Genomic DNA, 268,957 nt, shown 5'->3' with positions numbered 1-268,957 from the left:
TTATCTTATTATATATATTTACTTTATTATATCTTATACATATTTATCATATATAATTGTATGTATGAAATGTCACCTTCTACATTTTAAACTGGAGGCCCGACAATAAGTACAAGCACAAAGGAGAAAAATATAAGTCAAATTCCAAACATAAAGCTTCCACGTTACAATTTTTAAGTTAAAATCAAAGTTGAAATTTTGAGGAAAATAAATTCTCATGAATAATAGAAAAAAAAGATTACAGTCAACATGAAGAGCTAGAGCACATTTGTAGCTGTTAGTGAAAGTATTGAGCCACCAGATAAATGAATAAAGTGCTAATTTTCCCTTACATGTTGCTTTCCCTCTCTTCCTCTTCTATTCATTCTTCCTGAATGATCTTTCCCACCATGATTTGAGCCATCACTTACAGGATGATAAGACACAAACCTTCATTTTCATCTCAGAATTCTGTCCTGAGTACCAGAGCTATATATTCAATTGCCTACTGACCGATTCCATTTTGATGTTCCGTAAGTACTTCAAAGTCAAGGGGAAACTACCATTTTCTTCGTAAGTGTTCCAAATCCACATTCTCTTCCTTTATTCCCTATCACAGTGAATGGAACCACCATCTGCTTGGGAAATCAGCCAGAAATGTGTGTCTCATTTCTGGTTTCTTCCTCTTTCCCCATTCCTCTCTGCTACTCATCAAATCACTCATGCAATCCTACTCATTTACCTTCCTTAATGGTTCTAATAGATGGCCTCCTCTTTCCATTTTAGCTCTGCCATAGCCTTAATTCACAGCTTCTTCACGTTTCACCTGAGTTATTACAGAGCAACCATTTCATCTCCCTTCTTCCAGTTTAAATTTCTCCAATCTGCACTACGACTTGAGCACTACTTGTAAATTACATATCTAATCACGACAATGCCCTGCTTAAAACTTGTTGCTGATTCGGTAAAATCACAACTTCTTTGCAAGACCTCATAATCTGGTGTTCAGGCCTTATCTCTCACCGTGTCTCACTATAGCCCACCTTCTAAATTAAGGTATCTACAGTTCCCTAAACACACCCTTCTCTAATATGCCTCTACGTGTTTTCACAAGTTGTCCTTTTTGCCCCAAACATTTCCTCCTTTCCCTGTTTCCTCATTTCACTAATACTTTGCAACTTTCCAAATAGAGTTGAGACATCATATCCCCTGGAGAGCCTTCCTTGAAGGCAGGACTCCTCCCTTCTTTCCCAGAACACCCAGTCTACACTTTTCTCTGAGAAGTTATCATATTCATTTTTGCTATATTCTATTCCTTAGAAGTAAGTCACTAGGTTTGGGAGGGTGCAAACAAGGATGAAAACCCCAGGATGCAGGGATCATTAGGGGTCATCTTAAAGTCTTCCTAGTACAATCATCCTTAACTTACTAAATTAAATTAAAAGGTAAGATAATATCCGATGCCAACAAAAATTAAAACTGTTTTGCCTATATAATGGTGGCAGCTATAAGATTTTGGGAAGAGCCAACACGACAAACAAATTCACCACCCTTCCCTGTTTACATGGGACATGACTCCCAGGGCTGTGGACCTTCCTGGCAATGTGGGACAGAAACTCTAGAATAAGGTGAGACTAGCATCAAGGGATTGAGAAAACCTTCTCGACAAAAAGGTGGAAGAGTGAAATGAGACAAAGTGTCAATGGCTGAGAGATTCCAAACAGAGTCGAGAGGTTATCCTGGAGGTTATTCTTATGCATTAAGTAGATATCACCTTGTTATCCAAGATGTAATGGAGAGGCTGGAGGGAACTGCCTCAAACTGTAGAGCTGTGTTCCAGTAGCCATGTTTCTTGAAGATGATTGTATAATGATAAAGCTTTCACAATGTGACTGTGTGATTTTTAAAACTGTTTTGCCTATATAATGGTGGCAGCTATAAGATTTTGGGAAGAGACATCTTTTGTCTCTTGGGAAGAGACAAAAGACTCTTGGGAAGAGTCTTGGGAAGAGACAAAATCTTTTGTCTGATGCTCCTTTTATCTACCTTGTCAACAGATGAGTAGAACATATGAAATAAAAATAAATAATAGGGGGAACAAATGTAAAAATAAATTTAGTTTGAAATGCTAGAGATCAATGAAAAGGAGGGGTAAGGGGTATGGTATGTATAAATTTTTTTTTCTGTTTTCTTTTTATTTCTTTTTCTGAATAGATGCAAATGTTCCAAGAAATGATCATGGTGATGAATATATAACCATGTGATGATATTGTGAATTACTGGTTATATATGTAGAATGGAATGATCAAAATAGGAATGTTTGTGTTTGATAGGTGTTTTTTGGTATTTAAAAAATATAAAATAAAAAAAAAAGATTTTGGGAAAGTCATTCCATTTCTCCAAGCTTCGGTTTCTTATCGTTAGAATGAGGTTAATAATATCCCCTTTATATGCCTTGAAGTTTACTAGAAGGAACAAATATAACGATGGTTATGAGTACATTTGATAAATTCTACAGAGTGATAAAAAAAAACTTAGTGGATATGTTTCCATGAGTTTGTTGGCCCTGGTGGTGTTTCCAGGCAGACCTAAACCTGGGACCCGAGCTGGCATTGGCAGTCAGTGAATCATCCCTCAAACCCTCAATCATAAAGTGCAAAGCAAGTCTGAGCTATTCTTTGATTTGTTGTGGGTTTATGCCCTTTAAAGCCACACCTACCTATATAAGAACCAAGAACTTAGGAAGAATTCATTTGAAATGCGTGTTCAATCGGGCATGGCAACCTTAGGTTCAGCCCTTTTACTATAAGCCCACGTTGATTTTGTTAACAGCTTGCAACTGCTTCTGAACTTGCCCTTGTGTAACCCCAGGGAGACCTAAGTCAGCCTCCAACTTGAATGAAGACAGAACCTCGCACAGCAGGGCAAAGAGCACTTGTTATTACCAACCTCCCATCAGCACAGCTTGGGCCTCCAGTGCTACACAAAGATGTTAGTGTTTTCATCAGTTTAACAACCAGAAGCAAATAGATCTCATCCTACACTCATTACCAGAACCCAGTTTAAGAGTACAGATACCTCAGAACTGCTGCTGTGTATGCCACGGCAGTTATGGCAAAAATCCTGGGCCCCTGGATCATTGGAGGGTTAGGAAAATGTCCAAAAGCACAAGGTCTCTGGTCCCCTCTAGGGGAACTGCTGGAATGTTGTTTATCTTCAGACCGCAACAACTGGTCCAGCGTTTCACAACAGGAAGGTCTGTCCTGGAGCTCGGACATAGAGGCTGAGAGAAGAACGCTTGAAATAACTCCCCTTCTTCTCTTCTACCTTCTGTCTCTAACACCCTTCTGGACGCTTCTCTCGCCCAACTGTTCACATTCAAAAAAAAAAAAGCACAGCCAGCAGCCAAGACTGTGACCTTGAAATCAATACAGCTTTCTGAGTAGCTTGCTGTTAATTTAATACTCTAGCTGAGATAGGAGACAGCCTAATCCAACATGACTTTAGGTGATAGGGAAAACCAGGAACTATGCCTTCTTTTGTTGTCCTAACCTCTTGGTTTATAAATCTTACCCTTTCTGATACAGCATCTGTGTTTTTAGAAATGCAGGTGTAGTCTGCCCAAATTCTTGTTAATAGGCCATTCCTGGTCACTTCATTTTAGCTGCACAAGATTTGGGGGAGTCAGTTTTAAAAAGTGCCAGCCCGGGTCATTCCTGTGTGCATGCCCGATTAAACACTGGAAGTCAAAAATTGTTTTGGCAAAAAAAAATTTTTTTTAAGTCCTAATAAATAGTCCTGTGGCCTTGGACAATTCAATGATTCCATTAACCTAAGACTCTGTGCATAACTTGAGAGAGGAGAGGTGACATGTGCCTGAACTGATGCACTAAGACTCATTTGAGCTCCATGGATCTATGACTCTTCTTGGCAGAGAAGCGGAACTGGGAAGAATCTTGGTAGTTTGACTCTTTAACATAATGGGAACAGATTGCTATTGAGAAAAGAATCTTTATCTTTTTTTACCAGACCATAAGGATGTTCCTGAACTTTGGGGAGTTGCAATAGGGAAACCCTGGATTGTAATGTTTATGATTCAGTTAGTCACACCTCCCATCACTCAAACTGCTTTTGCACAAACGGCTTCAGCTCAGCTCTTTTTATCTCTGATGGGGAGAAAAGGAAGAAAGCTGGACCCGCAAATTTGCCTTTTTGTGAGATATGCTGGCATGTAGAAACTCTTGGCCTGAAGACGAATGACAAAATAATAAATGTTTAGGAAAAGTATAACTACTTCATTTCCAACTCCTTGAAAACATTTAACTCATCACTTTGGCAGGTCACAATATTTCTACTTCTGGAAAGACTCTGCCATTTAACTAGTTGTGTTACTTTGAGCAAGTTGGCTAACCTCTCCGAGGCTGTTTCCTCTTCTGTAAAACAGGGATAATAATATTACCTGTTGTGAGAATTATATATGAAAATAAATGTAAAATGTTAGGCACATAGTAAGGGCCGTTGTCATTAGACAGGTTATTTTCGAAAAGCCAATGAATGATCGATTTCTATTTTACCATCTTGGCCTGCCCAGAACCTAGCACAATGTTTTGCATAAAAATATAATAGCAAGGATTTAACAAGGATAAGATTTCAATGGCTTTAAATTTATGAGTTCATAATATATTTTTAAAAAGTACTGGTCACCTTCAGATGATGAACACAAACTATCTTAAGAACTGGCAAATAAAAAGGAAAAATATATATATAATAGCTATAATCACCTCAATGAATGAATGATTGAATAGATAAATAAATAAGTGGAAGAACAAATATCAGATAGAGATGTTCCTATTATCAGGATTTGACTTTGACTCATATCATGAAACGTTACATCCATCTTAAAACTGTTATATTTTTTTGTGATGCCAAGAGGCATTTTAATCATGGTGCTTGGAAGTTCAGGTGGAGAACTGGGGAATGCAGATGCCGAGACATTGGCAGAACATCCTTGGATCCAGTGCTTTGCTGTCGTTGGCTTTTTTTTTCTGAAGAAACTTTGCTTGTTCTGCAACTAAGTTTCATCAATTGCAAAGTGAAAATAATTAGAGTTACCACATAATAGAGTGAACCTATTAGCTCCTTGAGAAACCAATTGGCTAAATCCTGGGTAAATAATAGAGGTATCCTAGGATGTCAGAAAGAATTTCAAGAAGCAATAACTTTTTTTTCTTTTTTCGCATGGGCAGGCACCAGGAATCGAACCCGGGTCTCTGGCACGGCAGGTGAGAACTCTGCCACTGTGCCACCATTGCCTGCCTAAGAAGTAATAACATTTTAAACAAACTGCTTTAACAAGCTCTTGTATGATCTCTTATATTCTGTCAAAATTCAGAATTATGGATGGAAAAGGAAGACGAGAGTTAGCACTTTTATGGAAGTTAAAATTTACAGATGGTTACAATACTAATTCAAATACATGTAATATATACAAAATTGGCTCATTTGAATAAGGAATTGGGTACCTGAAAATATTCACCCCTTCCAAATTTCCATCCAAGCCAATTAAAAAAGTTTAACACCAGGGAAGAATAAAAAGGTCAGGATGCAAAAGTTAGATTTTATATAGAATAGATGAAAATGTTCAGAGGAACACATGTAGAGAATTACAAAAATACACTGGGGCAAATATTGTTATCAGTGGCCTACACACCAGTACAAAAATTTCTGACAATAGGTTCTAAGATGTTGATTTGCCAAGTCAAAAGAATGGACATTTAAAAATTTTAATAGATGCTGCCAAATTGTCCCTCAAAATAATGAATTGTAGCAAGCTACATTCACTATTTTATGCATAAGTGATTTTTTTCTCCTACATCCTGGTCAACAAAGTCTACTAGATTTTAAAACATTCTCTTTTAAAAAAAATAATGCAGCCAAAAAATGGAAACAATCCAGGTATCTATCAACACGTTAATAGATGAACAGATTTTGGTATAACCAAACAATAGAATGCCACCGAGCAATAAAAAGGAAAAAAAAATGATACACATAGCAAAATGGATGACTCTTAAAAACATGTCTTGTGAAAGAAACCAGACAACAAAGAATACATACTGCATTATTCCATTTATATGAGATACAAGAAGACAAAGAACTATATTCCTAGTAACAGTAATATGGGGCTGGAAGTGAGGATGGTTTGACTATAAAGTTATAAGAGGGAACTTTTGCGGGAATGGAAACATCTTGATTGTTGCGGTGTTTTTACAGCTGAATATGTTTGTCAGAATTCTATAACTAAATAAAGCCAATTGACTCAAAAAGAAGAAAACAAGAGGGGGAGGGTATCAGTCATCCAGGGGAGGGTGTTAGTCATCTGAGTTTAATTGGGTTTGGATTATATCTGATCCAGGATTCTAGTGCTTTTTTTTTTCTCTTTTTTTTCTTTTTTTCCCAATTGCAGCAGCTTTCTCTAGATTATTTCATTGTCTCTTTTACTTTTCCAGCTGTACTTCCCAACAGCAGTGCTGTAGAGCATTGGCTTTGGAGTCAAAAAGCCTGGGATTGAGATCTGGAAACAGCTTACTATGTTACTGAAAATAAATTAGTTTATCACTTGGAGTTTTGGCATGTTTAGTTGAACCTCTCCCCTCACCCCCCCCAAACACACTCAGAGATTTCTTCAGGAGGAAAAAAAAATAAGTAGCGATTGTATAAGATTTTGTATTTTTTATTACACTATTATTAGGCAACCTCGCAGAAAATATACCATTTGCACAGCTCTTATGTAAGAAACTTCAGAAACCTGGAGTCACCTTGGGCACTACCTCTTACTTATGCAATCCTACATACAGATCCAGTGGGTCATTAGTAATAATAATGAGAAGAAGGATACTGTTAATAAAATTCACTAATTAATTTCTATATGGAAATAACTGTTTCAAGCATTTCACATGAATTATCTCATTTGAGCCTCACAAAAATGCCATCAAGTAGGTATTTTTAATTACCTCCATCTTCCCTCTTTGATACTGGATGAGCTCACCTCACCCACTGTTCAGAGCTCAGTTATGGCCATAGCTTTCTCTCAGGCATCTGCCCTCTGACTGTCTTCTCATCTGCCAAACTGATACAGAAAGAAAGTTCTAAAAGCTGGAATCTAACTCATCACTTTCTTGCCTAAAAATCTTTGAATACCTTCCCAGCACTATCAAGATGAAGCCCTAACTCCTTGTCTTGGCATACAAGGACGATGAGCTGGCTCTTACCTACCTACCTAACCTCATCTCGAATCTCCAAATCTTTCCTCCCACCCAACTCTTCCTCCAACCAGCCTAAAATACCAATCCTTCCCACTTTGCCATGCTCCTAGACCCCAATGCATATTATTCTTTCTGTTGAACACAATCTTCATCATCTTTAACAAACAGAATTCGGCCCATGTCAATTCTCTGAAATCCCCCATCAGCATCATCTCCTATCACATCTCTACTGCAGCACATAGCACACATCTGAATGATTGGTTTCCTGGGTTCCCTCCCACTAAATGCTACTCAAGGACAAGACCTGGTGCAAACTAATTTTATACCCCCCATCCCACCCCACCCCAGCGACTAACATAGCACCTGAAAAAGCATGCGCTAAATGAAGGGATGTGAAATGTTAAATGTCTGCAAAGACATGAACATCAACATTCTAAACTCTGTGCTGCGAATTCAAAGGAGGATAGTGTGCATCTGAGGTAAGATCTGATCCTAAATTCATCCCTTTGGAGCCTCAGTCACATGACTGTAGTCTTTTTTTTCTTTTCTTTTTTTTTTTGGTCAAAAGTAATATCTGAGGCCAACTTAAGGACACAGAGACTCTTAATTTTGCTGCTTTGTTCTGAGGTGAAAACACAATGCATTTGCATGAGACAGTCATCACTTAACTCCCTTGCTGCTGAGAAAACTAATATTTTGTCTCTTCCAGACAGGCTTGGAGATGTGATTAGGAGTCATTTGAAAAATGACACCCACAGTAAAATGGAGCGTTGTGGTCTCTTCTTCAATCCCATCTTCTGATCCTTTAAAATCTCCCTTAGGAACATTTATTTTTCTTTCCTTGTGACTGTTTATAAAAAAAGTGAGAATAAGAATTGTCTTCTGAAACTCCCTCTACCTGCCAAATTATCCAGCATTTACTTAGGCAATATTTAAGTCCCTGTATTTAAAGTAAACCTAAGATCTTTCCAACCGGTGTATCAATGAAAACTCATGCTAGATTATGTGGCTGGTCATTATCCTTCTTTGCCAAACAAATGTAAACAAACAGAAAGATTAATTAATTCATGAGTTTTGTCATTGCTCTTGGTCTTCCCCATTTCCTGCTGAGCCTTTATAGCTAGACTTTGTTTCAGTCAGTGTTTTCACTGTGTCATCATAGGCTAACAGAATCTCAGGTTTGGGCAGGAACCTGATGCTGGATCTTTTCTATCTAGTATCCCTGCCAAATAGCTGTGGAATCTCTGGTTGAAATCTCCTTTGATAGGGAGCTCACACATCTCTAGTAACAGGTTACCCCATTTTGGATAACCCTGGAATAATTTTTCCAAGACCATCCATGACATTAGTCCTAATCTATCCTTTAGGACCACAAAGCACAAATATAATATTTCCTCTGTGCCAGCTCTTCGAATTTGTGAAAATACTAAGGATAATTCCATTAAGTTTTCTGCAAGTTGTACCCTCATAGCAAGTGGTTTGAGTCATCTTCCCTTGAAAAGTCCTCTGATTGACAATAACACTCTGAAGTCCCACCCATAGATTGGAGAGCTGCCATCAGATGTTTTCTGACAAAGCAGAAGAAGAACAAGAAGACTACTGTCCCCCTGTCCCATCAACTGACATGAGTCTCTTATCTCTTTTCTTGGTTGTGAATTTTCCCCTCTACTTTGAAACCCACCATTCAGCTGTCATGACATTAAACTCATATGGTCATCATCCTCTTTTTCCTTCACTCATTACTAAAAAGTATAACACATATGATCTTTCCAATACAGGAAGTACAAATATAAAATGAAAATTGTAATTCATTTGAATACAATCTCCATTTAAGCCCCTAATTCTGTCTTGTGGCAGAAAGAAGTTGCCCTTGACTTTTTTCTTTTTCTCATAATCCGTATTTAGTCTATTGCTTCTATCTTCCAAATATATCCAGAATCCAAATGCTACCTTGTGGTATCATGTCTAAGCCACCATCTGATCTCAGCTGCATTAGCAGTAGTCTCCCTACTGCTGTCTCTGCTTCTGCTTTGATCTCCACAACCTGGTTTACTCAGAGCATCTGAAGTGATCCTTTAAAAAATTTAGTCAAACCATGTCACACTTCTGCTCAAAACAGTGAAAAGCTCCCTATCTCACTCAGAATAAGAGCCAAAGCATATACTGGTCTGCATGATTCTACTCTCCAGATGCATGTGGCTTGTCTAACTTTGGCTTCTTCACTTCCCCAACTCACCACATTACAGCTTTACTGGCCTCCTTGGTTTTCCTCCAACACTTTAAGTATGTACTTGTCTCAGGACTTTTGCACTGGCTGTTCCTAGGTATTGCCACACCCTCACCCTTTCAGGTCTTTATTCAGTGATACATTTCTGATTATCATATTTAAAATTAACCACCTCCTTCCAGCACTCTCTCACAAATCTTTTTTAATCTTTCCTCATAGAATGTATCAAACTTGCACATACTCCTTTATTGTATTATTTTCCATGCCCTAACACTAAAATGCATTATGAAGGAGGGATTTCTATCCATTTTTTTTCTTTATTGCATCCCAAGTGACTAGAATGGTATCTGGCACCTCCCATTTGTGTGTCAGCACCTAATAAGTATTTGCTAAGTGAAGCCCCACCAGGTCCCTTGTCACATGTTCCGCAGTACTTCCGGTTTGACTTTACCTTTCATGACCATGTGACTCTTCCAGGACCACAGCCTGTCTCTGATCTCTCTGAAGAGACTTTTGGACAACTTCTGGATACCTTCCCATCCCACTCTGAGGCTGCAGAAACTTCTGAGACTTGCCTTTGACCTTTGCTGTCAACACATGATGTGGTACCATTTCCTATTCAGTGCTGCTGCTTGTGCTGACATGGGGTACCCTGGGACCCTGCTGAAATCCATTGGGAAAGTTGGTCTAAGTTCAGCTTTAATCTCAGGTCACCTCATTTGGGGGACATTTAATATTTAACCCTTTTCCCTTAGTTGAAGTTAGACACTGAGTGGGAGGAGTCATTTTCTTGGAAACTTTCTCAGGTTCTCACTAGCTTGCTCACCTCTCTTCCTCTTTCTCCAGATTTTATCTAGCCATGGTGGATATGACAAGCAATCTATGCCTATTTCTTCCATGCCAGAACTAACCTATGCCAGCACCTCCACTGTTGATGTTTAATTGTCCCGGGCTATTACAAGTCCAAAGGCATTTTTTCCCAAAAGTTTCCTTTCTGCCATGAACATCAAAAGGTCTGTTTTGAAACTCAAAAGCTTAATCTTTAGTTTCTTGTGTCTGAGTTTCTACAGTAACTATCTTCCTGAAGGCATGAGGCTGAAAGAATAATCTCAAGATTCAAGAAATTGGAAGGAGGTGAACACATTAATCAATATTTAAAAATATCACTCAGCTTCACAGAAAATAGAGTAGTTTGCATACCTTGACATGGAGGAGAAGTTAAATAGCATTTAGAATCGAGAGTCCCCACCTCCTCAACTCTTAACTCGTCTGGTACACCTGCTGCCAAAGTCCTAAGTGATATGCTCAAAAGACCTCACAGACAGATACACAGGACTCTTTATTCTATACTATTAATCTTCTGTCTAGGTGAAATCACAGAGCTTCTCACTCCTGTCTGATTTATTTCCATCAAGGTGAGTTGAGACAAACATTTGCAGTCACAAGCACTTCTTTTTGCCCCTGGGATCTCAGGTCATGATTAAAGGTTCTGTGGTAATTGGAATCATGCCACTGCCTGGACAGGAACCTTCCTAGGGAGGTGCACTAGGAAGGAATATCTGTCAGGCCCAAGATGATGAGGAAGGGACTGATCAGGGCCATTCAGAATGCATTCACATGCCTTAATATTCTGCCAAACTGCTAAGAGTGTGACATCCTCTTGGGTGAAAAACACATGCCAGAATATAAGGTTATTCCACCCCGACGCATGTGTCAGCCAAGGCAGATCTTCTCTGTAGGGATGGCTTAAAAAAATAAAAACGTATTTAAATTATTCAAATTATGTGGCATTTTCTAAGTCCCAGCATCTAGACCAGGTGAACATCTAGACCATTTCCCACATGTTACCACTTGGGAAACATTGGGGAAGTCCCAGGACAGGAGTCAAGTCAAGGATGCACGGTCAGCATGCGGAAGACAGTAGCATGGCTCAGATGAGAGGGTGCAATGCTGGGGCTAGTTAAAGAGAAAAATTTCAGTGGCTGGGAGTCAGGAGGCATCAAGGAGGAGGATTTAACCTGGGGTGTCGCTTTTATTACATTTTCAGTAAATCTCACCTTTGCATTCCTATTCTTCTGTAATCCACTGTGAGCTCAGGTAATGCAAAGTCATTTTCATATCAGCAAAAGGGATTAGGAAAGTAAATCTTCAGAGGAAAAAAAAATTCAGGAAGCATTTTAATGCCAAATGCAGTATAAATTATATTTTTTATCCACTCTTTCGGGTTGTTCATGCCTCAGCCCTCTGTTATGGACATGAATAAATGAAATCAACACATTTTGCTCTGTCCGTGGTGGCCCAGAGCACCCTAGAAGATGAATAATAGCTGCAACCCATTAGGGGATCACACAATGTGAGTAGTGAAGGCCTTGGATATGGTCAAGATCAGAAATCATCAATCGCATTTACACCCCCTTCAATAAACATAAAAATCACACACCAGCATTTAATTGCATTTGAAATTCAAAGTAAAATAAACATTGTGGGCAAAGAGACAAACTAGAGCAAAGGGAAAAGAGTGCCGCTTTTATTTATACCATGCATTCCACCCTCAAACTTTTATAGTCCCTCCTTTAAGAGTTATGGGATAGTTCAAGGATCAGTGAAATGGAGCCTACCCTTTTGTATGGCCCATGAGCTAAAAATAGATTTTACATTTTTTAAGCGGTTGAAAAAAATAATGTTTTATGACTTAAAACTGTATGAAATTCAAATTTCGGTGTCCATAAATAATGCTGCATTGGAACAGCCACATGCACATGTATTGTCTGTGGTTGCTTTTGTACCACAGCAGGAGTAAGTAGTTGTAACAGAGATAATATGGTCCATAAAACCTGAAATATTTACTGTATGACCTTTTACAGAAAAACAAAATTGCTGATCCCTGGTATGAAAGCAATATACTCTCTTCAAGATGAGGGAATTAAAACCCAGAGAGATGTAACATCTCAAGATCACATAGCTGGCATGGGGGACAGCCAACTCTAGGACCCAGTCATTTGAATCCCATGTAGGTATACCCTTCTCATTATACTACATTGTCTGAGAGTCCCAGGGATTATAGCCAGGGCAAAAGTCAGTGACTGAGCAAGCTGAAGGAACCAGAGCAGTTTTCAAAGGCTTTCCAGAGAATGAATGAATGATAAATTTCTTAAGGAGAGGGAGAGAATAAAAAGACCAAAATACTGAAACTAGTTATGAAGGTGTGTTTGGTAAATTAATTTTGCCTCCGAATATGCCTTACTGTAAGATGATGGAGCCCTTTGCTTCGAACTGAATCCTGTGTGATTTTCAGTCCTTGTCCCTGTGTGCTGTTTGTACTTATTCTTATTTTGCTGGCATAATTTGAGAGCCCACAGAAACAGGGATGTGGGATCCACTGGAAAAGAACAAGAAAGAGAATTTGGAGGTGGAGGGGAAAGTTGAGCTCAGTTTTCTGCTGGAGATTACATTTTTAATTTTATATTTATTTTCTTCAGCCTGACTCCCATCTCCTTTGTTCTGAGTAATGGAGTTAATTGTACATTCAAGGGATCACACTCTAAACCCCCTGAATGATTAAGAAATCTTATTGCAGTCAATCACCAGAAAACGCAAGGGAGGATTATCCAGAAAGACAATGAAAATCACATTTCTTCTAGTCAACTGCTTAGCACACAGACCTAATGTCTATCCTCCTTGCTTTCCTATGGCCTAAGTGTTGATATTCCAAGTCCTTCTCAGGGCAAAAAGCAATGTTCCCTTTACACCCTGGTCATGTGAAGTCAGTTGTTTGGATGAGCAAATCTTGTGAAACTGCTCTCTATGTGATTCTGATACCGATCTGTGAGTGCAGCTCTAGGGGTAAAGTCTTGCATTTAACTGCAAATAGAACAAAAGCTCTCATTATCTTCAGGCTACTAGACTTTTTGTGTCTAGTAGGGAGAAAGGAACCCCATGCATCATTTACTCACCTGACAGATATTTATTGGGCACCTACCACATGCAGACGTTATTTTAGCTGCTGGGGATAAAACAGTGAACAGAATATAGTCTCTGACCTTAAGGGCCTATATTTAGTCAAGCAAAGTAGACAGAAAGAAATAGGAAAGCCAAACTTGCATCTTATATAAGGGATAAGAAAAAGGTAAGGGCAGATTGCTCTGGGCCACCTAGGAGGGACTAAGAGGCTGGAAAAATAAACGTAATTTAACTAGGGAAAAAAGTTAGAGAAGGCAATTATCAGGCAAAGGGGACAAGTGTGAAGGCTTGGAGATAAGAATACCATGGCTTGTTCAGAAAAATAGAGTGTCACATCAAACCGGGGGGAAGGGAGAAGGGCAAGGGAGATGGGCAGGGGAACGGAGAGGTAGAATAGCAAAGGATGGGGCTAGAAAAGTCTGCAGATGCCAACTAAGAAGGTCTTTTGAGCCTTGTCCTGAGGATAAGGAATGTGGCTTTAACCTGAGTGCAAGGTTAGCCCTCAAAAGATTTTTAATAATGATGGTAGGAAATAAGATCAGATCAGCCTTTTTTTCCTTACCATTAACAACACTTACCTCTCCATTATACACTCATCTACATGATGCAACAATACTAATAATGATGCTAATGTGTATTGTGTTAACATGTGTGTGACATTGTGTTTGACATTTTTACCCGTATAACATTTAATCCTTAGAACAATCCTATGAAATGGATGTTATTTCTAACTTAGAAAGAAACAAATGCACAGAGAGGTTAAGCAATATGCCCAAGAATGTGCAAGCCTTAAGGGAGGAGCTGGGCTGAAATTTAAATCCAATGCATTCTGACGCCAGAGTTCAAGCTGAACAGGGACCTGAGAGTGAAGAGAACAAATTCAACTTCTATCTCTGATTCTCTGGCTCAGGTTTCCTTGTATTTAAATGAGAAAGATGGGCTAAATGATCTATATAGTCTCTTTCATTAAGTCTAATAAGATATGTTATTTCTCATTGATGCCAACAGAAAAATAAGAGCTAAGTTTAGGCAATTGACTCTCACTGTTCCTAAAGTGAGAATATAAGTGTGAGAACTTAACCCCTATGAAAAAGAATCTGCTGGGGATAATTCTATATCCCTTCTCCTCTCCTCTAACTATCTCAGTCCTCTTTCCCAAGGTCTGACATGGAAATCCAGGATCAGAATGCGATTTCCATTTTCTAACAAAATGACTGTTGTTGGATAAGAAAATGCAATATCACTAGAGCCTCATATACTACATCACACAGTCATTAGGTTTTGTCTTCTTTATGGCCCATCAACAGTGACAATAATCCAGGCTTGGTTTTCTCTATACATACTTGAAGCTGACTGGGATGAGATTTTTCATTAAAGAAAAATCAACAGCTCTGAAAAACCAGGTGTTAAGAGCTAACAAAAGGATGTCCTGTCAAAAAATGTCTAAATTGGATCTGGCATGCATGACAGGCTACTTTTTTTTAGTTTAACACCAATATCCATAATAGAAAATAGAAAATAATGGTTGGTAAAAGCAAACAAACAAATAAACAAAAAAAAAAAAAACAGAGCGGTATGGAGAATCATCCCATTTTACTGCCCTGTGGTTACCAGAAGATTATCAATATTCAGGTTGGTGTCAATATTGGAAATAAACTCAGTGGTCTCAGCTTCAGAATTCTTAGGCTTCCTGGAACCACAGGTTTAAAGTCTTGGCAAGCTTGAGTCATGGCTTCAGCCTCTGTCTTCTTAGAAAAAATATGAAGAGCAAGTGATTTATGGCATGTTCAACTTCTAGAAGAGCTCTGCAACCTCTGGCCACTGAATGGACTTTGAAATATGCCCACAGGGATCCTTTATCCAAGGACAATCTTTGAGTGCTTATTATTCATTTTACTAGTGTAGAAGCTCTTTAATCATTGTCTGTGCATTTGCTTTAATCTAGAAACTGCCAATTTAATAGCTCATTATATGACTAAAGCTTCTCCCCATCTTACTGGAGAAACAGCAGTATAAATTCAGAAGATGATTTGGAGAAAAGTCACATTGAGTTGAGATGGGAATATGAAGAGATAAAATAACAATTCTAGTAAAGAATTAAAGTAGATTTCTGAAAAGAAGCTCTTCATATTTTGCTGTAAGTGCAGAAAATAGTTTCTAACTCCAGCCCACAATAACAATTAGTGAGTGAGTTAAAGGATTGTTTATTATAAGCCTCAAGTGATCTAAGCAAAAGGATTTTCAGCACTAATGTGTTTGGAAGTTACACAAAGTGAATATTTGTCAGATACTCCTGGTTTAACACACACACACACACACACACACATAAAGAGAGAGAGAGAAAAAGGCCATAAACAAAAAGAAAATATTTTCGTGTAGAAAAATCATAACAAGAGAAATCACGTTTGAGGATATGGGGTTATTTCAATAGCACAAAACAACACAAGACCAGAGGAGTATAGATGATACATGCAAAAGGAAAGATGTCATAAAAGAGTCTAGAGAGAAAAGATGGAGAGAACAACTGAAGTAAAACTGCAGGATTCTGGCATCTAGATAGCTTAAAGACTCCAGCACATCTAGTCTAATCATTATGGTCACGGTAAGCTTTACCTATTACATCCCTTAACTGGGTATCATTTGTCTCAGGTCTTTCTCCCAAAAGTGCTTTATTAACAAATAAAATATTTTACTTCTTTATTTTTTTAAAGGAGATCTTAGCTATGATGTCATCAACATGGCAATGTAAGACAGCTGCTGAAAACCTCTCCTCAGAGATTCAGAGAAAGAAAAGACAAATCTCACTTGTTCAAAACTCTGGAGGAAGGTAAAGACTAAAGAAGGATCCCACAAACACTGAATCAAAGAAAAAATATCAGGTAAGAAACTTCCATTCCAGATCAGCCAGTCCTCTCCCTGCCTCCTCACTCAGTCCCACATAGCTCAGGATGTGCCCAGAAGAAGTGTTGAGATCCTTCCCACCTCCCCCTGGGACACAGACTATCCCCCAGATCTCCACCCACATCCATACACAGAGACACAGGCCCAGAGGGCCCAACAGCAGGACTGAAGTCACAGAGGAAGGCAAAATACTAAAGGGCAGCAAGGAAAAGCTTGCAAACAGAGAAGTAGGGCGGGAACTACAGAATTTTCACCAAAGTAGCAAGTAACCAGGCAGAAACTGTCCAAATCAACTGTTTGGAGACCCAGGGAAAGGGGAGGACATTTCAAGGCCTAAGTTAGTGGAGAATGAAGAGTCTGAGAAAATGTGGACAGAAACTGTAATTCTAGCATGGAGCCTGATGCCCAACCCCCGCTATTGAAGGAAACAGCAGTACATGGCCAGGTCCCTGCCTGGGGAACAGCTACAAACTGTATCACAAGATAGAGAAGGACACAACTCAATGCTAAGTCAGATTTTGGCCAGTGAAGTGGAGACACAGGAACCCTCACAATTTCAGCCCTGCCTGGTGAGGCACCATCAGGCTCCAGGAGGTAAGCAGATTCTGAGGACTGAAGTCCCTGAATAGTGCCATCTTCTGGGCAGGCCAGAAAATGTGAGGGCAGACAGCAGGGCTTTTTCAGAGCCTCTCCAGACCTTATCCCAGGCACATCGGAGCTGGTCTACACCGCATGCATGAGTACCTGGTCCTATTTTGGCTGAGAAATACTGATGACCCAACTTTGAAAGCAGGGCCCTAATAAAGGGCAACAACTAAACACTAAACAAGAGAGGGAAACCAACTTTCAGAATGGTTTTGGTTTTCTATTGCTGCTGGGATGCAATATACCAGAAATTGATTGACTTTTACAAAGGGGACTTATTAAGTTACAAGTTACAATTCTAAGGCAGTGAAAATGTCCAAATTAACAAGAGGATAACTTCTTGGAGGAAAGGCAGCATCTGGGACACCTCTGTCAGCTGGGAAGGCACATGGCTGCATCTGAGGTCCTTGCTCCTGGTTTCTTGCTTCTAGATGCTTTCTCTCCAAGTGTCTTTGGAACCTCACTTAGCTTCTCTGGAGCAAACTCAAGATTTCATTTCTTAGCTTAGCACTTCGAAAGGTCTATGTCTGTGTTGGCTCCCCAAGCATCTGAACTCTCTGTTCTCTGTGTTGACTCTTTTAAGGACTCCAAGAAACTAATTAAGACCCACGTTGAATGGGAGGAGTCACATCTCCATCTAACCAAAAGGAGCCATCCACAATTTGATGGGTTGCATCTCCATGGAAAAAAAACAATCAACAAGTCCCACCCTACTGTAAGTATGAACACACAAGGTTGAATTAGCACAAAAAGAACATGGCTTTTCTGGGGTACATAATGGTTTCAAACCAGCAGAAAAACAGACCCATCAAGATAATCAGATGACCGAATATCAGCAACAAGTCACAAGGCATCCTAAAAATTTTTCCCTAATTTTTGAACCCTGTGTATGCAAGAAAAAATGGCCTGTGTATGCAAGAAAAAATGGCCTAGTCATTTTTGGTACAAATCAAAAAGTCAGTGGAGACATAGAGTCTGGAACAACTAATCAAAAATGTTCAAGCAAATCTCCTGAATCAATTCAAAGAAATGAAGGAAACCATGTTATACACATAAAGGATATTAAAATGCACTAAAAGAGCGTATAGAAGAATTTGAAAAAATACATAGAAAAATAACAGATATCATGAAAATAAAAGATGCAATAGATAAATTTCAAATATACTGGAGGGTGGGCCATGTGGCTCAGCAGGTAGAGTTCTCACCTGCCATGCTGGAGACCTGGATTCATTTCCCGGTGCCTGCCTATGCAATATATATATATATATGTATATATACTGGAGACACACAACAGCAGGTTTGAAGAAAGAGTCAATGAGCTAGAAGACAGAGCAACTGAATTTGAGAAGACAAAACAAAAATGGAGAAAAAATGGGAAGATTTGAGCAAGATCTCAGGGAAAAGATTGACAGCACATAGCACAGAAACATATGCATTGCAGGTGTACCAGAAAGAGATGAGAAAGGAAAAGGGCCAGGAAGAATACTCAAATAGTGGTGGAAAATGCCACAATCCTTATAAAAGACATGAATATGCAAATCCAAGAATCCCAATTTACGCCAAACAGAATAAATCCAAATAGGCCACACCAAGGCACATACTAATCAAACTGTTAAATGCCAAAAAGGAGAAAATTATGAAAGCAGCAAGAGAAAATAAGACTAAGTACTGATTTCTCAGCAGACACCATGGAGGCAAGAAGGCACTGGTATGATATATATAAGATACCAAAAGAAAAAAATTGCCAGCCAAGAGTTCTCTATGCAGCAAAGCCATCCTTTTAAAATGAGGGTGGATTTTAAATATTCACAGATAAATAGAAGGTGAGAGAGTTACTTGATAAGAGACCTGCTCTATGAGAACTCCTAAAGGGAATTCTGCCAGCTGAAAAGAAAAGACAGGAGAAAGAACCCCTCCAGGAGGTACAGAATTGAAGAGTATTAGCAGGGGAAAGTAAAAGGATAAAAAGAGAGAAATAAAATAGATCTGACAAATAAGCATCAAAGGATAAGATGGTTGAAGTAAGAACTGCCTTTACAGTAATAACTTTAATGTTAATGGAATAAACTCCCCAATCAAAAGACACTGATTGGCAGAATGGGGTAAAAATTATGATCCGACTATATACTGTTTATAAGAGATTCACTTTGATCCCAAGATACAAATATTTTGAAAATGAAAGCATGGAAAATGACATTCCACAGAAGCAGTAACAACAACAAAAAAAGCTATAATAATATAAGACAAAATTGATTTTAAATGCAAAAAATGTTATGAGGTAAATATATTAATAAAAGGGGGCAATTCACCAAGAAGAAATAACAATAGTAAATATTTATGTCCCTAATCAAGGTGTCCCTTGATTAAAGTACATAAGGCATATGCTGTCAAAATATAGGGGCAGTAAGATAACTCTAATATAATAGTGGAAGATTTCAACATGCCACTCTCTCCCATAGACAGAACATCTAAACAGAAGATCAATAAAGACAGAGTCTAAATAATATGATAAATGAACTTGACATAACAGACATATATAGAATATTGCACCCCAAAACATTCTTCCCAAATATTCATGGAACATTCTCCAAGGTAGACCACATGCTAAGGCACAAAACAGGCCTTAATAAATGTTAAAAAGTTGAAATTGCACAAAGCACTTTTACTGACCATAATAGAATGAAGCTGGAAATCAATAACAAATGAAGAAGAGGAAAATACACAACTATATGGAGGTTAAACAATGTACTCTTAAACAATCAGAGGGTTAAAGAAGAAATTGCAAGAGAAATCAGTAAATATCTTGAGATGAATGTAAACAAAAATACAATGTATCAAAACTTATGGGATGTGCTTCCGGAGAAGATGGCGGCTTAGTAAGACGCGCGGATCTTAGTTTCTTCTCCAGGACAGCTACTAGGGGAGTAGAAACGATACAGAACAGTGCCCAAAGCCACAACAGAGATAAAAAAGACAGCGTACCCCATCCTGGAACAGCTGGCTGGCTGAGAGAAGCCACTCGGGTGAGATAGCCGAGGTGCACGGGCTTCACCGGGCGGGGCGGCAAGCGGCCGGAGTCACTCCCTTCCCCCTTCCCGGGCCAGCTAGGAGAATTGGAGAGGCGGTCCCCTGAAACCAAGGCGGCTGGCGCCCACACCACGCGCGGCCCCCCGGACCAACTGAGAGAATTTGATCGGAAATCCCCAGGCCGCGGAGAATGGTGACGGGCGGGGGAGGCCCCTTACAAACCCATGACTCCCCGGGAACGTGCACTCTCCCAGGCGGGCCGCTGCCGCTGGCGCGCTCCCACCAAGCTTGTCGCCTGGGCCGACTAGGAAATTCGGACGGGCACTTTCCTGGGCTGCGGCGGCCAGCAACATTCCCTGCGTTCGGACCCCGGACCGGCTCAAACTCTTCCAAGCCGCTTCGGCTAGTGAACCTCCCAGACGGCGAGAGTTTTCCAAAGTTAAAGGTCCCACAGCACCTTTTACTGGTGGGACCCACAGACAAACGTGTGCCACGAGCGCCACCTACTGGGCAGGATAAGAAAAACAGAACCCAGAGATTTCACAGAAAAATCTTGCAAACTTTTGGATCCAATACCAAGGGAAATCTGTCTAAATGCGCAGACACCAACAGAAGATAATGGATCACGCTCAAATAACTGAAAATATGGCCCAGTCAAAGGAACAAGCCAATAGTTCAAATGAGATACAGGAGCTGAGACAACTAATGCTGAATATACGAACAGAAATGGAAAACCTCTTCAAAAACGAAATTGATAAATTGAGAGAGGACATGAAGAAGACATGGGCTGAACATAAAGAAGAAATAGAAAAACTGAAAAAAAAATCACAGAACTTATGGAAGTGAAGGACAAAGTAGAAAAGATAGAAAAAACAATGGATACCTACAATGATAGATTCAAAGAGACAGAAGATAGAATTAGTGATTTGGAGGATGGAACATCTGAATCCCAAAAACAAATAGAAACTATCGGGAAAAGAATGGAAAAATTTGAACAGGGTATCAGGGAACTCAAGGACAATATGAACCACACAAATATATGTGTTATGGGTGTCCCAGAAGGAGAAGAGAAGGGAAAAGGAGGAGAAAAATTAATGGAAGAAATTTTCACTGAAAATTTCCCAACTCTTATGAAAGACCTAAAATTACAGATCCAAGAAGTGCAGTGCACCCCAAAGAGATTAGACCCAAATAGGCATTCTCCAAGACACTTACTAGTTAGAATGTCAGAGGTCAAAGAGAAAGAGAGGATCTTGAAAGCAGCAAGAGAAAAACAATCCATCACATACAAGGGAAACCCAATAAGACTATGTGTAGATTTCTCAGCAGAAACCATGGAGGCTAGAAGACAGTGGGATGATATATTTAAATTACTAAAAGAGAAAAACTGCCAACCAAGACTCCTATATCCAGCAAAATTGTCCTTCAAAAATGAGGGAGAAATTAAAACATTCTCAGATAAAAAGTCACTGAGAGAATTTGTGACCAAGAGACCAGCTCTGCAAGAAATACTAAAGGGAGCACTAGAGTCAGAACCGAAAAGACAGAAGAGAGAGGTATGGAGAAGAGTGTAGAAAGAAGGAAAGTCAGATATGATATATATAATACAAAAGGCAAAATGGTAGAGGAAAATATTATCCAAACAGTAATAATACTAAATGTTAATGGACTGAATTCCCCAATCAAAAGACATAGAATGGCAGAATGGATTAAAAAACAGGATCCTTCTATATGCTGTCTACAGGAAACACATCTTAGACCCAAAGATAAACATAGGTTGAAAGTGAAAGGTTTGGAAAAGATATTTCATGCAAATAACAACCAGAAAAGAGCAGGAGTGGCTATACTAATATCCAACAAGTTAGACTTCAAATGTAAAACAGTTAAAAGAGACAAAGAAGGACACTATATACTAATAAAAGGAACAATTAAACAAGAAGACATAACAATCATAAATATTTACGCACCGAACCAGAATGCCCCAAAATACATGAGGAATACACTGCAAACACTGAAAAGGGAAAGAGACACAAATACCAATTATGGTATTTGTTGGAGACTTCAATTCCCCACTCTCATCAATGGACAGAACACCTAGACAGAGGATCAATAAAGAAATAGAGAATCTGAATATTACTATAAAGGAGCTAGACTTAACAGACATTTATAGGACATTACATCCCACAACAGCAGGATACACCTTTTTCTCAAGTGCTCATGGATCATTCTCAAAGATAGACCATATGCTGGGTCACAAAGCAAGTCTTAACAAATTTAAAAAGATTGAAATCATACACAACACTTTCTCGGATCATAAAGGAATGAAGTTGGAAATCAATAATAGGCGAAATGCCAGAAAATTCACAAATACGTGGAGGCTCAACAACACACTCTTAAACAACGAGTGGGTCAAAGAAGAAATTGCAAGAGAAATTAGTAAATACCTCGAGGCAAATGAAAATGAAAATACAACATATCAAAACTTATGGGATGCAGCAAAGGCAGTGCTAAGAGGGAAATTTATTGCCCTAAATGCCTATATCAGAAAAGAAGAAAAGGCAAAAATGCAGGAATTCACTGTTAACTTGGAAGAACTGGAGAAAGAACAGCAAACTAATCCCAAAGCAAGCAAAAGGAAAGAAATAACAAAGATCAGAGCAGAAATAAATGAAATTGAAAACATGAAAACAATAGAGAAAATCAATAAGACCAGAAGTTGGTTCTATGAGAAAATCAATAAGATTGATGGGCCCTTATCAAGATTGACAAAAAGAAGATGAGAGAGGATGCAAATAAATAAGATCAGAAATGGAAGAAGAGACATAACTACTGACCTCACAGAAATAAAGGAGGTAATAACAGGATACTATGAACAACTTTACGCTAATAAATACAACAATTTAGATGAAATGGACGGGTTCCTGGAAAGACATGAACAACCAACTTTGACTCAAGAAGACATAGATGACCTCAACAAACCAATCACAAGTAAAGAAATTGAATTAGTCATTCAAAAGCTTCCTAAAAAGAAAAGTCCAGGACCAGATGGCTTCACATGTGAATTCTACCAAACGTTCCAGAAAGAATTAGTACCAATTCTCCTCAAACTCTTCAAAAAAATCGAAGCAGAGGGAAAACTACCTAATTCATTCTATGAAGTCAACATCACCCTCATACCAAAACCAGGCAAAGATATTACAGAAAAAGAAAACTACAGACCAATCTCCCTAATGAATATAGATGCAAATATCCTCAATAAAATTCTAGCAAATCGTATCCAACAACAGATTAAAAGAATTATACATCATGACCAAGTAGGATTCATCCCAGGTATGCAAGGATGGTTCAACATAAGAAAATCAATTAATGTAATACACCATATCAACAAATCAAAGCAGAAAAATCACATGATCATCTCAATTGATGCAGAGAAGGCATTTGACAAGATTCAACATCCTTTCCTGTTGAAAACACTTCAAAGGATAGGAATACAAGGGAACTTCCTTAAAATGATAGAGGGAATATATGAAAAACCCACAGCTAATATCATCCTCAATGGGGAAAAATTGAAAACTTTCCCCCTAAGATCAGGAACAAGACAAGGATGTCCACTATCACCACTATTATTCAACATTGTGTTGGAGGTTCTAGCCAGAGCAATTAGACAAGAAAAAGAAATACAAGGCATCAAAATAGGAAAGGAAGAAGTAAAACTATCACTGTTTGCAGACGATATGATACTATACGTCAAAAACCCGGAAAAATCCACAACAAAACTACTAGAGCTAATAAATGAGTACAGCAAAGTAGCAGGTTACAAGATCAGCATTCAAAAATCTGTAGCATTTCTATACACTAGTAATGAACAAGCTGAGGGGGAAATCAAGAAACGAATCCCATTTACAACTGCAACTAAAAGAATAAAATACCTAGGAATAAATTTAACTAAAGAGACAAAAAACCTATATAAAGAAAACTACAAAAAACTGCTAAAAGAAATCACAGAAGACCTAAATAGATGGAAGGGCATACCGTGTTCATGGATTGGAAGACTAAATATAGTTAAGATGTCAATCCTACCTAAATTGATTTACAGATTCAATGCAATATCAATCAAAATCCCAACAACTTATTTTTCAGAAATAGAAAAACCAATAAGCAAGTTTATCTGGAAGGGCAGGGTGCCCCGAATTGCTAAAAACATCTTGAGGAAAAAAAACGAAGCTGGAGGTCTAGCGATGCCGGACTTTAAGGCATATTATGAAGCCACAGTGGTCAAAACAGCATGGTATTGGCATAAAGATAGATATATCGACCAATGGAATCGAATAGAGTGCTCAGATATAGACCCTCTCATCTATGGACATTTGATCTTTGAGAAGGCAGTCAAGCCAACTCACCTGGGACAGAACAGTCTCTTCAATAAATGGTGCCTAGAGAACTGGATATCCATATGCAAAAGAATGAAAGAAGACCCATCTCTCACACCCTATACAAAAGTTAACTCAAAATGGATCAAAGATCTAAACATTAGGTCTAAGACCATAAAACAGTTAGAGGAAAATGTTGGGAGATATCTTATGGATCTTACAACTGGAGGCGGTTTTATGGACCTTAAACCTAAAGCAAGAGCACTGAATAAAGAAATAAATAAATGGGAGGTCCTCAAAATTAAACACTTTTATGCATCAAAGAACTTCATCAAGAAAGTAGAAAGACAGCCTTCACAATGGGAGACAATATTTGGAAATGATATATCAGATAAAGGTCTAGTATCCAGAATTTATAAAGAGATTGTTCCTCTCAACAACAAAAAGACAGCCAACCCAATTACAAAATGGGAAAAAGACTTGAACAGACACCTCTCAGAAGAGGAAATACAAATGGCCAAAAGGCACATGAAGAGATGCTCAATGTCCCTGGCCATTAGAGAAATGCAAATCAAAACCACAATGAGATATCATCTCACACCCACCAGAATGGCCATTATCAACAAAACAGAAAATGACAAGTGCTGGAGAGGATGCGGAGAAAGAGGCACACTTATCCACTGTTGGTGGGAATGTCAAATGGTGCAACCACTGTGGAAGGCAGTTTGGCGGTTCCTCAAAAAGCTGAATATAGAATTGCCATACGACCCAGCAATACCATTGCTGGGAAGGACTTAAGGGCAAAGACACAAACGGACATTTGCACACCAATGTTTATAGCAGCATTATTTACAATTGCAAAGAGATGGAAACAGCCGAAATCTCCATCAACAGAAGAGTGGCTAAACAAACTGTGGTATATACATACGATGGAATACTATGCATCTTTAAGACAGGATAAACTTATGAAGCATGTAATAACATGGATGGACCTAGAGAACATTATGCTGAGTGAGTCTAGCCAAAAACTAAAGGACAAATACTGTATGGTCCCACTGATGTGAACAGACATTCAAGAATAAACTTGGAATATGTCATTGGTAACAGAGACCATCAGGAGGTAGAAACAGGGTAAGATAATGGGCAATTGGAGTTGAAGGGATACAGACTGTGCAACAGGACTAGATACAAAAACTCAAAAATGGACAGCACAATAATACATAATTGTAAAGTAATCTTGTTAAAACACTGAATGAAGCTGCATCTGTGCTATTGGTTTTTGTTTTGTTTTGTTTTGTTTTGTTTTGACTTTACTATTATTACTTTTATTTTTGTCTCTATATTAACATTCTATATCTTTTTCGGTTATGTTGCTAGTTCTTCTAAACTGATGCAAATGTACTAAGAAATGATGATCATGCATCTATGTGATGATGTTAAGAATTACTGATTGCATATGTAGAATGGTATGATTTCTAAATGTTGGGTTAATTTCTTTTTTTCCATTAATTAAAAAAAAAAAGAGAAGGGGTAATTGGAGCTGAAGGGATACAGACTGTACAACGGGACTGGATATAAAAACTCAGAAATGGACAGCACAATACTACCCAATTGTAATGCAATTATGTTAAAACACTGAATGAAGCTGCATGTGAGGTATAGGTTTTTTGTTTTTTTTTTTCTTTCTATTAATGTTTTAATTCTTATTCTGTTGTCTTTTTATTTCTTTTTCTAAATCGATGCAAATGTACTAAGAAATGATGAATATGCAACTATGTGATGTTATTAAGAATTACTGATTGTACATGTAGAATGGAATGATTTCTAATTGTTTTGTTAATTCTTTTTTTAATTAATAAAAAAACTATAAAAAAAAAGTGCCTTCGACTGCATCTGGCAATGAAGGCAGCAAATGCATGAGGGTGTGGAGGTGTGTGGGGGCCCGAGTCTTGAGCCCCCATGGTCAGTGCAAAAAAAAAAGCTTATGGGATGCATCAGGGAACCCCCTGATACACTCTTAAACGCTTGGGACTCCCAAGTTAATAGGCCAAGCCCCTGATCTTGTCTTGCTCTTATGAAACTTATTTCTGTAGTGTAGAAGCTAAGCTTACCAATAAATATACCTAAGTTACTTCCACAGAAGCTCTTTTGTTGCTCAGATGTGGCCCCTCTTTCTCTAGTCCAACCCTGCATGTAAAATCATTACTCTCCCTCCTAGATAGGACATGACACCCAGGGGTGAGAAAATCTCCCTGGCCATGTGAAATATGACTCCCAGAGATGAGCCTGGTCCTGGCATCATGGGATCAACCATCACTTCTTAACCAACAGGGGGGAAAGAATTATAACAAAATAAGTTATGAGTGGCTGAGAGCATTCAAACAAAGTCAAGAGGCTATTTTGGAGGCTACTCTTATGCAAGCTTCAGCTGGATATTGCTAATTGCCATGGTTTGACAAACCTCAACCAACATCATTCCTATTAATCCTAAGAACACCCAGGGCTCTACCTGAAATTCTACAAAAGTTGCATGCACTAAGTTTACTTTTTAGAAAAAAAAAACCTTCAGATGGTTTCTAGGCCAGATAAGTCCTGAAACCCAGAGGTACCGGTATCTCCAAGAACATCAACCAGTTCCATCCCCCTACTCCATATTGTCAACATTCAAAACATTAGAATGGGCATAACCCAAATATCTCTAAAGATTGAGAGACGGATAAAAGAAGGAGGAGTTCTAACAGAGAAGTTAGAATTTATCAAATGAGTATGACAACTGAATCATTATATTGATATTTCTTTTTAATCTCCAGTGTCTTGGATCAACTAGAAGGAAAAAACTGAAATTGTGGAACTGTAACTCTTACCAAACTTTGAAATCTGTTCTATAACTACTTGTTCAAATGTACTTTAAAATTTATTACTTTTTGTATATATGTTATAAGTCACAATAAAAAAAAAACGTATGGCATGCAGCAAAGGCAGTGCTGAGAAGGAAATTTTTAGCTCTAAATGTCTACATTAAAAAGGAAGAGCAAAAACCAACAACCTAACTGAATAACTGAAGAAACTGCAGAAAGAACAGCAAATGAATCCCAAAGCAAGAAGTAGGAAAGAAATAACAAAGATTAGAATGGAAATGAATGAAACAGAGAATTAAAAACAATAGAAAGAATCATTAAAAGCAAGTGGAGATTCTTTCAGAATGTCAATAAAATCAACAAACCCTTCACTAGGCTGACAAAGACAAAAAGAGAGAAGATGCAAATAAATAAAATCATAAACAAGAGGGTGGCATTATCACAGACCCTGAAGAAATCAAAAAGGTCATAAGAAGTGATTCTGAATAGCTGTACACCAACAAACCAGACACTTAGATGAAATGGACAACTTCCTAGAAACACATGAAGACCCTAAGCTGGCTTGGTAAGAAATAAAAGACCTCAACAAACTAATCACAATTAAAGAGATTGAATCAGTCATTAAAAACCTAGCAATAAAGAGAAGCCCAGGACTAGATGGCTTCACAAGTGAATTTTAACAAACATTCCAAGAAGAATTAATGCTATTATTTCTCAAACACTTCCAAAAAATTGAAGAAGAGGGAACACTATCTAACTCATTCTATTAAACCAATATCATCTTAATACCAAATCAGGATAAAGATACTACAAGAAAAGAAAAACTTCAAGCCAATATCTTCAATGAGTATTGATGCAAAAAACCCTCAAGAAAATACTTGCAAATTAAATCCAATAGCAACCTAAAAGAATTATACATCATGACCAAGTGAATTTTATTTCACATATGCAAGGGTGGTTCAACCCAGGAAAATAAATGAATATAATACACCACATTAAGAAATAAAAAGGGAAAAATACATGATCATCTTGATTGATACAGAAAAAAAAACATTTGTAAAAAATCAGCATCTTTTTGTGGTAAAAACACTTCAAATGGTAGAAATCGAATGGAACTTCCTCAGCATGATAAAGGTCATTGTGGTAGTTAGGTTCAGGTGTCAACTTGGCTAAGTGAAGGTGCCTAGATCTATTGCTGTGGACATGAGCCAATGGCATGTGAACCTCATCTGTTGCTGATTACATCTGCAGTCAGCTAGGAGGCGTGCCTGCTGCAATGAATGATATTTGATTTCATTCGCTGGTGCTTAAATGAGAGAGCTCAACATAGCACAGCCCAAGCAGCTCAGCATACCTCATCTCAGCACTCACAACTCAGCCCAGGCCTTTCAAGATGCAGAAAGGAATCTCCCTGGGAAAAGTTGTGGAACCCAGAGTCCTGGAGAGAAGGCCAGCAGAGATCACCCTGTGCCTTCCCACATAAGAAAGAACCTCAGTTGAAAGTCAGCTGCCTTTCCTCTGAAGAACTATATGTTAACAAATTAATCCCCTTTTATTGAAAGCCAATCCATCTCTGGTGTTTTGCATTCTGGCAGTTAGAAAACTTGTACAGTCATATATGAAAAACCCACAGCTAACACCATATTCAATGGTGAGAGATTAAATGTTTTCCCCCTTACATCAGGAGTAAGAAAAGGATGTGCACTGTCAACATTGTTATTCAACATTGTGCTAGAAGTTCTAGTTAGAGCAATTAGGCAAGAAAAAGAAATAAAAGATATCCAAAATGGAAAGGAAGAAGTAAAACTGTCACTATTTGCATACGACATGATCATGTATTTAGAAAATCCTATAAAAATGGTGACAAAGTGACTTGAGCTAATACATGAGTTCAGCAAAGTAGTAGGATATAAGATCAACCCACAAAAGTCAAGGGTGTTTCTATCTACTAGTAATGAACTATCCAAGGAAGTGATGAAGTTAAAAATACTATTTACAATAGAAATTAAAATAATGAAATATCTAAGAATAAAGTCATCCAAGGATGTAAAGGACTTGTACACAGGAACCCACAAAGCAGAAGAGAAATCAAAGAATACCTAAATAAATTGGAAGACATTTGGTGTTCTTTGACTGGAAGGCTAAATTTCATTAAGATGTCAATTATACTCAAAATGATCTACAGATTCTGTGCAATACCAATCAAAATACCAAAGTTTACTTTGTAGAAACTGAAAAGCTAATTATCAAATTTACTTGGAAGGATTAGGGACCTCAAATATCCAAAAAAACATCAAAAAACAAGAATGAAGTGAAAGGTATCAAGCTTCCAGGCTATAAAGAATATTATAAGGCCACAGTGGTCAAAACAGTATGGTGCTGTCATAAAATAGACATATCAATGAATGGAATTGAATTGAGAGTCTAGAAATAGACCCTCAGACTGATTTTTGATAAGACTCCCAAATCTACTCAACTGGAACAGAGTAGTCTCTTCAATAAATGTTGTGAGAGCTGGATATATACATACAACTGAAAGAATTCAAGAGGATCCCTATCTCTTACCCCATACAAAAATTAATTAAAAACTGATCAAAGTCCTACGTATAAGAGCAAGTACCATAAAACCCATAGAAGAAAATACAGGCAAATATCTTCAAGATCTAGTGCTAGGAGGCAGTTTCTTAGACTTTACACCAAAAGCACAAACAATAAAAGACAAAAAAAAAAAAAAAGATAAATAGGAATGTCCCAAAATTGAATACTTCAGTGTTTCAAAGGACTTTGTCAAAAGAGTGACAAGGCGGTTCCAAGTCAAGATGGCGGCTTAACAACGTGCGTGTTTTAGTTCGTCCTCCAGAACAACTGCTAAATAACCAGAAACAGTACAGAACAGCTCCTGGGGCCACATCAGTGACCAGACACACAGCGTACCCCAATCTGGACCAGCTGGACTGGCTGCGAGCACCCCCCAAAACCATGAGTTCCCAAAGCTGTGGCGGCCAGCGCCCCTCCCCCACAAGCCGCTTCCCAGAGGGGAAAGGAAAGGACTTTACCAGCAGCAGTGACTGGGCACAATCAAACGCCAATTGTGGAACTAATTAACAAATTCTGACTACTAAAAATAGGCCCCCAGCTTAGGTGAACCTGATCAAAGCGGAGGTTGCTCATTTTTGTCCTGGCACCAAGGGGGCAGGACTGACAGAAAAAGGGGGGAAAAAAAGAAGGAAACAGGTTTTTGTGACTGTGTATCTACAAAGGCTTGACTGCCTCTGGATACAGCGGCAGGACTTTTCAGGCTGCAACTGCCCCAGGCATAGGCAGAAGTGAGCTCTTTTGGGGGCTTATCTGGAGCCTGTGCCTTCCCCAGGGGAGGGGTGAAGGCCCACCCAGGTGGAATCCCTCCATCAAGGAATTCAGACACCAGTGCTTGGTAATTTGAAGCCATTAAAACAAGCCTACAACCTCTCCTCTGTCTCCAACAAACCCCCAGCCAAAGTTAAAGGTACCGCATCATCTTATGCTGGTGGGACCTGCAGTCAGACAAGCGCCACATACTGGACAGGATAAGAAAAACAGAGTCCAGAGACTTCACAGGAAAGTCTTTCAACCTGCTAGGTCTCATGCTCAGGGAAAACTGACGCAGGTGACTCTCTTTCCTCCTGATAGGAGGCCAGTTCGGTCTGGGAAAATCTGGCTGGGGTCTATAATATCTAAGCAGACCCTCCTAAGTGTGTGTGGGGGAAAGGTACCACACAAGCAGGGCAAGAAACAAGAAAACAAGAACTGAAAAATTCTCCTCTGTTAAACAAAACTTAAGCTAAAGGTTCGGATAAAGCTGAACAGAATGTCAAAGAACAGATAGACAACAAATTCATCCAGCAAGAAAACCCTAGATAAAAGAAGTGAAAGCAATCTCCAGAATAAACTAATTAAGGTAATTAAATGCCTAGACACCAGCAAAAAATAACAAATCACACTAAGGAAATTGAAGATATGGCCCAGTCAAAGGAACAAACCAGCAATTCAAATGACATACAGGAGCTGAAACAACTAATTCAGAATATACGAACAGACATGGAAAACCTCATCAAAAACCAAATCAATGAATTGAGGGAGGATATAAAAAAGGCAAGGAAGGAACCACCAAAGAAGAAACTGAAAGTCTGAAAAAACAAATCACAGAACTTATGGGAATGAAAGACACAGTAGAAGAGATGAAAAAAACAATGGAAACCGACAATGGTAGATTTCGAGAGGCAGAACATAGGATTAATGAACCGGAGGACAGAACACCTGAAATCCAACAAGAAACAGAAACTATAGGAAAAAAAAATGGAAAAATATGAGCAGGGACTCAGGGAATTGAAAGACAATATGAAGCACATGAATATACATGTTGTGGGTGTCCCAGAAGGAGAAGAGAATGGAAAAGGAGGAGAAAAACTAATGGAGGAAATTATCACTGAAAATTTCCCAACTCTTATGACAGACTTAAAATTACAGATCCAAGAAGTGCAGCGTACCCCAAAGAGAACAGATCCAAATAGACATACTCCGAGACCTTTAATAATCAGAATGTCCAAGGTCAAAGAGAAAGAGAGAATCTTGAAAGCAGCAAGAGAAAAGCAATCCATCACATACAAGGGAAGCGAATAAGACTATGTGCAGATCTCTCAGCAGAAACCATGGAGGTGAGAAGACAGTGGGATAATATATTTAAATTATTAAAGGAGAAAACTGCCAACCAAAAATTCTATATCCAGCAAAATTGTCCTTCAAAAATGAGGGAGAAATGAAAACATTTTCAGACAAAAAATCACTGAGAGAATTTGTTACCAAGAGACCAGCTCTGCAAGAAATACTAAAGGGAGCACTAGAGACAGACACGAAGACAGAAGAGAGAGGTGTGGAGAAGAGTGTAGAAAGGAAGACTATGAGTAAAGGTAAAAGGAAGGAAAATTAGATATGACATATAAAATCCAGAAGGCAAAATAGTAGAAGAAAGTACTACCCATACAGTAATAACACTGAATGTTAATGGATTAAACTGTCCAATCAAAAGACATAGTCTGGCAGAATGGTTTAAAAAATAGGACCCATGTATATGCTGTCTCTACTCAAAGGTCACGAGGCCAAGGACACAAATGGACATTTACATGTTTATAGCAGCATTATTAACAATTACCAAGTGATGGAAACAGCCAAAATGTCCATCAACAGAGAGTTGACTAAACAAACTGTGACATTTACATAAGATGGAATATTATGCAGTTGTAAGACAGAATAAAGTTATGAAGTATGAAACAATATGAATGGAACTTAAGGACATTATGCTGAGTGTGATTAGCCAGAAACAAAAGGACAAATACTGTATGGTCTCACTGACATAAACTGATGTTAGTGAATAAATTTAGAATATTTCCTTGGTAACAGAGACCATCAGGAGATAGAAATAGGGTGAGATATTGGGTGATTGGAGCTGAAGGGATACAGATTGTGCAACAGGACTGAATATAAAATCTCAGATATGAACAGCACAATACTACCTAACTGTAATGTAATTATGTTAAAACACTGAATGAACCTGCATGTGAGAATGATAGAGGGAGGAGGACTGGGGACATAAATGAAATCAGAAAGAAAGATAGATGGTAAAGATCAAGATGGTATAATCTAGGAATGCCTAGAGTGTATAATAATAGTGAAATGTACAATGTACAAATTTAAGAAACGTTTTTGCCTGAGGAAGAACAAAGGAATGTCATTATTGCAGGGTGTTGAAAATAGATGATAATACTTTAAAATGTCACCTTATGTGTGAGACTAAAGCAAAAAATGTTTATTTGTTACAAAATTTATATTTTGACTAGAGCATTTCCTAATATAACTCATATAGATAGTTTGATTGAATGTCATAAGTACTTGGAATCTCAGGTAGCACATGAGATTTTGTTGGTTTGTCCAGAGTGATGCCCTGATGAATCCCAGAGTGATTTGATCAGTGACTGGAAAAGTATTTGCAAGCCCCCTTCGGGGAATGGTGAGAGTGGAGAGAAATTCAACTTCCCCAAGTTGAATTCTTGATATTCTCACAAGCAGTGTGGACAACCAAAGCTATAGGCTGAGCCCCCAGTCTTGGGGTTTGTTCACATGAAACTTAACCCCACAAAGGATAGGTCAAGTCTACTTAAAATTTAGGCCTAAGAGTCACCCCCAAGAGAGCCTCTTTTGTTGCTCAGATGTGGCCTCTCTCTCCAGCCAACACAACGAGCAGTCTCACCACCCTTCCCCTCTCTGCGTGGAACATGACTCCCAGGGGTGTGGACCTTCCTGGTAACATGGGACAGAGATCCTGGAATGAGCTGAGACTCATCATCAAGGGACTGAGAAAAAACCCTAGAATGAGCTAAGAATTAACATCAAGGGATTGAGAGAAGCTTCTCGACCAAAGGGGGAAGAGTGAAATGAGACTAAGTGTCAATGGCTGAGAGATTCCAAACAGAGTCGAGAGGTTATCCTGGAGGTTATTCTTATGCATTAAGTAGATATCACCTTGTTGTTCAAGATGTAGTGGAGAGGCTGGAGGGAACTGCCTGAAAATGTAGAGCTGTGTTCCAGTAGCCATGTTTCTTGATGATGATTGAACAATGATATAGCTTTCACAATGAGACGCTGCGAATGTGAAAACCTTGTGATGCTCCTTTTAGCTACTGTATCAGCAGAAGAGTAGAACATATGGAATAAAAATAAATAATAGGGGGAACAAATGTTAAAATAAATTTAGTTTGAAATGCTAGTGGTAAATGAAAGTGAGGGGTAAGGGGTATGGTATATATAATCTTTTTTTTCTCTGTTATCATTTTATTTATTTTTCTGTTGTCTTTTTATTTCTTTTTCTAAATTGATGCAAATGTTCTAAGAAATGATGAATATGCAGCTATGTGATGATATTAAGAATTACTGATTGTATATGTAGAATGGAATGATCTCTTAATGTTTTGTTTGTTAATTTTTCTAATTAATAAAAAAGGTAAAAAATTAAAAAAAAAAAGAGTGACAAGGCAACTGACTCAATGGGAGAAAATATTTGGAAACCACATATCTAATAAGGGTTTGATATCCAGAATATATAAAGAAATCTTACAACTCAACGGTAAAAAGATGAACAGCCCAATTTAAGAATGGGCCGAAGAAATGAATAAACATTTTTCCTAAGAGGAAATACAAATGAATAAGCAGCACATGGAAAGATGCTCAGCTTACTAGCTTTAGGGAAATGTAAATCAAAACCGAAATGAGGTATAATCGCACATCAGCTAGCATGGCTGCTATTAAGTGAACAGGAAACTACAGGTGTCGGAGAGGATGTAGAGAAATGAGAACACTTGCTCACCGTAAAATGGTCAGTTGCTGAGGAGGAGAGTTTGGTGGTTCCTCAGGAAACTAAGTATAGAGCTGCATTATGAACCGCAATCTTGCTACTCAGGATATACCCAATCTAAATGCAAGGGAATGAACAGACATTTGCACACAGATGTTCATAGCAGAATTATTCACAATTGCCAAAAGATGTAAACAAACCAAGTTGATAAACAAAATGTGATATATGTAGGATGGAATTTTAGTCACTAAAATTCTGAAAAAAAAGCCCCGAAGCATGCAACAACATGAATGAACCTTAAAGAGATTATGTTAAGTAAAATGTCAGATACAAAAGGACAAATATTGTATGATCTCACTGGTATGAACTAATTATAATATGTAAACTCATGAACATAAAATGTAGAATACAGATTACTGAAATATAGAATGAGGCTAAATAATGAAGAGCAGTTGCTTACTACATGCAGAATTTTTAATGAGGTTAAACTTAAACATTCAGAAATGGATGGAGGTGATGGTAGCACATTATTTTGAGAATAATCAGCAGTATTGAATGGTGTGTGATTGTGGTAGAAAGGGGAGGTTAAGAGTCATGTATGTCACCAGAAGGAAAGTTGGAGGTTAAAACATGGGAATGTATAACAGTAAATTTTGTGTTGGACAAAGTGTATGATTAACCATATAAATACGAAAAAGTTCTTTCATGAACTAAAAGAAATGTATGACACTATTATAAGGAGTTAATAATAGAGGGGTATATGGAAAAAAATGTACCTATTCCAAACTATGGACTATAGTTAAAACTAATACTTCAATATTCTTTTGTCAACAGTGACAAATATGCTACACCAATAATATGATTCAATAAGAAGAGGGGATAAGGCATATGGAAAGATTTGGATTTTCTTTTTATTTCTTTTCTGGAGTAATGAAACGTTCTAAAATTGATTGTGGGGATGTGTGCACAACTACATGATGATAATGTGAGCCCATGATTGTGTACTTTGGATGGTTTGCATGATGTACGAATAACAATTTAAAAATTAAAAAATGTTTAGTACATATATATGGCCAATTCAGTTCACAAATGAGAAAATGAGAGCTGTGAGATGTTGAAATGGATGGACAAAAGTCACCTATGTGCAGAGAATCATAGACAGGGCTTAAATCCTGGATCTCTTAATACCCAATAGACCATTATTCTTCCCACTTTCCTCTTAATCAAAGTGATAATTTCTGCTAAGGCAAAGGAATACTGTAGGTGATTCTCATATGTTAGGTTTTAAAATTTTGGAACTAAGTAGATATAAAGAGAATTATTGGAGACTTGGAAGGAGGCAAAATCATCACATTTCTTCTGAAGGCAGTCTCAACACAAGCCTGCCACTTTCCAGCATGCTGGCTTAAAATGATAGGTTATGCCTATCTCATCAACTGGTCATCCTTATTATTATTTTCTACCAAAATAGAAGTTTGTGACTCAAAGGATCTTAGGCATCACTTATTCCTCCTCTTGTATCTTGTAAATGATAAGGTTTTTGTTTAAAAAGGACATCTTACAAAGGCATGAAATAGTAGCATTTGAAGGAATAATGCACATTTAGTACAGTCTATTTTAATTTTGAGAAACAGGAAAAGTATGATATGTACAAAACACTCAAAACTGACAATTGTTCATATTTTCTCATTGTTACATAAAATATTTCTTTGTAAGAACTAAAACTATGCAGATACAGTTCAGACATTTTTATCCCAACCCCTCATGTCATTCCCTCCTCTTCAACCCAAGTCTGATCAATATTATAAATATTTTCTGTGAATCCTTCCAATTCACTTTTCATAGTTTTATACACATGTATAGATATATCAATGGGCAATATGTATTCTATGCCATGGAGCCTTCAGCCGAATATATTTTGACTTTGTCTGAATTGCAAATTATTTTCCCTAAAAATATGTAGTTGAAAACCACTGTGGGACAACGACTAATTTCAATCTAACTAATCCATTTAACTGGTGGGTCAAAGAGCCTAAGTGACTTCCACCAAGTGACACAGTGTCACCACTCAATGACAAGCCAGTTTTCCTCCCTCCTAGGACCCATCTGCACATTGTCTTTCATGAGAAAACTCCACTCAATAGTCTTTTTTTCCTCTTATTTTACGTGCTGTGGATGTTTTCCTTCATCATTTTCAGAAAGCCAGGTTTTTACCCCCTGGCCCCATTCAGAAAAGAAACAATTCTAGAGTTGAGAAAGCTCACACCAGAAACATATACTCTTTAATTCACACTTTGTTCTGAACAGCAGGGCCAGTCAGGCAGATACCAGGCTTCACACACCATTATGAATCTGTCAGCAATTAGAATTCTAAACCCCATTCAGTTTTTACTCGCTTCAATCAACATGTCACTGTTGTGAGGATTATGTACTTTCTCAACGTAAACATCAACAGAAGTGAATGCAGTGGCTTCTTTGGCAGAAGTGAGGGCACCAACAGAGAGAATGTTAAATAGCACATTCTGCAGACAGGAGGGAACTGGGGCCCTAATGGACTGTAATTAGAGGTGGCAGAATCTAACATATTCTTTGTGTGAGACTTCGAAATTGTGCTCTTGAGGATTTGGGATGTGTTTTGCAAAGATGCAAGGAGACTGCTGTCATCTGCCTCTCCCTTCTCAAGTTCCTGAGCTAGAGAGAAGGCAAAAAGAAAAGAAGAAAATGCATCTGCCTAGTGTTTCCACTCCAAATCAAAAGGCTTTAGGGATCATGTTGCCTAACCTCCTCATTTTAAGATCAGGAAACTGAGATCTTGAAAGGGAAGGGCCATGGCCAAGGTCATGGTGGGGACTTGACAAAGTCCAGTTCTTCTGACTCCCTTTCTTTTCCCCATCACCACACTGTCTCCTGCATGAAGGGTAGAGAGGACCAGTGTAATAAGCCAAATTATCCTAAATTTTTCAGTTTTCCTTGTCACCTAATGGAGACAAAAAAACAGGCAACATAGTGCAATGTATGAGGATGGGGCAAACAGGCTCCCAGAAGCAGATGAAAGAGAGTCCTGTTCCACTTCAAATCCCTTGGAGAATGGAGAGGGTAAAAGTGAACAAGTAGAAAGTAATTTGAGTCCTTCTAATAAGCTTTATATTTAAATAATTTTCTAGGGAAGCCAGAGTTATGTGAGTGAAGAGAGAGAGAGAGTTTTACACCTTCTACTAATAATTCTTAGACATTTACTAAACTTCATTCATATTAATTTATTTAATCTCCATAACAACTTTATGAGATTGGCGCTATTATTGTCTTTATTTCACAGGTGAGGAAACTGAGGCTCAGAATGTTAGCTAAATAACTTGCTCAAGCTTATGCATATAGTAACGGCAAAGCTAAGATGTGAACTAGATAGCATTACTTTAGAACCTCCACTCTTAACCACATAACTAAGGTGAAAAATCTTCCTGGTTTGTCTAAGACTGTCTTAGTTTTAGCATGGAAAGTACTGTCTCTTGAGAGAGCCTTCAGTCCTGGGCAAAACAGGACAGTTGGTTATCCTATTCATAAATATACTGACTCTTTTGTTTGTCAACATTTAAACCCAATTCTCAAGAAATGATCCAGCTACTTGGCTGTCATATTTGTATTTGTGCTTTGGGAGCAGAGACATTAAAGAAGAACTTTAAATGGATGGTGATAATGGTAGCACAATATTATAGAGTGTATTTAACAGCACTGAATAATATATGTGAATGTGATTAAAAGGGGAAACTTTAGGTCATATATATGTTACTAGCATAAAAATTGAAAGATTAAAAAATGTCTCACATTTACCAAATGCTTACTAACTATGAACTATTATACTAAGTCTTTTTCAGGCTTGATGTCATTTTAACTCTCACATGTACCCTAAATGAGGTTATACAGAAGTTAAGAAAGTTTGTGTCAGTTGGTTACATTCCCACAGTTAGCAAGTAGAAAAGCCAGAATTCAAACTGAGGCAAGCTGGGAGATCTTGAGAATTATTTCAAGAAAAATGGCTAAAATGGGAAAGTTTTACAACCTGAAAATCATACTATTGGGCTCATTCACCACAGATATGAGACTCCTTACCTAGAAATTTAGGCATAACTCTTTGAGAATCCAGGAATTCCCTCTTTCTAGACAGAGCTTTGTGCCTCCTCTCTCCTACCCAGCAATGGGATATAGAATCAGCTGGACACAGATTGGCGCCAACACCCTCCATGCCCTCTCCATTTCCTTGCCATCTCCACACTACTACTTCTTCTTAGATCATCATTCCCCTGTACTTCTATGCATGTAAAATTCCTATCCATCCTTTTAGACTAGTTCAAATGCTACCACCTCTTCAAGCCTTCTCTGGACATCCTAATTTAAATTAATTATTCTTTCCTCTGCCTTCCCCCAACAAGTGTGTACCTTCTAAAAAAATATGTGCCCTACTCTGCTTTATTCTATAGGCACGAGGTGCAGGGGAGAGTTTTTCTTGCCTTTCTTCTCATACCGGGAACCCACCAAAGCAGAAGTGTTACCAGATTTCCTCTCAGTCTTTCACAGCACTGAGGATAGCTCTTGCACACATTCAGTAGTTCAGATAGCTTGTTGAATGAATGTGTATATTCAATGTATTTGTTATAAGCTATGCTGTTTGTGCATGGAGATTTGGATAATGACAGCAAATATCTAAGATTTTTGCATATGTAAGGGGATAATTTCTTTGGCACTTCTAAACCAGACTCTAAAAGTTAAGAGAAAAATTAAGGCAGTTAGCTAGATGATTGTATTAAGTACCCACTTCCTCAAAATGCATCTGAGATAACTTCACAAAATAATCTGGTGTTAAGAATGATAATTTTTAAACTAGTTCAGTGGAAATTATTACAGGATAGGGAGTCAGTTTCCACTCTTTTGACTATGACCCAAACTCACTCTATAGCTTTTGGACCCTTCTTCAATCAAATTGGAGAATGATGGTGGTAGAACTACATATTTCTAGAATCCCCTTCAGTTCTAATGCTTATAGTCCAATAATACAAATAATCATAGCAATCTTTTCCTCCGCAGGGATATTCTGTTCCCTAATGTTATAGCCTTGGTCTTCAGAAAATTCTGGATGAATAACAACATCAATAACAATTTGGTAAAGCACTAATTGAATTAACATGGGTGTTCTGTTTGCAAGAAGGAAGCCAGAGATTCTGGAGGGATGTGATGCGTGAAATGCAGGCTGGGGGGTTAATGAGTTTGAGGTGTGAAAAACCCAAGCTTCAGGGCTGCATTCCCTGGCAGTGTTGAGCAAGACTTGTTTCCATGCCCTCTGTGGCCGAGTTCTATTTTAGAATGTACTCCATGCCTGGATCCTTTAACACAGCTGTGGCCATCCATTAACTTTTAGGCAAGGTCTTCCATTCAAGCAAATGTCTCCTGATTTTGTATTGACTGATCGAGGGAAAGGCAGGTAGAAAAGGAGAGGTCCAGATATGGCCAGACAAAATTGGTTGGTGGCAAAAAGTAACAGTGATCGAGAGAGAGAGATGTAGCAAAGTTAGCCCAATGGGCCAGGGAGGATAGAAGATTATTTATGAAGGTCAAAATCAAATGGTATTGAAAGTTTACTGGATGGCCCCACCCACCAAGAAGTGTTCCATTCAGAATTTAAGAGCCCTTCAAGATTCCACTGTGATTAGCATTCCTTTCTAGCTGGGACATAAATCTTGAGGTCTTATCCCATGATATGGTTTCATCATGCTCCCACCCTTTTACTTTTCTGGAATCCTTTCCAGAACCCAGAGTGCTGAGCTGTCAAGTCCTGCCCTGAATGTTTTGGCTAAGTGGATGCCCATCCCAATTCAAGAAGCTAAGTGTTAAGCTCTACAGCTGCTGGGAGGGACAGAAGTGATCACCATGGAAACAGGTCCTTCATCAATTATTTAGTGACTCATAAGGAGATTGCTGGGATGCAAAGAGTACTAGAGTCCCTGGAAAAACTGCATCTTTTCCCTAGTAAAGAATTGTCTGATGGCATTCTAGAAAAATAATCCTACTACTTCCAAACAGAGTGGAAATGACTAAAGCTCCTTTTGCCTCCTGTACTTAGAGCTGGATGCTCACTTTCCTGAGCCTGTGAAGGCAGAGAGGCCCCCATCTGTGTGGACTTTGTTATTGCATTCTGTTCTATCTGATGCAGGTTAATGTCAGAGACTAAAAGATATGGCTATATTATCTATCCAAAATCCTCATTTTTTAAAGGAAGAACTGAGAGATCCAGGGTGAATAACTTCCCCATGACCCACATAGTGAGTCACTGCAGGATCCTGGAAGAGAACCATGACTTCCACTCCAACTCTGTTACTCCTTTCATAATCTTGAAGCCAGGACTGTATTTTGTTGTGAAACTAATGAAGATTAAATTTCAGAGTACTTCCTTTTAATGGATCCATTCTGAAGTGCTGGGAGAAGACTTTGCGAGTGTGTTGATGGGGTGATTTTTCTTTGCTTTTCTAATTTTTTATTTTCAAAGGTCAGTTATTTTAACTGCATTGGTTAAGAATGTGATTCTTCTCCATTTTCATTTCCCTCCCACCACTCTTCCACTTCTGTCAGGCATTGGAATGGCCATAGGAATTTGTGAGATTTTGTTAAATAGAAGTTGAGGTACTGCCGTCGGAGAGCTCCAGTCGGTCAGGCCGGCTGGCACACCGGGTGGGGTTGGGGAGCGAGCTTGCGGAAATTAACTTGGGTAAGCCGAAGCCGGCGTCTTTCCCCTGCCGGCGGTCGCGAAGAAGTCGTCACTCAGGCCAGATGCGGGTTTTAAGTCTTTATTGTTACACTCCGGGATGGGTCACCCGGGAACCCGAAGAGTGAGACGTCTGGGGGTCCGAAGACCCCGGGGCTCTATCGACGACGCGGGGCTGGGCGAGCAACAGGCTTAAATATACTCGGAGGAGGGGTGGAGCTAAGGGTCTACACGTCACACTGAGGCAGCCAATCATGCAAGGTAGTAGGCAGTTGCCAGGCAGAGGGTAGAAATTAGGGGTATGGAATGAGTTGAGCATAACTGGAAGGGTTGCAGGCTTTGAGATGAGCTACGGAAATGGGCGGTCTACAACAAGAGGGGGAAGGGGGAACAGTGAACTAGGTTACTGATATGGGGGCCGGGAGTGAACATAGAGAGGGAGAGAAACATTAAAAAATTTTAAGTTTGGCTAGGCTCCAGTCCCTGAGAAATACGCCACAAGGTACATTTACATTTAGTTCCACTATTTAGTGGAACATGGTTATATGGTTCCCCTCACTTATAGAAAGGTAAATTAGTGATTATATTGCTGTAGAAGCAGTCCCAAGAACACTTCTACCACCTACTATATCAGCTTACCTAGCACCATGCTTCAAAGGAAGGCCAAGGTCAAAGAGTGTGCTCTAAGGCATGAAGATAATTGAAGAGGAACAAGGTTTAAAATATATGAAGCCAGGAGGTAGTCTGTGAAAATTCTTCCAAACATCATATTTTATATATGGAAGAAACTTGATAGAAGTTTTCTCACATTCTAAAACATATTTTTCTAAAACATATTTTTGAAATATAAAACATTACCAAAAATGAACTGGGAAGCTGAATGAAACTTTTCTAATCTATCAATAATAATTGTATAAAACTTCAATTAAATGAAGAAAAAGCAAATTATCTCTCTATTTTTTATAAAAAATAATAAAATGTATTATCATAGGATGCTATTAATAACTGATATGCAACAAACAATGGGTATGAATAAAGTATTAGAAAAGTGTGTTAATTAACAAAAGTGTAATGTTACTTTTCTAGATTTTTATTTGTTGTAGTATTTGTCAGGTTTACAATATCTGTAATCGGTTAAGATATTTTACTTCAGTCAAAAATACATTAAATTAGGACTTCTGGGGAATATGGAGGAGTAGTGAACTCCAGGACTCAGTTCTCCCACCAAAACAACATTAAACAGGTGGCACCTGTCTGAAACAGCGATTTTGAAACATTGGAGGCCAGAAGAACAGTGTACAGCATCCAGGGAAGAGTGAAAGGAAGAGGCTGATAAACCTCATTAAAGGATTGTAAACATCTCTCTCTGCAATGGCTACTGGAGCCCATTTTCCACACTCACAGCATGCCATCAGCCCCTGGCTAGATTTCTGGTGACTAAAAAGGATTAAAAAGTTTATTCTAGAGAAAAGGGGTGGGAACAGCCAATCATTGATCATGGCTTCTGATTAGCACAGTCTTATCAATGGGGACACAGATCTGAGAGCAGCTATTGCTTTAATCCTGCCCAGAACATAGGCAGTAGCATATTGCTTCAATATGCATTGAGGAGCAGAGGTGGTAGAGATTTAAAGACACAATGCTTCCTCATAGCTGCAGGGGACAAGTTAGTTTGAGGACTGCATTTGCTGGGCAGGGCAGAAGAGTTCATTTTGGGGAGCTTTCAGAGAAGCATTTAGTACCTTTTCTGATCTACTCACCAAGGCACTTTGGAGCCAATATGCACCACTTTTGTGTGTCCCTGGTACTGTTTTTGCTTGGAAAGACTAACTTGGGAAAGGATTCTCCTTTTTGTCTTCCTCCCAGAATTTATCCTCCAGGCAAAAGCAGCATCAGAAAATGAAAGGAATGAAAAAAATACTATAGAGATGGACAGCCTGGGACAAAGTCCTGGTAGCCTCAAACACATAGGAAAGTGAGGTTTGTCTCTCAGCAAAAGCCAACCTCCTGTACACAGGGGGGTTCCAAAACAAGTAACAAGCAAAATCCCAAGACAAGACAGAGACCCAGAAAAGCAGGGAAAGCCCTGAACACTGTATTTGCATTGGGCAGATCTTCCTGACAGGAGGGATGAAGCTCAAGAAAATCTCTGCCCTATCACCAGCTGATTACAAAACCAAGAAACAGACAACTCAGGAAATAAATCTCAGAGTTAACATTTTAAAATATTAAAATGTACAGCAACAGAGTGTGCAACAACAGACTACGAAACAAGCAGAGAAAAAAGAAACGATGGCCTACCCAAAGGAAGATGATAAAAATAAAGAAAGCACCAAGGAAGTATACGACAATGTGGACATACCAAAAAAAGCCTTTTACAAACAATCTAAAAAATTCTCAAGTGTATGAAGGAAAGTGAAGATAAAAAGCTAAAGGACCTCAAGAAAGCAATGACTAAGCAATATGATAGTCTAAATAAAGAAATAGAAATTTTAATAAGAAATTATACAGAACTATTCGGGTTGAAAATCACAATGCCTTAAATGAAAAATGCCCAGGAGGGCTTGAAGAGCAAATTGGAGCTAGCAGAAGAAAAAAATCAATGTATGTGAAGATAAGACATTGAAATGAATTAGGATGAGGAACAGACAGAAATATTAAAGAAATATTAAAACTGAAAATAACCTAAGATTGCCATGGGACACCATATATTACACCAATATAAGTATTATGAGAGTCTCCAAGTAGAAGAAAGAGAAAAAAGGCAGAAGGCATAGCAAAAGAAATAATGACAGAGAACTTCCCAAACTTAGCAAAATATGTGAGTATGCACATCCAAGAAGCTCAAAGAACAATAAACAGGATAAACATGAAGAAAAATATACCATGTGATGGTTAGGGTCATGTGTCAACTTGGCCAGGTGATGGTGCCCAGTTTGTCTTGTCAAGCAAGCACTGGCTTATCCCTTTGCTGTGAGGACATTTTGTGGGTTTAAATCATGAGCATACTGGTTGCTTCCATAGCTGATTACATCTGCAGTTGGCTAAGAGGGTGTCTTCTGCAATGAGTGGCACTTAATCTAATTACCTGAAGGCTTTTAAGGAGAATTCAGAAGAGACTATCGCTCTTTCTCCACTTCAGCCAGCCAGCCTCTCCTGAGGAGTTCATTGAAGTCCTTCATTAGAGGTGCAGCTCATGGCCTGTCCTATGGATTCTAAACTCTTGCTTCCCCACAGCTGCATGAGACTCTCTTATAAATCTCATATTTACAGATAACTCCTGTTGGTTCTGTTTCCTTGAGAACCCTAACTAATACATCCCATAATATATTGACCATACTACTTAATGCAAAGTACAAAGTACATCTGAAAGATGCAAAAGAAAAGCATGTGTTATGTACAAGAGAGACCCAACTAGATAAAATGCCAATTTCTCATCAGAAATAATGGAGGCAAGAAAGCAGTGGAAATACTTAAAGTGCTGAAAGAAAACAGCTGCTAACCAAGAATTTTATATCTGGCAAGACTTTCTTTTAAAAAATGAGGGAAAGATTAAGACATTTCCAGGTAAACAAAAGTTGAGGGAGTTCATCACCACTAGTCTTGTCCACAAGTGATTGCTGAAGGGAGTTCTTCAGACTGAAGAGAGAGGACACTAGACAGTGGTTCAAAGTGGCATAATGAAATAAAGACCTGTGTTAAAGGTAACCATAAGGGTAATTAAAAATGCCAGTATTATTGTGTTTGTATTCTTTAGTATGTAATCCTACTTTTAACTTCCTACAGTTGCTAAAATGTAAATACAGAAAAAAAATGATAAATCTATGGTTTTGGACATACAATGTACAAAGATATAGGTGGTAATAAAGACAAAAACATAGCGTAGAGACAGAGGATTTAAGAACACTATATATGCATCTAATTGAAATTAATTTGGCATCAAAACAAATATGATTGTTATGTATTTATGATGTTAAATTTTAACCCTATTGCAACCACAAGGGAAATAGATGTAAACTTTATTCACATAGAAAATAAAAGTCATTAAATATGGTACAGCACAAAAAAAATAAAAAAATATATAAGTAGACATTAACAGAAGAATTGAGGTACAAAAAAGGTATAAAATGTAGAAAATCTAGGTAGAAGATGGTAGAAGAAAGTTCTGCATCATCAGTAGTGATTTTAAAAATAAATGGATTAAACTTTCCAGCCAAAAGTCAGAGATTGTCAGATTGCATAAAAAAGTATATCCTAACTATATGCAGTCTGCAACAGTCTCACCTTAAATTAAAAAATACAAGCAGGTTGAAAAGGGATGGAACATCATTATACTATGCAAGTAGTAACTAAAAAGAATTGGGGTGGCTATGGTAATATCAGTTAAAATAGACTTTAAGCAAGAACAGGTAATGAGAAACAAAGATGGTAACTATATATATGCTGATAAAGGGGACAACTCAAAAAGAAGTAAGAATTTTAAATATGTATATACCTAATAATAGAGCTTCAAATACATAAAGCAAATACTGACAGATTTGAAGGGAGAAGTTGATGACTTACAGCAATAGCAGGAGACTTTAACACACCACACAATAATGGATAAAACAGCAAGTCAGAACATCATCAAGGAATTACAGGACTAAAATTATGCACTAAAACAATACCTAACAGAAATAATAGAACCTTTGAACCCAAACCAACCAAAATAAAGTACACATTCTTCTTGAGCATACATGGACCATTCTCCAGGATAGACTTCATTGAGGCTACAAAACAAGCCTCAATAAATTAAAAAATATTGAAATCTTATAATGCATATTCTCTCACCACAAGAGGAAAAAGCTAGAAATCAATAACAGGGGAGAAATGGAAAATACAGAAATATGTGGAAATTGTAAAAACATACTCTCAAACAAAAAACTGAAGAGGAAATAAATTCCTAACTCATACTACAAGGCCAACATCACACTCATATGAAAGCAAGATAAAGATACCACAAGAAAGAAAACTGCAGACCAATAGATGCAAAAATCCTTAACAAAATGCTAGCAAACCAAATCCAACAGCATATTGAAAGAATTATGCACCATGATCAAGTGGAATTTATCCCTGGTATTCAAGTTTGGTTCAACATAAAATCAGTTAATGCAATATACTTCATTAGCAGAATGAAGGGAAAACAAACCCACATGATTTCAATTGATGCAGAAATGACTTTGACAAAATACAGCACCCTCTCTTGACAAAGCACTCAGAACTCTAGGAATAGAAGGAAATGTCCTCAACAATACAAAAGGCATATATGAAAAGCCCACAGTTAATATTCTATTTAATATGAAAGACTGGGAGCTTTCCCTCTATGTTCAGGAACAAAACAAGGATGCCTTCTGTTATCACTGTTATTCAACTTTGTACTGGGAGCTCTTGCTGGAACAATTAGGCAAGAAAAATAAATAAAAGAAATCCAAATTGGAAAGGAAGAAGTAAACAGTCCCTATTTGTAGATAATATGATCCTATATATATGGAAAATCCACAACCAAGCTCCTACAGTTAACAAATGAATTCAGCAAAGTGGAAGGGTACAAGATCAACACCCAAAAATCAATAGTATTTTTACATGCAAAATGATGAACAAATGGAAGAAGAAATCAAGAAAAAAAATCCACTCACAATAGCAAGTAAGAGGATCAAGTATCTCAGAATAAATTTAACCAATGATGTTAAAGTCTTATACACAAAAAACTACAAAACATTGTCCAAAGAAAACATAATAAATGAAAAGACATTCCATGTTCATGGATTGGAAAACTAAATATCATTAAGATGTTAATACCACCCAAAGCATTTTATAGAATCACTGCAATCCAATAAAAATTCCAACAACCCTCTTTGCGGAAATAAAAAAATCAATCATCAAATTTATATGGTAAATTAAGGGGCCTTGAATAGCTAATGCAATCTTGAAAGAGAAGAATGAAGTTAGAAGTCTCACTCTTTCTGTCCTTAAAACTTATTACAGGGTGTGCAAGTGTAGTTCAGTAGTAGAATTCTCGCCTGCCATTCAGAACAACTTGGATTACTTCCAGGTCTTTGCACTTCCCCAAACAAACAAACAAGCAAAACAAACAAAATTTCAACAAATGTTGCTGCAATAAGGGGCTACTCACATGGAAAAATAATGAAATATGACCCCACCATACAGCATACAAAAAAAAACCCTGCAAAGTCACAGATATGAAAGCAGCATGGTACTAGCACAAAGACAGACATATGGACCAATAGAATAGAACTGAAGGCTTGGAAAGCAACTCTTGCACTTATAGCCAACTGATATTTAACAAGGTGGCAAAGACCACTCAATTGGGAAAGCACAGCTTCTTCAAGAAATATTGCTGGAAAAACTAGGTCTCCATTTATATAGAAAAGAAGGAACCCTACTTCACAACATGCAAAAGTCAACCAAAGGGGAACAAAGACTTTAAAATAAGCAGTAGAACTATAAAACTCCTCAAAGATAAGTATGGAAACATCTTCAAGACCTTGTATTATGCAATGATTTCTTAGACTTTACAAACAAAGCACATGCAGCAGAAGAAAAATAGATAAATGGGACCTCATCAAAACTATAAACTTTGGTTCCCTGCAGATTTATCATGAAAGAACAATGACAACCTTCACAATGGGAGAAAATATTTGGAAACCACACATCCAATAAAATGATAATATCCAGAATATATAAAGAAATCCTTTAACTTAACAACAAAAAGACAAACAATTCAATTTAAAAATAGGCAAAATACTTAGACATCTTTCCAGAAAAGATGATATAGATGCTCATCATCATTAGCCATCAGGAAAATGCAAATCAAAACTAAAATGAGATAACATTTCACATCCATCAGAATGGCTGCTATTTTAAAAACAGGAAAATGAGAAATGTTGGAGATGATACAGAGAAATAGGAATACATACATTGTTGGAGGCGAGATAAAATGGAGCAGCTGCTTTGGAAGACAATTTGGTAGTTCCTCAGAAAGTAAAACATAGCACTACCATATGACCTAGCACTCCCACTACTAGGCATATACCCAAAAGAATTGAAAGCAGGATTCAAACAGATATTTCCATTCTAATGTTCATGGCAGCATTATTCACAATTGCCAATATGGAAGTTACCCAAGTGTCCATCAATTGATGAATGGATAAACAAAAGGAGGTATAAACATGCAAGGGAATATTATTCAGTCATAAAAAGGAATGAAGTCCTTTACATGTGACAACATGGATGAACCTTGAAAACTTAATGTTAAATGAAATAGCCAGATACAAGAGAACACAAGAAGAACTAGAATAAGCAAATTCATAGAATCAGAATCTCAAATATGGGTTGCTAGGAGATGGAGTGGGGATAAGAATGGGAAGTTAAGGATTAAAATGTGCAGAGTTCCCATTTGTAATGTGAAAATATTTTGGTAATGAATGGTAGTGATGGTGTCATAACATTTTAAATAAAATTAGCACTGAAATATATATCTGAATGTGATTAAAGAGGGGAATGTTTAATTGCATATGGTAATAGAACAAATAATTTTAAAACAATCCATGGAACTACACCACACAAACAGTGAGCCTTAAGTTAAACCATGGACTTGAATTAATAGTGCAATTATAAAAATGTGCTAGCATCAATTATCATAAATGTTCCACACTAATGCAAAGTGTTCAAGTGGGGTGGTATATGCGGATCCTGCTTTTTATGTATGATTGCTTTGTAAACTCAAACTGCTCTAATAAAGAAAAAAAAGTGTGTGTATGTATATATATATATACATATATATTTTTGCCTAATTTTGTTTTTATAATTTATTGCTTCTTTTACTTGAGGAAGCCCCTCCAAATCATATAAGCTTCAGGCTCCATGACATTTTGATCTGTCCCTTGCCTGGGACACTTCTCTAATGAATTTACATTAATCATAGGATTATTGAGAATGATAAGAAGTGTCTTGGGTGGGATTTTTTTTTATATCAGGAACCTGTCCCCATTGTACAACTACACTATCACTGTTACCATTGGAATTCAGCACTTTAGAAGAGTGTTCATTCTTCTGCTTCGTGCAGAGAAACAGTTCCCCAATGCCAAACCATTTGGGTCATTTTCATTGTTGGTAACAGGCACAACCTTCACTATTACTTATCAGTGTTCTGTTCGTATACCGCCTATCTTCTAGGCAGCCAAACCACCTAATTTTATTTGTTTTAACCAAATTCAATTCACCCTCTGAATATACACACTTGTGAAACATATACAGGACATAGGCTATTCTATCCCATTTTACAGAAGGAGAAGAATCAATCAGCGATGAATTATTGCCAGCCAAACTAATCAATACCATCTCTGATATATTATCTCTTTACAGAGTTGTTGTAAATGTTAAAATAACTAATACATATGAAAATCCTAGTTCAAATGTCAGCATAAGTGTTTGATAAATGTTAATTTAATGTTAGATGAAACTTTATTCATAGTATTTGCTAGGCTGGATTCATGATGCACTCAGATGCCTGGAGGCATTGCTACAGTTCCTTGAAAGATGATGTGGTCACAGCACACATATTTCATATTTCTCTGCTCCAACATGCACAGAGGACTTTAAATCTGAGGAAATAAACCCAACCCATAAATTTTTGCAGACTGGAGTAATTAGGAAACCTTATTGAAAGCATATTTGTGAGGTGATATGTCATCAGAAACCCAACTCAGTCTGAAATTTCTATTTCCCAGTTATATGACCTTGGCCAAGTCACTCTCTTTTTTTTTCTACTTTGATACACTTAATTTCGAAGAAATAAAGTAGAAAGGACACTAATAACTTGTGAGCCTGTAGAAACATCACTAAAATATGTATGTATGATAGGACTTTGTAATTTGAATATTCATATACAATGATATATCACTATCATTCTCTACTGGCAAAGGAAGATGGAGAACACCAGCCCAACCAATATGTTTCCAAGAGTTGCTAGGTGCATACAACCATGAAAGACTTAATGGAGTTACAGAACAGAATGCAAATTTTCACAACCTGGGCAATGTGGAGGTAAATGCATGTTTGACAGAGGATAAGAAATAAGAGTTTCAGGAGAAAAACTAAAGTTATCTTGCTAAAATCTTTATTTTCATGGAGGGAAGAGGATTTAGAAACTAAAGTTAATAGAAAGATAAGTAGAGTAAAAGTATATTATTTAAGTAACAAATGTCATCAATAGAAAAGTGGAAATAAATATTTAAGGAGGAAATGGTAGGAGGTGAAAATAGGGTGTACATAAATGGTCTCAGTTTTCATAGAAGGGAGTTAATAGATAATATCCAATATCTGTACATAGAAATAAAAGCATTTTTAAAAAGATTTATGAAGGTAACTATGAGCAAAAGCAAAAAGAAAGACTTGAAATAAGTTACCACTAAAGTGGAAGTAAGAAGTGATGAATTTAAGAATTGTTGATTTCTGAGGTAAACTTTTATGTATTATTTGATTTTCCTTCCCATTTATAAAATATACAAGAAGACCTGTGCACTTGCTTATCTTTTGGGTCATCAAGATAAAGAATTTCAGATATTTAATGTTGCTGTTTTTGAGGACTTCATTCTCGGATATCCCTTTTATTCATTCTGCAACTGTGCTGACCAGTACAGCCAGCCACCATCCAGAAGGGGCTTTATATAATATTTTTTTGGTGTTGTGTTTATAGGTAGTTTTTATTTTCTAAGTTTTGAGGATGTATTTTCAAAACCTGCCTAAACAAGCATATTGATTTTGCAAGGGGAAATATCATTGGTAATCAGGATGATGTAAATTAATGACAAAAATGACTTAGTCTTTTTCTTTAATTTTTAAATTTTTTATAAACATAATGACATACAAAAATGAACATTCTTAACATGTGATCATTCCATTATTGGCATATAATCTGTAACTCACAATATCATCACATAGTGGTATATTCATCACATGATCATTTCTTAGGACATTTGCATCAATTCAGTAAAAGACATAAAAAGGAAAAAAATTTATATATACCTTACCCCTCCCTCTCATGCCTTGCATGGCAGGCAAGCATTCTTGCCTGCTGAGCCACCATGGCCTGCCCACATTTTTTAATTTGTACATTTAGTCACTATCATTGTACACTCTAGGCATTCCTAGATTATACCATCTCAGTCTTTATCGTCTATCTTTCCTTCTGATTTCATTTGTGCTCCCAGGTCTCCTCCCTCTGTCATTCTCACATTCAGCTTCATTCAGTGTACTAACATTATTGTAATACAGTTAGGTAGTATTGAATTTTTACAATCAGTCCTGATGCAGAATCTGTAACCCTTCAACTTCAATTATCCAACACCTACCTTATTTTTATCTCCTGATAGCCTCTGTTTTTAGCTGAAATTCTCCAAGCTCATTCAGTAATGTTAGTTCATATCGGTGAGACCATACGGTATTTATCCTTTTGTTTCTGACTAATCTCACTCAGAATAATGTTCTCAAGATCCATCCATGTTGTTACATACTTCATAACTTTATTCTGTCTTATAGCTGCATAATATTCCATCGTATGGATATACCACAGGTTGTTTAGCCACCCATCTGTTGACATTTGAGCTGTTTCCATCTCTTGGTGATTGTAAATAACGCTGCTATAAACATTAGTGTGCAAATGTCCATTTGTGTCCTTGCCCTCATGTCATCTGAGTAGATACCTAGCAATGGTATTGCTGGATCATACAGCAATTCTATACTTAGCTTCCTGAGGAACTGCCAAACTGCCTTCCACAGTGGTTGTACCATTTGACACTCCCACCAACAGTGGATAAGTGTGCCTCTTTCTCCACATCCTCTCCAGCACTTGTTGTTTTCTATTTTATTGATAATGGCCATTCTGATGGGTGTGAAATGATATCTCATTGTGGTTTTGATTTGCATTTCCTTAATAGCCAAGGAAGTTGAGCATCTTTTCATGTGCCTTTTGGCCATTTGCATTTCCTTTTCTGAAAAGCGTCTATTCATGTCTTTTGCCCATTTTGTAATTGGGTTGTCTGTCTTTTTGTTGTTGAGTTGAACAATTTATATATTCTGGATACTAGAACATGTTCTGATATATTTTTCCAAATAATGTCTCCCATTGTGTAGGCTGCCTTTTTACTTTCTTGACAAGGTTCTTTGATGCACAAAAGTGTCTAATTTTGAGGAATTCCTGTTTATTTATTTATTTCTTCAATGCTCGTGCTTTGGGTGTAAGATCTAAGAAACTGCCTCCTATTATAAGATTTATAAGATATTACCCTACATTTTCTTCTAAAAGTTTTATGTGTTCTTAGATCTAATGTTTAGGTCTTTGATCCATTTTGAGTTAATGTTTGTATAACTCAAAATGATCCACTTTTATTATTTTGCATGTGGATATCCAGTTCTCTAGGCACCATTTATTGAAGAGACTGTTCTGTCCCAGGTGAGTTGGCTTGACTGCCTTATCAAAAATCAATTGCCCATAGAAGAGAGGGTCTACATCTGAATAATCTATTCAATTCCATTGGTCAGGATACCTATCTTTATGCCAGTACCATGCTGTTTTGACCACTGTAGCTTTCTAATATACCTTAAAGTCAGGTAGTGTGAGACCTCCAAGTCTGTTTTTCTTTCTCAGAATATTTTCAGCTATTTGGAGCACCTTGGACTTCCGATAAATTTGGTTATTGGTTTTGCTATTTCTGAAAAGTAAGCTTTTTGGATTTTAACTGGTATTGCATTGAATCTATAAATCAATTTAGGTAGAATTGACATCTTAACTATAGTTAGTCTTCCAATCCATGAATATGGTATGCCCTTCCATTTGTTTAAGTCTTCTGTGATTTATTTTAGCAATTTCTCATAGTTTCCTTTGTATAGGTCTTTTGTATCCTTAGTTACATTTAAGGATACAAAATATCCTAAATATTTTATTCTTTTGGTTGCAGTTGTAAATGGAATTTTTTTCTTGAGTTCCTCCTCAGATTGTTCATTACTAGTGTACAGCAACACTACAGATTTTTGAGTGCTGATCTTGTAACCTGCCACTTTACTATACTCATTTATTAGATCTAGTAGTTTTGCTGTGGATTTTTCAGGCTTTTCTACACATAGTATCATATCACTTGCAAACAGTGAGAGTTTTACTTTTTCCTTTCCAATTTTGATGCCTTCTATTTCTTTTTCTTGTATAATTGCTCTGGCAAGAACTTCCAACACAATGTTGAATAGCAATGGTGATAGTGGACATCCTTGTCTTGTTGCTTATCTTAAGGGAAAGTTTTCAATTTTTCCCCATTGAGGATGATGTTGGCTTTGGGTTTTTCATATATTCCCTTTATCATGTTGAGGAAATTCCCTTCTATTCCTATCCTTTGAAGTGTTTTCAACAAGAAAGTATGTTGAATTTTGTCAGATGCCTTTTCTGCATCAATCGAGATGATCATGTGGTTTTTCTGCTTTGATTTGTTGATATGGTGTATTACATTAATTGATTTTCTTATGTTCAAGAATTTTGTTGAGGATTTTTGCATTCATATTCATTAGAGAGTTTGGTCTGTAGTGTTCTTTTCTTGTAATATCTTTGTCTGGCTTTGGTATGAGGGTGATGTTGGCTTCATAGAATGAAGGTAGCCTTTCCTCCTCTACAATTTTTTTTGAAGAGTTTGAGCAGCATTTGTACTAATTCTTTCTTGAATGTTTGGTAGAATTCACATGTGAAGCCATCTGGTCCTGGACTTTTCTTTTTTGGGAGCTTCTTAATGACTAATTCAATTTCTTTACTTGTGATTGGTTTGTTGAGGTTGTCTATTTTGTCTTGAGTCAATGTTGATTGTTCATGCCTTTCTAGGAAGTTGTCCATTTCATTCACATTGTCTAGTTTATTAGTGTAAAGTTGTTCATAATATCCTCTCATTACCTCCTTTATTTCTGCGGGTTATGTTTCCTCTTCCATTTCTGATTTTATTTATTTGCATCCTCTCTCTTCTTCTTTTTGTCAACCTCGCTAAGGGTCCATCAATCTTATTGATTATCTCACAGAACCAACTTCTGGTTTTGTTGATTTTCTCAATTGTTTTCATCTTCTCAATTTCATTTATTTCTGCTCTAATCTTCATTATTTCTTTCCTTTGCTTGCTTTGGGATGAGTTTGCTGTTGTTTCTCTAGTTCTTCCAAGTTAACAGTTAATTCCTTTATTTTTGCTCTATCTTATTTTTGGTATAGGCATTTATGGCAATAGATTTTCTTCTTAGCACTGCCTTTGCTGCATCTCATCAATTTTTATATGTTGTGTTTTCATTTTCATTTGCCTCAAGATATTTACTGATTTCTCTTGTAATTTCTTCCTTGACACACTGGTTGTTTAGCTTCCATATATTTGTGAATTTTCTGGCCCTCTTCCTATTATTGACTTCCAACTTCATTCCTCTATGATCTGAGAAAGTGTTTTGTATGATTTCGACCTTTTTAAATTTATTGAGACTTGCTTCGTGACCCAGTATATGGTCTATCCTTGAGAATGAGCCATAAGCACTTGAGATAAAGGTGTATCCTGCTGTTGTGGGGTGTAATGTTCTACAAATGTCTTTTAAGTCTAGCTCATTTATTGTATTATCCAAATTCTCTGTTTCTTTATTGATCCACTGTCTAAATGTTCTGTCCATTGAGGAGAGTGGGGAATTGAAGTCTCCAACTATTGTGGTAGATGTTTCTATTTCTCTTTTCAGTGTTTGCTTCATGTATTTTGGAGCACTCTGGCTCAGCGCATAAATATTTATGATTACTATGTCTTGTTGAATTGCTCCTTTTATTAATATATAGGATCCTTGTTTGCCTCTTTCAGTGTTACATATGAAGTCTATTTTGTTGGCCATTAGTATAGCTACTCCTTTTTTCTGATTGTTGCTTGCATGAAATATCTTTTCCCAACCTTTCACTTTCAACCTATGTTTATCCTTAGGTCTAAGATGTATCTCCTATAGACAACATATAGATGGGTTCTGTTTTTTAATCCATTCGGCCAGTCTATGTCTTTTGATTGGGGAGTTTAATCCATTAACATTCAGTGTTATTGCTGTAAGGACAGCACTTTTGTACTAGTTTGAAAGGAAGTATGCTCCCTAAGAAAAGCCATGTTTTAATATAAATTCCATTTCATAAAGTTAGAATAATCCCTATTCGATACTATATATTTGAAACTGTAATGAGATCATCTCCCTGGTTGATGTGATTTAGTCAAGAATGGTTGCTAAACTAGATTAGGGGATGACATGTCTCCACCCATTTGAGTGGGTCATGATTGGTATATTGGAGTCCTATAAAAGAGAAAATATTTTGGAGAATGAGAGATTCAGAGAGAGTGACACTACAAAGCAGAGAGTTCACCAGCCAGCAACCTTTGGAGATGAAGAAGGAAGATGCCTCCTGGGGAGTTTCATAAAACTGGAAGCCAGGAGAGAAAGCTAGCAGATGATGCTGTATTCACCATATGCCCTTCCAGCCAAGAGAGAAGCCCTGACTGTGTTCGCCATGTGCCTTCTCATTTGAGAGAGAAACCCTGAACTTCATCGGCCTTCTTGAACCAAGGTATCTTTCCCTGGATGTCTCAGATTGGACATTTCTATAGACTTTTTTAATTGGGACATTTTCTCAACCTTAGAACTGTAAATTAGCAACTTATTAAATTCCCCTTTTTAAAAGCCATTCCGTTTCTGGTATATTGCATTCTGGCAGCTAGCAAACTAGAACAACTTTCTTCTACCATTTTGCCTTTTGGATTTTATATGTCATATCTAGTTTTTCTTCTTTTTACCTTTACTGATAGTCTTCATTTCTACACTCTTCTCCACACCTCTCTCTCCTCTCTTTTCCTATCTGTCTTTAGTGCTCCCTTTAATATTTCTTGCTATCTGTCTTTAGTGCTCCCTTTAGTATTTCTTGCAGAGCTGGTGTCTTGGTCACAAATTCCCTCAGTGATTTTTTTGTCTGAAAATGTTTTAATTTCCCCCTCATTTTTGAAGGACAATTTTGCTGGATATAGAATCCTTAGTTGTCAGTTTCTCACTTTTAGTATCTTAAATATACCATCCCACTGTCTTCTTGCCTCCATGGTTTTGGCTGGGAAATCTATGCATGGTCTTATTGGGCTTCCTTTGTACATGATAGATTATTTTTCTCTTGCTGCTTTCAAGATTCTCTTTCTCTTTGACATCTGACATCCTGATTAGTACGTGTCTTGGAGTATGTCTATTTGGATCTATTCTGTTTGGGGCTTGCTGCACTTCTTGGATCTGTAATTTTAATTTTTTCATAAGAATTAGGAAATTTTCAGTGATAATTTCCTCCATTAGTTTTTCTCCTCCTTTTCCCTTCTTTTCTCCTTCTGGGACACCCATAGCATGTATATCTGTGCACATCATTTTTTCATTCAATTCCCTGAATCTCTGCTCATATTTTCCATTCTTTACCCTATATTTTCTTTTGTTTGTCAGATTTCAGATATCTCATCCTCCAGTTCACTAATTCTGTCTTCTGCCTCTTGAAGTCTAACATTGTAGGTTTCCATTGTTTTATTCATCTTTTCTACTGTGCCTTTCATTCCCATAGTTCTGTGATTTGTTTTTTAAAACTTTCAATTTCTTCTTTTTGTTCATTCCTTGCCTTCCTTATATCCTTCCTCAATTCATTGATTTGACTTTTGATGGGGTTTTCCATGTCTGTTCGAACCTTCTGAATTAATTGCTTCAACTCCTGTATCTCATTTGAATTGTTGGTTTGTTCCTTTGACTGGGCCATATCTTCAATTTTCCTACTATGATTTGTTAATTTTTACTGGTGTCTAGGCATTTAATTTCCTTAATTCTGGAGATTGTTTTCATTTTTTTTACCAAGGATTTTCTTGCTGGATGACTTTGTTGTCTATCTGTTCTTTAACAGTTAGTTAAGCTTATACTAGACCTCTACCTTAGGTTTTGTTTAAGAGATAAGAATTTTTCCTTTCCTGTTTTCTTGTCTCTTGCCCTGCCTGTATGGTGCTTTTTTTTTTCCCCTTTAGGAGGGTCTACTTAGGTATTATAGACCCCAGTCATATTTTCCCAGATGAAACTGGCCTCCTCTCAAGAGAAAGAGTCATCTCCATCAGTTTTCCCTGAGGGTTAGACCCAGCAGCTTGAACGACTTTCTTATGGAGCCTCTAGACTCTGTATTTTTCTTATCCTGCCTGGTATGTGGTGCTTGTCTGCCTGTGGGTCCTCCTAGCATAAGGTGATGTGGTACCTTTAACTTCAGCAGACTCTCCCTGCTGGGGTCATGGTTGAGACAGAGGAGAGATTGCAGGCTGGCTTTAATTTCCAGACCCTGGGGTTTGAATTCCTTGAAGGAAGTATTCCACTTGACTTGGGCCCCACCACTCTCCTGGGGAAGGCACAGCCTCCAGACAAACTCTCAAACAAGCTTAATTATGCCCATGCTTGGGGCAGTTGGAGCCTGAGAAGCCCTGCAGCTGTATCTAAAGAGCAGTCAAGCTGTAGAAATACAGCCACAAAAGAGAAAAGAAAACAAATCCATTCCGGAGCAGGACCCCTCCCTATTCCTTGGGTTTGCCAATCCAGAGCTTAAGATGGTACATTGTTGCATGTATCTCCAGGTCATATGTGCCCCCTCCCTTCCTTCAGGGCCCAGACACTTTCAAGTATTTTGTGCTGTCCAATCAAAAAAAAAAAAACTCTTCTTTTTTTCTTTATCCATCCACTCTGCCCCCTCTGCACTGGGACAAAACCCAGCAAACTCGGCTTTTACTCAAGGGTCAGCTGAGCTGAGGGCCTATTCTTAGTAGTCAGAATTTGTTGATTAATTCTACAATTGGGCTTAGTTGTACTCAGACCCTGCTGCTACTAAAGTCTCTTTCTTATCCCCTCTGGGAAGCAGTCTGTGGAGGAGGTGCGCCAGCTGCTACAGCATGGGGAGCTCATGGTTCTGGGTGGGCTTGCAACATGTCCAGCTTGTCCAGACTGGGGTACATGGTTTGTCTGGTCACTGATATGGCCCCAGAAGTTGTTCTGTATTGTTCCTGGCTATTTACTAACTGCTCTGGAAGATAAACTAAATTCCACTTTTCACTAAGCCACCATCTTGGCTCAAAAATGAGTTAGTCTTATACATCATGTTCATAAAATCACTTTGAGAACTGTTTGAAAAGTTGAAAAGGGATCAGACTTTGGCTAGAGGTATGAATTAAGTTGATCTGGATAGGATTGGGGTAGATAAGAATACAGGGTAAAGGATGATATTGCCCATATTTTAAAACCTCAACTTCTATGTGAAACCAAAGACAGAGAAGTTTATATGGCGTAACATTTATATTTTTGGTAGTGCATTTACCTAATTTAACTTGTAGGGTCAGTTTAGTTGAACATTATAAGTACATGATATCTTGAATAGGGCATGAGCTCCTGTTGGTTTTTCCAGGTTAATGTGATGCCCCAATACGTCCCAGAATAATTTAAGCAGTGAATAAAGAAGTTGGTTTTTTTTTATTAATTAAAAAAAATTAACTAGCACAACATTTAGAAATCATTCCATTCTACATATGCAATCAGTAATTCTTAATATCATCACATAAATGTATAATCATCATTTCTTAGTACATTTGCATCAATTTAGAAAAAGAAATAGCAAGACAACAGAAAAAGAAATAAAATGATAATGTAGAGAAAAATAAAAATAAAAAATACAAAAAATATATATAAAAACAAAACAAACAAACAAACAAAAAACTATAACTCAGATGCAGCTTCATTCAGTGTTTTAACATAATTACATTACAATTAGGTAGTCTTGTGCTGTCCAATTTGAGTTTTTGTATCCAGTCCTGTTGCACAGTCTGTATCCCTTCAGCTCCAATTATGCATTTTCTTACCCTATTTCTAACTCCTGATGGTCTCTGTTACCAGTGACATATTCCAAGTTTATTCTCTAATGTCGGTTCACATCAGTGGGACCATACAGTGTTTGTCCTTTAGTTTTTGGCTAGTCTTACTCAGCATAATGTTTCTAGGTCCATCCATGTTATTACATGCTTCATAAGTTTATTCTGTCTTAAAGCTGCATAATATTCCATCATATGTATATACCACAGTTTGTTTAGCCACTCATCTGTTGACGGACATTTTGGCTGTTTCCATCTCTTTGCAATTGCAAATAATGCTGCTATAAACATTGATGTGCAAATGTCCGTTTGTGTCTTTGCCCTTAAGGCCTTTGAGTTGATACCTAGCAATGGTATTGCTGGGTTGTATGGCAATTCTATATTCAGTTTTTTAAGGAACCGCCAAACTGCCTTCCACAGTGATTGCACCATTTGACATTCCCACCAACAGTGGATAAGTGTGCCTCTTTCTCTGCATCCTCTCCAGCACTTGTCATTTTTTGTTTTGTTGATAATGGCCATTCTGGTGGATGTGAGATGATATCTCATAGTGGTTTTGATTTGCATTTCTCTAATGGCCAGGGACATTGAGCATCTCTTCATGTGCCTTTTGGCCATTTGTATTTCCTCTTATGAGAGGTGACTGTTCAAGTCTTTTTCCCATTTTGTAATTGGGTTGACTGTCCTTTTGTTGTTGAGTTGAACAATCTCTTTATAAATTCTGGATACTAGACCTTTATTTGATATGTCGTTTCCAAATATTGTCTCCCATTGTGTAGGCTGTCTTTCTACTTTCTTGATGAAGTTCTTTGATGCACAAAAGTGTTTAATTTTGAGGACCTCCCATTTATTTATTTCTTTATTCAGTGCTCTTGCTTTAGGTTTAAGGTCCATAAAACCACCTCCAATTGTAAGATTCATAAGATATCTTCCTACATTTTCCTCCAACTGTTTTATGGTCTTAGACCTAATGTTTAGATCTTTAATCCATTTTGAGTTAACTTTTGTATAGGGTGTGAGATACGGGTCCTCTTTCATTCTTTTTCATATGGATATCCAGTTCTCTAGGCACCATTTATTGAAGAGACTGTTCTGTCCCAGGTGAGTTGGCTTGACTGCCTTATCCAAGATCAAATGTCCATAGATGAGAGGGTTTATATCTGAGCACTCTATTCGATTCCATCGGTCGATATATCTATCTTTATGCCAATACCATGCTGTTTTGACCACTGTGGCTTCATAATATGACTTAAAATCTGGCAGCATGAGACCTCCAGCTTCGTTTTTTTTCCTCAAGATACTTTTAGCAATTCGGGGCACCCTGCCCTTCCAGATAAATTTGCTTATTGGTTTTTCTATTTCTGAAAAATAAGTTGTTGGGATTTTGATTGGTATTGCATTGAATCTGTATTCAATTTAGGTAGGATTGACATCTTAACTATATTTAGTCTTCCAATCCATGAAAACAGAATGTCCTTCCATCTATTTAGGTCTTCTGTGATTTCTTTTAACAGTTTTTTTGTAGTTTTCTTTGTATAGGTCTTTTGTCTCTTTAGTTAAATTTATTCCTAAGTATTTTATTTTTTAGTTGCAATTGTAAATGGAATTCATTTCTTGATTTCCCCCTCAGCTTGTTCATTGCTAGTGTATAGAAACGCTACAGATTTTTGAATGTTGATCTTGTAACCTGCTACTTTGCTGTACTCATTTATTAGCTGTAGTAGTAGTGTTGTGGATTTTTCCGGGTTTTCGACGTATAGTATCATATCGTCTGCAAACAGTGATAGTTATACTTCTTCCTTTCCTATTTTGATGCCTTGTATTTCTTTTTCTTGTCTAATTGCCCTGGCTAGAACCTCCAACATGATGTTGAATAATAGTGGTGATAATGGACATCCTTGTCTTGTTCCTGATCTTAGGGGGAAAGTTTTCAAATTTTCCCCATTGAGGATGATATTAGCTGTGGATTTTTCATATATTCCCTCTGTCATTTTAAGGAAGTTCCATTGTATTCCTATCCTTTGAAGTGTTTTCAACAGGAAAGGATGTTGAATCTTGTCAAATGCCTTCTCTGAATCAACTGATATGATCATGTGATTTTTCTGCTTTGATTTGTTGATATGGTGTGTTACATTAATTGATTTTCTTATGTTGAACCATCCTTGCATACCTGGGATGAATTCTACTTGGTCATGATGTATAATTCTTTTAATGTGTTGCTGGATTCGATTTGCTAGAATTTTATTGAGGATTTTTGCATCTATATTCATTAGAGACATTGGTCTGCAGTTTTCTTTTTTTGTAATATCTTTGCCTGGTTTTGGTATGAGGGTGATGTTGGCTTCATAGAATGAATTAGGTAGCTTTCCCTCCATTTCAATTTTTTTGAGGAGTTTGAGCAGAGTTGGTACTAATTCTTTCTGGAATGTTTGGTAGAATTCACATGTGAAGCCATCTGGTCCTGGGCTTTTCTTTTTGGAGAGCTTTTTAATGACTGATTCAATTTCTTTACTTGTGATTGGTTTGTTGAGGTCATCTATTTCTTCTTGAGTCGAAGTTGGTTGTTTATGCCTTTCTAGGAACTTGCCCATTTCATCTACATTGTTGTATTTATTAGCGTAAAGTTGTTCATAGTATCCTGTTATTATCTCCTTTATTTCTGTGAGGTCAGTGGTTATGTCTCCTCTTCCATTTCTGATCTTATTTATTTGCATCCTCTCTCTTCTTCTTTTTGTCAATCTTGCTAAGGGCCCACCAATCTTGTTGATTTTCTCATAGAACCAACTTCTGGTCTTATTGATTTTCTCTATTGTTTTCATATTCTCAATTTCATTTATTTCTGCTCTAATCTTTGTTATTTCTTTCCTTTTGCTTGCTTTGGGGTTAGTTTGCTGTTCTTTCTCCTGTTCTTACAAGTGGACAGTTAATTCCCGAATTTTTGCCTTTTCTTCTTTTCTGATATAGGCATTTAGGGCAATAAATTTCCCTCTTAGCACTGCCTTTGCTGTGTCCCATAGGTTTTGATATGTTGTGTTTCATTTTCATTCGCCTCGAGGTATTTACTAATTTCTCTTGTAATTTCTTCCTTGACCCACTCGTTGTTTAAGAGTGTGTTGTTGAGCCTCCACGTATTTATGAATTTTCTGGCACTCTGCCTATTATTGATTTCCAACTTCATTCCTTTATGATCCGAGAAAGTGTTTTGTATGATTTCAATCTTTTTAAATTTGTTGAGACTTGCTTTGTGACCCAGCATATGGCCTATCTTTGAGAATAATCCATGAGCACTTGAGAAAAGGTGTATCCTACTGTTGTGGGGTGTAATGTCCTATAAATGTCTGTTAAGTCTAGCTCATTTATTTTAATATTCAAATTCTCTGTTTCTTTATTGATCCTCTGTCTAGATGTTCTGTCCATTGATGAGAGTGGCAAATTGAAGTCTCCAACTATTATGGTAGATGTGTCTATTTCCCTTTTCAGTGATTGCAGTGTATTCCTCACGTATTTTGGGGCATTCTGATTCAGTGCATAAATATTTATGATTGTTATGTCTTCTTGTTTAATTGTTCCTTTTATTAGTAGATAATATCCTTCTTTGTCTCTTTTAACTGTTTTACATTTGAAGTCTAATTTGTTGGATATTAGTATAGCTACTCCTGCTCTTTTCTGGTTGTTATTTGCATGAAATATCTTTTCCCAACCTTTCACTTTCAACCTATGTTTATCTTTGGGTCTAAGATGTGTTTCCTGTAGACAGCATATAGAAGGATCCTGTTTTTTTAATCCATTGTGCCAGTCTATGTCTTTTGATTGGGGAATTCAGTCCATTAACATTTCGTGTTATTACTCTTTGGATAATATTTTCCTCTAACATTTTTTCTTTTGTATTATATATATCATATCTGATTTTTCTTCTTTCTACACTCTTCTCCATACCTCTCTCTTCTGTCTTTTCATATCTGGCTCTAGTGCTCCCTTTAGTCTTTCTTGCAGAGCTGGTCTCTTGGTCACAAATTCTCTCAGTGACTTTTTGTCTGAAAATGTTTTAATTTCTCCCTCATTTTTGAAGGACAGTTTTGCTGGATATAGAAGTCTTGGTTGGCAGTTTTTCTCTTTTATTAATTTAAATATATCATCCCACTGTCTTCTAGCTTCCATGGTTTCTGCTGAGAAATCTACACATAGTCTTATTGGATTTCCCTTGTATGAGATGGATTGGTTTTCTCTTGCTGCTTTCAAGATCCTCTCTTTCTCTTTGACCTCTGACATTCTAACTAGTAAGTGTCTTGGAGAACGCCTATTTGGATCTATTCTCTTTGGGGTGCACTGCACTTCTTGGATCTGTAATTTTAGGTCTTTCATAACAGTTGGGAAATTTTCAGTGATAATTTCTTCCATTAGTTTTTCTCCTTCTTTTCCCTTCTCTTCTCCTTCTGGGACACCCACAATATGTATATTTGTGTGCGTCATATTATCATTCAATTCCCTGAGCCCCTGCTCAAATTTTTCCATTCTTTTCTCTATAGTTTCTGTTTCTTTTTGGATTTCAGATGTTCCATCCTCCAGTTCACTAATTCTAGCCTCTGTCTTTTGAAATCTACCATTGTAGGTTTTCATTGTTTTTTTCATTTCTTCTACTGTATCTTTCATTCCCATAAGTTCTGTGATTTGTTTTTTCAGACTTTCCATTTCTTCTTTTTGTTCATCCCATGCCTTCTTCATGTCCTCCCTCAATTTATTGATTTGGTTTTTGAGGAGGTTTTCCATTTCTGTTCATATATTCAGAATTAGTTGTCTCAGCTCCTGTATCTCATTTGAGCTATTGATTTGTTCCTTTGACTGGGCCATATCTTCAATTTTCCTGGTGTGATTTGTTTTTTTTTTTTGCTGGTGTCTGGGCATTTAATCAGATTTCCCTGAGTGTGGGACCCAGCAGGTTGAAAGACTTTCCTGTGAAATCTCTGGGCTCTATTTTTCTTATCCTGCCCAGTATATGGTGCTTGTCTGTCTGCGGGTCCCACCAGCAAAAGATGTTGTGGCTCCTTTAACTTTGGAAGACTCTCGCTGCTGGGTGTGTGGTGGAGACAGAGGAAAGGTTGTAGGTTGATTTTAATGGCTTCAAATTGTGAAGTCCTGGGATCTGAACTCCTTGAGAGAGGGATTCCACCTGAGTTGCATTTCACCCCTCCCGCGGGGAAGGTTCAGGTGGTAGAGAGCCCTGAAAGCAGCCTGTTTCTTCGTTTGGGGCAGTTGCAATCTGTGTAATCCTAGCGCTGAGCCCAGAGGCAACCAAGCCTCTGTGAAACAGCCACAGAAGGCTCTGTTTCACCCCCTTTCCTCTTTTTCAGCTAGCCCAATCGGCAACTTCTGCCTTGATCAGTTTCACCTGAGCTGGGGGCCTATTTTTAGTAGTCAGAAGTTGTTCATTAATGCCACTATTGGTGTTAGGTTGGGCTCAGTCTCTTCTACTGTTGGAGACTCTTTCCTTTCCCTCCGGGAAGTCACCTGTGGGGGAGGGGCGCCGGCTGCCACGGCTTGGGGGACTGCTGATCCGAGGCTCCCAGCTGGCCTGGGAAAGCCACATGTGTGGAAAGGGCTCCGGTTGCCGGCCGCCGTGGCTTGGGGAACCGCCAATCAAAGGCTCCCAGCCGGCCCGGGAAGCCGCGTGTGTGGGAGGGGCTCCGGTCGCCGGCTGCCGCAGCTTGGAAAACCGCCATTCCAAGGCTCCCAGCTGGCCCGGGAAGCCGCGTGTGTGTGGAAGGGGCTCCAGTTGCCATCCGCCGCGGCTTGGGGAACCGCCGATCCAAAGCTCCCAGCCGGCCCGGGAAGGAGGAAGGGAGGGGCTCCAGCCGCCAGCCGTTGCAGCCCGGGGAAGCGTGCGCCTCTTGGGGACCTCACCGCAGCAGAGTCTCTTAGCCGGTCCAGCTGTTCCAGAATGGGGTACACTGTGTGTCTGGTTTCTGTCGTGGCTCCGGGAGCTGTTCTGTACTGTTTCTAGTTCTTTAGTAGTTGTTCTGGAGGAGGAACCAAGACGCGCGCTCCTTACTAAGCCGCCATCTTCTCTTGAAGTCCCTAAAGAAGTTTTTACAAAGTCCTCTTGGGGGACTAGGGAGAAAGGATGAAATATTCAACTTCCCTATTTGGAGAATTCCTGATATTCTTACAGGCAGTGGGGATGACAAGACCAAAGGGCTGAGCCCTTGATCTTGGGGTTTGCTCAAATGAAACTTATTCCTGCCAAGGATAGCCTAAGCTTACATATAATTAACCTAAGAGTCACCCCTAGAGAACCTTTTTTGTTGCTCAGTGGTGGCCTCTCTTTCTAAGCCAATTGGGAAGGTGAACTCACTGCCCTCTCTGCTACATGGGACATGCGTCCCAGAGGTGTAAATCTCCCTGGCAATATGGGGCAGAACTCCAGGGATGAGCTAAGACCTGGCATCATGGAATTGAGAACCCTTCTTGACCAAAAGGGGAAAAAGAGCAAAGAGACAAAATATAAGCTTCAATGGCTGAGAGATTTCAAACAGAGTTGAGAGGTTATCCTGGGAGGTTATTTTTATACATTGTATAGATATCCTTTTTTTAGTTTAGGGTGTATTGGAGTGACTGGAGAGAACTAAACTAAACTAAAACTGTTGAGCTGTCTTGAGCTTGATCCTTGAATATGATTATGGACAGATGAGTAAAAAAAATACATTAAAAATAAGTAAATAATAGGGGATGGGAAGGGGTAAAATAAATTGGGTAGATTGAAATACTAGTGGTCAATGAGAGGGAGGGGTAAAGGGGATGGGATTTATGAACTTCTTACTTTTTCTTTTTCTGAGGTGATGTAAATGTTCTAAAAATGATCATGGTAATGAACACAACTATGTTATGATATTGTGAGCCATTGATTGTACATCATGTATGGACTCAGTGTGAGTGAAATTTGTCAATAAAAATATTTTTAAAATCACTTTGGTAAACATCTTGGTAACTTTTATTAAACTTTAATTTAGCCATATCCTATATGATTTTGGTGTCACATTGAGAAACCTTTCTCAGTGAGAACAAGAAGACAAGGGCCAGAATGTTTATTGCAGCAATATTTGTATCAGTAATGGATAAACTGTAATATATTTATAAATTAAATTGTGAAAGCAATTAAAATGAAGAAGAAGGAAGGGAGGGAGAAGAAGAAAAGGAAGAGTAAGAGGAGGAGGAGGAGGCAGAAGAAATAATAGTCATTATCAGGAAAAACCATCTAGTGTCTGGAAAACAAATAGTTTATCTCCTCTACTGATTTCAACCAGACGGTGGTTGCTATCTGCAGTAGACATAAAGACCCTGAAACTGCCAACAGGCTCATCTGTGCATGCTGCAATCCACTTATGATGCCTGCAGGTATCCTGGGTAGATAAAGTTACCATGATCTGGTACTGTCCAGTCCTGATTCAGAATTCCTGGAATTGATTTTTGTCATCCTGTTTGATTAACTTTTTTTGTGATGTCACTTTGTTCTTTAATTTGGATTAGCCCTCAGCTTTTTATTTTTAATGAAATTTTATTGAAATATATTCATGTGTTGTGTTGGTCAGGGTTCTCTAGAGAAACAGAACTAACAGGAGAGATCTATAAATATGAGATTTATAAAGGTGTCTCACATAACCGTGGGTATGGAAGAGTCCAGAATTCATAGGGCAGGCTGTGAAGCTGATGGCTCCAATGAAGGGTCTAAATGAATTACAAAGGTGAGGTTCACTGGCTCAAGAAGCAATGAAAGAGTCTCTCTTCTCCCTTAAAATTCTTCAGCTGGTTGCATTACCTCATTGTGGGGGACATGACTTTGTTGATGGCAAATGTGATCACTCACAGATGCAATCAACTGACTGATAGCTAATACAACAGACTTCCGGTTTATCAATCAACCACCAAATATCCTTGCAGCAGTGGTCAGGCCAGTGCTTACCTAACCAGAAAACTGGGCATAATTTTTTGGCCAAGTTGACACCAGAACCTAACCATCTCACATACCATTCAAAGTATACCATCAATGGCTCCCAATATCATCACATACTTTTACAATCATCACCACAATCAATTTTAGAACATTTCATCACTCCAATAATAATAAGATAAAAGAAAAACATAAAGGAAAACCCCAAACATCCCAAACCCCCTTTTTTTTGGTTTGCTAAAGCTGCTGGAATGCAATATAACAGAAATGGGTTGGCTTTTACAATGGAGATTTATTAACTTATAATTTATAGTTCTTAGGCCATGTCCAAACTCAAAGTATCAATAGCAGGATACAGGCTGCTAGCATCTGGGACACATCTGTCACATTGAAAGCAACATGGTGATGTCTGCCGGTCCTTTGTTCCTGGGTTTCATTGCTTGCAGCTTCTGGTCCAGTGGCTTCCTCTCTGAAGTCTGTGTGATCTATCTTAGTTTTTCTGGGACTTTTCTCTATGTGCCTCTCTTAATTCCATTTCTTAGGTTCTCTGTATGTTTTAGCCTCTTATTAAGGACTCTGGGGAAAAGATTGACTGACAAAGAAGTGGGTAACATCTCAATTGAAATAACTTAGAGGTCCTACCTACAATAGGTCTACAACCACAGGAATGGATTAAAAGAACACAACCTTTTCTGGGGTACATAACACACCCCTTATCCCCTCACCCCCCACATTGTTGACCCCTAGCATTGATGTGATATGTTTGTTACAATTGATGAGATACTATTAAGATAATACTGTTAATTATAGTACATAGCTTGTAATAGGTCTATTTTCTCCCAAATAACCCTATATTATTAACTCTGTAATAGTGTACATTTATTCTAGTTCATAAGAGAACTTTTTTATATTGGTACTGTTATTCACAGCCATTTTTCACCAGAAGATTCACTATGTTATACATTCCCATGTTTCTACCTCTAGCTTTCCCTCTGGTGACTCTAACCTACCCCTTTCAATCACATTCACTTACAGTTCAGCCCTATTAATCACACTCACAATAATGTGCTACTGTCACCTCTATCCATTTCCAAACACTTAAGTTCAACCTAATTAAATATTCTGTATGTATTAAACAACCACTCCCCATTCTCTAGACTTATTCCATATGCTGGTAACCTATATTCTACATTTTATGTCTATATGTCTATCAGTTCATATATTATAATTAGTTCATGTTAATGAAATCATACAATATTTGTCCCTCTATGTCTGACTGACTTCACTTAGCATAACATCAAGATGCAGCCATATTATTGCATACTTCAGAGGTTCATTCCTTCTTATGGCTGAATAATACTCCATTGTATGTAAATAACAGATTTTGTTTATCCATTCATATCTTGATGGGCACTTGGGCTGTTTCCAACTTTTTTTTCAATTATATATAATCCCACTCTGAACAATGGTGTGCAAGCATTTGTTCATGTCCTTGCTTTCAGATTTTCTGGGTATATATTGAGAAATGGGATTGCTGGATGGTAAGGCAACACTATACTTAGCTTTCTGAGGAACTGCCAGATTGTCATGTACAGTGTAAGTATATTCCTATTTCTCCACATCCTCTACAACATTTGTGCCTTTCTGTGCATTTAATAATGCCCATTCTAGTAGGCATGAAATGATATTTCATTGCAGTTTTTATTTGCTTTTCCCTAAAGCTAATGAATCTGAGAATCTTTCCATAAGCTTTTTAGTCATTTGTACTTCCTCTTTGAAAAAATGTTTATTCATGTCCTTTACTCATTTTTTAATCGGGCTGTTCATCTTTTTACTGCTGAGTTGTAAGATTTCTTTATAATTCTGTATATCAAGCCCTTATCAGATATGTGGTTTCAAAATCTCTTCTCCCATTGAGTCAGTTGCCTCTTCACCCTTTTGATAAAGTCCTTTTTGAAGCACTGACATATTCAATTGAGGAGTTCCCATTTATCTGTTTTCTCCTTTCATTGTGTGTACTTTGGATCTAGGAAACTACCTCCTATCATTAAAATTTGCTTAACATCTCATGACAATGTCTGCTAGGCTCTGAGCATCTCCAAACATCCATGTCTCTGTTCTCCACATGTCTACATCTTTAGTTTCAGATCTGCTGTGCAGTTTCTGTTGGCACTGAGGTTTCTGCCATTTCTAACTGTCTCCAAAATGTTTCCTTTTTTAAAGGAATCCAGTAAACTAATCAAGACACACCTGGAATGGGTAGAGTCACATCTCCACCCAGTTAAACATCATAGCCACAATTAGGTGAGTGACATCTCCTTGGAGATAATCTAACCAAAATCTTCTACATACAATCTTGACTCAGCTCCCACAAGATTAGACCAGCATTAAAACAGGGTTTTTCTGGGGTACATAATAATTTTAAACAAGTACACTCCCTTCAGTTTTGCCAGTGTTCTCCTCATGAACTTTGGGGCACCTTGAGTAGGTGCATACTTATTTATGATTGTTATTTCTTTATGGCAAATGGCCTTTTATTAACATATAGTGTCCTTCTTTGTCTTTTTTTTTTTTTGGTGCAAGGTCTGGGAATCGAACCTAGGTCTCCCACATGGAAGGTGAGCATTCTACCACTGAACCACCTGATGTCTCATACATTTTTATACTTATAGTCTCTTTGGTTTGATATTACCTCAGCATTCCTTTTTGGTTGCTGCTTGCATGGAGTATCTTTGTCCATCCTTTTACTTTCAATCTACTTGTATCTCTGGATGAAATTAGTCTCTTGTAAAGAACATATTTTTTTATCCATTCTGCCAATGTGTTTTTTTTTTTGCATGAGCAGGCACCAGGAATTGAACCCAGGTCTCTGACATAGTAAGCTACATTCTGTGTCTTTTGATTGGGGAACTGAATACATTAACATTCAATGTTATTGCTGTAAAAGTTGTTCTTTCCTCATCCTTTTTATCCTTTGGCTTTTATTTGTCAAATCTATTAAATTTTTTTCTCTTTTTATCCTTTCAATTACCCAAAGTGATAATCATCACTTATATACTCTCCTCCAGATCTCTCTCTCTCCTGTCTTTTTTTTTTTTTTTAAGTGTCAGAATTCCCTTTAGTATTCCTTGCAGGACAGATCTCTTGTTAACAAACTCCTTCATCTTTTTTTGTTTGTTTGTTTAATCTATGAATATTTTAGGCTCTCTCTCACTTTTGAAGGACAGCTTTGCTGGATAAAGAATTCTTGACAATTTTTCCCTGTCAGTATTTTAAATATATCATACTACTGCCGTTTCATCTCCATGGTGTCTGATGAGAAGTTAGCATTGACTCTTATGAGGGTTCCCTTGTATATGGTGAATTGCTTTTCTCTTACTGCTTTCAGGATTCTCTCCTTCTCTTTGGCATTTGACAGTCTGATTAGTATGTATCTTGGAGTGAGTCTATTCAGATTTATTCTATTTGGTTTCTTGGCTTTGCATATTAATATCTTTTATAAAGGTTGTGATATTTTCAGCCATTATTTCTTTGAGTATTCTTCCTGGCCCTTTACCCTTCTCTTCTCCTTCTGTGATACCTATGATGCATATATTTGCGACCTTCATGTTGTTAATCATTTCTCTGAGACCCAGCTAGACTTTTTACATTTTTTTCCATTTGCTCTTTTGCATGTTTGAGTTTAGTTGGTCTGTCCTCCAGTTTTCTAATCCTTTCTTATGCCTCTTCAAATCTACTCTGGGGTGTCTCTAGTATATTTTTTATTTCATCTATAGCATCTGTCATTTCCATAAAGTCTGCTATTTTTCTGTATATTCTTTCAAATTATTCTTTATATTCTCCTAGTGTCTTCTTAATATTCTTTATCCCTTTAACCATCTCATTGAAAATATTCAGGAGATGTGTTTGACCATCTTTGATTAGCTTTTCCAAATTCTGATTTTTTAATTTGATCATTTGGCTTGGCCATATGTTTCCTGTTTCTTAATGTGCATTATAAATTTTGCTGTTTTCTGGGTATCTGATTATCTTGATAAGATTATTTTAAAAGTTGGTTTCCCTCCCTTGTCTAAGACTTTGTTGTAGATTTGGTTCATGTTGATGGTTTCCTTTGGCACTTGGTTTATCAGAATTTCACAGACAACCAGGGCCATGCTACTATGCAACGGGTACAGACTTATAGCAAAGGCCCCAGAGAAAGGGCTGGGAAAGGAGGTTCTCAGACTGCACATTTTCCAGCCTTTCCAGCAGATGGCATTTTTCAGTGACTTATTCTCCACAGCCCTTTTTAAAGAAATGTTTTTTTTTTCATCCCTCAAGGATAAAAATTTCTACAATGAGTGGGGATAAAGGTCCCTCTGCCTTGGGCACCTGTCCAGAAAGACCTGTTCAGAAAGGATCAAGACTATGGGTTTCCACTGTCTTATTTCACCAACCAACAGTTGAGTCAAGACTGTTTTATGTTCCCCTTTTTCCTAAGGGGAGGGCCTCCCTTTCTCTTCCAAACCATGTAGTTGGCAGAGGAAGACTCAAGTACACTGAGAGCTGTTGGCTTCAGGGGTGGGGGATGGATGCCTGGGGCCACAGCGGAGCTGCATAGAATCTCTGTTAATGGAAATAGTTAGAGTGTGAGTACCCTGGGGTTCTGTATACAAAGACCCAGAACTGCAAGACCCAGAGAGTCACCCTCTTGACCAGCAGCTGAGACAGGACTGTTCCAAGTCCCCTACTTTCCCTGAGGGTAGGGCCTCCCTGTGTCTCCCAGCCTGCTGCAGTCAACTGGATGAGAACCAACTGCATCTGAATCTGCTGGCCTTGTGGGTGGGGGGTGGGTGTCAGCCATCCTTGTGCAGATCAGTCTCTTGCCATAGTCTTTTGAGCTATAGGCTCCTGAGCACCCATGTGGAAGGATTCTAGGCTGCAAGACTGAAAAGATTAACTTTACCAGCCCAAAGTTTTCTCAGGACTGTGCCACATTTGTAGGCCTTGGGGCTGGGGGCTGGGTAATAGGAACCACCATGTAGATTAGTCTTTTGCCACAATCTCTCAGTTTGTGAGGTTAATGGAGCTGAGAGCTTTTGAGCTCCTGCATGGAAAAGCTCTCGACCAAGAGGGTTAATTTATCATCCCTCATCTGGAATAGGATTATGCCAGATCTCACCAGCTGGTGAGCACTAAGCCATCCCACAGTTTCCAGGCTCAGGAGTGGAAAAGGGGCACTCAGGTGCCATGGTTTAGTTCTTTTACCACAATTTCTTAGTTGGTGTCTCCAGTTTTTCAGCCAGCTGTTCCTCATATGTTGCAATGGACCTACCCTGGTGTCATGAGCCCTAGAACTGCTGCTTTGGATAATTCCTGCCTGTTCCCTAGGTGTTTTTAGTGAAGAAGTGAGTTCTGCCTGTACTTATTCGACCACCTTCCTGGAAATTTCCATATATAAAGTTTAAATAATTAAAATTAAATAGAAATTAAAAGTCGGTTCCTGAATCTCACCTGCCCTATTTTATGGCTAGTAGCTACTCTATTGGACAGTGCAGAATTGTAGCACATTTCCATCATTGCAGAAAATTCTATTGACTATTACCATTTCATATCCTCCCCCTAAACACTTTATCCTCTCCACTTATTATATAACTACCACTTATTCTTGGATGAGTTTCTGTCCTTTATCTTTAGATTCTGTCTCCTGAGCATCATACCTTCACAACCACTTGATGATTAGACAGAAACATTTTCAACCTGATGTCCCAAATCCCTTCAAATTCTACTTATCCCAAATTTGAACACATTGTATTTCCTGTGAAGGTAACTTTTCTTCCTATAGTCCCTACCTCTAGTGTTGGAACCATCAGTAGAAGAGTTACCAGATTCATCTGGCTATCTGTAGTGCTTGTAGCTCATTCTCACTGAGGTTGGCATGAAGTCTGGAAGGCTTTAACTCATCAGCTTTTCTTTTTTTTTTTTTTTTTAGTTTTTTTTTATTAATTAAAAAAAGAATTAACAAAACAATTAGAAATCATTCCAATCTACATGTACAATCAGTAATTCTTAATAACATCACATAGTTGCATATTCATCATTTCTTAGTACATTTGCATCGATTTAGAAAAAGAAATAAAAAGACAACAGAATAAGAATCAAAACAATAATAGAAAGAAAAAAAAAACAAAAAACAAAAAACCTATACCTCACATGCAGCTTCATTCAGTGTTTTAACATAATTGCATTACAATTGGGTAGTATTGTGCTGTCCATTTCTGAGTTTTTATATCCAGTCCCGTTGTACAGTCTGTATCCCTTCAGCTCCAATTATCCCTTCCCTTTTTTTTTTTTTAATTAACGGAAAAAAGAAATTAACCCAACATTTAGAAAGCATACCATTCTACATATGCAATCATTAATTCTTAACATCATCACATAGATGCATGATCATCATTTCTTAGTACATATGCATTGGTTTAGAAGAACTAGCAACATAACCGAAAAAGATATAGAATGTTAATATAGATAAAAAAATAAAAGTAATAATAGTAAAATCAAAACAAAACAAAACAAAACAAAACAAAAACCTATAGCTCAGATGCAGCTTCATTCAGTGTTTTAACATGATTACTTTACAATTAGGTATTATTGTGCTGTCCATTTTTGAGTTTTTGTATCTAGTCCTGTTACACTGTCTGTATCCCTTCAACTCCAATTGGCCATTATCTTACCCTGTTTCTACCTCCTGCTGGACTCTGTTATCAAGGACATATTCCAAATTTATTCTCGAATGTCTGTTCACATCAGTGGGACCATACAGTATTTGTCCTTTAGTTTTTGGCTAGACTCACTCAGCATAATGTTCTCTAGGTCCATCCATGTTAATACATGCTTCATAAGTTTATCCTGTCTTAAAGCTGCATAGTATTCCATCGTATGTATATACCACAGTTTGTTTAGCCACTCTTCTGTTGATGGAGATTTTGGCTGTTTCCATCTCTTTGCAATTGTAAATAACGCTGCTATAAACATTGGTGTGCAAATGTCCGTTTGTGTCTTTGCCCTTAAGTCCTTTGAGTAGATTCCCAGCAATGGTATTGCTGGGTCATATGGCAATTCTATATTCAGCTTTTTGAGGAATCGCCAAACTGCCTTCCACAGTGGTTGCACCATTTGACATTCCCACCAACAGTGGATAAGTGTGCCTCTTTCTCCGCATCCTCTCCAGCACTTGTCATTTTCTGTTTTGTTGATAATGGCCATTCTGGTGGGTGTGAGATGATATCTCATTGTGGTTTTGATTTGCATTTCTCTAATGGCCAGGGACATTGAGCATCTCTTCATGTGCCTTTTGGCCATTTGTATTTCCTCTTCTGGTAGGTGTCTGTTCAAGTCTTTTTCCCATTTTGTAATTGGGTTGGCTGTCTTTTTGTTGTTGAGATGAACAATCTCTTTATAAATTCTGGATACTAGACCTTTATCTGATATATCATTTCCAAATATTGTCTCCCATTGTGAAGGCTGTCTTTCTACTTTCTTGATGAAGTTCTTTGATGCACAAAAGTGTTTAATTTTGAGGAGCTCCCATTTATTTATTTCCTTCTTCAGTGCTCTTGCTTTAGGTTTAAGGTCCATAAAACCGCCTCCAGTTGTAAGATCCATAAGATATCTCCCAACATTTTCCTCTAACTGTTTTATGGTCTTAGACCTAATGTTTAGATCTTTGATCCATTTTGAGTTAACTTTTGTATAGGGTGTGAGAGATGGGTCTTCTTTCATTCTTTTGCATATGGATATCCAGTTCTCTAGGCACCATTTATTGAAGAGACTGCTCTGTCCCAGGTGAGTTGGCTTGACTGCCTTATCAAAGATCAAATGTCCATAAATGAGAGGGTCTATATCTGAGCACTCTATTCAATTCCATTGGTCGATATATCTATCTTTATGCCAATACCATGCTGTTTTGACCACTGTGGCTTCATAATATGCCTTAAAGTCAGACAGCGCGAGACCTCCAGCTTCATTTTTTTTCCTCAAGATGTTTTTAGCAATTCGGGGCACCCTGCCCTTCCAGATAAATTTGCTTATTGGTTTTTCTATTTCTGAGAAATAAGATGTTGGGATTTTGATTGGTATTGCATTGAATCTGTAAATCAATTTAGGTAGGATTGACGTCTTAACTATATTTAGTCTTCCAATCCATGAACACGGTATGCCCTTCCATCTATTTAGGTCTTCTGTGATTTCTTTTAGCAGCTTTTTGCAGTTTTCTTTATATAGGTTTTTTGTCTCTTTAGTTAAATTTATTCCTAGGTATTTTATTCTTTTAGTTGCAATTGTAAATGGGATTCGTTTCTTGATTTCCCCCTCAGCTTTTTCATTACTAGTGTATAGAAATGCTACAGATTTTTGAATGTTGATCTTGTAACCTGCTACTTTGCTGTACTCATTTATTAGCTCTAGTAGTTTTGTTGTGGATTTTTCCGGGTTTTCGACGTATAGTATCATATTGTCAGCAAACAGTGATAGTTTTACTTCTTCCTTTCCAATTTTGATGCCTTGTATTTCTTTTTCTTGTCTAATTGCTCTGGCTAGAACCTCCAACACGATGTTGAATAATAGTGGTGATAGTGGACATCCTTGTCTTGTTCCTGATCTTAGGGGGAAAGTTTTCAATTTTTCCCCATTGAGGATGATATTAGCTGTGGGTTTTTCATATATTCCCTCTATCATTTTAAGGAAGTTCCCTTGTATTCCTATCTTTTGAAGTGTTTTCAACAGGAAAGGATGTTGAATCTTGTCGAATGCCTTCTCTGCATCAACTGATATGATCATGTGATTTTTCTGCTTTGATTTGTTGATATGGTGTATTACATTAATTGATTTTCTTATGTTGAACCATCCTTGCATACCTGGGATGAATCCTAGTTGGTCATGATGTATAATTCTTTTAATGTGTTGTTGGATATGATTTGCTAGAATTTTATTGAGGATTTTTGCATCTGTATTCATTAGAGAGATTGGTCTGTAGTTTTCTTTTTTTGTAATATCTTTGCCTGGTTTTGGTATGAGGGTGATGTTGGCTTCATAGAATGAATTAGGCAGTTTTCCCTCCACTTCGATTTTTTTGAAGAGTTTGAGGAGAATTGGTACTAATTCTTTCTGGAATGTTTGATAGAATTCACATGTGAAGCCATCTGGTCCTGGACTTTTCTTTTTAGGAAGCTTTTGAATGACTAATTCAATTTCTTTACTTGTGATTGGTTTGTTGAGGTCATCTATGTCTTCTTGAGTCAAAGTTGGTTGTTCATGTCTTTCCAGGAACCCGTCCATTTCATCTAAATTGCTGTATTTATTAGCGTAAAGTTGTTCATAGTATCCTGTTATTACCTCCTTTATTTCTGTGAGGTCAGTAGTTAGTCTCCTCTTCCATTTCTGATCTTATTTATTTGCATCCTCTCTCTTCTTCTTTTTGTCAATCTTGATAGGGGCCCATCAATCTTATTGATTTTCTCATAGAACCAACTTCTGGTCTTATTGATTTTCTCTACTGTTTTCATATTTTCAATTTCATTTATTTCTGCTCTGATCTTTGTTATTTCTTTCCTTTTGCTTGCTTTGGGATTAGTTTGCTGTTCTTTCTCCAGTTCTTCCAAGTGGACAGTTAATTCCTGAATTTTTGCCTTTTCTTCTTTTTGATATAGGCATTTAGGGCAATAAATTTCCCTCTTAGCACTGCCTTTGCTGCATCCCATAAGTTTTGATATGTTGTGTTTTCATTTTCATTTGCCTCGAGGTATTTACTAATTTCTCTTGCAATTTCTTCTTTGACCCACTCGTTGTTTAAGAGTGTGTTGTTGAGCCTCCAGGTATTTGTGAATTTTCTGGCATTCCGCCTATTATTGATTTCCAACTTCATTCCTTTATGATCCGAGAAAGTGTTGTGTATGATTTCAATCTTTTTAAATTTGTTAAGACTTGCTTTGTGACCCAGCATATGGTCTATCTTTGAGAATGATCCATGAGCACTTGAGAAAAAGGTGTATCCTGCTGTTGTGGAATGTAATGTCCTATAAATGTCTGTTAAGTCTAGCTCCTTTATAGTAATATTCAGATTCTCTATTTCTTTATTGATCCTCTGTCTAGATGTTCTGTCCATTGATGAGAGTGGGGAATTGAAGTCTCCAACTATTATGGTATTTGTGTCTATTTCCCTTTTCAGTGTTTGCAGTGTATTCCTCACGTATTTTGGGGCATTCTGGTTCGGTGCCTAAATATTTATGATTGTTATGTCTTCTTGTTTAATTGTTCCTTTTATTAGTATATAGTGTCCTTCTTTATCTCTTTTAACTGTTTTACATTTGAAGTCTAACTTGTTGGATATTATTATAGCCACTCCTGCTATTTTCTGGTTGTTATTTGCATGAAATATCTTTTCCCAACCTTTCACTTTCAACCTATGTTTATCTTTGGGTCTAAGATGTGTTTCCTGTAGACAGCATATAGAAGGATCCTGTTTTTTAAATCCATTGTGCCAGTCTATGTCTTTTGATTGGGGAATTCAGTCCATTAACATTTATTGTTATTACTGTTTGGATAATATTTTCCTCTACCATTTTGCCTTTTGTATTATATATATCATATCTGACTTTCCTTCTTTCTACACTCTTCTCCATACCTCTCTCTTCTGTCTTCTTGGTTCTGACTCTAGTGCTCCCTTTAGTATTTCTTGCAGAGATGGTCTCTTGGTCACAAATTCTCTCAGTGACTTTTTGTCTGAGAATGTTTTAATTTCTCCCTCATTTTTGAAGGACAATTTTGCTGGATATAGGAGTCTTGGTTGGCAGTTTTTCTCTTTTAGTAATTTAAATATATCATCCCACTGTCTTCTAGCCTCCATGGTTTCTGCTGAGAAATCTACACATAGTCTTATTGGGTTTCCCTTGTATGTGATGGATTGTTTTTCTCTTGCTGCTTTCAAGATCCTCTCTTTCTCCTTGACCTCTGACATTCTAACTAGTAAGTGTCTTGGAGAACGCCTATTTGGGTCTAATATCTTTGGGGTACGCTGCACTTCTTGGATCTGTAATTTTAGGTCTTTCATAAGAGTTGGGAAATTTTCAGTGAAAACTTCTTCCATTAGTTTTTCTCCTCCTTTTCCCTTCTCTTCTTCTGGGACACCCACAACACGTATATTTTTGCGGTTCATATTGTCCTTGAGTTCCCTGATACCCTGTTCAAATTTTTCCATTCTTTTCCCGATAGTTTCTGTTTGTTTTTGGAATTCAGATGTTCCATCCTCCAAATCACTAATTCTATCTTCTGTCTCTTTGAATCTATCATTGTAGGTATCCATTGTTTTTTCTACCTTTTCTACTTTGTCCTTCACTTCCATAAGTTCTGTGATTTTTTTTTTCAGTTTTTCTATTTCTTCTTTATGTTCAGCCCATGTCTTCTTCATGTCCTCCCTCAATTTATCAATTTCATTTTTGAAGAGGTTTTCCATTTCTGTTCGTATATTTAGCATTAGTTGTCTCAGCTCCTGTATCTCATTTGAACTATTGGTTTGTTCCTTTGACTGGGCCATATTTTCAATTATTTGAGCGTGATCCATTATCTTCTGTTGGCGTCTGCGCATTTAGACAGATTTCCCTGGGTATTGGATCCAAAAGTTTGGAAGATTTTCCTGTGAAATCTCTGGGTTCTGTTTTTCTTATCCTGCCCAGTAGGTGGCGCTCGTGGCACACATTTGTCTGCGGGTCCCACCAGTAAAAGGTGCTGTGGGACCTTAAACTTTGGAAAACTCTCGCCGTCCGGGGGGTTCGCTAGCCGAAGCGGCTTGAGCCGGCCCGGGGTCCGAACGCAGGGAGGGTTGCTGGTCGCCGCAGCCCGGGAAAGAGCCCGTCCGAATTTCCTAGTCGGCCCTGGGCGACAAGCGTGGTGGGAGGGCGCCAGTGGCAGCAGCCCGCCTGAGAGAGTGCACGTTCCCCGGGAGTCACGGGTTTGGAAGGGGCCTCCCCCACCCATCACCGTTCTCCGCGGCCTGGGTGTTTCTGATCCAATTCTCTCAGTTGGTCCGGGGGGCCGCGCGTGGTGTGGGCGCCAGCCGCCTTGGTTTCAGGGGACCGCCTCTCCAATTCTCCCAGCCGGCCCGGGAAGGGGGAAGGGAGTAACTCTGGCCGCTTGCCGCCCCACCTGGTGAAGCCCGCGCGCCTCGGCGATCTCACCCGAGCTGCTTCTCTCAGCCAGCCAGCTGTTCCAGGATGGGGTACGCTGTCTTTTTTATCTCTGTTGTGGCTTTGGGTGCTTTCTGTATCATTTCTACTCCCCTAGTAGCTGTCCTGGAGAAGAAACTAAGATCCGCGCGTCTTACTAAGCCGCCATCTTCCAGGAAGTCCCTCAGCAGCTTTTCTTAATATACCTTTTATGTTCAGGATGTGTACCAGGTCATCATGTTCTGGTTATTCTAGGTATGGCCTATGTGAGCTCTGTTCTGAAACTAACAAGCTCTTGACTGATGCACTGGACATCAGTCAACTAGTCTTTATGATATTTTTTTCTAGTAAAATGTTATTCCTTACTTTCTGTGGCTGACACATTCTGAGCGTCTGAACATTATGATGTATTTTTTTAAAGTATAATCACAATAAAGTCTTTAGGGGAATAAAAAAAGTCTTTTTGAAATGGAAATATTATTTCTTCCTGAAGTCAAGGAAAAGGCCTGAAGTTTGTCCACTCCTTTGTAAAACCAGACCACAAAAAGGTGTGGTTTCATAAATGTTTACACATGTACTACTGAAATTAGTTGAAACCAAAGTGCCCATGGCATCTGCATCATAACACCTTTACTGAATTCCTAAGATATTTAAAGGACTGTGCTAGAGTAAAAATTGAGATATCTTCAAAGAGCTCACAATCAAGTACAAGAGCCAGCTCAGCATCTGTTCAAATCTTGTTCTAGTATGCCTTTTATATTACAGAAACCAGAATTTTAAAAATCACAATTTCCAGATTCCTTTGTAGTAGGTTCTGAATGTGACTGAGTCTGTCTTAATCCAGGTCTTTTACCTACTAGAATGTAATCTTGGCCAAGTTCCTTGATCTTTTTGTGATTTACTTTCCACATCTCAAAATGGAGGTGATGACATTAGTATTATCTTCTTGAGATAGTTATTTGACAATCTACTGATATCATGAATTGAAAGATCTTCACACACTGCCTAGTACTTAGTAAGCACTAAATAAATTCTTGCAATTACTGTTAAGAGGAAGAAATGGAATGCTCTTCCCATGCTTTGCTTCAGGATAAGTAAGGAGGAAGGGGGCAGAATATGTCACATCATTTATTTTGCTGGTGTTAATCCAGCAGATACTACATGATTCTGGAACCAATAGTTCTAGTGAAGACTTGTGATCAATGAATTGTAACTAAGATGGTATTATACAAGTGCCTAGTATTGGGATTGCAGCTTCTTGTTGGCACAGTTCTTGAATATGGCAGACATAATTATCTCTTGGCAGACCAATTTTGTATTGGTATTCAGGAAGTCACTTCTGAAATCACAAAAAGGTCTACAGCCTTTCTGATGATGTTTTATATACTTAATTCCTTATATTAAAATCCTTGTGCTGAAGGTAGTGAAATGGTTCTCTTTTATGCAACTGGAGTCCTTTATAAGCAGAATGAAATTCATACAGAGGGAGAGAGAGCCAAAGGAAGCAAGAGCTGTAGTCCATGGAACCCAGAAGAGAACTGAGAGTCCAGGATGAGATTCCATGTGCATTGTCATGTGACCAAGGAACCCAGGACCAAGGATTGCTGACAGCTGGTCCAAAAACACATTTTCAGGAAGAAAGCATCACCTTGATGATGCCTTGATTGGGACTTTCTTTAACCTCAAAACCATGAGCAAGCAAATTCCCATTTTCATAATAATGATTAGAGCAGCCAAGGAAACTAAACACTATAGAATAGTAAGTGTGCCACAGACTCAGGTAAAACTATAGAATAAAGTATTAAATGGATAATTTAGAAAAAATTAACAAATAAATTAAAAATTGAATAAAAACACGAGTGGTATTCAATTCACTAGGAGTAATCCCTACTAACATGTTCTCATTAGCTCTTTGAATGAGGTTACTAAATCAGGAGAGACCTACATATTATATATAGTATAGAGTTGATCATAAGTTTCATGTGAACTAATAAAATGATGCAGAAAATCTGTTTTTTATTAATAAAAGCCAGATAAAGAACAATTCCACTCTAATCTGCATGGGTTAGCCCATATCATGTCAAGTGTTGAATATAATATTTTGAAAGAAATTTAACCAAAATGAGCAGTACACAAATAAAAGGCAAGTTTGATAAGTTTCTGGATATTCCAATACATGAATAATGATTTTAGTAACCGCATTTTGGGCAAAAAGAAAAGAAAAAGCAAAACTCCACCTTGTTAGGAGAGGAATAATTAGCAACTTTTATTTGAAATGTGACCATAAGAATTAGGACAGTGATTTATTTTAAGCAACTTCAAATGCAGATCCAGGACCAAATGCATAAATTTCCAGGGAGGAAGATTTTTAAAAAATATACAGAAGAACTTGTTCACTGCAATTGCTTAGCAGTGGAATTAAAAAGTAAGGGGCTCTGTCTCCTGGAAATGTTCATGCAGAAACTGAGTCTACATCTACTGTGTGCAATTTGGTGAGGGCATTCCTACAATAGATTAGAGGCTGAACCAGATGAATTTAAAGGGCTTTTTAAATCTCAGAGTCAATGATTCCAAAAGGAGTGAGCAGGAAATGTAAAAGGAAAGAAAATCCATTACTGTGGTGCATGGGTAAGTGTGGCTCAGAGTGATGTGAGAAGCAAAGTTTAAAAAATTTGATCTCAAAGCATTCTCCATCCATCATGTAGCATCATGATCACTGATAGCTACCTGAAAACACAAGAATTAATTAAACTGACCTTACAAATTCCATCTGACTTCACTAAGAAGAGCCTTGTGAGGTTTTTTACTAAGAACTTTTAAAATTGAGTGTAAAATAGCACAGGAGATGCATGATCTATACTCAGAAGCAACCTCATGACTGCTTCTCATATTTCACATTGGCTGCAATTCTGAAATGAAATATAGCTCACATTTGTTTTTGTCTTGGTTTTGAGGCTAAAGAGAGTCAGCAGAAGATATCATAAGTCCTCCCTGTGGCTACAGATTTATCTTAATGGGTGGCCATAATTGGGGGGAATAAGTATTGATCAAAGCTGATTGACTCCCAAAGCTTCAAGTGGAGTTCTTCCTTAGCCTTGGAGGAACTGGTATCTGCAGGGAAATCAGGAGGCCTGGCCCCTTAATTGCCTTCAGAGTACACTGTAGGAGGTGTAGACCAAAGGTGAGTTTACACATCAGTGACTATAGTTTCCTGCCACTAAGCATAGGAGGTCACTCATGAGCAGTGTCCCTAAACCACAGCTACAGGATGTGGGCACAAGCCCTTGTATAATTGTTGGCCAAGAGCCAACGAGCATTCATCCTTCTGCAAATACTTGGGCTTTTCTTTTTCTAACCTTTGAAAACCACAGGTATTAGTCTCTCTTTTTCTTCCCCTTGGCATGAGACATCCTCTGTACTCCAACTTAGTCTCTTGTGTGTAAAGAATTTCTAAGGAGCTTTTAAACTTGAACTTAATACTTTTGCCCTCCCCACTCTTGCCCCACAAAATGCCATGCAGAGGTAAAACTGCCTTACAAAATACCTGCTGGCTCTGCTGGCTTCCGCAGCTTTGTTTTGGCTGTTTGATCAGATAGGAAACTAGAGAGCTGTATAAGTGGCCTTAGTCTTTAAGAAAAGAAAGGTGATTTCTGGAAACACCGCCCCCCCCCCAACAAATGTGACCTGTTTCTCTCCTTAGAACTAACCCAGAAACTATGATATACTGATTAGATGATATGCATGTCCCTGGGAAGAGATTATACCCAAAAGAACAGTAGGCAAGGAATAGGAAATTGGAAAATTTAAAGTTTAATCCAGGTATTGTCAAAAATTCACCACGTGCTTTTCTAGCAGTCTCTTCTTAGTTTCTAGCTTTTGCTTCAAATTCTGTGAAGTGAAAGCTTCAGATTAGACGGTTTTTCACTTTTTTAGCCTCAGGGTTCTATGAGTTGAATTCCTCAGTCATACCTCAGCAAAGGGACAATGAAAATAAGCTCTAAAGCAAAAGATCCCAAAGTAACCAACTCTTGAAATGTCGGTGTTAGAAAATCCGTCAGTCCTGCCTCTATACCCAAATATTTACATCCTGTAATGGAAAACCAAGTTGAACCTATTCCTCTGCATAGGAATGTTATAATGAAGATGACAAAGGGACATTACAGGTTCCAACTCAATAGACAACTTTCTGTCAGAACTATAGTTCTGACAAACTGCAAACCGTCTGTCAGCAAAGATGTTCAAGCAGTTGCGGAAAGGAGACTTATTGAGGATTTTCTGGTGGGAATTCCTATACTGGATAAAGATCAGATAAAGAATAATTTCAACCATAATATTGTGGTGATGATAAGTTTTGTATTTAATGCCTCTTGTGTCCGAGCCTGTTTCCCAATCAAGTCTATGATTTCCTTTTGGAAAACTTTAGTAGTATCATTCAGCTGATAGTCTAAAGGAAAAATCCAGATGTATATAGGGGCCTCTTGCTTTGTGGCTCTCTGCTGAGCTTAAGGACAAAGAGACCAAGAAAGACCTTAAAGTATCAAGTGAGGGAACAATGGTTAGTAGGTCCATGATAACCTAGAACAAATACTGGAGATAACTATGTTTATTTTGTTCCCTTGATGGTATCTCACTTTCTGCTACAAAATTCACATCACACTTCAGGCAAGTACTTAATGACTTTTATTTTTAAAATAATTTAATCTCATTTCTTTGAGTGCTTATGAGATCCAATGTGAAATGATTTTCTCCATTTTGCAGATGAGGACATTAAATCTTAGGAAAGTTAAGGCAATGCCACAGAGTCTCCTATGATTGATTAAGCTCCTTTCAAACGTCTAAAAAAAAAAAAAGTCCAGTTATCTGATGGCTAGCTACAACTATTGGGAGCATCATAAATTTATTGGGGCCATATAAGTTTATAGTAATCATCTGTCCATATTTTATAACACAAGAATTCCTTTCACAATATCTATTTTATCTAGTCCCTCCTTGAACACTTCAAGCTATGGGGGTTCACTATTTTAAGAAGCAACCCATTTCATCTTTGGACATTTCTGGTTGTTAGAAATTTCTTCTTCATGAACAGCTAACTAAATTTCCAAATGCTTTCATCTCCTAGGCATAGTTCTGCTTTCTAGATACCACTTGCCAGTTTATAGGATATCCTACATGACAGTCCTTGTGAAATGTAAAGACAGTTTTTATGTCATTTCTGCTCACTCTTCTCCATGCTAAGCAGCTTTGGTTCCATGAAATGTTTATCATATAATTGCAGATGGGTTTCAAGAGTAAGAAACATCCTTTTCTCATCCTTTTGATTTGCTTCTGTTGATGCTGTTGCCCTTGTATCCTTTAGAAGGTCATTTGAGAACAGTTCTAGGTTAGGTTCTGTCTGTTTCCTAGGGCTGCCATAACAAAGTATTACAAATTGATTGACTTAAAACAACAGAGATTTTGTTTGTTTGTTTCGCAGTTCTGGAGTCAAAAAAATCAAGATTTCAGGAGGGCCATGCTCAATTTGAAACCTATGGACAAGACTCTTCCTTGCCCCTTTAGTTTCTGGTGTTTGGTGACAGTTCTTGGTATTACTTGACTTCTGGATTCATCATTGCAATCTCTGTCTCCTCCATCTTCACATGGCCTTCTCCCTGGTGTTTGTAGTGTCTGTGGCCACATTTTTAAAGGACATCAAGTCATATTGGATCAGGGCCAGCCTTCCCCCAGTTTGGCTCCATATTGACTAATCCCATTAAAGACCCCGTTTCCAAATAAGGTCACATTCACAGGACCAGGGGTTAGGACTTCAACATATATTTGGGGGGACATAATTCCATACATAATAGGTTACAAGTGGGACGTATGTAGAGAAAGAAGTCAGTTATCAGTCTGATCCTTAAATGGTAATTCAAAAGAATGTACTGGACATTTCAGAGACTTCTGCCAACAAACACCACTTTCTTGAGGCAAATGGGGAATTTTCAGGCAGCACTATTATAATAATTTGCCAATTATGTCTGCTTCAAAACTACTGCCAAAACAATCCAACGACTTTTCATTCCACTACTGTTGACAGGACAGCAAAGGATTTCAACATTTCCTTTTACAGTCTAAATAGAAGTTCCCTGCCTTGGGGACTATAACAATATTTGACATAGCAAAGGGTAAAAACATGGGGGTTGGGGCCTGGAAATGGGGAAGAGGAGAAGGGAAGGAAATATGAATGGAAGTAAACAAAGATAAAGACAAAATAAAATAAGTGGTATTCAGTGTTTTTGGTTTTGAATGCCTGTGTGAAGTTGAAGTTTATATATGTATCAGAAGACAATTCTTCAAAATTGAAGAAGCAAGCTTTTGAAATAAAAGATTCTAAAAATAAACTAATAATACAACAAATTAGCTGTAGCTTTTAGCTTGAATATCAAGCAAGGTCTCAAGTTTGGGTCTTGGAATAGGTGAAAAAAACCACCTAATAATAATGTTTACGTTTTATGTTCAACAGTCAAAGTTTCTTTACAGAAATAAATAAAAATTAAATTAAAAATTGTAAAGAAAAGTATCTTAAAGAGATAAGAAAAAATGAGATAATCTCATGAGCTGTTCAAAAAAGAAAAAGGGAAAATAATGGAAAAAAGACCCTGGGACAAGAGTGTAATAGGGCAGTATTTGTGAAACCATGGTCCTTAAGCCCTCTGTGATCCATGGACATTCTGTAAGGGGCATCTCAGCAACCTAAAAAGGAGGAGGGCATTGGCTCCCATCTCCACTTCAACTAATAGTAGCCCTATTTCTATTTGTTTTACGTACTGGGCTTCTGCAACAGATTTCATTAGAAGGAAAGGGTCTGCTAATGAAAAAAAAATGCATTAGGATGGAAGCCATCGAAAGTTCTTGACAAGAGAGCATGCTTTAGTAGGATGAGACTTGGAGTGAAGATCCTAAGTAAATGGCTATAGAAACAATCCAGGTGAGTAGTATTAAGAACTTGATCTAAGAATATACCTGTGAGAATGGAAAGGAGAAGGATATGAATGATTTCAAAAGAAGACTCAACTTTAAGTTTGATAGCAAGGCTCTGGGGTAAAAAACTCAGCCACATATATGTGGTACTATGTGGGAGGGATTTAGAGAAGTTAAAGCTGATGGACTTCAGGGATGGACAACTGGGACCATGGAAACATCACAGAGAAATCCAGAATTTTGAAGATGCTGAGTGTAAAGGATGGTTGGAGCACTGATATGTAGATATGGCTGACTAAAGTGCAAAACCAAATCTCAGAATAAATACCCAAGTCAGAAATATGGATTTGGACGTCATCTCCATAAATGTGGTAGATAAAATAATAAAGTCAGTAAGACTTCAATAGGAGAGAAAATCAGGATCAGAGGGATGAAAATCTGGAAAATGCTTATATTTAGAAAAGAGGACGAACAAGTATTTCCCATAGGGTCTGCCCTAAGTTTATGATCAAGCACTCATTTGATAACATTGTTTTATGATCTCAGCAGTATTTATTTTCTGGTTTTAAGAAAATTTGACCAGTTTGATATGAGATTGGAAGTGGATATCCATCAGCTCAATCAAGCTTTTAGAGTTCCCAGGATACCAAATATTCAAAATCTGGTAATACTATTTAAAAGTACTTAACCAGTTTGGGCAAAAATGTGCAAATATATAGTGGACTGAAATGGAATTTTCAGTAGTGACATATCTGTGGAAGATGTACTCATACCCTCCAAAAGACTCTCAAAACCCAATACTCCCACGGGCAAGGGAATAGCCAAGTTTGTTGCGATTTCCGATGAATGACATAAGTCCAGTGTAGGTCTTAATCAAAATAGGTTCTGTTAACACCGTGAGTCCCTTTCCTATCACAGATCCAGTGGAATTCTTGTGGGCATTCTGGACGGCTGGAACAAGCTTAGATGTGAACCCAGACAACTGAGGAAGAAAAGAAGAAAGCACAGAGTTAGTGAATACAAACTAGGTTCAGAGATCCACTCCTTGGAGCCAATCCTCACAAAGGTTGATCACCTCCTGGAGTGGTAGTTTTTCTGACTTTCTTGTGTCTTAAACATAGATAATTTCTGAGAATAGTTAATATTGCTTCTGTTAGTCTTTGAATAAATTAGTCTTTTAATAAATTATGTACAAAATCAAATAATATGGCTTGTCATGCTTATTTTTATTATTGATTCATAATTTGCACACATCAAGAAGTCAGTTTAACAAATATTTACTGCTAGTCTTGTATAAGTAAGACATCCATCAATTGCTGCAGTTTTAAAGGCAAGTAAAATATAGTCTCTGCCCTCAAAGAAGTGACCCTATAATAGAGAATCTAAAAGATGAATGCAATGATTACACAAAGTTCACTACAATGAGCAGCACAAGAGAAGTACAAAATGTTAAAGAAGCTCAAAAAAGGGAGAAATCATATCTGGTTACCAGATCAGATATGCCTCCATAAAGGACACTCTTGATATAATCCTTACAGGCTTAATAGGATTTCACCAGGGAGAAAGGGAGTTAGTAGGACCTAGTAAGCATTTGTTGCATTTTCCAGCATATTCCCACAATTTGAAATTCTTCTGGTGAAAGCACCTGGAATTTCTTCTGGAGAATCATCTTCTGTTTAGTCCACATAGTTTAAGTGGAGGCTGACTTTAACATGGCTCAGCTCTAACTAATGAAAAGAATCTTTTTTTGTGGTCCCAGAGATTGGTTCAAGTATGGACACATGGTCAATCTAATGCAGTGTAAGTCTGGAGCTACTGATGGTCCTTTTTGCCGCACATAGTAAGAAACTGACAGAGAATGAAGCCAACAAAGATGAAGAAACTATGACATGAAAAGAGATGAATTCTTAATAAAGTCATTTGAATTACTAGAGCAGTCTATTCCAGGACTTTGTAATTAAATGAACAACAACCACAACAACAAAAAGAAATCCTTCTTTTGCTCAGGGCAGGTTGAATTGCATTTCTTTCTTTTCTATCAAAAGAATCTGGTAATTCAGGGAGCACTCCAAACAGATGCAAACAAAAATATGAATTAGAAAGTTCCTGTCTTTGTATTTCCAATAAGCCTTTTCAAATCCCTTATCTCAGCCTAATAGAAAAAACCATCAAGTGGTGAAACAGGTATTAACACTTCCAAGTTAGAAACCAAAGCTCATAGACATTGAGTAAGGTTGTCTACAGTTACTCTACTCTCTGCATTGTGGTAAACATGAATAGGAATAAAAGCCTACTTGCAGTGAGATCCAAATCTGTTTCCCAGGCAACTGGCTCACTAATATAAATGAAAACACTTCAAGTTCATTTTAAGTTCAATACAAATTATTAAGCATCCCCTATAAAAGGATCATTGTTCTTCCAAACTCTCCACAAGGAAGAGCCAATTTTGGCTTTAAGGGATTAACACAAGAGTATTTGTTTGTGATGATTCAATAAATCCCAGTTAGAGAAGCCTAGAGTCCTTTACCTTAACCCAAATTTTCCATATAGGCTTTATCCTGTATTCTTCTTTTACACCAAAATGCCCTTGGGCATACTGCTTCTCTTTAGACCTGAGTTTCCCAATCAGTAAGAAAAAAAAAAAATTCTAAAATTTAGAATGTATCTATCATTACTATTTTACTTAATAATAAAAAAAAAAATTCTACAAATGAAGCCTCTACTATTGACAATCTGTGTTATGTTCATAAATTTACTTCCCCCTTTTGAGACTTGGTTTGCTCCTCTGTAAAAGAGACTTGGAATTAATAGTTCTAAAGATAATTTCAGAGGTAAAAATTTAGTAACTTTGATAATAAAACAGAATAGAGTTTACTAGAGTACCTTGTGTCTGTGAGTTTTCAAAATAAACAAAGTTTTTCCCCCCCCTCTCATCTTTTCTTCCAAGTAACATTTCTTCCAAGCAATATTTACCAAATTGGATACTATTAAAACCTTGATTTAAAAAATAGGGTTTGATTGTTCTCCATATGTTTCAGTGTATAGCATAGAGGGACTGATGGCATATCCTATTAACAATTCCTCTATTACTGGTTACTAATTCAGCAACCTCTGTGAGACTATGAAAAAGATCTACATTTTGGTGTTTCTGAGTAAAACAAACTGTAATTACATAGTCAGGAGATCTCGGAAATGAAATATTTATGGTAAGGGACAGCCTTCCTTTCAGTGAGCTCCATAGGTATTTTAGTTGATTGGATAAAAAAGCAGGAATAACTGCCTTTCCTTCAGTTTCCAAAAAAAATAAAACAAAAAGGGAGGAAAACATTAATTAGATGTACCTTTAAATACTATGTTTTTAAAGTAGTATTTTAATCTTAGAAAACTAAATATCAAGTTGCCCTATGATCTGGCAATACCACTATTCATTATATTTCCAGAAGAGTTGAAAGAGGTTACGCAAAACAGACATTTGCACATTGATGTTCATAGCAGCATTATTTGACAATTGTCAAAAGATTGAAACAATCCAAGTGTCCATCAACAGATGAGTGGATCAAAAAAATGTGGTATATACATTCAACAGACTATTATGCAGCAATAAGACGAAATGATGTCCTAAAGCATATGAAACTTGAGGACATAATGCTGAGTGAAATAAGCCAGACATGAAAAAATAGACACTATATGACTTTGCTTTTATGATCTTGATAAAGGTAAATTCAGAGGCTTATAATACAGAATATAGGGGCCTAGAGATACATGGAAGCTAGAGATTGCTGAACAGTTAGCTAATGATGTTGAAATTAAATGCTAGGGAATGGATAGAAGTGAAGGAAGCTCATTATTGGGTCTGTAAGTAATATTGTCATTAAAGGTGAACATGATTGGAAGGGGTTATATGTATAGCCATGTATCCCACAAATTAACACTACAAATATCAATAAGTTCCTGCATGAACTACTTCAGAGGTATGAATCTTATACAAAAAGTAAATAATTTGAGGGTATGAAGGGAAAACTACAATTACATGCTATGGGCTAGGTTTTACAAGAAGGCATCAACAGTACCACAACAATACCAAAGTGTTTGGATTTTCTATTTGGTGAGGGTGTGTTTATCAGTATTTCTCTGTTGGGAGCAAAGAAAACTGTCTACAATTGATAGTGTTGATTATTATACCACTAAGTGAGGATAATATGAGACATAGATGGTTAACTTTGGACATTATACATGACGTACAATGGATGGCGGTGACAAGGATACACTGACTGAGAAGGAGAAGTAGAATGGCGAACTGTGGTAGATACATATGACTGAATATTGTGCCGCTACAGAAAGGAAAGAATTTGTGAGGCATGCAACGATGTGAATGAACCTGGGAGACATTATGTGATGCAAAATAAGCCAGAAACAAAAGAGAAAATATTGTACGGTCTCACTTAGAAAATATTTATAAGAAAATTGAGGCCTAGATTGTAAAGCTCTTATAGCAGTCATGTTTAATCGAGGTGTAATGGTTATATCTAGATTTTGAGAGGCTGTGCTGTATATGTATAACCTGGAATTTTGAGTATAATGTGTGACACCTAAGTCTCAGAGTAGGAGTTCTGCAGGTCTGAAGTCAGAATTGCCACACACAACAGCTGCTAAAGAAATTGAAAAATAGATCAGGCTTCAGTTAGAGATAAGAATGAAGCCAATCAGTATAGGGCTAAGGTAAATCATAATACAGGGTAAGGAGGATATCGCCAGTATTTTAGACTTTTACCTAAGAGACCAAAGGAAGAGAGGTTTATTTTGTCGAAAACCTAAATTTTCTGTAGCCCATAATATAACTCAACCTACCTGGATAGATAATTTAAACAACCTGAACACATGCAGCCCAGAATGGGAATGAGGGCTTGTAATTCTGTATAGCTTAATGTGATGCCTACGTACATCAGCAGATAACTAAAAAGTATTGGCAAAGTCCCTTGAGAGATGGAAAAACATATGGAACTATTATACTTGACGACTGGGGAAACCACTGATACTGTTTCAAACATTAGGGACTCCCAAGTCAATAGGCCAAGCCTTTGATCTTGAGGCTTGCTCTTATGAAGCTTATTTATATAGCAGAGGAGCTAAGGCTACCTATAGGTCCTTCCAGAGGACCTCTTTTGTTGCTTTGATGTGACCTCTCTCTTTCTTTCTCTCTAAGCCCAATTATGCAAGTAAATTTATTACCCTTTCCACTACTTGGGACATGACATCCAGGGGTGGAAGTCTTCTTGGCGACATGGTTTATGACTCCCAGGAATGAGTCTGGCCCTTGCACCGTGAGGATTGACAATGCCATCCTGACCAAAAAGGGGAAAAGAATTATGACAAATAAGGTATCAGTGGCTGAGAGAGTTCAAACAGAGTTGAGAGGCTACTCTGGAGGCTACTCTCATGCAAGTTTCAGCTTGATATTCCTATTTGTCATGGTTTGCCAAACCCCAACCAAAACCATTCCTGTCAACCTTAAAGAGCACCTAGGGCTCTAACTAAGATTCTACAAAGATTCCATGCACTATGATAAATTCGGAGAAAGCTGCACCCTCCAAATGGGTTCCTAGGCCAGATAAGTCCCGACACCCAGAAGGGCCAGTCTCTCCAGATTATCAACTAGTTTCATCCCCCATCCCATATTATTGACAGCCGTTTCCAACATGAGAAAGTTAGAATTGGGATAGCCCAAATACCCTAAAGGTTGGGAGAAAGATCAAAGGAAAAGGTGGAGTTATAATAGAGAGGATAGGATTTAACAAAGAGTATGACTGCTGAATCATTACATCGATATTTCTTTTAGTTTCCATTGTCTTAGAACAGCTAAAAAGAAAAACCTAAAATTGTGTAACTGTAACTCATACCCAACTCTGAAATCTGTTCTATAAGTAATTGCTGTGGTGTGCTTTGAAATGTATTTTTTTTGTATATATGTTATTTTTCACACTAAAAAATAATTAAAGTGGTATTTTAAAACTACTAAGAAGTATTGCAGGGTCAGAAGTGTTCTTAAATTTTATCAAGTCCGGTTATTTATCTAGTGCTTAATGACCCTTGCCACCTCCTCATCAAGAAGTCACACTGCTCTACACAGACATACTCAATGATGTGGGATGCATGGCTACCTATGGAAGTTCCTTCCATCACTGTGTGTGATAGGAAAAAAGGCTTGGAATTGCAAGAAGTCCAGATGTTTTTCAGTGCCTACCTGTTAAATTTAATGAGTCTTTGGACAAATCATTTAATCTCACTGAAGCTCAGCTTACTCATCTGAAAATGTGAATAAAGCAATAATAATATTGGAAAATACCAACTTCATCAGATTGTTGCATGGATTTAAGAGCAATATTAGAACATGTCGAAGCCCATATTATTTAATAGTTATAAACATCATTTTTATAGGCTAGAAAATACTTATGTTCCCTTAGTCTTACTTCCTCAAATCTCATACTTTGAATATCAATTTCCTTAAATATACATCATAGAGATTCCAGAAAGCACTTTTTTTATAACCATGGTAAGTTTTTTTTTTTTTAAATGTTTCATGGATGCCAAAGGATAAAGTTTGCTCAGAAATCAATACTTCAAAATCCTGAGCTGAGTCTCTAAGCTCCTCTTTTACAGAGGAGAAACCAAGCAAAAACCACCTTACTTAAGTGATTAAGGTTATAACCATCAGTAAAAAGATATATAGGGCAGTGCACCGGTGGTTAGTGGCAGAGTTCTCACTTGCCATGCAGGAGACCCTGATTCGATTCCCAGAGCCTGCCCATGTAAAAACAAAAACCAAAAAGCAAAGAAACAAAAAAGATATATAAACCTCATAAATTCATGATCTGATGCAGTGAAAAGGACACAGCACCATTTCTGTAGCATCACTGCCCAAAATACTTGACTTCACATCTAATCATGAAACAACACCAGGCTAACAGTTCAGGAGAAATATTCTACAAAATGACTGATCAATGTTCATCAAAAGCGTTAAGGTCATGAAAGACAAAGGAAAATTGAGAAACTGTCACCGATTGGAGGAGAATAAGGAGAAAAAACAACTAAATGTAACGTGGAATCCTGGAATGGATCCTGGAAAAGACAGAGATCATTAGGGAAAAATCTGGCGAAATTCAAATAAGGTCTGTAGTTCAGTTAATAGTAGTGTTCCAATATCAATTTTCTTTTTTAAATAACTGTGTTATGATTATATAAGTTGTTAACATTAAGGGACGCTGGATAAAGGGTGTATGGGAGCTCTGCACGAATTCTGCATTTTTTCTGTAAGTTTAAAATCATTTCAAGATAAAAAGGTTTTAATACTTTGGATGAAAAAATTCCTAAATATTAATTTTCCAAGATTGTTGAAGTTTTCCAATTAATCAAGGAGAAAGGTTATAAAATAAACAAGACAACAAGACACTGTTGCCTTGTTTCTTTTATCTGTGTACTTATGAATATAAAGCCCATGCAAAAATTATACAGTGAATTTTCATTAACAATGAGTTTTCTGGCATGAATTACACTGAGGCAATTTAATGCATTGAGTAATTTTTTACAGAAACTGTTAAATAATTTTTTTTCCATTTTAAGTTTTTTTTTTTTTTTTTACTTTCCACAGGATGGATACTTTAATACACAACTTCACAATAAACATTTGATTTGTTCATTTTAAATTTAGTCTTATGTATTTTTTTCCCAGGGATATTATTTTTAATATGATTATTTTCCTGAGTGTGGATATAGCCCTTAGTTTAATTTTGTGTTCATTAACTTCACTAGGAAACTTTCCCAGGGCAAAATTTACTTCTTACTGTCTGAAGTAAGGTGTGATTTTTTCATTTGTGGGTTTTCATTTCATTAGTTAAGACTAATCTATATTAGTCTTAACTGCTTTAATTTTCTGTGTGTTTGTGCATTGTTTCTATCAGTATTAATACTGTGAACTAACTCTCTGTATTACTAACAGATAAAAGCATCTAAGTCCATTCACGTAATGTTGGTGAAACACCTACATTACGTTGCAAGTGTACCCTAAGTGTTATGAACAGACAAGCAAGGTTCCTGGTCTAAGAAACTTGTATTTTAGGGCTAGGAGACAGAAAGCAAAAACAAGCAGATATATACAATTTCAATGATGATAAATGCTAGGAGGAAAATAAAATGTGATGAAAAAATAGAGAGTAGAGGGAGCAAGGGCAAATCTTTCTGAGATGGTAGCACATGAGCATAGGTCCAACTGATCAAAGAGCCAATAGTGTGGGTGAGTGAGCCTCTTAGAGATTTCCAACAGACAACTGGAAGCATGAGCCTCGAACACAAAGAAACAGATATACAGATGAAAAGTCCATATCTATAGTTAAAAAACACAGAATGATAATTACATAGTCAGAACTCAAGAAGGTTATTCAGAAGGTAAAGTATATAGAATAAACAAGACAGGATATATGGTAGTAGGTAGAAATCAATACCTTTAGAAAAGTTTTATTGGATAAAGCTTTGGGAGCAATTCAGAAGGGGCCTAATAGGTAAACTGAGGATCTGAGAGTTACAAAGCCATGTCCTAAGCCAAAAAAAACTAAGTGGTTGAGCAAGAGTTGGGACATGTCTCCTGACTTAAGTCCTAAAGTCTTCTCTACCACATAATATTATTGTCATGAGCAGTAAAATCCAAATGTTTAGGAAATGATTCATGTTCTCCATTTTCAAAGGGATAGAGGAAAAAAGAAACCAGTCTCAGTAGTTTTCAAACCATGCTCCTTAGAACACTAGATTTCCTTATAGGTTGGGTATCATATAATGTTTCATCCAAACAGGATACTTTTGAGAGGAAAGAAGGTACGTTTAACAATAATGTCAGAACTATAGATACCTGGATGTAGGGGGAACACTCCAGAAGGAAAGCGAGAAGCCAAACAGGTAACATATTTCAGTCCCTTCAATTATATCAATCAGAGCTGCTCTATTTTTATCAGTTTCATATATTTGAGTTCAGAGTTAGATTTTTTTTAAATGCCTTTGATTTTCAAAACGATTTGAAAATTGTTGAAAAGCATGCCTAGGAACCTCTACATCTGACAGTCTATGGTTCAAACTGAATGATCTCTAGTGCTCACACTCTTATTCATATTACAAAACCAAGCTCAAGTCTCTCTCTCCATAACACCTTATCACATACTCAGTGTAAAATGTAATCTTTTACCTATGACCTTTCACTTATACTTTCATTCACATTTTTCCTTCCAGTTTTCTAAGAATCGGAATCACAGGTATGGCTGTGCTTACCATTAAACCAGAGTTTTTTCAACCTTGACACTACTGACAGTTTGGGCCAAATAATTCTTTTTTGTGTGTGTGTGGTGAGACTGACCCCTGCATTTTAGGATATTTAGCGCCAGATTCAAGTAGTATTCTCTCCCCAAATGTCTGTAAACATTGTCAAGTGTCTCCCATGGGCAAAATTGCCTGCTGTTGAGAACCACTGAACTCAAGGAAGTATAGAATGATAAAGCATGAGCATCGGAATTAGACCTGCTATAAGTTGCAACTGTGGCACTCACTAGCTGTGTCATCTCAGACAAATTATCTGACCTCTCAGAACATTGTAGTTCCTTTTCCACAAAATAAAGACCTTGATAGCATCAAAATCATAAAATGGTTGTGAAATTAAATGAAACAAAGAGTTTGTATATGAGATGTGAGTATATATTTACATGAATTGCAGAAAGGATTAGGGGAATGAAATGCAATGAAGCTAAAATATAAGTTGGAGTCATAATGAAAAGGGAATAAAGGAAGCATGTGCCAATAATCAATAATTATGATGCTTTTTTCATGGATCAATAAATGTTAGTAAAATTGAATTGTTGAACACCTCCTTGATACTAAACATGTGCTTCGTTATATGAAAATCCTCAGTGGCCTCAGAATCTAGATGTTGGAAAGGAAAATGAACTTGGCATTCCATTAGAGTCAGACGCACTTCAGGGAGTCCTCTAAAGGGAGGAGGGGCCAGGAAGACAGTGACGAGCAATGTGTTGAAGGAGAGACAGACAAAAGGCCAAGTCCCCAAGCTGGCTCTTGAGCATTTCAAGCACCTGAACTCAGTCTGTGTGACAGGAACGTGGAGTCATCTGATATGAACGCCACCAGCAAAATACTTTTCTCTAAAGCTTTTGTGCACCCACTCCTGGCGTCCTCTTTTATTCCAGGCTCAAAAACAGAGGGTCAAGTTATAACAACTCCGGTTACATAGGGGCTCTGTGTTAGTTGGGGAAAAGTATAGCAGTATATGCGTGTGTGTGTGTGTGTGTGTGTGTGTAGGGCAAGGAGGGGTGGTTCTTCTTGACTTTACAGCAATTATTTAGCAGCTGAGTGCATGGGCCCCTGGTTTGCTTTAGGTACTGTCTGCCAGCAATTCACTGCCTAGAGTCTCAATTTCTTTAGTGTAACCATTACTTTCTTCCTGTTTACATTGGGTAGACAGACCAGGTTTCATGCCTGCAGGTCCACATTCCTCAGCTGAGCAGGTTTTCCAAGCCTTCAGGCTACAGGTTTCAGCCACCCTGTGTAGGGAATGAAGCATGCCAGCATAAAGAGCTAGCCTGTCTATTACCCAATTCTAGAGAGCAATTGGGCAGTCACACAGCTGGACAGAATATTAAGTACACTAACATTTTCATTCTTACACATTTTACCTGGGATTATCTTTAGAGAGATGCTGTAACTATTGGTAAACTCTGGTGTGTAGAGAGAAAAAGGAGGATAAAGCAAGAGAGATTTCTATGCATCTGATTTTGCATCCTATCCCTATTCTACTCCCCAGTGTTCCCCTGTCAATGCATATGCCACTCACACACACACACACACGTACAAACACACACTCACACACACTTAAAAACTGCAGCTAAACTGAATGGCTCTTTATCTAAAACTTTTCATATACCTTTGTGCTTTTGCTGCCCTTAACCATATTCTTTCAACCTAAAATGCCTTCCCACCTTCTTTGCCTGGTAGATTATTCATACACGGAACCTCACAACAAATGTCACCACATCTGTTAACTTTTGAAATTTTCTATTTCTCTGTCTGGGTTCCCATATAAATCCCTTTGTTATGTATTATCAGTCTTAGTACCCTGAATTATAATTTGATAGTTACCTTTCTGCTTCCTCCCTCTGCATCATAAACTTCTGGGGAACAGAAACTATTTGACTCTTCTTGATATCCCAGGTTCTTAGCAGGTTGTCAGGCATATAATAGTCAATGCCAGGTAAGAACTCAACGAATATTTGTTGAAGAGAAACCAAGGAGCTAAGGATATAAGGTTCAATTTAACTGCTACAATTTTGTTGATTCATAGTCACAATTGCCTTGAAGAGAGGGATAAAATGCCAAGAGAGAGTTAAAATGGTTAATCTGTAGATCATAGATGGGGAGCATCCATGATCTATGATTATTACTCACCAGCTCTGGGGTTAGTCACTAATCCCTCCCAGCAGCTTTCTGTACATACCCCAGGAGCCCAGCAAAGAAAGATAAGGCTACAAGTTGCAAAATATAAAGTGGATGAAACAAGTAAAGATAATTGAGCCTGGTTGTTAATATATAATATAACATAATAAGATAAGATCAACGAATACAAATACAAATACACACGCATACATACACACCTGCAGTTCCTCAGGTTTCCATCCTTTCCCCCAACTTACTCACTCTTAAGTATTCCCATTTTAAAAATGAAGCTAGCTATCCTGACCTCACAGGGCCTTTGTTAGGATCCAGTAAGTTAAATTCCTGAAAATGTCATACAAACTGTGATCAATTAATATAAGGTGAAAATATATATAATACATGAGATTACATTCATGTCCTGAAATCATAAAAATAACATAAATCATAAAAATGTACAATAATAATTTTATTGTTTTATATGAGTAACACAAAAATACCTATCTACACAGAGTAGAAAGATTTCGTGAGACTGAGAGATAAGGAGGACTGTCTGGGACAAGGTCAGTTGACCATTATGTTTACCAAATTAGGAGTGGCAGAAAATTAGTGAGATTGGTAAAAGGAAATATAACATTTTTTGATATAATAGATATCACATAAATTTGAAAATGACTTAGTGATCAGTGTCAAGAGATGCAGAGACAGCATAAATTTGAATCTGAATGCAGTTCTGTGTGTTAATTTTTTTTCTTAGGTACCTTCGACCTATGCCATTTTTTAACTTCTACCCAATGTTGTTTGATCTGAAAACTATGTCACCAGTCCAACTTTCTCTCCTGAGCCCCAGACCTAAATTTCTGATGAGCTGCCTAACAGTCAACTCCACCCCATGTCTCATGGACATTTCAAACTCAAATACCTAAAACTGACCCCCCTAACCTACTCTTTTTCTAGTTTTCTCCATTCTGATTACTGGAATCGCCATATACCCAAGTCAGAAACCATGGCATCTTTGACTTCTTGCTCTCCTTCACCTTCTATAGAGTTTCAGTCACTTGTTCCCATTGATTCTGTGTGCTGATTATCTCAAAAATTCCTCATCATTTCTCCATTCTGATTGCCCCTAATAACTTAGGAACTTATGCCTAATTATCTGAGCTACTAAAATTACGGCAGGGAATAAATAAGATTAAAATCCAGTTGAACTGAATTATTCTTTATCCAAGGACACTTCCTGTATCTTCATGTACCTCCATACCTCTTCACTTGGTCCAAAGTCCTATTTTGGTCAATTAATGCTCATTTAAAAATATCTGCATTTTTGTCTGCCCTCTCTGTTAAACAACGCTGTCTATAAACACGAGAACCTTGTCTCATTATGTTTGTATCTTTAGAAATTATCATCAAACCTGCACTTTGCAGGTGTCAAAAAATATTTGTTGAATTAGGGTTTCCAGGTTTCATAGAAGACAAGGCTCTGGGTAAGCATAAGTTTGGATTTTAAAAAGAAATATATATATTTTTTAATAATGTTCTTCCTTTAGATTGCAAATAATTTGAAAGTTTTGACTGTGTGCAATTCCATGCTATATCATTTCCTCTCCTCTACCACAATAGACTTGTTAAATTTAATTAAATTGCTTCAGATATTTGAATCTGTTATTTATTTCACCATATTCCTTTACTTTTTATTATTTTATTCATAATGGAGGCAGAGAAAGTAATTTATATCACTGCTTTAAAAATCTCACCTTTTGCCAAAGTAGTCACATAAAAGAGATTCTAGATCCCCAGAATTACGTTTCATCACATTTATTCCTTTTCGTTAAAATAACTGGGTCTTACTCAAAGCCCATCTTGGAAAATGTCCTGAATACAAATAATATGGTGATATAAAAACAAACAACAAAAGAGAATCTAAGACTCAAAAAACAGCAAGAAATGCTCATCATCTCACATCTCAGATGGAGAGCACTTGTTTTCCTAGATATCTGGGACTTAGGATGGTCTTTGAATGAAAAAAAAAAAGAACAACTGGCTTAGTGAATCAAAATGCCCTTTCTAGGGGGGAAAAAAAAAACTTTGAAAGAATAATTTAAGGAGAAGAGCGTTAAAGGAAATATAATTAACAGACCCCACAAAGTAGTTCAATTGACTAAAAATCAAACATTCAACTAACCAACCACCCCTCCTACAAAAGTCACACACACATACACACAAATGCTATTTTTACTTCTCTCCAATAAGCGCTATATGGCCATCAAGCTTCCCTTTTAGCTCTGGGTAGCCGAAAGCCCGGGGTGGGGGTGGGGGGAAGCAATGCTCCAATCTACTTAATACATTCACCTGGTACTTGGGGAATAATTATTCCATTCTCCCTCCAACGCTTTTATTGTTTTCACCCCCTTTTATAAACTATTTTGTTGTATTTGTATGTAGCAGAATGAAGCAAAGTACTACTGGGTATTATAGTGAAGTACTAGCATTTCACAGCAGTTCATAGAACATAAAACTTGTTCTTTAATCCCTTACTCTGAATTTTTTCCAGCAAAGGACAGTTAAGGAATAAGGACCTAAAGCATCAAGTTTGAAGAACAAGATAAAACTTGGCCCAGGAAGTAATGGATGTAATAACCAAGGCAGTTGGTATTTATTTTGACTTACAATAAAATGGAATTGCTATTAATTCAAAAAGTTTTATTATTTTAATGGCTAGATCCAGATTTCCTTTCAAGGAGGGAAAAGTGCTTCAGAAAATGCGTTATTAAGCCCTTTGGGATGGCCTAGAAGATGTTAAGATAAATTGTTCTGCCTTGTTAGAAACAACAACAGGAGTTTGGGGAGGGGCTAGAGAGGAGAGGAGCGGAGAGGGAGGGGACCACGGAGCAATGCGTAACAGTATTGTTAACAAAGACTTTTAAAACAGGAATGTCTGATATTCCACCTGGAGTTCTCGCCATTATTGTGATGCTAACGCCCATTCTGTCTTCCTGGCACCTTTAGCGAGTTTGCTCTCACACTGTATTCAGTGTAATGCTCCTATTGTTTTTCATACTGCTTTGTTCTGTTGCTTTTGGCTGGTAAAAAGAGTCAGGCTAGAGGCTGATGTTGTTACTTGGGTGGTTGTATGAATTAGGAGTATCACAGGAGAAGGAGCAAAACCACACATACACTGAACTAATTTAGAGTCTTTAATAGCTTTGAGCCGGTGGTAATGAGGAGACCACAAGCCCCTGAGGACATCTGCATAAATCTTGGAGGATCACTGATTTTTCCTGGGAGTAGAATGGGGTACAAGTCAACTCCACCTATATATTAAAGTGAGTAAAGACACCATATAACCTCTATTCACATATATGTTGCCTCAAAACATGTTTAGAATAGGGAACTTACTAATTTTAAATACTTTTTTTTTACATCGGTAAACATGCATATACACATACATGAATAAGGAGTATTTAAATTACTGCAAGAGATATGTCATCAACCACAAAAAGACTTTAAGATGCAGATTGCTAAAATTTGAATTTATAGCAAATAAAAAGCTGTGGTATTCTGAAGTGAAGGACAGACTATTAAGGTAAACATAAAAAGGACAGAGAAGACAATTTCTAGACCTGTAAGTACATTCTTGTGTGTATATTTGGTTTTGTCAAAAACATAAAGTTTGATCTTTAACTGCATTCCCAGCTCCAATTATTTTAATTCCTACCTACTTATTGTGTTGAAAAACACTTAACTCTCCCTAGGGGAGATGAAAGAATAGTAGCCGAACCCTTCCCTGCCATTGATACATTTGAAGTCTACTTGAGGAGATCATATTTAGAGACATAAAAATAATCTTAATCCCTTTACAGTTTATTCCCACATTTAACTTTACCATGTTCCAATAAGGAAGGGAGGAAGGGGCAATGAACACTATCTTCATTTTAGGCATCAGAACACTGAGGCCCAGAGACAGAAGGGATAAATCAAACTTGACCATAGTTCCATATCTGATTACTCTTTACCTACTCTATAACATTCTACACTCCTTCCCTGAAAAACATAACTAGGATTTAATTACAAAAAGAAAATATAGGTGCCTTGTAGGCAATGAACACAATTATATTAAAACAATGTATTAACAATGCTATGCTGAAGAAATTAGCAAGGGGGAACAGCATGATATGGTTAATATAAATATTGTATATATTCAAATATATAAAACAGCACCACTGTTTATTAAAATAGGTTCCATAAACCTATATGAACACCTGGTTGTATCTTATTATCATTTTTAATTTCTCCTTTATCAGTTATGTTTAAGCAGTTCCTAGCTTCCACCACTAATGCTGATCTAAGAATGAGGTTCGAGGTGACTCGTACCTTGCAAATCTTGAGGAACATCTCACTGCTGTACTTCATAGGGTGCTCTGCAAAGGTGGCGTAAGGAACTTCGTTGGACCATGGGTTCCAGTGGGACAACAGGGACTGCTGCTCTGCACTTCCCCAGTAGATCCTAAGACCTTCACCTTGTCTCCTATAAAGGAAAAAGTATTCCATCAGATCTGCTATTTATAATAGAAAAGAAAAGGGTGGGAAATGAATGCAATATCTGGGTCAGCCTTTATATCATCATTGAGATAAGTGATTCATTCCCAAAGAGTTGAATTGTTGAGAGAATTTTGGAGGTGAAAAAAAAAAAAGAATTTCGTTGCAAATATGGTGAGTTCAAGGCATCATTGAGAATTCTATGTGGAAACGCCCTGGTTGGAAATGTGACTCTGATGCTCAGGAAAGAAATTCAACCTGGAAATACAGATATTGACCTCACGTCAATGTATTATTGGTAAGATTTCAAAGAGAATGGTAGGAGGAGCAGCCAGTGAGGTGGGACAGGAACTGAAATAGTTAAGGTGGGAGACATTTTTGAAGAGAAGGGAGATTTCAGCAGCAACAGTTTCTATAAAGCAGTCAGGGTGAGCAAGTACTGACTAAGCAAAAGCATGAGTCTTTCCAAATGGGAGAACATATATCATCTTTGAAAGAGATGATAACTGTTCCAAAACGCCCCCTGACCTCAGCTTCTGTACCTCATGATCCTTTATTCTTTGCACATATTTCACACAGTGAAATTGCTTCAACAAACATGTCAAAGCTTGTAGGGAGACTGCCTACTCTTCCCTCAAAATTCACTCTTGACCCACAACCTGGTATACCCCAGAACCAGTTATTTGGCAAACCCAAGCGCACCACAAAGCAAAGTCAGCTTGGGGTGGGAGAGAGAAGTCATGGCAGGGAAGTGTGCCTACATTGAATAATAAAACTGTAATTTCTGTAGCCTCTTCTCTTGCATATGTACCCCTTAGAATCTGTGACATGGTTTTAGACATCTCTGAATGCAACAAGATGTCTGAAGTTTAAACCAAGCTCAGGTGCTTTGCTTCTGAAAAGCTTTAAAACTAATTTGCCTGTAATTCTAGACAATCCCATGGAACATATATAGGTCTCATTTCTCCTAAAAATTAAATCTTAGGATTTCTAGGGTGAAAAAAATAGAGTTTAATTATGGTGACTTCACAAAGCTGTCACTTCCTGTATTAACGAAGAATTCCTTTGGGAATGCTATTATGGTTTATGAATGTTTGTGTAGAGATGTGTATAAACACAATCTCATATATGTATGTACATAACAATCCCCCTCCCTTATTGCCTGATCCCTGAGCTTTTTCTTACAAAGGAAAATTAAGAAAAGAACCTGGCACAAACTGCTGCCCAGTTCTCAGATTTTTGGTCATTATATTTGAAAGCTTATCCTTAACATTTTTTCATACTTAATCCTTTGCGTAAACAAAAGGAAGAAGCAAAAGAAGAAAGAGGAAAAGAAAAACATTGTGCATACCTCTAAAGTTCCTTTTTAAACCTAGCACTGTCTTAGCTGCTGTGCTGACATTTATCATTCCCTCTGTATTTTCTTTCATTTGATTTTTTTTTTTCTTTCTGGTCTGGCACCAAACACTAAGATCAATGAATATTCTATGTGTATTAGTTAATTGAGCATTCTGGCTTGAGTCCATCAAAACAACTTGCACAATGAAATTATTTACTGCTTCATACGTCAATTTACATGTTGGGTGCAATTTTGCTTTTATCCAAATGGGCTGAAAATCTGCCAAGACAGTTCTGTAATAGGTATGCTTTATATTCTTTCACCTTAAGGAAACCTCAAATGAAGTTTGAAACTCAAGAGGAACCCTATTTCCAAATAACCTATCAATTTGGGCACAACAACCTTTCTCAACAATGTGGTATCCTACTAAATGTGTAAGTTCAACCATGCATTCTCTTCTGATCTCCAAAGTTGATATCTTAGAAGATAAACCTAGAACTAAGTAATGTTTCCAAATGTAAAACTAAGGTAGGACTTCTCAGGCCCCCGGCAATGCATTGAGTTTCAGAGGACTGTGAAGGTCTATCATTTTTTCTTCTGTTAAATATAATAAAGAAATTGTGATGAATGCAGATGCCCTAATGACCATGGATGCTATATTAAACGGTTATGTGTGTTTGCCATGAGAGAAGTCATATGAGTTAATGGATGAAACGGAAAGTGTGAAGAACTGGATGTAAAATTGTCCTGTGTTAGAGTCTTACACTTAATGCTGCATGACAATGGGCGAGATCATTTCTCTTTCTTCATCTCAGTTTCCCCATATGCTCTTCAGAGTTATTTCCAAGCTGTTACATTAAATGATTTCAATAAGTCTGTGTGAATGGTGTTGACAGCTATGACTATGATGCTACATGCAAGGCAAAGACATACAGCATCCATAAGAAGACAAGCATTGGATTGTGGCTTCTTTGGTATAGAGGCATCAAATTACAGTCTGCAAAATCACAAAACAGCCACTATTTGGTGGGATAATGGTTTAGAAGCCATAGACTGTAGAATATCAGAGAGCTAGAACAGATCTGGGAAGCCGTAACCCAGAGCCATCTTTCCTGGAAAACTGAGACTCAGAAAGGATCAGGATTTACCAAAAATGCCACTATAGGACAGAGCTGAACTAGTGAGACCCCTGGTCTCCTGACACCTCACTTAGAGCTCTGTTCACTCCTTTGGGCTAGCACTACAAAATGTCTTCCAAGTTAAGATCCCATCATTACAAAACCCAGTCTTATTTTCAATAGAATAAGAGTTCAAACCATTGCCCAAAGGAGCCTATCATCATTTTTGGAGCAAAAAGCCTGACCAAAGTCCTAGACAAAGACTAGGAAGGAAATTTGCTTCAAAAAATAATTCTAGATTTGTTTACATATTCAAAATTAACAATTATGAGATTGTAAGCAATAGGAAGTCAAGGGGAAAATCACAAATAAGTTATGTTGTCAGGGTAAGAAGACAGGACCTTTCTCACTGAGTTACCCTGGTGGGGTTAATCAAAATGAGGGGATGGTTCTAAATCAAGGATGTCAAAACAAAACTATTAAGCAAGTGAAGCATTTGCAGTATTCTTACTAAAATCTTGTTCTTGGTTTAAATCCTGGCTTTCACTAATTCTCTGCCTCTGGGCATTTTGCATCACTTTTTTGGTCTTTAGGTGACAATAGTTTCTTGGGGTACAATAGAATAATGGACGTGAAAATGTTCTATATGCTGTGAGACACTATTCAACTAGCAAATATGGAGTTTCTACTATGTACTTCTCTCCTTTCCACATCTCAAACAGATCCAGGTAGAAACCTGCAGGTCTCATTAAAGAAGTAGAGGGTCCTCCTGTCGTAACTTATTTTATTCCCACTTTCTATCCTCACAGAAACTAGCTGGGTTTGGTCTTCACTTCTTCAGTAGGGGATACAAGTTCGGCAATGCACTCTTAACTTCTGTTAAACTTAAAAACCTCACAGAAAGCTTAGAGTAGAGGAAAGGATCAATAAGGGCTTGGAGGATGAAAAGAATTTCGTATTTTTGGGAGATTTTTAGGATTCAAGACTGCCTTAGTTGGAAGGCCTCTTAGAGGTTAGTTTCCAACTCCTTCACTTTATAGATACACATTAGAGTTTTCATAGATTAGAGTTCTTCCTTCAGTCAAGCTACATGCTCAACTCAGTGGCTCAGACTCAGAACTACTCAAAAACAGTAGGCTGAGGTCCTAAACAATTACTACCTTCAACCTTCATAGCAGCCCACCAGAAGCTTTGCAAAAAAGCAGACATGTACAGAAGGAACCTCTCACATGAGTGGTAAAGGGCCCAATCATGGAATATATACATGGTTTTAATAAAAAATTAGTTCCAACTTGAATGGAGAAAAAACTTTCTTCAAAAAGTTTTGTAAGACAAGAAATTATTTCTGCCAGGAAGGACTCTAAGGCATTCACATCATTTTTAGTTGAACTAGAAAATACGTCAACTGGTCACCAGTCTGGGTTCATGTGTTTATTCCACATGTCTTTCTTTCTTCAAAAAGAAGCCATGCATCTTTTTGCATGGCAAAACATGGCAAGCTTCTTTTTCCTTAACTCCCTGCTCTCCTTCCATCTTAACCTTCTCACATTCTCTACTGAAGCCTTAAATGGCCTGTTAGAAGATCTCAATGAGAATGCCCAGCTCCCCAGCACAAGAAATGGCCACTTGCATTATTACCTCCATCAGTTGCACCTCCTTTCTACTCATCTCAAATCTCAAAGATCCACAAAGAATTAAAAACATAGCTTGAGGCACCAAACTGAGATTTATGAGGAAGCACAGACATTAACTCTTGCTCTAAACGCAGGGCGTCGCAGGGCGTGTGCTTTTAAGTATGGGTGAGCAACAGAGGGAGGCTGCATGGGAGAGCAGAGCCCACGGCAAGTTGGGGGGGGGGGGGGGGCGGGGAGGGAGAGCGCAGTCCAGAGCGACACAATATATTTTCTTAATTTCTCTTTTTTCCCTTCCTTACAGCCTGCATTGTTGCAAGGTGGGCCTTCTAGGCCCATGAAATGCTAGATCCTTGCTTATTTAATCTGGACAAAAGGGAGGACGTTGTTGGCACCCTGGAGGGTATTCAATGCTCCTTTGCTCATTGAATGACCTCAGATGAAATATTTTCCATGACAAGAACCCAAAAGACGCTGGCACGGAGTCAGACAATAAGATTTACAGAATGTGTTTACATTCTCTCTGTGTCCCCAGGCTGTTCCAAACCCATCGGCAGGTGCTGCCTTTATCTGCTCTCTTTGCTTACCTGGCTCTCACCCAGAAGTTTCCAGGGCTTTGGGCTCAGTGAGATTAACCGTTTACTGGCATGTTGTGCAACCAACAAATTCTGTGGGTTATAGTACTTGAGTGAGGGTAAGTGATGAAGTTAAAAAGATCAGCAGTGTTCATAGGGAGAGAATTTGGGGTCAATAGAGCGCCAAAGAAAGAATCTTGAGTGAGCGTTAGGATTCCCTGGTTCAACGGCAGTATCCATCACTAACTTGCTGGATTATTTAAATCATATACTCTTATTCTCTGGGCATAAGGAGCCTATTTGTAAAACAAGGTAATTGAACTAAATCATCTCAAAGGTTCTTGTCTGCCCCAGTATATTAAGACCTGTGCTATAAGACCAGAATAATTTGTATTATACTAGTTGGACTAAAAACCAAAGAATAACAATGAATATGACATTCTCAGATGGCTGCTGGGACCGGATTTTTCTTTTCCTAGAAGAAGAAATTATCTTACATTATAGAAGAAAAGACCTAGTGTTAAGCCAAAAGCACTTTTTTTTTATTTTCAGAAAAAGTAAGGGTGAATGATTACAAAAAGGGTCACTAAAAATGGTTATGGAAGATCTCAGGCCTAAAGTCCTTAAAACAGGGAAAAGTATTGATCAGTTTGGGAATTTTTAGATTTGTTTTCCCAGAGTTGACCATATTCAGGACTGAGATGCAGATGGCTGAGGGCCAAACCAGGGGTCCAATCTAAGATTTCATAATTTGTAGTGTTGAGGGGTGAGTTTGCCTGCGTGTGTGTGTGTGTCTGTGTGTGTGTGTGTGTGTGTGCACGTGTGTGTGCAGCAAATGCTTAGGACAAGATAAACATGGACACTTATTGGGCCAGGTCCAGAGTAACCATTTAACAAATGGATGAATAAATAATAGAATGAATGCACAGAACAAATGAGGATGGCTGTGAGTTTGAATGCTTTATCTTTTCATTTTTAGGTTATGGTAGAATGAGTCCTGGACTGAAGTCAGTAGAACCTGGAAGTAATCCTAGCACTTACATTAACTTTCTGTGCAGATTTGGTTAGGGCATAACATCTCTAGCACCCATTTCCCTTCTTATAAAATAAGGGGGTCATAGGATAAGGTTGGACACTCCAACCCTATACAAACCTAATGCTGTTGACCAGTCAGAGCAAAGGAAAACTTACCTGTTAGTTTCACATGAATACACAGAAATATTTTATTTTCTAGAACTGGTGTGGATGAACTACTTGGATAAAGTCATCTAAAATTTGTGTATTTATTTGCTTACACAGATTATTTTAAAAATTACTAATTCTCTTATGGGTTACTAAAAGTCATCATGAACCCCATATTTAAGAGCTGGAAGATTTATTATGAATTTATTATGAAGATTTATTATGAATCATTTATCTGCTAGATATTTGTCTGTTTAATTTTACCCAAACAGAATTAAACATAGAAGGTTAATGAGAGAGTTATTTCAGAGTCCAATTAATACTCAAATTCTTTGATAATGCTTTCCCTGTACTACAGTGCCTCCCTTTATGAAAGCCAAATGTTTTATATGAAGAATAAGCTCTTTGCAAAGGCTTTAAAAGATCCTTTTACTGCAGTTTATTAGTTCTTATGTCAGCTGTCTCTTCCCTCACTGTGAGTCTGCCATTTCTTGCTGCTTTCAACATGCTTAGACTCTAGAGAAACTCTTCTTCTGGTTTGCTTCATCATACTGCTATTGATGAGAAAACAAGGAATGCATTGCCATTGGAATCATGGGAAAATAATAAAACAAAACAAAATAAAAACTCTTTCTCAGGCTCTTTTCCATAAGCAAAATGCATCTATTTGACAACAAAAGCTCTTTATTTCTCAGATGCCATTTATGTGGTGAGCTAATCCAGTGAGTTTGATGATTTAATAATTCTTGAAAAAAGGAGAAAATCTTAATGTTTCTTTCAGTTATGCACATCTAAATTTACATGCTTTGGAAGGTTCGTTTGGAGTTCCATGCCTTTCAGAATGAAACAAACATAATCCTAGGGTTAAAAATTATAACTGTCTGCTCACTGATAGAGATAATATGAAATTTTGTCAACTTTAGAGTCATGTTCTGGTAGAGATTGGTATTGCCATATTCTGTGAAAGAAGCCTTGTATTCTGATTTCTCCTTCAAACTTTTTAGGGTAAAACTTCCAAAATATTTGATAATTACTCAGAGTGGCAACATTATAAGAAAATCCCTTGCTAGCATTCCTCCATACAGAGATATTGCTCTGGATAAAATTTCAGTGGGGATTCAGGGGTATTAAGGAAGGCTTCATTCAGATCAACATCACTTACGTATTAGAGCTGGGATTAAAATTTAGGACACTGTTTCCACAGCCACTCATAAAACCCACAGTACCCTGTGGATGTACAGGATGGGGAAGTATTCTATAAGAAAACGAATCATTTGCACCCATCAGTCATTCATTTCTCCAGTGAGCATATGTAAGAACAGTCATTCTAGAGATCTCCTTTTTATTTGCAGTCTCTCTTAGTCTTTCTGCCCTCTATCTTTCTCCAGTTTGGACCAACATGTAGTTGCCTCGTCCTTCTTATATCACAGGGCTGATCTGAACAAGAACTAGTTTAGAAACCTAAAGGGGCTTCCAACTGCCTAGCAAATTTACAAACACTTTCTCAGCTTGGCATTCAAGATCTTTCACATCACAGTTCTGGCATGCATTTTCATTGTTCTTACCCACAGCTCTTCAGGGCTCCAACCAATTCAACCTGCTGAGCCCTCCCTTATGACATCGATGATAATTTGTCCAATATTAATGAATTTTACACACTTGTCTTGAATCATGAAATTAAACATGAGTTATTCAAGGACAGGATCCATTTCTAATTCATGTCCATTGCCTTATAATATTCATATTATCCATTTTGCAGTACATGGAGAAAATAGTTTTTGAAATGAGTAACCTGTGGTCTTTACTGTAAAAACAATGCAAACCAAGCCAAAGCAGTAAACCTCATTCCTCAGACTAGATTGATCTGGCTTCTGCTTCTGTCCTTGATTAGTCCAAATTTCTAAATTGTGCTGTTTAAAAGGGAGTCCCGAAGTGCCTCCTGCTTGTTTGAGAGAAATGAGGGAATCCTTCATCAATTTTGAGGTGTTCATGAAATGAGATTTTTAGAGAAATGCCCTGAACAGAATGAATTATACTTTTGCCCACAGGTAGTCTAATGACCCTGTTCCATAAGCATTTTGTTGCAGATGCTGTCATCCCTGGTGTATATTCAAGCTTTTCTGTGCCAAGTGCCTACTAATGGAGAGAGGGGAAGACAACTCTTGCAAAGCTACCAAGGAAAATGCAACACAATAAAGAAACATTTTTTGTGGCAACTCCCTCTATTATAAATTGGGATATTTGGCAAATCACATTGGCCGCAGGGTTGTGTAAGTTTTCATTCCCCCTCTTAAAAGGAAATTATTTTTGAGCACCCTAAATAACCAAGTTTCAACATGCACAATATAGCTAAGCTTAAAAAAAAGATGAAAGAAAAGAAAAAAAAACCCTTTTCTGAGAACACATTTTTCTGAATCTCATCTTTTTTCATTTCCTCTCAAGCTAGATTGAGAGTGGATGGTAAGGAATGTATGCATAAATGAGCAGTTAAAGAGACTAGATATTGCAAACTTCTGACTCAACATTCCAAGGCACTCTTGAGCAATAGCCAGGGCTGCTCAGGAAGCCAAAGAATATAGAAGGGTCTTAACAAACAGACAGGAACCCAGTCTCTTCTCCCAACACTTCCCCTCAAAGCTTCCCCAAGGCTACACATGTTTTCCATTTTCCACTTGGGAGGAATTTGAAATGGAATAAATTTCAAGTGGTTATATGTGATAAACCTATTTAGTTTTCCCTTTAAGTTCATGAAATCATTTCCAGGGGAGTGGGGAGTTTATTTGTGGTATTTCACACAATAAGTTATGTGGACAAGGCAAAAATACCCATCTCTAACTTCTACACATAGTTATAGACCACAATCGATATTTTCTTTCTTGATCACTTTTCAGCAAGAATCATAATCTGTCCCTGCCCAAAGTGATTTTTTTCTACCTACCACAGGAAATTCAGAAGAAAAACTCATGCTACTAATGAGGCTCTTTGATGTAATAAAAAAAATATTGAGTTTAGAGGATGCAGAAGACATCAGCTTCAAATCTTAGTGCCTTCCCATTTTATATGTGACTTTGGAGAAATCGCTTTTTAACCCTCAACTGCAAAATGGAGATAAGGATGCCCACTTAGCCAAACTATTATAGGCTATATGTAAAGTGCTTGGTAGCTCACATTATGGGTTTAAACCACTCCTTTAGCAGAATTCTAAAAAATAATCAAAAGAAATTTCTGGATTATTTTGCACTTCTGCTAACTTCTTTTGCACCAAGAGAAACTACTGAATCAGAACTTGGGAGGAAAGTGGTATGAAATACTAAGCTATGTACAAAGTCAAGAGATTTCAGACATTTCCTGAAGTAGAACAGATTCACCTGCATTCCACAGTGTATTATGTGCTTTGGAGTAAGTGAGCTAAGGTTAACTTGGGGTTTTTGGTTTATCTTCATGTTGCGACAGTACTGATTTGCATACACATAAGCTTGGTGCTCTACGATTTTTTTGTTTCGAATATATCTCTACTACACAGTGTTGCATTTCCATCCAAGCCCAGAGCAACAGTACAGATAGGGAGATGGGGCCTTCCCTCCTTCTTTTCCAATCCCAGTGTTCTGTCGCACAGTGTAGCAGGCTTTGCATACATGAACGAAAGCATCCAGCCCATGTTTCCAGGTTCCACCCATAAGTCCATGCCCCAAATAGTCACCCCTTGATAATTGCTCCAGCATAGGCATGTGTCCATTGACAGCATGATCTGGTTAGGGCAACCCCCTTGGAGAGCACACACTCGCCCTGAAAGTAGATGTAGGGCCATTGGGGCAGGGAATTCTAGGATCTCAGGCATCCCAAGCATGGTCTAGAAGAGCACGTGGCAAGGTTTAATGTGCATTTGAACGACCTGGAGACCTCGTTAACACACCTACTTATTCACTTGTTCCTGAGAGCGGCTTGGGATTCTGTATTCTAACAAGCTTCCAGGTGATTCTGATGCCACCAGTCCTAATAACAAGTAGCTGTGTGAGGAGGGGTGCCATAGGCTCTGGGTGAGCATATGCCCTTGGCCCTGTGGGCTGCTTGCCCTGTGGGGATGTACCAGCTAGGGGAGAATCATATAAGAGTTGTTAAAAATGTGGGCTTAGGGCATGGGTCTTGGTTGACCAGTCAGAGGCAGAATGGAAGACAGGAATCTAAGCAGAAGAGGATTCTATCAGTGAACTATGTCTAAAGGCAAAATCCAAAGGCTGCAATTCAGGCAGTTATTTTATTATATAGTAGAATTAATAAGTAGAAGTCCTTAGTGAAATTTATTTTTCTTTACAACAGCAGATTAGTGTTAAGATTGTTGGAAGATTATTTGAATGTTTACAATGATGGAATTTTGTATTATAGGATTATTAGCACAGCATGGCCCCAAGAAACACATCAATAAATTTCTACAGAGATCAAAACACTTACATAATATGAAATACAATTTATCTGATAATACGATTTCAGGGTTTTAAAGCTGTTTAAATAACTCTGGTTCAACCAGTACCTTCCCAAACCTTTCCACCCAAGTATTTGAAATCCCTTTGACATTCTCCTGATATATGGTTCTGCAGACTCCACTTAAACATATGCTATGAAGGAGAATTCTTTGCCTTTTATCATAGATCTCTGCATTGCTGGAGACTGTTCAGACATTTTTTCATTATTCAATTTTCCTAAGGAAGTGACAAGTCTACTTCCTTATCCACCTGACAAAATCGGCAAATGCATATAATGTCCCATGGCTAAATACATACACACAAATATATATAAATATATATATATATATATATATATATATATATGTGTGTATATAAATCTATATACACACATATATTCTCATGGCTAGGTACACTTACAAAAATATATATGCACACACATATATATAAATATGTATATAGCACAAACACACATACACACACACATTCTCTTTATATTATGAAACAACAGCAACAATAACCATTCCTCATTTGACAAAGTCAAAGGATGCTCAGCAGCCAGATTCTTCTCTTCTGAACATGTCCCAGTTTTCAAAAGTCTTTATTAAATACATGAACAGAAAAGGAAAATAGTACTCCAAGAGTGGTTCAATCACTGTGGAATACACCTCAATCACCCTCTTGTTCCTTCTAGAGACTGTACATTTGCTAAAATGGCAAGCAACCTTACCGTGTTGGTGACTTACCATATCACTGACTCACATGGAGTTTACTGTCCAATACAGTTTTTAGTTCTTAGTGACAAATATTGCTTCTAAACTACATAGTGAAGAGATGATTTTTGTAAACTGTCTTTTGGAGAAAATAGGCATGGAAAATATAGCTTATAGTTAAATTCTTTGGCACCTGATGCCTTCATGAGGAGCTTTTGATCAGAAACTATAAGGCAGAATAAACAAACCCTCTTGATGACTTATTTAGGCTGAATGCTCAAGGTAAAAGCAAAAGGAACTCCCATCTATGTTATATCCTCATAAGACAACCATTGGATTACCAGCCTATCATAAATTTTACCTCTATTCTAGAAATAACACATGAATTAGGGGAGGTAGAGCCCAGGTAGGCAAAACTCGACCTTATCCTGGCTAAAACTTAAGAAATGGACAAATTACTAAGAAGTCGAAGAAATAATTTTAAAACGAAGCCAAATAAGTCATCTTTCCACTTCAGTGTTTGGCAAAATTAATTCTATATGCATTGTAAGCATTATCCAAAGGCTGGATGACCAAAAACACAAAGATTGAACATGATCTTGAATTAATCCTGCATCATGCCTAGTATAACAATATGTTCCCTTGGGAATTTCCGATCATTGAAATTAAAATTTGCACAAATAAACAATCCCCTAAAGATGCTTCCTGTACATCTGAAGCAGCTGTCTCCCACGCCCTTACATATTCCTACAAAGAATGGAGAGGAAACAAGCCTCAGAATATCAAAGCAACTTCTTCCTAATAATTTAAAGGTCAAAGAGACCACGGCCATTTTGCAATCTGAATAGTGCCCAAAAGACTTTATGCTACATAAGTACTGAATACTAACCAAAAATGAATTCCCATTTAAAGCCAGAGAAATAATGAAGTTTGAAAGATATAAAGTACTGACCTGCATATCAACAAAAATATTAAGCATTTGACAAGTGTGTGCTGAGCGGAATTATGTACAAAACACTGCCCTAGGCAGTATTCATCAGAGATGAACAGGGAAATTCCTCTGCATTCAGGGTACTCACACTCTAATAGGAAAGACACAAGTGTTCTAAGAAAAATAGGAGGAGAAAACCTTGAGAAGAGAAACAATTGTTTCTGAAATAGATTCCACATCTGGCTTGAGGATTGGCGAATTTTGAAAGAAATGGCAAATTAATTGGATCACGGAAATTAAAATAAGAAGTGAGCATTCAAAAGATGATGGGAAAGCTTATTCCAAGTAAAGGGAAATAATATAAAGGCATGGATATGGGAAAATGCTAGAAATTTTCTACCTCCCATCCCAGGGGGGAAGTACTGAGAGTTGTCCTTGAGCAGGCATTGAGTATGTGTGTTTGTGAGTGGTATGTATGATTTTTTAGTTTTGAGCCATTGGGGATGGCAAAGAGGAGAGCTCATGTTCGGCATGAAGCACATGGTTTACACTTAGTCATGGCCTGGTGTGATCAGAAACAGTTGCTCTGTTTTAATCATGTACCAGTAATAATAATTCAGCCACTTTACGTTCATTGTCTTCATGTCTTATAGCAATTTTACAAGGCCAACATTTTATTTTATATTTATAAGGAAATTGAAGCTCAGTCTATTCAAAGAACCTATTTCAAAGGACTCACATAGTATCTTTGGTCTATTTTACATCAAGTCCTATGTATTTCTCCTTATGCTCTGCAGCACATTCACCATTCCTCTAAAAGGGGTAGAGGGAGGCTGGTAGTAACTTCTTCTCCAGCTAGCTTCTCACAAAATCCTGTAGGATTCTTCTCACCCAAGAAGCAAAATGGGTCCCAAGCACTTCTTTTACTATCTGGTATGTCTTATGTGGCAACAGTAGGTTGTCAAACCAATTATTACATAATTTAAACCTGGTTTGAAAGAATAGCTCACTTTCTTCTTTTTTCCCTCTATAGAGTCTTAAATCTCATCCCAGAGGTAATACAGTATTGACCCCCAAATCTTCTTCATTTTATCTTCCTCTAAAAACTTAAACTTTAGTTTCCTTCAAAGTTATCAGTCCATGAGCATAACCATCTTGTGGGAAGGATAAACTGATAGGTGGACATTCCTATGTTTTATATTTCCAGTTACCAATTATTTTTAGAATTCCATTTAGTATTCCCAGAAGAAATTGTATCAATTGTACAGGAAATGTTAAATGTACCAGTATGTTTTAAACATAGTTTACAGGGGAAGAAGTCAATTGAAAGGCTGGACAAATAGATTGGATTCCGATAACAGAAGGCATTGAAAACTAGGTTAAGGAGTTTAGACATTGTCCTGTAAACAACTAGAAGCTAAGGAGAACTTTTAATATGGGAAGAGATAGGTACTTGGACATGGCTTTATTTACAAAGATTAAATGGTTAGAACTGGAGAAGCCGAATGTATATAGGGAAGTATAAAGCAAAGGAGATGGGTCAGTAGTCTCTGAGGAAGAAATCATGAATGCCTGGAATAGGGCATTGACAAGGAGAATTCACAGGAGAAGGAAGTAAACTTCATAGTCACACATAATAGAATCTTAATCTCAAATTGGAAATGTCTTTGAAAAATCAACTAATACACCCTTCTCCCAATTATTCTATGGTGCCAAGGTTTTCATCCTAGATGACTGAGAAAATAGCAGTGCCCTTAACCAGAGCAGACATGCAGGTTTGGAGGGGGAGATCCATTTATTCCAAAGCCTGCTGAGTTTGAGAAGCCTGTGGGGGAGAAAACCAATCCTTGAAACTTCTTTGTTCCCTTCCAGCCATATATTTCCCTCCCTCCTTCCCTCTGCTAAACCCTCTCCAGAGATGAACAATCTTTTTAATTATCTGAGTCCCAGATCAGGAGGCCTTCAGTTTTAACTGCAGGAGAAAAAAAACAATGTGGTTAGCCCCCTCCAGGCACATTGCCACCACTGTAGCTCGGTTTGTGAAAGTGGAGGTGGGAGGGCAGGGCCTCTCATCCAAACAGAGCTGGCCTCCAACTCTGTTGAAATTAGGAGCCAAGCTAAGGACACTGCCAGAGGAGCCCCCACATCACCTCATTTATAACCTGGGGAACAACTAAACAGATAATGGGTGGTACAGAATCTCTCCCTGCAATCTGGCTTCAAGTCTCCAACTTTAGAGAAAAGCAATTCCTAATGAATGACATAAACCAATTAGAGAACTGCCCAAACTGAGCCTGAACTCTGAAACAGAGGCTACAGGTTCCTATTAGGCAAAGCCATCTAAACAAAGGCCAAAATAAGCAAACATGGGACCCCAGGATACCTGAATTCTGGCCTGTCCCGGAAGGCAGCCAAATACTCTGCAGAAGTTGCTCTCCTCCTTCCCCTCCCCTCCAAGGACACCTTTTCAAACAGTGCTTCACAGTCTTTCTTCTGTCATAATCCTGCCAGATCGAGGTCCATGTCACTGATCAATTGCCATGTAGTGCTGTAATTACAAAGTCTTAGAAGAGCCGGTCACCAAAGGACATGCGGGAAAGACTTGAGAATTGGAATACCTTGTCACTTTAAACTTTTCGTTTAGTTGTTTTTTTCCAAATGTATAAGTTTTATTCCACACAGAATTTACAACCACCACTCAAAAAAATTTTTGAGCCTGAATGTGTTATACACATTTGAAGGGTAAGGAAGAAAGAGTAATAGTGGATGTAGACATATATTAATTGAGCACCTACCATATACCAGTATCTACTGAATCCCACCACAACTCTATAAACTGCCCAGTTAGTAAAGAAGGAGCCTATACCAGCTCCAAAGTGTGGTATTGTTGCTAATGTAATATGATTGTTATTTTTACATAAAATAGAGTGCAGAGAAACAAAAAGTACAGAGAAGCAGAAAAGCAAAAAATAATGAAAATTCCATCTAATCCTATCACCCAGAGATAATCACCGTTAATATTCTGGTATAAATCCTGCAATCGTAGAATTTTTAACTCCCTTTTTGGAACACCGACACTGATTCTGTAGAAAGCTTTTAAACAAATGACATCTTATATTGGGAATCATCAAGAAAGCATGCAGAAGATGTCTTCACATTTTACAAAGTGAATTTGAGAAGTAGCCATCAGGACCTACTATGTGCTTGAATGTTAGTTGGTGTATGGAGAATGGAAGACAATTCCACAGTTGTTCATTTAGTTACAACTTTCATTGTAAGTTAGTTGTAAGTTCGTTTAGTTAAGTGGAGGCATAACCTGAGCTCGGGAGGTCCCTGGAGAAGCAGCTGGGAGGACCATTTTATCCAGTATAAATTTGCTGTGGCCACCATCGAAAAAAAGAATGCCCCAACTTCCATTTGTCCACCTTCCAATTGTTATTCATTATTCTTCCTCTGCTTAATAATCAGTGTGGTTTTCAGGAGCTAATGAGATAAATATTTTCAGAAGCCCTTTGAAATATACGGAACAGTAGGCAAATAGAGGGATAATTGTCAAAATCTCTAATAATTAAGGACTTGACTTCTGAGATAAAGATTTTGCCAAGGGGATAGAAGAGTCATGCAACTCTTTTTAACCCTGTACCATATATTAGTGGCAAAACTGTAATCAAATGCTACATTAATGGTATACCCTTTCATGAGTTTATAATATAAGTAGTAATAATGATGATGATGGTGATAATGAGAGCTAACACTTATTTCTTGGGCACCCTATTTTCAAACACTTTGTAAGTGATTTGCATTTAATCCTCAAATAACCCTCTGAGGAGACATTCTTGTAATCTCTATTTCACAGATAAGGAAACCCCATTACAAATGACAAAGTGCTTTTACATATACACAGATGTTTGACCCTCATGTCCCCACTGTTAATTCTATTTTGCTTATGATGGCACTATGACCTAAGGTCACCCAATGGGTAGAAGTTAGATCTGGGTCTAGAACTGTTTCCACCTAGGACTTTCCCACTAAACTATAATTGTGTTGTTATTCAGTCACAATCTTAAAAAAAACTTCCCCACCCATTTCCCGAGTCTCAAATACACTATGGTCAGCACCTGTGCTCCCTATTTTGCGAGGGGACTTGTCTGACTTAGCCCTAGTCTATATAACTTTATTTGAAGATAAAGGCATCTTCAAATGTTCTCTAAAATGGCCTCATCCCAAACCTCTTAGACACAATAATCTAGAGTCAAACATGGCCAAGTTTCTCTACCCTGAAACATCTAGGAATTTTACCTCCACAAAATCTTCTTTGCAAAGAGAACTTAATAAACTCATATATATATCCCGCTATATCATTTCTTGCCCATAACCTGGGCTTTAAAACATGGATGAATTTAGACAAGCAGTGTGTGTGATTGTTGGCACACAGTGATGGAGTGCTCTAAGAAAGTTTAATAAGAAGAAAACGTGTAGGTCCATGCATTGACAGAGGAAGGATGGAGTATGTATGGGAAAAATTGTCACATCTGATTTGATGGGTTTATGAATTAGATAAAGGGGATCTAAGGATTGTCAGACTAGAAAAGTAGTCTGTATTATTGATGTAGATCATATTATTGAGGATCTTGTAAGTCAAGTTAAGAAGTTATGTATTGCTTCTTCTCCTACTTTGCCAATAGAATACTCCCAAACCAAAGGACCAAAACATAAAATAATAAAAGGCAAAATTTTGTAAAGACAAAATTTATTTGCAACCTGCTGTTTTATCATTGAATGTATGTAATTGTGTTTCCTACTGATTCCATTTATCAGAGTTAATTGTAATATAAAAATTATGTTCTAAAATCTAAACCATTTAATGTTGATCAAAATTTAGGCTTTGAGTAAATATGGCATATTATTCTATGGCTTCTCACAGCCCCTGGCACAAATCTCTGTGAACTGAGATTTTCTGTAATCCAGTTTGTGGAGCATTGAGAGATCATGGGGAATTACCAGTAAAATTTTGAGCAGGGAGATGAGTTGAGCAGTGTGGTATTTTAAGAAGGTAATATGATAGTATAAAATTGAATGAATTTGGGGATGGGTGGAGACTGGAAGTAGCAAGATATAATATTTTCATTGTAGTCAATATTTTTTACATGCCATATTAGACATTTATTATAAATAGTTTCAATTGATCCTCACAATCCTAAGAAGTACAAACTATCATCATCCCCATTTTACAGATGAAGAAGCCAAACAAAAGAGAATGTAAGAGTCATTCGAAAGATGACATAGCCAGTAAGTGGCTAGGCTTGAACTTGAACTAGCACAGCCAGTCTCCTATGTCCTGGCTCTTAAGCAATAGGAATGGAAAGTGTTAGATTTGAGAAGACTGGCAAAGATAGGCTTGCCAGAATTTGACCACCTGATTAACTTAGGGGAGAAAGAATAAGAGGGAGTTGAGATGACTGAGTTTTCAAGCCTAGGTAACCGTAAAGACAATGAGGCCATTCTCATAAATGAAGGCCTACAGAAGAGAAGCAGGTTTGTTAGGGAAGCACGAGATAGAGGAAAGATGACATTTGGAGTTTGAGATACCTGTGGGGCATGCAGGTGGAGAAAGCCAGGGGGAAGGAATACAGGTGCACTGTGTTTCCCATCACTCAGCCTCCAGACTTGCTCAAGATCCAATCAGCTATTTTCAGCCTAGGTTTTCAGTCTTTAGACTTACCCTGCAAGACCGAGCACATTAGTGATTGGCATGGAATAAAATTTAACATAAACGTTTGGAGTTGGAAAAAAGAAAATGCTCACACACTGATACAGGCACTCACAAACCCATAACCAGCTGGAATTTTTTTGCAAAACCATCTTAAGCTGCTTTTTTTCCAATCTCATAATTTAGGCACACAAATCAGTGGCTTGAAGGGAAGATGCAGTAACAGCTGGATAATTCCTTTCTTCCCTCCTGCAAGTTGCATTTGTCAGGGTTAATTTGCTCGTACAGGATAATGAAGACTATTTAGGGGTTTTGAAACTGCAGGTTGTCTCTCAATGATGCCCTCAAGTAAGACCTGAGAGGACACCTGACCCAGCTGAGGTGGAGAAAAGAAAGGCAGAAAGGAACACTGAAGAGGAGAGATGAAGGTTGGCTGGAAGAAAGAAGAGATAAAGTACAAAACCCCCCAAAGCCCTTAACAAAGATGATTCTGTGTTTCAGGGATTTGTAATCATGAACTGAATGGGTTTACCCCACCTAAAACAACAAACAAATCACTGCCAAATCATATGGTGAACAGCAAATAAAGTAAATAATTAAATTTTTGTGTTCAGGCATGCTATATTACTCAGTCCTTTCCCCCTGCAATGTGTGTTGACCTTTAGACATTTACTCTTCCTTCCCACTGCAAACTCCCTGCAGATCCCACAATGTATAGACTTTGCTGTCTCAGTTTATCACAAATCATAGCAGCTGATTCTTACATACAATATGTTACTCATTATCATTTAAAAAAACTGAAACGGCTGCATTATTGGCCCAACTATAAATCTTTTGAAAACTGGTTTCATTATTTAGCTGAATTTTAGAGGTGTACAGACAAACATACACACAGTACACACACCATTCCCTCTTTCTCTCTGTCTCACTGTTTTGTTTTGTTTTTTCTTTTTAGCGGTTTGTATTTGCTCTTTGGAAAAATGTCTATTCAAATCTTTTGTCCTTTGTGTGTGTCACTGTTTCTTACATAAGCTTTCAGTTGAAAAGAAAAATGCTAATTTCTATCACTACAGTGAAAAAGTCATATTTCACTATTGAGGGTTCAGTTAATAAGTTTTGCTTTTCTGTTCATCTTTTTCCCATACTTCCATTTCACAAGTTTCTCTTTTTTAATTTAAAAATCATAGTTTAAATTGAATATAAAATATACAAAGATAAATACATTTAAGAATTGACTTTTCATTGAAAATGCTGATTTTGAAAGCAGTCTTTACAAAAGCCCAGTGTCTCTAATGACAATATTAACTCAGCCTCTTAAATCAAAATAACATTTGCATCCATTGATATTGTGATGCCATAGCATTTAGGATTGTAAAGTAACACTAGCAGCTCTGAATATTTCCATTCTGAAATCAACCGCACCTTGAGCAAATTGCTGAGATATTAGAAATACTTTCGTGGAAAAGTTGTATTGCCTTTTGAACTGTCTGGGGGCTCCAAAGTATTTCTTGTGTCTTATCCTCGTTCTTTTCCTTTTTCCCTCTCATTTGTGCTTCCTCATATTCAAAGTCTACTATCACAGCAGCATTTGCAGATAGACACTTTAAAACAAGCATTTTAGTAACATTCAGCAAAGCATTAATTCCATTCCTTTTAAAGAATTTTAAGTGCTTAGTGGTATTTATTGAGAAATTATACACATTTTTATTTGAATTCCAGGGAATTATGGAAACAAATTAAATATTACCAATAAGTTAGTAATAAGTGACCCTCTGGCACAGAGCGTTTTGAGAGCTGGAATCCAATGACATATGTGTCCTTTTACTCTGGATTCATGAGCCCTGACTATGAAGTGGGCCACATATTAGGAATGTGTAGAAAAAAGTTGGTGCCCAGCATCAGCCAGACAAGCATTTTACAATGGAGATGTGGAATACTTAGGACACAAAAGCATGTGAGAAATGGAAGCCAGAGAAGACGGCAGTTGATATTGATTGAAGCTGAGCTTCCTTTGTGGGAAATAAGCTCTCCAAACCAAGTTAAAATCCATAAGCAAATTTTCATATAGATACATGCACAAAAAATGCCTCAGAAGTGTTCTTTCCTTCAAATTCCCAACATTCTAATCAGAAACAGAAAACAATTGACTGCACATAAAAGATTAAGCTCTGAATCTGGATCTTTGATTTCTTTAACACAAGATTCAGGTTTGGATCCTGGTTCAGAGATAGAAGCTCTGTGATCTACACAAGTAATAATCTTACCATGCCTTACTAAAGAAGAAAATAATTTGTACCTCTCAGGGTTAACATTAGGATTTAATGAAACAATGAGAATGGTAGTTCCTTGCCACATTCAGTTTAAACAAATATTTATGGAATGAGTGACTGGTCATTGCTGACCATCATGGAAATATCTTCTCCCTTGGCTTCCATGATTCTATCCAATATGATTTTTAAGGTAACAGTTGGAAATATCAACTTCATAATAACTCAACCCCAACTATATTCAGTTGTTCTCTTCTGAACGATATTCATTTGAGAAAAGCAAGGACTCTAATTTCATAGCATCAGAAGTTTCCAAAAAGCCGTGTTATGAGAGAAACTTATTTTGTTCATTAATATCTTTTAATGATATAAAAGAGGTAACGAGTTGACTATTTGAAAGAAAAACCAAAATAAAACCTGGAGTCTCATAGGTAGTGTTTTCAGCTCCGAACTCTAGCAGAAGCTGAGTGCTGTTTTCACGGATCTGAAAATGATTAACAGTCAACCAGATTTGGGATGTCTCGTTACTTTAAAAAAACTGGCACAAACATGAGGCATAAATAATTGAGTTTTTCTATAAAAATGCAAATTAATAGTCAAGAAACTCCAAAGCCTTTGAAAATTAATATATAAACTTTCTGGTAATTTAAATTGAGTGAGGTATGTCAGATCCAATACATTACTTCACCTTAGGAGTGGGTTGATTTAAAGTTTCCTTTTTAGATATGCATGGCTTACTCAGTAAGAATAATAAAGAAGAACCACAAAATTCCACATATACAGCATCACTGCCCCTAGACCAGCCCCAGCATGCCAGGTTGCAGAGCACTTAAACCCACACACCACGAGCTTAACTCAAGCTCGGCTGGGGAACTTGGACAGGACTTTCACTATTCAAACGCAGAAAATATTAATTATCATCAAATCTGTCATTATCCCCCCCATCCTCCCTCTACATCCTCATCTCACCTATTTGAACCTTTCTGCCTCCAGCCAGCAAAATGAAAAGCAGTGATTTGCTGAGCAGATTGTAGTTCACCTCAAAAAGAAGAGGGAACCAGCTGTGCATGCCTATTTGGAGTAATCAAAATAGTGAGATGAGAAAGGTATTCCTTGTACTGCCCCAAGGCAATTTTGTAGAAAATCCAGATAATATTATTTCATTATAGCAGTTCCAAAAGAAAGACAGAGAGGGAGAAAGTAAAGTGAGGAGGAAGTGAATGAAAGAAACTGATGAACAAGAGGACAAAAGAGAAAGAACAAGAAAAAGAAAAGGATTGACTGTTCTTAGTGACATCAGTCCTGCTCAAAACAAGATGAAAGACCACGGGTTTAATGATCCCTCTCCCACTCTACCTTTTGAATGGTGGATCCAGGCAGATCCAGGTATTAGAAGAGTATGTAGAAGCAGCACCCATAGTTGTCTGGCAGGCTGAAAGAATAGACAACTGCCTACAACATATGACTTCAGGAGTGCTTGGATAACTACAACATGTGACTTCAGGAGTACTTGGAAAACTCACTGTCCAAAATAACTCTACTCCATCTACTTGCTGTGACCTAAAATTCCACTATTCGTGTTTCATTAATTTTGAAAAGGGCTGTGAAACCTAGTGACATCGGCATGGGTTAGGCAACTCCTTCAGACTGCTGGCAACCATTTAAAATCTTCTCTTGAGAATCTTTAAAGGTCTCTCTTTTTTGCTCTTTTGGAGCCTAGGTTAAGAGGAGAAAACAGGAAGCCGGTAGGTGCCTGAGCTAGAGAAAGAGTCAGACTAGAAGGCCAATGAGGACAAATCTTACCTTCTAAACTAGCACCCTATCCTTGTAAAACCTAGACTTACAATGGATAATTGGTTTGTATTTAGCGATGAGGGAATATGAAAAAAATACCAAGGACATTTGATTTTGTATTTATAACCTTATATGTGTCATATAATTAGAATAACCAAAAATGCCCCAATATTACACACACATACACAAACATACAGAAAGCAAGACAGGTCCAGGGTTGGTCAGTTCAGAAGCTTGATGACATCTTTAAAAATACAGTATCTTTCCATATTTCTGCTCTGCTGTCTTCAATATGTCAGCTTTGTTACAAACATGGTAGCCAGAAGCCTAAAGCAATGTCAGGTTTCACACACAGACCCAATAACATCCAAAGAAGAGTTGAACTCTCCCTACTTTTTTTTTAGTCATTAGGGAAAACTTGTCCCTGAAGTTCCCTGGCACTCTCAGTTATATGAGAAGCAACACAGCTTAGTGGTGGGAGTACAGACTTCGCAGCCAGGCTGGTGGATTTAAACCCAGCTCTACCGCTTAATAGCTGTGTGATCTTGGACCAATTCCTTAACCTTGCTATTCATTAATTTCCTCATCTGCAAAATAGAGTTAATAATAGTATCTACCTCATTTAACATATTATGTTAACATAATATGTGCTTTAGATTATGTTAACATCTAAAAACTTTGTATAGCAATATCTGAGCCATAGTAAGTCCTATATACACATTAGTTCATTGGCCTAAATTGGGTCATATATTTATATCTAAAGCATTAATTGACAGGAGGGACAGCTTAGACCATCATCATTCCTCTCCTGGGGCTGAAGACCACCTTTCCTGAATCACACAGCTTCTTGATGGAGGGTAGACATGTAAATAAAACTGGTTCTGGCAAGAAAGGATGAAGGGGGTACATGGTTGTTGAATAAGCAATCAACATTTTCTTCTACATGCATTGCATCCACTAATGCTTTATACAGATATTATCATCCCCATTTTACAGAGAGGATTTAAGACTGAGAGAAGTTAATTTACTTGCTTAAGGTAATACAAATTATAATGGTAGGGTTGTTCCTTTAAATCAGGCGATCTGTCTGCAATCCCTTTTCCCTTCATGATGTTGATTAGCATCATTTTAATGGAAGAATTAAGGTTTTTCCTAGGTCTATATTTGCATAGCTATTTTTTGGCCTTATGGAGGCATGTGCAAAAAAACTTTTGATGATCTCTCTACAGCTGGAATGTGTAGAAAGATGGAAGAGAAAGTGAGCAGGAGGGGCCTAAAAGGAGCTACAAGTGTTCTATTCTCATTTGTAATGCACATGTTAAACAAACAGGTTTAAGTCTCCTCTCATTCAGGCTACTCATTCTTTTAAAATGCCTTTGCTCCTATACTCTGCTAGGCAGGAAGAGCCCAAAGCTAAGTAAGAGAGCCTGTGATTTGAATTATCTTCTTGTCTAGCACGGGAATAGTTCTGTAAATAGCTGGTGTTGATACATGGCATATGCTAGCAGCAAAATTCCTGAGTAGCCAAAGAGAAAGTGTAATAATATCACTACCTTCTCCTCATACCCTGCATTCAACCATAGAGAAGTGGCTGCAGATTCAGCTCAGAGAGCTTCCAGATAAACCTCTGTGATTCTCAGTGTATTCTAGCACCTGACTTAGAAACCTTTCTCCAATTCCTTTGCCTATCTGAAGGAATGGATCCAGGTTTCCCTTTGACTTTTGTCTCCCACTCTGTAACTTTCCTTCAATACCTGAGAAGAACATGAACGACCTCTTTGTGCTATTCCATCTGAAGTGACAATCTACAGTTTGATAATGAGTCTCTAGATGCAACCTGGTGTAATAATTCAGAGGTTTTGCCTCTGCCTAATAAATCAGTTTATGTCATTTCTTCATCAAATTTCATGCCCCCCCTTTTTTCCCTTAATTCAGTGAGGTTTTCCATGCTACCTTTTATTGAAGGGTTAATATTTGTCAGGCCTTGTAATAAATACTTTTCATTGACATGTAATTTAATCTATGCAACAACCCTTGTGATAGGTAAAAATATCTCCATTTTTAGATTGAGATATTTTAGATGAGGAAAGCAAGGCTTAGAAAAATAGGTAACTTCTGCAGGTTAATAAGCATTCCCCCAGATAGGAAGTGGCACAGTTACAGTTTGAATGCAGATCCATCTAACCTCAAAGGCAATGCTTTTTGCCACTAGGCTATACCTATCTCTTCCTGCCCTTTAATTCTGTTGCAAAATATATTAGTGAACCTTCCCAATTTTCTGAAATCTGCAGATTGACCGGATGTGCCTCTTTGCCTTCAACTGAATCATGTAGAGAACACTAAGCAGGACAGAACAGGGCCTTTCTATAAACTGCCAGGCTGTTTTTCACTATGCTAACAGTCCAGCCCCTGGGCTAAAGTCGGCCAATTATGGCCCACCAGCAAAATCTGGCTCAATGCCTGTCACTGAACCTAAAGCTTTACCAGAACCCATCCGTGTCCATTTGTTTATATTCTGTCTGTGGTTGCTTTCACTCAGAGTCAAGTAGTTGCCACAGAGACTGCATAATCTAATTGATCTAGTATATTTACTATCTGGCCCTTTGGAGAAAAACATTTCTGACTTCTGGCCTAGAACACACCTGACCTCAGATACATACAGGGAAGTTTGATTAGTGGAACTGTATTATTTTATACAATGTGCACACTTCCTAGGAAAACTGAGCATAGTTGGTTGGAGCTAGGAGCAACATAATAGATTTGGCTTCTAGTCCACCCCACCCCCACCCCCCCATATTTTAGGAAAAGGATGATGGAAGAGTAAAAATGAACACAGATTTGGGAGACAGACAGACCTGGGTTTGAATTCTAGAACATGACTTACAAGTGGGGTGATCAGAATATAAAGACTAGTGCAATGCCTGCTACCCAGAAAGAGAGGATATAGATTTCAAGTGGAAAACCTGTGGCTGAGTGAGAGCCTGATATTTGCAAGAATAAGACCATAGATCTTCTAAATCTTGGGCACCTTTTTCCCTCCATGAGGCCACATCTCATCTTATTTAAAGAGCACATGGACTGTATGGAGAGGTATAGAAATAAATTCATAGCATCACTTATGGTATTACAGAGACAGGACATTATGTAGCCAATTGATCAATCTGGTCACTCTATAAATCAATCTTCTTTCTAGCAGAAGCTTCCAGTTCCCCATACTCAGCTAAAAGATGCAGGCTATGAGAAGTCAGCCTGTTTCTGACATGTGGACCCCTGCTGCTTTATCCCCACCTGGAAGAATTTCAACTTTCCAAATTCCCTTGGGAATGCTCAGTGTGATGATCCAGGCAATAGGTTGCCCGAGCCCTGGGCCTTGGGGTTCTGGCACCGTTCTAACACCACAAACACAGAATTCCTTGGAAAGCAGGGTTGCTAAGCCTAGATCAAGCAACTAAGGGGAGAAGTAAGGGATGGAGAGATAGAACCATCTGCTATGACTGAATGCCTTCTGTGAAGAGGATCAATCAGCCTGGAGAAACAAAGACTGAGAAAGGAAATGATACAATATTCACAAATATGAAACATTTTTATAGGTATGAAGAATTAGGCTTTGATGTGGTTAAAGAAGCCGAAGAAGCACTAATGGAGCAGATCTTGGAAAATAAAGAAATTTCTAAGAGCTATAGCTTGTGAAAAAAAAAAATGGAACAGGCTGCCTGAAGAGGTAGCAAGTTCTCCATTCCCAAGCATGTCCAAGCAGATACCAGTTTCCCCTTTCCCAGCAAATGTACTAGCGATTCCAACGTAGCATGTACAACTGGACCAGTAAAAACTGAAATACATTCTAACCCATGGATTGATGTTACCCATCTCTTCATTTTTTTTGCTATTTTTTTTTGAAATTGCCAATACATTTATACATATTTTTCCAACAATTGCTCTCTCCAATCCTCACAGCACTTCAAGTTCATAAATTCTCATTGTAAATTCTCAGCTCTGTATACTGGGAAAACGTGTCCACTGCAAAGTCCTACTCGTTAGCATAGTTTATATTTTCAGGAAACATAAAAAATGAAAAAAAAAAAACATTAAAAAACACTTTCGATTAGAAAAAGATCAACATTATATGTCCACACTTAGCCTCATCTCTCTAGTCATACTTTCTCCACTGTAGTTGTTTAAAACTGTATGTATGCAAAGCATGCTATTAAAAATCCATTTCTGTGGGTGTGCACCCATAGTAAGCAAGACCTTTTGATAAAGCTGCTTCAGTTAAACTGTGACCCACCTCATTCAGAATGACTTTTAATCCTTTTACTGGAGTCCTTTACAAAGGGGATGAATATTGAAAGAAAAAGTCACAAAAGCAAGAAGCTGAAATCAACAGCATCTAGAAGAGAAGGGAGAAACCAGCAGATCCCACCATGAGTGTTGACATGTCAGGGGAGTCCAGGATCACCAGCAGCAGGTTTGAAGAAGAAAGCATCCCTTGGATGATGCCTTGATTTGAACATTTTCATGGTCACAAAGCCGCAAGCTTGTAAGCTAATAAATTTCCATTGTTAAAAGCCAACCCATTTTATGGTATCTGTTTTAAGTAGCCTAAGAAACTGAAACATCCACCAAGTATCAAACCACCCAAGTAAATTCTCTCCTTATTTTAAAGTAATCATATTCTGAAACTTGTATGTGATTTTGACGTTCCCCTGATCTCTTAGGGTATGAGGTGTCGTGTGTGTATTCATAGCCTTATAATTATTTTTGGGGCAGATGTAGCTTATAGAGTTACCCCATCACACACTTGATGCCATAAAAGCCTCAGGTGGGCTGGAGGCTTTAAGGGGCGCTAACTTGGTTGGGCGGAAAACCATATGGCTACACGTTTCACACAGCCCTCTTGTTCCATGCTATTTCCTTCTATCCTCCGCTTGCCAAACCACCACAGTTCAGCTAATTCCTCCTGGAGCAGTGTCTCACCCAGTGCTGCAATTATAGTGGAGACAGAAATGGAGTTGGGAATGAAATAATGAGGAGGCAAACAGAGAAGGCCATCATGATTCATCCCTAAAGTATGAAGGGCCATTAAAAATATATATGTCATCCAGTAATCACTAATTTTACCCACTAACAAAAAGAGGAAGAAATGAAAATTAGATATTTTAAGAAAACCCTTCTCTGTTGGCTGTTTCCTAAGGAAGCAGCTTGCTTAAGGGAGGGTGGGGGACATGTATATATTCCAAGCAGAGTGCCAAACCTGTCATCATAAATACTCCCAAGGTATCACTTAGGACAGCCATAAACCTTTCCAAGGAAGAAGCTAGGAATTGTTTATACGCTTTATGTTTATGGCTTGTACACTTTGTAGACAATATACATGATCTGTAAGTGACTCCTAAAATGAAAAGCCTTAAGTATCAATAACTTAAAGTGTGCTTGAGGCAATATCTGGGCACTTGTTCCATGGCCTGAAATTTATTTTTTTTTCCATGGCCTAAAATTTTCCAGTTGGGAGAGGGGAGACACTGTGCCAATTTAGTCCAGGAAATTTTGCTCATGGCCTGGTTTTATGGGAATCTCCTTATTCTGCTTTGTAGTCATCATCCACCGCTGAATTCCTCACATTTCTCCTGAATCCAACTTCTCCTGACCTCTGCATTCCCACGAAGAGTGGCACCATCCCCCTTGCCTCTCAGGCTTCTAAATTTAGCCACTTTGGATTCCTTTGCCCGTGTTCTTTCATTTCTGCACTGCCCACTCCACACGCCCCTTCCAGCATCAAATCAAGATCTATTGGTGCTGCCTTTTCTCTGGGAGTCACCATCACCTCATCCTCATAGCCAGCCTGCAAGTTCAGGATCTCAGTCTTTTGAAGCAGCCTCTGTGTGTGTCTTCCTCCCTCCTCCCCACTCCACCACCCTCCCATTCAAATCTATCCTACTTCCTCATTTAAACTCCAACAATGGCTTCATTGCTGCCAAGAAAGTACAAACATTCTATACTGACCTATCACCCACTAGGCTGGCATTATACTCCATCAGAACCTCACCCACTCACTGCTGTCTGGGATTTTCTGCATTTATGTGTCCATGTAGCTTTATTCTTGCTATACCTTCCACTTGGAATACGCTTTTCCACTAACCCTATATTCACAGCCCAGTGGTGCCAACTAACAACATCTTATCCATCCTTCAAAGGCCATAGTACTTCATTTATGTTCTCCAGATGCATCTATAGCTGCATGAATTCTTTCTTCAGTGTCTATTCCTTTCCAAGGCATAATATTACTGCACCTTGAAGGATAGCTCCAGTATGTTTTTCTTATCCTTCCTATTAGAACATGTGCACTCTGTGGCAGAGACTGCATTAGCTTTACATCGCTGCAACACCTAGCATAGTGATGTGCAGAGATTTCATGTTCAGTTCTTGCTTGTTCTATTTGAACCTGGCTCGAAACACTACTTTACACATGATGCTCTGTGTCTGAGTCCAGTCGTCAAGTAGAAGCCGGATTTGGAGGAGTTCAGGCAGAAAGTCAAAGGCCTCAGGTCTCCCTACAGGTAACAGGTTGTCCATGTACTTGCTAAAGCTGTCAAAAAGCATAACCAAGCTTAGTGCCTTCACCTCAACAAATATTTGATAAATGTGCAGTTCTGTGGATTTCAGTTGTTACAGTCAGTAGTGACTTTCCCTTTAAGCATAATAAAATACATTCAATTCCCAAGATAGAATCTTAGGAAAACTTAGGGGCTCTTAACTGTTTGAGAAAGAGCGTAAATGGAAATTAATCTTAATCTAAGAATTGATAAATATTAGTGTGCTCTCAAATATGATCAAATCATTCAACTTTATCTCAATGTTTTTCACAGGTGAGAAATGCATAATGCCAATTTGGAGGACAAGCCTTACTTCATTTAGTCAAAGGAAGAGAGAGAAGGTTGCAAATCCTGGGAATTGTCTTGCAAATATCTGAATCAATGTTTGAGAGTTTACCATTTTCTGAAAATACTTCAGAAAATCTGTGCTGTGACACTATGGCCTTATAGGAATTTCAGTGCTACTCTCTGTGTCCCATGCTTCAATTACTACTTTCCCCATCACAGGCACTAGAGCCATTAAAAACCCCCAAACCAGAGAAATCACTGTCCTTTTAGTCTGTGTTTTAAGTTCTGCAAAATATAAAATCTCCCAAGAAAAATTGATTTTGTCCTTGAAAATTATCCAGACAGGCTGACTAAATGGTAATTATTTTTCCCAATCCAAGGAAAATAATATTTTATATAATGCATTTGGAGACTAGATTTCATATCCCATCAATAAAGGATTTCTCTCCAGTATTTGTGAAATGTTCCACTCACGTAATATTTACACTTCACTTAGCACCAAGAAAATTATCAGAGCTTGCCAGAAATAGGTAGAATAATGCCTATCCTGTTTCTAACAGACACTTCAACCCCCAGAGTCAGGGCTACTAGGCCTTTCTTTAAAAATCTCTCCAAGGATTGGTGGAAGAAATTGGAATGCAAGAATTTTAAAAATCAAAGATTTTTGGTATCAAAGCATCTGGGGTAAAAAATAAGCAGTCATCAGGTTATTTTCAAAATACATTTTCTCACTGGCTTCTAGACAAACACAGTATTATTTCCACATAGGAGTGGGTAGACTCTGTCTTAGTCATTTTTTTTTTTTTTTGCTGGTCAATGGAAAGCTCCCAGGGGCAACTTCCAATGTGTCTGGGCAGGTTCAAAATTTCTGTGGGTTCTCTAAGTGTGCTTTTCGTTTAATGGTTGCTGAGAACATTTCAAGGGACAAACTAAGGGACACTCCAAAGCAGGTCCATAGCATGGAATATGGGTAGTAGGGCTTCATAAGGCCCCAAAGCAAGGGAAATAATGCACATTTTCTCTAAGCTGATGATTGAGGAATAAAAATAAGCAGCAGGGAAACACTGGGCCAGATCCATTAGATTAGTGCATCATCTATTTATCTAAAAATACCAAGGACTTAATAACCCAAAAAGTCACTATTTGTATCCTCTGCTATGGAAAATGGATTTTCCACTGTCCATTGTCTCATGGGTACAGTGGCAGAAAAAACTAGGATTAGAAATCTAGTCTCCTGAGTCCTTCTATGACTTCCAAAAATACACTTCTTGTCACTTTCTCTAACTACAGTTAACCTGGAGAGGATAGTAAGGAAGGAGGACGTGAAAACTTCAGATTATCAAGCTCTTCGCAATATCTTCCCTGACCCCCTAATCTGTATAAGTTTTGTTCCTCTCTGTCCCCAAAGTACCCTATGTTTACATGTAGCAGTATCTGCCATATCATACTGTATTTGTCATTTCACTTTTCTATCTTTCCAACCATGCCATTAGCCCTTGAAAAGAGACACCACATTTTGCATCTCCAGAGCTTAGCCCAATATTTGACATATAGTAGGAGCTAAATTATTGCTGATTTAATGAATTAACTCTTGATTCTGTGTAGCTCTGGAGAAAAATATTAGGACCAACTAATAGAGTAGGTGACAGTTTCAAGAAGGGCTGATTTCAGCTTAATACAAAAAACCACAATTTTAACTAGAGTCATCCAGATTAGGTCAGGCAAGGTAGGAAACAGTGAATTCTCCTTCACTAGAAACTTTCAATAAGAGACTAGATACACACTTGTTAGGGTCATGGACAGAGGATATCCACTTAGGGTGCTCTCTAAATTAGTGATTCTATGACTATTCCATCCTATACCCCCAGTCCTTGACATTAATCTAAGAGAAGAGTCTCTAGAACCACTTTACTGTAACCTGGAGTACTTTAATAAGGTTTGACCTTGAACATGGGCTGGTTAGAGGCCCACTGATTCTATTTAGCATTGAGCCTCTGCATTACACATACACACCTAAATTAGCAGGGAAAATTTATGGCTAGTCGATTCAATCTTTTACTATTGAGATGATAAGGATTAAAAGAATGATATCCTTACCTCAAAGGAAGCATTATACTAACATAATAAACAGGGGTCTCGACATGTACTACTAGAATAAAATACAGACAAATAAAATCTGAAAACTGATTAGCCCTTTATAGAGCGCCTGCATTGAAATGCTCATACTGAAGTCTTAAAAGGAGACATATCTATAATCACACAGCTAGCGACTGGTAGAGTTGGCACAAAATTCCACTGATTACATGGCCAGAATTCTTTTCATTACCCAATGTTGTGAAGCCCACTATAATATAACACATAATTATACAGGTTCAGGAATACAAGTCAAAGCATATCCCAAATGTAATAATAGATGCTAAAACTACGTATGGGGGAAGCATGCTATAACATGGTTAACCTATGACGTGAATAAATTATAAAGGAATTGATTGCACTGTATTTTTCCCATTGAGGACTGAGTTGTACTTCCATATCGTGCAGGTCATCTGTGCTATAAACTATAATACACATGATCTCATTAGAATCCAAACCAAATGAGAGACATCGGGGTCAGGGTATAAAGGCAAAGCAAAGTACACAAGTACTGCATTAGGTGTTTTCAGTATACTGGCTCATTCAGAATGACCAACCACCCAATAACTACCTAAAGTAGTTATTATTTTCTCCATTTTTGCAGATGAGATTGGAGCTCGGAGACATTCAGTGTTTAACTTATTATCTTCTTACGACCAGTAAATGACAGACGCAGGATTTAAATTCACATTTGCTGGGCTCCAAAAGTCCATGCTCTTTCCCCGCAAAATCAGGACACCTCCATTATCCAATGACTGTGATGAGTTTGACCTTTTGTGTCTCACTTTCCATCTTTGATAATCACAGGAAATCTGATGCAACCTCAAATATTCAATATTTTACAAGAAGTTCTTATGTACATTCTAGCCAAAATTAAATGTAAAATTATGCAATGCACAATATCTAAGATATCTAAATTATTTCCTTTCCTGTTTTCTGCTAGGGTACATTCATCTAGGTTTGACCTCGATGTTGACACCCAACTAGAGCCTTCATACTTACAGTTTCTTTATGTGCATGATGAGTACGTTTAAGTTAGACATCTGCTATGTGCAGGACTCTGTAAACAGCTGCCAGTTAAGCAGGCATTACTGCAACTGCAGGCAGGAGTTAGCTAGTGTTGAGAGATGAGGGCCATCCACTGAATGTCAATCATCTCAGTTCTTTGCACTAGGGTTGAAAACTGTCCCTCTACCTTTTAGCTGACCTATTTTAGATGACTGCACGCATAAAAGAAACAACCTGTCTCCTCAAAGCGCTGTCACATAATTGAAAATGTCCTAATCTAGGGACAGGGAGATTCTGCTCTGCCACTATTCAGTACGGATTTTGGCAGTGTGACTTCATTTTCAAGCAAGTCTCCATTTCTGCCTTTATGCAATTCAAAATTAACTATCCTCCTGCATTCATTATGGAATTGTGGTATATGTGTGTGTGTGTGTGTGTGTGTGTGTGTGTGTGTGTGTGTGACTCCAATGCAACAAGTGTGCAAGGGTCTACAGATTCTAGGATATGAAAGTATTAAGAGATGAGATTATCACTTCCTCTCTCGTCAAAATTTTTCCTTGCCCTTTCTCTCACATTGGTTCACCCACCTTGAAAAGAGAGATGAGATTTCTTATCGTTGTTTTTGTCTTTATTTTCTGTACAGCACCATGATTTGAAAGGCTTTGGTGTCATATGAATCTGTGCTCCATCCCATGTAAACCAGGATTGGCTTTGCAGGCTTGAGCATGTCTCTTACTCTTTCTCTGCCTCAATTTCCTCATCAGTAAAATGGAGATAATAACACCTTGCTAGTGGTGACATTTGATTTCAAAAATGACAAATCTAAGGAGACTAATACAGTGTCAGGTCAACAGTGGCTGTATAATAAATTTTTGCAGCTACTGTAGTTACTTATTGCTCCATTCAAATGGCTAAGGATAAGCAATGGGAAAGAAAAGTTCTACCCCACCTCCCGTCCCATCCCTACCAGCCATTCCACCTGGGTCACTTGCTGTCGGGACCTGAGCACAGACTGAGAGCTCTGTGAACCCGGGAATACTGCAGCTCTGCTGTTCAGCATTCCCACATGCCACTTCTCTAGCACTTCTGCTGCCACCCAGCATCTGCCCAGGGGAACTGCACGGATTTCAGACAAGTGGAATTTAGCAATTCCAAGAAGCAACTAAGGAAAAAAAATTTTGGAAAGCTTCTTCCTCCCAAAATGGCAATTTATGAAAATATGAGGCATTAAACTGGTATTGGATTAAATTGAAAATTCCTGTCACTGATATCCAGGCATCTTCCCTCCCACATATGATAATTTCCATAAAGCCACCTGGAACTGCTTTCTTCCTCAGCATATAAGCCTATTATTTTTAAAAGGATACCCAGATAATTTTAAATTACAGAATTTGAGTTCTGAAGGAGAAACAAAAGTTTAAGAATGTGCTCATATTACTCTAGTGATGTTAAAAAAGAAAAAAGAAGAGGTCCAGAAAGGATACCCAAAGCCAAACACTAAATTATGGAAAGTCAAAACTCTAATTCCACATCTACCATCTATGAGCCCGTTGCTCCATTACCGAGATACTTCTAAAAAATGCACACTGTTTGTTGATTACATAAGAAACATAAAACCTAAAAATGCTAGAACCTGGAGACTTAGGCCAAAGACAACCTTTTTAGTTGTATACCCATCTTTACAGTCTACCTCCACCATTGCTACTGGGGTTCTTGCATGATTATGTCTTTGGTGATTCTCCTTGATCTCCTTTAAGATCAGAGTTGACATCAGTACACTGAGGGAGACTGAACTAGACAGTTTCTAAAATCCCTTTTAGCTCTAAATGCCTATATTTCTTATCAATCACATGCATTTATTTTTTTTCTTAAACATTTTCTCGTGAGGTAATAATGCAACTCTTAGGAAATGTTCAGTTGAAATTTACCTTTGTCTAATATTGATATGGCTATACCAGCTTTGTCTTAGATAGAAATACATGGCATATCTACCTCTTGCCTTTCAACTTTTTTGTGTTCTTATGCTTTAGGTGCATTTATTGTATTTTAGCAAATAGCTGGGAGTTCTTCCATTTTGTTTTGTTAGTTCATTCTGATAAGCCCTCTTTTAATTAAAGCTTAGTCCATTTTCAGTTATTGTCATTGTTAATATACTTGCACATGCTCTGATATCTTATTTTTTGCTTTCTATTGGTCTTACTTTTTCTATGTGTTCTTTTTCGGTTTGGTTTAGTTTAGTCTTTTGTAGTTTGTTTTGTTTTTTGTTTTTTTGACTGATTAAGAGGTGTTTTCCTGTTTTTATTATTTTCTCCCATCTACTGGTTTGGAAGATGTGTGCTTTTCATTGGGTGGTTACCTTTGAATTTGTATCATGCATTCTTTGCCTAAAAAAGCCCAAGGTTAATGCCTTAACCATTTATTGAGGAATATTAACAGCACCTTACAAGGATTGATACACATTTTCGTAACTAACAACCTTTTCTGCAGTAAATTAGAAGAAGCAAATCCTGGACTCTTACTCTCTGCTCCAGCCCTTCCCCTGCCCCATGCCATCCCCCTAGGGAGTCCACACCAAGATGCACCCCCCACAGCCTGGAATGCAGCCGTCCCTGCTGAACATGTCCCTTCTCACTTGTATGGGAGCACGTGGGTAAGGTCTCCCCACGCTGAAGTGATCTAAGCCAGAGAGGATTTATAAAACCCTTCATAAAAACGCGTCCAAAAATCAGAAAAAAACAAACAAAACACAGCTGGTGAATAAAAGGTGATTCAGAAGATCATGGAGAGAGCGTTGGCATGCATTTTTCTTTCCACCACATGTTTTGGAGAATGTGTCTTTCGATGGATCTTAATAGAAGGACCAAAAACATTTAGCTCTAGCCCAGAATGCTGATGCTTTAGGGATAGTCTTTTTACTTATGCTTTTGTCTCATTTCCTGTTTTATCTCTGTGGTGTTTTGTTTTGTTTTTCTTGGGCAGGCACCGGGAATTGAACCCGGGTGAGAATTCTGCCACCAAGCCACCATTACGCTGCCCTTCACTGTGTTTTTATTGTTGCTTTTTGATGTGTTCTTTTCTTTTAAGACATTGAAAGTAGTAAGTGGGATATTTCTATGACAACTGATTCAAAAACATTTATAAAATTTTATTGCTGGGTCTTAACAGTCTCATTCAGTGAAAATAGAAGATAAGAAGAAAATCGAAAATAAGAAGCTCCTCTCCCAAAGAGAGAGCAGAAAGCTAAATTGATGGGGCCTGAAACGTCAATGTTCACACATTGATTACAAGTAGCAAGAACTAAGTGAAGAGCACCCTAGGTCCCAAAGATTCAAATTCCATAGCTTCCCGGACTCTGTGCTTTGGATTCCAGAAAGGATCCAGCTCTTTTTTAGAGAATGGATTTCTCAGTTTAAAGACAAATCCCTAACTTAAATTCCCTTCGTGCTTCAGAATCCTGTGATTATGACATTAAGGACCAGGAGGCATTCCCTAAAGAAATTCAGTGCCTCTAACTTTGACTGGCTTTCATATTATTCAGATCAACAGACTCTTATAAAGCTCAGAGTGGATGCCCTCGCACTGAGTAGACAGGGAGTTGAGTTTAAGTTTGGGGTGATTCTCAGGCATTTCCCAGCAAGGATAGGCTCCTGCCCTCTGCAGGAATTGCTTGACAACAACTTCCTAAGGAGGTATTTCTCATTTAAATATAGCCTCCTGGCAACCAAATATTTATCTGGAAGAAATTGGGAGTGGCCCTGTGCAATCAGGCACCTGGGTTTAGTCCATTGCTCAGAAATAACAGGATTGTGGCATTTGGAGAACGCCTGTCCCCACCCCCCACCCCAGGGGTTTGCCAAAAAATAGCTCAGCAATCCCCCACCATCCACCCGTCCCTGTCAACACTCCTTCCTGGGCATTATGAATGAGTGGCCAGCACCCCGCCCAAGATCAAATCCAGGGCATTCTTGGCATTGGACCGAAAAGTAAAGTCGGGATCATTTATGACAAAATTCTTGCCTGCTGCCCTGTTCATCACAGCATGCAATGTGACTTGATCTCTGCTGAAACAGTAAGTCTATAAGCTCCAAGGCAATTTCTGTTTCCAAACTTTATCTCCATCCAAGCAAATCTCAAGTGACTTAGCTCCATTGGGATTTGAGGCCGGGTGATACTAAGTATCTCATATACATAACCTCTGCTTTCCACATCTAGCACAGACATTCAACAATTCTCACCAGTTCTGACTCAAAGGCCTAATCCTACTGCCTCCCTTTTCCTGGTGCTCCAATCCATCCCACACTCCTCTGTCTGTTCTAATCATTTACTAACCATTCACTAAGCGAACAGTAATATGCTTGTCGCATACTAAAGTTGTGCTACAGTCTGCAGGGACACAAAGAAGCATAATGCCTCCCTGCTCTAAAATCTTCAATGCCTCCCTTTGAGCAATAAAAATAAATAAAACTTCCCCATCCTGCCACTCAACCCTGTCTGTGAACTGGTTCTTCCCTCTTCCTCTTCTCTCTCGATAGTCCAGTCACCCTGAGACTAATGAAACAATTTATTATACATTTGCATGATTATGTCTTTGGTCATACATTTCCCCCAGCCTTATCCTTCTCTATCAAAATTCATCAGCTTGTTGTCTCTTTGGCAGCAATTCCTATCTCTAAAAAATAATAATCGCCTGTCCTATTCTATCACAATACTTTCCTTCTACCTTTCATTTAGGAGTTGTCATGTTCTGCCTTATATTAAAATCAGTTTTCTAAATAGTTACTCTCTGTATGGCCACTCCCCGATTAGTCCTCAAGCTATTTGAGGGCAGGGCCAATATCTAATTCCCATATCTTTACAAGAACTAGTAGGCCATTGGCCTCCATTTGTTGAATCAGCATATTAAAACCACTACACCTAAACCTTGTTTCTAGGATACAGGTACAGCAGTAGCCAATTTACAGTTGAGGAGAAAAACAGAAGGAAAACACATAATGATGGTAACTATGAAATATCCAAAACAAATTTTTTACTAAAAAAATGTCAAGGAATTTCAATTTCCAAATGCTCTTACAATAAATTATGTTTTGTGCTACAAACAGACTCTTCTGTCTGCTGCCCCATCAACAAATAAAATATGGCCAGAGGTATCTTAGATGGTCATATGTTGAGCTTGTCACTCCTTTTTTGTTTATGCCTAGAGAGTCATCTCTACCTATGCATGCCCCAGCTTGGTCTGAGTTGGAGGATACCATCCTGTTACTGAGAACATTTCACATCTGTTTTCCCTGCCTACAGAAGCAGATCCCCTCACTCTCAGACCAACCCATCAAATTCTTATTCCTATCAAATAACAGGTTCTGGCTGTCCATTAGTTTGCTGATGATGATCAGACCTTAGCTCTAGTAAATGAATAACACTTCTCTCCTACTGAACTCAGCACAGAATGGCAGCCCTAGCTACCCCACTTAGTGAGTCAGTACCTGCTCAGGGAGTAGTTACTAGGATTTTGCAACAGCTTTAAAGATATCTTGAAGGTAACTGCCCTCTGCTTAATAAAAGCAGAGCAATTTGGGAAAATGAAGCTAATATGTATGGAGTGCCTAGAGCAGGCACTTCCCCTGTGTTCTCATTTAATCCTTACATCTTACTAGGGTGGACATTATCCCCATTTTAGAGAAAAGAACACAAACCTCATAAAAGCCACTGAATGACAGGCAGCACAGATGCAAAATGGTGGAGTAGGAAGTTTTACCAATCTCTCCTTCCACTTGGAAACTGAAAGAGCTGAGAAAAGAGACTGGAATAACCTAGGTGGTAACCCCAGAATGAGAATGGCCATTGGAACAACTATAGGAGTGCCAGAGGAAACTAGAGGTTGCCAAGAGTTCAGCTTTTTAAGTGGCAGCACAAACCAGTGACGAGTCTCCATTGTTCAGTCCTGTGGCAGCAGCTACCCTAAACGTCTTCAGCTGCAGAAATGTGGCCCAGGTTCTGGAAGGGTCTGGCTTAGACCAAGGCTGGCAGAGGCGACCTTCTCCTTTAAAAGTTGGAATTGAAGGTCGATGTCAGGCTAGGGTATCCTTGAGGGATTAATGCAGAAGCTGGCCTGTTTCAGCCCTCTGGGCAGTATTTCCAACCTCCCACCAGCAACCACCTGGACATAGAAAGCTAATGCTTTTTTCTTTGTTTCTTTCTGTCTTTCTTTTTCTTCTGCATGTGGGCATTGTGTGGTATGGCAGATGCCGGAGGGCAAAGCACAGATTCTGGCCTTGGTTTTAGCCCTCTGTACGCAGCAGCTTCTCGCCTTATAACAGCATCTACCAGGATTTGAGGACCCCATGCACTTTTTCACTGGTTGGAATTCTCCTTTCTCTTTCTCAGTTTGTTTAGTATGGCAAATTACTGAAGGCCCAGCACAGAAGCCAAGTTTGGCTTCTTTCAGAATCAGTGTCTTCTGGCCTTACACCAGTGCACTTCTTTCTCTCTCTTAGAGTTCTATCTCTCTCTCTATCTATTTACCTATCTATCTGTTTATCTACCTATTTATTTATTTAATTTTGGTTGGTTGTGTTTTTTGTTTGTTTGTTTTTTTCTCTGTTTTATATTTTTAGGTCTAGAGGATCTCGAGGGATGAGCAGGAACACTGGCGTAGGTTTCGACCTTGAAGGCAGTAGCTTCTGGCTGCTCACCAGCATAAACAAGAAACTTGGAGAGGCATTACTTTTCATTATTATTTTTTCATTGTTTTGTGTGTGTGTGTGTGCATGCATGGTGTTTTTTTCTGTTTGTTAGTATTTTTCCTTTTCTTTATTACCCTCTCTCTTTCTCTCCTTCCATTTTTTCTTTGGGTTCTTATTCTCATGGACTGAAGAGTGGGAGCAATTAATTTCCACAGTGACCACAACATTATACACAGAGTATACTGTTCTCAACAAAAAATAACAAAACATACAAGGAGACAGGAAAGTATGGCTCAATCACAGGGGTAAAAAGAATTCAATGGAAATTATTCAAAGAAAAGTGTGGTCTGTGGAATTATAATCAAATATCTTAGGATAACCCTCATAAATGGTATCAGTGAATGAAAGGAAAACATCGATAAGGAACTAAAGGAAATCAGGGAAACAATACATAAGCAAAATGAAAATGTAATGATGAGAATGAAATTATAAAGGAGAACCAAATGGAAATTCTGGAACACAGAAGTACTATAACTGAAGTAAAAAATTCAATAGAGGGCTTCAAGAACAGATTGGAAGAGGTAGCAGAAAGGACCAGCGAACTCAAAAACAAAATAATTAATATTCTCCAAGTTGAGGACTAGAAATAAAAATAGATTGAAAAAAACTAACAGAGCTTGAAAACATGTGGAAAACAATTAAGTTACAAATTCTCACATCACAGGAGACCCAGAAGATAAGAGAGATAAATGGCTAAAGAAAATATTTGAGAAATAATGGCAGAAAATTTTCTAAACCTTACTGAAGATCTGAATATACAAATTCAAGATGCTTAATGAACACCAAATAGGAATAACCCAACAGATCTACTCTGAGACATATTATGATCAAACTGTTCAATGTCAAAGACAAAGACAGAATTGTAAAAACAGTAAGACAGAAGCAACATGTCACATGTAAAGGATCTTTAATAAGACTAATACCCAATCTCTCAACTGAAATCAAGAACCAAAAGGCAGTGGGAGAACATATTTAAAGAGTTAAAGGAAAAAACAAACAAACTGCTAACCAAAAATAATATACCCAGCAAAGTTGTCCTTCAAATTAAGAAATTTCAAGGCAAACAGAAGCTGAAGGAGTTAATTATCATTAGACCTGCATTATGGGAAATGCTATGGAGTCCTCTATGATGAGAGAAAAGGACACTAGACAGCATCTTGATGCCAGAGGAAGAAATAAAGATCTTCAGTGAAGTAGAAATATAAGTAAATACATGTGCCAGCTTTATTTTACTTTTCATTTGCAATGCTATCTTTTATTTCTTATGAGGCTGAAAATGCAAATATACAAAAACAAGTATAAATGTTTGTTACTAGGCACACAATGCCAAAAGATGTAATTTGTGATATGAACAGCATAAAAGGGAAGGAGGGCTATAAGTACTTTGTACATGTAGACTATTGAAGTCCTGTTGGAATTAACACAAACTAAATTGGAATAGATTTAGTACACTAGATTTAATCCCCATGGTAACTATAAAGAGAATATATTTTTTTAAATCTACACAAAAGGAAAGGATAAGTGATTCAATAGGTCTCATGATATCAGGTTGAACTTAATTGTAAGAGAATAAATAGAAGTGAAGGTGGTTCACTACTGGGCCTATGAGTAATATTACCATGTTAAGACTGAATGTGATTGAAAGGGATTGTATAGACTCATATGTCCTACCAATCAATACTACAAATATAAGTAAGTTCTTGCATGAACTACTGAAAAATATGAATCTTATACAAAGAGTGTATAATTTGGGGACATAGGGGGAAAATGGTATTGCATGCTGTGAGGTATGTTAACAGGAAAATATCAATGTGTAGCAGCAATACCAGAGGCACATCATGGGAGGAGGGACAAGAGTTAGGAGGAGGTTTGAATTTTCTATTTGGTGAGGGCATGTTTATTGGCTATCTTTCTCTTGGGAGCAATGAAATTATCTAAAATTGAGAGTATCACAACCTGTTGACTTTGGACATTATACACAATATCCAGTAGATAGAAGTGGCTGAAGGTTGCACTGACTGAGAAATAGATTGGCGAATGATGGTGTTAACATATGAACATGGTACTGCTGCAAAAAGGAATGAAGCTGTGATGCATGCAATGATGTGAATGAACCTGTAGGGTACTTGGTGAGGCAAAATAAGCCAAAAACAAAAGAGCAAACATTGTATGATTTCATTTAGAAAATACTTATAAGAAAACTGGGAACTAGATTGTAAACTCTTAGAGCAGTCACATTTAGTCCAGAGTGGTAATTGTCATTTCTGGATTTTGAGGGGTTGTTTTATACATATATAACCTGGTATTTAGAGGTATGAACGAAGCTGATTGGGTCAGGATTAAGGTAATTCAGAATACAGGGGTAAGGAAGACAGTGCCTATATTTTAGAACCTCACCTACTCTATGAGATCAAAGGAAGAAAGTTTTATTATGTTCAGAATCTAAATTTTCTGTAGCACATAATCTAACTCAACCTGTCTGGATAGCTCATTTAAACAACCCAAACACAGGGAGCCCAGAATAAGAATGAGAGCCTTTAATCCAGTATAGGTTAATATAATGCCTGGATATATCCCAGAATATATTAAGAAAACAATAAAAAAAAAAAAAGTATTGGCAGAGTCCCTTGAAGGATGGGAGAAAAATTATGGAACTATTAAACCTTACCACTGGGGAAACCATAGATACTGTGTCAAATATTAGGGACACTCAAATCAATAGGCCAAGCCCTTGATCTTGAGGCTAGCTCTTGTGAAGCTTATGAATGTAGCAGAGATGCTTAGCCTACCTATAGGTATGCCTAGGAGTCATCTGCCGAGGACCTCTTCTGTTGCTTAGATGTGGCCTTTCTCTCTCTAAGCCCAACTCTGCAAATAAAACCATTGTCCACCCCTTACGTGGGACATGACATCAATGGATGAAAGTCTTCCTGACAGTGTGGGAGATGACCCCCAGTGATGAGTCTGGCCCTGGCACCACAGGATCAACAATTCCATCTTGAAAAAAAAGGGGGGGGCGGGGAGTATAACAAATAAAGTATCAGTGACTGAGAGTTTCAAATGGAGTCGAGAGGCTACATTGGAGGGCACTCTTATACATGCTTCAGTTAAACATTGCTACTTATAGCTTGCTAAACCCAACCAAAACCACTCCTGCCAGTCCTACAGAATACTAGGGCATTATATAAGATTCTACAAAGATTTGATGCACTAAGGTAACTTTCCAAAATCTACCCAGATGGGTCCCTGGACCAGATAAGTCCTGAAATACAGAGGTTGCCAGCCCTTCCAGAACATCAGCATGTTCCATACCCCTATCCCATACTATCAACAGACCCTTTCAATATGAAAAAGTTAGAATGAAAAAAGTTAGCCCAAATCCTCCTGAAGGAGTGGGAGAAAGATCTAAAGTGATAGTGGAATTATACAGAAAAGGTCAGGTCTAACAAATGAGTATGAATGCTGAATCATTATACTGATATTTGTTTAAGCATCCCGTACCTTAGAGCAACTAGAAATAAAAACCTAAAATAGTATAAATGTAGCCCTTACCAAACTTTGAAATCTGTTCTACAACTAATTGTTGTGATGTATTTTGAAATTTATAGCTTATATATACATACATATTTTTTGTTTTTTTATTTATGTTATTTATATGTTATTTAAAAAGAAGGAGTATAACAGAGAAGATAGGACTTAACACATGAGTATGACTTGTTGAATCATTATATTGATGTTTCTGTTGGTCTCTAATATCTTGGAGCAGGTAAAATGAAACATTGTGGAACTGTAACCTACATCAAACTTTAAAAATCTGTTCTGTAACTACTTATTAAAAAGTACTTGGAAATTTATTACTTTTTTGAATGTATATTATATTTCACAATAAAAGAAAAATGTTTTTAAAAAAGTCTCACTATAAAAGAACATCTAATGAAAAAGGAAGGCTGAAATGGAGGAAAAGAGGGACAGAAAAAGTATGACTTACAAAAAACAATTAGCAAAATGGCAGAAATAAATCTTGTCTTATCAGTAATTGCCATAACTGTAAATGTATTAAATTCTCCAATCAAAAAGCAGAGATTAACAAAATGGATAAAGAAAGATGAACCTGCTCTGTGCTGTTTCAAGAGACCCATCTTAGATCCATAGATACAAATAGGTTGAAACTGAAAGGATGGGAAAGAATTTTCAAGCAATTTCAAACAAATTGCATGAATTCAAAAGGAGTAGGGATGGCTTCATTAATATCAGACAAAATAGAATTTAAGTAAAAAAAAGTTGCAAGAAACAAAAAAAAGACATTTTGTATCTATATAAGGGGCAATTCAACAAGAAACTTTAACAATTATAAGCATATATGCACCTAACAGCACAGCACCAAAATATATGAAGAAAATATTAACATAATTCTAGGGAGAAATAGTTCTACAATAATAGCCGGAGATCTAAACATCTCACTTTCAATGCTGGATAGAACATCTAAATGGAAGATCAAAAAGGAAATAGAGGACCTAAACAATACTACAAATCAACTAGAACTCACAAACATATATAAAACACTTCACCTAACAACAGCCAAAAACACATTCTTTTCAAGCGCACACAGATCATTCTGTAGGATAGACCATCTGTAAGAGCACGAAGCAAGCCTAATAAATTTTAGAGTATTGAAATCGTAGAAAAGTAACCACTCTGACCACAATGGAATGAAGCCAGAAATTGATAACAGAAAGAAAGTTGTAAAATTTGCAAAAATGTGAAATCAAACAGCAACACTTAAAACAACTAATTGGTTAAAGAAGAAATTACAAGGGAAACTAGAATATAGTTCAAAAAAAATGAAAGCAAACCCATAACATGCTAAAACTTATGAGATGCAGCAAATGCAGTCCCCAGAGGAAAATTTATGGTATGAATGGCCATATTTAAAAAGAAGAAAGATCTCAAATTAATAACCTACTTTTACATCTTGAGGAATTAGAAAAGCAAAAGCAATGTAAACCCAAAGTTAGAAGGAAAAGGGAAATAGAACAGGAAAACAATTAAGAGAATAAGTGTGATGGTTAGGTTCTGGTGTCCACATGGTCAAATGATTATGCCCAGTTTGTCCTGTCAGGCAAGCACTGGCCTGCCCATTGCTACAAGGATATTTCATGGCTGACGTATTACTTATCAGTCAGTTGATTGCATCTGTGGCTGATTACAACTGCCATCAACTAAGATTTGCCTCCTACAATGATTTGAGATAATCAAATTAGTTGAAAGCTTTTAAGGGAGAAGAGAGACTCTTTCACTGCTTCTTCAGCCAGCAAGATTCTCCTGTGGCATTCATCCAGTCCCTTCATCAAATCTGCCAGCTTCATAGCCTGCCCTACAGATTTTGGATTCTTTCACTTCCATGGTTGAGTGAGACATCTTTATAAATCTCATATTTACAGATCTCTCCTGTTGGTTCTGTTTCCCTAGAGAACCCTGACTAACAAAATAAGCAAAACAAAAAGTTGGTTCTTTGAAAAAAATCCAAACCTTTAGCTAGACTGACAAAGAAACAAGAGAAAATGCAAATAGCTAAAATCAGAAAGTAAATTTTTATAATACTACTATCCTTACAGAAATAAAAAGGAATATAAGATAATGTCATTATAATATTATAATTCAATTGCATGCCAACAAACTAGATAATCTAGAAGAAATGGGAAGAGTCCTAGAAATATGTACATTAACCAAATGGACTGAAGAAGAAATAGAAAATATTAGCAGACCTATAATAACTACAGAGATTGAATCAATAATCACAGACCTTTCACCAAGGAAATGTTCAGGACCAGAAGGCCTCACTGTTGAATTTGACCAAATATTTAAAGAATAATTAATGCCAATCATTCTCAAACTCTTTCAAAGAATTCAAGAGTAGAGAACAGTTCCTAATTCATTCTATGAAACCAGCATTACTCTGGTACCAAAGCTTGGTAAAGACATCACAAGAAAATAAAATTAAAGATCAAATTCCCTTACAAAAATTGTTCTAGTTTGCAAGCTGCTGGAATCTGATATACCAGAAATGGAATGGCTTTTAAAAGGGGGACTTAATTAAGTTGCAAGTTTACAGTTCTAAGGCCATGAAAATGTCCAAATTAAGACAAGGGTATAACAGTGGCCAAATTAAGACATCCAAGGAAAGATACCTTGGTTCAAGAAGGCCAATGATGTTCAGAGTTTCACTCAGCTGGAAAGGCACATGGCGACATCTGCTGGCTCTCTCTCCAGGAATCTTCAATGGGTCTGTCAGTTCCAGTGGTTCTTGTGGCTCTAAATCTTTTTCCAAAAAGGTTCGCACTTAAAGGGCTCCATTTAGCAACCCCACGTTGAATGGGTGGAGACACCTCTCCATGGAAACCAGCTAATCAAAAGTTACCACCCACAATTGGATGGATCATATCTCCATGAAAACTATAAAAAAGATTCCATCCAACAATACTGAATGAGGATTAAAGGGCACAGTTTTTCTGGGGTACACAATAGCTTCAAACCAGCACAAATATAGATGAAAAAATCCTTAACAAAATATTAGGAAACTGAATCCAATGGCTATTAAAAATATTACACACCATAACCAAGTATTCATTCCAGGAATACAAGAGTGGTTCAGCATGTGAAAATCAATCAATGCAATAGACTGCATAAATAGAATAAACAGGGAAACAATTATTTCAACAGATGAAGAAAAGGCATTTGACAAAATACAGCAAGCTTCTTTGGATGAAAACACTCAGTGAAGTAGAAATATAAGGCAATGTTCTCAACATTATTTTAGTTTCCTAGACTGCTCAAAGCAAATGCCACGAAATTGGTTGGGTTAAACAATGGAAATTTATTCACTCACAGTTCTGAAGCTGGGAGAATTTCAGAATCAAGGCATCATCAAGGCATGCTTTCTTCCCAAAGACCAGCTGTTACCATTCCTTTGCTCCTCTATCACATGGCAAGGCATATGGCGGCATCTCCTAGTCACCCCCTTCTCTTCTGGATTTTGTTGATTTCAGCTTTTTGTTTCTGTGGCTTTCTCTCTCTGTCTGAATTTCATTTTCTTATAAAGAACTCTAGTGATAGAAGTAAGAGCCATCCTAATTGAGTTAGACTTATCAAAAAGCTATCCTACTTAAAATAGGTTCACACCAGGAGTGGATTATATTTAAGAACATACTTTCTGGGGAATACATGCAGCTTCAAACCACCATAAACATGATAAAGGCCATTTATGAAAAATGATATCTAACACCGACTCAATGGGTGAAAGACTTAGAGCCTCCCCTCTAAGATCTGGAATGAGACAAGAATGCCCACATTTACCACTGCTATTCAAAACTGAACTAGAAGTTCTTCCCAGAGCAATCAGGCAAAAAAAGAAATAAAGCTATACAAATTGGATGGAAACATAAAACTATCTTTATTATCAGATGGCATGACTTTATACAGAGAGACACGAAGGAATCCACAAGAAAATAATCAGAGGTAATAAATGAATTCAGCACAATTGCAGGGTACAAGATCAACACACAAAAAATAATTGTGTTCCTCTGCACTGGCAATGAATAATCTGAAGAGCAAATTAACAAAACAGTTCCATTTACAATAGCATCTAAAGGAATAAAATATCTAGGAATAGATTTAACCAAGGATACAAAAGACTTTCTCACTGAAAACTACAAAATACTGTTTAAAGAAATTAAAGAAGGCCTAAATAAATGGCAAGATATCCCACGCTTACACACTGGAAGAGTTAACATTGTTATAAGTCAGTATTTCCCAAAGCAGTAAACAAACTCAACGCAATCCCTATTAAAACTCCAGTAACCTTTTTTGCAGAAATAGAAAAACTGATCCTCAAATTCAGATGGAACTGCAAAAAGCTACAAATCATCAAAATAATCTTAAAAACAAGCAGTGTTGTTGGACCCACACTTTCCAATTTCAAATTGTATTACAAAGTGACAGTAATCACAACAGTGTGAAAATGGCACAAAGATAGCAAATAGATTCATGGAACAGAGCTGAAAGTCATGAAATAGACTCAGATGTCTATGGCAATTGATTTTTAGCAAGAGTCCTCAATAAAGAAAGAATAGTCTTTTCAACAAATGGTGTAGGGAAAACTGAATGCAAATGAATGAAGCAAACCCCTTACCTCATACTGTTTACAAAATCAACTATAAAACTCATATCAAATTAAAACTCATGGATCAAATTATCATGACCTGGAATTTGGCAAAGGATTCTTAAACATAATCCTAAAAGCACAAGCAACAAAATAAACGATAGGTAAACTTGGTTTCATCAAAATTTAAAACTTCTGTGGGTCAAAAGAAATTATCAAGAAAGTGAAAAGATTAACTACAAAATGGCAGAAAATTATTTCAAACCATATATCAGATAAGGGTTTATATCCAGAATATATAAGTCTTTTATGACTCTACAACAAAAAGACAAATAACCAAATTTTTAAATGGACAAAAGACGTGCTCTAAAAATATATACAAATGGCTAATAAACACACAAAAAAGATGTTCAACAAAATTAGTCACTGGGAAAATGCAAATTAAAACCAAAAGAAGATACCACCTCACACCCACAAGAATGGCTGCTTTTTAAAAAAACAAAAAGAAAGAAAGAAAGGAACCAAGTGTCGGAGAGAATGCATTTTAGGTTGGAAAGTAAAATAGTATAGACACTGTAAAAAGCAAAATAGTAGTTCCTCAAAACATTAAATATACAATTATCATTTGACCCAGCACTCCCACTTGGACGCCTATACCCAAGCAGAGTGAAAAAAAAGGTTGTAAAGAGATACTTGTTCACCAATAGTTACAGCAGCATTATTCACAGTAACCAAAAGCTGGAAATAATCCAAACGTCCATCAACAAATGAATGGATAAACAAAATATAGTACATACACACAATGGAATATTATTTGGCCACAAGAAACGGTGAAGTTAGATGACATGCTGCAACATGGAAGAACCTTGAAAATATGCTCAGTGAAACAAGCAAGGCACATAAGGATGAAAATGGTATGGTAACACTTATAAATATCACTTATAACAGATGACTAAAATTAGCAAGTTTGCAAAGATAGAAAGCAGGTTAGAGGTTACCAAGGGACAGGGGATGAAGGAGGGGAAGGAGAGCATTTATTTATAAAATCAAAAGAAAAAATTTCTAAAAATCCAGAAAGCAACAGATCTGTGATTGGAACTCTGTTCTGTGGAATCCTAAATCATATGAACATTCTGCCATACTAAATTGCTGCCCCAATATCCTTGACTTTCAGGAGTTGTCAGAACCCATTCTCCAATTTGATGAATCTATTAGGATTAGGTTTGACTATAAGAAAAAAAAAAAGCCCAAATAATGATGAACAAAGCATGTTCTATCTTGGTAGAGAGGATCAGAGTTGGGCAGTGCAAGAGTGGAATAGTAGCTCCTCAAAGTCATTAGTAAGTGAGGCTCCTTCCTGTTTCCCTCTCTGCTATCCCTAATTAGATCCTTGTATTCATGATTCAAGATGGTGGCCTTCATTATACACTGAAGGGATTCACAGCTAAAAAGAGATAAAAACAAACATACGGCGGTGCAATGGTGGCTCAGTAGCGAAATTCTCGCCTGCCATGTTAGAGACCCGGGTTCAATTCCTAGAGTCTGTCCATGTTAAAAAACAAAACAAAACAAAAACATATTGTGGTTGTTCAAAAATAGCCATAGTTTATGAACTCCTTAGAACAAATCTATTTTCACTTTGGTGTCCCCTAGACACTGCATATTTAGGAAACCCAAACCATGTTGGCCAATTTATAATTCCTCAGAGGAGCAGCCTCCATCCCTCCTCTGCACATACTCCTCCCTTTCCCAGAACATTCTCTATAACCACCACAGCCTTCAACCTCTTTACCTTATGCTCATCCTTCAATTCAGCTCCAGCATCCATTCCCCACAGAAGCATTCCCTGATCTTTCCCTCTTATTTAGGACCAAGTACTGTAATAAATATTCTGCGCTCACTTGTGTGGTAGGCTACCTTTAGGGTACCCCCCAAGGATGCCCATGTCCTAATATTCATGCCCTTCCTTGTGCAATCTCCTCTCTTTCAGTGTAGACAGGATTTAGTGACATGTCTCTAGTGAATAGAAAGTGGTAGAGGTGATGAGATGTCACTTGCAAGATCAGATTACAAAAAGACTGTGGTTTCCACTTTGCTCAACTTCTTTTGCCCTCTCCTTTGCTTGCTCTGAGGGAACAGCCATATTGTGAATAGTGCTGTGGAAAGCCCCACATGGCACGGAACTAATGTCTCTGGCCAACAGCCAGCAAAGACCTGAGTTTGCCAGCAGCCACATGAAATGTGTTTGAAAGTGAGCCTCCTGCGTCCAGCTTTGAGATAACTACAGTCCCAGCTGACACCTTGCCTGAAGCTCTGTGAGTAAAGCTGAACCAGAGGGCCCAACTAAGCCATGTCTGTATTCCTGACCTGCAAACTAAAGGATAATAAATGTTTGCTGTTTTAAGCTATTAGATTTTGGTGTGACTTGTTATATGATTAATAGCTAATTCACACACCCTATACAATTCTCCTTCAAAGCACTTTTCATGGTTGTAATTTTGTATATTTTATCATTGTGGGATTACTTGATTATTGCATATTTCCCTCTGTGACTATGAACTTCATATAAGCAGAATCTGTTTTCTGTAAAACGATACTACAGCACCTAACACAGTACCTGCCACATGACAAGTGCTTGGTAAATGTCTGTTGAGTGAAGTTTATCCCAAACATCAACCACACCTTTATGCTCTCAGGCCCACAAATAATAAACCTGAAGTTTGCCTTCCACTTGTAGGCTCACAGTTGTCCCTCCACCCTTTCTCACACCAGGGAAATACAATCCAGTTATCATGTCCCAGAGATTCTGGCTTCAATCTAGTCTTCTCATACCTATCCCCTTCTTTTCACATCCTCTGGCCCAGTTCAGGTCTGTGTAATTTCTCAACTCTACTGTCAGGGAATTTCTCTTCTAGCAGTCCCAAGTCATCAGTTTCTATTTTCTCCAAACCATCTCTTCTAGTCTTGTTGCCCATATCTTACAGAAGGAAAATGACCAACTTATCAAGTTCCTCTGCAAAAACTTCATCTTCCACCCATGATGAATAAAAGCAAATCTTTGTACTGTCATTCAAAATCATTTAGAAACCTCTACCATACATTCCCAAACAACCGGAACCCAGCTACACTGGGGACTTGGCATGACCCCAACAACTGGGCATTTGTCTGCTTCAGTGAGTGTGCCCTGCTTTTCATCTCTCTTCAAGTTCTGTTCATCCTATAAAGACCTGCTCAGATTCTACCTCCTCCATAAGACCTTCCTTGATCTCCCATAGAAATCCTCTTTCCCTTGCTTATGCCCCACAACGCTGCTGGCTTTTCTATTGGAGCACTGGCTATAGCCTGCTTTGGATTAATCTGTGGGTATATATGCATCTGTCTTCCTGTGAGATTGTAAACATCTTGGTGGCAGAATCATGTCTCGTCACTTTGTCATGCACAATGAATGCTACATGTTTGGGGCTCAGGAAAGGCTCACTGAAGGTAATTGAATTACTATTTAGAAAGAACATAAATTTAGGAGGCTGTTTTATGTTTTGTTTTCAAATGCTGCTGGGAACCAGACTATTAAATCATTGGTTTTCTTTTCTTTCTTTTTTTTTAGTAAAAACCACAAACCACCTTTGAAGCCAAGAAAAAGATGTGATTGGAAGGAATTAAACCGGTACCTTTAATCCTCCACTGAGTTTTAAAAAAATAGCAAAATGCCAACTTCCACCAAGACAGTTTCCTCTTAATTAAAAGTTAGCCAGATCCTTTGGGAGCACTCAAATTTTTGATCAGGTCAACAAAAGTAACCAATACCACTTACAAACCCCACTCCTGTCCTCCCACCTCCACTCCTGGAGTTATGCAACTCTGAAGGGATGCATACACTTCAGCTGTTTGCTGTGCACTTGCATAATTAGATTGTCTAGACAGGAGATGTTGCTAGAGCAATAGGAAAATATTTTACAAGGTGTTCCACAGAACCACACTTACAATAGTGATTAGAATGGACTGTCCTAGGCCAGAAGCTGGCTTCACCCAGAGTAGCTCTCATGTAAAGAAGAGACGCCAAATTAGAGCTCTGAGGGCACCAAGCTGCTCTTCTTCGGCCTTTGGTTCCAAGGGAGCAAAGGTGGGGTGATGGAGTAATGTCTGAAATGTCTGCCTTCCACCCTCCACTTGCTAATGCTAAGTTAATGGGGGAGGGTAGGAGGGTCAATAGCTGTCACTTTACCTGCATCTCTACAAACCAGATGGCTGGAGGCCAGGGGAAGCAGTTTCCTGGGTCTTGCTTCTGCAGTACTGCCCATCCCTTTTTTTTTTCCCCTTTGGATTCATAGAGAATTGTATGTCAAAATACACCTTGCTGTTGATTTATTTATTTATTTATTAAACATAACATACAAACACCAACATTCTTACCATATGATCATTCCATTCTTGATATATAATCAATAACTCACAATATCATCATATAGTTGTATATGCATTATCATGATCAGTCCTCAGAACATTTGCATCATTTCAGAAAAAGAAATAAAAAGTAAACAGAAAAAAAATTCATACATACCATATCCCTTACCCCTCCCTTTCATTGATCACTAGCATTTCAATCTACTAAATTTACTTTAACATTTGTCCCCCCTATTATTTATTTATTCTTAATCTATACGTTTGACTCATCTAGATAAAGGAGCATCAGACACAAGTTTCTCACAATCACTCAGTCACATTGTGAAAGCTATATCATCATACAATCATCTTCAAGAAACATGGCTACTGGAACACAGCTCAACATTTTCAGGCAGTTCCCTCCAGCCTCTACATTACATCTTGACTAACAAGGTGATATCTATTTAATGCGTAAGAATAACCTCCAGGATAACCTCTGGGCTCTGCTTGGAATCTTTCAGCCATTGACATTTTATTTTGTCTCATTTCACTCTTCCCCCTTTTGGTCGAGAAGGTTTTCTCAATCCCTTGGTGCTGAGTTCCAGTTTATTCTAGGATTTCTGTCCCACGGTTGCCAGGAAGGGTCACACTCCTGCTGTCCATTCCTTTTTATTTTACAGAATGCAAATGTAAGCAACACAGACAGATAAATACACAATCATCCTCTTGCAGGAAGACATCTCTCAGCCTGAAATTCTCACTCAACTTTTGTTGGCATATCAGTGTGATAGCAGCAATATTTTCTAAGAGAAATCCCCCTTGGAGGAATTGATTAGGTAAAATCACTTAACCCTCCAAGATGAATGACTTCTGAAAAATTGATATAATGTGCGAGTATAGGATTTCAAGACAACAACAAGAAAAAGTCTCAGAGATTTTATAAATGAAGAAGCACCATCAAGGAGAAGAGCGGAGACATATAGTGAGGAGAGTGGATCAGCTCCCATGTCCCTGTATCCTAAACAGTCTCCTTCTACCAAACCTATCGTAGCAACTTGCATCCCTCACGGGCTTATTAAAAACCACATTTCTTCTACTCATTTTACATAGATTATCTCTTTTAATCCTCAATTCAAACCAATGAGAGATACTATTATTCTCTCCAATTTACAAATGAGGAAAGGGAGGTCTGGATTAAGTAATTTGCTCGAGGTACCCGAGTGCCAGATCTGTGATTAGTTCCCAAGTGGGCTAACTTCAGAGCCTTTCTCTAAGTCCTGGACTATCTACCCTCCTGCTCCATGTTACAGAATTCAGATGGGGACAGAGATAAAGAAATAGAACACGTTTACTCTCAAAGATTGCAATTTGAGGACTACTAAGAATCAAGTGTATGCTAAGGGGATCTGAAATCGGAGGATCTCATTTCAGATCTTACCACTACCTATTTACATGATTACATACAAGTTACTTAGCCATTCAGAGATTTAGTTTCCTCATTATTATCTCTTGTGAGCATATCAAAAACAAAAACAAACAAAGAAAAAGAACTGGGAAAGTTGACAAGTAATTTCACAGTACGATTTTTTGAACTCTTTAAATGACAACTTACTTATCTTCGTATTTTACAATATACAAAGCTCTTCCCCACTCGTCATTTAAGCTGACAATGGATTTATGATTTATGCCTGACTAGTATTTTTATTACTCATTGATATCTTGTAACTTGAAAATTGAGACCCCAAGAGTTAAAGTTAATTGTGCAAATTCAAATAGCAAGAAAATTGTATAAAAATTAGTCATAACTTTAGCCTTATGGTTAATTATGAAGAAGCCTACTTCCCCCTCCCCACCTCCTCCACTTTTCCCAGAAATTATAGACACAATAGGATTATGAAAATTAGTTTTTAATTACAGTCCGGGAATGAATCCAATTATGACAGAAATGACATTTAGGGTTCCCTCTCAGATAAGGAACAGCACAAAAGATATGTACGAGCAACTAGTTACCCTGGAGGATAAACTAGGCCTTTTACCATTTCCTGTTTTCTTCTCTGGAGAACCACTAATCTAAAGAGAATCTTCCTTCATCTTGCAAATAAGTGAACCATAGCCCTTAGTTGTCTCTTGCTGTTGGCCTCTCCACTCACATTAAGCCAAGGGCAAATTGTTATTAAAATGAAACAATCCTGTTTTGTAAGCTCCAGAGGGTGAGATATGTTGGCACATGTTCTGCTAAATTCTAGTAGTCTTCGTAGTGGTTTCTTAAGAGAAGCAGCAGAAGTTATCTTAGCAAGGGAGGTTTTGTGAGAGGAAAGAAGAGGGAAAAAAGAGAGGAAAAAAGAAAAGAAAAGAAAGAAGCAAGGGAAAAGAGAAGGGGAAGGGCGAGAAGTGGAGAGGTAGTGGAGGAGAGGGGAGGGGAAGGGAGGAAAAAGAAAAGAGTTTAAGAACAAATGAAAGAAAGAAAGGTAAGAGTTAAAACATTATTTATCCAAAGAGAAAAGCACTGTACAAAGAGTTAGAAGAATTGATTTTGAGACAGTGCCAATGCTAAATATCTGTATCCCTGAACCCCATTTAATCTCATATTCATCCTAGAATGAAGTCAATCAGCCTGATTATTTGTGGGTATTGAAGGCCCAATGGTGCAGGGGAGGTAAAGGCACTCTGCAAACAGTGTCAGCATTGCCACCTATTACCAGCTGGTACTAATGTTAAATCATTGCTTTCTTATAACAAGGGAATTTGCTCACATCCTGCCCAGGCTTTCCTCTGGAATCAGGTTGGGAGATTTAGCAGCTGGTTTTCTCTGCCTCTTCCACCATTCCAGGCCTGCTGCTGCTTGACCTCTGACCCTATAATGATGACTTAATGCCTGACCAAGGAAGGCCAACTAAATGGGAAATAAAGATGATCGAATTAATCTGCTTCATCCCTATGAACAAAAGGTTTAATCTTGGAGAAAATCAGAACTTGTTAAAAACACTTGTTATCTATCAGAAACATTACTAAGTGTTTTCAAGTTATTACATTAGACCCTTACAATAAGTCCAGTAATGAAGCAGTACAGCAATTAATGCCACCTTTCAATAGATGAGGAAACAATGTTCACAGTTGTAAAATGGAGACTGGAAGTAAACCCCCAGGAAGTAACCAGTGTTCCACTTTCGAGGTTTGATAAAAACCCTTGAGCAAGACTTTAAAATTCATCACACTGTATTCCCAGCTTCAGGCACCTAGAGGAAGCCCTTTAACATTTAACAGCAACCCAGCTGCTGCCACAAGCTTTCTCCTTCTAACTCCAGGATGCAAATCTGGTTAAAGTTGCACACATTAATTAGGAAGGCTGGAATATCATCAGCTTCCTGTTGTAATAATTGAATGCCTCATGAGAAAAAAAGTATTCCATAAAAATGAAATTTGTCTGGTAAGTAAAAGCATCTAAAACTAATGAAAGAAGGGAGGTGAAGGATGAGGTAATGTGGAAGCAGTATAAATATACAGATTTCTCATCTTAGAGAAATGAGCTTTAATATAAACTAACACCGCATATTAAGTTTAATATAAGCTAAGATGGCGCATCAAGTGGAAGCATATTATTTAAATGACTAACCATCAGAGGAATAACTAATGACAATAATATAAACAACTTTTAGAAAATGAATGGTGGAAAAGTAGAAAATGAAGATAAAAGAAATGTGTTGTTAATATCTATGAATTCATATTAAGGACTTAATAGAAAATATTCAAATAGATAGGTTTAAAAATAATACATTACCCTTGTAAAGTTAATCACCCGTAGAAAGGAAAAGAGACTATAAATCTTCTACATTATTAGAAGAAAGATACACATAAAGTAAAGCAAAAGAAACTCACACAATATTATAACAAATTTTTAAAACATAATAATGCATAAATTAGGAATTAAGATCATAGCTGTCATCAGTATATGCAAATAGTCTAATGTGGCCTTTTAAAAGAAAAAGATCCCGAGATGGATCACAAGGTAAAATCCAAATATATACTGTACGCAAGAATACATCAAAAAGAAAGAAGAGGGACGGTGCGACAGTGGCTCAGTGGTAGGATTCTCACCTGCAATGCCAGAGACCCAGGTAAAAAAAAAATGGAGGAAAAAACCACCATAGCAGTAGGAAAATTTAATTCTCCTACCTGAGTCTATAATACATCAAGTAGCTGAAAGAAAGGAAGGAAAGAAGATAGGAAGGGAAGGAGGAAGATGGAGAGGGAGGGAAGAAAGAAAGAATTATGGATTTAATGGAATATTATGCACTATTAAAAAGAGTCAAATTCATCTTCTTTTGCTGATATGAGAAAATGATCATGATGTATCATTTGGGTACAATAACATGAAGTAGGATAGACTATGACATGCTTTCCCATTAGGTAAAATAATATGTGACAAATATGTGTGTACATACATACCTATTTAAGAGTGCTGTCTTAGTTTGTAAAAGCTGCCAGAAAGCAATATACTAGAAATGGAATGGTGTTTTTTTTTTTTTTTTTGGAATGGCTTTTAAAAGGGGAATTTATTAAGTTGCAAATTTACAATTCTAAGGCCATGAAAATGTCCAAATTAAGGCATCTAAGGAAAGATACTTTGATTCAAGAAAAGCTGATGGGTCCAGAACACCTCTGTCAGCTGGAAAGGCACATGGTGACATCTGTTAGTTTTCTCTCCTAGCTTCTTGTTTCATGAAGCTCCCCAGGGGGCAATTTTCTTCTTCATCTCCAAAGGTCCCTGGCTGAGCGGGCTCTGTTGGTTCTGGTGGCTCTGTGGCTTTTTCCAAAATGGTTTTCTCTTGAAGGACTCCACTAAGCAACCCCACCTTGAGTGGGTAGAGACACTTTCTCCATGGAAATCAACTAATCAAAAGTTACCATGCACAATTGGGTGGGTCACATCTCTATGGAAACAATAAAAAAGAGTCTACCCAGCAATGCTGAATGAGGATTAAAGGATACGGTTTTCTGGGGTACATAATAACTTCAAACTGTCATATTCCACCCTTTGGACCCCCAAAAGACATATTCTTTCCAAATGCAAAATATACCTTCATTCCATAACAATATCAGAAAGACTTAAACTATTTCAGTGACAATACAAAGTCAAAAACAATACAAAATCTCAACCAAGTCAGCTACAGGCATGGTCTGTACTAGGGCAAAATCCTCCTCTGGTTCTGGACCTGTAAAACTCAGAGCAAGCTATCTGCTGCCAACATACAAAAGAGGAACAGTCATAGAATACATGTTTTCATTTACCTAAGGTGAAATTGGAAGGAACACAGGGGTCACCAGACTCAAACAGTTCTGGAAACCTGCAGGGCAAACTCCATTAGATTTCCAAGTCTGAGAATCATTTATCTTTAAGATTTTAGACAACGGCAGTCCCACCCTTTCCAAGGGTCTATGCAGTGGCCTGCTCTCTTCAAATGCAGCCTTGGGGGATATTGGGGAGACTAGCTTTTTCTTAGTTCCATCCTCTCCAAGCATTGGGGCAGCACTGGGATCTCTGCCATCTCTGGGCACATGCTCAACCCCTCCAGGACAATGGGGTAGCTACCAGGCTCTCCCCAATCCCCAAGGAATATGCTCCACCCTCTCCAAAGCCTGAGGTGGTACAACTCTTCCTGAGCCATGAGGTGGAAGGTCCACTCCCTGCCTTTGGGCCAAACTCACCCTCTCCAAGTGCTTGTGTGGGTCTACTCTCCTGGCCCAAGGTTTCTTGACTTCAGACCTTCACTTCCATGGCTCTGTCTCTGAAGTTATTTTTTCTTCCAATTTGTCCCTTTTCTGTCCCTTCTAGTCCAGACTGGCAGTGAGTCTGTTTATACAGATCCCACCACACTCATGTTGGTTTTCTATGCCGTATGCCAGGATCATGCCCATCAGACAAAAGGACTTTCCACAAATCCTTTCTGGATAACTCCATCTCCAATCCTCACTTGCCCTATAAAGTCTGACTATTTCCATATTTGGTTAAATCCTCATGCAGGGCACTATTCTCTGGGGTTTCATTTTCTAGAAGCCCAGAATTTTCCTGACCATCAATTTCTGGTTTCTTTGTAACCAAGAGTTCAGTTCTCAGCTTATCTCTTTCCTGTTGCATTTTACTGTGTGCAGCAAGGAGATACCAGGCTGCCTTTTCCACATTTAGTTTTGAAATTTCCTCAGCTAAGTATCTTGGGTTGTCACCTTTAAATTCTAACTTCCATCAATCGGCAGTAATCAATATGGCCAAATTATCTACAATTGTAAAACAAGGGTCACCTCCCTTCCAGTTTGCAATGACATCTGCATCATTTCTAAGGCCTTATCAGTGGTATCTTTAGAGTCTACATTTCTATCAACAGTCTCTACAAAGCATTCTAGGCCTTCTCTACCAAGCTCCTCACAACTCCTCCAGTATCTTCCACTTATCCATTTTTTAAAAAATTCCAATATGTTTGCTATTTGCAGGCTGCAGCAGCACCCCACTTCTCCAGTACCAAAATCTGCTTTAGTTTGTTAAGCTACCAGAATGCAATATACCAGAAACGGAATGGCTTTTAAAAGGGGGAATTTACTAGGTTGTTTGTTTACAGTTCTAAGGCCATGAAAATGTCCAAGCTAAGGCATCCAGGAAAAGATACATTGATTGGAGAAAGGCCGATGGGTCCAGAACACCTCTGTCAGCTGGAAAGGCACATGGTGACATCTGTTAGCTTTCTCTCTTGACTTCTTGTCTCATGAAGCTCCCCCAGAGGCACTTTTCTTCTTCATCTCCAAAGGTCTCTGGCTGTGTAGGTTCTGCTAGTTCTGGTGGCTCTGTTACTTTTTCCAAAATGGTTCTTTCTTAAAGGACTCCAGTAAGCAACCCCATTTTGAATGGGTGGAGATACATCTCCATAGAAATCAACTAATCAAAAGTTACCACACACAGTTGGGTTGGTCACATCTCCATGGAAACAATGAAAAAGATCCCACCCAGCAATATGAATGAATATTAAAGCACATGAGTTTTTGGCGTAAATAATAGCTACAAATTCAACATAAGTGTATACATACAAGTATGCACAAAGTTATTTTTACTCCTGTGTATTTATAGACAGTTTTTAAAAAAATATACAAAATTCTAATTCTGGTGGCTCTGTTGCTTTCTGTTTTTTAGAAAGATATCTCAGATCTTACTATTTACCAAGCCCAATGTCAGATACTTAAAGGACAAGAAAAATGGTACCTATACTCAAGGAGCTCACAGCTCATTGGGAGGAGCTTACACCTGCAGGCTCAGAGGAAACTACAGTCCTGGATGATGTTTAAAATGTTTAGGAGAGTCAGTCTCTCCCAAAACAATAGCAAGAACTTTACTCAATTTAGCAATCTTTCCCTACAGACTTTAAATGACTGTTTGTGACTCTCAGCATCTTTGTCAGTTGATGTGCACATATTCATCTTCCAGGGAAGATATCAAAGAGACTCTTTCAACAAGTGCTAACTAACCTCCCAAGATCTGTCCACTGCCCTTCAAAGAATAATTTCAATTTACTAATGCATTGCTCTTTTTCCCACTCCCACTCCTTTGATTGTGCTGTCCCTCCCGCCTGAAATGTTTTTCAGCTCTGATCTCCTTCTTCATCTGGCTAACTCCTACCCAACCTCAAATATTGGCTCAGGTACATCTTCTCCAGGAAATTTTCTCTGATTCTATACCCACATCAGTTAGGTTGATAGTCTTCCTCTATGTTTCCACAGTCCTTCCCACCTTGCAAATACTGACTTATTGGTCAAGTTTCAGATGCAAATTCACTTACTGTGTTGTATACATGGTACCTGCAAGTAGGAATGCAATGATTGTTTAATGAATTTAAATGTGGAACTTCACTGTTCTCCCCTGGGTTCTCCCAGCTTACAGTACTGGACTGGTCTTGTGACTTTTTCCTTGCATGCCCTGCCCCCACCACATCTTTCCCCAAGTATAAGACATCATACTCACTTATCCAGTGACATCCCAGGGAAAGCAAACTTGCCCAGGCAGATGCGGCAGACGGTGCTCAGGGGGATCCGCTGCAGCTGCACACAGCTGAGCATGATAAAGTCATATTTGCAAATCAAGAGAGTCTTGTCTGTAACCAGCACAAGCCTCTCCTTCTCATTGTTCCAGTGATCTATCCTGTAGGAATAATCCCAGAAAAGAAAAGTCAATGGACGGTGTAGCCTTCCCAAATTATGGATAAGAGCATTCATTGAAGCCTCTCTCCTGATATAGAAAAAGGTCAAGTTCAACCACCTCAGAAGAAGGAGGGGCTGAGCAATATCTGCCACTCTCTCCATCAGGCCGCATGACCAAGGGAGGAAGGATGGCAGAAGATAATGGGGAAAGGCTTTACAGACACAAGGCTCAGAGGTAGATTACCCATGAGTTGGAATCTGTTAGGTGATACCAAGTATTTATCATGCTGGCAGTGCTCCTCCATACTTTTCTCTTTCTCTAGGAGCCATTCATGGAGCACATCTTCCTCTAAGGACACCAGAAACATCACTTTTGTCCTAATCCCTCAGTACTCAGTCTGTACCACAGATCATGACATACTAGTTTATGCTAATCCCCAAAGGTCACATTGCTTCCTGCAGATAAGACAGGGACCTGAACAACTGGCTCCTAAGCTTCACTCCTTTTATGTGTTTGTTTGTTTTTAACATGGGCAGGCACCAGGAACCAAACCTGGGTCTCCAGCATGGCAGGCGAGAACTCTGTCACTGAGCCACTGTTGCCCACCCAAGCTTCACTCTTTTTAACTCCTTCAACCAGATTCTTGTGTAAGAAATATAGTGGAACAGGTGAAGTGAGAATCTTATGAGCCAAGTAAGAAGACGCTAAGTAAGTGTTTGCTGAGTTGATGCGCTTCATACTTGAGAAACTTTTAGGGGATACATGGAAAATTCTGACTGAGAATTAAGAATTTCTCCAACAGCAAGAGCAATAGGGGATCAAAACAATGGCTCTGGTTAAAAGTGAACATAGTTTTTAATTCCTCTCACCCATAGCATTTTTGTCATTTGTCTATTACAGCCTATAGGATATAGCACTTTCCAACTTACATAGAATTGTTTCAGTATTGTTCTGTCTTTGCTTAAAAAATTGAAAAGGGTGATTTATGATTGATTCATATCTGAATCTTCAGTACCTAACTGGTAATCTAATGTACAGATGATATAGGCACCCTGCTTACAGCCATCTTCTACATCATAACCACAGTGCTATTCTTGAAATAGAAACTTTTAATCATATCACTGCCCTGTTCATTTTATTAAATAGCATCCTGCTGATCTTAGGATGAAATCCATAGTCCCTGAAATGAACTACAGGGTCTGATATGGTCTGAACTCTGCCTACTTTCCCAGGCTCATCTCACACCTGGTCTAGAACACTCACTGTTCAAGTTACAATTTAAATACCTTTCATTGAAAGAGAACATCTTAGACTATTATAGAAACTTGGCCCCTTTTTTATGTTCTCTCAAAGCGTCCTGATCTTTCCCCCTTGGTGGCACTTCTCAAACTTTGTAGAAAAGGAGAGATACTCAAAATGCTTAGCGATAGGTCATGCACAGACAGCAACCAACCAGAATGTACACAGCAGTACAGAGTGAAAATCCAGGAAGTAGGGAGGGCAATGACAGTGAGAACGGGCTGATTATCAACTCTCTGTTTTAAGTGTGTGTTTAGAATGTGTATTCCATGAAACAGAAACGGTGTCCATTGGGCTAGTTACTCCACCATCCAGTTCCTGGGAAATAGCCTACACCAAATAAATATTTTTTGAGTGAATATCAATCATGATTATTTGGGGGGACTTTGAGGCGAGGACATAGGTAGTAACTTCCAGCTGTGTCACTAACCAACTCTGTAACACCGGACCAGTCCTTTAACCCGTCTATAGCTTTGTTTCCTTATTTGTGAAATGGAGACAACACTAGCACTCATCTCATAAGCTTGAGGAAAGGATTAGGGAAATGATTCACAGTCAGGGCTCTGTACATCAAGTGTTATTATTACTAGTAGGGACCTAAGTCACTAAATGCCTTTGGGTAACTTAAATACAAGCCACTCCTCAGCATAGTCTAAGGACAAACAGGCAAGACAAAGTTAGGAGTTGAATCTATGGAAGGAGGAAGAGTAGGAGATGTGAAGAAGAAAAAATGAAGGAGAAAGAAAGAAGCAGAAGCAAAAGGAGGGAAAAAAGGATGAGCTCATTGATTGAAGCCCTATCATATGCCAGCATTATATATTTATAAATACTATCTCTAAATCTCACTACAGCCCTATAAAGAGAGTTACTTTCAAAGTCACTCAGCTAGAATATGTCTGTAATTAGTGGCATAGTGAAAGGGAATGGAATGGAGCCTGGGAAATCTGGTTTAAAACTTGGTTCTATGGTTTCTATCCACTTTAACACACTGCTATACTAAATCCCTCCTATGCTAAGAGAAAGAAAATTCCTGATAGTCTGTTTAACACCCTCAGTCTTAATTAGAAAGAGGCTGGGACTCTGAAATGTCTTATCAGATATCTACATGAAGATCTTTAAATAGATTGCATCTACTTAGCAGCAAGTTAGAAGCTGCTGCCTAATAAACCAGACTTGTTTTTCAGTCTAAAAGAACCACAGCTTTCAGTTGAATGTTTTTACTGAAAATTTCAGCACTCCATAATGAGATTTATTTTAAAAGGTAAAGAATTCAGGAAAAAAGTGAATTCTTTTTAGGAACACAGAGTTCTTTGCTGTGATACAAGACTGCTTAATTTACATGTCGGGGATGTCTGAATTCAAGTAAACACTTAGGATTATAAATAGTATGGGGCCACATCTCTAGCTCCTGGGTGGTATATTTATTTATTTAGAATTCAATCACACCTTTTTTTCCCAAAGAGCACATGAAAAAGACATTGAATTGCAGAATCCTAATATTAATACCATTGAAATTTGGGTAGAGATAATTACAACAAAATAGGGGTAGGAATAACAATAATATATTGTGATTGTACAGTTTGTGGAGGTTTACAAAGCCCTCGAACATCCACGCTCTTATTTAATCTTCACAATAAGCCTGTGGGCAAGATGTTACTACCCTGGTTTTAAAAACAAGGAAACTAAGGTCCAGAGACTTTTTAAATGACTTGTCTAAAGTCTTATAACCAGTAAGAAGTAGTGCAGGGACTTGAAGCAGACACTGAGATACTAAATTCAAGTACAGTCTTTGTTTGCTCTCCTATGCTATGTACCTCCAATTAGAAAGCCCTAACCCCAGTGTGCAAATGCGATGAAATTCACCCCTGGGAGGAGCTGATGTGATGATGATGCATACCATTCCTAGATTTGTTCCCTCTAACAAACCTCTTCCCCAAAACAACACATGACCGTTCCTTCCAAACCTTGTCCTCTCTCAGTGTTCCCTGTTTGGGGAAGAACCCTTCTCCCATCCAACTATGCAAGCTTGAGACTTTGGAGTCATCCTGAACCCATCCCCATGTCTCACTTCATAAACCTGAATTCTAAACATCTCACTCCCCAAATATCCCTGAAAAAAATTCTCTCCCTCTCAACTTTCACAATCTTAATCCAGTTTTTTATATTTTCCTGCGCAGACTATTGCAATCACCCTATTTCCAGGCTACTAAGAGCTACCTAGACTCGGTGTACCTTCTAACCTCTTCATACCGCAGGGAAGGGGTCTTTTACAAAAACAAATCTGGTTTTTATCTCTCCGTCCTGGTTTAAAACAGGTCAGTTGTTCCCAATGGATCTTATGAGAAATAATGAAAATTCTTGATCTGGTCTAAGGAGCTTCTGCTTCTTCAATCTCATCTCGGGCCAAGTCTCTCTATTCCTTCTATACGATCTTCTTTCAGTTTTTTGTATTCACCATGGTCCCAGCACCACCATTTCAGCTCTTTTGCACACACCATTCCCTCTACTGGCAACATTTTTCCTGACCTTCTCCACCCAAATAACTCTACAGAGCTGAGTTCAAGCACCCCTTACTCCACGAAGCCTTCCCAGACCTCCCTGACTCATTCTCTTCTTTCCAGTATACAGTTTCATACCACCAAGCATTTTGCCTCCACAGGTCTAATCACAAATGCAATCTTCAGTAGTTCGTATGATTTCCTAATCACTGTCTGTCTCCTTTCTTATACTGTAAGCTCCATGAAGATAAAGTAAGTTCTTACTGAGCATTGTCTCCAAGGTTGTAGATGTCCAAAACAACATTTCTGGAATGAATGAATCCTTATGTTTTCTACTTATATGCCTTGGCTCATGAAGCCAGGGAAATCCTATCCTCAGGTTTACTCATTTAAATATACCCACTCCCCAACTACCTCCCCCCCACCCCATCAAATAGCACATATAAATAAAATTAAACTGTACATTGGGGAAATGTTCAGGTCATAAAAGTAAATGAGAAAGAAGAGGACAAAAAATGTGACCCTCGGTATGCTTCCAATTTTTTTACAACAACAACAATAAAAAACCACATACACTCAGATCAAACTGTTGACAATGATTATTTTTGGCTCTTGGGATTTTAAATGACTTTTACTTTTTTTGTGCTTTTACTTGCCAAAGTTCTTACTCATTTTTACAGTGAGGATGTTCTACTTTTCTAATAAAAGAGATGTTTTTAAAGCTAAAAAGTTCTCACCCATTGTTTTAGGTTCCTTGCTGCTAAAGCAAATATCATGCAATGGGTTAGCTTCAACAGTGGGAGTTGACTGGCTCATGGTTTTGAGGCTAAGAAGAAGCCTAAAATCATGGCGTCATCAAGGTAATACTTTCTTCTTGAAGACGGGTGTTCTGGGATAGGCTGCTGGCAATCCTCAGTCCTGGGATCCTCTGTCATATGGCAATGCAAATGGTGGCCTCTCCTGGCCTCTCCCTTCTCTCCCACATTCTGTTTAGGCTCTGGCTGCACCCTCTGGCTTTTGCATGTGTCTTCCACTGGGCTTATAAAGAACTCCAGTAATCAGGATTAAAGCTCAACCTGATTCATTTGGGCTACACTTTAACTGAAACATCTTGAAGAGAAGTTATTTACCATGGGTCCACATCCACAGGAATGGGTTACGTTTTTTTTGTTTTGTTTTAGAAATAGGTTAAGTTTTAAAACACGTTTTCTGGAGTACATCGCTCCAAACCACTGCAGTGATCCTTCAAATTCCTAGCTTCACTGCTGTCTATTTCATGGAGCCTTACCATCACCACCCTTACACCCAAGTGGATGTCATCTTTCTTTCCTTTATAAAAACACAAATCTTTATGACTCGGTTGTAGTTCCAGCAATAATCGTTTCTATATTATGGTGATTTCTATACTTGTCCTACCTAGCCCCACACTAAATGAGAGCCCCTCTAAAGTGGAGTCCTGCCTTAGTCATACCTGAGTCCTTCTCTCTGCAGGGAACATCAGCATCCATTTTCTGCATGAGGTGGGGGGAAAGTCTAGACACCCCGTCCACACCCCCAGGGAAACAGGGAAGCTGGTGGGAGCCGAGGTGAGATCTGCAGTTTCATGGGATGATAAAAATTTCACCAGCAGAGGGCAACAGCGAACTAACAATGCCAGGCAAGATCAGTGAGTGTGAGTTTCTAGGACCCCTGCCAGTTATTCAAATCATCCCGGATGCCTTCCCAGTCGCCCCAACCCCACACCCATCAATACTTTAAGGTTTGGAAATTATTTCCCTCACATAATGAGTTTTTTCTAAAATCACTTCTAATATTGCTAATATTGCACAAATACATACAACACACAACTGGTATATTTCCTGATATTGAATAGAGTAACTGTCCTTCATTTACAATTGATCTTCCTGTGGCCCTCAGATTTCTTAACCAGCATTGACCATCCCTGCCCTATAAAGTAGAAGACAGGATCTTGGCGAATTAGGAATCTGCAGCCCAGGGAGAAAAACACTGAATCACTCCTACCACACACATTCAGTGAGCACCCACTGGGTTCCAGGCCCTGAATTCAATTTGGGTTTGCTTTTCAAACACAAACAGATGAAAAATGCATGGCATGAGCAAAGCAATTTCCCTCCCCCCGAGTTAAGTGGAGTCTTTAGCTAAATAATCCACATGCAATGCTTTTAATCATTTGGTTCCTCTTTCCCTGGCCCTCTCTGATCTATTTAAAATTGGGGCTCCTCAAAGCAAACACGGTATTCTAATAAAAACCCGAGTCCACAAGCCGTCTCTATTCCCAGGTCTCCTGACTTGACTTTCTGCAATTCATTTTTTTTTTCTCCCACTATCCCATGCAGCCATTCATACGCCAGACACTGTTACTAGTTACCGGGAATGCTGAGAAAATAATACTCCTTTTAAGAAATATGCAATTCTTTAGGATATAAGATGAAATTATATCAGGAAGGACTAACATGTCACCCAAAAGTATGATGAGGCTTGAGGATGGTAACGCAAGCTCACAGTGGTGGACTCAGGTGTCCCATTCCCAGCCCCAGCTCAAACAAGTGGGAAAGGAACTTCTGGTAATTATGTGATGCTCTTAAAAAGGGTTCTCTTATCAACACCTCATTTTCTGCTATTTGGTGGAGATCTCAGGGTTGGAAAAGCACAAGTTGGAAAGTACAGAACTTTTTTGAAATGTGAATAAAGAGCCAGGAGCATTCATTCATCTCTTAAATGTTTCCTTAATGTGTGCACACTATAGGGCAGATAGGATGTCCCCAAAAATATAGACAAGAAAGACCTGGAGCTATCCATTCAAGTATTCCCCAAAGAATACCTTTCTTCTGAGTGAGGGGATATCTACCTTGGGCTTGTTATTTTTGCAGCTTGATGCAGAAAAAACATTGATCACTTTTTCCCTCAGAAAACAAAGGTATATGTGGATGCTAAAATTATAATAAAACCTATCAAGAATCAGTGTTAGTGGAGCAATATATACATTTAGGGAATATATTTATGTGGAATGGATACATATATGTGCACACATACACAAATATATCAGAATATTATTTATATGTGTGTGTGTAGACACAAATGTATCATGTAAATATGACTAAGTTTTGGTTAAACATTGGCTTTTTTCATTTAGTTCCAATGGGAGTCAAAACTCAGCTTCCTCTGAGTTATGCCAGGTCTGAAGCATCCGGGGCCCATAAACAAATATGAATAATTCTTCTGTGTCTTTTCCTTAGAGAATAACAGCATCATCTATTTATTAGGAATCTTCTCTGGATCAGGCAGTTCGTCAGATGCCAAACAATCATATTACCCCTTTTAATCCTCACCAAACAATTCTGATAAATAAGATGGGAAAATGGAAGCTCAGAGAAGTTAACTCTTTTGAGTAAGATAGCTGGGATTTATCCAATATATGTTTGACTTTAAGTCCTTGAGCTTTCCATTTTACCAAATCACCATCCATTAGGAAAGTAATAAAACCTCTCCATTTAATCAACTAATATTGCTGAGTGCCTCTACTGTGTTTTAGACATTCGATAGGTGCTGGGACTCTAGACTGCTCTACAATGGCCCCATTCCTAAGGAGCAGATAATTTAATGAAGTAGAAAGGTAAGTAAATCAAGTGTCATGGCACAGAGTGATAAATAATAAGATGGACATGTGTACATAGTTCTAGGAGAGCCAGGTTAATGGTTAACATTCACTTAGTGCTTACTTTATATGAATGCCAATGCAAAGTGCATTATATGAATTACTTTATTTCAGCCATAGCAACACCGTGAAGAAGGCACTGTCATTATCTACATTTGCTAGAGAAGAAACTAAAGCATGTAGAGCTTAAATAACTTTCCTGAAGTCACCCAGCCAGAAGTTATGGAAGTGGAATTCAAACTGAGGGCTTTTCCCTCCAGAGTCTGTGCTCTTAATGAACAACTTTGCTATACTTCAGGGTATTTCAAGTTGCCTAGGCTCTGAGCAGAGCACTATTGGAAGAGAAATCTATATCCTTCTAAAAGGAAAGACCAGGGCATTTTCAGGAGATGATCTAGGGTCTGAGTCATGCTAGGAGCTTTCACCCATCCTCTTTGATCCTAGAGCTGAAGAAATTTTAGGGAGCCCTGGAAGATTTTTACATTGACCCAACCATTTGGATTGGATTCTCCTTCACAATATTTCCAAGGAGAGCTTGTCCAATCCAAAGAATTAAACCTAACCTCCACTCATGTTATCAAAAGTTCTTTAAACTCAAGGAATGCACCTCTTCTCCTGCTTCTTACTCCCCCTGCAGGTCAACTCAAACCAGAGAGCATCACTATACTGTGTCATGGTCCCAACCTCGCCTGGCACAGAGAAACTGCTCTCTGAATGTTTTTTTCTTTTCGGTGTTCATTCCTTGAGGACAAACTGCTCTTGACAAGCAGTTTGGTCAAGACTCTTAAGAACTTGTACTTTAACCAGAAATGAGTTACTATATCGACCCTACATTTCAAGTGCTAGATTCTTGAAGTGTGTGGGTTTTTCAGCCAATGGGCCTGAGTTGAAAATGCACTTGTATCACTTACCTGCTGTAAGACCCTACAAAAGTTACTAATCCTTTCAAAGATTTATTTTCCACGTCTCTACAGTGAAGATAATAATAGTGTATCCCTCAACCCTAGTGAGAATGAGCAATACCACATGTAGAACACTTAGTGCAATATAAAATACTCAAATTATTGTTAGTTATTAATATGATGATGGTCATGATGATGATGCAGACTCCTCTAAATTCCTTTAAACATATTTGCAACATTTATCACATTAAGTGAATTAACGAATGCATGATTGAACAAAATCCCCTTAAAGAAACTTTAAGCTGTTGATTATACAAAATATTTCTACATCAATTTCCTAAAAAAGGGAGGGGAGGAAAGTCATTAATTCCATTTCTATGACAAATTTCTGTCTGTTGACTTATCATGCTGACAAGACTGGACATAATTTCATTTTATTGAAGGGTATAATAGAGTTACTTTGTATTTTAAGTCAAAGACATCCTGGCATAGAGTGGTAAACAATAAGACGGAAATATGTACATAGTTCTAGGAAAGCCAGGTTAATGGTTAACATGCATTATTATGTGTGAAATTCCTTCTGCAGGTAGATGCTGCAGGAGACCTTCAAAGTTGTTTTAGCTTTCCTGGTGGTTGAAGCAAACACCACGTAACAGTTGGTTTACACAATGGGAATTCATTGACTCATGATTTTAAGTCTAGGAGAAGTCCACAATCAAGATATCATCAACACACTGCTTTCTCCCAGAAGACTGTGGCATTTTGGGACTAGCTGTCAGCAATTATTTGGTCCTTGGCTTTTCTGTTACATAGTAATGCATGTGGTGGGCATCTCCTGACTTCTGGCTTCTGTTGATTTCCATCTTGCAGCTGCTACCCTTGGATTTTTCTCTCTGTGTGACCTTCCCTATATTCCTTATAGGGAATAGATACTATTCCCTGTACTATTACACTATTATGCTATTCAATAATAGTATTAAAACCCATCCTGATTCTGCTGGGCCACACCTTAACCAAAGTAACCTCATCAAAAGGTCCTATTTATAAGAATCGGCACCCATGGAAAGAATTATGCTTAAGAACTTGTTTTTCTGGGGTACATAGCTCTAAACCACCACAGTAGATAAAGAATAGGAGCAGCTGAAACAAAGACCCGAAAGAAAGTGTCATGCCCATGAAATTGTCAACTGGAAAATTCATGCCACACTCATTTAGATACCCTGTTGCTGGAAAAAGCAGCAGTGGATTCAAATATGAGCCCAAGTCAGAAGTCACAAGGGCAGGAGCTCAGAGTCACAGCTGAAAAAAAAAAAAACCCAATGATTTATAATTGAACTGCTTCTCACTATGTGATATAAAGGCCTTTTTCTTTTATGAAGTAATGCCAGATCACCAGAATCCCCTTTTATTAATCCAAAAGATATTTTTTGAGCATCTATTATGCTCTAGGCTCTAGTGGTATAATGGGAACCAAATAAACCCCGCTCCTCTGGAATTTACATTATAGTAAAGGACATAGACAAAAACAAACAGACACATGAATATGTACTAATATGGCAGATATTTATGCATGCTATGAAAAAATTAAGCAAACTCCAAGTGGAGGATAGTAGGGAAGGGTAAGAGAGAGACTACTATATTTAGGGGAATCTGGTGTGAAAAAGTGACATTTAAGCAGAGACTTGGATGAAAGGGAGGCATGGGAATATCTGTGGGTTCTAGGTAATGTGAAGAACTGGTACAAAGATCTGAGATGGGAGCCAGCAAGGTTCATGAACCAGAAAGAAAGCCAGAATGGCAAAGGCAGAAGCAAAAGGGAAAACGTGAAAGAGAATGAGATCAGGCAGAAGTGAAATCAGATGAAGGAACAACAATTTCTTTGCAATGTATCAAGTTTTTTACTTTAAATTGTTTTTATCTGTGACTTTACAGTTTAGGGAACCAAGCCTCAATAAAGTGGCATGTACCACGTTCAAAATAGTACAGCTACGACCAGCAACCAGCTCTTCTGATCTCAAGCCCAGGCTACCCTGAGGTACTTCTAGTCTCCCAAACCATGAGACGGTAAATTCCTGTTGTTAAGCCAATCAGTATGTGTTATAAGCAACACGGGAAAATTGACAGTTATTATACTTTTAATTTTGATTTCCATTCATTAATTGCTAGTTGTACAAATACAATGATTTTCATGTTTGTCTTGTACTTAGTAACCTTCCTAAATGTACTTAGTTCTTGGAGTTTTTGTAGATTCCTTGGGATTTTCTATACAGAATATCATTCCATCTTTTCTGATCTGTCCAAATATTTTTCTTGTTTTATTATGCTGCCTAGAACTTCCAGAACTATGTTGAAAAGCAATTGTGAGAATCAACACTTTTTCCTTGTTCCAAATCTTGGGGCAAAACTGTTTTAGTTTCCTAGCTACTAAAACAAATACCATGCAATGGGTTGTCATAACAGGAATTCATTGGCTCATAGTTTCAGAAGCTAGAAGGCTTGCTTCCTCCTGGGGTCAGTATATTCTGACCGGTTGGCAATTATGGGGTTACTTGACTTTTCCATCACATGGTAATGCACATAGTGGCATCTTCTCCTTTCTCTTTCAGGTTCCAATGACTTCTTCCTTCTTCCATGGCTTTTCTTTTTGTATCAAAGTTCCTATTTACCAGTGGTTCATATCGACAGGACTGGGGATTGGGGGCTGAACATGATGAATCAATCCCCAGTAGTCTGTTCTTTAGACCCCCAAAAGACATATTCTTCCCATCTGCAAAATACAGTCCTTTCAACACGATGTCCAAAAGACCTTAAGGTACTTTAGAACAATGCTGAGTATAAAGTCTAATAAAAATCAGTTATGAGTGGGGTCCCTCCTGGGATAAAATTCCTCTGATGGATCTATGAAACCTGGAAAACAAGCTATCTACATCAAATATACAGTGGTGGGACAGGCATGGTATAAATGTTCCCATTCCAGAAGACAGAAATCAGAAGGAAAACACAGATCATAAGTCCCAAATGAGTCTGAAACCAAGCAGGGCAAACTCCAATAAAATTCAGTGTCTGAGGCCATTTATGAATTAATGTTTTGTCTTCTGGGTCTGATGGAGCAGCAGACCCACCCCTTCCAAGCACTTGGACAGTGGCCATACTCTCCCCCTGGACACTGTGGTGTAGGTCCTTCCCTCTCCAATTATTGTTATGGTGGCAAGGTTCTCTGTGAATGCCTGGGCTTGGGACCTACCATTTCTGTGTTAGTTAGATTCAGTTGTCAACTTGGCCAGGTGAGCATACCTAGTCTTGTTGCTGCGGACATAAGCCAATGGTACGTGAACCTCATCTGTTGCTAATTAAATCTGCAGTCGGCTAGGAGGCGTGTCTGCTGCAATGAGTGACCTTTGACTTAATTGGCTGGTGCTTAAATGAGAGAACGCACTGTAGCACAGCCTAAGCAGCTCAGCATTCCTCCTCTCAGCACTCGCAGCTCAGCCCAGGCCTTTGGAGATGCAGAAAGAAGTCACCTTGGGGAAAGTTGTTGGAACCCAGGGGCCTGGAGAGCAGACCAGCAGAGACCATCTTGTGCCTTCCACGTAAGAAAGAACCTCAGTGGAAAGTTAACTGCCTTTCCTCTGAAGAACCAACAAAATAAATCCCCTTTTATTAAAAGCCAATCTGTCTTTGGTGTGTTGCATTCCAGCAGCTAGCAAACTAGAACAATTTCCAAAGGGGTTGTGGCCCTCTCCCCGAATGATGGGGAACAATGCCTGCCCCTAACAAGCAACAGGATGGACCCTTTTGTCAAATTGTTTCCTCTGTGTTTCAGTTTCCTAGGCTGCTAAAGCAAATATCATTCATAAGTTTTAAATCATGGGAATTTAGTAACTCATGTTTTTTCAGGTTAATAAAAAGTCCAAATAAAGTCATCAAGGAAACGCTTTCTCCCCAAAGACCGTGGCAGTCTGGAGCTGGCTGCTGATAATCCTTGGACCAAATGGCAAGGCACATGACAATACCTTCTGTTCTCTCCCTTCTCTTCTGTATTCCATTGATTTTCAGCTTCTGGCTTCTCCTTCAGTGTCTTTCTCTCTGTGTCTGAATTTTATTCTACTTATAGAGGACTCTAGTAATGATTAAGACCCATCCTGACTGATTTGGGTCATTCTGAAGTAATTTCATCAAAAAGTCTTATTTACAAGGGATTCACAGCCACAGGAATGAATTAAGTTTAAAAACATATTTTTTCTGGGGTACATACAGTTTCAAACCATACTCTGCATTAATGAATATGATCAAATGGTTTTCTTTTTTCCCTATTAATATGGTGGACTCTGATAAATTTTTCAATAATTTGATTAATTTTCCAATATAGAACCAGCCTGCATCCTTGGAATGACCTCACTTGGTCATGGTGTATATTATTTTTTATATTTTCCTGAATTCTTTCTGCTAATATTCCTTTGAAGTTTGCAAGGTCTGAAATGATATCCCATTTCATTTCTGATCTTGGTAACATGTGTCTTCTCTCTTTCATTCTTTGTCAGTCTTCCTAGAGTTTTGTTAACTTCATTGATCTTTTCATGGAACAAATTTTATTTTTTATTGATTTTCTCCATTGTTTTTTTTTCTGTTTCATTAATTTTTGCTGTTATTATTATTATTATTATCTGGCATGGGCAGTGTCCGGGAATTGAACCTGGGTCTCTAGCATCTGCTCTTACTTTTATTATTCCCTTCCTTCTACTTGCTTTGTGTTTGTTTTCCATTTTCTAGATTCTTGAGGCGAGAACTTAGATCATTAACTTGAGACTTTTCTTCTTTTCTAATGTAAGCATTTAATGCTAAAAATTCCCTCTCAGCACTGTTTTAGCTGTGCCCCACAAATTCTGATATGTTATATTTTAATTTTCATTTGGTTAAATATACTCTTTAAAATAATTTTTCTTATTAAAGACACTTCAGGTTCACAGAAAAGTCATGCAGAAAATACTGAGTTCCCATATAACACTCCCAGCCCCTATTCACATGCAGAACAGTTTTCCCTATTATTAACATTTTTCATTTGCATGGTATCTAATGATGAAACAATATATCTATAATTTCTCTATTAACTATATTCCATACTTTACATTGGGGTTCACTGTTTGCGTTGTACAGGTCTTGTTGATGTTGTTATTAATTCTATTAACATATATACAATCTAAAATTTTCCCTTTTAATTTCACTTAAATGTATAATCAGTGCTGCTAATTGTGTTAATATTGCCACTATCATCAAGACATTTCCATCATCCTTAAAAGAAATTCTGTAATAATTAACTCCCTATAACCTACCCCACCCTGGGCCCTGGAAACATGCATTCTAGTTTCTGACTATGAATTTGCTTACTCTAATTATTTCATGTCAATGAGATCATACAAAATTTGTCCATTTGTGTCTGGTTTATTTCACTCAACATGATGTCTTCAAGGTTCATCCATGTTGCCTCATGTATCAGAACTTCATCCCTCTCATGGCTGAAAAATATTCCTTTCTAACATTTACACCATATTTTATGTATTGCTAGACACTGGATTGCTTCCATCTTTTGTCAGTTGTGGATACTGCACTATGACATCAATGTGCAATGTGTGTTCAAGTCCCAGCTTTCAATTCTATGGGTATATACCTACAAATGAGATTGCTAAGTCATATGGTAAGGAATTGCCAAATTGTTTTTCACAACGGCTGTACCATTTTTTTAGTCTGGCCAACAATGAATGGTTGTTCCTAGTCCACATCCTTTCCAACACCTGTTATTTTCCTTAGTATTTTCTAAGGAAAATACCCATTCTAGTGGGTGTGAGATGGCATCTCATTGTAGTTATGATTTGCATTTCCTTAATGGTTAAGGACATTAAACATCTTTCCATGTGCTTTTTTATTTTCTTTGATACCATCTCTTTGACTGACAGATTATTTCAAAATTTTTTGTTTAGTTTCAAAGTATTTGGAGACTTTCCTATTTCTTTGTTATTGGTTTCTACTCTGATTCCATTGTAGTCAAAGAACATATTCTGTTTGATTTTATTTCTTTTACATTTGCTGAGATTTGTTTCATGGCTCAGGATACATTTTATCTTTGTTTATGGTCCATGGGGACTTGAAAAGTATATGGATTCTGCTGTGGAGTGTTCATAAATATCAACTATATCCTGTTGGTTGAAGGTGTTGTCAGTTCTTCTGTAACCTTGTTGATTCTCTGTCTCATTGTTCAATCAATTGTTAAGAGAACAGTGTTAAAGGATCCATCTATATTTGTGGATTTTTCTACTTTGCTTTTCAGTTCTATCAGTTTCACAAATTTTGCAGCACTGTTTGGTACACAGGCATAAAGCTTGGTATATATTCTTGATAGACTGACTCTTTTATCATCACACAGAGTCCCTCTCTATTCTTGGTAATTTATTTGCTCAGAGGTCTGAAACCACAATGACTCTTGCACTATGCAGCTCTATCTACAGAACAGACCTATGGTAGCAGAGCACCACCCCACCCCCACCCTTTACATTGATTATTGATCCTAAACCCATACTACTTTCCCTATACAAGGGCACTTTAAGACAACTTAGGAACCCCATAATGTGGAGATAGTACACTGTTTGTGAATCAGGCATCATGTTTGCTCATAAGACAGTAATAATTGTTTGCTTATGATAACCCACTGTGATCCTTCAAGACCCATCTATTTTCTGCATTGGTCAAATAGGAAAGTTGAATGGGAATATATTGCAAATCACCACCCTTGCATCCTTCAAGGACTGAAGGTTATCATCGATTTAACCAAGTGATGACTCCAATTGCAGCTGCCATTCCAGATGTGGTATCATTGCTTGAGCAACTCAACAGATCCCCTGGTACCTGGCATGTAGTTTTTTTAAAAAAATTTTTATTAATAAAACCAATCAAATACAATATGAAAAATTTTTTCATCACATAGTTTTATATTCATCATCATGATCATTTCTTAGAACATTTGCATCAATTCAGAAAAAGAAATAAAAAGAAAACAGAAAAAAATTCACACATACCATATCTCTTACCCCTCCCATTCATTAATCACTAGCATTTCAATCTACTAAATTTATTTTGACCTTTGTTCCCCCTATTATTCATTTATTTTTAATCCATATGTTTTACTCATCTGTCCATAAGGTAGATAAAAGAAGCATCAGGCATAAGATTTTCACAATCACACAGTCACGTTGTGAAAGCTATATCATTATACAATCATCTTCAAGAAACATGGCTACTGGAACACAGCTCTACAACTTTCAGGTAGTTCTCTCCAGCCTCTCTGTTATGCCTTAACTAAAAAGGTGATATCTATTTAATGCATAAGAATAACCTCCAGGATAACCCCTCAGCTCTGTTTGGAATCTCTCAGCCATCGACACTTGATTTTGTCTCATTTCTCTCTTCCTCTTTCTGTCAAGAAGGTTTTCTCAATCCCTTGGTGCTGAGTTCCAGTTCATTCTAGAATTTCTGCCCATGTTGCCAGGAAAGTCCACACCCCTGGGAGTCATGTCCCATGTAGAGAGGTTGGGAGGGCAGTGAGTTTGCTTGTCGTGTTGACTGAGAGAGAGGCCATATCTGAGCAACAGAAGAGGTTCTCTTGGGGGTGACTCTTAAGCCTAAATTTAAGTAGGCTTAGCCTATCCTTTGCGGGATTAAGTTTCAGCCTATTGCTTTGGTTATTCCCACTGCTTGTGAGAATATCAAAAATTCTCCACTTGGGGAAACTGAATTTTCCCCCTTTCTCGCCATTCCCCCAAAGGGATTTTGCAAATACTTTTTTACTCACTGTTCAAATCCTTCTGGGATTTATTGAGGCATCACTCAGGACAAGCCTATAAAATCTCATGGTATATGTAATTATTGATCTGGCAAATATTTTTTTCTCAATAGCTGTCAGTAAGGACCATCAGAAATAGTCTGCATTCAGCTGGCAAGGCCAGCAGTATACCTTCACTGTCCTACCTGAGGGGCACATCAACTCTCCACCCCTATGTCATAATCTTATCCACAGGGACACTGATTGTTTCTCCCTCCCATAAGACATCACACTGGTCTACTACAGTGATGGTATCATGTTTATTGAACCTAGAAAGCAAGAAGTAACAAGTACACTAGACTTATTGTAAGACATTTGTGTGTCAGGGTTTGGGAAATACAACAAAGGTACAGGGGTCTTCCACCTCAGTGAAACTTCTAGGTGTCCAGTGGTGTGGGGTGTGTTGAGATATCCCATTTAAGGCAAAGGATAAGCTGTTGCACCTGGGTCCTCCTACCACCAAAAAAAGAGACACAATGCCTAGCTGGCCTCCTTGGACTTCTGAAACAGCATATTCTTCATTTGAGTATGTTACTTTGGCCTGTTTACTGAGTGACCAGAAAAGCTGCTAGTTTTGAGTGGGGATCAGAGCAAAGGGAAGATTTGCAACAGGTACATGCTGCTGTGCAAGCTGCTCTGCTACTTGAGCCATATGATCCAGCAGATCTTATGGTGCTGGAAGTGTCAGTGGCAAATAGAGATGCTTTCTGGAGACTTTGGCAGGTCCCTATAGGAGAGGCACAATGTAGGCCCCTAGGATTTTGGAGTAAAGTCTTACTATCTGCTGCAGGTAACTACTCTCCTTTTGAGAAACAGCTTTTGGCCTGTTACTAGGCCTTAGTAGAGACTGAATGCTTAACCATGGACCACCAAGTTACCATGAGACCTGAATTGCCTCTCATGATTTGGGAGTTGTTTGGCCCACCAAGCCATAAAGTTGAGTATGCACAAAGGCCCTCCATTATAAAATGGAAATGGGATATAAGTAATAAGGCTCAAGTAGGTCATGAAGTCACAAGTAAGTTACAAGAGGAAGTGGTCCAGATGCCCATGCCCCCCACTTCTGCTATATACCATTTTCCCCAGCCCAGAGCTAAGACCTCTTGGAGAGTTCCTTACAGTCAGTTGACTGAAAAAGAGAAAACTCAAGCTTGGTTTACAGACGGTTCTACATGATATGAAGGTACCACCCAAAAGTTGACAGCTGCAGCACTACAGCCCCTTTCTGGGATGTCCTTGAATGATAATGATGAGGGGAAATTCTAGCAGTGCATCTGGTTGTTCATTTAGCTTGGACTGAGAACTGGCCAGAGGTGCATTTGCATATGTCAGAGACCTGGAAGGAGCATGATTGGAAAATCGGTGACAAAGAGGTCTGGGGAAGAGGTATATGGATAGACCTTTCTGAGTGGGCAAAAAACATGAAGATATTTGTGTCCCATATGAATGTTCACCAGACGATGAGTTTGGCAGAAAAAGGTTTTAATAATCAAGGAAATAAGATGATCCGTTCTTTGGATACAAGTCATCATCTTTCCCCAGACACTCCTGTCATTGTCCAGTGGGATCAGGAAGAAAGCACACATGGTAGTAGGGATGGAGTTTATACATGGGTTCAGCAACATGGACTTCTATTCACCAAGGCTGATCTGGCTATGGTCACTGCTAAGTGCCCAATCTACCAGCAGCAGAGACCCATATTCTGTCCCTGATTTGGCACCATTCCCCAAGGTGATCAGCCTGCTACCTGGTGGCAGGTTGATTACATTAGACCACTTACATCAAGAAAGAGGCAGCGATTTGTTCTAACTGGAATAGACACATATTCCAGATATGGTTTTGCCCCTGCATGCAGTGCTTCTGCCAAAAATACTATCTGTGGACTTACAGAATGCCTTATCATGGTATTCCCATGGAACCCACTTCACAGCAAATGAGGTGCAGGAATGGGCATATGCTCATGGAATTCTCTTGTCTTACCATGTTCCCCATCATCTAGAAGCAGCTGGGTTGATAGAATAGTGCAATGGCTTTTTGAAGAACCAATTACGGTGACAACTAGGTAGCAATACCTCACAGGGTGGGGGCAATCTTGTCCAGGAGGCTGTGTGTGCTCTGAATCAGTGTCCACTCTATGGTGCTGTTTCTCCTATAGCCAGGATTCACAGGTCCAGGAATCAAGGGGTGGAAATATGAGTGACATCAGTCACTATCAATCCCCCAGTGATCCACTAGGAAAATTTTTGCTTCCTGTCCCTGAAACTTTAAACTCTGTTGGTATACAGGTCCCAGTTCCAAAAGGAGTAGTATTCCCACCAGGAGACACAACAATAATTCCACTGAACTGGAAGTTAAGACTACCACCTGGCCATTGGACTTCTCAATGTCTGAATCTACAGGCAAGGCCAGGGATAATTGTACTGGCTGGGGTGATTGATCCTGAATATCAAGGGGAAGTAGGACTGCAACTACACAATGGAGGTAAGGAGGAGTTTTCCTGGAATGCAGGAGATCCCCTAGGGCATATATTAATACTAACATGCTCTGTGATTAAAGCCAATAGAGAACTGCAACAGCCCTATCCAGGCAGGACTACTAATGACCCAGAAACTTCAAGAATAAAGGTTTGGGTTACCCCACCAGGCAAAGAACCACAGCCAGCTGAAGTGCTAGCTGAGGATAAAGAGAACATGGATGGGTAGTAGAAGAAAGGAGTGATTAATGTGAACTAGGACCATGTGACCAGTTACAGAAATGAGGACTGTGATGGTATGAAGAGTTCCTCCAATTTTTTTTTTATTAATTAAAAAAAAATTAACAAAACATTTAGAAATCATTCCATTCTACATGTACAATCAGTAATTCCTAATATCATCACATAGTTGCATATTCATCATTTCTTAGTACATTTGCATCTATTTAGAAAAAGAAATAAAAAGACAACAGAATAAGAATTAAAACGATAATAGAGAGAAAAAAAACCTATACCTCACATGCAGCTTCATTCAATGTTTTAACATAATTGCATTACAATTAGGTAGTATTGTGCTGTCCATTTCTGAGTTTTTATATCCAGTCCTGTTGCACACTCTGTATCCCTTCAGCTCCAATTACCCCTTCTCTTCTTTTTTTTTTTAATTAACAGAAAAAAAGAAATTAACCCAACATTTAGAAATCGTACCATTCTACATATGCAATCAGTAATTCTTAACATCATCACATAGATGCATGATCATCGTTTCTTAGTACATTTGCATTGGTTTAGAAGAACTAGCAACACAACCAAAAAAGATATAGAATGTTAATATAGAGAAAAAAATAAAAGTAATAATAGTAAAAACAAAACAAAACAAAACAAAAACCTATAGCTCAGATGCAGCTTCATTCAGTGTTTTAACATGATTACTTTACAATTAGGTATTATTGTGCTGTCCATTTTTGAGTTTTTGTATCTAGTCCTGTTGCACAGTCTGTATCCCTTCAGCTCCAATTGCCCATTGTCTTACCCTGTTTCTACTTCCTGCTGGACTCTGTTACCAATGACATATTTCAAATTTATTCTCGAATGTCCATTCACATCAGTGGGACCATACAGTATTTGTCCTTTAGTTTTTGGCTAGACTCACTCAGCATAATGTTCTCTAGGTCCATCCATGTTATTACATGGTTCATAAGTTTATCCTGTCTTAAAGCTGCATAATATTCCATCGTATGTAAATACCACAGTTTGTTTAGCCACTCTTCTGTTGATGGACATTTTGGCTGTTTCCATCTCTTTGCAATTGTAAATAACGCTGCTATAAACATTGGTGTGCAAATGTCCGTTTGTGTCTTTGCCCTTAAGTCCTTTGAGTAGATTCCCAGCAATGGTATTGCTGGGTCGTATGGCAATTCTATATTCAGCTTTTTGAGAACCACCAAACTGCCTTCCACAGTGGTTGCACCATTTGACATTCCCACCAACAGTGGATAAGTGTGCCTCTTTCTCCGCATCCTCTCCAGCACTTGTCATTTTCTGTTTTGTTGATAATGGCCATTCTGGTGGGTGTGAGATGATATCTCCTTGTGGTTTTGATTTGCATTTCTCTAATAGCCAGGGACATTGAGCATCTCTTCATGTGCCTTTTGGCCATTTGTATTTCCTCTTCTGAGAGGTGTCTGTTCAAGTCTTTTTCCCATTTTGTAACTGGATTGGCTGTCTTTTTGTTGTTGAGTTGAACAATCTCTTTATAAATTCTGGATACTAGGCCTTTATCTGATATGTCATTTCCAAATATTGTCTCCCATTGTGTAGGCTGTCTTTCTACTTTCTTGATGAAGTTCTTTGATGCACAAAAGTGTTTAATTTTGAGGAGCTCCCATTTATTTATTTCCTTCTTCAGTGTTCTTGCTTTAGGTTTAAGGTCCATAAAACCGCCTCCAGTTGTAAGATTCATAAGATATCTCCCAACATTTTCCTCTAACTGTTTTATGGTCTTAGACCTAATGTTTAGATCTTTGATCCATTTTGAGTTAACTTTTGTATAGGGTGTGAGACATGGGTCTTCTTTCATTCTTTTGCATATGGATATCCAGTTCTCTAGGCACCATTTATTGAAGAGACTGTTCTGTCCCAGGTGAGTTGGCTTGACTGCCTTATCAAAGATCAAATGTCCATAGATGAGAGGGTCTATATCTGAGCACTCTATTCGATTCCATCGGTCGATATATCTATCTTTATGCCAATACCATGCTGTTTTGACCACTGTGGCTTCATAATATGCCTTAAAGTCAGGCAGCGCGAGACCTCCAGCTTTGTTTTTTTTCCTCAAGATGTTTTTAGCAATTTGGGGCACCCTGCCCTTCCAGATAAATTTGCTTATTTGTTTTTCTATTTCTGAAAAATAAGTTGTTGGGATTTTGATTGGTATTGCATTGAATCTGTAAATCAGTTTAGGTAGGATTGACATCTTAACTATATTTAGTCTTCCAATCCATGAACACGGTATGCCCTTCCATCTATTTAGGTCTTCTGTGATTTCTTTTAACAGTTTTTTGTAGTTTTCTTTATATAGGTTTTTTGTCTCTTTAGTTAAATTTATTGCTAGGTATTTTATTCTTTTAGTTGCAATTGTAAATGGGATTCGTTTCTTGATTTCCCCCTCCGCTTGTTCATTGCTAGTGTATAGAAATGCTACAGAATCTTGAATGTTGATCTTGTAACCTGCTACTTTGCTGTACTCATTTATTAGCTCTAGTAGTTTTGCTGTGAATTTTTCCGGGTTTTTGACGTATAGTATCATATCATCTGCAAACAGTGATAGTTTTACTTCTTCCTTTCCAATTTTGATGCCTTGTATTTCTTTTTCTTGTCTAATTGCTCTGGCTAGAACCTCCAACACAATGTTGAATAATAGTGGTGATAGTGGACATCCTTGTCTTGTTCTTGATCTTAGGGGGAAAGTTTTCAATTTTTCCCCATTGAGGATGATATTGGCTGTGGGTTTTTCATATATTCCCTCTATCATTTTAAGGAAGTTCCCTTGTATTCCTATCTTTTGAAGTGTTTTCAACAGGAAAGGATGTTGAATCTTGTCAAATGCCTTCTCTGCATCAATTGAGATGATCATGTGATTTTTCTGCTTTGATTTGTTGATATGGTGTATTACATTAATTGATTTTCTTATGTTGAACCATCCTTGCATACCTGGGATGAATCCTACTTGGTCATGATAGATAATTCTTTTAATGTGTTGTTGGATATGATTTGCTAGAATTTTATTGAGGATTTTTGCATCTATATTCATTAGAGAGATTGGTCTGTAGTTTTCTTTTTTTGTAATATCTTTGCCTGGTTTTGGTATGAGGGTGATGTTGGCTTCATACAATGAATTAGGTAGTTTTCCCTCCACTTCGATTTTTTAGAAGAGTTTGAGGAGAGTTGGTACTAATTCTTTCTGGAATGTTTGGTAGAATTCACATGTGAAGCCATGTGGTCCTGGACTTTTCTTTTTAGGAAGCTTTTGAATGACTAATTCAATTTCTTTACTTGTGATTGGTTTGTTGAGGTCATCTATTTCTTCTTGAGTCAAAGTTGGTTGTTCATGTCTTTCTAGGAACCCATCCATTTCATCTAAATTGTTGTATTTATTAGCGTAAAGTTGTTCATAGTATCCTGTTATTACCTTCTTTATTTCTGTGATGTCAGTAGTTATGTCTCCTCTTCCATTTCTGATCTTATTTATTTGCATCCTCTCTCTTCTTCTTTTTGTCAGTCTTGCTAAGGGCCCATCAATCTTATTGATTTTCTCACAGAACCAACTTCTGGTCTTATTGATTTTCTCTATTGTTTTCATGTTTTCAATTTCATTTATTTCTGCTCTGATCTTTGTTATTTCTTTCCTTTTGCTTGCTTTGGGATTAGTTTGCTGTTCTTTCTCCAGTTCTTCCAAGTGAACAGTGAATTCCTGCATTTTTGCCTTTTCTTCTTTTATGATATAGGCATTTAGGGCAATAAATTTCCCTGTTAGCACTGCCTTTGCTGCATCCCATAAGTTTTGATATGTTGTGTTTTCATTTTCATTTGCGTCGAGGTATTTACTAATTTCTCTTGCAATTTCTTCTTTGACCCACTGGTTGTTTAAGAGTGTGTTGTTGAGCCTCCACGTATTTGTGAATTTTCTGGCACTCCGCCTATTATTGATTTCCAACTTCATTCCTTTATGATCCGAGAAAGTGTTGTGTATGATTTCAATCTTTTTAAATTTGTTAAGACTTGCTTTGTGACCCAGCATATGGTCTATCTTTGAGAATGATCCATGAGCACTTGAGAAAAAGGTGTATCCTGCTGTTGTGGGATGTAATGTCCTATAAATGTCTATTAAGTCTAGCTCATTTATAGTAATATTCAGATTCTCTATTTCTTTATTGATCCTCTGTCTAGGTGTTCTGTCCATTGATGAGAGTGGGAATTGAAGTCTCCAACTATTACGGTATTTGTGTCTATTTCCCTTTTCAGTGTTTGCAGTGTATTCCTCATGTATTTTGGGGCATTCTGGTTCAGAGCATAAATATTTATGATTGTTATGTCTTCTTGTTTAATTGTTCCTTTTATTAGTATATAGTGTCCTTCTTTGTCTCTTTTAACTGTTTTACATTTGAAGTCTAACTTGTTGGATATTAGTATAGCCACTCCTGCTCTTTTCTGGTTGTTATTTGCATGAAATATCTTTTCCCAACCTTTCACTTTCAACCTATGTTTATCTTTGGGTCTAAGATGTGTTTCCTGTAGACAGCATATAGAAGGATCCTGTTTTTTAATCCATTCTGCCATTCTATGTCTTTTGATTGGGGAATTCAGTCCATTAACATTTAGTGTTATTACTGTTTGGATAATATTTTCCTCTAACATTTTGCCTTTTGTATTATATATATCATATCTGACTTTCCTTCTTTCTACACTCTTCTCCATACCTCTCTCTTCTGTCTTTTTGTATCTGACTCTAGTGCTCCCTTTAGTATTTCTTGCAGAGCTGGTCTCTTGGTCACAAATTCTCTCAGTGACTTTTTGTCTGAGAATGTTTTAATTTCTCCCTCATTTTTGAAGGACAATTTTGCTGGATATAGGAGTCTTGGTTGGCAGTTTTTCTCTTTTAGTAATTTAAATATATCATCCCACTGTCTTCTAGCCTCCATGGTTTCTGCTGAGAAATCTACACATAGTCTTATTGGGTTTCCCTTGTATGTGATGGATTGTTTTTCTCTTGCTGCTTTCAAGATCCTCTCTTTCTCTTTGACCTCTGACATTCTAACTAGTAAGTGTCTTGGAGCACACCTATTTGGGTCTAATCTCTTTGGGGTGCGCTGCACTTCTTGGATCTGTAATTTCAGGTCTTTCATAAGAGTTGGGAAATTTTCAGTGATAATTTCTTCCATTAGTTTTTCTCCTCCTTTTCCCTTCTCTTCTCCTTCTGGGACACCCACACACGTATATTTGTGCGCTTCATATTGTCCTTGAGTTCCCTGATACCCTGTTCAAATTTTTCCATTCTTTTCCTGATAGTTTCTGTTTGTTTTTGGAATTCAGATGTTCCATCCTCCAAATCACTAATTCTATCTTCTGTCTCTTTGAATCTATCATTGTAGGTATCCATTGTTTTTTCTATCTTTTCTACTTTATCCTTCACTTCCATAAGTTTTGTGATTTGTTTTTTCAGTTTTTCCATTTCTTCTTTATGTTCAGCCCATGTCTTCTTCATGTCCTCCCTCAATTTATCGATTTCGTTTTTGAAGAGGTTTTCCATTTCTGTTCGTATATTCAGCATTAGTTGTCTCAGCTCCTGTATCTCATTTGAACTATTGGTTTGTTCCTTTGACTGGGCCATATTTTCAATTTTTTGAGCGTGATCCGTTATCTTCTGCTGGCATCTGCGCATTTAGACAGATTTCCCTGGGTGTTGGATCCAAAAGTTTGGAAGATTTTTCTGTGAAATCTCTGGGTTCTGTTTTTCTTATCCTGCCCAGTAGGTGGCACTCGTGGCACACGTTTGTCTGCGGGTTCCACCAGTAAAAGGTGCTGTGGGTCCTTTAACTTTGGAAAACTCTCGCCATCCGGGAAGTTCGCTAGCCAAAGCGGCTTGGAAGAGTGCCAGCCGGCCCGGGGTCCGAACGCAGGGAGGGTTGCTGGCCGCCGCAGCCCGGGAAAGCGCCCGTCCGAATTTCCTAGTCAGCCCGGGGCGCCAAGCATGGCGGGAGGGTGCCAACAGCAGCGGCCTGCCCGGGAGAGTGCACCGTTTCCAGGGAGTCACGGGTTTGGAAGGGGCCCCCCCCCCCCCCGTCACCGTACTCCACAGCCTGGGGATTTCCGATCCAATTCTCTCAGTTGGTCCGGGGGGCCGCGCGTGGTGTGGGCGCCAGCCGCTGCGGTTTGAGGGGACCGCCTGTCCAATTCTCCCAGCCGGCCCGGGAAGGGGGAAGGGAGTGACTCCGGCCACTTGCCGCCCCGCCCGGTGAAGCCCGCGCCCCTCGGCGATCTCACCCGAGCGGGTTCTCTCAGCCAGCCAGCTGTTCCAGGATGGGGTACGCTGTCTTTGTTATCTCTGTCGTGGCTTTGGGGGCTGTTCTGTATCATTTCTACTCCCCTAGTAGCTGTTCTGGAGGAGAAACTAAGATCCGTGCATCTTACTAAGCCGCCATCTTCTCCCCTCCAATTTTTTTATGAGTATGTTTATAATTGTCCATAAAACAAATACCTGGTTTTCTTCTTATCATATGACATAAGGTGTATTGTTTATGTCATAGTGTTTCAGTTATATGATACCAAGTTTAAGAGTGAATGTTACTTAAGGATTTACACCCTAATTCTGGAGAGATTTAGTACATTTCTGGTTGTATGCAGGGCAGTTGAGTATTGCTAGGTGAAACACACGTCTATTCTTGTGTTCTATTTGGAATTTAAGCATGTTTTAAGGGATGCGTATATCTGCAAAGTTGACAAGGGGTGGGCTGTGATGGTTAGGTTCTGGTGTCAACTTGGCCAGGTGATGGTGCCCTGTCATCTGGTCAGGCAAGCACTGGCTTAACCATTACTGCAAGGTTATTTCATGGCTGGTTGATAATACTGAGGCCTAGTTTATTAAATCATCAGTCAGCTGATTGCAGCTGTAGCTGATCACATCTAGACCAACTAAGTGCTGCCAGCAAACAAGATAATCCAACCAGTTTGAGTTGATTCAATTGGTTATGGAATTTTAAGGGAGAAGACAGAATCTCACTTCTTCAGCCAGCAGGTCTCTCCTATGGAGTTCATCGAGCTGCCAGCTTCACGACCTGCCCTAGGGATTTTGGACTCTTGCATCCCCACTTGTGTGAGACACTCTTATAAGTCTTATATTTAGAGATATCTCCCCTTATTTCTGTTTCTCTAAAGAACTCTAATTCCCATACCATGTGGCAAAAACTGTTGTGAGCACTTTACATATATTAACTAATGGCAGAGATGAATTAAGAGATTTGCACAAACAAAGTCGCATAGCTAGTAAGTAATGTAGCTGGGATTTGGCTGCATCAAACTTTTTTTGTCTCTTGGCTCTCTCTGACTCCTCTCAAATTGTTAGCAATAGTGGAAAACAAACACTTCATTTGTGATGCAGGAGCTATTTGCCCTTACTGTCCTATTATGCAGGTCACTCAGGGACCATTAGCTATCTGGATAAAGCTGCTACCATGGGGAATTTATTGAGAAAATGTGGTTAATTAAATGGTTGTCTAAAACATGCAGCCAGTATATAAATGGATCCTGGCAACAGAGAGCACCTCTCTCTGTTTCTGCCAGAGTCCTGCCACAGGTCATTAACATCTTGATAGATTTCATAAACTTTTCAGTCCAAGTACTATCACCCACAGACAAAGGCAAATCTTTAGGCCTTGAGTTGTTTGAAGGCCACGGAGGAAGCACTTGCCAGACAGACCTTGCTTGTGTTGGAGAATAGCTTCAAATAGCAGATGACTCTATCAGAATTAAATTTGAATCAAGCCCATGATAGGTTCTGAGCTCCTACCACATGCCAGACCTGACACTGTGCTAAGTGGGAGTTGAGTAGAGATGAGTTTGGGCAAAGATGAATTAGAAGAAGGCCTTGCCTCAAGAAATATTTTCTTCAAAATACACCCAATGACCTATAATGCAGGATAATGTGAGCACAAAGAAGGGAGAAAAGGTTCTTCTTGTTGAATTTATGTGGAAAGTTTTTATTAGACATGATGTCTCTGACAGACAGGAAATGTCAGTACCAGCAGAGAGGAGCAGAAGAAGACAAGTAGAGGAAACTGGTTGAGTACTATCACGATGCTAGACATTGTGTCAGGAATTTGTGGGGAACAGCAGGATGTTCAAATTGACTGATACGATGTGCTAAGAGGAGGAATGGCAAAGAACAAAAAAGAGGCTGGAGAGGGAAATTTGGTCCATGGCATGAAGGACCTTGAGGAAATACCAGAGTGTAGAGGCAGTGGGGACCCACTGAAGTCCTGAGGCCATGAACGTGAGATTTATTTAGATATGTGCTTCTCAAACTGCAATATGCATCAGAATCACCTGGGGATCCTGTGAAAAGGCAGATGTAGCTAGTAGGGCTGGGGCGTGGCCTGAGATTGGATTTGGCTAATAAACTAGCAGGTGAGTCTGCATTACTAATCCCAGAGCTACACTTTGAATAACAAAGGTCTAGAATAGATGAAAGCATGAAAAAATGGATGGGTTTGGATAGAAGCCTCATTTCAGAGCATTACCTTAATCTACATGTCCTTTTATCATTCAATTCCTTGTGACTAAAAATGATTAAAAATCCCTGATTTTGAGGGTTTTAGTCTTGTATTTTTACAGTATTAGTAGTGTTTTTCATTTAGAAGTAGTTCAGTGCATAACCCATCAGCAGTCCCCACTATTCCCTAAATGTACATGACTTCTGAGTCGATTCTAGGCAAAGACTAAATAAAATCAAATGAACAGCAAAAGCCAGAGAAAGATCTGGAGAGAAAAAGAGGTAAAGGTCTCTGAACCTGCCCAATAAGTCTTTGACCCTCCTCCCTGCAAACAAAAGACAATCAACAAAGAAACCAGACACAGGTGCAAAGATCACTTAACCAATTTAAACTGCAGTGATCTCTGTGTCCAGAGATGAAAAATCACAAAAGGTAGTGAGAACAGTGTAATGAGAAGACAGCTAGGCTGGGACAGAGGTCTCATGAAGTCAAGTCCGCTCGGTGACCCTTAACAGTGACTGCCCTTGGTCAGGTCATTTAATCTCTGGGTTTCTTCATCCATAAAATAAATGACAATAGTTACACCCTGCCTCCTCTCAAGGGTCTGGTAGTGTGTGCAAAAGCAAAGACATGCAGGATTGCTTTGGGAATCTGTGTCCTGCAAAAAGGTACCCTGTGCCTGGAAAGAGACTCCTGATGCCCTGTTCCTCATCTCTTCCTTGTCTCCCAAGAAGCTTCTCTTTTCAGTCAAACATCTGAGATGTCTCTTTCTTCTGAGAAATTTCAATTAAGCAGAGATGCCCTGCATACTTCCACTTACCGCACCAAATCCAAAACACAAAATTCAAAATGTATCCAGTATGTTGCTGCAGGAGGAAACACAATGGGATCTGTGAGGAGATGCCAAGTATGAAAGAGGCAGCCCTTTTCCTGCTAGGAGGCTACAGTCTAATAATGAGGCACATATGGAATCTTTGCATAATAGTGAAAGGATATTTTAGCAAGAGTCAGGCAGCATAATGTGTTGGTGTGCGAGCTCTGCTATTTAGGGATCTATTACCCTTCTGAGCCTTGATTTTCTCATCTGTAAAATGGAGGTAACACTTCCTAACTCAGACAATTACTATAAAGACTAATTTAAATGCAGGAGAGCTTTTTAAAAAAACTACAGAGTGCTATAGAAATATTACTTCTATTTTTATCAAATACTATATGGGGAATGCCTTATATTTTTTCATTTCTCTTTCTAAACATGAAATCTTCCTCTGTCCTACTACTAAATATGCTTAACTCCACGCTTCGATTGCAAATGAATAATAATAATCCCTTAAATGTATGTAGCCTTTTATAATTTGGAAAGTAATTGCCCAATAGTAGGTGAATGCGTGATCTCACAAAAACTAGCTGGTAACCAGGAAAAACTGCTTAGCTCGTAAAAATAAAGGAGGAAACATAAGCTAAGAAAAGTGTGATTTAGAGAAGATCATCCATCACTTCTCAGCCTTTGGGCAAAGATCAAGTTTAGAGAAGATCACCAAAATTATAGGCATTATGCCAACATAATGACAGAACATGGAAAGCACTTACCAAGTTAAAAAAAAATGCTCAGTGATGCTGGCTATTGACACTGTAACATCCTTTAAGAAAAATGTATGGAGAAAATCTGAAATGATACATACCAAAAATTAACAGTGGTGGTGCATCTGTCAAGAACAATGATATTCTAATGGACCAAAAAAAAAAGTTAAAACAAATTCATTAATTCATAATTCACAGCTATAGAGATAGTATGTAGCAGATGTCTTTCAGGGCTCTTCCTATAACACCAGGCTGCCCCTTTAACTCCACTTTTATCATACCATCTCCATCTATGCATTTGACTTGAGTAGTTATTAAGATTTCACTTAATTATTATACCACAGCCTGGGATAGGAACCAGGTGGGATGGGGGGTAAAGTGGGCAATGAAACATCTCATAAATATTGTCACAAAAATGAAAAGCAAGAATTACTTGATCACAGCTACCACAGGCAAGTCATCTCATTAAAAGGAGCAAGAACAACAGTCTTCTACACTTAACCACTAATGTGTCTCCTTAACTACCATAGACAAAGCACCTTGAGTATACTCTGCTGAAGAACTACTTTCTTGTCATCATCTTACATTTTTGTAGACACTGTAGAGTGTCAAAATGTTCTGCTCAGGGCCAGTTTAATGGATCACATATAAAAGAGTACACATGATTTATTTTAAACCTACTTTCCCAAGAAAGAGTGAAAGACAAAGAGACAAAGTTCACCCTATCTTAATAGCTAAAGAGGCAGATTAAGCTCCTGAATGGGCTGGGTTGACAGACTAGCCCCAAAAGGAGACTTCTTAGGATATTCTTTACAGTTTTGGCTTATATGGAATCCAGCTGATGTTTCTGGTTGTGTCTCACCAATCCCCTTCTGGACCTCTCTTTCCATCTTTTTTGTCTTCCTCCTAAGGGTCTGAAACTTGTTTTTCTAATTTAGTTGAACAATATATCTGTATCAGTTAAGAACTTCACAAAGCTGATCACCTGAGCTACTTTACATGCCATCTCTTGGAAAATTCCTTTATTGACTTAACATATTTTTATGCCCTTAGCTTTTCTAGCAGGCAATTTTATAAGAAAAAAAGCATGTCAGGATTACTGTTGCTTTTGAGTAACTATTGTTGAAGATAGTATCTGTTATGTTAAACTACTCAAAATCTCTATATGGATTATCTACAGACACTTCACACACGTATTTCCCCCAAAAACATGAACTCCGCAAGTTCTGTAAATGGTGGATGACAAGATGTTTGGGAAAACTTAGATTATGTGGAGGACAAAGTTCCTTCTACAAGATTTTGTCATACAGTCATTTTTCAATAAAGGACTATTTTTTCTCTCAACTCTCTACTGGTGGTAAATCAACACACATTTCCCAGGCCAAAACCCAAGAGATCCCCCTAGACTCCTTCCTCCTAGACAATTAAAACACAAAGACCCACAAATCACAGCTCTGACTGTTATCAGTTCAGCTTGGAATGAATGCACATTTCAATATATGCTCTAGGATGCACAATGGAATTACTTGAAGCCTTTCTCCTTTAAATTAAGCAGCATGTTGCACTTTCAAAAGAGAGGGTGCTAGAGGGATATTGCAGGAGAAAAAGGCTTATAATTTCCAGCAAAAGTTGAGGACCCACCAGTGTGGGTATGAGAAGAGCTAGTGAAGGCTGGAGCAGGGGGCCTAGAAGGCAATTCCTCTGAGCCTTGCACCCTCTGCCTGGCCAAATTTTTTCTGCAGCTTCCCGCCTCTGTTCATCAATGAAAAGAGTGATCTTTTGTTGAATTGGATAATAGTTTTCAAATACTGGAAGAATATATTCTCAATGTTTTTGTGTTATTACAGCATAACAGCTACAGACATGCACACTTTTTCTCCACTGCTTTCTTAAGATTATGCAATCAGCATAACAACAAATCAAGCTCTTCTCTGCTGATTTCTGTGGCAGGAAAACTGCCCTCATGGCTGATTTCAAACTACCGAAATGACATCACTGAATACAGGGTTGGGAAGAGATGTTCGGTAATACACCATTATATAGTACTTCTACCACACCAATAGAATTGGTATAAATAACCCAAAAGCTTGCATAACAGTAAAATGCAGTAGTATAATCAATCAGAAAGTGATTTTTTGGGGGGAGGTGCATGGTTCGGCTTTCAAAATTTCTGAAAGTTTACCTATTGCCTTTCATGAGTGAGTGTGAAACGGCAAAATGTGGTGCAAACTCCTCTTCCTGACTTCCCAACTTCTATACAATTCCTGATCACTATCTTTACTTTGCATTGTCCATTTTTATGTGAGGTTTGTATTTCATTAATAATCCACTTCAAATCGTTTTATAGAAACAAACAATAAACTTATAAGCAGATAAACTACTCCTTTTCAACTTGAAATTAATAAAAACTCATGGTATGATATGAAAAAAATGCATTTGTATTTTAACATGCATCTTTTAAGAATTGAAAAGTCTTTAAGACTACAGAAACTCACCTTGGCGGCATGTGGGTGGTTTGGAGAAGGAAAGGAAAGAGATGTGGTCATATTTTGGAAAAGAGATAATTCCCCAGAAACTCTAAAACCATGTCACAGTGGAAGCCACCTTCTGGTAGTCCTGACACCACTTAGAAGGCTAGCTCGGATTAAGACACTCTTAAGAATAAGTAAAAGAGGATCAATTCCAGTACAAGATTACTAAAAGATGAGCCTCTAGGAGTCTAATGACCAAAACTTGAGCTAGGTTGGTCAATTTCCTCCCACCTGCAATCTGTGTCTCTTTAGGAAGAATTCAGAGCCCACTTAGCCTCAATACTAATGCAAAAGATGCCACCCAGTGTCCTTGCTCTTCATCTGGCCCCTTCATTTTCCCCTACCTCTGTTTCTCATCTTTACAATGGGAATCATAAAAATAGCAAGGTTGTAGTGAAGATAAAGCAAGTTCATGGGTGTATGAATGATTTGTAATTTGCTGTATATTTATGTAAAGCATTTTTACTGTCTATTCTGAGGTTGGAATCCTTATCTGAAAGCAGACATTCTTCAGACTACTGGATGAGCAGCCAGGGGATTCCCTTGTCCATAGAAGGGGCTGAAAGTAAATATGCACAAAGAAAGCCTTGTTATTTCTGTCTCACACACAGAGACACACACAAGGTATGAGGTATGAAGATATAATATTGTGTGGATGGTGAAGTGGGGGAGGCTGTACTACAGCCCCTGTAATCCAGGAGGACTGAATGGATGAACTTTGTTCCATAAAAAAGAAAAAGAAGAAATGAGGCAAGAGTTGTCCCAGGTTCTTATTTTTGCTGAATCTATTCATTTGTTTACTAAATTTAGTTTTTGTGTTGTGATGTTGTTGTTTTGTGTTTTTGTTTTCTGTTTTGCCTTTCCCTGTGTTGATGCATTGCAAGCAACCTAAAAAGACTTAACCGTGAAAGATCATTCAGAGCCTTCATGCATGCTCCTTCTGACAAAGGGCCTCCCATCTTCTGCCAAGTCACAGTAACTAAGAGTCTCATTCATTTAATGCAGATGCCTGGACAATCTTGTTCTGGCTGCTATTTCCATTCCAACAAGGAGCTCTGACCCGATTATTAAAGCTTAACAGACAAAGAAAAGAAACTGGCAAATTCTTACTATAGTAGAAATGACTAAAATCAGATATATATTTTTTGAGAATAGCTTTTGGCATGGAGTAGGGATTAGAGTATTTTGGCAGAGAAGAAGATCAAAAAGAACACAAAGGACCTAGTACTTAAAGAAGATAAATGAGGTACCAAAGTGCAAAGGATGAAAGTCCAACAGCAAAAAAGCAAAGACAATGACATAAAATTTCACGTGCAAAGTATGCAACCTCCCCTACTGCCCTTCATTCATGTAAATACCATGAAACTAAAGAAACATAGAAAAACTAGCTGCCAAATAGACCTTGCCTACTCTTCCAACTTCCTATTAGGTTTGGAGCTGGGTTCCCAGCGTGAGTCTTTAAGACACAGCTGTTCATATTTATCTGTTGATTTTACCAATTTTATTAGTCAGGGCTCTCTAGGGAAACAAAACCCACAGGTTATTTCTGTAAATATCTTATAAAAAATCATCTCAAGCAACTCTGGGGATGCACAAGTCCAAATTCCATAGGGCATGCAAGCTGGGAACTATGATGAAGGTTTACGACGAATTCCCTAGAGAAGCTGTCTGGCTGAAGTGGAGATGACATCGTGGGACATGGCTCCCGGGGATGAGCCTAGACCTGGCATTGTGGGATTGAGAAGACTGCTTGGCCAAAAGGGAGAAGAGAAATATAACAAAATAAAATTTCAGTGACTGAGGGATTTTAAATAGAGTCAAGAGGCCATTCTGGAGGTTATTCTTATGCATTATATGGTTATTTCTTTTTAGTTTTTAGTATATTAGAACAGCTGGAAGAAAATACCTGAAACTGTTGAACTATAACCCAGTAGCCATGATTCTTGAAGATGAATGGATAACTATATAGCTTTCACAGTGTAACCACATGATTGTAAAAACCTTGTGACTGACACTCCCTTTACCCAGTGTATGGAGAGATGAGTGAAAAAACAAGAACAAAAAATAAATAAATAATAGGGGTGAATAGGAGATATGGGGTGTTCTTTCTTTACGTTTTTTTTTTTATTCTTGTTTATTTTTTTGGAATAATGGGAATGTTAAAAACGTTGATCATGGTGATGAATGTGCAAATATATGATGATACTGTGAACTATTGATTGCACACTTTGGATGATTGCATGGTATGTGAATATATCTCAATAAAATTACATTAAAAAGTGAGTTAATGAAAAGCCTAAATTATGTTTTCCTTTGTATTAGAGGGAAACAAGAGATAAATAGTAATTGACAGAATTGAAAGAAAGGCAGAGGCTTTCGAAAATCAGCCTTTCCCCAATAGTTAGTGCTCGTGAACAGAGGCAGCACTAAGTTCTGTTTAAAGTATACTATGGGTTTGGCACTTTCTAGGAATTTTACTCATGTCATATGATTTAATCTTCAAAAGAGCAAGAACTCTTCAGATTCTTTTCAGATACATTTTATCACCTCCATTTTATAGATGAGGAATCAAAGGTCCTGAAATGAATGGACAAGTTGGGTTTCAAAAGTTCATTCCTATTCAATTCTTGGAATCAGTTTGAAGCACTAGCATATGTGGTGCACAGCAGTCCTCTCTGTTGATCTAGTTCTACTTCCTATTGACGGAGGGGTTTGTTCTGTTTGCATGGATGCTTCGATATGCAAGAGTTGCCCTCCTGAAATTTGTTCAATTTTTTTTCTTAAAATGATTCTTCACTTAAGATGTAGGAATTGCTGAGCTTCTCTTTTGGGTCATTTAGTGATCACGTTAAAAACCAGGAAATAAAACTTATTAAACCCATTAGGTATCTAAAGTCAGAAGTATAAACAGCATTATCCATTTGATATTATGAATTATGCCATAGAAAAGAGTTTCCTCCTTTCCTAATTATAAAAATATTTTACTTACCATCGTAAAGACCACGGCATTTTTAATGTTCTCTTGGTGGTGTAAAAAGGGCCACATACATACTAGGCCCTCTGGGCAGGAGAGAAAAGTAACCCTTCATCCTTATTGACATTTTCAATGAAAATACTTATGTACTGATAGCTATGATAATGTGAATGTAGGCAGTTGCTTTATATTGGAAGCAACATGGACTTAAGCATTAGATTTGTTTTTTTTGTTTGTTGGTATTTTGTGTTGGGTGTGTGGTCCTGGAATAGAACCCAGGTCTTCCACATGAAAAGCGGGCATTCTAACCACTGAACTACCCATGCACCCCTAGATTTGGCTTTTATCTTAACTCTGGACAAATGACTTGTCATCTTACACTGAATTATTTCTCTGGTTTTGCTCCTCATATGATTGCATAAAAAATAAAATTTAAATTCTATATGCTGGCTTCATTCTATTGTCTATGCTTCATTTCTACTGCACTCAGAGTGGAACAGTTGGTAGCCCAATGTAGCTAAATGGAGAGTACCTGTAAGGGACAGAGTTTGGAACCAGAGAGATCAGTTAAGAAGCTAATTCAACATTCCTTGACAGCAATGCTGATGGCCTGACTTGAGGTAGTCACAGTGAGGGCTCAGTGAAGGGACCAGGATGTACAAATAGTTGTGGGGGTCAATCTGGTCATATTGTCAACCACAGGGCAACAGGAAACTTATCCCTAAGTGGACATACTATTCTCTTACCGTGTTATTCAAGGAAAATGCTGTATTTCCCCTGCCCTTTGCTTGGCCATAACTACTCACTCAGTCAAGAGCCAGAAGCCTTGAATGGTTTCTCCAGATGTCTCTGCTAAATGGCCTTTCAGGTCCTCCATGGCTGTCTCAATGGCCCCGGGCTGAGTGGAAGAAGAAAACACCTTGTTTAGAGAAGACTGAGCCCTCTTTAAGTTTAAGATTAACACTATCTTCCCAGCAGCAGCTACAGAAAGCAAACCAGGAGAGATATTGTTCTTTTATTTGCCTATTTATTCTAGGTACTACTCACAGAGAGCTTAGTCTTGAACTCTGGTATTTACTAAACTGATCTCTTGAGGTAGAATGAAAGTGATCCAAGACCTGTCTCCATAATCCCTACCCATTCTTTCTTCTTAGAAATGAAGACAGCCGTTTTCAGAGGTTGCCTTTTTCTGAACAGACATAAGTATCAGAAAATTCAAGGCATTTAGCAATCTATAGGTACCTAAATCAAACCTTTCCTCTTTAGAGAGTACATAGCAATAAAATACAAATAAGCAACTTCTTCCAATGCTTTGACCATAAATTTTAACTGACTCTGGGAAATGAACTCTTTCTGTCTGTTCAGCTCCTTTTCTTCACACTCCTCTAAGCAGATGCACCTATTTATGTGTCTAGCTCTAGCGTAAAGATTGATTAGCCCCTCTCCTAATAGAAAGCTCAGACTCTCTACCTCAGTGACTATTATACTTCAGTGCACATCAGAATCACCTAGACTTTGTTTCAAAACACAGATTACTGTCCTCCATCCCCAGAGATTCTGATTCAGCCTGAGAACTTGCATTTTTAACAAATCCCCAGATGATGCTGTTGGTGAGGGATTATGCTCTTTAAGTAGCTGATCTCAACCTTAATTGCACATCAGATTCAATTGGGTAGCTTTTAAAATGCCCACTGCACTGCCCAGGCTGCACACCAGACAAATGATATAAAAATCTCATTCGGTGGAACCTATGTATGTATCAGTGCATCAGTATTTTTTAAGCCATCCTAGATGACTCCAATGTGTAGCCAAGGTTGAGATAGTAGCACAGGATTATCTAATCTAAATCACTCCTTTTTTTTTGTTTTTTGCATAAGCAGGCGCCAGGAATCAACACGTCTCTGGCATGGCAGGCGAGAACTCTGGCTGCTCAGCCACCATGGCCTATCCTAAATCGTTCCATTTTATAGATGAAGAAATTAGGGCCAGTGCAGGGAAGTAACCTGCCCAAGTTAACTCAGTTTAGAAGTGTCAGAGACGAGAGAAGGCATCCAGACCATTCATTTCCAGGCCCACGTACAATGCTGACCTCACTCATGACCCTGAGTTACAGTAATGACAAATATATTGGAAGTTCTCATATATTTTCTCTATTATAGGGCTTTAAGGTCAAATACCAAGCCCTCTCTAAATACTAATACTCCTAATCCTTCCAGTCTGAGACACTTCTCTCAGGAAAGGAAACAGACATTAGTCTGTCTAGGACCCATTCAAATAGCTTTTTCTCCTAGGATTGCAGGGGTTATAAGATTTTTGTTTGCTTGTTTGCTCAACTGTGACAAAAGGGAGTTAGCTCTGAAACATTTTGGCCATGGAGTCCTTTAGTCAAGAAGAATCTTATATTGGAAATAACACGTGAAAAACAGGAAAAGAAGAGCAATTCCAGATGAAGGAGGATAAGGGTTATAGTGCCTCACATACTTAGCTTACTCCCCCTGGCCCTCATCCACTCCACCCATTCCAGGACATGGGCAGAACATTCTGAACACAGAGTTGAGTGACCTTGGTTGATTCCAATTCTGTCATGAAGTAATTTTGTGGCTTATAGCCAATGACTTGACTTTCCTGGGCTTCTGTTTCTTTATAAGACAGTTCGGTAGACTCAACCAACGCTGAGATGATTATCAAAGTCTAGAAATCCTTAAGAAAATGTGATGACAGCTCTTATACCAAGAGATTCTGATTCTATCACCTTAACACGTTTCCACCATTGAGCTGGACAGTCAGCCAGTGGATTGAATGATCTCTGGCATTCTGTCATCCTCTGCTGCTGGTTAAAGAATTGTCAGAAAGCTAACATGACATCCCATGCTTGCTGAAACCCGAGTTGCATGAAATCAGTAAGTTCTGAGACATTCATACAAATAGACCTTAAACTCCAGTTGACAAAAGAGTCCTGTGCCAACATCACTGCTTTTCAGTGACCTTGCTGGCAGGAATGGACTATCCTAGTGGGGAATGTCCTATGATTCCATGACAATTCCCCTCTGTCTAACCTCAGCCCCCATGACTGCAGCCTGGCTCTTCCAAACCCGTCTTGCTAATGACTCAACATGCTTAGTTTTCCTCTCTCTTCCTGTATTTACATGATTTCTGCTTCAGCTAATATAATTCAGTAATGTGACTAATACTTCTCAGAAGAAAAAAATGTAAGTGGAGATGGAGAATAATAAAATAATCTTACAATTAGCATTTATTGAATGTTTTTATGCCAGGCACTTGGCCAAACAATATGTAAAGATGAATGTAATACTGGAAAACATCCAAAACTTTAGCTGCCTTCCCTATGGAAAGCAATTGGAAAAATATATCCAAATAAGAAGTTATATATCCTTTGATCCAGATCTTCCACCTCTGGGAAGTTCTACTCCTTATACATATGTATGTGCAAAATGACATATGTATAAATTGTTCTTTGCAACCTTATTTTTGGATAGTAAACATTTGGAAACAACTCAAATATCTATCAATAAGGGGCTAGTTAGACATATCATGGAACACACCCATACAATGGAGTACGATGGGGTAAAATGAATGAGGAGACTTGTGTCAACATAGGAAATAGATTATTCAAAATATATTATCAAGTGAAAGAGAAAAAAGTTCAAAATAGAGGGTAAAATATGCTAATGTTTATAGAAAAAGGAGACGGGATAAAAATATATGTTCACGTTTACTTGCATCTATCTAAAAAAAAACTCTAGAGGATACATAGACTATTTGCAGTGATTATCTAGGGCTGGGGAAGGCACTTGATGGCTGAGAATAGAGAATGGAGGTGATGTCTTACTGTACACCTTTTCAAAAGTCAAATGTTTAAAATAAAATGTGCTATTTACAGAATGGATTGGAAGGCCCTGGAGTTCTGTTAACGTCCTCACTGTCTGTAATGTTTTTATGTTCAGCAAAGAAACATTGGCCAAGCCCTTAGGCAATAGTTATGTATTATAACATAATAAATAATTTTATTCTCCTCCATGTGTTATTATTGCAAAAATAATCAATTATAGACATTTAGTGTCCAAAAGTGAAATACAGTACATGAACACTTTTTCAAGCACCTAGAACAAAAGGTTTAAATCTCAGTCTTTCTATTTTTTCTGAAACCTCTGGTAAGTTATCGGGTCATTCTATACATCATTTGGTAAATATATAAGTTAATATTAACTATAACAGCTATTGGAAGATGCCCAGGAGATGGTGTACATAAAATTTTTGGTAAACACTGAATAATAAAAGATTTTATCATCTTTATGATTATTATTATTAATATTAAATAGAAGGGAAATAGTCATACCAGGATTAAGAGAAAAAAATTTTTACTGCAATTCAACAATGAGCTGTGAGAGTTCTAGCAGCTTAAGACAAATAGGGAAATATTATGGAAAGGAAAGTGTAACAAGGCAACATATATATGCTCCTTATCCTAAATTTTAAGAAAAATGTCTTAGGCAGGATCCTTATTTATGAGTCATTGCATAGCATGATGGGGAATATTCTTTTTAATAGTTAAGCACTAAATGTCTTCAGTCAAAGCAAGCCTATTAAGAGAATTTCAAAGATGTATGTGTTTGTTTCCGTACATTTTCTTGAGCTAGACTAGCCCGCAGGCCAGTTGTCACAAAAACAGTATCCATGTCAAACAATAATTTTTACTGTACACAGAACCCCTGAGTGAGAGGAAGAGGCAATATAGAAAGAAGTGCTCCTAAAGACTGAACACACTAGGTTCAATCTTGTTGGTTTCATCATAGCCAGGGAACACATAAGGGAAGTTACCCAGCTCTGAATTAGATGTGATTTGTTAAGTTCCAGTAAACTTTTCTTTCCCTGGTTTAGAAGGAAATTCATCTTATCTCATTATTGCCTAAACGTCTGCTCTCGGAAAGAAAATTCATCTTTATTACTATTTTTGAGGGACTTTAGTTGAAGATATAGAGTGAAGAAACTTTTGCTCAGTAACTTAACTAATTTCTGGACCAAAAAGTAGCTCACACAGGCAGTAACAATTCAACTAATATATTTAGTTGCTCCCAGTGCAAGAGCAAGACACAGGGAACCCTATCGCAAGAGAAGAGGGAAAGGGAGAGAGTATGAAAGCCAAATTAGTGTCATGAAAGCAATGACATCTCGCTACACAATGGGAAGTCCCGAACCTGCTTATTAAAGTCTTGTTGCTCACAATAGAACACAGGCTATAAAAAGGCCATGGGGGAACCATTAATTAAATATTAAAAGATCAAATAGTTTTAGTTCCATTAGGTTGTATGTAATTTACATTCTCAAGTATAATTTTAGAGATAATTCCCCAGTCCTAATCGCTTTCAACTTTCTGATAAGGTATCTACAAATATAGAGTCCTACAGGGAGTTTAAAAATATCTTTCTCCATGAGGATAAAGTATTGCTCCTTTCATAAGGAATTGCTTTTGAATATCAGTCTCCACAACAAAAGTGATTATCATAATATTCCTCAAGTTATTAGCCTTGAGGGGTGCTTTTGTTCGCAGAAGGCACTAGGCCTTTTTAGATATGTCTGAGCAATAATAGAAGATGAACTAAAACAGAATGAAAAGGTTCTCTAAACAGACCATTGGCGAATGGTTCAGACCTTAATTATCATGACCCCTCAATCATTTTTCAAGGTCAGAGGCCAGAGGGTGTGATGGAAAATGTTAGGAATCCTGGTTTACAGACCCAGCTTCCAATCTCAGCACGGCCCCTAAATTGCTGTCTGACCTTGGACAAGTCATGGCTCCTTTGTGGGCTTCAGGGTTTGCATTACATATACTTTATGGCCCCTTGTCAAATGTTGACAAGGATGCAGAGCAACAGAAACACTCATCCATTGCTGGTGGGAATGCAAAATGGTACAACCACTTCGGAGGACAGTTTGACAGTTTCTTAAAAAGCTAAACATTCTCTTACCACATGATCCAGCAACTGAGATGTTAACTCAGTTATGGCTCCAGCAAATGAGATGCCCTTCCAGAGGCTCCCTCTGGCTTTGAGCAGAAAGCTGCTGCTCATTATTGATGAAAGCCTGAGGGGAAGGAGCAACATCCCATACTGACTCATAACAACTCCAGAAGCCTTAGGGGTCAGAATGAATTTTTCAATGATCTGCTATTAAATATGTGATCTAATGCATGAAGTTGTTATGCTAAAAATCCCTCATTTGTCCTGTGTGAAATAAGATTTCCATATCAGACAACTTTATGCAAATCCAGCTTGAGGCATATAATCAATATTCCTCATTATAGTGTGTTTAATCCTGGCCATCCTACAACAGGAAGTCAAGGAATAATTTCCGTTTCCAGTTTAAAACAGGAAACAACCTCAACAACCAGCAAAAGCTAAATAAATTATAGTTACATCCCGCCCCCCCCCAAAAAAATTGTAGTACATCCCCATCATGGAATATTGTGGCGCCTCTAAAAATGATGCTATAGAAGTATATTTATTGATTTAACAATATATTTGGATGATAATCTGATTTTGTACAAAATTTGCACATAGGAAAAAAGGATAGAGAAGAATTTACACTAAATGTGTGAGAACACATTCAATAATCCACTTTGGTTAATTTACAGCAGTAAAATTGTTACTTTGTTATTTATCTACTTTACTGCTTTTTATTCAATAAACTATATCCGTACAAAATTCTAAGATTTATAAGTAAATAAAATGTTTGACAAAGAATTGCTCCATTCAATTATATACCATGCTTCTGAATTTGCAAGATATCTTTTAAATTCTTACTTTGGAATAAACTGATTTTTTTTTCTTAAATTGCTGCATACTGTCATAACACTCTGGATTAAGAACTGGGAAACAGTGACTCCTGCCATAGCTTTGTCATTTACTCGATGCTTGGCCAAGTCAAAACAAATGGTTGTGATGCTGGGCAAGTAACTTCTCCTCTCTGGGCCTTATTTCCTCTGAAAACAAGGGTGCTGACTGAAGCCCGAGTACTCATAATGTGGTCTGCGAACAGACAGAATCAGTATTGCCAAAGTACTTAAGAAAATGCAGAATCCCAGACCTACTGGATCAGATTATGCATTTTAGCAAGATTCCCAGGTGATGTGCATTTACATTAAAGATTGAGAAGCACTGAACTAGGTCATCTGTCGATGACATTCCAGCTCTAAGAGAAGGGGTGTTGTTTTGTGATGAATCTCTCAGATATCTAAATCTTTAAGAGCCTTGGCTTTATTAGTGGCCTTGAGAAAATGAACTTAGCTTCTTTTACTTATATTCTTTATTGGTTGTTAAAGTGGATTAGGTAGAGACGTGTCCCCACCCATTTGGATGGGTCTTGATTAGTTTCTGAAGTGCTAAAAAAGAGATTCAAAGAGAGCAGAGCAGAATAGACATAGCCACAAGAAGCAGAGCCCACCAGCCAGTGACCTTTGGAGATGAAGAAGAAAAATGCCTTCCGGGGAGCTTCATGAAACAGGAAGCCAGGAGAGGAAGCTAGCAGATGACACCGTGTTCACCATTTGCCCTTCCAGATGAGAGAGAAATCCTGACCGTGTTCACCATGTGCCTTTCCACTTGAGAGAGAAACCCTGAACTTAATCCGCCTTCTTGAACCAAGGTATCTTTCCCTGGATGCCTTTGATTGGACATTTCTATAGACTTGTTTTAATTGGGACATTTTCTTGGCCTTACAACTGTAAACTAGCAACTCATGAAATTCCCATTTTTAAAAGCCATTCCATTTCCGGTATATTGCATTCTGACAGCTAGGAAACTAAAACATTGGTACATACCCTATATATCTCTCTATATATATCTCACCCTGGGGGTTAGGGTGAGGGCATGGTCATCTTAATGTCATTCCATATGACAAGCTACCAAAATGCAAATGTCAAATCAAGAAAAAGAAGAGAAAAGCATTTATAATGGCAATGAAAATTAGATGCCATTTATGGGATATTTATTAATGTCATTCACTATACTAAGCATTTCTACAATATAAGCTTATTTAAACCTCCATATAAAAGGGATATTTTATCTCCACTTTATAGGTGAGGAAATTGAAGTTTAGAATTAAAGATGTTCTTAAAAGTTACATACATTGTAAGTGGTGGAGTTATGATTTTAACTGTTGACCCATCTTCCAAGAGTACATGTATGAATACACATGCACACATGTGTCCATGCTCCTCCCCTATCCTCTTGTCTTCACTATCACTATTTTAGCAGACTTATGGTTTACAAGCTGGTAAAACTGACTCATTCATTCCAAAACTATTTATCATTTAAATTTCTGTTGAGCCATCAATTTTATTTTCACTATGCTCACAAACCAATAAGTCCATCTTTATCCACTGCATCATAGTTAGAGCTCTTCATCTCACGTCACTGTGGCTCTTGTCTGAAGAAGAGCCAATACTGAGTACCTTGGGAATTAGCCCTCACAGCTCCTAAACAGTCCTCTGAACTACTTTAACCTCATTACCAAATTTAAAAAAGGTTTTCCTTCTCAGGCTCTTCAGAATTTAGAATCTGTTTTCTATAAAACTGATGGAGAAGATGTTCTTCACCTCAACTGGAGTCAGTCAGTGAAAACACATTGAAGGAGCCATAAGTTCAACAGCATGTGGTCAGAAGGGCACGGGACTTACAGTCAAAAGATCCAGATTCTGATTTCAGCTCTTCCACCAACAGTATCTGATTTGTACTGGTCACTCCAATCCTCTGAAACTTCAATATGATTGCCCTTAAAGCTAGTGTCCTCCCCTTTGCCTACCTCATAGCATCGCTCTTGGGATCAATCAAAATTTGAACATATGTTTTATAAGATGCATAAAGCCATATAAATAGAGATAGAATGCTATTTTTTTAAAATAAGGTGTGATGGCTTTGGGATGTGTCAGTTTAGCTAAGCTGCAAATATATTTGATAGAATTCCCTCCCCTGTATGTTTTCACATTAGGGTTGACCAAAAGAGACATCTGTGTAATATTTGAGAAGCAGAAGTTCCACTAATTGTGTGAACTTGGGCAAGTAAATAAACTCTAAGATTTTAGTCCTTCTAGAAAATAAAAAGAAGAATGATTTCTACTTCTGAGGGGCTCTGAGAAGATTGGATGAATTAAATCATATAAAAAGCTTGATACAGTGCCTTACATTTATTGATAAATGCTAGCTATCATTATAACTGGTTTATCTACTGAATCTTCCCATTGGAAGACAGATACACACACGCACACACACTATATGCATTTTCAAGATTGAAAATCAAAGATTATTTTACCCGTGTAACGAAGTACTTCCGGGAAATGTAAGGCTTGTGATAAGGATTGGGGTAGAGAATTGATTCAGTGACACTCGGCTGCCTTGAAATCTGTCTTGGCTCTGAGTCCTTGCCTGGGTCCCCCTCCTCTGTGGACAGGTGATCGGTCTCGGAGGGTTGGACATCTCCCTCTTGCTTCAGAGACACAGGCTGGAATCCTTCATAATTCCTGATCATTGACATTTCTTCTACCTAAAGCAAGGGAAGAAGCAGTTTTCTCATTAGAAAACAGACATCTGTGTCCTGTCTGTGGAGAAGGAGCCTAAGATGAGCAAATGACATTCCTGAAAATGACACAGACACTCCACACATCAACTCAACAGAGCGCCGATGGATAATAATAAAGGCTCCTAAATGTCACCCACGATTCTGCAGGGGCATTTACCGGGAGAGAAGCAGAGACCCTGCAAGTAGTTCCCTTTACTCATCTTTACTCCCAGAGAGCAGAGAGCTGAACAAGGGAATATAAATAGGAAATATTTAGCAACAATTTCTCTCCAAAATTTCATAGCATTTTTTATATGAAAACCCATCAGCCTGCAAGCTTATTTAAGAGTGAAAAGGAGACTAATGTGTCTTCTCCCAAGCTTCTCGAGTGGTAATAGGGCATTTAAAACTTAGCATATCTTTTAACTGGAAAAAAAATCCCATTCTAAAAGTTAACCCTAAGGAAGTAATTTAGATAAATACTCAAAGGCATATATACAGAAGGTTGTTCTTTATAGCATTGTGTGCAATGGCAGAAAATTCTAATCACACTAAGTATCCAGCATAGGGAACTGACTAAATAAAATATGATAAACTGTAGAGTGAAAATAATGTAGCCATTGAAAGTGTGAATACATATTTTTATGATGGAAAATTGTCCAAACAAAATTTTTATGGAAAAAGTAAGTTACAAAATATTATGAATATTGTTATACAATTTTGTTGAAATAATTCAGAAAGAGAGGGAGAAGGAAGGTAGGCAGGAAGAAAAAGAATACCCATAATTCTAGAAAGAATTAAACTAAAATATTAACAATGGTTCTCTCTAGAAGATATGTTTAAAGGCGATTTTAATTTTCTGTTTCCCTAAATTCCTGGATGCTTGCAATGATCCTATATGAATCACAATTAAAAAAAAATAAGTTGATTTTATTTTGAAAATAAAGAATAAAACAAAGTATAAGGCACACCCTAGCCAAGGGAAATGTACATCTAAGCAGGGCATAATATCCAAGCTGTGGCTAGCTGAGTGTCCCTAGAGCAGGCACATTGCCCTTGCTTCACAGGTGGGTTTCACATCCAGCCTTACTGTGTAACTGGGAATGCCATCTTATTCTCAGGGCTGCCTCGGTGATCTTCAACAGACAAAGGAAGCCTTAATTCAATTTCCTTGGTCTCTGTGAAACACCAGAAAGTGAGACCAAGCCCCTGACCCCAGCAAGCTTTCACTTTGAAGATGGGATTAACTAGAGAGAACGCATGAGAACGGTGAAAATAGGATGGCTGTGCAAATGACTGCCCAGAACTGCGTACTTCTGAGCATGCAAAGGGTACAATTAACAATGATGCCAGGATAATAGGAAAGAATAGGACTGTTTCAGGCAAATCTGAGTATAGGTGTTCACTTGAGGGGTTGAAACATGGAAGAAAACACAGCTGGTTGTAACAGCAACTCACAAGTGACCAGCCCTCTGCAGTTTGCAGGCATTTCATCTCAGCTGATCCTCCCAGCAGCTCCAGGAGGAAGATTGTTCTTTGCTTAGTCCCCATCCTTTTGAGGCGCAGAGTTCAGGGGCCTGCCCATGGATACACCTGGACCCCCCAACATGGACTCCCTGCTGTGCTTAACCACCAGCACACCCCCCAAGATGTGAACCTGTCTCACAACAAGAAGGGCCTCGCTGAGTTTTCTGGTAATTTGTTATAGTTAGATTTACAAAGGGCAGAGATCGGTCTATAAGAATATGGAACACAGAGAAGCTGAATAAATTCTATGTGCCTACATGCATGGAGGGGTGAGGCGCTTTGGTCTCCCGGAAGCTACGCGCTCTATTTGTGCAGGTCTGCCACCTCTGTTACAGTGGGTGTTGAAGTGAAATGCCTCTCTAGAGTTCCCTGTAACCTGTGAAGGAAGGTTTGTGCCAAAGGGGAAGGAAAGCCTGCTTCTGTATTTGCCACACTCCTGCACCCTGTGAACACACGCCTAACAACAGACATCTGCAAAAGGCTCCGGTGCCTGGAAAACAGAGGGAGGATTTAATTAGCACCACTTCCTCTCCCTCAGGCTGTCTTCTCTGGAAACACTTGGGGAACCAGAGAGCTTTGAAACCTAGCTGTTTAAGATCCAGGAACCAGGGAAACTCTCAGCTCAATGTAAATTCTTACAGTTATGAATAGAGAGTTGAGCACAGCAAGCCCAAACCAGAATAATCCCAGCTCTCTTCCAGTCAGTGTGACATCTTTGCAATGACAGTGATTTACTTCTTCAACAACCGCCCCAATCTGAGAATCCCATACACCGAACCATCCCACCCTATTCCTCACTGCCCCTAGTCAGACAATTTGTTTATTCCCAAATCAATAAAAATGTCCTACCACTATACGGACTGTGCAACAGGACTGGATACAAAAACTCAGAAATGGACAGCACAATACTACCTAACTGTAATGTAATTATGTTAAAACACTGAATGAAGCTGCATGTGAGAATGATAGAGGGAGGAGGGCTGGGGACATAAATGAAATCAGAAAGAAAGATAGATGTTAAAGATCGAGACGGTATAATCTAGGAATGCCTAGAGTGTATAATAATAGTGAAAAGTACAATGTACAAATTTTTAAAATGTTTTTGCATGAGGAAGAACAAAGGATTGTCATTATTGCAAGGTGCTGAAAATAGATGATAACTAATACTTCAAAATGTCACATTATGTGTAAGACTAAAGCAAAAAATGTTTATTTGTTACAAAATTTAGATTTTGACTAGAGCATTTCCTAATATAACTCATGTAGATAGTTTGATTGAATGTCATAAGTACTTGGAATCTCAGGTAGCACATGAGATTTTGTTGGTTTGTCCAGAGTGATGCCCCGATGAATCCCAGAACGATTTGATCAGTGACTGGAAAAGTATTTGCAAGCCCCGTTCGGGAAATGGTGAGAGTGGGGAGAAATTCAACTTCCCCAAGTTGAATTCTTGATATTCTCACAAGCAGTGTGGACAACAAAAGCTATAGGCTGAGCCCCCAGTCTTGGGGTTTGTTCACATGAAACTTAACCCCACAAAAGATAGGTCAAGTCTACTTAAAATTTAGGCCTAAAAGTCACCCCTAAGAGAGCCTCTTTTGTTGCTCAGATGTGGCCTCACTCCAGCCAACACAACGAGCAGTTTCACCACCCTCCCCCTCTCTGCGTGGGACATGACTCCCAGGGGTGCGGACCTTCCTGGCAACGTGGACTAAGATCCTGGAATGAGCTGAGACTCAGTATCAAAGGACTGAGAAAAACCCTAGAATGAGCTGAGAATTAACATCAAGAGACTGAGAGAACCTTCTTAACCAAAAGGGGGAAGAGTAAAATGAGGCAAAATGTCAATGGCTGAGAGATTCCAAACAGAGTCGAGAGGTTATCCTGGAGGTTATTCTTACGCATTAAGTAGATATCACCTTGTTGTTCAAGATGTAGTGGAGAGGCTGGAGGGAATTGCCTGAAAATGTAGTGCTGTGTTCCAGTAGCCATGTTTCTTGAGGATGATTGAACAATGATATAGCTTTCACAATGAGACTCTGTGAATGTGAAAACCTTATGTCTGATGCTCCTTTTAGCTACTATATCAACAGAAGAGTAGAACATATGGAATAAAAATAAATAATAGGGGGAACAAATGTTAAAGTAAGTTCAGTTTGAAATAGTGGTAAATGAAAGCGAGGGGTAAGGGGTATGGGACACATAGTTTTTTTTTTCTCTATTATCATTTTATTTCTTTTTCCATTGTCTTTTTATTTCTTTTTCTAAATCAATGCAAATGTACTAAGAAATGATGAATATGCAACTATGTGATGATATTAAGAATTACTGATTATATATGTAGAATGGAATGATTTCTAAATGTTTTGTTTGTTAATTTTTTTAATTAATAAAAAAAAATGTCCTACCACTGAATAAATAGACTCTATATACATTGAAATACTGAAAAGTAACACATCTAGGCCAAAATAAAATGTTTCCATTGCTTTTTCAGGGATAATTTATGCCTTAACAACATACCCATCTGAAGCCATTTAGAAATGAAAAAGATCATTGTTTCCTTAAGGTTCTCCCAGTAAATTTACCTTAACATTTCCTACCTAAGAAAGTAAAACAGCCAAATTTCTAAAAGAAGCAAAGGATCAGGGATTAGAAAAAATAAACTACGCCCATGCATAGCCTAATCTCACTCTGGGGAAGTCATGTAATGAAAATTATCCTAAAAAAGGAAAAAAACTGTCATATTAATTGTTTATTCTGGGAAAATGGGAACAAATCAAATACCCAATGTTCAAGGAATGGCTAAATATATACTAATTGATTGTGTGCAAACATTTAAATATATCCAGAAGGTAGCAGCATGGGAATAAAGGATATATCTTCTTAAGAAAATAAAAGCAGAAAATTTTTTTTCAGGTAATGGCCATTTGAATGAAGTTTTTACATTAGCAAAGACTAGAAGGGAAATATTTAGATTTATTGAGGTAATTGGGTGGTTAGTGATTTTTCTTTTTAATTTAGATTACATTAGTGTTGCTTTTGTAATCAATAAAAAATAAAACATATGAAAAAATACCATACAATAATTTGTTTTTGCTACCCTTCCTTTGATCAGACAATAAGGTATCTATAATTCTCAGTGGCTAGAAATTTCAGAAATAAAACTAATATATTTTTATAGCAAATAACTTAACTATAGATACTGTACCTACCTCCCTTCCTCTATACATGAATTATTCTATTTGTGACTTTTTCAAATAGTATTTCAGAAGTATGCAAATGATAAATAAAATCTAGTAGGTTCAACATGAAGGTGCCTGTGCTAAGACCTATAGCAATTTTCTATTTCCTGTAAATGCCCAACTCATCCAAAATCTTGACCTTTGTCAATTAGCCCTAGCTAACCTCCTAGTTCCTAAGCAACCACCTGCTCCCTCCCATTTTGCAAGAAAACCACCCCCTAACTAAAATGAAAACTTAGTATCAGCCAATCAGAATATTTTCTCACTTGCTTCCACATTCCCATATGAGTTTCTTCTTTCAAAACCCCTTGGTGGATTGGAAAACTCTCATGGTAGAGCTCCCTTCAACTTTCTCAATGGGATGCTGCCCCTTTTGTGAATCGCTCAATAAAGGCGTGAGATGCTAAATTGCATAAAAGTTTGCTTTTCAACGTAAAATGTATGCTATTGCTATAAAAATATCATCTAGTTCAACTCATGCCTTTTGCAGATAGTGAATCACACACAACGAGGGACTTTCCCGAGGTCACACAGCTACACCGAGACAAAGCATGAAACCAGAGTCCTTGTCACCTGGAGTCTGGTTCACGGTTCTTTCCTGTGCTTCAGGTTGCAGTATTTACAATGAAAGCAGAGAGGTCATCAGAAGCCTATACATTGGCAAACTGAGGCATTCTGGTCTTCTATCTGAGGCCAGCCATTATTGCTCTGACAGCCCAGATGAAGTTGTGCTCGTCCACAGCTTCTCATGTATCATCAGCCTGGTAACCGGCGCTTGCAGGCTGCAAAGTTTTCCCCTTCACCTTGAAATAAGGGCTGACTTATCTAGTAAGGGATAGGAGCCACATGCCTGGGGTCCACAAAACTTTAGGGGCTCATAAAAATGGTTTAATTTATTGTAAAATCAGAAAAAATATATATTACCTTTTAGGTTTAGAGAAAATGTTTTCATTTTTTTCTTGCATTAGAAAAAAAGTAAAAATGTTAGGGCCCACAAAACTCTTTATATTTTACCGAAAACACAGATAAAATATTGAACTATCTTAAGTTATATACATATATAATTTAATATTACTATTATTATGATGGGAGTTACTCAAGAAGGCAGAAGGATTTAGAGGCCAGGAAAGTCATAATGCAGCCCTGCTCGGAAACCACACCGCTGCTACTCAAATTTCAGGCTTAACATTCCATTCTGGGATCTATCCTAAACTGTCAAGAGCTAGAAATATGGCCCTAATTCAAGGCTTTCTAATCTTTCTCCCTGAGGATGCGGTTCCACCCCATATTGAAAATTTTCTGTTCTATAGACAAACTGTGTCATCCTAAAATAATACTTTTTTATTACAGCAGGTGTAGATTTACAGAAAAATAATGCAGAAAATACGGAGTTCCTATATAATCCTAAACACACTGTTTCCCCTATTGTTAACATTTTGCATTGGTGTGGTGCCTCTGTTACAATTGATGAAATAAAATTATTACGATTATATTATTAACCGTAGTCTGTAGTTTATATTAGAGTTCACTCTCTGTGTGGTACACTTGTGGGTCTTTTTTAAAAAATTTTATTCTGGTTTTATATATATCTATATAGATATATAGATATATAGATATCTCCTAAGATTTCCCACATGAACTACTTTCAAGTAAACAATTCAATTCAGTGATGGTAATTACATTTGCAACATTCTACTCCCATCGCCAGCATCCGTTACCAAAACTTCTCATCTTCCTTAACAGAAACTCGGAGAAAACACAATGTTTACTCCCATTCTCATCCAATTCTGCTCCACACCTACGTTCACATCCAACTCTACCACTGAATTCACTCCCAGCCCCGCCGCTGCCCCTGCTCACCTGCATTCGCATTTTTGAGCCGATGAATTTTCATATTCTAATTGATAACAATTCTTTTTGCTATTAAAAATCAAAGACATCTTATCACAGTGCTTTGTCTTCATTAAATACTTGTTTCACAGGGAAGTGGTTAAACAACTACCCTGAGAAATTCCAATCAGCTGTAAAGCGGTGGAAACAAGGGAGGAGCTCCAGAAGGAGACACAGGGGGTTGGGTTTTGTGGGGGCATGTGCATTTAGCCCATTGCAATTCTACTGCAAGGAGTTTGGGTTGTGTGTGTGCATGTGTATGTGTGTGTTTAGCCCTGTGCAATCCTACTGCAAGTATCTGTGATTTCTACAAAGTTTTTTGTAATCAAAGTAGCTACTTGAGGCTCTCTATCCCCACCTCTCTGGACCCTTGGGAAAACAGGCTGCCTGGGTGGGCAATACTTATCTACTGAAACCTCCACAATTTTGCAAATGAGGCAACAAGTCCAGAGAGATTATGTGTCTCCCATGGACTCTCAGAGTTAGTTCATCAAAACTAAATTAAATAGGGTAGTTCAGTGGTAGAATTCTTGCCTGCCATGTGGGAGACTTGGGTTCGATTCCCTGCCCGTGCACTTCCTAAACAAACAAAAACAAACAAATGAAAAATTAAATAAACAAAAATTCAGCAAATGATACTGCAATAAGGGGCTACTCGCATGGAAAAAGAATGAAATGAAATATCCTGCCATACAGGATTAAAAAAAAACAACAAAGAAACCAAGTGAAGACAGTAAATAATCAAGATATGGTTGCCACAAGGTTAAAGACACTGTATCCAGGAATATTCCTGAATGAATGAACCAGGAGCTTAGATAAATAAATATGATTTGTTAGCAAGACCTGTTACCTCTCTGTGGGTGAGGTGAGATGGGCAGGGAGCAAGCACAGGCAATAGCTCCTGTGGCTTTAGGTCACATTCAAAGATACCAACTGTATTTTCTGATGGGGACATCTCTACATACGTGAAGGTGTTAATATTCACAAGGCACATCCCCAGGATAAAAATCTGCTTCTAATTTTGACATTTGGTGAAGGTAATTTATGTGAATTTATGTGTGCACCCTTTCCTGAATCTCTGTGAGAACAGCCTAGGAATGTGCAATGGGTGAACTACACCAACCTAACACCTCGCAACTCGCCAACAGGCATGTTTCTGAGCCAGTTGCAATAAGGAATCTGGCAAACAATTCTCCACAATTTTACATTTCATGCATTAATGATATCATGCCAGTGGGGCTGCTCATTGTCCTGGGGGACAGTTGGATTGATGGAGAGCATCTTCCCTCCCACCTCCTCCCCTGCTAGGCAGATCCCTCTGCTCGGCTAGCAGTGTTCTAATTCAGCACACAGATGGGAAGAGAGGTGTGGTACAGGGCAGGGATAAAGAAATGTGGGATTCCACTCTTTCTCTCACTATTAATACACTGCTAATATTGCATGACTTTGAACAAGTCACTTCCGCTCTCACCCCACAGTTTCCTCAGCTATAAAAATGAGAGGACTGGACTTCATGGTTTTCAACTTGTGCTTCCAGAAGCCTCTCCTGAGGCCAACAGAGGGGCGAGGGTGCGGCCTTTCGCAATCCCATTTCATCCAGAGCAGATCCATTTATCTGTTACTGGACTTCTTCCTGGGGACAAAAAGAAAGTATTTGAAAATTGGGGAAGATATTGAACTAACTTATCCCTGAGATTCCTTCCAGCTCACTGACTCCACAAGATATGATTAATTTATTTTTTCAGATTCCAGAGTATTATAGATCTAAGCCTTCAGAGGCTGCTCATATATGGTCCCCACAACCTTATCTTCATTATGTAATTCCTACCAAGTAAGTTAGTTCCCTTGCAACTCAAAGGCTGTGGGATCCAAGGAAGAAGGCTGTGATGACAATTGCAAATGTGAGTCCTCATTGTGGAGATTTTGGGGAGTCTGGCCTCTGCCCTCTCCCAAAGTACAAGGCAATCCACTGAAACCAGAGCTACCAGAGGCATTGACAGGGGGGAGTTGGGGCGCTTCCTCCATGTTTAGAGCCAGCAACACTTTAGAACAGTAACTATTCTTGAATTTGAAAAGGGAAGAATTTAGAGGTTTGCTGAACTTCTTAGATAAGACAATAATTTTTAAAGAAGTTTGCTGAAAATGCATAAGGAGATTAACAGTTAAAGACAAGGATATTAACCGTAGGAACTTTGTGAGATTGCAGGTCCCTTATAACTCCTTCAGATTAATTTTCTTGCACATTTCCATGAACACTTCCACCTCTCACCTAGACTGGGTTACAAAAGCACTTGGGTTATTCACTCCTTTAGCATTTGTTGCACTGCTTGGTAATCATCATTTACTTTCCCAACTTCACTCTTGGTGTGTAAGCAATTTCAGAGCAAGAACTGTGCTGCACTCAACTTTACAGACCACACATAGCACTTAGTACAGACTTGGTATAGAGTAGGCACTAAGCACAAGTTTCTCGAAATGAATGAATGTATACCCTCCTTGTTTCCCTGTAGTGTCTGAAATCTGAAGCAAGGCTCATGTCTGCTTCTTCATTGTTTACATATTACCTCATGCATGGTGTTTGGTAAATGATCATGGCCTGGGTAATGAAGCTCTGTTTGAAGGCATGAATGGATACATCTTCTGCCCACACACACTTACACCCTCAAAAACACACAGAGATACACATGCCACCATCTTTCATCTATAGAAGCTCATAGTCTGGTGAAGTTAACAGGAACATAAGTGGATAGTTGCAATTTTATGTGATAGAACAAAAATAATATGTGTACAAAACGTCGTGGGAACAGAAAAAGATGGGGGTAAAAATGGGTGGGTGGAGACAGGGGACTTGATTGCCTAGAAAGCTAGAAGGGTAGAAAAAGGTACCTCAGAGCTGACTGCATACTAAAGAGTGGGAGGAGGACATTCTCAGCAAAGGTGTGACATGTGAAAGAGGAGAGTGTGTTCACAGGTTGGCAGGTAATGTGGTGTGTGGAGACAAAATGAAACCTGCCCAACTTGACCTCTTACCACTTGAAGAGCTACTTATACTTGGTTATAACTACATTTCTATGGCAGGATGAAAGTCTGAAATCTTCACACTGTCTGCTTTCCCAGGTTTTGTTTCCTCATCCTTCTCTTTCTCATCACACCTTGCAGTGTGATGACACCTTGCACACATCAGACTTTCAGTAGTAGTTCCATCACGGTCAGTCCAAATGTAAATTTGCACTCTTCACTATAAGGAATCCACTTTACTCAAGAATTTCGTGAGGTTAATACCTTCATTAAAGGTTTGTGGGGGTCATAAAGAAGTGAATCATGTTGTGTTTAATGCAACATTGCCCCATCAAGCTAATTCTCTCATCTCTCTTTCCTGGTTACAATCAAATTCTCCCTTGCATGTGTATATGTCTGTTTTTTGAAATACATAACTGCTTCACCCATACACTTTGGTCCTTTTAACCTACCAAACAAATGGCGTTCTCCAACAAAGATAAATTTCTAGAGGTATTAATATAAACCTGCATAAAGATTTGCGAGTTGGGGGAGATTTGGCTACAGATGTGTCTGAAAAAGTCGGATGAGGTCAACCTGTGAATCCCCTTTTAAGTCAGGTGTCAAGCTTAGTGACTTGTCTCAAGCCATAGCGGAAGCGCCCTATTTTTTCAATTGGCCTGACTCTGAAGAGCTGGGGCAGGATGGGGAAAAAAAGAGCAGTGGCATCCTAGGCAGGAGAACAATTAAGGATAAATCAATGGGGCCTCCAGAAGGAAAAAATAAAATGAAACAGAAGGAACAGAACAAAATAAAAATGTTGGTTCTATTGTTGAGCTTCAGGGGAGCTGTAAGTACACAAATATTTTCTCTGTGTACAAGCAAAAAAGAAGGAAGAAAGATCAGAGGAATCTACCAAGACCAACAACTTGACCCTGCAGCAGCCCCTTTTCTTCTCTTTGCAAAGAAGAGAATCCTGGATTTTGAATCTGCTGATTCAGAAACTAGATGGTGGAAATGCCAAGAAATTAGAACAAGCACTTTCTCAGTTACTGGGCCATCCCTAAGGAGCGTGAGGATTAGTGCTGCCAGGAATTACTACCTACCCAATTGATCCCAGGGCCAGGAAGAAGCCACAACACCCATTCCACGAACAGATGATCCTGGCTGGGAACTTCAGATAATGCAGTCACCCCAGAGTCTGGGTCAACTGTGGCTTCACGCATATGGATTTCATGAAGTTCAGGGCAAGATATTAAAAATGACAATAGCATTTTTTCCCTGAAATAAAAGCTGTAGTCTTTATTTGTTCAAAGGACATTTTTATTAATAAGTGTGTTATTAAAGAATGACATGTACTCAAAAATCATACATGTATAGATTAATGAATCATCACAAAATAAGTGCATCTTTCAACCAAAACAGTTCAGTTAATACCATATTACCAGAACCATGACAAGTTTATTTTCCTCAAAGTGTATATTCAGTTGGTTTCATATGATAGAATCAGTGAGTGCTACCAGACATTTTCATTCATTAATCTTCTTTCCTGTTCTTACTGTGTCACATTCCTAGGTAGGCTTGCGTTGGTTATGTTGCAAGAGAAACCTACTTTCTAAGATGACTGCTTTCTCCATGAGTCTAAGGTTAGCTCTTTTTTGTCCTCATAAAGTCTGGCCCTGGGTTGCTAGCATGAAGACACTACTCAAAAGCCCAAAAAAATCATTGCTTTCCTTTTTCAAGGTACTTGGTACATATCAGACCAGATATGTGATTAAATATTTAGTAAATTAATTAAAGAAAACACACTGCATGCTATCACCATATGATTTGCAAATTCCCCCACTTGTATTTCCACGGTAACTTTGAAAATGATAGCTTTGGTAACCAAAACTTTGACCCATGGTCTGAGGGTGACCTTCCTCCCCCTAAAGAGATTATCACATGGATACTGAGGGACCATTAATTATAGCACATGAGGAACAATTAGAGGGAAGTAGAGAAATTCAGTTGAGAAGAGAGAAAACATGAAGGACACTGATCATTCTATTCAAATATGTAAAGGCCTGCCAGGAATTAAAGGGCACATTTATTGCACTTGACCTTTAAAAGCACAAAAAGGGGTGGTGCAATGTTGGCTCAGTGGCAGAATTCTCACCTGCCATGCCAGAGACAGGGGTTCAGTTTCCAGTGCCTGCCCATGAGAAAAAGAAAAAAAAAGAAAACCCACAAAAGAATTGACATATCTTTTACTTCTCATCACCAGACTTCTGAAAAAAAAAAATCATCCACTTTTGCTTTCCTCACTTCATTTTATCTCATTGACATCTTCACCTATAGCAATTTGATTTTGGTCACAGCATATCCTGGAAATATTGGCAGTAAAATTCTTGCTATTAAATCTAGTAGGTATTTTATTCTATATTTCCTTGACCTCTTTGACACTGTTGATACTTATCCCTAGGACCACAATTATCATTCTTCAAATTCTCATTTCCTTCTTTTCTTGGAATCACAGATTCCCAGTTTTCTTTCTTCTTTGTTCATTTTGTGTACTTTGCTTCATAGAGACCCTACTTATTTTTAACATGCTGATGTTTATCAGAGTTCTGACTGAAGTCTTCTTTTTACTCTCTGTGCTGTCTCTAAGTCATCTCCTTCATCTCATTGTTTAGCCTCAATCTATTACTGTATGACCTCCATGTTTGTATTTTCAATCAGTGCTGTCTCTTAAGCTCCATATCCATCTACATGGACGTCTACTAGATATGTCACCTTAGATGACTCAGGGGGACTTCTAACTCATTATATATGAACTTATATTTCCCTTCAACTTGTTGCTCCTTATGATTCCAAATTCAGTAAATGATATCACAGCTATACAATTGCTCAGGTCAAAAACTTTCCTGATTTCCTCTTCTTGTTCAATCCTTATAATCAAGCACCAATTTCTGTACTTTTTACTTCCTTAATATTTATTGAGTTCTCTACTCTGCACCATCACTATTAGCATAGTTGCAATAGTTACTGTCTTGAGAATCACTAGAAAGGACCTCTAATGTTCTCCCTTCCTTCACTTTTACTCTCAAGTTTATGCCACACACAGTAGGAAGACTAATATTCCTGAAATACAGATAAGATTTTGTCACTCTGCACTTAACACTTCACTGATTCCCCATTGCTCTCAGAATAAAATCTAAATTCCAGGCAAGGTCAGCAAGACACTTCATGATCTGAACCCCCACTTACTTGCAAAGTCTCATGTCTCACCAAAGCTCTCCCCTCCCTTTTTTCTCCCATCTTCCCCATCCCACCTTAGCACTCATAGGCCATGCTTCAGGAGCACTGCTCTTCCTTCAGTCCTACAAATTCACTAAGCTTCTCTTCATTTCCTTGGCTTGATAACCACCACTGTCCTTCTTGCATCTATTTAGATAGCTTCTAGAAGGCTTCCTTGAGTAACCTCATCTCATGAATTAGTTACCCTTCTACTGCTTCTCCTAATGGACTAATATGTTCAGAAATATGGCCAGAATATTGAAAAGTAAAAGTAGATATATATGTATGTGTGACCTGATACAATTACTGTTAAAGCAATGAACGGCTATGGCCAGAGTAATAGTAAATGTACAGTGAAAATCAAAATGCCCACCTGTGACATTCATATTTCCTTGTCTCGATGAATGTGTGGCTCATGGTTGGCTTACTAGGGAGGGATGGTGTTTGGTTTTGATCAACCTCACAGCAAATGTGTGACTTTAATCACAAAGTGGTGGGAGGACAATAGGAGTAATGGAGGAGGGAAAAGTCAGTCAGAACATTTATTATTAAGAGTGATTGGTAATTTCATCTGTATGTACTAATTGTCCATGCATGTTGTAATAATACTTCTCAACTTCTTTTTCTGTAAAAATGATGCCTGCTCTGCTTACACCACTTGATTTTTGTGAAGATTGAATGAAACAAATTGTGAAAGCACTTTGTAAACAATAAATGCCTTGATCTTACATCTTTTTTGAAGAGCAATTAGCTTTATAATCATTGAAGAAGGTGCATCATTGTTATTGAAGAAATAGTAATAATATCTGAGCAGATGCTGTTGGCAGTCCCTGAAGGAGGACGGAAATGAGGCTGCCTTATGCTTTTAGGGAAGGCTGATTCTTAAACTGACCAAGTCAAAACTACTGGCGCGGGAGGTGTGAGGGTAGTTCAGTGATAGAATTCTCGCCTGCCATGCGGGAGACTAGGATTTGATTCCCGGTCCATGAACTTCCCCAGAAACAAACAGGTAAAACAAACAAAAATTCAACAAGAGGTGATAGAAATAACTGGATACTCACATGGAAAAATAATGAAATGTGACCCCACCATACAGCATACAAAAAACAAAAAAACTATTGGTGCATAATGGGGCAGGTGGGTGATGGGAAAGAGAGGCAATATGTTTAGACCAGGGATGTGTCAAACCTTCCCAGAAGGCAATTGTCTCACATGGGCCAGGGGACCAGATAGAAATTGAAGCCCACAAGGACTGGATTTACTTGTCACCTGTATACATGCTTACTATCTTGATTCTTGCCTTAGGGCATCCTTTCAAAACATAATATCAGGGAATATCTGTGGACTACATAAGATGCCCAATTTGTGAATAGAGAAATTCAGATGAATGAGTAAATTTGCTTCTCTTTCAGTGTAGTTGTCACCAAAAGTGGGTTTGTCCACAGTTACTGCTTAGCAGTATCTCTGCATCTAAGAAGTTCATCTGTGATTTCATGGAATCTTAAAGAGATCACCAAAATGCTTGATATGTCTCCAAAATATATTCCCAGTTAACTATTAGAGACATTTTATATTCCCTTTTTAATGGGCTGGGGCCAGTCTATAACACCTGTTACTATTTTTAGTTAATAGTACTTATTACTCCTTCTCTGGCATCCCACCTAAAATAAGGCATTGTCAGACTATCAGTCTACAAATGACATACTGTTTTCCTGTTATTCTCTATAATTCTCCCACCAATCTTATTTTTTTTGGGGGGGGGGAGGATGTGCATGGTCTGGGAATCGAACCCAAGGCTCCCACTTGAAAGATAGGCATTCTAACAACTGAACTACCCATGTACCCCAACCAATCTTTTTTAATAGAAAATTCTACAGAAATTACCTGAAACCAATTATATTGTTGGGAGTGACTGAACTATTTTAAAATACAGAATCTTTATTTTTGAGGAATTTAACATATTCTAGTTCAACATCCAATTCAGTATAGGAATTGCTAATATTGTTATCATTTTACTTATAATGTTACTGTTTTGGTTTGCTAAAGCTGCCGGAATGCAAATAACAGAAATGGGTTGGCTTTTACAAAGGGGATTTATTAGGTTACAAATTTACAGTTCTCAGGCCATAAAAAATGTCCAAATTAAGGCATCAAGAGGAAGATACCTTCTCTCAGGAAAGGCTGCTCACATCTGGGGTTTCTCTGTCACATGGGAAGGCACATGGCGATGTCTGCTGGTCCTTCTCTCCCAAAGGTCTCCGGGCGTTTCTCTTTTAGCTTCTGTTTCAGCTTCTGTGGGCGTGTTTCTCCTGGGGCATTTCTGTCTGTCTCTGGGCTCTGAATTGGCTCTCTCCAAAATGTCTCTAGGGTTCCTTTGCTCTCTCTGAACATCTCTGGGCTCTCTCCATTTTTATTGCCTTTTTAGCCTCTGACAAAGACTCCAGCAAAGAGGAGTGAGACCCACCTCGAATTGGGTAGATCACATCACAGTGGAAACAACCTAATCAAAAGGTCACACCCACAATAGGTCTGCACCCACAAGTATGGATTCGAAAAACATGGCTTTTCTGGGGTACGTAACAGTGTCAAACCATCACAGTTAGCTATCTGTAGACTTAAGTCTCATGATAAAGAAAGTAAAATGAACCAGTATATCATGTGGTTTATTTGAACATATTAAAGAGATAGGAATTATTTCAAATATATCATGCCTCTACCTACATTTTTAACTCATTATCTTTCAGTGGTAAATCCAACCATATCCATTATGCCAGTGCCTTTTTAAAAAATAGCATTACCATTTTATTTGTAGTTTGTATAAAACAGAAGATTGGCAATTCCCCATGTACAACAGGTGGAGGTTAAGTAAATTACAGTACCTCTTTTAGAAAGAAAATTATGTGGCCATGAAAAACAACATTGTACAAATATAATAGAAAGACATACCTGGTGTATTGCTTTAAAAAAAAATACAAAGCAAGCTATAAAATAGGATGCAGCATAATTTTAGTTTTTGGAAAATTAAATTATAAATAGGTATGAAATAAAGTTTACAAAGATGTCCACCAAAATGTTCACATTATCTTTCTCTGGGTAGTGGGGTAATTGATTTTTTTTTTAATTATATTTTTTAGTTTTCTACAATTAAAACATTATCTTGTAAAATTAAAAAAGATTGGGTCAAAACATCTGAATTTTTTATTGGAGTTTTTTTTTTTTTTTAAACACCCAACATTTCCTCAAAGACTTGTCATTCTCCAGCACCCACCTGCAAGGGTGAGGTAGGGAATTCCACTTCATTCAGAAAATGTATCTTCAAAAATTAAAGTAAAAATAAGACTAAAATTAATGTCCAAATAAAGACTGTTTTCTATGCACGGTTAATTGAGGTCCTGTTAACAACTTTTTCTGCCCAATGAGATGCAAAGGCTGCATTCACGATATATAATCAAGAGAACCTTTGAGACAAGGAGAAAGAAAGCATCTCTTGGGCAAGGCTTATCTCCCAAGAACTTATGAAATGACTACATAGGCCAAGAAGTTAAAAACTTGTTATGTAAATTATATAAGGGGAAAGGGTGGAGAAGATGTTTGTCTTAGACAAGCTCAATGCATTTCCAATGAACGCATCATCTGAGAACAAAGCCCTTAGTTGCAGGTGAACTAGGCAGAGAGATTTGGTGGAAATACCAATCTTCACAGGAAAAGACTGCCTGTCGCAAGTGGCATGAAGGAGGAGACGAAAGAGATGACTGTGACCCTATTTCAGATAGAGGCCTGGGAGGAGAATATTGAATGGAAACTGTTGAAAGAACAATTCTACACAGACCTCACCTAAACTGTAGGTGTACACACAGGCACAATTCAAAAACGGTAGCCTAAAACAATCTAGAGTGAAATGTTTTCCTTCTTTTTTCCTATATTATGCCAAAAGGGTTAAAAGTCACAGCGTAGCCCACCATTCTTTGAGATTGGGTCAAGAAAAAATATCTGGCTAGTAGAATCTATATCCATATATCCCTAAATTTCCTTTATGCTGCTAACCTCTTCAATAAATCTTCTGACAGCAGTGCTTTCCACTAAAATGCATCCTCTCTCTTAGCAGAAGTGACATTATTATAAAGTACCGAACAAAGTTTTTTTCTTCAACTTTTGCAAAACTTCAATCCTTGTCGTTATTAAGCCTCAATCTTGCTTGGAAACTCAATCAGTACAATAGGAGTGAATAAGCCAGACAATTTAGTTTCTTCCATTGGAGCCTGAAAGACTTCTTTACTTTCACTTTAAACACAACTTGGTAGGTGATGTATCAAGATTACTCACCTATAACTCAAAGGCACAAATATTTGGAGAATTAATCAAGCCAACCCTTTCACAAGATAGTGGACAAGGAGCAGTAAAGATATAAATCAATTTATTTCACATAATCAATTCATTTATTAGGAAAAAGTCTGGTATAGTGGAGAAAGCATTGGGGTCAGTTAGAACCAAGCTTGAATACAGGCTCCAAAATGAATCAGCTGCCTGAGGTCAGGGAGCTATTTAAACCCATAAGTTTCAGTCTTCTCAAACGTAAAGTGGATCAAATGTTTACCTTGCAAGTCACTGTAAAAATGAAATGATCAAAAGTATCTAAAGGCCTAGCAAAGTGCCTAGGACATTTATAGCAGGGTTTCAAAATAGAGTGAGGCAGGTTGAACGATGTACCCCAGTTTAGACATGTTCTTAACCTTAATCCATGCCCCTGTGGGTGTGACTCTGTTATAAACAGAACGTTTTGAAGTTGAGATTTAGTTAAGGTTAGAAAACTGAACCAGGATGGGTCTTAACCCAGGTTACTGAAGGCCTTATAAGGAGAAAGCTACAGGGAGAAGAAGGAAGTCAGTAGGAACTTAGAAGAAACATAAGAGCAGACATTATAATGTGACAGGAAAGCCAAGGAACCCTAGGGGCTACCTGAAGTCAGCACCAGAATGCTACAGTCTTTGGGGAGAAAGCAAGCCGTGTTGATATTTTGATGCTGGACTTCTGACTTCTGAAACCATGAACAAATAAATGCCTGCTGTTTAAGTCAACCCATTATGTGATAACTGCAATAGCTGATCAGGCAAACTAAGACAAGGAGATTTAAAGGTTTGGGAAAAATGGAAGGCTAGAAGGAGTCAATCCACTGACTCTGTCAGATGAAAGTGAGAACCAAGAAATCTATTAATGGTGGGGAAAGTCCTGAACTAGGGAGGAGTCAGGAAATCCAGGTTCAGATATAAGATATTTCTTCTCTCTGAGCATCGGTTTTTCTGGCAGGGTATTGAACTACTTGGCCTTCAGGTTCCTTCCGCCTCTACTCATCTAGGATTCCACATGGGCCTAAAATACAGCCTTTATTTTGAATCAAGGTGGAGAAATAACAGGTAATCTATAAAATAAGTCGAATATCAAAAGTAAAACAAGGTGAAAGGAGCTTGAGATATTTATTTTCACCACCCTTTTTCTACTCTAGATAAATTTTTTCTTGTTTTTGGTTTATGTTTATAGAAAATTCACTTTTAAGAGGACCATGAATAGAAAACCAATGAGGAGAACCAGTGACTAGACTTTTGTTTTTATTTTTATTCATTAATTCAACAAGCATTACTGAATTCTTTCAGTAATTACTGAATTACTGTTACTGAGAGATGTAACAGTAGGAACTTCCTATCTGCTCTCATTAGCCATTCTCTTCAAGCAGAGAGTGCAGCACTTCACAGAGGACCGACCTTCCTGGCCTAGTGCTTAGTCCTGCCAGACCTTGTCGATTTGTAGTGAGATTTTTCTCTCAAGCACAACATTTGTGGGTGACACCCTCCTCTTTCAGTCTCTGAAATGACCAGCCATTAGCGTCCTGACTTCCTTTATACAAGCAAGAGCTTCCATTTATCTTCTGAGTCATCTCACCTAAAACAAAGGACTTTTGCACGTTGATTGACTCCACAGTTATGATTTGAAAGTGAATTAAAACCATATAGTCTTGCATAGAATTTAGACGTCAGTGAGGGGATAATGATATAAGCATCAACACTAAATTAGAAAGATTTAAAATTAAAGGTGCTTATTGCATCCCACTATATAGGAACACCCATAGTGGAATATAATGCAATGCATAGCAATTTTTGAAGACAGTTAAGTAACAGATGACAATTCACAGAATAATGCTAAGTGAAAATACAGTGTCCTAAACTACACATACACTTTGGTCTTATTTTCCAAAACTAAAGTATAGATACATAGGCAAAGAAAAAATACCAGAAATTAACAAACTGAAATACTAAAAAGGGCTTATTTCTAGGAGGAGAAGGTTATAAAAGACACTGTAGAATAATCTTATAGACAAATATTAATTAACATGAAAATTTGTATTATTGTGAAGCAAAAAATGTAGATCATAAACTATCATATTAACAAATAACCCCCACGTACATCAGAAGCACAAACACCAAAAGGTTATGCATGATTATGTTTCTGACTGGCTTAAGGATGTTTTTTATGTTTGTTTTTTACAGTTCTCCAAATTTTCTATTTTTTTCATTAAGCATACATTATCTCTACAAGCAAGGAGGGAAAGTATTTTTAAAAAATGTTACATGAAAGCAAGCCAAATGAGATAACCCAAAGTTGTAGGGTATGGGTACAAAAGGAATGCAAATATGATAATAAAAAGCTGAGCCCCCTTGAAGGTCATGGGTAAAGAAGCAACCACATAAGAAATGCCTTCAAAGATAATGGTAATACAAGGAGCTTGGGACGGCCTGGATTTTAAAAGACTCCTTAAGTGAGCTTTCCATCGCCACCAAAAACCCATTGGGATGAATCTCTTTAACATGAAAGAGTGAACCACGAATCATAAAGATCTCTCCAGGGGATCTATAATCTTCTTTAGGTTGAAGCCATCTTCTGTGCTGCTTTGTATTTCACCCCCACTTCCAATACTGAGTGCTTTGACCAAAACAGCTGCTTAACAAATGTTCATAATTTCAATCATATGTGCGTGTATAGGGGTGGTGGTAATATCAGCAAGAGAAGCATAGAGGGTGATCAGAATCTCATGGTATATAAGCCTCACTGAACCAACCTCTGGACATAGGACCTTTGTGACAATGGTACTGAAGGATTTTGGTGACATAACAATGAGAATGACATAGGGATAATATGCACTGAGAAAAACTGAATTTTTTCATTAATAGGGTAGATGTTAATGGTTCTTTGGACCTATTTAATTTTTTGTATTTCATTGCAGATAATACATAAAAGCAAAAGAAGAAAATGAAAATCTTCCCTTGAACCCACCACACACAGACAATCTAAGTAAGTATCTTGGTGTATATCCTTTCAGACCTTTTTTCTATGTTTATATGTATATAATATTTTTCTACTTACAAAATTGAGTTATACTATAAATACTGTTTCACATGTTGATGAGGACACTGATATTAACAATGATGGCAATGCTTATTAAACACTCACCAGGTGACAAGCACTTGGCTTTACCTGCCTTACTTCGTTTCAAATTCACCATAGTCCTGTGGCTGAGGTACTATAATTATTCTCATTTTACAGATTAAGATGCAAAAGCTCAGGAAGGCTGAGGAATTCGTGTGGGGTCACACATTTTGTAAGTGGTGGAACTCTGTGTTGGTCAAAGATCTCTCTGGTCCCAATCCCCCATTCTCCATCTCTGTGCCTCTCCACCTAGTTAGTAATATCCTACAACGAAATATTAGTGACTGTGCAAGGATCCATTATGCAGTGATCTGTACTTAAACATCCTATTGCTAGCTGTATATTGTTTCCTTATCATTTTGCTGTTGACTGTTTTTTACTATGCACTTGAACTTTTTATAATTCTTAACTTTTTCTCAATAAAAGTCCCTGGAAGTGGAAATGCTGTGTCAAAAGATACAGAGAAAGTTTAGAGTTCTCAATATACTGAGCCAATTGTTCCCCAGAATGTTGTACCTTGTGCTAGTCAGGGTTCTCTATGCAAAACGAACCATAGGGGACTTAATACAGAGGATTTTTCACACAACTGTGTGGATGGGCAAGTCTGAATTCTGTAGAGAAGGCCACACACTGGAAACGCTGATGAAACTTCTCAGTGGAAACCTCAGAAGAAGCTGGTTGGCTGAAGTAGAGATGGAAATTCTTCCCTCTGCCTGCTGAATTCATCAGTTCTCCTTTTAAGGTCTTCAACTGATTGGATGAGACTTCCCTCATTGTTGGAGACAATGTTCTTAGTTGATAGTGAATAATTTAAATCTATGAAATATCCTCACAGTAACAGTCAGGTCAGTTCTTGCTGGACACCATAACCTAGCTAAGTTGATACATGAACTTAACCATCACAGTCCACCCCTTGAAAACTTGGTACCCATACAAATCTCCTTAAACCACACTTAATCTCTGAATTGAAACAATGGCAATCATATTTTTACCTAATAATACTCACCTGTCTTGTGTATAACTGGAAATGCACTAACTCTTTTCCCAGAAAAGGCTGCAAGGACTTGGGTAATATATTCTCTTAAACTTGATATCTTATAACTTAAATACTATGACATAAAATTAATCCAATTTATGTTATATGATAAAGGGATAAGATAAGGTAGTAAACAAAAATATTTACTTTATGCATAACAAAACAAGGGAGAAATATTCATAGCCATTACATCTTTGTTTCTGTAACTGATCACATGGTCCTAATTTATATATCTATAACTAATTTCTTCCATTACCCATTCTGTATTCCCTTTACCTTCAGCAAACATTTCAACTGGCTATGCTCTCTTGTCTGGTGGAGGACACACCTGGTAAAACTGCCTAAATGCAATATGCCAGAAATGTGTTGGCTTTTAATAACGGGTATTTATTAGCTTACAAGTTTACAGTTCTTACAAACTGTCAAGAAAATGTCCAAATTAAGGCATCAACAGGACAATACCTTCTGTGAACACCAGCTACCAGTGAACTTGGGACCTTCTGTCAGATAGCAAGGCACATGGCAATGTCTTCTGGTCCTTCTCTCCTGGGTTTCATTGCTTTCAGCTTCTGACTCCAGTGATTCCCTCTCTCAGCTCTTCTGGCTTTCTCTTTCAGTTCTTCTGTGGCTTATTCTGTGAGTGTCTCTTAATTTGACCTCTTAGTGTCTGTACGTGTTTTATTCTCTTATCAGTGTCTCCAGTAAAATTATTAAAACACACCTTAAATGAGATGGGTCACATCTCAATTGAAATAACTCATCAAAACGTCCTAGCCAGGATTTGTCTACACCCACAGGAATGGATTAAAAGAACATGACCTTCTTTGGGGTGCATACAACTTCAAACTACCACACAAACCTTCATTCCTGAAGTTTCTGGGCTATTAGCAGTCCAATCTGGTTTAGATTGTTGCAGTTTTCCATTGGCCTTAATCACAAGGGCATGATAGTTACTAAGAGATGCCCTAAGGGGTTGCCTGTATTCCTGGCAGACATTTCTTTACCTCCATTGTGTAGGAGCAGTTCTATTTCTCCTTCATAATAATGATCAGCCACACCAGCCAAGACAGTAACTCCTTTCTTTGCCTGTTGATTCAGAGGCATGAGAAGCCCAAAGTTGGAGGGTAGCAGTCTTAACTTCCAGTTCAGTAGAATCATTGTTGTGTCTTCTGGTGGAATCATTCCTCCCTTTGGAACTAAAGCCTGTAGAGCAGCAGGGCTTAAGGATGCAGGGACAAGAAGCAAAAATTTTCTATGGGAAATAGTGTTGTGCCATACTCATTTCCACCCCTTGATTACTAGACTGTTGATTCTTGGAGTCTAGTTCTGAGAGAAACAGTGAATCTTGGCTCTGAGAGAAATAGCAACATAGAATGGACACTAATTTAGAGCATATACATCCTCCTGGAGAATACTTCTCCAGCCCTGCAAGGTATTCCAATGCAGTTGGTGTCATATTTGAATCTTCAAAAGGCCAATCCACCATTTTTTCAATCCACCTGTTTTAGGATGATGGAGAACATGGTCAGAGCAGTGAATTCTTTGAGCATGTGCCCATCCCCACCCTTCGTTTGCCAAGGTGGGTTCCTTGGTCAGAAGCAACTCTGTGTGGAGTACCATGATGGTGGTGAGGTATTCTGGAACTGGGAAAATAACCAAAGAATGAGCCACTAGACCCACTGTGAGACAGACTTGAACTAAAACTCCATTGATCATGTGACCTCATAAGTTCCTACTCTGACTGGTGGATTCCAGTGACATTTTGGGTCTTTTGGAATTAATGTCATTTCCAAGCCAGGTCTAGTAATCCCTGAAATATCTGATCATTTTCTTTTTCCCAGGACACAGTCACCTTGGTAAAATTCCAGCACTCCTTTTAGGAAAAGCTGGAAGGAAGATTAACAGTATAAATTGTTAGCAATGTAGGAGGGTCCTTCCCCAAGGGGACCTTGCCTTCCCTTCATTCAAGGGATTATGGGTCTATAAACTGTCTCAAGTCTGGGAATTGATAGAGGGACTGTGACTCTCTCTCTCTTTTTTTAATTCAAGTTGGACATCTGTTTACTTGACCTTCTGCTTGTACAGATCAAGTGAGAATTTAGTAGATTTTCCATGTATTTTATTTCTAGGTTTTCCATGATCTATTAAACACTACCATAGGTCTCTGTGAGTCAGATTATTCTGATTACTGCTTTGACTCTGCTGTCCATTATGGTAGCCATACTTATCTTTTGTGCTGCCACTTGGCTTCTGAGGATCTGATCATCCTCATTATGTTAAAGAATCCAAATTCAGTGGCAGCATTTCCCACAGTCATCTCTGACCCTGAGAGAAGAGTGGACACAGAGCTCTTCAGGGATGATGGATTTCGTCTCACAAGTTTATTCCACACAGTCCTCCTTGTGAAAGGTGTGTCCTCTGGACATTCCTGAGGTGTGGGAACAGGTCTTACATAATGAATCCACTCTAAGAACCCAATCTCTCTAAGCCTCTGTATACCCACACCTATATTATATGAGGGCTGTTCTGGCATTTCCACTTCATTTAACGTAGGTAACCTTGTGGTTATTGCTTCAACCAATCACCTGAACAAATTGTTTGAGCCTTTTATAACCTATCAAGCTATAATATTGAATCCAGAATCCTTGCTTACTGGTCTCATAACAATAAATTCAGCCTGATGCTACTTTATGTCCCTTCCACCATCATCCCACATCTTCAGCATCCATTTCCACGCATATTCTCCTGATTTTGTCTATATCAATTGAAAAAAATCATGCAGTTCTTTTGGAGTGTAGCAGATCCATAAAATGTGGATCACATTTTATACCTCAAATTTTGGTACTTATTGGGACCTCAATCTAGTTATAAGTCTGGAATAAAAGGATGGTATTGGGGGTGGATCATGAGAGGAATTAGCAATGATTTGCAAACCAACTTCCTCAGGCATTTATTGCATTTTCATCTAGTGAAATATCATTATTTTCTGCAGACAGAGATGCGAGGCCTGTCTTCTCAGGGGAGGTAGTAACAGGTTTATCAGGCACATCAAGGTTAATCTCTTCAGGTAAAGGCAGGAGATTGGCTGGCTGATTCCTCAGGTGAGACTATTACAAGTTTATCTGGCAAAGAAGACTCAGCAGGATTTAGGGTTTCAATGTCCTCTCACTGTTATCATTTTCAACCACAAGTTCCCATTCCTATTTTTAAGATCATATTCATTTCCAATCAATGTGCTCATTTTAACGGCAGGTGTCCTGAAAGGTTGGGAATTCAATGTACATTGTAATTCAGCCACTCTAATAATGACCCTCAGGGTATGTTTTTCAGAAATCCCAAGCGTGTGGCTACTCAAAATAGGTGTTTCTTTCAGGGCACACACAAAAATTTTCAAGTTCTTCATGTGGCACTTAAGCTGGAAGTTTAAAGCCTCTAACTCATCTCTTTCTTTAGCAACTGTATCCATTGTATTTAGTAAAAGCCAGCCAACATCATTGTATGTTTTTACTTAATAAAATTCTCTTAAGATATAAAACATACCCTCTCCTAGACCCTTGCTTCTTATACATTTTTGAGTAGAAGTATCCGATGGTGATATTTTGCATATCTCTATTGCCAATCCATGCCATGGATTATCAATGACATCTTGATCATTGGAAATAGAATATTAGTACCTTTGCATCTAATCAGACTAGATAACCAATTCCCAAAACTCCATAACCAACTAATAAATGTTATCCTTAAATTTTGTTTATCAAAACCACTTCACTTCTCATATCATATCTGTATTAGAATTCTCCAGGGAACAGAACTGAGAGTGTACACACACACGTATAGGACAGTATATATATATGAAAGTATATATATATAAATGTGTGTATATATATATAATGTTCATATATACATAATATAAATATTATGAAATTTGTTATAGGAATTCACTTATGCAACTGTAGGAAGAGCAAGTCCAACTTCTGTAGGGAAGGCCACAAACTGTGAATTCTGATGAAGATTTTTGATGAATTCCCCAAGAGAAGCTGGCTGGTTTAAGTAGAGATAGAAATTCTTCCTTCTAACTGCTGAAATTATCAGTTCTCCTTTTAAGATTTTCAAATGATTGAATGAAACTTCTCTCATTGTGGAAGGAACCTCCTTCATTGCTTATAGATGAAATGAGCCATAGATGCAGTAAACTTACTGATGATTTAAATCCACATAATATTCTCACAGAACAATCAGGTCAATGGTTGCTTAACTAAACAAACAGATACCAAACTGAGCCAAGATAACACATGATCTTAACTATCACATACATCTCAGTATGTGAAGGGTCCATTTCCTGCAGGCAAATAGAGAGTTGTTTCAATTAATGGCTAAAAAGTTAGTCCAATATTTGTTTTAATTTGCATTACTTTTATTAATATTGAGTTTGAGAGATTGGAGTCTGTGTATGTGTTTGAACTTTTTTTACTTTCATCATCTTTATTTTACTCATGAGCATGATTTCTTCATTTATTACATATATTAATGACCAAAAATTGATGATATTAAGAGATGTTTGTAATTATACTGATGCTTTAAAGGGCATTAAAGAATGCTTCATTTCATTCATGAAGTCAAAAGACATTTTCAGGGAACTTTCTCGGGGTCAAACACTGTGCTAGGGAAAGGAGAGGGGTGGAGAATGACATAAAAGCTGCAGATGGAATTCCTGCTCATGAAGAATACACTGTCCACTGTGAGAATCAGATCTGCAAACAGTAGGATAGGACAATAGTTAGTAATCTGTACAAAGCGCAATAAGAGCATTCTAGAGACACTGCAGAGAGTCACACTGAGCTGTCCTGATACCTTCCAAAATGATGCCATTACTAGAGGGTGACAAGCTTTTTATACTGAACCAGCGTGGCTGGGTCAGTATGTGTTTCCATGAAATCTCACCCTATGAAGAATAGCAATGTCCAAACTGAGAACCAAGAAGTATCAAGATCTAGAAATGTATGGTTGGAGGTCCATGTAAACAGAAAGAACTTCAATGGTTTATGGCCCTCAAGTGAACAGAAAGCAGCAGGCAGTAATTGTGTTAACAAGTAGACACAAATTCACTACTAGAGGAAGGGATTGATGTGAAAATTACTCCAAGATTATAGCATGAGAGACTCCATTCCCATCCTCCAGAGTGCAGATGGATGGATAGGAAGCTGCATGTTGGCCCTATGGGGAAGAATCTTTACATATATTGTAAGCTGTCACTGATGCAGGCACTGAGTTCTAAGTTCCTTCCAGGGCTCCCAGACATGCTGTATCTGGAGTAAAAGCACCTTCAGTTCAGGAAATATTGCTGCAAAAGTGTGAGTTTCCTCAGATTTATAAAAGGGACCAAACTTTTTCACTTACAATAACTAAGTGAAAGTTTTATCAAATATTATAGAGATTTTTAAATCTACAAGTGACCTCCAAAATACCTGGATAGTATAAGACAATGAAGAAAACAAAGAACTCACTTTTAGAACCCTGGTTTAGAGTCCCAGCTGCTATTAATTTGCTGCGTAAAAACTTTGGATATTTGTGTGGCACTTGAGACTCAAAGTTAGAGCCCTGAAGTTATGAAAGTCAGCAGTACCCATACAGGAAATGTTTAAAAAGTTGAAAAAGTGATCAGATATCTAGTAGAGATATGAATGAAGTTGATCTGAACAGCACTAAGGTATTTCAGAAGACTGGGTAAAACATGATATCATCCATATCTTAAAACTTCAACTTCTGTGTGAGACTAAAGGGAGAGATGTCTATTTGGAGTAAAATTTTTATTTTGGGTAGTACATTACCTAACTTAACTTGTATGGTCAGTTTAGTTGAACACCATAAATATAGGAAAACTTGAATAGGGCATGAGATTTTGTTGGCTTGTCCAGGTGAGTGTGATGCCTCAATAAATTCCGGAGTGACTTGGACAGTGAATAAAGAAGTATTTGCAGAGTCCCGTTAGGGGAATTGGGAGAAAGGGGGAAAGATTCAACTTCCTTATTTGAAGAATTTATGATATTCTTGCAAGTAGTGGTGACAACCAAATCAATAGGCTGAGCCCTCAATCTTGGGTTCCACCCCTATGAAACTTATTCCTGCAAAGGAAAGGCTAAGCGTACTTAAAATCAGGCCTAAGAGTCACCCCCAGAGAACCTCTTTTGTTGCTCAGATGTGGCCTCTCTCTCTAAGCTGACATGGCAAGTGAAATCATTGCCCTCCCCAGTATGTGAGACATGACTCCCAGGGGTGTAAATGTCCCTGGCAACATGAGACAGAAATCCTGGGATGAGCTGGGACCCCACATAAAGGGACTGAGAAAACCTTCTTGACCAAAAAGGGGAAGAGCGAAATCAGAAAAACTAAAGTGTCAGTGGCTGAGAGATTTCAAACAGAGTTGAGAGGTTATCCTAGAGGTTATTCTTATGCATTATATAGATATCCCTTTACAGTTTGTGATGTATTTGAGTGGCTTAAGGGAAGTACCCTAAACTATAGAGCTGTGTTCCAGTAGCCTTGTTTTTTGAAGATAATTGTATAATGATGTAGCTTTTACAATGTGACTGTGTGATTGTGAAAACCTTGTGTCTGATGCTCCCTTTATCTATGGTATGGACAGATGAGTTAAAAATATGGATAAAAAAATAAACAAATAAAAGGGGGAACAAAGGTTAAAATAAATTGGGTAGATGGAAATATTAGTGGTCAATGAGAGGCAGCGTTTAAGGATATGGTATGTGTATGTTCTTTTTATTTCTTTTTCTGGAGTGATGCAAATGTTTTAAAAAATGATCATGGTGATGAATACACAACTATATGATGATATTGTGAGCCATTGATTGTACACCATATATGGAATGTTTGTATGTTAATAATGTTTATGTTTGTATGTTGTTTTATCAATTAAAATAATAATAATAATAAAAGGGCATATGAGAAAAAAAATTTTCTGTATGGTTTTAGGCAAATGACTTCAAACATCTGAAACTGATTTTCCTTACCTGGATAATGTATTAATAACTCTTGCCAGGATTCTTTCACACGGTTGTAGAAAAGATAAAATAAAAATACTAAGTATATCAAGGAAGGTACACACACTACAAAAATACATTTCTCTCATCTTAAAAAAACACATCTCCCTTGATCCTTCTTTCCTTTCCAGCTAGTGCCCATTTTGTCTGGTTCCCTTCACAAAACAACTCCTTGAAAGGAATGTCTATATTCACCTCTTCAATTCCTCTTATCTCATTCTTTCCTGAACCTGCTCCAGCAGCACTGCCGCATGCTCAGTTCTCAGACATCATCTGGCACCACTTATTGGCAGCATCTGTCCACCCAGCCCTTCTTTTCTCACCTGTATCCCGGGACCACAGCACCCACCAGTTTTCTCCCACCGTTCTGGCTACTCCTCCTCTATCTCCTGTTTTGGGTCCAATGAACACAGGGGCAGGAAGAGGGCAGTGAGAATGGTGGGACAGGTCTGCTCAGGGGGGCAGGCAACAAAGCAGTGCACTGTCATAGAAAATGCAAAACAGAAGGAACCTGGCTAAAACATGGTCTGTTTTTCATTTTTACCATGTGCTGGAATTCTAAACAATTTCAATGATGAAATACTGCTCCCACCACCCTATTCACCATTGACTGGTTCCTCATTATATCCCTGAACCCAAAAGATTATAGCATCCCACGTGTCAGTCCTTAAACCTTTTCTCTTTTCTCTCTATACTAATACCTTTGATGATCTCATTTAATTTCATTGCTGTAAATATCATGCATTTATTGATGATGCCTATTGTTTAATCCTCAACTCAGTTCTCTTCACTGAATGCCAGATTCACATATCAACTCACTACTTGACATCTCAAAGTTAGCCTGGCCAAACTAAGCTCCTAACATTCCTTCACATACCTGCTCCTCCCATATGTTCCTCCCACATGAAATGGAGACTTCTCCATTTCAGTTAATGGCCACTTGTTCCTGCAAGTTGCTCAGGCAAAAACCCTGGAGGTATCCTTGACACCTCCCTGTGTCTTAATCCTTCATTCAATCAATCAACAAACAGAATCCAAGCACTTCTTATCAGTTCCTCCACTACCGGCTTGTCCAAGCTTCCCAGCACACATCTGGATTATAGAAATAACTTCCTCATGAATTTCACTGCTTGTGATTGCCCTCCTCACATCCTGCCCCCCATCTATTCTCTACAGAACAGAGGGATCCTTTTGAAACATAAGAAAGACCACACCGTTACTCTGCCCAAACCCCACAAACAACTCGCATTCACTCAACATGGAAGGTAGTGTCTTTACCCTGTCCTACAGGGTCCTGTATTATTGTCACACGCCCCCAGCCCCATCTTTCTAACTTCATCTCTAAAGATGATTAGCCTTGGCATATATTATTGTCTTTCAAAGATGCCAGGCAGGCGTGCTCCTGTCCCAGGGCCTTTGCACTTACTGTTCCATCTGCCTGGGATGCTTTCCCAATTATTTCCATGGCTCACTCCCTCACATCCTTAAAGCCAAATAATACCTCATTCTTCCTAATCACCCTATCCAAAATCTCAAGCTCCTAAAACTTTCTATCCTCCTGCTCTGTTCTATTTGCCTCCATATCTCATATGTTTTATGTCTTATTGGTTGATTTTATTACATGTCTGTCTCATTAGAAATGTAAGTTACTTGATGGAGAAATTGTTTTATTCTTTCTGGTCACACTGCTGTTTTCCAAAAACCTAGAACAGAGATACAAAATACACCAGTTTTGAATGAATGACTCTTGCTCAGATACTTCGTTTTACTCCATGCCACGTCACTGAGCTACCTCTCTTGAATAACAAACCTTTGAGAGAGAGGTGCAATTCTGAACCAATCTCACACACAACCATGTACATGAAAACCAGAAAAGTTTGGTGAATTATTCAAATATCTTGGGGTCTGGGTGTTGTGTAATCATTGCTATGGAGCCCTTGACAAGTACTGAATCTTGTCTTCAACCCACAGGAATGCTGTGAACCACAGTGGAGCATTCACATATTTATGGGACTTTCCAGAAGTGTTTATTTATGGGAACGTCTAAGGCCAGCACAAAAGAACATCTTTCCTAACTCTAATAGTCATCACAGGACTTTCTATAACTAAGCTTTGGAAAATGGCTGCTTCTCAGACCAAAGAGCAAAGTTATCAACTAAAAATAACTCCTCTACATCCATAAATTAAGTGCTTATGCAGCACCACTTTTCTAATTTTCAGATAACTCATAGCAATTATATGTTCTTAAGAAAAAGAAATATTTACCATATTTTCATCCAAAAGATTCCTGTCTAATTGTGCAATAGTATTTTGTATCCATATTTATAATTTTGCAATATTATTAGCACCTTGCCTCCTTCACTTATCATCTGATGCTGTCCACTGTATTTAAAAGTGCTCAATCACTGTTAGCTCCCCTAGCAGCTGAGTTTCCCTGTCATTTCTCAAAACTTAAAATAAAACCTGGTGGTACCTTCACAAATGTTCTGTCACTGCCAAGTGATGCTCTTAGATAGCCTTGAGATAGGACTAAATGTCTGGTCAATAATGTTCCTCAAATCTGCCATGCTCTACAGGAAGCCCCTCAGCTGGTGAACGGCTGAGTGAAGGGTGCCTGCTCAGCACCTGATCTCTGGTGCAGAACCAAACTTCCAGTCTCGTTCCCATTTCAGCCCCACTGCCTCGAGATCCAGCACGGCAAATAGTGTCCATTCCTCAAGTGCGCTTCAGACCGTACTGACTAAACAGTTTGCTTAAGCTTGTCTCTTTAGCTGGAAACTCTCTCATCACCTCCACCTGTCCAAATCCAGGTCAAATGCCACTCTTCCTTACAACCATCCATCAGCAATCTAGCTACCACGAATCTCTTCTTACTCGGTGAAATCACAGCATTTGCTTTTTCCTTCTTTTGAATTTATTATATTTATATATTATATTATATATTATATATTTCATGCTGTTGTTATGTGTTTACTAGTTCTGAATACTAGATGGTGAGGGTCACTGTTCTTCATCCCTAAATTCCCGAGCTTAAGGCTGTGTACACCACAAGTAATTGAGAGGCAGTAATGAAATTAATGGGTGGATGAAAGAAAACATGCCAATTGGTTAGTTTCTAGGATTTCAGCAATTTGTTCTGTATTCTTTAGGAACACAGGGCATTGTGTTGCTATCCAAGTGCTATCATTTATCACAATTTCTTTTCTTATTTTTATGCTATTGATCAATTGAGTAAAGGGCATCACCCTGCCAGTGTCAATTTTTCTTCCTGTCATCTTGTAAGCATCTGGAGATTATGCTGACACTGTGTCCTCTTGCTTAATATTTGAGCTTTCAAGCCACTGAAAATCTGGTTTAAGAAAGAATTCTGGATAGGTGTGAGGGCCAGTGACATGATCTATTGAAGTCATCATCTCTTCTCTTACCTCTTCCATAATGACAGGTTAGAGACAAAGAATTAATTCACCTCCTTCCTGGTGACATTGATCTGTGACCTGGCCTATTATCTGGAACTAGCTTTCTCTTGAGGGAGAATGGCATGAGGGAACCCCAACACATAAGAGATTGGAAGAGATCAATAGCGACAAAGAGACCAATTTAAATACCCAGTAGCCTAAACAAGACACAATGAGGGCTGTGGAGGATTGAAGAATACATGTTTCAACTACAAGGAGCAGAAGCTGCCAAGACCCAGCCGATGCACTTTCCATGTCAGAACATGAATCCAATAGTATCAGATCCTCTGAGCTTCATGCAAATTAGATATATGGACTTTTACAAGAAACCTGATTTCAAATATTTGCAATTAGTTCAATTTTATTTAGCACAGCAGCATAAACAAAACATTATCTGCTTGCTGGAGTCAGCCTATGGTTGCTGGTCTGAAAATTCTGGGTCAAATGTTCTCTCAGACTCTTCCCTGCTATTAAAGTCTACAATTCTGAATAAAAGATCAACTTGAATTACAAGTTACTAGACAATTAAGTGACACATATTTAGAAAGATACTAGAGGGTACAAAGATCCATATTGGCTGAATAAAATGAGAACTTCACCACTTCTTGCCCATCTCCCTACCCTACACCCTAGGAGCAGTTCCAAAATTTGGCTGAAACAAATATTTCACAAGTGCCAATTCAGCAAGAAGTGTCTTCTTTGGGAAATTCTTCTACACCAAAGGTTAGGACAACTTTCTATTGTATTCTAAACAGAGACAAAAGTGCCCTCAACTTTTTAATCAGAAGGAATCTTATAGGATAGCTGGGTATAATTCCCAAAGTGACACAACTAATGCCTTGGCTCTGAGATACCCAGCACTGTTCACTACATGTCCTATCTGCAAAAGAATAAAACACTCGCATTCGAGTTACAACTCCAGTGATTACTAGCTGTGCCACTTTATGGACATCTGTCTTTCCGGACCTCAGTTTCCTTATGTTGAATAAGACCATTGATTTCTTCAGGATCCTTACAGCAAGAAAGAGACTAACAGTATACAGAAGTCTGCCAAAGATGACGTAGTATCGCAACCCACTGCCTTGTGGTGGGTCTTCGGGGATGACTATTAACACTGTCATAACAAACTCAAACACACACGTAGAAACACACACACGAAACATTTCCTTCCACAACTAAAATGGTCCAATGTTTTGAGCAAGAATGAGAAAATGATCGCTAAAATTAGCATCTTAAAAAATACATTGCATAATCACTGAAGATGAGATTTTCTTAAAATTGTAGAACAATGAGATATAATGATAGCTGTCACAAGAGAGGAAATTGCAGGAGTCAATTTGAAAAGATGTGCCTGTGTGCATATATGTGTGTGTTTATTTCTGTTGAGATTTGCTTTTTCACATATCACAGTAAAATTGAAGGCTAAGGTATGTCCCAAGGCCTTTGTGACCTGCACTTCCTAATAATGCTGCTACCATTAGGAGAGTGTCGTTATAGCTCCAAACTGAAGCTTTCTTATACAGAGAGCCAGGTCATGTTTCAGGCTCTATATCATCATCTCTCTCACATTTGGATACCACTTTTCATGACCATCTTACCTACATTTTCTCCTTTGTTCCCTAAAATAGTCTTATCTGCCGGACCCTATATATCATTAAAAATCTCTCTTGGAGGAATTAAAAAATACTCCTCTCAACTTGCCAGTAAGGAAATAATAAACTTTTATTTGCGATTTGAAGTTGAGGATGAACTTTCATCTTTCTTGGCTTATCAAGACAAGATATGACCTACTAGGTTGTGTAGAACAAAGAAAGATGAAGAATCAAAACACCTGTCTGCAATATTGAATTTAGCCCACTGATCAAACTTGAACAAATCATTTCAATTCACCAATGCACCAAAAAGGGAAATTTGATCCATCTTCCCTCTCTTACAGTGCTGTTAAGATCAAAATCAATGTACAGATAATTATGTCCAGTGGTATTATAGATTGAAAATGCTGGTCTACACACATCATTCCTAATAAGCAAGGAAGAATCGAGAAATTTCACACAATCATGCAAATCCAACAGTTTAGGGCCCAACTGCAGATCAGCGATGGAGGTGCCAGAGATCCAGGCTAGGGGTTACAACCAATCAGCTCATAAAAGCTACCCCATCTCTTCAAAGAACCAGTGACAAGACACATCTGGCCTTACCTGATTAAGCTTTGTCTGGTCCTCAAGGCTCTTCTTTCTTCTCCTGGGTAAAGGGAACCCAGCCACAGACAAGGGCCAAAGGGAGGTGTGGTTGGCTCCAGTGAAGCCCAACAGGAGGTTTTCCTCCTGCTGTCACACTCAGTCTGAATCTCAACTCACCGAGTGGGCTGAGAGTTACTTGTTGACTCTTAAACAAAGGGTCAAATGAGAGGACAGAGGATGTTTACAGGGTGGAACTCAATCCGTAAGAGGCAGGGCATTGCTTTCTTGGGTGTGGCCTTTCGCATTCTGCAATCACACACCGCTCCCTCCTGTCTTTTCCTTCACGAAATCCTGGGTTTATCTGCCAGCTTCCTCTTTCATGACAATCTTCTGACTTGGGTGAGCAGGAGCAACTTGTTCTCCATTCCTCTATGGCATCTGCATTTGTCACATTATGTTGTTTTCTAATTCAGTGTGCATCCCTCTTACTAGACTGTGAGTCCCTTGAGGGTAATGGCCACGTCTTCATCTCCCATTTATTCCCTACAATGCCCAGCATGTAGCAAATGATAAATATATAGCAAATGAATGTGACCAATTAATATTTGCTTAGTGAATCCTGATCTGACATTTATTAGCTTTGCAACCTACAGCAAGTCAATATTTTTACCTCCCTGAGCTAATGGCTTTTTGGGGTCATCTGTAAATTGAGGGTGCCAGCTTCTCCCTTCAGTGATGTGGATAGAATTGCATGTGGAAGCATATGAGAATGAATCTAAGATAACACTGGACAAATCAATGATGCTAAAAAATGTAATTGAACTTTAACTGATTTCAAGGACAAATAACTGGCTTCTACATTGAGAGTAGGTATAAAGTAAAGTTTGAGCTAGACAAGTAGATGAATTGTTGGAAGAAAACAAAGTCTGTATGTATATGATTGAATTTCAATTTTCCAATCCAGAGTCTCTATTCTATTCAGCAAACTCTGGCCAATCAGATTTCATTTATTTGAAGATTAGAGAAACAGGGGCACACTGGAAGCCAAGCCTAATTGGATTCCATATTGTTATTTTCCCTATTTTTAAGAAAAATTAATGGGATCCTGGCCCATCAAAAGATGTTGTGCACAGTTCCAGGCTCACTGTGATCATGAAGAGAATCCATAGGAAATAATATTCCAGCAGACCAAGTGCCTAAGGCCACCTAGGAGAACTTACAGTGACTCAGGAGTCTTTCTGCACATCTTCACAATGTCACACACTAAGGACATAATGTGTGCTTTCATTCGACAAGCAGTTAACTGGACAACTACCTTCACAGTCTCAATTCTCAGAATAGACGGGGATAGAAAAATGAATTAGATGCAGTCTCTAGTGTAAGACTGAATAAGTAAGCAAATTAACATCATGCCATATAGAAAATGATGGGCACCCTAGATCAGCCCAAAACAAGCACTGTGGACATCCAGTGAAGGGAACAATTCCTGGGAGACATCAGAGAAGAAGAGGCAACATTGGATCCATGCTGTAAAGGAGAGTTGGATTTTGACACGTACAGACGGCAGAGTTAAATGTAAATGTTAACCATGCAATGCCCTAAAGCCACTGTTGCTTGATACAAGTGATTTATGCTCCTCCTAAGACAGGCACCAGAAAGAAAAGAGAGTTTCCCAGAACTGGTATTTAGGTTACACCAATCAGATACCACAAACTACAGGGCAATTAAAAGTAATTGTGAGACCAATACTATTCCTACTCAGCTCCAAGTGTCTTTATGATGGCTCAGGGTGGAGGCAAGAAAAAGGAAGAAAGAATGGGGAGTTGTCTGGATCCCAGCCTGGTCTCTTAAGTGTGGGGCATACCGGTGAATTGCTGTGTGAAGTAGTTATTTTAAAAGGGCATGGGATGCTGTAAAAAAACATCACATGTTCACGAGGCAGTATCTAATTGTCTTTAAGTTCCCAGTGGCCACTGTACACCTCTGGTGCATGCTGCTTGGCATCTTCTCTCCTTTCTCCTCTGTGGCAGTCTTCATAGCTTGTACTTCTTCCACCTCTCTTTCTGTGCTTCTGCTTCTGCAAGAGTGTAGGTTGTTATCTATTTGGGTTTAGAAGTACTGTTTTATCATACCCCTTCCCTCCTGCCATTTTTCAGATGCGGACACAGTTGACATCCCCAGGATGACACAGCTAGCACTCTACATGGCCTCAGTTGGGCTATTCTTATACAACCTTGGCACAGCAGATGGACAAGAGCAAGCATATGAGTGACAGGGATCCAATTCAGGTCTGCACCTAAACCACCTCACTCCAGGCCTCACTCATACTGAATTATGCAGGAAAGGGTTGGTACATGTATCACTGAGTGTAAGTCAGTACTGTTTATAAGAATCCCACCCCCAGACTCCCCTGCCATTACTCTTTTCCCCCAAAAGTCTTTAGGAAAAGAAGAGCTCAGTGGTGATGAATGGATAGTGGCAACAGTTTTGGAAACAAACAGGAACAGGCAGGCAGGTTACCAACTGAGAAATTTAAATGTGTGAATTTTTCCTTCTCTTGAGTTTCAGCAGTACAGAGCACACATGCTAGCGCTGCACTCTATTATGGTTACTTGTCTCCCCTGATACATATTAGTCCACCCTCTTTAAGGATAGGAGCCATATCTTAGGCATTCATTTTAGGATCCTAGCACAATGCAATGCCAACCCTAAGTACCCAAAATCAATTTGATGGATGAATGAAGGAAGGAAAGAATGAACCCCATTTCCCTTTGCAGCCTTCCTAGGCCTTGCAGCTGGAGAGGTGAAATGTAAAGGAGCAAGAAACAATGAGCCTCCCTGATGCCTTGGATATAGGACTTAATTCAGTCCAAAGATTCTTCTTTCCTCTCTCTAACTACTCTGCACAATCTGCCCCATATCAGATGAGCTCAAAACTGGTTAGAAATATGTATATTTTATTTGAAAATGTCTCCTTCCAGTTGTGTTTTTCTGCACAGACATTTGTTTGTTTTGCTGTATGTTGTGAATTCAAAAGGTCTCAGACAAACTGCTTTGACTTTCTAAACTCTTTTGTTTTCTCCAGTCTATTATCATTTATCTCGTCTCCTTCCTGCAGCTCACTCTAGTCCCAAGGACTAACTTAACCCACAGTGAAAGAGAACAATTTATTTGTGACTCAGCACCACTGCTAGCTACAAAGGACACTGGCACTGGACTTAGAAGGCTTAAGATTTAGTCCCCAATCTGTTACCAACAGGCAGTGTGACCTTCAGTAAATCACAATTCCTATCTCTGGAAGGGCCTTAGAAGAGCCCCATATTGGTGTTTCCCTGCTGTCACCATCTATAAATCCTTAATGATTTTTGAAAAAGGAGTTCTGCATTTAATTTTGAACTGAGCCCAACAAATTATATAACCAATCCTGTATTCTCCTGTACATCCCCCCAAAGAATTATAAAAGTAAGAAGCACTAGCAAGAGGAGCACAATGGTTCAACTTTGCCATTCATTAGGAACAGAGAGAAAAGCTCACCCATAGCAGAGCCTTGCCATGGACTCCTTTCTTTAAAAAAGCCAAAAGATAGGATGAGGTGGAAGAACATGAAATGTGCCACATGCCCAACACCTATCAGTCATCCTCATCTTGGGTGGATGGGAGCCTGACTCATCCCCAAAGTGCAGCTCACTCTTCCTGCTAAGCACACTGGGTGCCTCCCTGCTCAGAGAGCACAGGAGGAAGTGTGGGTTGCCCTGGAATGGACATAGAACCAAACCATCCAGTCCCCACCCAACATCACAAAGTGAAATGGGATCTTAGAACAAACATCAGGCAATAATCACAGCCTCCCTTCCTTTAACAGTGACAACAACTCCAGATTGAGAATGGGCTGTGCAAATGTCACAAAGACATCTTGGCATTTATTCTCTTTTGGATTATTCTTCCTTTTTGTATCATTGTGATCCACAGGGAAAAGAACCTACTCTTCAGTCATACAGATAACATAGCCCCTCACCCAATGTTATGAACAGCAGATACTGATCCTTGAATTTAATTGAATTCAAGATATTGCTTGAATTTAATTGAAGATGACCCTGTTTTAAAACCACAGTAAGATGAATTTATTATCATTGGCTCTTTACTCCAACCCAAAGTTCTTCTAATAGCCTGCCTGAGTCATTGCACTTGTTTCAATAGGGAAGAAATTCAAGACTGAAGTAGAACCTTGACAAATGTAAATATGTAAACAAAAAACCTGTAATGAATCACAATACAAATGAGGTAACTCTTTGAAACATTGAGATTCCAAGGAGAGTATGAAGGATACTACTTGGGATGAAAGGCATCAACACATCTGTGTTTAGACAAGGAGGTATACTTATGAGTCCCGGTTCACTGACTTTCCATGTGTACTTAAGGAAGCCACTTTTCTTCTCTGTTCTTTCTTTGGCTTCCTCATCAATAAAATGAAGAGGGTCATATATGTGCAAACTGAGGTCTCTTCTAGGACTGGCATTCTTTGCTTCTAAGAACTAAACTGTTATCACCTTCACATAAGGGTCCTAACTTAAGGACCAATTTTCAGAATATATACATTCTAGAATACAAGTTGGCATGACAAAATAGTGAAAGCAACAAAAACAATTTAATTCACAAAGTTGAGTTTTGACCACAGAAGGTCACCCAGAGATGAAGCTGCAATAGAATTCTTCTGATGCCAATTAGAGAAGGCTGCAATTTTGAGATGACAGAAGCATAGCAGGGTAGGTAGCTTCTAGCACCCTAAGAAGGAGTCTCGTGTCAATGAGGCCTCTACTCCTCTGTAACTTAATCTAAATTGAACCCCCACCCACAAGCACAGTGACTTTAATTCACATTTGAAGATACTGAATATTTCATTCTGCTGGGACATTTGAAGAATGGAGGGGAATGGTAGATCCTAAAGCCAAGGCCATATTACTGAGAACTTGAGCACTAGATCAAGTTTATACTTAATGTTAATATCTATTGTATATTAGAGGCTGTGCATTTTGTGAGTCCCTGCATAGTGTGATCAGGTTTGCAAAGACAGCCTCAGATAGTTGCCCAAATCACATTGGAATAGAAGAGAGGTTTGCGTTTGCCGACTTGTCCCTGACCCAGCCAGCATTCTTGTTTCTGCTCTTACAACATAAGGAATTTAGCACATTGGCAGCACTCTGTGACCATCTGAACCAAAGGCAGTCCTACAGTTTAGGCTTCATCACTCAAGTCTCAGCCCAGACCTTTATGCCAAGGCATCCTTTAGTGCCAGGGCCAGGAAAGACAGACCCTAGCCCTCAACATGGCATTTAATGTGTAAAGAGTCCCTGGACTACCTGTCTCAGAATCTCTTATTAAAAATGCATAATCCCAGGCTCCATTCTTGATTTACTCAATTAGAATCTCTGCAGGTATGGAAGCCTGGAATCTACATGCCAACGAGTTCTGTCAGTTGGCTGTTATGCACACAAGCTCAGAACCCTAGTATTAAACTTTCTCAATTGACTGTGGTAGTCACTCAGAAAACTCTAGTACAGAACAGATAGTAGAGAAACTCAGGGGCAGGAGCTTGTATGGTGAATCTGTATCCACAGCTGGGAAACCTACATAGCTGAAACACGGGGTGGTAGGCAGGGTGGAGTGCATGACAATGTTAGAAGACAAGTGAATCTGTACATGGGTGACGTACATCCTTTTATTTTTGCATTATTTCTCATGTTATGATATGACAGTTCTCAAGTGAATTATAAGTTTCAACGTTCTCCATTCTGAATTCTGATAGCTGCCTATCTGTACTCTCATAGAGTTACTATAAAGAAAAAGAACTACTTGCTTAACAGCAAAAAACAGAAAAAAATATTGCAGGGGCCAGAGCCAGATTTACCTGCATTGTGCAAAGTTCCACAAAGGCTAAAGATTTTTATGAAAGGAAGGAAGATGGAGAGCCCATCTCCACTTCTGGGCAGATCCCTGACAAGCAAAGGGTATGAGACCAGTGTGGATAAGCTCTAACTCCCTGGAGTTTTCTTAAAACACTTCTGGAACCCCAGGTGATGTGGGGAGCTGTGGCGGGAGGCTGCCACACAACACGCCATATCCATTTTCAGAGGGTGTCAACACCCTCCTTCCCGCACCTGCTGCTCCCAAATATCACAGCCTGATTTTTTTCTCCTACCTCCTGTCTTGATGATGATGATTAAATATTCATGGAATGCTGTGATGCCAGCATACTTTGTGAAATTTCAGATACCTTTTTATAAAATGGAAGCTTTTTTTTTTCTTTTGGTTTATCTCAATTTTGAACAGAGGTACAAATATCTCAGATGACAAATGCCAGGGACTCAAAAAGTAGAAACCGAACAAAAAAAGCTTGTGTTCTGTCTGACTTTTCACAATTGTGTTTTAAGCTCAAACTGTCCACTTTAAGGACAAAGGTAAAGCAGTGGATTTAGAAAGCAGAGATATCAAAGAGCAGCTGTTCGAATTACAAAAATAATCTTTTGTTTTACCCCAGAGTCCTTTTAAATAACAAAGTCCCCATCTCCAAGTAAAATACAAGAACAATTGTTATTTATTTCACAAGAAGCGATTCACCTTATTTTTTGTTTCAAGTGGCTGCTTTTCACAATCACTGAATTTAAGCTAAAAGTTATCTTCTTATCCAATTGCTTTCAAACTGAGTACAGGGAGCCCCGGGGCTTCCCCTGAGAGACCAAGAAGGCAATGCTGCAGCCTTCACCCTAACTCAACCAGAGCACCTCCACTACTACCTGGGTATATATTAGGGATTCCCATAACATTTAATTTTTAAAGGATTGGAGAAGCTCTAGGAGGACAAAAAGAAGCATCATTCCTTAATTTTATATACTGGAAAACTAAGATGCAGGCAGAAGTGGCTGATCCAAAGTCATACATGAGTTTAAACTTCAGTGCAGTATTTCCTTCTTCACTGCGCCTTCTTACCTTTTTCATGGAGTGCTTATACTTCTATTAATGAAGGTTGTTTATCTCCTCAAAATGTGATAGTGCAAGTCTGAAACCTGTAAATCATGATAATAACCACAACAAATGTCTATGAAATAATCATAAACTGAAGGTGAGATGCAAAACTTTGTCCTTTGTGAAAAAAGGTTGACATTATCGAAGGCCTACAAAAGAGCAGAATAAATTTAGTGCGGATCACAGCTCCTGCTTGATTCATAACAGAGACAACTTGGCTAGCACACCCCAAAATTTTTTTCAGATACCAACTAAAGCAAGTTGTCATCAGATAAAGCAACGTGTCGGGGAGAAGCAATCACTCTGAAGAAAACTTTATTAATGAGAATATCATGTTGGACCTATTAGTGCCCTGTTTATTTCTAATTATTTAACAAATACTTATATAGTGCTTACTATGTGCCGAAAACTGCTCTAAGCATTTTATAAATAATTACTCATTCAATCCCCACAATGACTCTAGGAGGAAGGTACTATTAATTATTTTCGTTTTACAGATGAGAAATCTGGGCACAAAGAAGCGAAATAGCTTCATCACCATCACATGGCTAGTCATTGGGACGATTTAACAAGACACTCTCGGCTGGATCACATTCAACATAAAGGGTACTACGTCACCATCAGGGTTATTTCACCAAACTGCCCTGAACTTTGTCCAAGACCTCAGTTATAATCTGTGCCATTAATTTTATTTTTAACAATAACCTAATATAATCAGATGCTAGCTTATACTCTGACACCACTATGTCAATGATTTACACACATGACTATCCTATTAGGGAGGGAGTGTCATTAAATCCATTTTGCAAATGAGAGAAGAAACCCAAGAGGTTAAGGAATATGTCCTAAATCATGAGAATCTATAGGGGTGGAGTTAGAATTCAAAGCCCACTTTCTCTGGCTCTATGTTATGTGTGTTCCCTCAGACGTCTTTAACTGGGCATGTGCAGATATGTTTTCTTGTGCCTACAGTGCTTTTACAAGTTTTTAAAACTAGGTACCATAATTTAATAATTGAGATATTAATAATTGAATAAATGGGAACTGGTAGCTTTTACATCCCAGTGGTGCCACAGTCCCCTCTGCACATTTCTCACACCCCAGATGGCTTCGTGCCTGGTTCTGACCTGGCTCCTTGAAACATTTGGGCAAGATGCTCCTTGAGGCCCTTGTCCTTGAGGTACATGGTCTTTGGTTACCTCAGTGTTTTTCAAACCTGAGAAATGTCCGTAAAAAGAAAAATAATGTCATGGACCTCTGAAATATATCAACCCCACCCCCAAGGAGTTTACCAGATCCCTATTTTAGACAACCAAATTAAAATACAATTGCTGTGACCTGTGGAAATATTTTTGAATGCAAATTATCACCACATAGGATATAATTTGAGATTAGAACCAGTAAATGTTTTATTAACATTGCAATAAAAACAGAAAATTAAAGCCTTAATAGTATGTGAACCTTCAAGAAACCCAACTTCAAAGAAACAGTAATTAAGGTAAAATCCTTTGGGTTTTTTGATAGCCTTAAATGTACTCTGAACTCCTTTAAAATAGAAATCACGTTTCAGCAGCATCAACCTTCAGAATTCTATCATGGTATTTACTTAAGAGCCATTTCCCACAAGTACTCTATTTGTATCTTATGTTCATAACAACCTGGAATAATCTGTTTTCAAGCTATTCCTTAGATTTTCCCACGCCACATCCTTATCCTTGCTGCTCTCTTGACTTAGAATGGTGTCTTCTGCTCTCTCCTTTAACTATCCAGCAAAGTCCCAGATAAATGCCATCATCTGACTGTTGCTAGAGCCAGATGTAAACTCCATTTCTTCTGAACTCTAATAGCAACTTATTGTATCTTCCTTGTCATATTACTCTCCTGCTAATAGAAGCTCTCAATGTCTCCCCATTATAAACCACACTCAGTACAAAAATTATCATCCTGGCATTCAAGACTCTTGACAATAATACCACACCCTCATTTGCCTTCGCATATTTTATATTCTAATTAAACTAAACTATCATCATTCCAGAAATATGTCTCACACTTTTATACATGCCTCTGCATAAGAGGTTCTCTTTGCCTGGAGTCTCGGCCCATCACCTCCTCTTAGTGAAAGTCTGTGCAGTCTCTAAGGTTCTATTCTAAAAGGTATCTCTTCTTCAAAGCTTTCTATAACTCCCCTCCTTTTCCCTCCACTATTCAGTTGCTACATTCACTGACTCTGACCCTTCCACACCTTTTTTATATTTTTTACAACTCACAAAGTATCTGCCTTGTATAGTAATCATTTCTAGGTTGTCATCTCTTGGCTAACCTGTGAGCTCCATAAAAGCAAGAACTGAATTGTCACATTAATTTCTGTAAGCCTCACTATCCTTGGCATATAGTAGGTGATCAGCAAGCATTTATTTCATGGAAAGGGATGGTATAAAATGGAATGTGTAAAGGGCGCAAAAATAGACAATGACCTAGGCACAATCACTCATTACATCTAGACCCTACTGCTAGCCTTTTGCCTAGAGAATGAAATGTTTGGTACAGATGCAGCACCAGAAAAAAAATAGTTGGAGAGGGGAGACAAGGAAATGTGGACAACAAACACAAAAGGAAGAACCAACTATTTATTGAGCTTGGGCAAAACATTATGTTAGGCAGTTAATATATTTGTATCATTTGTATCTCATACTATTCTCTACTGGATGGATGAAGAACCTAAGGAGAAGAAAGACTGACTATTTTACCCAATATCTCAGAGGTAGAGCCTGATTCTAGAGCCAATTCTAGCATACTGCTTCCATGAAAAAAGACAAGTTGAAGGCCATGCCTATCCCCGGTAGATCTACCACCTATCTTATTACAGTTATATGTAAAAAGAAAAATAACAATAAAAGTTAATACCTCCTAAATGCCTATCATGAACCAGCTGATTAATAAGTACTTTACACACACAATCTCAAATTTTTCTGACTATCCCATAAAGTGGGTATTATCAGCTTCAACACAGGTAAGGGCAATGAAGTTCAGTGAGGTGCCAAAGGTCACACCACAGTGAAAAGCCAAGAATTGAACCTGGACCTCTATGAGGTCCCTTTCCTTTATTCCTCCTTGCCTGCTCTCCAAAGATTCTAGCCATCAGTGGTATATTAAAGGAATTCTTTAAAAAATGCCACCCTGGAAGGAATTGCTACCTTGAATATGAAGAATACAATATAATTTTCCACTTTGTGATCTGAATTTTCATCCCCCAGAAAAGAAGATGCATGGAAACAGGTCTAGCAAGTGAGGAGGGGGGGAAACCCCGACATCCAGCATTTCCCTCTGTGCTTTCGCCTTTCCCTGGAGTTCTTCTATTCTGTTTTCTGTTGCCACAACTAGGGATTGGGAGGTGGGGAAGAGTGAGAAAAACTTTCCCTCATTTCTTGTCAGCTCAAGGTAAGCGAATTATTTCTCTTTGTCTTCCTTACAACTGAGACAGGCTGGTACATCCAGAAAGAAATTTACCAAATGCTGAGTAAAACCGAAATGGAAATAAAGAAAATAGCAACAGCACAAAATAGATGACGGATCCCAAGATAAATAAATATCTTATCTACAAATAAAGTAGAGAGGAGTTTTGCTGGGCACCAAATTCTATCATATTTCCCTCAGCCAAAGATTATCTTACATAATTCACAAGCACCTTTTATGGGTTCCCTCCCATTCAGGACAGTTTTCCCACCATTAAGAAGAAATCACCCCAATCAAATTCCCAGAATCAACTCACAGATTGACCAGGGTCCTTCCACTCAGTTCCACTGTTCTCTTTCAGGAGATTCAACTCCAGGTCATTGCCAAGAAGTGCTAACTGACATGCTTAGGCCCCATGAGGTCTGCATCCCATTTCAATTCAGTCTAACCAACTTTGCCCATTTCCTCTTTGGCATTCAGCTGACCCTTCCACCCATCCACCTACCCATCCGCCACAGAAATGTTCCTTCGCAATTTGAATTTTATGACTTATTATGATGCTAAACATAAAGTGGCAATCTCGGAGAAGGCCATCCCCCCGTCATCCTTCATCATGCTCGCCTCTGAGACTGATAACAGTGGCTCTTTGCCCCTTATGAATTCCCATCAGAGCAGCACCTACTGCAGGAGAGATTCCCCTGGGGCTATAGGTATGCATCTGCAGTAGCTGAATAGAACGGTCATCCTATTCCTCATTTCCATCCCACACAGCACTCCTAATACTAAGAACCACAGACAAGATAATTAAGGAACACCAGCCACTGAATCAAATGGTTCTAGTTTGGGATGCATGGATGACTTTAGTTTATTTACAGTAACAACAAGAACAAAAAAATAACAGCACCAATACTAACAAGCACGGCTGCCTTATATGAGTGTCCTGTAGCTTATGAAAGCTTTCCCATCTTTCACCTGTACTCATCCTCAACTTCAATTATATGAGATCTCCAGGGCTTATGACTCTGACCTTCCCTCTTCCCAGCATATTCCTCCAGAGACATCTCTCATGTTCCCCCATTTCCTCCTCTCTATTACCTTGACACACCATGCTCTTTTACGATTCTCTGTTTTTCTCAATCTTTTTCCCTCTACCTGAAATCTCTTCCTTCACCTAATGGAATATGCCATCCTCCTTATGAAATCTTTTCTAATTTTCCCCAGAGTTGGGTCTGTCCTTTACGCTTGCGTATCTCTTCTAATAGTTGGAAAGAAAATTAATCTTTACTCTCTGTGTGTTACTCAGATTAATTGCCATCACAAATTTTTTTAAGGCATACACTGTGATTTAATATTGAAACAAAAAGTTGTGAGCACAGAATGGCACAGAGCAGCAAAGCGTAAATGTGTTATGAGTGGAGCACATTTTTATTATTATAGGAATAACTGCCAGCTATTCGGAAGAAAATCCTGGAGACAGTTAACTTTATTATCTTAACAGCTTTTGCAATAATTCTTTTTAAGAAGAAAATTGCCTTAGTCTGGAGCAAAAAAAAAAGAAAATCTTTTAAGGTGTCTAGGGATGAAGAGTGTGCTTCAGAGGTTGGGTGATGGCGGTGCATTGGTAGAGTTCTTGCCTGCTGTGCCGGAGACCCAGGTTCAATTCCTGGTGCCTGTCCAAGCAAAAAAAAAAGAGAGAAGTGAGCAAATCATCTGCAGTGAAAATGAGAGTAATTTGGTTTTATTCCTCAGAAGAAGGCATGTGGAGAGAAGACAACAGAGCTATGAGAGCATGGAAAGAAACAGAATCCAACAGGATGGAGACAAACTGAACTGGATGGGCTGGAGCCAGTGCACCTCCATGGTGGTGGGAATGCTAAAGGACATTCTATGAACTGTGATACTTGCTCTTCCCACTTGAAGTTGTTAAATGGCTTTAGCACCATTCAGCCTCTCTAAGTCTCACATCCTACACCTGTAGGAACCTGGTCCACTGCTCTGGAGAGTAAGTGAGAAAAATAGGTGCAGGAACAGTTTAAAAGTCAAGAAGCAGATCGTCATCATTTCCTGTGATTTTTGAGAGTTCCATCAATGTGATGGTGAGTGGCTGTGATGTTGACATTCAGTATCTTTTTGAATGTAAAAGATGTGATCAGAATCTCCATTTTATAAATAAATATGACCTCTAAGAACCAAAAGAATGAAGTAACCTGTATAAAGTGCCACAGTAAATAGATATCCTTTTAATTAATTTGCTTATTTATCCATGATTTTATTAATAGCTATAATATGCTTTGCACAATACACGATATGAGAAATTAGTCTTTGGTTCTGTTAGACAGGTCAGGTTCCCACAGTCAAGAAGGAGAGAAAATGGCATAATTGTGAGAAATCCTGTCACACAACATTTTTCGATTCATCAAAGTGGCCTAGAGAGGAAATTGGAGAACAGGTTCACAGAAGTTTGCTCATCCTCCTGGGATGCAACAGCCCTGTGTTTTGTTTTTCATTTTATTATACTGGATACTTCCTCCCAAAGGGTAAAGGATGCCTGCCACACTCCCTTAACAGATTAATCACTTCCTTCTTTGCCTTTTCTGTTTTTCCTTATCTTTCGCCAAAAGCCTCATTAGGCAGAACAGAGCAGAAGGTGGCCGGATCCTGGCCTCCTTGTCCGCCTCGCAGAGCTCGGAGTCTGAAGGAGGGCGCCCCTTACTGAGTTCCTGGCATTTGATGTTCAGTCTGGAAAGGAAGCGTGACCATCTGCTGCGGATTCTATCTGATGGAGTCTGTCCACACTGCTCAGTCCCATGGACATGTGAGTCACTGACCACTAGAAATAGAAACAAGGTTTCTAACTGCAGAATGAAGAGTGACAGCTCTAGGGTCCTAACAAAGACCTGTAAGGATGAGAAGGACAACAGGAGAAGTAGGGCAGTGCCTCTTCCTCAGGACCCAAGGCAGAATGGCACTACGACGTTCTTTCAAGCTTCTCTCTAAGACGTACCACCGATGTTACTAAGAAGCTGAGAAGAAGGACCAATAGGGTTCTTGGAAAACATTGGTTCCTGCATCTCAATTTGCAGATAGGAATGTTGAGACTCAAAAAGAGAGAGTGACAATAAGTGAGTAACAGAATCAAGGTCAGAATTGGGTCTTCCAGCTCCCTGGGCCAGCTCCTGTCGCTACACAAATGAGTGTCTTGTCCTAGCTGAGGCTAGCTGAAGGTAAATATGGTAGCTGTAAGTCTGTGACTATTGGTATAAGAAATCTATCCCACAGCCTCAGAAGCCCATCAACAGACCTCCAGATAATACAGTTTACATTCAAAATAACCTTCTATTTTCTGAATGGTTTCTCAGCTGTGCCTTAAAATAAAATATACGTGTCTAATCTCATCCAGCTTGGTGCTGCCTGCTGCCCTCAGAGAACAGCAAGGAAGTGCTGATGGAGACAGTCTGCAAAGAGTGTGAAAGTCTGCTAGGAAATTAGGGGAAGGGGGATGGCAGAGGAGCCCATCTGATCAGCCAAGTGGGGTGCACAGCCTCTGAAAGTTGTCCTGGCTCAGTGTGGTCAAATGGATGTGGATTCAGTATAATCAGAAGCAGGTCTTCCCGTCACAGTAAAGGGTGTTCTCTCCTTCTGGTTGCTCCATCATTAACCTTTCCTCTCATGCTAAATATCCAATCCATCAGCAAACCTTGTTGGCTCTGCTTCCATAAAATAGCCTGAATTAGTTTTTTATTGCTGCTGTAGCAAATTACCAAAAACTCACTGGTTTTAAAAAGACAGAATTATTATCTTATAGTTCTAGAGTTCAGAAGTCTAAAATGGGTCTGAGAGAATTGAGAGGTTCTACAACCCTCACCCTCTGCAGCCAACCACTGACTTAGCCAATGGTGGAATAACTCTCCAAGATGAATTACACTCCATAACGCCCCGAGATCAGAATAAGGCTAGATTTCGCCTGAAGCTCCAGTGTTGCCCAGTTCTTCCCTTCCTACCTGGCTTTCTTCATACTCTTGAAGATTTTTCCTGAAGAGCACGCTCTCAATAAATCATGTGCATTTGAATCCTTTCTCAAGTTCTACTTCTAGGGAAACTTGAAAGAAGACAGATCTTGATTGATAACCAGATAATTAGAAATAAAATATTTATTGAAAGAAATACTTGCCAGGGCCTGGCACAAAAATTGCTCAATAAATAGTAATGAAGATATTTGTAAAGTCCTGTCATTGGCAACTTCCCCATCTGACATAAGCTACCATCCCATCTATGTTGTGGTGCATTGGAAAAATCTCTTCAAGTCAAAATTTTCCCTTGTATTTCATGTTTTTATTTCTATCAGCTAGAGTAATCTGAGACACATCCTAATTCTGCTTTCATAAGATAGTCTTTAATATTAGAAGAAAGGATCCAACTCCTTCTTTGGTCTTTTCTTCACCAAACAAAGCATTCCCAATGGAGCAGATGTGATTCACCAGCACACACCTTTTTTTGAAGGAAACTGCCCAAACTGTCTCTACTGCGGAGCTCTCAGTGCTCAGCCAGCTCAGGAATAACTCTGTTTTATATCCTAGCCCCTGCCTCCGGTCAAAGCTGTTTGAACCAAGAAGTGCATATGACTCAAGGGTGATCAAAATATAGACTAATCACCAAACAACAGTATGGCATAAAGGAAAAATATACTCAAGGGAGAGCGGGGGCAGGGCTATGGAACTAACCATAGCAATTAGTTTACATCTCTTCAGATTTTAAAATATGGAGTAAATCGTACAGTTTAGTAGCCTGAAAAAGAGATTTTAAGAGACAGAAATGGAAACAGTAGCTGAGTCACACTAAAGGTAGAGCACAAAACAAGTCCCCAAGTTCTGTGTTCCCCAATACCCAGAACAAACCCAAGTAAATATGTTGGATGCAAATCACCTTTCTGTCTAGGCACTGTGAGGCCAGATAAAGTCTGCCTGGCTTCCTTTCTGAGAGAACGTCCATGTACATGGGTCCTTAAATAAATCCTCCAATTACTTGATTGTGTTTCTCTTTCTCACAACCAAAGGCATTTAGTGCATAGAGTTACTAAGTACAAAGTAGTGTCCTATGCTAAAATCCTTTGTAATACTATGTTTTTTACTATATTTAGGATCAAATATGTGTCTCCAAGCTACTTAGCATTTAATCTTAGATTATGACGTAAGAGACTGCTGCTGGGGTATGAGTTCTATCCCCCAACTCAAATCAGCTTTCTCTGATTGGTGAACTTCGAATGATACAGTGCCCTGTGTCTGGCAAGGTGTGCTTGCCATCTGAATTGTTGGTACAAGTCTTTGCACAGACATCTTTATAAGAGAGTGGGAACTAGTACTAGACTTTTATTGATTTAAAATTACTCAGTATTTCAATAAGTCATTCAAAGATTGGGGCTTTGTTAGAACCTGAAGCTGAAACCAGAGAAATCCAAGGCATTGTCATAAATGGAAGACCTTTAGGAGCCAATTCCCTCATTTTACTGAGGGAAAACTGAGGCCTGCAATGAATGGCTTACCCACTCAATGAGCGGAAACTGGGAATTCAGTGCTACACTACAGATGTCATAGCATCCTGCACAGCGTCTCCCCTTTACCATCCTTCATCCCCACCCTTGGGGAGCATTGGTGCTAGCTCAACAATGTAAGTTGAACCAGACAGTACATGAATAACACTTCATTGTTCACTGCAGCTGACTTTCATTCATAATAATTCCAGAAACATGTGGCCATCTGGTCTTGGAGAAACTTTGTTAAAGTCCCAAATTCTTCAGTATCTACCTGGGTCCTTAAAAAGATAATAAAAATCCATTGAAAAAGTAATTTATAATCACATAATTTGGGCTAGGCCCCAAGTCAAGCACTGTGGATTCCTTCCATCAAGGAGTTCATAGTTTAATAAATGAAGACAAGTATGGAAACCAATAGTTACAACTGAACAGGGTCAATGAACAGTTGATACCTATAGGAAGTCTGCAAAGGGTACAAAGACCCTTGGGCCTTGTAACTCTTCCTCAAATCAGTAAGATAAATCACATTTCTATTTTCTCCAATAAAACACAAAATAGTCATGACTCACTAGTTTTAAAGTGTTATATTCACTCCAATGAAGTTTATTGAACTTTGCACTGGGTACATGAAAGAACCCTGGTCAGTGTGCCCTAAGGAAAATAACAATTAACCTTGGTAATGCAGGCAAAACTCATTGCTAAACCATGTGGAAAACACTGTACATAATCATGTGCTGCAAAAAGTCACAGAGTAAAAGTTATCAACTTTGTTGAAGGTCTTCAGGAAAAGTTGGGGGCCTGGGTTGGAAAAAAGGCAGCAGATGTCAGCTGCCAGATGGCAAGGAGGAGGCAGTTCTGGACACAAAGGACAGTACCAGGCTGGAAACAGAGAAGTTAGTGTGGGAAAGCGAGAGCAAATTGACCACCATACTGCAGAGAGTGGGCAAGAAGTTAGTAAAGGACAAGGAGCATGAGAATGAGTAAGAGGAAATGCTGTTGGGTGGTTGGAACTTGGGTTTGGCATCTAAGAGCGTGGAAAACAAGATAACCACATTGGCTGGTACAAAACAGCATTGGATTATCAGGGAATAAGGAATAATCCATCTTGATCAATCCTTGGAATGAAGTCTCTCTTCTTTTGGCACATGTTATACCTTTTCCTAGAGTAGAAAGCCCTTCAAATCTTGACAGTTGAGCCATTCATCAGAAGACTCTTTAATACATTACCAGAGTATGTAATCCTTGGAATATATGCAACAATTTTCATGCCCTCAGTAGGAGTCTAAGGGTTCCTTCTCGGAACTTCATTGTGGATGATTTGTGGGTTGAGGATAGTATGTACCCTATAGATTCTGAATGTGAACTGATACATTGGATGGCGGACAAGTGATGCTTACTAGACACTGCAAGAATAACTGCTCTCTAACTACCTCCCTGCATATGCCCTCGAAGAGTATAAAACTGGAGGCCAGGGATCAGGTGATCCAGGTTGTGTGAAAAAGTTCATTTATCCGTAAGTTTTGGTTATGATAAAATGGAAGCCTCCAGGACTGTAAGAAAATCTAGTAAAACAGATAGGAAAGGATATGGAATCTATTTTATGAACACCTCGTGTCAAAAGAAGAACGGGATGTAACTGCCTGTGAAAACCAGAGCAAAGAGATGGTCACATTAAAGTAAGGAATCCCCCATGGCAGTCGTTTCCAAACCAGGTTCTGCTGAACCTTAAACACTGCCCAAAGGCAACTGCGTGTGCCAGGATGGGGGACACAGCCAGGCTCTGGATCCCCACTTCTGCTTCAATCACAGTAGCTATATGATTTTCGGTATTTCACATAATGGGTTTCCATAGGAGATTTCAATTGCTGAAAGGGTTCAGATGCTTGAAAAGCATGTGCACAGGTACAGACACCTTTTGTCCATATTCCTCTACCACCAAAATCTGATGGCATCATTTCACTGCTAACTCATCTTGGTCAACCATTCAAGCAAGGCCCCTTACGATCTGGCCTTAAGCTCCTTCCAATGTTGCTTGTAGTGTCTTCCCCATGTTCCTTATATATCAGCAAGACTGAACTAACAAGCGAGCACCATGCATTGGACTACACTGTCCCCTTGTGTTAGAATGAACTTCCTCCTGCTGTCCGCAGAGTCACTGTGAAGATGCTTCAAGACCAGACCAAAGGCCATCTTCCCTAGGCCTCCCGAAGGACATCCTCTGGTAACGCTTGGCATCTGTATCTTAAAATAGTGATTATCACGTTATAATTATTGGCTGACCTGTTGATTTGCACCACTAGACCGTGAGTCCCTCAAGGGCAGGAAGCATATGTTTTGTTCATTTCGCCTTGCTATGGACGGGCAGGGTACCTTCGGAGTGTGTAAGGGAGCTTTCTCATTCAAGCAGCAGTGACCAATAGTACCCACCAGATGGCAGTGTGTAGACATTTTTCCTTAACCAAATCAAAGGGCTGGGAAATGGGTTTTATAGCAAGTTTCCTATCATCTCTGATCTTGCAGAGACAAACAGGTTTCTCCGGACACCAGGACTTTTGACAAGATAATAGGATTCGTACTGCTAAATCAGAATCTCAGGCAGCCATTGTATTCCCTATGTACTGAGGCTTTTGGAAAACATTTCCCCTGTCAGCCGAGAAAAGACTAGGTTAGCCTGTGTTCCAGAAGAGAGGAACCTGGATCTGAGTTTAATCTTCACAGGCACGAGGTGACCATATTTTCAATGCCCAGGGAGAATGGCCACCAACACCTACTGATTGCTGGCATCTGTGAAGGTTCCTTTACCTCCTGTCCACCCCCATCTGTCAGACCCAAAAAGCAAGTAAAAGTCACACACACACAAGGAGTACTTTTGAAGACAGTGTCTTTCCTGGGTTTTTGCCTCCTTCCCCACTTGAGAGCACCGGGCTAGACATGTCAGGAGACCTACAAACAGGTTCTCTTTCTTTCTCTTCCAGGTTAAAACCCAGAAGGAGGCCTAAATGTAGTGTTCCTTGCCTCTTTACCCATGATCCCTGTGCTGGTCTCTGGAGTTCCTCGGAAGTAACATTCCCACAGTCCAAATGGAAAACAAAGGGAAATAACCCCAAACGACCTCCTACACCCTAAAGTCCAAAGGCAAACAAGCCCTCATATTTATTTTCATTTCTCTGCTGCCTCCCTCATTTGCTACTGTTCTATTTTGTAATGTCTGTTCTTTAACCAAGAGTTGCAAATGCTCATAAAGTTTGAGTGGAGATAGGGGGAGTGGTAGTTGTGATATCCCTACCACATCTATGATACTCTGACGCCTCCAGATTTGCCCTTTTCCTATGAAATTTTCCTTTCTTCACTGCTAGAGCAGATGTTATAATGGAATATGAAACCAGGGAATCCTGGAGAGCTGAACTTCTCTTAAACAAATAAGGCTCTTTTTATTCCAAGGGGGCCTTTCCTAGAGATGGACTTATTTGATGACCCTGCCCTCTCCTGGGTAAAATGTCTCAGTCAGTGGATAGTATAATGGTTAAGTCACAGTCTCTGGAGTCCAGCAGACCTGGGTTCAAATTTTGATTCTGTTACAGCCTGGCTGTGTGACCTCGGATGCACTACAATTTCTCTTAATCTCAGTTTCTTCATCCATAAAATGGGGAAAATATGCACACAGTTTCAGAAGGATATTATGTAAATTAAATGATAGGGCATGGAAAATACTTAGCACAGTGCCCAGTACAGAGTGTACTAGACAAATATTAGCAATTATTATTAGCATTAGCAGAGGTAACTTATAGAATGCATGGCTCTTTAAAAATAATTCTTGGTGTTATACACACACAATTTTTTTTTTTTTTTTTTTTTTTTTTTTAAAGGAAAGACAGAGAGAAGGAAGGAAGGATAGAAGGAAGGAAGGAAGGAAGAAAGGGAAACATTTTTAAACATTTTCTTGTTTTATTGTATTCTGTTTCTCCGTTTTTGTTACATGGGCTGGGGCCGGGAATCGAACCGAGGTCCTCCGGCATAGCAGGCAAGCACTTTGCCTGCTGAGCCACCGCGGCCCGCCCATACACACACAATTTAAGAATCTTCTGAGAACCCAAAGTCCCTTCACAAATCATGGAATCTTCCTTTAAATGAGATCTGTATTGCTTTCATTGATTTATTCTCTCATTAGAAGGATACATTGAGCACATTCACTGTGGCCAGATCAAGGCTAGTGTCCAAAGATAAAAGGATACAATACTTGGCCCTTGCCCTCAAGAAACTCACAGTCTAATGAGGATCCACAAGCAATTTCAATACAATGAGATCAATGCTCTAAGAAGTTGAGGTATAGATTCAGAGGGAAGGTGGCTGAGCTGCCAACACTTCTTACAAGGCATCGCCTGCAGGTCTCCCACGACCTACATTCCTGACAACGTTTAGTCCCAGGATATTTGCCTTTCTGAGAATATATCATGAAGTCTCATGCTCTCATCCTAGCACCAGTATTCTCTCTGAATGGAATCCCCTTGGCCTGGACACCCCCTGCTAATCCCCAAATTTCTGCTTGAAAGGGGCATCCTCTGAGCATTCTTCCTCAATTCCCCCAAGGAGCCGGAGGGGCTCCTTCTTGACCTGAGGCTGTGATTTCCTTGAAGGTGGGGATCACATACCTACACTTATTCCGCAGAACTTGACTCAGTGCCCAGCATGAAACTACAGTGCAGGAGCAGTCACATAAAAGCATGTGAAGCCTGCCTTGATGCACCCCTCGGGCAATCAGCACTGCTTGGGTTTCAGTTAGTTCAGGGAGAACCAACTGATCTAAAAAAGATCCAGCTCCAGAAGCCACCCAGATCCATTACAGGAAAGTTCTGACGGTTTCAGAAAGTTTTCTAATGTCATCCAAATTTTCTTTCCTTTGAACTCCCATCAATTTCAGCCTACTTTTTTGCTCTTTAGAACAACACAGAATAAACACGTTTTATTCTCCTCTACATGGCAGTTCTTCATTTATTTGAAATCATCAGACACGTAGAATGTCAATATAAGATCTCCCTTTGTATTTTTTTCTTTTAAAACACGCAGCTGATTCAGCCAACATGAGCAGACATTGTTTAAAGGCTTAATATAGGCCAAGAGTTTCTTAGAAGCTTTGAGTGTCAAAAATTTAGTCTTGAGACCTCCACCTTCCCCCATACGTGCATCTTAAATTCTGATTTGTTTCATATTATTTTTAACCCTGTGTTCGATTAGTACTGGATCATGTTAGATTATTTCTCCCTTACTATTTTTGCTATAACTATTTAATTTTTGAGCACTTTCCATGTGCCAAATATGATACTAAGTCTTGACACACTTTTTAAATCCTCATATTGATCTGAAAAGATAATCAACTTGCTACTTTGCATTGATGAACTGTACCTCAGAGAGATTAAGTCCCCTTCCATGTTACTCTACTGTGAAGCATCCAAGACACAAGACAAGCTCAATCTGCTCTTCCAAAGCTGTGTCCTGTCTATTATACCATGCCATCTCTTCATCCTCTGAACTGTGCTATTTGCTTTTCATTTCAATTTGATGTCACTTTCAAATTTGAGCATTCCTTCTTCCACATATCCATTCCAGTCATTAATGAAAAATATTGAGCAAGAGAAAAAGGCTTGTGGCCCTCAACAGAGACTCTTTCTGGCTTTTGTAGAACTGTTAGCAACCCTTAATAGCCATTTTTAGGAAACCAGCGAATATGACATGACCCTGCTCATATTTTCACCATCATATGTACAATCGCATCACAGGAAGCCTTGTTAAGCCCTTTGCTAATACTTCCTCATCCTGCTGACTTTCTACCCTAGTGGCATGATCAGAAAAGGAAATGTGGTGTGTCTAGAACGTTCCTGGTAAGCTCACCACTGACTTCTAGTGATCAGTGCCTTGTCTTCAAAAATCCCCACAATACAACTGTGTAATCTGTCCCGAAATTTCAGCAGGAAGCACCATAAAATTCATATCGTTTACAGGCTTCAGTGTTTAGTCTTGTGATAAGATGAAAAGCAACCTGTTTTATTAAAAGGGTTAGAAGAACTCAGAAAGATATTGCCTGTTCCCAGAGCTACTGAGAAACAACCCCAACCCCAACCACGTTTTAATGATTAGTTTGACAGCAGAAGTCAGAGCCTCTTTGTTCAGAAACGTAATGTCACATCTGTATCTCACGTACCTTTTCCTCTTCATGGCTTAAGTGTCCACGGACATTTGGCTAAAGACTCTTAAGTTCAAAATTAGAAATTAAAAAGTGCTTCAAATCAGCCAAACAGGCCAGGATTAAGATAATTCAGAACACAGGAGTAAGGAAGACATTGTCTGTACTTTAGAACACCCACTCTTGGAGACCAAAGGAGGAAAGGTTTATTTTGTCCAGAACCTAAATTTTCTGTAGCACATACTCTAACTCAACCTGTCTGGATAGCTCATTTGAACAACTGAACCACAGGGAGCCCAGAATAAGAATGAGGGCCTTTAATCCTATATAGTTTAATGTAATGCCTGGATACATGTTGGAATACAGTAAGCAGATAATCAAAGGGTATTGACAAAGTTCCTTGAGGGGTGGGAAAAAAATATGGAACTATTAAAATTTTACCATCAGGGAATCCCCTGATACTATGTCAAGCATTGGAGACACCCGAATCAATAGGCCAAGCCCTTGATCTTGAAGCTTTTGTGAAGTTCATGTAGGTAGTAGAGAAGCTTAGCTTACCTATAGGCATGCCTAAGAGTTACTTCTGGAGGATCTCTTTTGTTGCTCAGATGTGTCTCACTCTCTCTAAGCCCAACTCTGCAAGTGAAATCATTGCCCTCCCCACTACGTGGGACATGACATCCAGGGGTGAAAGCCTCCCTGAAGACATGTGAGATGACTCCCAGGCCCTGGCACCATGGGATCAACAATTCCATCGTGATCAAAAGGGGGAAAAGAAGTGCAACAAAGTATCAGTGACTGAGAGAGTTCAAATAGAGTCAAGAGGCTGTGGAATTCACTCTTATGCAAACCTTAATTAGACATTGCCCAACCAAAGCCATTCCAGTCAATCTTAAAGAACACCTACGGCACTATATAAGATTCACAAAGGTTTCATGCACTAGGGTAACTTTCCAGAACCTACAAACTCCAGATGGGTCCCTGGACCAGATAAATCCTAAAACTTAGAGGGCCCAGCCTTTCCAGAACATCAACTAGTTCTATCTCCCTACCCCATATTATTGACAGCCCCTTCCAACATGAAAAAGTTAGAATGGCCATAGCCCAAATACCTCTAAAGAATGGGATAGAAAGATCAAAGGTGATGGAGTTACATAGAGAAGGTAGGGTTTAACAAATCAATATGATTGTCGAATTATTAAACTGATATTTCTTTTAGTCTCCAGTATCTTAGAGTAACTAGAAGTAAAAACTTATTGTGGAATTGTAACCCATACCAAACTCTGAAATCTGTTCTACAAATTAATTGTGCTGTGCATTGAAATTTGTTTTTTTGTATATATGTTATTTATTACAAAAAAGAAAAAAAGTTGATTGTAATGATAATAAAATATTTATTCCTTCTCGCCTCCTATATTCTGGAGCAGTGGGAGGGAAAATTCTGAGAAGATGGTATGATAGCCCATGACAAACTCTGGGATCTGTGCTGTTCCTACTTGTTGAACAGTGCTCTGACATTATTGCTTTTTTCTTTCTTTGCTTAGTATATATGTTATATTACACAACAAAAAAGTTAAAAAAAAAAAAAACAGTAAAATAAATAAATAAATGGAACACCAAAATAGCCTCATGGGCTTCAGTTTTTAAAAACAAAAAACAAACAAACAAGCAAAAAACACTGCTTCAAATTGCAGGATCTTGAGAGTGTGTCACGCCTTAACCCAAGGTTATTCTTTCTCATGGATGGGACAGATGGTTGCCAATATGGCATGTGATCTCTGAAGTCCATTTGCAGGAAGCAATGCTTTTCTTGCCACTAGCCTGTTAAATCCAGAAGGATACAGGCCATGTCTGATTGTTCATTACTCTTTTCCCAGTGCCAAGAGCACAGGAAGTACTCAAGGAGTTCTTTTTTACAAAGAGTGAAGACAAGATGATAATAAGAATATTATACTTCCAGGACATGGAACCCAATGCTTCAAATTCATACTAAAACCTACATTTGTGATCAAAGAGCCTTTCTAAAGAGCAGGTTTGGTTAGAAGACTATGAAAAGAGTTTATGAAGATTCCTAGAGTGTAGGAAAATCAGTGAGAGAAGAGGAGCTGAACTGGAAGCTGTCGAATAAGTCAAGTCACAGCAGTGGAGACAAAAGTCCAAAGCTCAAGCCTCCCAGTTTCCACCTATCGGCTGTTTGCCACTGAATAAACCCCATGCCATAACAGACCTCCATTTCATAAGAACTGGGAGGATCAAATGAGATAAAGGATATGAAAACACATTACAAGCTGCAGGAATGAATCTGTATCACTTATGCCTAAATCAGTGTTGATGTCAGGCAGAATAAAAAACCTAAATGGAAGACCAATGCATTACAAGAATATATTTAGGATGGAATAAGAGATCACTCACTAACTGTGGACCCTAGAGCTAACTTTAAAAGATTCTGACTTAGGAAAACATTGAACTCCATAGGTTGAGACAACAGTCCTTCTGTAGTATTGGATCAGCTGAGGAACAGTCAAACAGATATTCATCCGACAGCAGGTTCTTTAGGAAAAGAAAAGCAGCACATCCTAAATTGAATTTATAATATTTTCCAGAGAACAGGTTCCTCCTCCCACTTCTGTCATTGACAGCACAGTATCTATGAAATCTCAGTGTCATCATTGTTAACCCTTCTACCACTCCAAGAGGAAAAATAAAAGTACCTGAAGCATTTAACTGTGACCCTGACGAATCCTTTCACTGTCCCGAGTTCCACTGCCCTCACATGTAGAATGGAGATAATTCCACCTGTCCATACTTTGTTTCAGCATTTTGTGAGATTCAAATGATTGATATAGATGGTTTTTGAAAACTCTAAAATGCTATGCAGAAAAAAAAGATAGTCAATAATTGCAATCGTATATTATCTAAACCTGGACAACTGCCTTTGTCTAACCTACACAGAAACCTGAGTCAAAAATCCCCTATCTTAGTTACACCAAAGATGAAGATTCAAAGAATCACAACTGCCACTTGTATAATTGCTTGACTTATTCTTTAGTGATATAGCTTGAACCTATGGAGTTCTGGTGCTGAAGGAATTAAGAAAATCATTTCCACATTAAAGGTGCAAACATTTTTAAAGTTATATTAATGAGGTGGTGGAATTAGGCTGACATTAAGGTAGGTTTGGAAGTGTTTGGTTTTCCTAATTAAATATATCTAATGAGTTTCTCTACTGAGGCTGAACGCTGGGCTGAGCAGTCTAACACGTCTCTGATTCCTGTGATCTCAATCAGCGTGGCCAACTGCAGCCGAAAACCATCTGCGTCACAGGGGTGATTCATCCTTCACACCTTTGGGTGAAACCTTCCTGTCAGAACGCAGGAACAGGTTGCAAGCACCATGCAGGGGCTGAAGTTGCAGCCTCCATGGTCTTAAGAAGCTGCCAACTCCTCATGTCAACGGACCTTGGCACCATCTCCCTTAGCACCACGAGGTACAGAGAATCTCAAAATTGTAAACCATCACACATCACAAATCAGAGCTGGGAACAAAGTGACAAAGAAGAGATAGACTTTAATTTAACCAAAGTTGATTGAGCAGGGGATTCAGAGATACATGAGGCATACCTCTGCCCTTCTCATAAAGCTTACAAACAAATTAGGGGAATAGATATGTTTTTTAAAAAAACAATGAATCATTGAATAGCTTCCATGGTTCTGTAGTACCTCCAGATAAACCCAATCTTTTGGCATGATTTTACTAACCCATGGATGATCCGGCTCAGGTCCCCTCTTCATTTGTGGTTCCTCTCTGAACTTCTCCCCACACAAACAAAGAGTGTGGAGCTTCTCTCAGACCTGGTGTATCCTCTCAGGCCTCCGTCACTCTGGGCAAACTCTTTGCCTGCAATGCCCCATCCTTCTTTCTGCACATGAAGAACCTTCATTGTCAAGCCCTCCTCATCTGAAAAGCCTCTCCTGACCTCCCTTTCCAGTGACTTCATTTTTTCCCAGTTCCTCAAGTTCCCTAAGCTCATTCACAGGTCTTTGCACATGGACTTTCTTTTTTCTTATTCTTATACATATCTCATTCTTTTCCTACTCATCACTCATGTTTCCACATAAATGAAATTTGGAGAGACATTCCCTGATCCATCCCTTCCCCTTCTGTATCAGGGCCACACACTTTTCTTATTTTCTATAAAATAGCATAGCATTTCTAACTCCATGGAATCACAGTGGATGGATGGATAGATAGATAGACAGACAGATAGATAGATAGATAGATAGATAGATAGATAGATAGATAGATAGATAGATAGATAGATAGAAATAAAGAATAGGGAGGGCAAGTGTTCTTTTTAATTCCTTCTACACACACAAGTATTCAGGCTGTAACAATGATAACGTCCAAGGACCGTTTTGTTCGTCATTGCAGACAGAAAATATTGGGTGTTAAATTAATATTTGTTGAACAAATTCTTTCCTCAAAATGCTCAGAGTATTTTGTACAACCTTTTAATATAGTACTGATTCTGTTTTTTTTTTTTTTTTTTTTTTGGGTTGTCCCCATTTCTTGCAAGAATATCAGGAATTCCTCAGATGGGGAAGTTGAATATTTCCTCCGTTCTCCCTAGTCCCTCAACGGGCCTTTGTAAATATTTTTTATTCTCTGCCCAAATTACTCTAGGATATATCGGGGCATCACACTAACCTGTAAAAGCCAACAACATCTCACGCCTGATTTAAGAGTCCGTGTAGTTATGATGTCCAAATAAACTGATCATACAAGTTAAGTTAGATCATGTGCTACCCAAAATATAAATTTTGCACCAAATAAACATCCCTTCCTTTGGTCTCACACAAAAGTTGAAGTTTTAAAATATGGACAATATCATCCTTTACCTTATATTCTGATTAACCTTAGTTCTATCCAAATCAGCTTAATTTATATCTCTAGTAGAAGTTTGATCAGTTTTTCAACTTTTTGAACAGTTGTTGTGTGGGCTAATGCTGACTTTCATAGCTTCAGATTTCTAACTTTGTGTCTTAGGTGTCACATAAATACCTGAAGTTTCAGGAAGTGAACAGGTTATGCACAAACAGCTCAGAATCTCAGAATTCAGAAATAACAGTTACAACTCCAGAATAGATGTGACTGCTGTAAAAGCTTACAATCTAAGACCCTTTACAATAGGCCCCAACCTGATAACCCATGCTCTTGGCTTCAGTTCACACAGTTTGTATATTGTACATTTCATTCCACATACTGTCCTTAAGGTTCGTTCGCTAGTTGCACTGATTTCTTTTTTGTTTGTTTGTTTGGTGTGCATGGTCTGGGAATTAAACCCAAGTCTCCCACATTAAAGGTGAGCATTCTACCACTGAACCACTTGAGCACCCTGCACTGATTCCATTCTAGCATAATTATTTGCTTGTTTTCTTATCCTCATTTCTGGATTTTGAGCTATACAGGACTGGTCTGGGTTGTAGCATGAGCTGCCAGCACATCCTGCATTTGGACCTGCTGTACATCATAGCACACCACACCTTAGTTGGCCTTAACCTGCCTGTTAGTCTCTTGATGACAGGAACGGCTTGTTTCCCATTATATCCATGGTGCTTAGCAGGGTATCTGGAGCACAAATAATTGTTAAGCAAAGGAGTGAATGAATGAAGGAAGGAAGAAATGAAGTACTTTTTCTCATCCTGTTCTGACCATCCAAAATAGTCTTGTTGGAGACACACTGTGTCAGAGTGCTTTGGTGTCTAGTACACTTTCTGTGTATGCATTTCTTACTTGGAACACATGCAATAAAAACTACAAAACTTCAGATTTATAAAATAGATGCACGACAGAGGCAGTTAACCCCTGTAAAGATGATTTCTCTGCACAAAAAGATGATGCAGAGACCTGTCCCTTTAAAGGATGATGCTCTTCACCTCACTTAGTTTAAGCTACTAAATCATCTATTGAGATCTGCTATTTGTGGATATTCCATCTATTTTATAAAGCTCAATGCACTTGTGGACAAATCTACTTTCAAGCTGCATTGAAAGGAGCAGGCAAATCCCTACTCATCATTAGGTAGGTGCAGGCTGTTGACAGAGCACCATGCTCAGCCCAGGCTGCCAATTCAGGAATGGTGTGGACAGACTCAAGCAAATCTGAGAAGAGGAGTTAGGCCAAAAGGAGATTATATGAAGGAAGCTGAAAGAACAACAAGTGCTGAATAAACACAGGGAGTCTATATACATGAGCAATTTATTATAGGAATTAGCTCACACAACCGTGAGGATTGGCAAGTCTGAATTCCATAAGGCAAGCTGTTTTAAGTTGGAAAATTTGATGAAGGTGAGACTGAAATCTTCAGGAGAAGGTGGCTGGCTACAGTAGAGGGAGAAATTCTTCTTTTGAACTTCTGAAATCCTCAGTTCTGGCTTTAGGACCTCCAACTGATTGCTGAGAGAAATCTCCTTTGTCAATTGTAGATGCAACCAACTATAGATGAAAACAACTTACTTTGCATGTAAATCCGTCAATGCAATACCCTCACACTAACAATCAAGCTAGAGCTTGGTTGACCAAACAAGTAGTCATCATAAATTAGACAAATTGGCGTGTGAACTTAATTATCACAGTAAAGAATAAATTTAACAGAGCTGTAAAAAAAGAATGAGCTACCTTAAAAGGGACTGACATCTCTGACATCAGAGGTATGCAAGACCAGAAAGGAAGAACGGTAGTGGTTAATGTTGTAAAAATATTTAAGCATATATTTGGAAAAGAAAGTGATAAGGATAAGGTAATTAATATTCATGGCCATTATTTATTAAATCA

The 268,957-nt window shown here is 38.3% G+C and overlaps 1 protein-coding gene and 2 long non-coding RNA genes across 3 annotated transcripts; 2 read left to right on the top strand and 1 right to left on the bottom strand.

Moving 5' to 3' along the window:
* Positions 1 to 86,878: 86,878 nt before the first annotated feature.
* Positions 86,879 to 240,084, bottom strand: TPRG1 (tumor protein p63 regulated 1). The gene is made up of 6 exons (XM_077117867.1): positions 239,961 to 240,084; positions 205,560 to 205,790; positions 197,039 to 197,130; positions 161,487 to 161,663; positions 102,303 to 102,456; positions 86,879 to 87,438 (listed from the first exon to the last, which is right to left on the bottom strand). The coding sequence occupies exons 2-6, from the start codon at positions 205,779 to 205,781 to the stop codon at positions 87,244 to 87,246; spliced, it is 840 nt and encodes a 279-aa protein (XP_076973982.1). The 5' UTR covers positions 205,782 to 205,790; positions 239,961 to 240,084; the 3' UTR covers positions 86,879 to 87,243.
* Positions 100,917 to 131,389, top strand: LOC143648201 (uncharacterized). The gene is made up of 3 exons (XR_013158440.1): positions 100,917 to 101,254; positions 104,136 to 104,240; positions 131,051 to 131,389. It is a non-coding gene; the product is annotated as an uncharacterized LOC143648201 (long non-coding RNA).
* Positions 225,920 to 247,748, top strand: LOC143648200 (uncharacterized). Its single transcript, XR_013158438.1, has 3 exons — positions 225,920 to 226,081; positions 242,099 to 242,230; positions 247,460 to 247,748. It is a non-coding gene; the product is annotated as an uncharacterized LOC143648200 (long non-coding RNA).
* The last annotated feature ends 21,209 nt before the right edge of the window (positions 247,749 to 268,957 follow it).

The sequence above is a fragment of the Tamandua tetradactyla genome, chromosome 10 (assembly GCF_023851605.1).
Source record: "Tamandua tetradactyla isolate mTamTet1 chromosome 10, mTamTet1.pri, whole genome shotgun sequence".
NCBI lineage: Eukaryota > Metazoa > Chordata > Mammalia > Pilosa > Myrmecophagidae > Tamandua > Tamandua tetradactyla.
Note: the sequence above shows the minus strand (reverse complement) of the source record. Positions and strands in the feature narration are given on the sequence as shown.

What these genes read in the sequence shown, in the direction of transcription:
- TPRG1 (XM_077117867.1), bottom strand. Translation starts at nt 205,781, where the DNA reads ATGTCAATGATCAGGAATTATGAAGGATTCCAGCCTGTGTCTCTGAAG. An exon ending in CCTGGGATGTCACTGGATAA is followed by an intron (nt 102,457 to 161,486) that starts GTGAGTATGATG and finishes TTTCCTTTATAG; the next exon opens with GAGACAAGGTGAAGGTCTTA. An exon ending in TGTTCCTCAAGATTTGCAAG is followed by an intron (nt 87,439 to 102,302) that starts GTACGAGTCACC and finishes TTTCTTCCTCAG; the next exon opens with TTGTCTGGGTTCACATCTAA.